This window comes from Sitophilus oryzae, unplaced genomic scaffold (genome assembly GCF_002938485.1).
Source record: "Sitophilus oryzae breed Bouriz unplaced genomic scaffold, Soryzae_2.0 scaffold_494_pilon_pilon, whole genome shotgun sequence".
Taxonomy (NCBI): domain Eukaryota; kingdom Metazoa; phylum Arthropoda; class Insecta; order Coleoptera; family Curculionidae; genus Sitophilus; species Sitophilus oryzae.
Window position 1 is genome coordinate 1,550,816 of NW_022147078.1, and position 242,669 is coordinate 1,793,484.

The 242,669-nt window shown below is 32.0% G+C and overlaps 12 protein-coding genes and 2 long non-coding RNA genes across 24 annotated transcripts; 7 read left to right on the forward strand and 7 right to left on the reverse strand.

The window, feature by feature from the left end:
- Positions 1–8,233: 8,233 nt before the first annotated feature.
- On the reverse strand, positions 8,234–29,350 carry LOC115886501 (vesicle-fusing ATPase 1). The gene is made up of 13 exons (XM_030905683.1): positions 29,257–29,350; positions 29,101–29,189; positions 28,830–29,039; positions 28,486–28,770; positions 28,268–28,428; positions 24,379–24,560; positions 19,152–19,487; positions 18,902–19,090; positions 13,192–13,324; positions 12,734–12,891; positions 10,546–10,730; positions 10,247–10,405; positions 8,234–10,038 (listed from the first exon to the last, which is right to left on the reverse strand). The coding sequence occupies exons 1-13, from the start codon at positions 29,257–29,259 to the stop codon at positions 9,906–9,908; spliced, it is 2,223 nt and encodes a 740-aa protein (XP_030761543.1). The 5' UTR covers positions 29,260–29,350; the 3' UTR covers positions 8,234–9,905.
- Positions 29,351–30,757: 1,407 nt separating this feature from the next.
- Positions 30,758–32,742, reverse strand: LOC115886502 (ruvB-like helicase 1). Its single transcript, XM_030905684.1, has 5 exons — positions 32,517–32,742; positions 31,884–32,450; positions 31,519–31,828; positions 31,069–31,261; positions 30,758–31,010 (listed from the first exon to the last, which is right to left on the reverse strand). Exons 1-5 carry the CDS (start codon positions 32,655–32,657, stop codon positions 30,851–30,853), a joined length of 1,371 nt encoding a protein of 456 aa, XP_030761544.1. The 5' UTR covers positions 32,658–32,742; the 3' UTR covers positions 30,758–30,850.
- Positions 32,743–32,855: 113 nt separating this feature from the next.
- LOC115886500 (ATP-binding cassette sub-family D member 3) lies at positions 32,856–38,737 on the forward strand. The gene is made up of 3 exons (XM_030905682.1): positions 32,856–33,530; positions 33,588–33,827; positions 36,617–38,737. Exons 1-3 carry the CDS (start codon positions 33,412–33,414, stop codon positions 38,223–38,225), a joined length of 1,968 nt encoding a protein of 655 aa, XP_030761542.1. The 5' UTR covers positions 32,856–33,411; the 3' UTR covers positions 38,226–38,737.
- A 7,068-nt stretch (positions 38,738–45,805) lies between these two features.
- LOC115886505 lies at positions 45,806–58,543 on the reverse strand. Its single transcript, XR_004050901.1, has 2 exons — positions 57,957–58,543; positions 45,806–48,378 (listed from the first exon to the last, which is right to left on the reverse strand). It is a non-coding gene; the product is annotated as an uncharacterized LOC115886505 (long non-coding RNA).
- A 2,822-nt stretch (positions 58,544–61,365) lies between these two features.
- Positions 61,366–67,165, forward strand: LOC115886503 (calreticulin). The gene is made up of 6 exons (XM_030905685.1): positions 61,366–61,576; positions 61,775–61,879; positions 62,049–62,347; positions 63,321–63,645; positions 64,066–64,427; positions 67,024–67,165. The coding sequence occupies exons 1-6, from the start codon at positions 61,486–61,488 to the stop codon at positions 67,042–67,044; spliced, it is 1,203 nt and encodes a 400-aa protein (XP_030761545.1). The 5' UTR covers positions 61,366–61,485; the 3' UTR covers positions 67,045–67,165.
- A 1,386-nt stretch (positions 67,166–68,551) lies between these two features.
- LOC115886499 (endoplasmin) lies at positions 68,552–72,445 on the forward strand. The gene is made up of 6 exons (XM_030905680.1): positions 68,552–68,725; positions 68,874–68,957; positions 69,560–69,720; positions 69,790–70,021; positions 70,080–70,280; positions 70,701–72,445. The coding sequence occupies exons 1-6, from the start codon at positions 68,680–68,682 to the stop codon at positions 72,320–72,322; spliced, it is 2,346 nt and encodes a 781-aa protein (XP_030761540.1). The 5' UTR covers positions 68,552–68,679; the 3' UTR covers positions 72,323–72,445.
- Positions 68,970–69,549, reverse strand: LOC115886504. Its single transcript, XM_030905686.1, has 3 exons — positions 69,393–69,549; positions 69,202–69,337; positions 68,970–69,154 (listed from the first exon to the last, which is right to left on the reverse strand). The coding sequence occupies exons 1-3, from the start codon at positions 69,520–69,522 to the stop codon at positions 69,031–69,033; spliced, it is 390 nt and encodes a 129-aa protein (XP_030761546.1). The 5' UTR covers positions 69,523–69,549; the 3' UTR covers positions 68,970–69,030.
- Positions 72,446–74,290: 1,845 nt separating the features above from the next.
- LOC115886543 (RISC-loading complex subunit tarbp2-like) lies at positions 74,291–80,986 on the reverse strand. Of its 2 annotated transcripts, XM_030905766.1 has the most exons (7): positions 80,857–80,986; positions 80,138–80,305; positions 79,783–80,075; positions 79,528–79,687; positions 79,101–79,229; positions 78,122–78,265; positions 74,291–77,057 (listed from the first exon to the last, which is right to left on the reverse strand). In XM_030905766.1, the coding sequence occupies exons 2-7, from the start codon at positions 80,291–80,293 to the stop codon at positions 76,809–76,811; spliced, it is 1,131 nt and encodes a 376-aa protein (XP_030761626.1). In that variant the 5' UTR covers positions 80,294–80,305; positions 80,857–80,986; the 3' UTR covers positions 74,291–76,808. The 2 variants fall into 2 exon arrangements, with proteins under 2 accessions (XP_030761626.1, XP_030761627.1); XM_030905767.1 differs by lacking the exon at positions 78,122–78,265.
- A 1,180-nt stretch (positions 80,987–82,166) lies between these two features.
- LOC115886643 lies at positions 82,167–87,366 on the forward strand. 2 transcript variants are annotated; one of them, XR_004050923.1, is made up of 5 exons: positions 82,167–82,543; positions 82,813–82,979; positions 83,629–83,759; positions 83,929–86,166; positions 87,258–87,366. It is a non-coding gene; the product is annotated as an uncharacterized LOC115886643 (long non-coding RNA). The 2 variants fall into 2 exon arrangements; XR_004050922.1 differs by lacking the exons at positions 82,167–82,543; positions 82,813–82,979 and adding an exon at positions 83,011–83,128.
- A 2,254-nt stretch (positions 87,367–89,620) lies between these two features.
- LOC115886533 (trafficking kinesin-binding protein milt) lies at positions 89,621–173,558 on the reverse strand. 4 transcript variants are annotated; one of them, XM_030905734.1, is made up of 16 exons: positions 159,122–159,192; positions 151,771–152,073; positions 129,496–129,600; positions 122,078–122,182; positions 119,250–119,326; positions 118,932–119,181; positions 114,056–114,172; positions 111,379–111,509; positions 108,241–108,542; positions 106,501–106,650; positions 106,309–106,446; positions 103,282–103,629; positions 102,340–102,650; positions 98,207–98,460; positions 92,040–92,250; positions 89,621–90,802 (listed from the first exon to the last, which is right to left on the reverse strand). In XM_030905734.1, the coding sequence occupies exons 2-16, from the start codon at positions 151,871–151,873 to the stop codon at positions 90,546–90,548; spliced, it is 2,859 nt and encodes a 952-aa protein (XP_030761594.1). In that variant the 5' UTR covers positions 151,874–152,073; positions 159,122–159,192; the 3' UTR covers positions 89,621–90,545. The 4 variants fall into 4 exon arrangements, with proteins under 4 accessions (XP_030761594.1, XP_030761596.1, XP_030761598.1 ...); XM_030905736.1 differs by lacking the exons at positions 151,771–152,073; positions 159,122–159,192 and adding an exon at positions 173,462–173,558; XM_030905738.1 differs by lacking the exons at positions 151,771–152,073; positions 159,122–159,192 and adding an exon at positions 135,810–135,828.
- A 5,707-nt stretch (positions 173,559–179,265) lies between these two features.
- LOC115886534 (longitudinals lacking protein, isoforms H/M/V-like) lies at positions 179,266–190,594 on the forward strand. Of its 5 annotated transcripts, none has more exons than XM_030905742.1 (9): positions 179,266–179,281; positions 187,159–187,370; positions 187,427–187,662; positions 187,724–188,073; positions 188,134–188,208; positions 188,914–189,053; positions 189,115–189,331; positions 189,570–189,690; positions 190,356–190,594. In XM_030905742.1, exons 2-9 carry the CDS (start codon positions 187,167–187,169, stop codon positions 190,387–190,389), a joined length of 1,377 nt encoding a protein of 458 aa, XP_030761602.1. In that variant the 5' UTR covers positions 179,266–179,281; positions 187,159–187,166; the 3' UTR covers positions 190,390–190,594. The 5 variants fall into 5 exon arrangements, with proteins under 5 accessions (XP_030761602.1, XP_030761599.1, XP_030761600.1 ...); XM_030905739.1 differs by lacking the exon at positions 179,266–179,281 and adding an exon at positions 179,560–179,623; XM_030905740.1 differs by lacking the exon at positions 179,266–179,281 and adding an exon at positions 179,571–179,623 and having other exon boundaries at positions 187,427–187,653.
- Positions 180,392–182,182, forward strand: LOC115886535 (putative nuclease HARBI1). Its single transcript, XM_030905744.1, has 4 exons — positions 180,392–180,534; positions 180,588–180,739; positions 180,805–181,110; positions 181,179–182,182. The coding sequence occupies exons 1-4, from the start codon at positions 180,441–180,443 to the stop codon at positions 181,695–181,697; spliced, it is 1,071 nt and encodes a 356-aa protein (XP_030761604.1). The 5' UTR covers positions 180,392–180,440; the 3' UTR covers positions 181,698–182,182.
- On the reverse strand, positions 181,882–183,054 carry LOC115886536. Its single transcript, XM_030905745.1, has 2 exons — positions 182,695–183,054; positions 181,882–182,633 (listed from the first exon to the last, which is right to left on the reverse strand). Exons 1-2 carry the CDS (start codon positions 182,705–182,707, stop codon positions 181,933–181,935), a joined length of 714 nt encoding a protein of 237 aa, XP_030761605.1. The 5' UTR covers positions 182,708–183,054; the 3' UTR covers positions 181,882–181,932.
- A 5,412-nt stretch (positions 190,595–196,006) lies between the features above and the next one.
- On the forward strand, positions 196,007–225,101 carry LOC115886508. Of its 2 annotated transcripts, none has more exons than XM_030905695.1 (12): positions 196,007–196,217; positions 198,411–198,468; positions 201,277–201,681; positions 206,743–206,979; positions 207,256–207,463; positions 207,767–208,058; positions 211,896–212,317; positions 217,620–218,059; positions 218,442–218,792; positions 220,439–220,769; positions 221,032–221,219; positions 224,480–225,101. In XM_030905695.1, exons 2-12 carry the CDS (start codon positions 198,432–198,434, stop codon positions 224,605–224,607), a joined length of 3,039 nt encoding a protein of 1,012 aa, XP_030761555.1. In that variant the 5' UTR covers positions 196,007–196,217; positions 198,411–198,431; the 3' UTR covers positions 224,608–225,101. The 2 variants fall into 2 exon arrangements, with proteins under 2 accessions (XP_030761555.1, XP_030761554.1); XM_030905694.1 differs by having other exon boundaries at positions 196,018–196,217; positions 201,274–201,681.
- Positions 225,102–242,669: the final 17,568 nt, after the last annotated feature.

A 242,669-nucleotide genomic window follows, 5' to 3' on the forward strand; every position in this document is an offset into this window, starting at 1 on the left:
TATATTTAGAGAACATATTTTAGGCAAGCTAGAATAACGAAAAATGTATAGTTTATTAACTGGTGAACCCAGAATCCTAAGTCTGGCTGGGGGGTTGGGGGTATTCCGCTACTGCGCAACCCATAACATTTGCAAAAAAATAAATCCAAAAAACATTCTTTAGGCAACTTGAAATTTGTTTATTCTTAAATTTTAGCATCTATTTAACCTAGAAATAAGTATGCCAGACTTTTTTTTCGGGTTTAAAGTGTAACCAGACCATTCCAAATATGTTTAATTATTATACCTGGAAAACATACTTTAGGCATTCTAAAATTTTTATAGCGTGTTTATTAGATGATATTAAAAAATATAATATGTGTTAATTGCCAGACGAATTCAATGGGGTTTAATACTTGCCAGACGCGAATAAAGATTTTAAATGAGCGCGATAAGAAAGTCTTATGAGTATCTATAAGCGCGAGAAAGATAGTTTATTGAGAACCGGCGGTAACAGCATTTTGGAGTCGTAAAAACTTTAAAAAAATCTAACTAATATTGAATAAATAAAAAGAAACATTTTTTAATAAAAATGTATGATTGAAATCCTTTCAATAAGAAGGCTTTTTAATTTAAGTATTTTGTATCTGAAAGAATAAAAAGACGAATAATTATTTAGAAATTAGCATAATATAAAATATATTTTTTTCAAACGTCACAAAAGTATAATTATTATCATACTTTTGTGTGACATATTATATTATTATTAATTTTTGCGACCTGATTGGCGCAAATAAAAGTAAAGCACTTTTACTTACTTTTGAATCTATTTAGAAAGATTAACAATGGTAGGTACTTTAATAAAATTCCAGAATACTTATTTTTTTAGCACTGTACATGGTACCCTTTTGTCGGGACTACGTTTTCTGGTAAAACCACTTCTTTAAATTTTAAACCATGTTGTTGGCGCACTCTTAAAAATTCTTTGCATTTTTGTAGTCTGCCTTCATCAAAAACAATAACTTTGTCACAAGTAACTTTTTTACAAACTACACAACTTAAATGTTTTTTATCCATTGTGATTTAGTAGTTAGTAGCGAAATTAGTAGTTACTAAAATATTTATTTGCAGTAATTATTCTAAACTATTTACACTATGCACATCAATATTTAATTTATAAATACATATTTGTACATGGCAACTTAATTCCAACAAAATAATCTCTGAATTAAAAGCCTGCAAATAATTGAAATGAAACCGAAAAAAAATTGTTTTTATGAAAATTTGAAGTACTCCAAAATACTGTTACGTCAGCCGCACCGGCTGCCGACGGGTCTCAATAAACTATCTTTCTCGCGCTTATAGATACTCATAAGACTTTTTTGTCGCGCTCAATTAAAATCTTTATTCGCGTCTGGCAAGTATTAAATCCTATTGAATTCGTCTGGCCATTAACACATATTTTTTAATATCATCTAATAAACACGCTGTAAAAATTTTAGAATGCCTAAAGTATGTTTTCCAGGTATAATAATTAAACATATTTGGAATGGTCTGGTTACACTTTAAACCCGAAAAAAAAGTCTGGCACACTTATTTCTAGGTTAAATAGATGCTAAAATTTAAGAATAAACAAATTTCAAGTTGCCTAAAGAATGTTTTTTGAATTTATTTTTTTGCAAATGTTATGGGTTGCGCAGTAGCGAAATACCCCCAACCCCCCAGCCAGACTTAGGATTCTGGGTCCACCAGTTAATAAACTATACATTTTTAGTTATTCTAGCTTGTCTAAAATATGTTCTCTAAATATGTCGTCAGCTCTTAGGCTAATATGATATGTGATTCTATTCAGAGTGCGATTTTCTATCGAATAAAGTAAAAAATTTTAGACACGAATCATCTATTAGAAAGAGAGATTTTTGGGTTGTCAAGAGTCAGAGTCAAGGTTGCGCGTTCCCGTTCTTGGCGCGTCCCCAAAATATTGATTCGCGAGCCGCCACTGGATGGTGGGCCGAAAAAAAAACGCGCGTCAGTGTGGCCTTCGAAATGGCAGTCAATGATGAAAACGGAAATTTGTCATAAAGAACTTGTTTAAGAGTATTAATTTAAAAAGAATCAATGAATCTGTGTCTGGAAACTTTATATTTTTTCAAAATCAAGTAAAAACTAGGTCAAAAACGCGCGCCTTTGATAATGCAACAGTTTTTTAAAAATCGATCACAGGGACATACGTGATTTCCGGAAAAAATAACAATGAAAAACAGTTTATGTACAAGCTATTTAGGTTGTGATTGTTTACTCATTTTCAAACTTTATCTGTATACGAACAAAAGTATATAACCTTGAAATCTATGTAACAGTTCCTTTTATAAATATGTATTTTTCTTTACATCAGCACTTTTGCATATTTTCGATTATATATACTACATATCTTTTATATCATTTCTGTGAATGAATCTTATTTTTTTTAAATGAATATCACAAATATCTCAAAAAAGGAGATATATTATGTAGATCTTAATTCTAATGAGATCTGCGAAATTCAAGTTTTTTTTTGCTCTAAGTGGTTTAAGGATATTTTTAGAGCCTACGCATGTGACCTGTGAAGGTTATTGATTCTGCGCTATTCGAGATACATTTTCTTTCTTCTGAGTAGATGAATGAGTCTGTTACATCTCCTTTCTCTAAATTTTAAATAGTTTTCGTAAAATTATATATTCTCTAGAAAAATTGAAAATTATATAATATGTAATATAATATACAGTCTGACAATAGTAGGAGAGCTAAAGTTGCCAAATGGGGATTTATACGAGCGGTCGTGGGGTACAGGGTGTTGTACAGGGTGTCCCATTTTAGTTGAAATCATACATCCAGTATCTTCGTTATTAGTGAAGATAGAAGGGTGCGGTTTGCACAAACCTGTCCCACTTTTTTGTCAAATCGTCAATCTTCGTTCCGGAGCTACAAGGTCTTTTTGAAAATTTTGCAATTTGGCAAGTAATACAGTCTTATACTCTATACAGGGTGGCCCATCGAAAACGTTCCGCAAGGCATAACGGCTAGGTTATTCTTTTTTTCAAAAAATCCAAAAACACGTCGATTTTGTTTGTGAGGGGGACAACTTTTACCCCAAGAATGATTGCAAAATCTTCAACCCTCTAAGCGGGGGTGTCATCCCCCGATTTTTTTCAAATGGGAAGGGGAGTCAAGGGGTACCGCAATGAAAAGGGCTTTCTATTCTCTATACTTTCCTGCTTCGTTTTTGAAGATCGGTCGAGTCATTTTGAAAATATGAATGATTGAAATTTGAAAAGTATTTTTTGCAAAAAAACGCATAAATTGAATTAATTAAAAAAAACTTACCTAATTAATGAAGCAAATGCTGAAAATGTTGCCCGCCCACCTCCATACAGTAATACAAATTATTTTCAAACCGTTCTCGAACGTTCTGAAGAACTTGCGGGGTCACTTCGCGATAAACATCAATAATTCGTCTTCGCAGGTCTTCTAATGAGGCGGGTTACTTTTTATGTGTCCTCATAGAAAAAAGTCTAAAGGAGTCAAGTCGGGTGACCGGGGAGGCCACTCAACTGCACCCCTTCGTCCTATCCACCGACCGGGAAAGTTATTGTTTAAATAATTACGCACAGTTTGAGAGTAATGTGGAGGCGCACCGTCTTGTTGAAATATTAGTTCCGCTTCAACGTATCCAGGATTGTTCTCTATGATGTCAGTTAGGGCTGGGTCGATGGTATTTTCCAGTAAATCCAACTACATATCACTTGTTAGATTTCCAGGAAGAAAAAAAGGACCTACAATAGAATTTCCAAAAATACCAGCCCACACGTTCAATTTCTGAGGGTTTTGGGTGTGCACCTCGTGAAAAACCCTGGGGTTGTCCTGAGCCCAGTATCGACAGTTGAGCCGATTAACTACACCGTTCAAAAAGAAAGTACACTCATCCGAAAAACATACATTAAATAGGAAATGATTATCATTCGCCACTCGTTCACTTATAGTTTCACAAAATTGCAAAGGACGATCAAAATCGTATTCGTTGTGTTCTTGTTCCAACTGAATTTTGTGCGGGTGGAACTTGTGTTTTTTTAATATCCTTTGGACACTTGTACGATTCACGCCGGTCTCATTGGCTAATTTTCTTGTACTCAGCGTACTATCCATGGCAACTTCGCCCAATACGAATACCTCCATAGCTTCATTTACTACAGGATTTTCCCTCTGCCTCTTTTTATTCATAACGGAACCAGTTTCGCGAAATTTTTCTACTAACTCGTGAACAATTTTGCCATAAAGGTGTTCGTCAGGATGGCGTTCATTGAATATCTGCGCAGCCCGATTGCCACATTCATTATTTTTAAAATAAAGTTCGATTAATTCCACTCTTTCTGCAAGTGAGTACACCATAATTGTTAAAAAAATTAACGATATTGAAAAGAACTTCAACCGCTTCAACGCACAAGTCACAGAACAGCTATCTAGCAACTACCGCACCTGATCGATGAAATAATAAGAAAAAACTGCAAATTGGTCGAAGGAATTTATCCTTATCGTTACTCTGATAAATGTTTAAATAAAATTTTCAATTTTCAATCAAAATAAAAACACTAAATCACCACAATACACCAAAACACTTTTACTTTTACACTGGACGCGCGTTTCCAAACCAAACCAAACCAAACCAAATCATCAGCAGAAGATTATAAACTAAAGTACAATCTACAAGTTGAGCGTTTATATACTCGCTCAGTGGGCACCGAGTGGGCGTGGCAAAATCTAGCCAACCGAGTCAGACCCCACTGAGCGTAACAGTTAGATTTCCGCCACTAGAGTAGTAGGAACAAAGAACTTGAAGGAATTGGACCGTTGTCTCTGTTCATACCATCTTTACATTTATTAATTCTGATGCTTTCATATGCATCTAATTGCCTGTAATTTGAGACTTGTTTAATTAATTTTAAATTATTAAGATCTATACAATGTTCATTATCAACAATATGTTCGGCAACGCAAGATTTATCCGGTCTACCATATCTTATCTGAGCTAAATGTTCTTTAAATCTAGTTAATATTGATCTTCTAGTTTGCCCAACATATTTCTGATTACAATCTTTACAAGAAATTTCATAAATACCCGACCTTTCCAGTAGAGGTGTTTTATCCTTTGGATTACCTAATAATTGTTGTAATTTATTATTAGCACTTTACACAAGTTTATAATTGACATTCTTAAAAATTCCTTTTAGACCACGGGATAACTCTCTATCAAACGGTATCGAAAAATATTTAGAAGTATCTTTCTCCACTTGAAAAGTCGAATTTTCAGAAATCATTAACCTATACCTACGTTTTCTAATTAATTTATCAACTAGTGAAGGAGAATATCCATTACACTCAGCTACATTCCTAATGTAATCTCTTTCTATTTCACAAACAACTTGTGTATAGTGTTAATAATAAATTACAACAATTATTAGGTAATCCAAAAGATAAAACATCTCCACTGGAAAGGTCGGGTATTTATGAAATTTCTTGTAAAGATTGTAATCAGAAATATGTTGGGCAAACTAGAAGATCAATATTAACTAGATTTAAAGAACATTTAGCTCAGATAAGATATGGTAGACCGGATAAATCTTGCGTTGCCGAACATATTGTTGATAATGAACATTGTATAGATCTTAATAATTTAAAATTAATTAAACAAGTCTCAAATTACAGGCAATTAGATGCATATGAAAGCATCAGAATTAATAAATGTAAAGATGGTATGAACAGAGACAACGGTCCAATTCCTTCAAGTTCTTTGTTCCTACTACTCTAGTGGCGGAAATCTAACTGTTACGCTCAGTGGGCTCTGACTCGGTTGGCTAGATTTTGCCACGCCCACTCGGTGCCCACTGAGCGAGTATATAAACGCTCAACTTGTAGATTGTATTTTAGTTTATAATCATCTGCTGATGATGCTAACATGGTTAGCGAAACGCGCGTCCAGTGTAAAAGTAAAAGTGTTTTGGTGTATTGTGGTGATTTAGTGTTTTTATTTTGCTGTGTAACACCAAAGGTTCCAACCCTCAACTGTAATTTTCAATCCTTTATATTTTATCAATTACTCGACCGATTTTCAAAAACGAAGCGGGAAAATATAGAGAATAGAAAGCTCTTTTCATTGCGGTACCACTTGAGCCCTCTTCCCATTTGAAAAAAAATGGGGGATGATACCCCCGCTTAGAGGGTTGAAGATTTTGCAATCATTTTTGGGGCAAAAGTTGTCCCGCTCACAAACAAAATTGACGTGTTTTTGAATTTTCTGAAAAAAAATTACCCTGGCCGTTATGCCTTGCGGAACGTTTTCGATGGGCCACCCTGTATAACATCATACAGTCTCAAAAAAATACCGAGGATACCGTTTAAAAATCAAAAATTGTAGTCATTTGCGATGAAACAGGAAGTGACCGAAATTAATTGAACACGTCAATCAATCCTGATTTATGTCACTTACTAACATAACGTCTCTTCTTAGTTTTTAAAAAATCGATAATGTCTATCGATATTTAAAAAAATCGATGTAATTCACCCTCCCTACAAAAAATTGATTTCGGGCTCATTTGGTAAACCTATTTAGGTACAGGAAAAATAAACAATTTTGATTATTTAATGATTTATTAGAATACAATATTTTATGCTATGCTCTGTTTATCGTATATTTCTTTTATTTTTAACAATTATTATTCTCCAACAATTTTTTTTGTAATAATTATTTTCGCTGTTTGATGATAATAAACATAATAATCTAACAAATACAATATTTAAACTTTATTTCTAACAATAAATAATTAAATTATTTAATGTATATAAAAAAAATCAACAAAATAAATATATACAAATGCTTTGTTGTCTAAAATATCTTTGAACATATTTTAATTACTATACAGGATGTCCCATTTTCGTGTGTTTTACAGGGTTTCTCGTTTATGAGTAGAGATGCAAAGATAGACAGAAAAAAATTACAACTCTTTAAAAAAGTGACACAATACAAAATTAAATAGTTTAACTTACTTAAATTTATAATTATTTCAATCTTTTCAACGCCAAATTAAATTATTGTATCTATTCCTTATTGTATGCTCTAAGAACAATTTTTTTCTAAGTACTATAGTGCCAAAAAACTTATTGGGGCGCCATCATTTTTTTTTTGAAATTTGATAAATCAATAAATTTCTTTTGAGCACGATAACTTATTATAGAGTCTTAATATACGAAGAATTTGTTAGTATAGTCTATAAAATGAATAACTTTGAATTTTGACCGTTATTTTTTACCAACATGGCAAATATAAAATCCCTCTATCAAAAAAGTTACTGATATTCTTTAAATTGAGTGCCTCAACTAGCCTGAACGAATCAGATAGGTAACTCTTTTTACTTTCGTGAAATAGAAAAGGAAAATAATAAAACAAGTGACAATTCTTCCTCTTCTTGCAAAAATCAACACGAAATGTCATAATTGACAAAAGTAAAATGTCATCAGCTTTTGACATTTCTAAATATTAGACCAATGCCGTCTCTATTAGAACAGCCACGGAGCGAGATTTATGACGTCACGCTAGTTAGATAATACGGATTAATAAATATGTTGGAGAATACATGGAAACATAATTATTCCTCGTATTTTTGGTTTGTATTTTAAAAATGATATAGTTTACATGAAATATACATAATATACAGTTAATAAATACAATATAATATATACCTATTTATTGTAATAAATACTTTGGCTAATAAACATGAACCATACAAATGCAGCAAAGGTTTTTTCAATATACAAATAATGAATAGGTGGTACATAAGATAATGGGTAAAATGTAAAATATATTTTAAATTTTGGGGTTCGAAAATCGATCTAATTTAACAAAAAATCATTCAATATCTACTAATAGTGATGTATTATTATTTGCATTCACAAAATTTATTTATATATTATAATGTTTACTGCAATTAATAAACTAATATACACTTGTCAAAAGATGACCACATATTTTTTTAAATTATTATTTTTAACACAAAAACTATCTACATTGACTATGGAGTACGATTTCCGTCATATTGTAAAACATTTGCTGCATTTGTATGGTTCATAGTTTATCTGCCAAAGTATTTATTAATATAAATAGGTATATATATATTGTATTTATTAACTGTATATTATGTATATTTCATGTAAACTATATCATTTTTAAAATACAAACCAACAAATCGAGGAATAATTATGTTTTCCATGTACTACAACATAGTTATTAATCTGTAGTATCTAACTAGTGTGACGTCATAAATCTCGTTCCTAGGCTGTTCTACTAGAGACGGCATTGCGTCAGCATGGCCGCAAGTTGCTAACCTAATAAAATTAACACTAGAAAAGCCCGCGGGAACTGTCAAATTCAAAGTTATTCGTTTTACAGACTATAGTGTTTTTTTAGCTTTAAATATACCGTGTGATAAAAAAAACGATGTCATGGTAGGGGTAGAAATAATATTCTACGCCTAAAAAAAAAGGTAGAAGCATTTTATTAAATGGTCATAAGATGCGCCCCAAAATATAATGTGATTTTTTTTTATAAAAAACCAAAATAAATGCATAAATACCTAGTTGTTATAACACGTCACGAAAATAAATACTTTCTTTTCTACATCGGTTAAAGCGAACTCTTATATTTTATACACGGTGAGTAACAAATATGGCAACATCGTCTTGATTGCGACAAAGCATATATTTTCTACACCCTATTTTATTGTACATATATAGAATTATTATTATTATTATTATAATATTGAGTTATATTTCCAAAAATATGGAAGTTAAAAAGTTTAAATTTCTCTCAGCTGGCAACAAGGTTATGTTTCGGAATGTGCTTAGATTGTTTAGTTATTTATTTATTAATACTTAATATACATTCGCCTATTTATATTAATTAATTTTTAATACTTTGGAAAGTAATAAAAATAACCTCCGTTACCATATGGCAATTTTTCAAAAATTTCGATAAAAAAATATCGATATTTAAAATATCGATGTTTGCAAACATCCCTAGTTTGATGCTTAACAAATAATATTAAAACTACAATATAAAAATATGAATTTTTCTTAAAATTAATATTTTTTTATATTGGGTCTTTAACCATTAAGGAGGATTCGAAATAATACGAGATTAGCTGTTAGTGTGATTGAGATTTAATTCGATAATAACTAGGGATGTTGAGAAGTATTGAGGAGTATATATTTTATATCGAATTTTTCGAAAAATCCCCGTATAATGTAACGATAACAATTTGTCTCTATTACGATTATCCACACCTTTATTATTTATTTTTAATACTTTGAAAAAAAAATAGCCATTGTTACTGCATACTGCCAGTTTCAAAAATATCGATACTTGTTAACATCCCTAGTTTGAATACCCTATTAAAAACGTAAAAATTTCGATATAGTTAATATCGATGTTTCAAATATCGATACTTCACAACATCCCTAGTTTGAAGTCTTGGAGGAAAATATCAAAACTGCGATATTAAAATATAAATTATTCCTAAAACTTATATTTTTATAAGTATCTTTACCTATTGAATACACGATTAGCGTGAGAGTTTTAATTCGATACTAACTAGGGATGTTGCTAGGTATCGATATTTTATATATCGATTTTTTCGAAAAATTTCCGTACGTAACGAACTAAATAACTAGCCACAAATTGATCCTCTACTTGTCTCAATTTGTCTGAATCACAATTATCGACATCGAAAAATGTAAATAAACGGTAGTTAACTTCGTAATTGACTAAAAAACCGACACGTATTGCTGACTTTTACCGCCTTTTCCCCATATATCCCTTAAAAATTGGCATTTCTCCCAATTTAGGCCATTCCTGGATCCTCTAGAGCCCCGTCTTCTTCCAGTTTAGTGATCAGTTTTATCACTCTCATTCTTTCATCTGTCTGTCTTATCATGTCGATCAGGGCCAGTAATTTCTTGATACCAATGAAAATACTAAAAAAATAATATATTAGCTTTAGTTTTGGAGTTATTCTCAAATAATTTTAGGAAACATAGAGACACCTAAACACAAATAAAGCTTTCTGTGTGAAAAGGGTTTTTTTCTTGTACCATATGATCGAAAAAAAACGGCGACAGCGATCTTCTGACGCCGTTTTTTTCGGATCATTTATAAAAATAAACCCTATATTTGTTTGCTTACCGTTTTCCATGTACTTGATGAGTGATCTGTTTCAATTCTGCGTTCGAGAACACCTCAGACGCCTCCAAAACGTTGAGTAAATGTTCAGCTTTAGACAAATTGGGTACGTGCAACACTGTAGTAAAAGCTGACAACATTTCCATCTCTTCAAGCACTTGCCTGCAAGAAAGAAATCGTATTGTTGTCACACAAAAGTCATAACAAACGAAAATATATCAATCTGTCATTTTAACTCAAAGGTAGACTGATTGTTCTGTCATTTTTTTGGATGTTATCTGTGGAAATATAGCGATTCGTACCTTCTGCTGCTCGTACAAATGACTAAAAGCTTCTTTCCCGGCGGTGGTTCCTTCTTTAAAAGTACCAGCAGCGCTTGCAAAGTGAGGTTAGAATATCTGGGACCTATGGGACCGTAGTCCAGTAATCTTTCGATGTTGTCCACCAAGATGCAGCTCAGAGTCGAACGATACGCGTCGTCGAATATCTAGAAAGATAACAGATAACAAACCGGCAGTATATTCTGCAGATAAAAATCAGTAAAAAAGTTCGTATAAATTCATGCCCTAAAATGCTTAGTTTCGGAGATACAGGGTGTGAAAGTTTTTTTCAACTTTTTTACTTATTTTTTTATTTGCAAGATACGTATTAGCGATGGGAACTATCGAATGAATTAGACTATCGAATGGTTACTGAATGAATGATTTCAACTATCGAATGGTTTCATTCGAATAAAATCATTCATTCAGTTGTATACTAAAGCATATGTGACAACCTCGCCGTGCGACTAAATGGTTATCGTTAAGCCAAGACTATCGAATGCTTTTGATAAATGAAATTTAGTATTCGTTTGATTTTTGTCTGCGTCAGTGCATTATTAGTTCTTCCAAATTTTTATAACTTGCCTTCTAAATACTGTGCTATTTTTGCGTTTATTAAAATATTTAAAATACTAAAGCAGTAGTGTTTTTTTTTAATTGACGATTGTGTACGTGTGCAGGTGGTCAAAATTTTTCCGAAAATTTGTGTGATTTTCCGATCTTTCAATTATTTAATTTTATACGGTATATGGTCTATTTTTTTAATGGAAAATTTTGAGAAGTAACAATTTTTAAGAGAGATGAGGTGAACTTACAATTAATTTTAAAAATACATATGTATTTGTATTTTAGATATTTTAGTAATATGAATTAGTTGAACTTAATAATCATATTTAAGTAATGTGGTAATGTGGTTATAAGTAAATGGTTATCGAACTCAAATTTTGGGATGAGAAAATTAAATTGATTGATTAAAGTTTTACACGTGCCAATTTAAAAAAAAAGTTAACGATATTTGTATTTTGTTTATGCTAATTCTCTTACATGTAGATTTTTGCGGAGAAATATTTCATTTATTTTTTAAAGTAAATGCCAGTAAAAGCAAATATTATTTTTAAATACTAATACAAAGTAATAAAAAGTAATACACATATATAATTTTGATTTCTAATTTTTTATTTATATTTTTCTTCTATTACACTGCATGCTTAGAAAATTAATAAATGTTTATATTTCATGATTTTAAAATTTGTTGTTAATATAACGAATTAGTTCTGTAATTATTATTATTTAATAAACCAACGTTGCCAAAAAATTTAGAGACTATATTACTTTTAAATAGGATCTAATATAAATAATTTTGACTTCTAATTTGTTGTTTATATTTTGCTACTACTTAAAAAAATGTTTATATTAAATGATTTTAAACTTTGGTGTTAATAGGTATAACAAATTATTACTGTTATTATTATTTATTAAACCAGTTTTGCTTAAAAACATTAAAAATCATTGTCCTATATCCAAAATAAAAAGTATTATTGCAGTATAACAACAGAATATTAATAAAAAACATGCAAAATATATAGTTATACTATCCCTAACTAACTATAATACCAAAGAATAATATTCTTTGCTAATACCAACTAATACGAATATACGGCAACAGCGCCGTTCATAATGTATTTTCTGTGTAAATACTAGCACCTCAATAAAAAAAAATAATGTGTCCTTATCTTTATCTGACTCAAAATCCAAGATGCCGGCTTTTTTCATACCATTGCCACCGACCGCCGGCCGACCGCTGTCGGGTTTCTAGGAAAGAAACCTACGTCGCCGGGCGACAACTAAAATCCAGTTTATATTTTATTACAATCGATCCTGACGAATAAACGAATTTTACAAATGAATGAATTTTACAAATGAATGAATTTTATAAATGAATGATTTTTGCTGCCGAATTAATATATTTCAAGGCATATGACGCATCTATTCGATATTTTTATTCGAATAGTTTTCGACGAATGTTTTCTTACTAGCTATCGAATTATTCGAATGAATTGCAACTATCGAATGTTTCGATAGTTCCCACTACTAATACGTATCGAAGTTTCTCGATTATTTGTCGGGCCACTCTATATAATTGATGTTAGCGGGAGAATATTTTGTTTACCTTACGAATACTGAGACACTTGGCAGTCTCGGTAAAACCGACCATTTCTTCTGGCGAACAAACTTTGACAAACGGAAAGTCGGAATTTTTGGCAATTTGAGCTGCCAAAGCTGTTTTTCCTGAATTCGGTGGACCCTCGATTAGTACAGACACCAAACCTAAAGAAATTATTTGAATTTGCCGCTTTTTTTGCTTAAAAACATCACTCAATAAAAAGACTAAGGAAGGAGAGTCTAATATTATTTTAATATCAAGCATTAGAAACGGAAGACCCTAACGTAACAATGGATCCAACTACAAAGAGATTATCTAAATATTTGAAGGAAGCTACACCATAATTGTAAATGGTTGAATAAGCCGGAAATTATGATACTGTGTCAGAACTTGAATTACAGTCTGTTTTTGTTTGTATACTCCTTCCTTAGTCTCTTTGATCAATGATAAATTTCATATTATACCTGAGGTATCTGTTGCCCTAGCTTGCTGGGCAAACAAGTTACCATCTTCCAAGATATGGGTAACAGGAGCACCCCAATTGATAATCCCTCTTGCTACGTATTGGTTCAAAATGTCTTCAGCTGTTCCAAAAGCCTGAAATATATTTTATAATTTCACATAGTGTAGTACGCAAAAAAATCAACGTCAAATGGAATTTATTTTATTATCAGAGACAGAAAAAACTAGGTAATTTGACTACAACTATTGATTTTGCTTCATTGACCTACAATATCGCTTTTTTCATGCAAGGTTTATTTGTTTGTGAAAGTTGTGTAAAAAAACTATACCGTACTATACTATATGTTTCACTGACGAATGCACGTTTAACTTAAATAATGAACCCAATGTTCAAAATTATCGATATTGGAACAAAGAACACCAACACAGGTTTGTCGAAACAAGGATGCAATATCGACAGAAAGTAAATGTTTGGGCAGGGATATTAGGACACAATATTATCGGGCCATTATTTCTTACGCGAAATTTAAATGCAGAATATTATTTGGAACTACTCGAAAATCATATTTTACCTGCTTTACATGATGCCGCTCGGGAAAATCAGGAAGTTTGGTACCAAATAGATGGCTGCCCGGCACATAGTACCCTGGCTGTTCGGGAATATTTAAACAATAGTTTTAACGGAAACGCTATTAGCCTAAATCATACAGTAAATTGGCCAGCAAGGTTTCCTGATATTTCATCTAATGATTTCTTTCTCTGGGGCCATTTAAAAAACAGGATATACAAGGATAAAAAATACCCAAATCTAGACGAGTTAAAAAATGTTATTCTGCCGAATGCAATAGAATTTCAGTTTACCAACTAGCGAATGTAAGAAGAGAATTTTATGATCGCCTGGGTTATTGTCTAGCAGTCGATGGTGGAATATTTGAACATCATCTTAAATCCTAAAGTTCTAACAATTTAATAGTAACTAAATTAATAAGTTATTGAATATTGTAATAATACTATAATTAACCTTGTAATTGATTACTTTAATTCATATTAATTTGTACATATTTATAAATACATCTTTAATATTTCCGATGTAGGAATGAGTTTTCAATAATAATCATAGATAAATGAAACAAGTTTAGATTGGAAAGTGCCCATAAGGACAATGTAAACACTATTTGGCGCTATTCTTGCAACGGTCGCGACCCAAAACTTTTGAAAATTTCGGAGCGGTTCGGCTTTTTCCGGAATTATATCGCCAAATATTGTTTATTCAAATTTATTATTTTCGTTTAATTTTATAAATAAAATACAGTGTGTTGCATACAAGAAACTTTATTTTATATAAGGACGCATGTATGAAATACCTATGAAACATTGGAAACCGATGTTATGCCACGATCCATGATGGTTTTTGCAGTTCACAGTTCACAGCACAGCTTTTTAAGTTTTTAATGCCACTTTTTCAGAATTATCACCGGTTGGAGTAAATAAAACTTGAATTAAACTCACAAGATAGCAATAATTACTTTGAGAATGGACGCTATAAACACTTTTCAGAATTTCTTTAATGAGAGCGCTTTAGATTTTGAAAGATTATTATGATTTTTGAAGATTCTGACTTTGACAAGAAAAATTATTACAATTTAATAGTACCTAAATTAATAAGTTATTGAATATTGTAATAATACTATAATTAACCTTGTAATTGATTACTTTAATTCAAAATAATTTCATATTTATAAATACATCTTTAATATTTCTAAACTTGAATGAGTTTATCTATAATAATAAAGCACTAAATAGGTAAATTTCTGAAATGACAACTTCATTTGACAGTTATCTTTTACCTTGACTGGTGCTCATAAGTAAATACAGGACCATTAGAAAGGAGAAATATTTAAAAAGAAATCGGCGATAGCTCGTAAACGAGCTAATCAAAAATATCTAAAGTTACTCTTTTGAATGTGGGTTTTAGTGTTCTCAATAAACCTAAATAGAATTACTCTCTAAAATAATTAGGGAAGCCAATAATTGACCCCATTAAAATTTACATGGGATTTCCTATATCCCGTCCGACGATGCAAGAAAGAAAATATGTAAAACTGGACAACACTGTGCCGGTCAAGCTTAATCACGTGCACTAAAGTTTATTTTGGTATGAAGTATAGATGAGTCCTTTATGTGATATATGATTGAATTAGATAGGGTTTTTTTTTATTGATAAGATATTGTTTTTTTTTATTTGTATTTTTAATACTAATTAATTATTATGATATGTCTTGTCTCCACTCCACCTAAAAATTTTACTAGTATTTTGTTATCAAAACTATAGGATTATTATCGGTTGCATTTTAAATAACGTCAGTATATGTATATGTACATTGCAACTTTGATTATTGTGATCTGGGTGTGTGTATTTATCAAACATCTCTATTTATGTGTAAGTAATATATTTTTTTGTCAATATTAAAGTAATTTTGTCTATACTAAATAAATTATAATACTATGGGCTGGCAAAGGTTAGTCTTGGGTCGAGATTTCCGTATGTAAGAAGAGTACAATTGGCTATAATGTACTGAAGGAGGAGTGACAGAAACACGTTGAAACGTATAAAAGTAAACCGAGAAAACTGACGGCCAAGCTTACAGTACGTCATGCGTTCAGCTTCACGATTTAATTACGTCTCGTGATACTTAATTTCAAATTCAAATTTCTTTATTAGACCCCATTAAGTTTTACAGAATAATGTTAGTATTAATAAATGTGTGTCTAAAGGGATCGCACCACGATTAAAAACGGATACAGAGTGGAATGCGACCCCAAATACAAAATAGAGATAAATTATTTTATAGAAATTATTAAAATTACATACCGCAACGAAAATTATAGTTAAAGCACTGAATATAACATTTTATCAGGGATGAGCGGAGATATCCCAGAGTGAATTAATGAAACAGTGTAACATACGGAAAACTATTTAAAGGGTTATATCAGGTGTAACAAGATCTCAACAAATCAGTCGAAGAAATTATAATATTTACGAATTTAGAGGTATGATTTTAATTTGTACCCTAAGTCTATTATACGGATTGAAATTTAGAGATTTATTAGAAATATTATACCAACAAATGTGGAGCTATGAAACTGAAAGATCTTTGGAAGTTAGCTGTTCTGTGGGAGAAATTTGTACCGATAATATTTTCTGTCTGAAACAACTAATAGAGAAAAAATGAGTATTGATCAGGAGACACACCTCATGTTTATTGACCTTCACAAATGCATATGATTATTCAAGGTACTACAGGACACCAACATTAACTACACCTTATATAGATCTCTGAAAAGGAATGTAAAGAAAACCGTACACACAAATTAAAATAGGAACACATTATCTGGAAGATTTTTGTCAAGAGAATCTACGTTTATGGATGTACCATAAACAACATCGCCATAATCAAATATATGTAAAAAAAGCCTGTCACATAATTGAAGAGAAAATTGATGGAATATATTTCTTAAGAGACGAAAAATTCTTCAACCGTATATAAACAGCCTTTCGCATTTATCAAGTTATATGTGCCTGAAAAGATAAAGATGCATCAAAGTAAACTGACAAGATTTTACAGTCTCTGTAACAATGGGTATCGCAACATTATCTATATGGATATTCATGTTACCAGCCGTATTGGTAATTTTGTTTATATCACTAGCAAACACTATAAAACAAAGATTTACCGGCATTTAATTTTAAATTATGATCCAGAGCATATTTATTAATTTTATTAAGATCGTCGTTAAAATGTAACTGAAATTGTGCCAAATTATTAGTATCTATTCTGCAATAAATTTGAGAATCATCTGCATATTGCTAAGCAGTCTACTTTATGGTGCAGAGACTTGGCGAATAACGGAAGCCAACCGAAAAAACTGGAAGCGGTAGAAATGGCTACATATAGAAGAACCTTAGAATTTCCCCCGAAGAGATAGATCCGAAAACGAAGAAATCCAACAGAGGATAGGAATAGATTTTTCTTTGGCAACCGACATCGAACGCCAACACTTATGTGGTCTATCTTGTCCAGGTTTTCTATGAATTCTACACGAGCTTCCAAAAAATCAAAATACTGTAATTTTGCTAGGAGCAATGAACGGTCTAAACGTATCTTTACTAAAGTCTAGTAAGGGTAAGACACGTCATATTTTTATTTTCTTGATTTGTTCTAATATCATTAACCAGCTTCAGTAAACAAGTGGTAGTGCTATAGTTCTTACGAAAGCCAGATTGACATTCAGGTATTAGTTTATTTGAATCTACAAATGAAACAATTTGATTATGTAGATGTTTTTCTATAATTTTAGAAATTGCTGGCAAAATACTCACGGGTCTTAGATCGTTGTTATTTAAAGGTTTGGATATTTTACAGAGAGGTGTTATAATAGCTTTTTCCATATTTCGGGATAGACATTTGTCTAAAATAGAAGTATTAATTATATTTATTACCGCTTTACCACAGTAAGGCATGTATTTTTCATGCTTATTTTGTCTATAAAATGCGTTTTTAATTTGATGTACTATTAATGCAATTCTGACAGTTCGATGAAAAATATTAAGCTTATCTACATCCGCTAAGTTTTCAAGGGAACTTAGCAGACTTGATTTAAACGTTAACTTAAGCCGTTTAGCATCTTTCCAGAAGTCTTTACCAGTCTTTTCCGATAAACCCTTAAAATAACTAATTTTTCTCTAACTATAGCATGTTTTGTAAAATTCCTGAGTTGACGATAATATTGCAATTTGTTTTTTATTAACGAGTCGTTGTAATTTTCCCTATAGCTTGAATTTTTTTAAGTGCAAGCTAGAAACACTTGCATTTTTGGTAAAAATAAGTGGAATTGAGTGGGTGTTCGATAGTGGTCGCGCTATTAGAACTCAAAAATCAAAAATCGATATCTCGAAATCTATTAGAAATAATAGATTCTAGTTTTTTCAAGAACTTTGTTAATATTTCTGCTGTATTTTCTTTGTAGACAGTATGTGAAAATCTTTATCAATAAAAAAATTACACGATTGCTGAAAATTGCTATGCTCTAAAAGTAAATGGATGGATTGTTTACAATTTTTGAATGGAAAAAACAACCTTATCGAATTTTTCTTATGTAAACATATTGTAAAATATCCGATCTTGAAAATAAAAAAAAGTTTCAATATCTAAAGCGGTTCTTGAGTTATGACCTGTTATGTGTTAAAAAGTTGAGTTTAAATTATCGCGATTACTGACGTTTTCTCGTTATAAAAAAATGACACTCTAACGATATCCTTATAATTCCATTTCACATGCTCAGAAACATGTCTAATGATTTTATCTAGTTATCTCTTGAAAAAAGTCTTTTAAAAATAAGCGGTTTGCGATCGTGATTTTACTTTACTTGATGGGGAAAGGCGTACCGGCAACGCCGCAACAGCACACCGTCGCATTTCTTTCACTCCGACTCAATAAGATCCCTATGCGATTTACTTCCACACATGTAAATGCCGACCCAAAAGTAACAGTTGCCAGCACGGCATATTGAATATATCAAGTAGCTAAATTTGTTGTTTATAATATAGGATCAGATCAATAAAAAAAATGTAAAATGTTTTTGAGACCTACCTGAATTTTTTGGGCTTTAAAAGGCTATATAAAAGATTGTGGGTAAAAATAAATAACTTACCGGTTTGATATCATGTTCTAGAGCGTGTAGAAAGTCGGCTCTGTTAACTAGAAGTTTCTCTATGGCTTCTGGATCAACTTCAACCTTATTAGCGGCCTTGATCAACCGATTCATCGCCGTAGATTGGGCAGCTCTCACCAAACCTTCTAGTTCAGCTCCGGAGAAGTTCTTAGTCAAAGCTGCCAACTCCTGTCAAACGTTATAACATTGATATCTCTTTATACACATTTTTAATGAATTTTCCACTTACATTTATATTTACATCTTCACTAATCTTCTTATAGTGCTTCATCCTGGCCGTGTGAATGTTTAAAATCTGCACTCTACCTTCTTCATTGGGCAAACTAATTTCAACTTGCACTTCTAATCTTCCGGGTCTCATCAAGGCTTCATCTATCATGTCTCTTCTGTTTGTCATGCCAATGACTAGGATATTGTTCAACTGCTCAACGCCATCGATTTTTGACAGCAACTGGTTCACTACGGTGTCGTGAACTCCGGTATTCCCCGCTACCGAACCTCTTTGTTTGCATATGGCGTCGATTTCATCGAAAATAATAATGTGGAGTCCGCTGTTAGGTCCAGCCTGTCATTCAACAAAATTATTTAATTAAAAGAATATGTATTTTTGGCATGTACAGGCTTGGTGCATTCTCCGCCGGTGCTGCCACCATCGGAGAATATCGTAAACAACTAGTACTTACAAATACACGGGTCTAAATACCGAGAATACAAAAAATTTATTATTTAACTAGCGTGTACCCGCGACTTCGTTCGCGTCGAATTAATCATTTGTAATGGTGATGATAAAGCAAAGCAAGAATTTCCATTAACATACAAACTGGATAAAATTTTCTCACATTTATGTCAGCATGAGAAAAAACAATATGGCGATATTATTATACAGGGTGTCCCAGAAATAAGTGCAAATATTTTAACATGTAGTATAGTTCAACCCCGGAAACACGCCTATGAGGTTTTTTTTGCGAAAAAAAAATGTTGAAAATTTAAAATTTTTCTTGACATTTTCCGGGAAATTTGAAAAAACTTTTTAGTGCCACTTGTTTATTAACTGCTGCCACTCGCTTCTTTATCGCGCCGGCGTGTCGAGCTTACGTCATTGAGTTGCCGTAGTTTCAACAATTTCAAATTCAAGACACTCGAAACAATCAAATTCTTATTAAATTCGAAAAATAAAAACAGAAAACATAAAAGAAAACAAACAAAACAAAAAATGAATTGATGCGTTATTGATAAAGGTCACAAAAAGAAATTTCTAAATTGTTTATCGTAATTCAGAAATTCAAATATATCGAAAACAGCCCGACGAATAATCAATTCATTTTTGTTTTGTTTGTTTCCTTTCATGTTTTCTCTGTTTTATTTTTAAAATTGAAAATACAAATTTGATTGCTTCGAATCGAGTGAATTTGAAATTATTTTTGTAACTACGGCAACGTTACTTAACATCGTCGTCTGACGCAAGCCTGCCACGACGGCGCGGCTCAAAGGACCAGTTCACTAATGGCACCTTTGGCCGACGCGCGACGGTCGGGCTGTCAAAATAAAAATAGCGAAAAACAAAATACGTATTTAAAATTGTTGAGTGAAAATGTATTTTCTTAGATTGAAAGTAGTTCGTAAAGACAATAATTCGATTTAATTCAAAAGGTATTCAAAGTAATGTGCGCTTTTCAAGGTGTTTTGTAAATCAGTGGTTCAAATAAAACAGAGAAACATGAAATGAAAATAATATGAATTCTAAAATTACGATAAACATTTTAGAATTTGATTTATTGTGACCTGGTTGTGAATAATATGAGTGAAGTGTATTTTCGTAAACGTATATAAACGTAATGTTTTAGTTACATTTATTAATTTTTGTTAAGTTTTCATTGAAAGGGTAAGTACTAAAAATAATTAATCAAAATTTTTTATAATACATTTTTTAATGACACTTATTAAAATTTAACATTCTTAATTTTTTTAGTGAAATTTTCTTTGAATTTATAAATGTAATGAACTCTGTAGAATGTGGATACACATAGGAGGTTACAACACTGCAAGGTTTAGATACACCGTAGAGAAATTAGTTGGTGAATAAACCGGCGGTTCTCTAAAAGATTGCTTTTTCAAATTTCCCGGAAAGTGTCTAAATAAAAATTTTAAATTCAAATTTTTTTTCGCAAAAAAAACTCATAAAATATGTTTATTGGGGTTGAACTATACCACCAGTTAAAATATCTGCACTCATTTCTGGGACACCCTGTATATTATATAACTTGGTAATATTTGAGGGGTAGTTTCATCTCGTTGGAATTTGACTTTCGAAAAATCCATTTGCCAAAAATAAGCTTTTTACGTCAAGCAGTTTAAGCAGAATCGTGGCTAATCAATTACCCAACTTTTTGGAACACCCTGTATGATTTTTTAAAAAATTTCAAAATATGTAAGAAAACAAAATAAATTATGCGTGTCCAAGCGTTTTCCCGAAAGACTGACCGTTTTTTAAATAACAAATATTGTAATATATGAGGGGCGTTTTCACCCTCTTGGAATTTGAGATTCGAGAAACCCCTCCTTATCGAACCTCTACACCCCACAGTCAACCCGTTTGCCAAAAAAAAAAAAGAAAAAGCTTTAAATGTCAAGCAGTTTTAGCAGAATCGTGTACTCAATGGGCACATTTTATGAAACACTCTGTATAATTTTTTTAAAAATCTTAAAATATATAAAACAACAAAATAAAATATACGTGTTTAAGAGTTTTTCCGAAAAACTCACCGGTTTCTAAATAAAACATATTCTAATATTGAGGGGTGGTTTCACCCCCTTAGAATTCGAGTTTCGAAAAATCCCTTCTTATCGAACCTCTACACCCTAACGTCAATCCGTTTTCCAAAAATCAGCTTTTTACGTCAAGCGCTTTAAGCAGGATCGTGATTATTCGATGACCAGATTTTTCGAAACACCCTGTATACATTTTTAAAAAATCTTAAAATATGTAAAAAAACAAAATAAAATATACGTGTTTAAGCGTTTTTTCGGAAACTTGACCGTTTTCTTAAATAAAAAATATTGTAACATTTGAGGGGTGGTTTCACCCCCGTGGAACTGGAATTTCGAAAAATCCCTTCTTATCGAACCTCTACACCATAGAATCAACCTGTACGCCAAAATTGAGCTTCTTACGTTGAGTGGTTTGAGTAGCATCGTGATTAATCAGTGAGTCAGTCACTTAAGGATTTTATCAATTAGTACCCAAGTAGCAAAAAGAAATTCTGAAAGGATTGAATTATTTTATAACAGTCGAATAGCGTTGTCTTAAGGACTGCTTGATTTTATTAAGCGTTGGTTTCGACCATTCTGTTTTTTAATAAAAGTTGTCATATTAAAGTATTTTCTAGTGGTTTTTACAACGCATTAAACGATAATTTCTTTTAGTATGATATAACACTTACTAAGACAATGCTATATGATAACAAACATATTATTTTATTAGACTTTTATACCCACGATGTAAGAGTTCTATAATATTCATATAACTAGTAGTCACAAGATCATATATTAGTTACTTAAACTTGTCTTATTAAAGTTGTATTACGTTGTATGATAGAATGTTTTATTGCGTTAAACTACGGTGTTGTTGTTATATAATAAATTGTGATTAACAAAATAAATTCGCTGTAATATCTACATTATAAAACTGGTAATGTATAATATAACCTCATTTTAATTTAAATGGTATACCTAGTTATTTAGTTTGTTATTGTTGTTGTTGCAAAAGTAATATCTACGTACGAGTATAATCAATCACAGCTATTATGAATTCTGGACAAAGTTGGAAAAAAGTTAACAAACGCAGTGGTAGTTATAAAGAACATGTAAGAAAAAACTCCTCGAAATTACGGCAAATAATCCCCAGAATTCCCTGGGTTCTCAAAAGCCAAAATCTCTCGGGTTGTCTGGCTTCTTCAAAGCATTGTTGCCACGTTGATGTATAAGTTTTACTGTAGTAAATGTTTGTATTGTTTTATTGTTGTCTTTCCAAGTCCTTAGGTTGCCGCTCACTCGTTGGGCACGCATGAAATACATTGCGTGCATGAATCCATGAAAATCTGATCATGTTTGTTAGTTTAAATACTAATCAAATGAGATTTTGCAACATCTATTTGTCACAAATCTCAATATGTCCAAAATAGTTCTATAGTGCCTGGAAATTCTGCGTAATGATAGATATTTATCCTATACCGTTTTATTTTGCAACAAAGACTTATTAAAGGGATTCATTTATGATAAAATGGTTGCATTATAATTCGTTATGTTTAAGGCAGAATTTTTGTATGGCCTATGGCCACCATTATATGAAGCAAAATTAAAAACATCAAAATAAATTGTAAAATGTTATTTTTGAGAACTATTTTATGATAAGATTCCCACATAACAGTAATAAAGTGTTTACTTAAATTAAAAACAAAAATTTTTGAAAATTTTATTTTATTTTATTGTTTAAATTTATATGTAAACCTTAATCGAAATTAAAGCGCTTTTATTTTTTGCCAAATACATACCTATAATCTACCAGTAAAATTTTCGGCGCAACAAAAATTGTCCCTACTTTTCAAACCCTATTAATGATTTTTTATATTACATATTTGTTGTACCTTCTGGCTCTACCCGCCATTTTCATTGTCGAGGAAAGTCTCCTTTTTAACAATCCACATCCTCTAGATTCATTTTACGACACGCTTAAAATATAATTTGCTCCTAATATTCTTCGGTAAAAAATAAAATACTCTTGTACCTCGCTAAATGATTAAATGTTTTTATTGTTCTGTTTCTTAGATGTGACCACGTAATACACAATAAAACTAGTTTTATAATAGTCAAATAACGCTGTGTAAAATAGTTGCATAAGAGTTGTATACCCTTTTTATAGAACTTCTATACTACTAAACGGTTGTATAAAAATGGGCCTTTTTTGGTTGTAAAGCTATCATATTACGGTCATATAGCACGTTATATGAATTGAGGTATCCTATAAAAATTATCACATAGCTGTTTATACAGCCTTTATAAAATAAAATTTGCTACTTGGGTATAGATAACTGCACTAGCAAAAAACTAAAATACATACTTAAATATTACGACAAAACCACGATTTCAATATTATTTTAATTCGATCAACATGACGGCGGCGTCAAGTGCATACTGATAATTTCTGATTTCTGCCGTTGAAGCGCTGCGGTCGGAATTTGTTAGAATCAACTGAAATGTACCAAGCCTATAGAGAAATCAATAAAAGTTTTATGTATTCGGATTTTTGTTACTCTTTCACGCAAAAACTACTGAATGGATTTTAATAAAACTTTTAAAAATAAGTATAACGGTAAGTGTCAAGTAGGTAGGAAAAAATTCTGCCATTTGCATTCTGACGTGCATACCAACTTTTACTGATTTCCTGTAGTCAAAATTACCCGTTTTTCCTCCTCTTCGGCTTCGAGGAACAGTCTTCTGACGTTTGCTTCCGATTCACCGACGTATTTGTCCAAAATTTGGGGGCCGTTGACTATTTTCGGCTCTCTGGCGTTCAGCATTTTACCGATTTGTCGGGCCATGAGGGTTTTACCAGTACCGGGTGGTCCATAAAGTAGAATACCTTGAATAAAGTTGCGCCAGTGTTTTCATTGAACAAAAGGACTAAAGAAGAGCCTAGTAAAAAGTCCCGTCTAGACATAACGTTTCTGTGGTTTTACCTTAATAATATACTTCGTGTCTGAATCACCCTGTATATTGACAAAAATATTTTTGAAATATTGCGCTATACATAAAAGTTGTTATAGTGTGACCAACGAATCTGTAGCTACGGGGTATCGGCAGGGGAACGCAGTTGTAAACAAAACACGCCCAATTTCATTCATAAAATAGGCATGGGCGTACGGTGTTATATGAAAATAATGTGTATCATAAATATAATACTCAGATTAATAATTTTTTTTAAAAAACTTTATGCTGTTTGAATCGTTACTGTTGAGTTAGCAGATAAACACTAAAAGCTTTTATTAAAGCTCTCTTAAATATTTTGAATCATTTTATTATTGTGTTGTTAATATAATAGAAGAAATAATTACAGCTGGGGGTTGGAACCTTTGGTGTTACACAGCAAAATAAAACACTAAATCAGTACAATACACCAAAACACTTTTAATTTTACACTGGACGCGCGTTTCGCTAACCATGTTAGCATCATCAGCAGATGATTATCTAAAGTACTGAGTCTTGAGGTATATACTCGCTCAGTGGGCAGCAGATGATCAAGATATCTTGAGGTATATTTAACATATATTTTTTTTTCTATAATACATAATTTTAGATATACCTATTTCCAGCAAAAAAAATCTTGAAAATAGTTAACTTTGGAAGCGCAAACAAAACATAATTTTACTCACCAGTAGATCCAATATTGCCTATTACACCAGATATGGTATCGCTCTGCCAGCAGTTTTTAAAGGTTAGGTCATTGTCTACCCATATGTTTCATCCAAATAGATAATACTTTTCTATATTTTCGAATTTCGCGTATATATTTATATCTCTCTCTGCAATATAATGGGCCGCTCCATCTGTTTTTTGACATTTACTCCAAAAAAATTCATTTGATTTTAATAACCCCCTAAGCGTTTCCCTGCAAAAGGAAAATTCGATTCTTCCGGCAATTTTTGCAAAAGCTTTCTAATTGTGGGGACGAGTTTGAATTCGAGATAAAATCTATCGATTTATCAAATTCCTGACCACTTCGAAAAAGTCGTCGAGCTTTTCGACAGCAGTCTCACGTGGTCGTTTCTTTCCAGAGCTGGATATCATTTTATCGGGGTTAGTTTTCAGCCTTTTTTATCTTCTGTGTGAATTTTTTTATAGCCGATACGCTAACTCCGGTATAAAGAAATATCCGCTCAAGTTTACGTTTAAGCGGCAACTTAAGCGAACTCTCTGTAGCTTCTTCATCGCAAACCCTATTATGAACACAAGGAAATAAACCAAATGAGATTTCATCCATGTTATTATTAACTTACCTATATAAATTAGCTATTATTTCTCTTGTCTGACTATGTAGCGTTTTACCCTTATTTATTCATTTTAAAACACAGATATACGATCAAACTTGATATTAATAATTAAAAACTACGAACGAAAACATTATAACAAGATAACAAAACAATAAAACACAACCTAACTATCAAATATACGAAAAATATAGGAATAAAGTGTTAGGATAACCGGTATAAAATAATTAAAGTAATAATGATCAAAAAAATGACACCGCTACTGGATATTTCAATAGTATTCGATATTCCTACTCTTTTCAGAAGAGACCGTGAAGTTGGGGATAAAGCAAGCGAATAGGAAAGGCGTAAAAGCCATGGCAAACCGCGTGGTAACAAATCCTGTGACGTACTCTCGCCAATCATGTTCGATGAATAGGCGGCCATGCGCGGCGATGCCGGTTTGCCAATGATATCGTTGAAAAATCTTCAACTTTCATAATAAGCAGATTATACAGAATGAAAGAAATAAGTTATTAAATAAAACATATCGAACAATATGAACTACGTTAAAATTCCTTAGTAATATACGTCAGAATATATGCTAAACACATTATATATAATAAAAATATATTAAATTTATAGTTCATGTCTGGCAATTTTGCAATTTTATAGATAAACGTGGCAATATCGATTTTTTTTTCTCGCATTCCTTCCGTAGCTTCAGATCCGCTGGTCAAACAGTAGAAGCTATTCAAATACAGGGTGGTCCGAACTGTATACCGGAAACTTCGGCAGCGTATTCTGCAGATAAAAATAAGTAAAAAATTTCGTATAAATGTATGTCCTAAAATGCTTAATTTCGCAGATACAGGGTGTAGAAGTTTCAATTTTATTTCGATTTTTTCCAAATAATTTCTGAAGTATCGTTAATATTTGGATGAAAATTTGTGTTCGGGTGTTTTTTGACGTGAGAAATTTGATTTTGATGTCAATATGACTCCTACTTGTAGAGGGCGCCACCTACATATTTTTTAACTGGTTTGAAGAGTAATAACTTTTTGTTTGTACCTGTATAAGAGAAATCCTGAATTATGACTCTTGGCTACGTATTAATTTTTATTTGCTTGTGATGCAGTAAAAATGACGTTTTCTAGTTTTGTTTAGTTAATATTATTTTGTTGTGTTCAAAAAATGTGTTAATTTTTATTTTTTTAGAAAATTTGTAGGTATTTAAGTAATCTACGGGAACACGGTTTGATAACCAAGTCTACGAAATTTATTGATAGAGAAATTAATGTAAAGGTTTTATTCAAAAAATGTGCTGTTTAAAATTATTTTTCATTTAAAAAGAACAAAAGTCCTAGGCCCCCCCTGGGCTCAACCCCAGGCCCACCCCAGGATAAATTGCTAGTTAGCTCTAATGGTTCCCGAGTATTTGGAATCGAAATTATCAATACCTGTCATTATTGACATAAATTTAAACATGTTAACTAAATAATAGACTGAAATCACAAATATGAAATTTTGTGCCAAAAGCTCATAATTAATTAAAAAAAATAAAAGTTCCAAAATTTAGTATTTCAGTCAAATAACTATCTACTCAACATGTTTATTTTTAGTCAATAATGACATTCGTATTAACTATTTCCATTGTAAATATCTTGAGAACGGTTGATCGTAGCGATTTTTACCAAGAGACATTTTTTACGTAAAAAATCACGGATATGTATATTTTTTCATTCAGTAGTTTTATACAGGTACGGACGAAAAGTTACTACCCTTCAAAACAGTCAAAACACATGTAGATGGCGCCCCCTACAAATAGGAGTTATATTGATATCAAAATACAATTTCTCATGTCAAAAAACTTCCGGACACCAATTTTAATCCAAATATTGAAGTTACTTCAGAAATTATTTGGAAAAAATTAAAATAAAAATGAAACTTCTACACCCTGTATCTCCGAAACTAAGCATTTTAGGAGATACATTTATACAAACTATTTTACTTATTTTTATCTGCAGAATATGCTGCCGAAGTTTCCAGAATACAGCTCGAACCACCTTGTATAATGTAACAACACCTGCCATATGTGTATTTGGACTTATTCCTTATAAAGACAGATTATTATCATTATTACTATTATAATTCAGTGGATATATCAAACCAGAAACCTGATATACAGGTTTTAGAGATTGCTGAGTCACACTGTATATTTTGATATATTTATTATAAGAACATTTTACATGTGTATATGTATAAACCTTGTAAACTCTTAGAAAAGCATTCTTCTCTGGGATACTCTGTATAATTATCTTACCTTTAACGTGTTTGCAACCTAACTGTTCCACAATCTCAGGCGGAAAAACTCTTGAAGCAAAAGCCCTCCTGAATATCGCATTAAACTCGTTGCTCAAACCTCCAATTCCCATTTCTTGGAAATCCCAGTCCGGATTTATAATTGACTGTCTTATTTGTATCCTGAATTTAAAAAAAATCCTTAATTTTTATCCTATAAAACGTTATAATCACACAGACCCCTTCGATTTTCCTACCAGATTCAGTGAAGAGTTATCAGCCTTTTCAAATTGCATGGTTGTATTAGGTATCAGTTGTCCCATTCTCGCTTTTTTCGGTTTAGCTTGTCTACCGTCTTTCAAAGCTGCTAAATCTGTAGCTTCCAAGCTCTTTACAATGAGCAGTAAGACTTTTTTGTCTTTGAACGCAAAGGCTAGCTGTTGACCCACTGTGAACATCTGATTTGGAAACGACAATAAGAATTCTTTTGCCATTTCGTCTGTATCATATTGCTCCTGGGAAGTCCTAGAATATGTAAGTAATTCAGTAAGAAAATTACACTACTGTGAGACATATATAAATACGTTTTTTTCTGCATGTAATCTGCTTCAAGTACAATAGAGGATAAATACTCATCGGGATAATAAGGTTTAACGCCAATTTCTTGATTTAGGGATAGAACAGCCCACTTTCTATGGGGTAAACTGAATCCTACGTGATATTTGGGAACACCAGGGTCAGATTTAATGGAGAATATGAACTCTTGCCCACCTCCAGTGATTACTTTAATATGCCTAGAAATAAAATAGGACAGAAGTAAATATTGGAAAATTCTGTGCAATACTGGGAAATTACTTAGCTCCTGGAAATTCACTGTCATTCATAATAGCGCAATTAGTCAGAGACAGATCGTCGGAAGGGCATTTTATAACTTTGTAAACAGCCTAAAAAAATACGAAATTATAAATTAACAATGCAGTGACTTTTTGGGTAAAATGTAGGAATATGTACCATTGTTACGACGGATTTCTTATGCGATGACGATATCTTTTTCTTGCTGCACTGCGGGGCTTCAAAAGATTCAACAAAATCAATAACACCAGAAAACTATTCCATTATTTTGACAACACCATAGATGAAGGATTGTTACAATGACGTGTAGAAGAAGTGTCTAGGCATCCGTTAAACCACAGACTTAGTTTGTGGTTAAACGGATATCTGCCAGTGTTGTTACAATAGGTACAATTGTACTATTTTGTGTACATTTGATAGTCAAGGAGTACATAGGTACAATTGCAAGAAAAAATGTACAATTCTTACTTCTCAAACCCAAACTAACCCAAACTTAAACCAACGTACATATTTTTAGACGAACGGTGATACGCGATGCGTGGATTTGAAATGCAGGTTGCTAGGAGCAGAGGCACAGAATTATACATCATTTGAAATGCTGTTCAAGCCGCACGGATGTCAAACGTAAGTTTGATATTCGTGCGGTGAGTAGGAGGGGGGCTAATCACTGGCGACCTTAGAAATCTATTGTGTCCCGATGTCAAACGTGACGTCACGCAATTAGTTCCTATTTAACCAATGCTATTCAAATCTCTTTATAGCTTCTGTATTGCTGTCATCCATTTGCGAATTTCAAGTTCCAGAGCTTTACGCCCTGGCCTGCTCAGAACGGTTCTGAAAGGAGCTGTGCGAGATAGCCTGGTGCCTCCATATGGCGCGCAACCAGTTCTGAACTTTATGACTCAATTGAATGGAGGCAGAGTATCGCGTTCTTGAACAGTGCAGAGCTGCTCAACTGCGTGAAAGGAGGACAGCATATGGTGTATAATTCTGTGAGGGTGCATCCACATTATCCTAAAAAAGGTGGATCCGCGGCGGTGTATCGGCGTAACGACCTTGAATCGATTTCCAGCAATTCTATTGGCTGAAAAATTCATCTGTCAGAAATTTTATCTGTCAAATTCACCTGGCAAAAATTTCAGCCAATAGAATTGCAGGAAATCGATTCGAGGTCGTTAAGCCAATACGCCGTTCCGCTGTTTTTAGGATAATGTGGATGCATCCTACGTACCAAAACTTGGTAAAAAGGTAAATAGAGAGATCACATGACCCCACATTTTTGCACCAAAAATGTACAATCCCACTTAAAAAAGTACAATTTCGATACCATTTATAGTACAAAATTTTTTGCCCTTGTAACAACGCTGATATCTGCGGATATATAAAATACAAGAATAATATCCGATTACATAAAAAAAGCTGAAGAATTAGTTCCGATTATCGTTAAAACCCTGTATAAATAAACAAGGGCGAAACATATTACATAATCAATGAGATTTATAAAAAATATTCGAAAACTTACTGAAAATATTGGAATTTATAATTTTTACCTCTTCAGCGGACGATAATCAACATCGCGAAGTCTAGAAATGTCCTGTCTTATCGATACGCGAAAAATATCGATATATTTGCGCGCATCGATACTTTCAAAATAAGGCAATTTTTAAAATTAGCAAAAAAGAATGTATTTATTAGTGACTATAACTATCTTACATAATAAAAAAACACATAATATACAACACAGTGAAAAAAATTAATTCATAAACTTCTCCTTATTTTCTGACAATATCTTTGCCGATTGTTTGGCATCCAAAAACAGGGAAGCTACCTCTTCTACGTCAGATTGCGTAATATTAGTTCTGCCGTTGATTTTAGCTGTCAGATGTGCAGGTGTCAAAAGCTGTACAACGTATCTAGAAAATAAATAAATCAACATTAAAAATTTCACTAAATTAAAAAAAAAATCATTACCTTAGTGTGGCTTTTACTCCAACTTCCCCTAAAGTTGTTATTGCTTCTTCGTCAATTTCCAGGCCTTCAGTTTTAGCTCTCAGTTTCAAAATTTGTTCCATATCAGGCCGATCATACGGCACAGTCCTAATGATCAAAAGTCTGTCGAGAAGATCCAGAGGTATACCGTGAGGTGAAAAAATATCATCCGTACCTAAAATTTCAATGAATTCTGGGGTCCGTTCGACTTTACGGACACAAGAATTTTAAAAAAACAAAAATTGTCCTGAAAAGTACGCGTTTTAGTAGGTAATTTAAGCCAAAAAAATTTGCGGATTAGCCAGTAAATTTTAAAATATTGAAATAAAATGATGGTACTATTTGATGCTGAAAATTTAACGTTTTTAGTGTCCGTAATATCGACTGGAACCGAATTCTGTACAGAATATACCATACATTCGTTAAAATTACCTCTGATAAGACATCTTCCTCTGTTTGTAGCAAAAATAACTATTGGAGCAATGGCACTTTCTAGTGCCCTGTGTAGATATGTAAAAGTCTCAATATCTAGCATGTGAACTTCATCAATAAAAAGAACTCCTGGTACTAACTCTGCGATTCCCTGATCAATGTATTTATCGACAATTTTGTTTATTTCCTTCCTCAACTTGTCAGTTATTTCTGTTTTTTTTGGTTTCAAAAGTTGTCCCATCATCGACAAGACATCCTGGCCTCCTTGAGGCTTTGCATTTGCCGCGTCCAAATCATGAAGTGTTACATCCTAAAAAATTTGTGTATATCTATACAAGAATCAACAATAAAGTATTAAAACTTACTTGAACCACCTCTTTCTTCTTATGAACATCACCTTTCGGTAAAGGAACATACTCTTCAGCTTCCAAATCAAACTCAGTAGCATAAGCATCCGATCTTCCCTGTCTCTTAACAGCCCCACTTGTAGCCTCAATATAAATAACATCACCCACTTCAACCTTCTCTTTCTGGAGTGCCTCGTAAATGCTGGGGTCCAGTTTCAGCTGTTTACTGCCTTTGGCCGTTCTTAGACCGATGACGACGTGACTCACAGTTTTACCGTAGCCTCCAGCGGGGTTCTCAGTTTCTACAGGTGTGAGTTCGCTTACTTCACCCTCGTAAACCTCTTTGGTTTCGCGAATTCTCAGACCTATGGCTCTGCGGAAGTTTTCCATCAGAACTTCTGTTTTCTTTATTTCGGAACTGTATACTTCTGAACCGACCATAGGGCAGAAAGGTACTTTGTTGCCTAGTTCTTGCGCGATAGCCAGGGCTATGGCAGTTTTGCCAGTACCGGGTGGTCCTGCTAGAAGTACCGCTCTTCCTGCCATTTTCTTGCTCCTTATCATATCGACTACAACCCCTGCTGCCTAGAATTTGACCAAAATAATTAAATTTCAACATATTTTGAAGGGCATATTATTTTAAATTCTAACCTCTCTTGCTTGCTCTTGGCCGACCAAGCCGGCCGCTTGTTGTATGGCGAATCCATTTTCGTCAAGCCCTAGGCCTTTGATATGGCTGTGAGCGCTGATTCTTTGAGTTTTTACCGTGCTTTTTACTTCTTCCACCTTCATTTTTGCTTTAAGAAAACTACTCGATTATTGAACAAACGGCTTTTGTTGATATGGAAACCATAGAACAAATAGAAAAACAGAAAACACGAGCTGTCAGATATTTTGAGGTTATTAGAGATGTTTGCTGTTTGAAACTATCGATTTTTACAAATCTGTGTTTATTTTTTAATTTTTTTTTATGTAAATAGGGTTTATAAAGTTAAAATTACAAAGAAAATATTTACAGGGAACTCGTGAGGGTTTTTGCACTATATTTTTTGCTTTTTTCAAGTATTTTATAGGACAAATTTGACGTAAGAAATGTGAAAATTGTGTAGTGCAAAAAAGAAGGTTAATTGGTGAAATATTTTCCTATTTATTTATTCATAAAGGTAGCAAATTTAATGTTTATATTGTAATTTTGTATTTGCGGATACATGTAGAAAAGCGAAAAACTCGTGTGTTGACAATTTCCCTTCTTCACATAAAGTGGTGAATGTTATCATAGCCAAGCTAGATATGAACAATTATTAATTTTTATGGAAAGGAGAAATCTCGCAACGCTTTCATTTATTCTGACGTAACATTTTTGCGATTGCCTTTCACACACACATACGAGAACATGCATTAATAATCAGGCGACTCAAATGACAGCACTCTTTGATTAACATAGAATGGTCAAAGTTTAATAAAAACGGATATTTACCGTCTACAAACTTAACGTTATGCTTAGTCACTAAGCGTACGTACAGTATATTTCCATAGCTGTGATAAAATGGCCCCAAATTACAGTAAGTTTCTTACGAGGAACAATGCCATCGCAGGATGTGCAGCTCTATCTGCCAGCATCATTTTTCTGGCTTACAGACAACAAAAGAAACTGAAAGTAAACAGGTAAGGTTTTTTTGTTTATGACAATAAGGCAGAGACACAATCAAGACAATTTTCTAGAAAGAAATTAAAGAAAGATGTAGAAGAAGAGTTAAAATACTTAATTTCTGAAAAGAAGGAACCAAGAACAAAGGTACAGGTAGACAGGAAGTTATTTATACAGCTTGGGCAGTTATTTAGGATTGTTGTGCCAGGATGGGCATCGACGGAAAGCAGTATGTTTTTCCTGATAGCCGGCAGCTTAATAGCGAGATCTTTGTGTGATTTGTGGATGATTAATCATGGCACTAAAATTGAAAGGTAATTAATTACAAATATTAATCATAATAATAGCTTAGGGATTAAGGTATATAATAAAAAAGATTAAAATACTTAAATAGTTTAGTGACAATATTAAGAGATTATTTTTGGAAAGTAAAACAAGCAAAATCAAATTTTCGACATAGATTTATTATCTTTTGTTTTATCTGTCAATTATATAACGTTCTTTGTTTAATAAGTTTGTTGTGTTTTTTTTTATTTGATTTGTTTGAAACAGTTTTGTTATGACATTTTAAAATCGGCGTCAAAGAAGGCTTGGAAATGACAGTCGATGATAATTTTGGCGAGGTCAATTTGGGTAAAAAAAAATTTTATTAATTTTTTTTTGTGGACAGAAAACATTGAAAAAATCCAGCGGTTCTCAAAATTTAAGCAAAAAATCATTTTTTTTATTTTCAAAGTAAAATAACTCTTCTTTCATCCAGATTGCACTTATTTAAGACACACCCTGTATATAAAACCGATTTGTTTGTCTAATACTGAAAATACAGTAGTGTATACTTTATTTTTTTATTGACTGTATTTTAAAATTTAGTATAATTTTTCATGCAAACTGAACATGTAATTCACAAGTAATTACTATATGTATATTGAGTAAAAATCAATTACTGAAATTATTTAATTGAATTTTAAATATTTTAATGGGCATATTAGCATAAACTAATAACTAAAATTTTATAAATAATATAGTACGTTAAATATTATGGTTTATTATGTAATAATAACAAATAATTGATAAACAATATTTACTTACAGATATTCTACAGGGTGTTTTAAAAAACATGTGCCATATCTCGTGGGGAGATTCCTCATGTAAAAATAAGATTTATTTTTTATATTTACATAGGTCCATTCTGCTTTGTTCTGTATCTATAGGAAGTTATCATTTTTTTTTCGATTTATTATGATTTTCTTCTAAGTGCTTTTGGCGATTCGAATGAAATTTTGAGGGTAAAAGTTACTCTAACGGTTTGGTATTTTAGTACTAAAAAGAGTGTCGACAGGTTCACCAGGGAGGTGCATATGGGTTATCACAGGAATATTTTTTCTATAACATGTGCTGTCCGCCCGAGAGCGCAAGAAACGGACAATCAGACCATTTAATTTGCAGTGTTGTCACTGTTTTTGAAAATTCTTTGAATTCGTGACAACTGGTACAAATAAGAACACAAACGGGACATTCCGGGACGCATTTTTATTTCTGTACGACTTATCGAAAACTGGAACCTGTCCCGGTCAAATCGGGACGGTTGGTCACCTTGTCATAGTTTCATAGTTGTCGATTTTTGAAAGAAATCACACAGTACATGTATATTATTTCGTATATTATTCATTTTATTGATTTTATGGAAAGCATTGTTCATTAAAATGTTGTATCCTATGTTATAGGGCTCGTTTCTCTCTACAATTTCCTGTCTCACAATGTACCGTTTGTGTCCGGGAAGGGTTCATAGTTTCATCGTTGTCAATTTTCGAAAGAAATCAGTACATGTATATTAATTATTTCGTATATTTTTCATTTTATTGTTTTTATGGAAAGCATTGTTCATTAAAATGTTGTATCCTATGTTATAGGGCTCGTTTCTCTCTACAATTTCCTGTCTCACAATGTACCGTTTGTGTCCGGGAAGGGTTCATAGTTTCATCGTTGTCGATTTTCGAAAGAAATCAGTACATGTATATTATTTCGTATATTTTTCATTTTATTGTTTTTATGGAAAGCATTGTTCATTAAAATGTTGTATCCTATGTTATAGGGCTCGTTTCTCTCTACAATTTCCTGTCTCACAATGTACCGTTTGTGTCCGGAAAGGGTTCATAGTTTCATAGTTGTCGATTTTCGAAAGAAATCAGTACATGTATATTATTTCGTATATTATTCATTTTATTGATTTTATGCAAAGAACTGTTCATTAAAATGTTGCATTCTATGTTATAGGGCTTGATTCTCTCTACAATTTCCTGTCTCACAATGTACCGTTCGTGTCCGGGAAGGGTTCATAGTTTCATAGTTGTCGATTTTCGAAAGTAATAATTAAAATAAATTAATTTCTTTCTGGGAGGGGTAATTACCCCCATTACCCCTCCCGTATATGCGCCCCTGTCTCCTCGATAAGATAAACGTAATTTTATTGATTAAATTTTACAATTTTTGAAATTAAAATAAAAATAAAATTAATATGCATTGGTATTTAAGATAATTACAAAAGACCTATTTTTTAAAAGTTTTAACATCCTGTAAAACTATGCATTTCAGCACCCGTGTTTATAGGATTTTTTTTCAGTTTTTTTTTTATGAGGAACCAATGACTACTTATTTAACACTTGATCAAATTAATAGAATTATGTTTATCTTATCAAGGATACCGAAATCTATAGAATATTAAGAGATAACTTTTAATCGACATTAAATGGCGTACACAACTGTGCTAAAAAAAAGGAAAAATAGTCAGTGGGGCACATTTTTTTTAGAAAAATATTTCGGCGATAACACATATATGCACATCCCTGGTGAATCTGCCGACACTTTTTTAGCAGTAAAATATGTCGCAATTATCATATCTTTTATGCTAAAACCCCTGTAACTACGAAAGGAAGCAGAATCGGACCTATGTTAATGTAAAATATAAATCTTATATAATTAATATATTATCTTATTTAACAAACACCCTTTATAATTTTTATTACGAGAGTAAAGTAAATTATGTATAAAGAATTCGGTATTAAGATGGACTTGCGCTACTTTTTTTGTTTTATTTTCTTTTCAGCGCCATAATCTCAATGGACAAACAACTCTTCTACAAGAGGCTTCTTAAATTCCTCATGACCCTCCCTGTAATCGCCCTAGTGAACAACCTCCTCAAATACTCCATCGGGGACCTCAAAATCCGGCTCAGAACCAACCTAACACGACGCCTCTACGAGGACTACCTGAAAAACTACACTTATTACCGAATTTCAAACCTAGACAACCGAATCTCTAACCCTGACCAACTCCTGACCACTGACATAGATAAATTCTGCGAAGCAGTCACAGATCTGTACTGCAACACAGCCAAACCCATGCTGGACATCGGAATCTATGTCTACAAACTATCCACATCCATGGGAGGTAGCACTCCAGCTCTTATGTTATCATACCTGTTTGTTTCTGGTCTTGTCCTGACGCATCTACGTAAACCTACAGCCAGGCTGACAGCAGAAGAACAGAAGCTAGAAGGTGAATTCCGACACATCAATTCTAGGTTAATAACCCACTCAGAAGAAGTGGCTTTTTATAATGGAAACCTTCGTGAAAAGGCCACTTTGTTAGCCAGCTACAACAAGCTGAAACATCACTTGGTTAAGTTTCTCGGCTTCAAAGTTATCATGGGTATAGTTGACAACTTGGTCGCAAAATACTTCGCAAGCATTGTAGGATTTTGGGCGGTATCTCTACCGTTTATTTCCGGTAAAATTTCTAAAGGAAGTCACGGAGAGAGATCAAGGTTGTATTACACCTACGGCAGGATGTTGTTGAAGCTTGCTGAAGCTATCGGGAGGTTAGTTCTTGCTGGAAGGGATTTAACAAGACTTGCTGGGTTTACAGCTAGAGTTACACAGTTAAGAACAGTTCTATCAGAGTTAAACGACGGGAAGTACCAAAGAACGATGGTGGCCGGTGCTGAGCACCTAAAACCCAACGGAGGTAAGCTTATTTTCAAGAACAACCTCATCAAATTCGAAAAAGTACCTTTGGTAACCCCCAACGGAGATATTTTAGTGCCTGAATTAACTTTCGAGATCACATCAGGCATGAATGTCCTGGTTTGTGGACCTAACGGTGCAGGGAAGTCGTCTTTGTTCAGAATTCTTGGGGAATTGTGGCCGATATTTGGTGGAGAACTCACTAAACCCCCCAGGGGGAAGCTGTTTTACATTCCCCAAAAACCCTACATGACTTTAGGGTGTTTAAGAGATCAACTCACGTATCCTCACAGTGGTAGTGAGGCTGCTAGGAGGGGAGCTACTGATGAAATCCTTATAAGTCACTTGCAGAGGGTTCAGTTAGGTTATTTGCTGGAAAGAGAAGGAGGATTAGACGCGATAGCTGATTGGCTGGATGTGTTGTCTGGGGGTGAGAAACAAAGGATTGCTATGGCTAGATTGTTCTATCACAAGCCTCAGTTTGCGATTTTGGATGAATGTACTAGTGCTGTATCTGTGGATGTGGAAGGCAGTATGTACAGGTATTGTAGGGAGGTAGGTATAACGCTGTTGACAGTTTCACATCGCAAGTCTTTGTGGCAGCATCATGAGTACGTGCTGCAACTCGACGGAAGAGGGAGTTTTTCTTTTAAACCTATAGAAAATGAAACTGAACAATTTGGATCCTAAGACATATTTTTTTTTAAATTAAAATTTAATATTTAATAAGCACAATAAAGCCGCGTCCAAGCTACTCGAACAAAATGTTCGCGAACATATATAATTAAACAGATACTAAGTGAAAATTGTAAGATAGGTAGATTTATAAATAATAAAGCCAATAAGTACAGCTAGCCTAGGCCTATTAAGGAGAGCGGAGCGCGGAGCGCCGAACGGATAGCCTGTACGCCAGAGCGTGCGTTTGCCTATGCTAGAGCGCGCGCGTTCTTGTTCCGACGGGTGTCGGTAAATCAAAAGGAGCGAACGGCGTGCATTTCGGCGGACATTGTACCGGACACTTGGAAGGGTCTCATTTAATTTCGGGCGGCCATCTGTGATTTTTATTTTTTACCGAGTATTCGACAATGGGGGACGCAGTTATTGACTGGGATCGTGAAAAACATTTACAACTAATTTGTTTACACAAAGAAAAGATTTTATAATTTTCATTTTATTGTGGGTTGAGTGTGAATAGCTATGTAGCTAGACTTCGTCCGTATAATTTCATTTTTGTTAATAAAGACCTTTATGATTATTTTTATTAAAAACCGGAATTATTATGGGATTCCGAAATTAAAAATTACTACTAAATAGGAAGTTTGACACCGGAAATGAAATTTTACCATTACATTTTTAGAAATAAATATACCGGGTGTTTCTGAAAAGTGGTTCACTTCTATAACTTTTTTAATTTTTTTAGATAAAAATCGAGATTTGGTATGTTAGTATAGGACATAAATCAGGATTGATCGACGTTTTCATTTATTTTCGGTCACTACCTATTTCACCGGAAATACCGGAAAGTACCCTCGGTATTTTTTTACCGTATATGATAGAAAGTGACATTCTAACTAGAATGATATATTATATGTCAACTTTTGACATTTTCAATTTAAAAATGGCCATAAATAAACGTAACGACAAAATTTTACTCCAAATACCAAGTATGTAGTACCAAATTATTCGTAAAAAATGCTTTTTCCAAATATGCTGAGCCAGCCTCGTACCATTTGAAAAATACGATTTGGGCATCTTTTAAACAGTCATGAAAGGATACGAAAAAAAATTCACGATCAAATATATGTTTCCAAAGTTCTTTGATTACAAATTAATAGTTTTAACTCAGTCTTGGCACTCTAGACTGAAATTTAAAATGCTATTTTTATTTAATTGAAATTGTCTAAAATTGACGTATGGTATGTCATTCTATTCAGAATGTCATTTTCTATCAAATAAAGTAAAAAAGTACTTAGGATACAATCTAAAAATACAAAGTGGTAGTCATTTCCGGTGAAACAGGAAGCGACCGAAGGTAATTGAATACATCAATCGATCCCGATTTATGTCATATACTAACAAACCAAATTTCGTAGTATTATCTGAAAAAATAAAAAAGTAAAAAAGTGAGCCCCTTTTGAGAAACACCTGGTAGAATCGGGTGAAAATGAATACAGCTCTTAAATATACACTATAACGAATAATCTACCAAAAGACCCCTGTAACCCTCCGCCTGCTAAATATTGATTCTTCAACGACAAAATTCTTAAACTGTTTACCGGTTAATTTATGTAATAAAATGCTTGCACTCGAAATCCGGGCACTCGAAAAAACAGCGACTACCTAAACGCATCCTAGATCTATAGAGCAACCTGGTTGTCGCATTCTTCCCCGCACCTCAGTCCTCGGGACCGATGCGATGGGCTGTGCCGTCGTTTACGACCTGCTGCTACGAGTATATAGTGTGAATTATACAGGGTGTTTCAAAACAAATGCGAAAAACTTCAGGGGGGATTCCTTGTTCAAAATAAAGGGTAGTTTGCTTCATAAACGTTGGGTCAAAAGTCAACCATTAGGGAGATATTGCGGTACAAAGATGGCGGAAAAATAATGTTTTTATTTTTTATCTTGAAACCGAAAAGAGATAGACTAATAAAATTTTATGGAAGCATTACTGTTATGAAAACACACTTTCTGGTAATTTTTTCACTTTCTTAAAATGAGTGGAAGGGGTTGAAATAAACTACCCCTATCATTCTTGTTAACGAAATTTAAAGAAAAATCTTATCAAATACATGCAAAAATAATTTTTGCATGTATTTGATAATTAATTTGGATAGTTTAGTTTCTTTAGAAACTTTTTTATCTCTTGTATTTTTTTGATAAAACTCACCGATTTGAAATTAAAAAATAAAATGTAAAGCATTACATGTCAGGACAAAAAACATTTTCTGATAAAGAATCTAGTGGGCTGCTGTAATTTTTTTAGGAAAAAATCTAGTCGGCCGCTGTTACTTTTTAGGATGTTCCTAATATTATTTTATTTAACATTACTCTACTGCAATACGTTATTGTCTAGATGATTATTATTATCGTTATTATCACTAGATTCTTAATCTAAAAATGTTTTTTGTCCTGACATGTAATGCTTTACATTTTATTTTTTAATTTCCAATCGGTGAGTTTTATCAAAAAAACACAAGAGGTAAAAAAGTTTCTAAACAAACTAAACTATCCAAATTAAAGCATTTGCATGTGTTTGATAAGATTTCTCTTTAAATTTCGTTAACAAGAATGATAGGTGTAGTTTATTTCAACCCCTTCCACTCATTTTAAAAAAGTAAAAAAATTACCTGAAAGTGTGTTTTCATAACAGTAATGCTTCCATAAAATTTCATTAGTCTATCTCTTTTCGTTTTCAAGATAAAAAATAAAAACATTATTTTTCCGCCATCTTTGTACCGCGATATCTCCCTAATGGTAGACTTTTGACCCAACGTTTATAAAGCAAACTACCCTTTATTTTGAACAAGGAATCACCCCCTAAAGTTTTTCGCATTTGTTTTGAAACACCCTGTATATGTTCGCGAACGTTTTGTTCGAGTAGCTTGGACGCGGCTTAAGGCAAAAAAGTATATAAGTAAAATAAATATTTGAATTAATTCAGCATTTTTTGAATGACGAAATAATTATTTTTGTATAAAAAAACGATATAAATTTAAATTTTGCTAATAATCCAAAGCTTGTAATGAGATAAATGTTAGTGCAAAAGATATAAAATTGTGCAATCCGAAATATACAAATATAAATATATAAACATTTTAGTTAAATTAAAAAAAATCCTCTGTACGTATAAAGGGTATAAATGATAATTCTTTTTTTTAAGAACAATACACAATATATACTATTTATTTATTTTTATTTTAAAAAATTGTACTTTTTTTCTGTTTATTATAATAGCAGTAATACAAATTTTTACAATTTATTTTTTTTAATTAATAGGGAGCAAATGAATATAGATATTAATTTATATTAATTTATTAATATAAAAAATTAAAGTTATTTTTTAATAATGTATATTTGGTTGTAAATTGTGATTGTGGGTTCACCTGAAAAACAAATTATTTTATAGGAAAACATCAACTAAAAATATAAGAAAACTCCTTTATTTATCTGACTTTTGTGGCGCTTATTCATTTAAACCCTCTTATCTCTTACTATTCTAAAGTTATAGTCTGTCAATTGTTGGTTGAATTCGTCTTTTTTAATCAAAAATAAATTGTTTTTCTCTCAATTAGAGAGACTTTACCTTAATTTTAAAAGTGCCCGTCTTGTATAGGCAACACGTTAAACTCATTGCTGTATATAGAGTTGCCTATGTTTGTAGGTCAATTTTGAAATTTATGTAACTTGAATTAAGTAAAGCAAGTTTATGTTTTGTAAATTATAACTATTTATTAAATTATATCAAATAACTATACGAATTGTTAAATTTTGGTCTGTAAAGCTTTTAAAATGAAATTTATGTGTTGTAAGTAGTTGGTAAGGTGTAAAAGACTATTTTAATATGTTTTTTTTTTGAACAAAAAATGTTACATGTTGCCCCATAAAAGCTCTGTGCAAGTACCTACCTAGTTTTAATACGATTTTGATATGTTTTTTTTTGTTTCTCTTTCAACTGGATTGGAATATATTAGTGTTAAGCGGTTTGGTTGTTTTATTTGGTCGCTTTTTGTGTTCCCATTTCAAACGTAACAGCAAATTAAAATCAGTTTTAATCCAAAACCACGTAACTATATAGCAAAATATAAGGAAATAATTTGTGCAATCGGTCACGCCGATTAGGTATGGTCGCCAAGTTAAGAACTGGTCGGAAAAAAGGTTTTGATCTGTATACAGAGTGACCCAAAAAAATTACCATTGTAGAATGCATGGGAGGATAGAGTTAATCACCGGGACCTTACAGATCTGTGGTGTCCCCCTTTCTTGAGTTATAACTCATCATACAGTCTCAGGGTTTTGAGAAAAGCCAGTATCTGAGACGGTTTTACAGAGGTTATAGTTTCCTAGGCGCACTCAGTGAAGATCTACAGGGTGGTCCGAACTGTATTCCGGAAACTTCGGCAGATAAAAATAAGTAAAAATGTTAGTATAAATGTGTTTCCTAAAATGCTTAATTTCGGAGATACACAGGGTGTAGAAGTTTAATTTTTATTTCGATTTTTTCCAAATAATTTCTGAAGTTGCGTAAATATTTGGATGAAAATTGGTGTCGGGGAGTTTTTTAACATGAGACATCTTAATAGAAGATTATTTTCTTTTATCTATGGCCATATTTGAGGCCCATCGCGGTGGACCTAAGATTTTTGATATGCTCATTCCTTAGTCTTCTTATTCAAAGGTTTAAACGCATGTAGGTGGCGCCCCCTACAAATAGGAGTCGTATTGACATCAAAATCAAATTTCTCATATCAACAAACTTCCAGACACGCATTTTCACAAATATTGGCGTTACACGTTACATCATAAATTATTTGGAAAAAAATCGAGATAAATATGAAACTTCTACACCCTGTATCTCCGAAACTAAGCATTTTAGGACATACATTTATACGAACTTTTTTACTTATTTTTATCTGTAGAATATGCTGCCCAAGTTCCCGGAATACAGTTCAGACCACCCTGTATATTGGCGAGAGTTTAGATCACCTTGTATATGTCTTTATAGAAGTTTTTACTTTATATGGATTTTGTAACAGTGGACTATTATTACTAATATCGCCTACTATAATATATAGATTATTTTATTATCTGTTTACTCCCCCGCCATTACCCAATGAGAAACCGGCAAGGCAACTATATGTTATAGTGTAACTCTGAAATAAAGCTGTTGACCTACACACAGTCTTGTTGTTTTTGCGTTTCTTAGAAATCGCAAAGTTCGATCATCTACGTCCACCTATATTTAGTTTCAAGAACGAAGACCAAGATTTACCTTTGTTCAGACATGTTTCTCTCTTAAGAACTAGTATACATTGTGGCCTAAATTGTGGTTTAAGTATAATAAACCTTAATCAAATTTACCTTTATTTTAATCGTAGAAACTAAAAATGCAATAATATACAGGGTGTTCCATTTAAAAAAATACATCTTTAATATTTTTTATTTATTTGGGACACTCTGTATCTTGTAAAAATATTTTTAAATTGTAGCTCTGATAGTCCTTCAACGAACTCAAAACTTACAATTTGTAAAAATCTAATCGTTTAGCTAAATCTTGTAAAGATGAAAAATATCATCATTTTTTAACAGATATATAAAAAAACACTGTCATAGAATATACAGGGTTGTTCACCACATACGAACGGAGTATTGTAACTAAACGATTAGATTTTTACAAATTGTAAGTTTTGGGTTGGTTGAAGGACTATTAGAGCGACAATTTAAAAATATTTTTACAAGATACAGAGTGTCCCAAATAAATAAAAAATATTAAAGATGTATTTTTTTAAATGGAACACCCTGTATATTATTGCATTTTTAGTTTCTACGATTAAAATAAAGGTAAATTTGATTAAGGTTTATTATACTTAAACCTTACCGTTTTTGAAATATTTTCAATTTTGTGAAATTGCAGTAAAAATTTTAAGGCTTCATTTCTCCAGGGGTATCAATGTTTTTAATACTAAATATTTACTGAAGTTTATTTACTGATCAGTTATTGTGTTGCACTAATAAAAATTATACTACCTTATACAGAGTGTCTAAAAATTTATTTTAAATAATTATTAGCTTCAAACGGCAATAACTTGTTTAATTTAAATGGAACACCCTGTATATTTTACGAGAATCAGATGCACAATTTAATTGTCTATCAAATTATATTATACCATTTTTTCCCTATCTCTTTAAGTTTCCGTAGAAAATGCATTTTCTTGTAATTTAGAACTTATTTATCAATATACCCATGGACTATTGACATTTTAGATTATTTTTAAAGATGTACCAAATTTTTAAAGAGTACTGATACTAATATTGTCGATATAATTCGTTTATTTCATTAAAAAATAAAAAAAAACACTGTTTAAATATTTGTTAAAGAGGATCAATTAATATGATTCCAGTATTCAAACTACATTAACTGGCTGTTTGCGTTGATTAATAATAATTGCTCTAAATACTAAAAAACTGAATTTTGTATGGGCATTAGACAGTGTGATAAAAAGTAACACCTTAAAAATAATATTTCATTTTTTAATAAATGCTTATTTATAACAACAGAGACTAATTTGATAACTTATTATTATATTGATTTCTGACTGAAATCCACATTTATTTATAATAATTTATTAACGAACACAATTAAGTATGTAATTAATTAGTATATGGGCGGAAATAATGGTGTTGTATTTAATTAATGGTATATTCTTTTATAAAGATTTAAATAGTTTTCTTTTTGCATACAAATGGGCTAGTAATATTATCGTTTTGCTAAAAACGATAATATTACTAGTCTGTACATTTTGTATATTTGTTGATTTAAAAACAATCTAAAATGTCAATATTCCATGGATATATTGATAAATGAGGTCTAAATTATAAGAAAATGCATTTTCTACGAAAACTTGAAGGGATAGGTAAAGAATGGTATAATACAATTTGATAGACAATTTAATTGTGCATCTGATTCTCCTAAAATATACAGGGCATTCCATTTAAATTAAAGAAGTTATTGCCGTTTGAAGCTAATAATTATTTAAAATAAATTTTTAGACACTCTGTATAAGGTAGTATTATTTTTATTATTGCAACACAATAACTGATCAATAAATAAACTTCATTAAATATTTAGTATTAAAAACATTGATACCCTTGGAGAAATGAAGCTTTAAAATTTTTACTGCAATTTCACAAAATTGAAAATATTTCAAAAACGGTAAGGTTTAAGTATAATAAACCTTAATCAAATTTACCTTTATTTTAATCGTAGAAACTAAAAATGTAATAATATACAGGGTGTTCCATTTAAAAAAAATACAACTTTGATATTTTTTATTTATTAGGGACACTCTGTATCTTGTCAAATTATTTTTAAATTGTACCTCTAATAGTCCTTCATCGAACCCAAAACTTGAAATTTGTAAAAATATAATCGTTTAGCTACAATGAGTTTAAACTTTTGAATAAAAAGATTAGGGAAGAACCCCTAAAAATTTTTTTATTTTTTTCTGAAAAAACTCAAGAAACATTACAATAAATTAAAAAATGCAATATAGTACTACTATATTTTGTTTTATTTTCTTATATACACTGTATAATTACTATGATGTACTAGAAGTACAATCCTAGAACACATATTATTGCTAGGCTTTTGGTTCTCCAAAATACTTCCTTAAAATTCTAAATAATAAAAAATATATCGCAAAATAAAAATAAAACTATAATGTAATAGTTATTAGGAACAGGCATACAATTATAAAGCTATTATATAAAATACATTACAGACTTTTTTAAACAATAAAACTACGTACCTACATTACAATTATATATATATAAAAAAATATCACGATACAATACTACATAAAAATAATATACAATTTTCAATTCTAATACTATTATTACACAGCATAGAGAAAATAAAATTCAAACTTTTGTAGCAAATTTGTGATTTTTCTGGGGTGAATTTTATTTTAAATTGATTTTCAATTAATAGAAAATAGATTCTTTTTAGTTCAACATCAAAACGAAATATGGATGATTCACACAAACTTGGTGAATTTAAATTTAGACTTGTTGAACAAGGTTGAAATCCGTTTATTTAAATAAAAATGAATATTCTTAGTCACACAGTGTAAATGACAGTAAATAACTTAATGGTAAAAGTGTCATTGAGAAAATAAATGAATAGTCTTTGCTATAGAAACAAGGAAAATATTTATCGACCATAAATGATAATTTCAACAAAGAAAATTTATTATAAAATTATGGAAAATCGATTATTAATATACAACGGCATTTTCTAAGTAATATACAGGGTGTCCCAATATTTTGAGGACATACACTACTATTTTCTTCTATGCAGAAGTGTTTGGTTTGTCCGTTAGAAGACATCATATTTTAAAATAAACAATTTTTTAGAAGAAAACTAGACAAGAGAAAAAAATGCAGATCAGTGGCGCATCCAGTGATTTGCCATTACAATATGTAGCACTTATAATAATTTTTACTCTCAAATTTCATTTTGAATCACTAAAAAAACTTGAAAGGAAATTATAAATAATCGCAAAAAAACGAAAACTTAACCCTCTGAATAAAACAAAGCTGATGGTTGATATAAAAAATAAAGCACGTATTTTTTGAACACCCGGTATTTATTAAGAACATATTAATAGAATAATTTTCAAAAAAAAGCAATTCATTCTCGGCCACTGACTAACGCAGCTACTATCTGATTTATATCTGTTGTTTTAGAAGAGTTGAAAATGGAATGGACCAAGGTTTTTACTCTCCTTTCAAGAAAAAAAGTGTAATCAATGAAAAAGCTTCTCGATCATTGTTCTTTACTTCGTTTTTGAAACGTTCTAACGCAATGTAACATTTGGGTTGTGTTTTTACTGTTAAAAAAATAGAATTTCTTAATATACTTATTGTGTTATTATCAAAAAAGAAAATTTACGTCTGTATATGATTTTTTTTAAAGAAAAATATTGACTTTCAAAACTCTTGTTTCTGTATAACAAGAAATAACTGAATATTTCCTCAATTATTAATTTTACCATACTAAAGTTGTCATTTCACTGTGTGACTAATAGTTCTTTTTATATACAAATAAACTGGTTGCAGCTTTGTCCAAGAAGTCTAAATTCAAGTTCACGTAAGCCTGTGAATCATACGGTTCACTTTGCAGATTTTCTAAGTGCCAAGCATAGAGAAGGACAATAAAAAGTTTGTCTATTCAGCGTTTTCAATATCTAAGTTGTCTATCAAGGGTTTTGTAGTTGTGTGTAGTTCTGATTTTTGATGTGTAGTATTTTGATGGTAGTGTGTTCCTTTTTTTGTCAGATTTTCTGGAATTTTTGCTATAGATCACACAAGAAGGGTTTGAAAACATTTTTTTCTATTTCTAAGCAATTTTTGAACAATAATTTGGATTTTAGATGGATAGAGAGCGTTAATAAAAGAACTTTTACACATTTTCCTGTAGCTGTAGTATCTATAGAGAGTATAACATAAACCACATCACATAAAAAATAAAGGTCCTAACACTAAAATGTCTATGAATGATAGAATTCCTTCTAATGTCCCCATCCTTTGGTCAGTCTTCTCCACAAACTTGGTTTCTCCACACTTTCAGGCGGTGGCTGATCGTTTTTGATCTGTTCCAAGAACGCTGCGTGCTGCTGCTGTTGGCTATCCTGCGCAGTACCATCGCCAATCTCGCGCAGATCCCTCATCATTTTCTTCCTGATGGTTTTCTTCATACTCAAGTGTCTTTCAAGGGTCTTGTATTTGTGCCTCGTTCTGGTCTCTGACGTAGGGTCCATTCCGTGAGGTGTAGGCATGTTTTTTGACGGTTCCTTTTCAGGTTCTCTGGAACTCATGGTCCAGATGTCGCGCACATCGCGTATTCTTCGTTCATTCATCGCAGCCATCGATGATACTTGTCTTAGGTAAACTTAATAGCCTAGTTGTCTGTTTCTGTGTGAAAGTTTTGATTTTTTAGGGTCTTAGTCTATTTATCTCCGTACTCGAGCAATCATAAATTAAAATTCATGTTCTTTTGTTTCGCCAGAGGTCCGTTGTCCGGGATGAATCGAAGTCGGCTGTGGCGGTGATTTGCATTTTTCTAGAAAGCAACACAATAGCGCGTTACACACATATGCGGACAAGTACGGATTCAGAGTGATAGAAAATACAGATTTTTTGAGTCTTCTGAGATGATGAAATATATTCAATATTATTGAAGGCTATTATTTCTGGAATATGTGTCTTAAATTTATTCAACACACTGTGTTTCTGATTCTGTTATTTAGAAGTTTAAGCTAAAACCAAAAATTGAATAATTTTTATAAAATAAATCGTCATAAAATCTGACTATACTGACTATAAAAAAAATATTTTTTATCACTCTGAGGACAGTTTTTTAACTCTAACATTAAAATAATTTTGTTTTTTAATGCATTCAACTTGTTTTTAAAAGTATTGGGTGAGAAATACTCGAAAAAAAAACGGCGTCAAAGACGGCTGAGGAATGCCCATCGATGATAATTTTGGCGAGGTCAAGCCGTAGACGTTATTTACTTGGCCCGTATTCTATCCTTCTTTTAATCTTTCTATAATTACTGTTAATTTTTGACATATGTCATGTCAATTTTTAGTAAATTACGACTAGAGATTGACTTCGCCAAAATAAGCATCGATTGTGATTCCATAGCCATCTGACGCCGTTTTTTTTCGGTTATACTGTAGCACTACGTACTATACATCTAATAAAAATAAAAAAGTGACAATGATGAAATTACAAACCCAGAAAAAAATAAAAACGATTTTAAAATTTTGTTATTGGTCATAAAATTGCACAACTTTGCTATAATTTGGCCTTCTTCGTATCTTATATATTTGGGACATCCTGTACATATATTTGAAGATTTTTTGCAAAATTCTAGTAGTTACAGTTATTATTAAATAAAAAAAAACGTAGGTTAGTCAATTAAACGACATTCTTAGTTTTTTAACTTCAAAAGGTAATCTACCATGACACAAGACACTTTTAAACAATTTAAAATCAAATTTCGATGCTCTTTATAAATATTTAGGAATCGTTTATTTCGAAATGGACCTCGTGAGAACCATTCAAACCACTATCTTTTTTTTTTTCTTTAAGTAATTCACTTCTTTCTCTCATAAACAATAATTATTCTAGCGGCATCTGATGACTCAACTTTTTTTTAACTGAACTGTGAATAAAAGACTTTCGTCAGAGGAGGTTTTTGGTCTTTGCGCTATACAGTTTACGTATTTTTAGAAAACATCATCTATCATAAGACTATAATAATATATTTTTATTGTATTTTCCATATATCCAAAAGTTACTTATTTTAATTTGAACGAACACGTATCGTTTATGCTTCAAAACAGAAAATGTTTTTTCATACTGTATACCGGGTGTTTCTCAAGAGTGGCTCACCCCTATATAACTTATAATTTTTTCAGATAAAAAAACGAGACTTATTGGTATATGTCTGCGCCTTCTACAAATAGGAGACTTTATGACGAAAAGGCGTATCTCGATTTTTGGCGATTTTGAGATATCAACGTCATGACATGCCCAATGGGTCATATTTTAACATAGCGAATTTGCGCATCTCAATATTGTACCCTTTTCATTATATATTCGTTTAAAAATTTGCCCCATCTCAAATACTATAGTCTGTAAAACGAATAACTTTGAATTTGACAGTTCCCGCGGGCTTTTCTAGTGTTAATATTATTAGGTTAGCAACTTGCGGCCATGCTGACGCAATGCCGTCTCTAATAGAACAGCCTCAGAGCGAGATTTATGACGTCACGCTAGTTAGATACTACGGATTAATAAATATGTTGTAGAATACATGGAAAACATAATTATTTCTCGTATTTTTGGTTTGTATTTTAAAAATGATATAGTTTACATGAAATATGCATAATATACAGTTAATAAATACAATATATATACCTATTTATAGTAATAAATACTTTGGCAGATAAACTATAAACCATACAAATGCAGCAAATGTTTTACAATATGGCTGAAATCGTACTCCATAGTCAATGTAGATAGTTTTTGTATTAAGAATAATAATTTAAAAAAATATGTGGTCATCTTTTGACAAGTTTATATTAGTTTATTAATTGCAGTAAACATTATAATATATAAATAAATTTTGTGATTGCAAATATTAATACATCACTGTTAGTAGATATTGAATGTTTTTTGTTAAATTAGATCGATTTTCAAACCCCAAAATATATATATTATATATTTTACATTTTACCCATTATCTTATGTACCACCTATTCATTATTTGTATATTGTAAAACATTTGCTGCATTTGTATGGTTCATAGTTTATTTGCCAAAGTATTTATTACTATAAATAGGTATATATTATATTGTATTTATTAACTGTATATTATGTATATTTCATTTAAACTATATCATTTTTAAAATACAAACCAAAAATACGAGGAATAATTATATTTTCCATGTATTCTACAACATATTTATTAATCCGTAGTATCTAACTAGCGTGACGTCATAAATTTCGCTCCGTGGCTGTTCTATTAGAGACGGCATTGATCTAATATTTAGAAATGTCAAAAGCTGATGACATTTTACTTTTGTCAATTTTGACATTTCGTGTTGATTTTTGCAAGGAGAGGAAGAACTGTCACTTGTTTTATTATTTTCCTTTTTTATTTCACGAAAGTAAAAAGAGTTACCTATCTGATTCGTTCAGGCACTCAGTTTAAAGAATATCAGTAACTTTTTTGACAGAGGGGTTTTATATATGCCATGTTGGTAAAAAATAACGGTCAAAATTCAAAGTTATTCATTTTATAGACTATAGTTGATTTTATCGCCGTTCACGAATCTTTTCCAAGTAAACGTCAATATGAAAAAACCAGTTATTGTTTTTGTAATTGTTGTAATACTTATAATAAATAATAGCGGTTGAACGTTATAAATATAACAAAATAAAAAGTAAACGCACGGTTATCCTATAAAGTTAAGTAACACTTCGTGGTTGTGAGATAATAGACAACTATAAGATCATTACTCATTACATTTAACAGTTTTGTATTCTCGAATTTCAATTTTTGTATGGTTAAAAAAGGATAAGAAAATGTTTTGTTTGATGATGAAATCATAGATAAAATTTTAGGCATTTTAAGGGATTTTAAGTTTTTGTCAACTTTTAATAAACACGGAATTATACAGGGTGATCCGAACTGTATTCCGGAAACTTCGGCAGCATATTCTGCAGGTAAAAATAAGTAAAAAAGTTCGTATAAATGTATGTCCTAAAATGCTTAGTTTCGGAGATACAGGGTGTAGAAGTTTCATTTTTATTTCGATTTTTTCCAAATAATTTCTGAAATAATCTCAATATTTGGATGAAAATTGGTGTCTGGGAGTTTTTTGACATGAGAAATTTGGATTTTGATGTCAATATCGTCGGCTTTATGACGAAAAGGCGTATCACGATTTTTTCTACTTTTCAGGAGAGCAATTTAAAGAAAATCACTTACTTTATTTGGTCAATAAATGTAAAGTCTTTAATTTTTTAATAGTGTTTTTGTATTAACACTTAAACGGAGACATTGAGGAAACGCTCTGAAGATAAATTGAGCGTAAATTCTAACAAATAATTTATTTTTAGTTGTTTAATAGAGATAGGCCTTTTTGTTATAATAATAATAAATTCATTTCCGAACGAATAGTATACATAGTACGTCCATGTAAAATAAATTTAAAAATGACGGTAAAGTGTTCTTAGTAAGAAAAAAAATTATACAATATTCACATTATGGAATACTTACAAGAAAATATAATAGAATAATTCAAAATATAGTATACGGGGTGTTCCATAATTTAGGACTGATTTCTCACGACTAACTTGTTCATAATAAATCGACAAGCAACTTTTCCTCATGATTTTTTTTTGTAGCTTCATTATTTTTGGAGATAGCGTCCAGTTCATGAACAAATTGGGGTAGTTTCATAATTTTTGTTTAGTTCTACAAATTTACCAACTTAAAGGTGTTCATATTAAAATTACATGCAAACTTCCCTATGATATGTATTTATTTCCCCAATAGCACTTGTGAATTTCCTGAAAAAAAAAGACATTTAAAGCTATACCACGCTAACCCCAAAAATAATGAAGCTACAAAAAAATTCAAGAGGAAAAGTTGTTTGTCCATATATTATGAACAACGTTCATACGGGTCAATTTGCTGTAAAACAAACTTTTTTAAACCACCCTAAAGGGTTCATGAAACGGCCGTTAAGTCCGGGAATAATAAACTTATAAAAAAAGTCATTAGGCGAACTTATAGAGAATGTTCTTATGTACAATTTGCGTCTAATTATTTTGTTGTAGAACAGTTTAAAAAAAAAACACCCCTTGGGGAAAACCGCAAGGGGAAAATTTCCGATTTTGTTAATTTTACTCAGAAGACAGTCGCTAACAAACTCTGAAAAAATCAACTTGCCCGTAATTTTTTTTTCACTCTCTATACGGTGGTACAATTTTACTGGATTTTATTAGATATTTTGATATTTGAAATAAATGCCATCTAAGATTTAGATGGCATACTTGTTGGTTTATGTGAATTATTTAATTTTTTGAGGATTTGTGAAACTAAAATTAAGGTACTACTGTACTATTAACAGTTATCTGCACTTAATATAAGTACCTGCTTTGGAAAAACCAAAAAAAAATAAAATTTGAACAAAAACATAAAAATTTTGAAAAAAAAATTAATTTGGATAACCTTGTATACAGGGTTGTTCACCACATACGACACGGAGTATTGTAGCTAAACGATGAGATTTTTACAAATTGTAAGTTTTGGGTTCGATGAAGGACTATTAGAGGTACAATTTAAAAATAATTTTACAAGATACAGAGTGTCCCAAATAAGTAAAAAATATCAAAGTTGTATTTTTTTAAATGGAACACCCTGTATATTATTACATCTTTAGTTTCTACGATTAAAATAAAGGAAAATTTGATTAAGGTTTATTATACTTAAACCTTACCGTTTTTGAAATATTTTCAATTTTGTAAAATTGCAGTAAAAATTTTAAGGCTTCATTTCTCCAAGGGTATCAAAGTTTTTAATACTAAATATTTACTGAAGTTTATTTACTGATCAGTTATTGTGTTGCAATAATAAAAATAATACTTCCTTATACCGAGTGTCTAAAAATTTATTTTAAATAATTATTAGCTTCAAACGGCAATAACTTGTTTAATTTAAATGGAACACCCTCTATATTTTACGAGAATTAGATGCACAATTTAATTGTCTATCAAATTATATTATACCATTTTTTACCTATCTCTTTAAGTTTCCGTAGAAAATGCATTTTCTTGTAATTTAGAACTTATTTATCAATATATCCATGGACTATTGACATTTTAGATTATTTTTAAAGATGTATCAAATTTTTAAAGAGTACAAATATTAATATTGTCGATATAATTCGTTTATTTCATTAAAAAATAAAAAAAAACTGTTTAAATATTTGTTAAAGAGGATCAGTTAATATGATTCCAGTATTCAAACAACATTAACTGACTGTTTGCTTTGATTAATAATAATTGCTCCAAATACTAAAAAACTGAATTTTGTATGGGCATTAGACAGTGTGATAAAAAGTAACACCTTAAAAATGATATTTCATTTTTTAATAAATGCTTATTTATAACTACAGAGACTTTAATTTGATAACTTATTATTATATTGATTTCTGACTCAAATCCACATTTATTTATAATAATTTAATAACGAACACAATTAAGTATGTAATTAATTAGTATATGGGCGCAAATAATGGTGTTATATTTAATTAATGGTATACTCTTTTATAAAGATTTAAATAGTTTTCTTTTTGCATACAAATGGGCTAGTAATATTATCGTTTTGCTAAAAACGATAATATTACTAGTCTGTACATTTTGTACATTTGTTGCTTTAAAAACAATCTAAAATGTCAATATTCCATGGATATATTGATAAATGAGGTCTAAATTATAAGAAAATGCATTTTCTACTAAAACTTGAAGGGATAGGTAAAAAATGGTATAATGCAATTTGATAGACAATTTAATTGTGCATCTGATTCTCCTAAAATATACAGGGCATTCTATTTAAATTAAAGAAGTTGTTGCCGTTTGAAGTTAATAATTATTTAAAGTAAATTTTTAGACACTCTCTATAAAGTAGTATTATTTTTATTATTGCAACACAATAACTGATCAATAAATAAACTTCATTAAATATTTAGTATTAAAAACATTGATACCCTTGGAGAAATAAAGCTTTAAAATTTTTACTGCAATTTCACAAAATTGAAAATATTTCAAAAACGTAATGTTTAAGTATAATAAACCTTAATCAAATTTACCTTTATTTTAATCGTAGAAACTAAAAATGTAATAATATACAGGGTGTTCCATTTAAAAAAATACAACTTTGATATTTTTTATTTATTTGGGACACTCTGTATCTTGTAAAAATATTTTTAAATTGTAGCTCTAATAGTCCTTCAACGAACCCCAAACTTACAATTTGTAAAAATCTCATCGTTTAGCCACAATACTCCGTGTCGTATGTGGTGAACAACCCTGTATTTAGTAGGGTTGGCATGATTTAAATCAAATGATTTAAATCATGATTTAAATCGTGATTTAAATCTTTAAATCAAAAAAAAAAAAATTATTAAAACTTTATTATAAATCAAAAAATAGCTGTAAAAGTTATAAAAATCTGTCCTAGAAAACTATAAAAAATATTTCTATAAAAGATATAACAGATAATAAATCGAATAGTAATTGTAAATGTTATAAAACTATATAAAAATATATATTCATCAATTTAAATGTTTTTTTGGACCGATTTTTGAAGTAATTTCGTGTGAATCCATTAGACCGCTAAACGCAGGGATTTATTTTAAAATTTATGTATAAGCAAAGATAATTCTTTGTGTTAACTATAATATTCTTTGGTATAAGTGACAAAAATTCGCTGTTCGAATACATATCATTCGCAGTCTAGTGCAGAACTAGGTTCTTCTGATATAGAGACTATATCTTCATTCTCGAGAATCTACATACAGTGGTGGCCAAAAGTATGAAAACTTTTTACTTTTTAAAATATCACAGAAAATATTGCTATGCTTAAACTCTCAGGAATATAAATGAACAGCTTATCAGCAAATAAAAGTATTCCAAAAATTACACAGCTAAAAAAGTCTGTTTAGCAGTTTTTGTAAGGGAACAATAGATTTCTTGTAGCCAAAAGTATGGAAACGATAAATAAATACATTAAAATTATTTAGTTTAAGCTGATAAACGGTACGATTTGCTTCAGATAAATATAAACATCATGCCCAAGTCTAAATATTTCTCTACGGATTTAAAAAATAAAATACTTGAATTATACAAGAGCGGTTATAAACAAATTCAAATAAGTAAACATTTAAACATTTTAAAAGGCACCGCACCGTTTCGAAAATAATTCGTAAATTTAATAAAACAGGGAACGTTTCAACAGCTTTTAAGTCAGGAAGACCAAGAAAGTTGTGCAACAGGACAATGAAAGTAATGAAGAGAATATCAATGGGAGATCCAAGAAAAACATCCACAGACATTTCTCGAGAAATGGGTGAAAGGGGAATATCGGTGTCTGCACGCACGGTGAGAAGAAGGTTGGATGACATGGGACTTTTTGGAAGAGTTGCGGTGAATAAACCACTAATATCAAAGAAAAATAGGATGGCCCGCTTTAAATTTGCTCAAGATCATCTCACCTGGTCCTATCAGAAATGGAATACTGAGCTGTTTAGCGACGAAAGCAAGTTTCAACTAATTGGTAGTGACGGGAGACATTATGTCCGAAGACCAAAAGGTACACGGTACAGCCATAAATTCCAGATACCCACAGTAAAACATGGGGGTGGGAGTATAATGGTATGGGGGTGTTTTTCTCGCTCAGGTGTTGGTCCTCTTATTAAAATTGATGGGATAATGGACCGTTTTTTGTACAAAGACATATTGGAGAATAATATGCTGCCTCATGCTGATGAAGAAATGCCACTCAGATGGTTGTTCCAGCAAGACAATGATCCCAAGCACAAATCTCGGTTTGTTCAAAATTGGTTAAATGAACATGATGTTCCACTAATGGATTGGCCCTCACAGTCTCCGGATCTTAAACCCATAGAAAATTTATGGGACCATTTGGATAGCAAAATTCGAAGCCATTCTATTTCAAATAAAAATGAATTATGGGAAGTGCTAAAAACTGAATGGGCGGCCATTTCCAGTAAAGACTGTACGAGATTGATCGATTCGATGCCATGAAGATGTAGAGAATTAATTCAAAGGGATATTCCACTAAATATTAGTAATTTTTATATTATCTTGAATTTTAATAAACATTCTTCTTAAGTTTCCATACTTTTGACCAAGAAAATATTCATAATTTTTTATATATTTTTTGATAGCTGTAATTTTTTATTTAAATGTATTAGGTTTTGTAGGAAATTATTTGTAGGTCACGATTATATAAGTCGTTTTATTTCATATTTTAATTTCTCAGCATAAATGATAAATTAAAAAAGTTTCCATACTTTTGGCCACCACTGTATATAAAATGCTAATGTTTATCTGTGTCGTCTCTACTGAAGAAAAGATAGCTAATTTGCTCTTCTAAAAACTGTCGTCGCCGGATTCTTTGTTTTTCATTTAAATAAAAAGATTTTTTTTTGCTGATGTCGTGGCGGATGCGCCAGGCTTCAACTAGTCTATAATAATCGTTGTCAGGAAATATGTTTTTTATTTTTTTTTTGAATTGGTTGTATTTTTCCAAATTCTTACCGACATTTTGATCTGCAGTAAGTATTATACTTATACTTATACTTAGGAGTATTTCCGAACAATAATGTATTGTTTTATTAGGAGTAAAAATTATACATTTTTTGATGATGCTGTACCTTTGAAGGACCATCGTAAAGCTATTCCGACGTTACAAGGAAGCACAAAAAGTACATTTTTACTCCTATAGAACATACATACAATTTTTTTAAAACATTACAAATCATTTTTTATCAATTTCAAACATTGCAAATAATATAAACAGCAATCGAGCAACAATTTGTACGCTCTTTGAATTTGACACTTAATATTTTTTTTTTGTTTAATAATATATTTTTGTACTTTTGTGCTTAGGCGTAACAGTGCTTTTCTTTTATACCTAGGCGTTAAAATGACAAACATTAATATTTTTGAGACGTTTGAAAAAAAATCCTTTTGATCTGAAGCGAACGATTTTTTTGCGAAATATATTAGTGGAAAAGTGACAAGACGCACCCTAGAATTATTAATGTTATCGATAACGAGTGATAAAGATTTAGCCAGATCAAAAAAATCTGATTTAAATCAAATAAATCTGATTTTTTTGATTTTTTTAAAAAAATCATGATTTTTTCCAACCCTGGTCCCATGGAACTACCAAGGATACAGTACATCGAAATTTTACCAGAAAAAGACGTAATTATATTTTTCCTTACAGTAAAATCATTGTTTTAAATTGAAGGTACCTCTAAACAACCCAAAAACAAGTTTAATGCATTTCTTTCTTCTGTATTTACCGTAAAAATTACTCAAGTACCGGACGAAAACAATAGTATCTTATTCTTTCCAGTTATGTCTATCTATAGGTACTTCCTGTTGCGGGCACAAAACGCACAGTCACTCACACCAACACACACTCACTAGGCCATCAAACGTAATACTCTCGAGGAATACTACTGTCGCTATTACAATTCTTCGACTTATCGCCAAGGTACCACCGTAGCTTCGTCGAGGTACCACCTCTCGAATTAGACTGTTTTGTGCCAAACGAAGAAATAATAACACAAGTCGCGGAGAGCATTGGTTGGTACCTTTGGTACCCGTTGCATCTAACAGAACTTGATGGAGTCGCGCCTGGCGTGGAGAGAAGTCAAGGTGAACAACTTCTGCGGGTACTGCTGCTGCTGCTTGCAGGGTACTCTAGGTGCTCTTTCACGCCGGCGGTACTGTTCGGGGAAAAGCCGAGTTTGTGTAGTACTTCTTTTGGTCACGATATAATTGATAGAGATTGTGGGAGCGTTCGCTTTGTTGGTCGTACTTTTTGGTACGCCCTGTATAAAAAAAACTGTAAAAGGATAAATCTGTGTGCAGCATCAGTATGCAGAATGATGTTAAAACCGCATTTTTGTATTTCTATACTTATAAACGAAAAACTCCATAAAACACACGAAAATGGGACACCCTGTACAGGGTGGGTCAAATTCGACGCTTTTAAATGAAAGCACCCTTTTCTATAGGAGACAGGCAAAAACTAATATCGGTGTCTGGAGCCCAATTTTTGTCAAAAACATGATAGTGAAAACCGCATATCGATATCTGTTACCGTTTCGGAGTTACGCGGGGTGTTTTTCAAAAATATGCATTTTTAACAAATCGCTGTAACTTTTTTGGTATGGAAAATTTTGTATTTTTATGAAAATATTTCCAAAGCACCTTTTTACGTAGAATTTAATGGTTTAAGTATAATTTTTTTAAAATTAATAATTTAAGAATTATCAACAGAAAATTTGATTTTTTATATGGGACACCCTGTATATTTTTAATTTATTGCAAAGAATTTAAAATTGCCTTTCCAAAAATATAACACACTTGATGTTTTGCTCGATTCCTCTTCGAGATATAGAGTATATATAAAAATTCGCCCGCTTTAAATAAGTAGGCTTTGAACGGCACCGGCTGTAATGCAAAAAAATTCTAGCTGTGAGCATCAATTAAAACGAAAATAATATTTGCTATGAGAGATGCAGAATTTTATAACAATTTAAAATATATTTAACCAACATCAACACATTTAAACTATATCTAATAACAATAAAAATAAATAGCAAACCAAGACATGAGATTTTGCTACAGGCGTTCGACATATCGACTGTCTTCTGTTATGGACAGACGGGGTAGTTTTTGAACATTTCTCGCGGAATTCATTAACTCAATGGGGATGAAAGATACCCTCTCATAACTGCTAAGTATTTCTAATTCTTGTCTAGATTATACGGAAGAATAAGGAGCCTTTATTCTTCCGCAAATATATCCATAGGATTAGATCCATGGGCACTAAGTCAGGCGGCTTCGACGGCCAATGGCTGGGATCTTGGTTAGCACTTCAATTGTTCTTGGAATTGGCTGCAAAAATTTGCTGATAACTTCAGCGATCAGAGGCGGTGCGTCGTCTTGCTGGAAAAATATGTTTTCGAGTTCCATTAAGGGCATATCATCAATAAGGGGTCCAAAGCCTACTAGTTAAAAGTCGTGGCGAACTTTTAAAAATTCTGTATTTCGAAGGGGATTATAACAAAATATCAAGTGTGCTATATTTTTGGAAAGGTAATTTTAAATTATTTTCAGTTAATTAAAAATATAGAGGGTGTCCCAAATAAAAAATCAATTTTTTTGTTGATAACTCTTAATTATTAATTTAAAAAAAAAATATACTTGAACCATTAAATTCTACGTAAAAAGGTGTTTTGGAAATTTTTTCATAGAAATACAAAATTTTGCATAGCAAAAAAGTTACAGCGATTTGTTAAAAATGCACATTTTTGAAAAACACCCCGTAACTCCGAAACGGTAACAGATATTGATGTGCGGTTTTCACCATCATGTTTTTGATGAAAATTGACCTCCTGTGTTGACCTCCAGACACCGATATTAGTTTTTTGACATGAAATTTGATTTTGATGTCAACATGACTCCTACTAGTAGAGGGCGCCACCTATATACCTATTTTTTAACTGATTTGAAGAGTAATAACTTTTCGTGTAACCTGTATAAAACTACTAAGTAAAAAAATATACATTTACGAGGATTTTTACATAAATAAAGTCTTTTAGTAAAAATCGCTACGAGTAATGGTTCTCGAGATCTTTGGAATCGAAATTATCAATACCTGTCATCATTGACGTAAATTAGACTGAAATCAAAAATTAGAAATGTTTCTGTATCAGAAGTTCAACAGAAACTGCTTTATCATAATTTTTTCCAAGAAAAATGTATAAACAAAATAAAAATGAAATTTCTACACTCTGCATCTCCGAACCTAAGCATTTTAGGACAAATATTTATACGAACCTTTGAATCTAACCGAATTTCCTGAATACAGTTTAGACCATCCTGTATACTAGGGTTTCATAAAAAATTGTTCTTTTTCAAAAACCTTATTTAAATAAAAAAGTTACGAGTGTATAAAATAATATCATACCATTTTGCATGAAGATAGAAAAATGACACTAAAGAAATTAATAAGTATATTTTTTCAGGGCAGGCATTTAATACAGTTTCCGTTAATATGAAAATCATCAAGATAATCCTATAAAAGGTAAGTTTAAAATTAATTCTAATAAAAACTAATACTAGATATCTTAGCTTAAACTAAACTTAAATTTTCTCAAGCTATCTGGCATTTGATATTGTTTTATTATATTCTCTGTATCAGATTATTCGGCACCCACAAAACCGTGACCATGCACCTACTTTTACTTTCAATTTTATTATATCACGTTTCATTTTACTTTCTTCAATTCCCCGTAATCATATTTCAATCTAATTTGTTTCTAATACCTTATTATTTAAAAAAAAAATGTTTCAAATGACTTTTCTGGCGTGCCAAAGTCAAGATTTCAACAATTTTCTTATCGCAAATATTTCAAAATTATCGATATAAATTTGAATACGCGCCTTGCAGTTTTAACCAATCGCATCGCTCCAGCTGTAACCCGATTCAAGTGTAGCGCGCTTCACGTCGCCATCCCATTGGCCCGTTCGTTAAAAACAGCATCGTCCAAGCCACGTATATCAAGCACCTATTCCCTCCGACCAATCAGCGTTTTCCATCTGTCCGGATCGCTACTCAAACTACACTTACGTTTCTCTATTTCCCACTCGTAAATACGGTATAAAGGAGGATAAAATCAAACTTGAAGTCAGTCTGTGATAGTTGCGTAAATTCGAATTAGTATTCCCTGGAGAAGTGTTTTTTTGGCACTTTACCACTGGATTTGTTGTGAGTTTGACGTAAATCGGAGTACAAGCCTAGGAAATTAAGAGAAAATGAAGTGTTTAGTGTTATTAGGTGTGTTTTCTGTGTGCGCCTTCACGGCAAACGCCGGGAAAGTGTATTTTGAAGAGAAATTCGGCGATGGTAAGTTTAATTTCACTTTATTTAACCGGTATCCGGCATAGTCTTTAACGCACATAGTTCTAGAAATTCTCCCATGAAATATGACAAATTTCCAAATTTTTTGCATCGCAATATCATAGTTTTCGTTTATTTACACGAATAAATACGAGTTTTTTTGATAAATATGTTAGAAATACGTTTTTTTACCATGTGTTTTAGATTCCTGGGAGAAAAATTGGATTTACAGCAAACACCCTGGAAAAGAGTTTGGAAAATTCGTGAGAAGCGCTGGGAAATTCTTTACTAACCAAGAGGAAGAAAAAGGTAAATCACTTCTCTTTGATATTTTTTATGTAAAATCTTGAATATCTGTGTCTATGTGGCACGCATATATAATTTAAACACAATAATTTTTATCTAAATTCCTGTTTGAAGTCCACTTTCTATTTCATTAAACTGTCATTACCTTAAAATATCTATTTCTCTTTTCCAGGTATTCAAACTTCTCAAGATGCTAGGTTTTACGCCCTCAGCACCAAATTCGCCCCTTTCAGCACCGAGGGTAAGGATCTAGTCATTCAATTTACTGTGAAACACGAGCAAAGCATCGATTGTGGTGGTGGATACGTCAAAGTATTTGATTGCTCTCTGAAACCTGAGGATTTGCATGGAGAGACTGCGTACAGGCTTATGTTCGGACCGGACATATGTGGCCCTGGAACTAAGAAAGTGCACGTCATTTTGAATCACAACGACAAAAACCATCTCATCAACAAGGATATTAGGTGTAAGGTAAGTTTGAAAAATTGTTGGTTATTTTTAGATTTAAGTGAGATTTAAATAGGATTTTAAAAATAGTCGGTTTGTTTATTTTCGAATTTTTGGAGTTCTATTATTTTGTTTTAAATGTGTGTGAGTTGAATTGGTTTGGTTTTGAAAGAGAATAATTAATTATTGATATAGGGTGTTCAAAATATTTAGATAAAAAAATAGAAGTTTGTGAAATTTTTATTAAAAATCCTCTCTATTCTTAGCAAACTGTAAATAAAATACAGGGTGATATTTTTGTCTTAAAATCACCCAAAGTATCGCCCCTCTTTAGGGGGTGATTCTTTAAGTGTTTTTAATAAAACTTGGCTTCAGAAAATCTTCATTTTCAATACAATAGAGGATGTCAAACTTTTAAAAATATTTTTTTTGTAAATATCTTTATAATGGCTTATTTGATTTTTGTCAGTGGTAGGTATTGAGGGTAGGGAGGAGATAAGCACAGTGGCGTGCTGGAAGGCACTTTAATCAATATTTTTGACACAAAAAATTGTGCCTCACTGACTTAATTTCCATATTTCTTTTTTGAACTAAAAATACGACTTTTTTTGTTAATTGCTTCATTTTGGTGTTAAAAAAAATAAAACCATTCTATTTCATATTCCTGAGACGACATAATAAAAAATTGAAAGAAAAAAAAATGCATTCTGCTTTGGATTTTTTTTAAATTTTAATTGTCTGTTTTCGTTAAGTCCCTAGACGTTATTGTATCAGTTATTAGCTATTAATTTTTATTTCTAGAAAAACAAGGTACAAAACAATGATTTCATCAGTTTTAACACGTTTTTTTTTTTGAAAAATAACGCCTGAAACATTTACTAAAACAATTTTTGCATAAATATTATCTTGAAACAACGTTTTTTGGGATAATACTAATAAGAAAATGTAACAAAAAAATATGACGGAATCTATTGGTAACCTTCCTTCATTCTACCAGGATGATGAATACACCCACGCCTACACCCTCATCATCCACCCGGATAACACCTACCAGGTCCTCATCGATAACGAGGAAGTCCAGAAAGGCGACTTGGAATCCGATTGGGACATCTTGCCTCCCAAGAAGATCAAGGACCCCGAAGCCAAGAAACCTGAAGATTGGGACGATAGGGCCACCATTCCCGATCCCGACGACAAGAAACCAGAGGACTGGGACAAGCCCGAACACATCCCTGACCCAGCCGCTTCCAAGCCTGATGACTGGGACGATGAGATGGATGGGGAATGGGAACCACCCATGATTGATAATCCTGATTACAAAGGTAAGTTTCATTTCATTTCCGGTGTCAAACTTCCTATTTAGTAGTAATTTTTAATTTCAGAATCCCATAATAATTCCGGTTTTTAATAAAAATAATCATAAAGGTCTTTATTAACAAAAATGAAATTATATGGACGAAGTCTAGCTACATAGCTATTCATACTAAACCCACAATAAAATTAAAATTATAAAATCTTTTCTTTGTGTAAACAAATTAGTTGTAAATATTTTTCACGATCCCAGTCAATAACTGCGTCCCCCATTGTCGAATACTCGGTAAAAAATAAAAATCACAGATCGCCGCCCGAAATTAAATGAGACCCTTCCAAGTGTCCGGTACAATGTCCGCCGAAATACACGCCGTTCGCTCCTTTTGGACTCACCCTGTAAAATAAATAACTATTATTTTCCCTCTTTCCAGGCGAATGGAAACCGAAACAGATCGACAACCCCGCTTACAAAGGTACCTGGGTCCATCCCGAGATCGACAACCCCGAGTACTCCCCCGTTCCCGACCTCTACAAGCAGAACGAGATCTGCGGTATCGGTTTCGACCTCTGGCAAGTCAAGTCCGGCACCATCTTCGACAACGTCTTGATCACCGACGACCCGGCCATCGCTTCCGAGGCCTTGGCCGGTCTGAAGGCCGTCCAGGAGGGCGAGAAGAGCGCCAAGGAGGCCAAGGACAAGGAGGAGGCCGAGGAGGCCAAGACTGAGGACAGTAACGGGGACGAGGATGAGGATGAAGAGGAGGCTGATGAGGAGCACGAGCCGCAAGTCGAGGTAAGTGTGGTTGCAGTGTGAATGTGTAGTTAATTTTCGTTGTTTCGTTTTTTTTTATATTCCTGCATTAAATCCTTTGAATAAAAATATTAAGGAAGGAGTATAATGCTATCTATACTAAGGGATGACAAAGGTTAGTTTTAGGTAGAGCTTTCTGTATACCGGGTGTTGCATCGTCGGACGGGACATAGGAAATCCCATGTAAATTTTAATGGGGTCAATTATTGGCTTCCTTAATTATTTTAGAGAATAATTCTATTTAGGTTTATTGAAGGGCACTAAAACCCACATTCAAAAGAATAACTTTAGATATTTTTGATTAGCCCGTTTACGAGTTATCGCCGATTTCTTTTTAAATATTTCTCCTTTCTTATGGCCCTGTATTTACTTATGAGCACCAGTCAAGGTAAAGGATAACTGTCAAATGAAGTTGTCATTTCAGAAATTTACCTATTTAGTGCTTTATTATTATTGAAAACTCATTCCTACATCGGAAATCTTAAAGATGTATTTATAAATACAAATTAATATGAATTAAAGTAAAATAAAGTAATCAATTACAAGGTTAATTATAGTATTATTACAATATTCAATAACTTATTAATTTAGGTACTATTAAATTGTTAGAACTTTAGGATTTAAGAAGATGTTCAAATATTCCTCCATCGACTGCTAGACAATAACACAGGCGATCATAAAATTCTCTTCTTACATTCGCTAGTTGGCAAACTGAAATTCTATTGCATTCGGCAGAAATAGAATTTTTTAAGTCGTCTAGATTTGGGTATTTTTTATCCTTGTATGGTCCTGTTTTTTAAATGGCTCCAGAGAAAGAAATCATTTGGCGAAATATCAGGAGACCTTGCTGGTTAATTTACTGTATGATTTAGGCCAATAACGTTTCCGTTAAAACTATTGTCTAAATATTCCCGAACATCCAGGGTACTATGTGCCGGGCAGCCATCCATTTGATACCAAACTTCCTGATTTTCCCTAGCGGCATCATGTAAAGCAGGTAAAATATGATTTTCGAGTAGTTCCAAATAATATTCTGCATTTAAATTTCGCGTAAGAAATAATGGCCCGATAATATTGTGTCCGAATATCCCCGCCCAAACATTTATTTTCTGTGGATATTGCGTCCTTGTTTCAACAAACCTGTGTTGGTTTTCTTTGTTCCAATATCGATAATTTTGAACATTGGGCTCATTATTTAAGGTAAACGTGCATTCGTCAGTGAAACGTATGTTTTTTAAAAATTCCCTATCCGTGTTTGCTCTTTCCATCATATCAAAACAAAACGCCTGCCGCTGTATTTCGTTCCCATCTCGTAGCTCTTGGTGCTTTTCATATTTGAAGGAATAGTATTTATGTCGTTCCAAATTCGAAACGCTGTAGTGTGATCTATTCCTATTTCATCCTCAAGTTTCCTTGTGCTGATCTTTCCATCGTTCTCTTCCACGCACAATAAAACTTCCAAGTCGGTATCATTTCTTGCATCTTCTCTTTGTTCCTGCCTTGCTTCACATCTGCAGTTATTTATTAGGGTACCTTTGGTCTCAAATCTCTGGATATTCCTTGCGATTGTAGATTTTCCAGGTATATTCGGATACAGAGCAGCAAACATGTCCGACACCTTTTGATAACTATTTCCTTGATAATACCATTTAATCATCAATACTTTTTCTTCGGTAGTGTAATTCATGGTTAATATTTTCGATGTAGTATGAGTTTTTAATAATAATAATAAAGCACTTAATAGATACATTTCTGAAATGACAACTTCATTTGACAGTTATCTTTTACCTTGACTGGTGCTCATAAGTAAATACAGGGCCATAAGAAAGGAGAAATATTTAAAAAGAAATCGGCGATAACTCGTAAACGGGCTAATCAAAAATATTTAAAGTTATTCTTTTGAATGTGGGTTTTAGTGCTCTTCAATAAACTTAAATAGAATTATTTTCTAAAATAATTAGGGAAGCCAATAATTGACTCCATTACATGGGGTTTCCTATGTCCCGCTCGACGATGCAACACCCGGTATACATACGTGTAGTAAACCGATCATTTATGAAATTCACTTAAAATTACCTAATTATATATTTTTCGTGCGTTTTTGCTTTTATTTACTACTTGTCAAAGATTAGATGTCAATTAATTTAGATACGTCAATTTGACTTACCTGCTTCAGTAGTGTATCGGATGTTTGTGTTAATAAATACTGATTATAACTTATCTATTTTTATTAGATTTGTATATTTTTATAACAATTTTAATAACTACCAACATTTCTTGACAGCATAAAATAAAACAACAAATTATTGAGTCTACCCTACATCATTTTTTTACACGTTTTGAATAAAATTGGAATGGCACTGATAAACCGGAATTTAAGTCGGCCATTTTAGGTCCCCGTCGCGTTCAATCTAAGTTTTTTGATATGCTCCTTCCTTAGTCTTGTTATTCAAAGATACGGTTAGATAATTTATGTGGTTAGGTGTTGAAACAAGGGAAATCAACGTGAGAAGAACTATATTTATGTCTCTGGCTTGTAACATTATTGTACTAATTGTATTTTTTTTTTCTTTTTCAGGAAAGTCACGATGAATTGTAGATGGTTGTGTCGATGTAATCATCACTAAGAAAAGAAAAAAAAGACTTTTTTATATTGTTAGAGTGTGCGGTATTTTTTTTTTGTTTCAAATGGAGTGTCTACTACTACGCTGTTATTTTGACTGATTTTTTTTGTTGAATAATTTCCACAGTTCATCTGGGATGATGATAAAATAAAAGAAAAGAAAAAACAACATTTTTTAATGTTTAAGTGAGTAGAATTACTATCAAATTTAATTTATAGTAAAACATTTTCTTTGTACAAAACAAAATAAATTATTGTATTATACTTTTTTAAATATAGTTTTATTTATAAGTAAATAAAGTTTATATTAAACTTGGAAATGTTTGCTTTGATTCCCACTTCCTTTTTTTACATGTCATGTTATTTTATGTCATTTTCCTATATAGATTTTTTTGAGTCCCTGCATACGCATGATACAAATAAAAGATTCTTTTTTATTTGTATCATGTTTATGGCATGCTGCATACGAAACTTGGTGTATAGACTTATAATAGAAATATTCCTATTAGGTGCAAATTTTTTGGCACACCTGGTATGATTCTGACAGACATCACTTTTTATATAACATGACAGACATCCCCTATCCAGTAAGAGAATATATGATTTTGACAAACCAACCCATAAAATGAGAGAAAATACAATCTATAGTCTGTTCAGAGAGAGTATTCATTCAGTGACAGTTGTACCTGTCATTTTAATTTATAACACACTGACTTCTGATTTTCAATTTAAAAAAAATCTTATTTGTTACTAACTTTCTGGCACACCCTGTATAATTCTAACAGAAAAATAGCGCATCACTCTTGAGATAAAATGACAGACATATTTTCTGTCCAGAAAGAAAATATATGATTTTGACAGACGGATCCTTAAAATGAGAGAAAAATCTATAGTCTGTTTGACTAGAGAATCTTTGACAGTGACAGCTGTGTCCGTCATTTTAATTCACAAATAAATTGTATCTTATGTCATTTTTTGAATGTCTTCTGTCTAAATTTTCTCTGGCTCATTAGACATACTTTACTTGCCTTGAATTAAAACGATGGTCGACTGTCTCATTGTCATTCTTTTGCTAGTCACAAAACCAATGCTTTCTAATTATTTCTATATAATTTACTTTTGACACGTAGTATTTACGTAAAAACGAGCGATTTTTTAGTAACTTATAACATATTTCTACAAAAATATATTAAAATAGTCTTGATATAAGATGTTTCTATGATCTAAACTAATGAATATTCTCAATATCATCATTTATCTATTGTTTTCTAGCAATTCCTTATCTCATTAATGAAAATAATTCCATATTAACTGTATTGATTTCTATGACAACTGAGCGCATTATTTTCAAATTCTTGCGCGAAACACCGGACCAATTACCGACAGCCATTTGTATAGATACAGAGATTCTGGTATCCCATTGGATGAAAATCCCGAATCGTCTTGTCATCTGGCGTGGTGGCTCCCGATTGGTCCAAGTAACAACTAAAACTTTTGTCAAAGTTGACGTTTATCATTCGCGTATTCTCTACGGTTTTGTTAAAAATTTACGGCCGGTGAATAGAAAAAACATTGTTAATGTTTTAAAAGTATAATTTTGGAGCTGCCAAAATGAAGCAGTTAATATTTATCTGTGTGGTTGCCTTTGCTTTAATTGGTAATTGATTTACTGTCTCTTTATTTTATAAAATATGTTTTAAATATCATTTTTGTAACAATATTGATAGAATTTTTGTAAATATGCATCATTTTATTACTTCACAACGTGGCAAGTTTAATTTATTATATTTAATATTCTATTTCAGGGTCCATACAGGCTCAATCTGAAGATGTAGATGCACCAAGTGTAGATATAGATTTGGGAGCAAGCAAGGAAGGTTCTAGAACAGGTAAAACCATATTTATTCCCTGGCCTACAGTATTATCTATAAGATACAGCTGTTTTCAGTAGCTTTAAAACTCTTATTCCCTTATTTTTGCATAATTCATTAAATGCTCTCTCACAATTACATCAGTACGTTTATGAAAATTTAATCTTCTATCTGATCGATCCCAATCATTTAATCTCACTTGATACCAGCCATATCTACAAGGTTTAATTAAATTTAAGAATATACAAATTTGAAAGTTTACTTTTGGCTTTCTGTTATTGGTAAAGAACCTTTCTTTTTATTAGGTTCATTTTTTAAAAGGTGAACATATTTCTCGGTTAAATCTTCAGGTATATCTTCGTTTCTTTTATTGTAAAACTTCAAAGAAACTACTGGAGCTGTAAAAATAATTTAGTTAATTTGTAGTTATATAAATATGAAGGAATACTTTACGTATATTTAGGGATTTGTTGATTTTAATGTTTGACTGTCCCAGAACGTTTTTTTCTATGAAACACAACTTGAATGGTTTAGGTTTCTCTTCTTTTTCTTCGACATTTTGCTGATCTAGGAAAAAGTCCATCTTGTTTGATCAATAATCCATATTTCTTCTTTTATAGATGATGAAGTGGTTAAACGGGAAGAAGAAGCTATCAAGCTTGATGGACTCAATGTTGCTCAACTTAAAGAAATCAGAGAAAAGGCTGAGAAGTTTACATTCCAAACAGAAGTCAACCGGATGATGAAGTTGATTATTAATTCACTGTATAGAAATAAAGAAGTAAGTTTTTTTGTAAATTAGTAACCTATGGTACTTATACATATACATATATTTTTTTTATTTTATTAGATTTTCTTGAGAGAGCTGATCTCAAACGCATCAGATGCCTTGGATAAAATCAGATTGCTGTCTCTGACTGATAAGTCAGTACTGGATTCAACATCCGAACTAAATGTCAGAATAAAAGCTGATAAAGATACTGGCATGTTACATATAACAGACACAGGCATCGGCATGACCAAACAAGATTTAGTTAATAATTTGGGTACCATTGCCAAGTCCGGTACTGCTGAATTTTTAAGTAAGTTGTTAATTTTATTATTTAATTTTTTTTTATTATTGCTGACTTTTTAAATCAGGTAAAATGCAGTCTGCTGACACTACTGATGACCTGAACGACATGATTGGTCAGTTCGGTGTTGGATTCTACTCAGCTTTTTTGGTTGCTGACAAGGTAATTGTCACTTCCAAGCACAATGCTGACAAACAGTACATTTGGGAGTCTGATTCTTCCAGTTATACTATTGCTGATGATCCAAGAGGTGATTCACTAAAAAGAGGTATGGTTTTTCTTTTTATAAAACTATACCATATGTTGATCTATTATTTTTAAAAATATTCGCGTTTTTTCTTACCAAGGACTCAAAAAATAAGTTTTTCTATACTGGGTGTTTGAAGAATGCCATTATTACTAGAAATAACAACTTGACAAATTTCAAGAAAGGGTACAGGCTATTTAAGATAATTACAAAAACAATTGTATTTTTTGAGCACCTTGTACATTTTGGAAAATTACATCATTTTACTCTATAAGAAACTTCACACTTTCTAAATTCCCCTGTGTAATATATAATTTTAATTAGTTTTTCTACAGAGATACAACGACTTCTATCAAGAATAAATGTTTTGAAGAAATCTTTTTCGTATGTGATCAAAACTTTTGGACGCCCTGTATAAACATGCCATTTATATTTTTACAGGAACCACTGTAAGTCTTGAGCTCAAACCTGAAGCCAGGGACTTTTTGGAGCACGAAACCATCAAGAACTTGGTGAAAAAATACTCCCAATTCATTAATTTCCCTATTTATTTGTGGACTAGCCATACTGAAACTGTTGAAGAACCCATAGATGAAGATGAGTCGGCAGAAGAAGCCACGCCTAAGCCTGAAGATGAAGAGGATGCCGCTGTTGAGGAAGAAAAAGAAGAAAAGCCTAAGACAAAAAAAGTAACAAAGACAGTTTGGGATTGGGAATTGCTGAACGACAGTAAACCAATCTGGACCAGAAAACCTGCCGAAGTAACTGACAGCGAATACACGGAATTCTACAAAGCACTGACCAAAGATGAGCAAGAGCCTTTGTCAAAGATCCATTTTGTTGCTGAAGGAGAAGTGACATTCAAGGCTCTTTTGTATGTACCAAAAGTGCAGCCATCAGAGAGTTTCAATAAATACGGCACCAAAACTGATAACATCAAACTCTATGTCAGGAGAGTGTTCATTACTGATGAATTCAACGACATGATGCCATCTTTCTTGAACTTTATTCGTGGTGTAGTGGATTCTGACGATCTTCCTTTGAACGTTTCAAGAGAAACACTTCAACAGCACAAACTGATCAAGGTTATTAAAAAGAAACTGATCAGGAAAGTACTGGACATGTTGAAGAAGATCCCTGCTGAAGAATACAAGAAGTTCTGGAAAGAATTCTCAACCAATATTAAGCTGGGAGTTATTGAAGATCCAGCAAACAGATCAAGACTGGCCAAATTGCTGATGTTCCTGTCATCAAACAGCGATGATGAACTGACTTCACTCAGTGATTACGTTGCTAGAATGAAACCCAAGCAAGACAAGATCTTCTATATTGCTGGATCTTCAAAGGACGAGGTTAGGAAATCGCCGTTTGCCGAGCGTCTTCTCCGTAAAGGCTATGAAGTTCTCTTTCTTACTGAAGCTGTAGATGAATACACTATCTCAGCACTGCCCGAATTTGACGGCAAAAAATTCCAGAACGTCGCCAAGGAAGGGTTCAGTCTAACTGAAAGTGAAGGAGGCAAAGAACAACTTGAACAGCTCCAAAAAGCTTTTGAACCCCTCACCAAATGGCTTAGCGAAGACGCTCTGAAGAACCAAATAGCCAAAGCAACCATTTCAGAGAGACTGAGCGATTCCCCTTGCGCTCTAGTGGCCAGTATGTTCGGCTGGACCGGTAACATGGAAAGACTTGCTGTTTCGAATGCTCACCAAAAGGCTGACGATCCGCAAAGGTCTTATTACCTGAATCAGAAGAAGACTTTGGAGGTGAATCCTCGTCATCCGTTGATGAAGGAGCTTCTGAGGAGGGTTAACGATGATCCTAACGATCCAAACGCTAAAGACATGGCGCTGATGTTGTTCAGAACCGCTACACTTCGGTCAGGATATATGCTGCGTGAAACGGCTGATTTTGCCAAGTCCATTGAGGGGATGATGAGGAAAACATTGGGAGTCTCTCTAGATGAACAGGTTGAAGAGGAGGAGGAGGTTTTGGAGGAAAATACTGCCGAAGAGGTGGGAGATAGTAATCAGGATGAGGAGGAAGAGCATGATGAACTATAAGGAGTGTATGATATTGTGTGAGTGTTTGTATTGTGAACAAGTTGTAGAGTTGTTTTAGAAACAACAAACAAGACTGTATTTCTTTTGTAAATTGCTTTAAAATAAAGTGTCTTATTTATGTTATGGTATTGTTTAATTATAAAATATAGGTATAACATCTTCTTAATAAAACGCCAGAAAAAAACCTTCTAGTATCCTAAGAGAAGATGCATACGTATGACAGAAAAATTAAAAAAGTTAACGTTTTCAGACACACAAATCTATTCCAAAAAATTATTTTTCGCGAATTTTAAACTACACCTTTGATCATATTTACTCAATATAAAAGTTAAATATAGTCTGTAAAACGAATAACTTTGAATTTGACAGTTCCCGCGGGCTTTTCTAGTGTTAATATTATTAGGTTAGCAACTTGCGGCCATGCTGACGCAATGCCGTCTCTAATAGAACAGCCTCAGAGCGAGATTTATGACGTCACGCTAGTTAGATACTACGGATTAACAAATATGTTGTAGAATACATGGAAAACATAATTATTCCTCGTATTTTTGGTTTGTATTTTAAAAATGATATAGTTTACATGAAATATACATAATATACAGTTAATAAATACAATATATATATATACCTATTTATAGTAATAAATACTTTGGCAGATAAACTATAAACCATACAAATGCAGCAAATGTTTTACAATATGGCTGAAATCGTACTCCATAGTCAATGTAGATAGTTTTTGTATTAAGAATAATAATTTAAAAAAATATGTGGTCATCTTTTGACAAGTTTATATTAGTTTATTAATTGCAGTAAACATTATAATATATAAATAAATTTTGTGATTGCAAATGATAATACATCACTATTAGTAGATATTGAATGTTTTTTGTTAAATTAGATCGATTTTCAAACCCCAAAATTTAAAATATATTTTACATTTTACCCATTATCTTATGTACCAGTTATTCATTATTTGTATATTGTAAAACATTTGCTGCATTTGTATGGTTCATAGTTTATTTGCCAAAGTATTTATTACTATAAATAGGTATATATTATATTGTATTTATTAACTGTATATTATGTATATTTCATGTAAACTATATCGTTTTTAAAATACAAACCAAAAATACGAGGAATAATTATGTTTTCCATGTATTCTACAACATATTTATTAATCCGTAGTATCTAACTAGCGTGACGTCATAAATCTCGTCCGTGGCTGTTCTATTAGAGATGGCATTGATCTAATATTTAGAAATGTCAAAAGCTGATGACATTTTACTTTTGTCAATTTTGACATTTCGTGTTGATTTATGCAAGGAGAGGAGGAACTGTCACTTGTTTTATTATTTTCCTTTTTTATTTCACGAAAGTAAAAAGAGTTACCTATCTGATTCGTTCAGGCACTCAGTTTAAAGAATATCAGTAACTTTTTTGACAGAGGGATTTTATATATGCCATGTTGGTAAAAAATAACGGTTAAAATTCAAAGTTACTCATTTTATAGACTATAGATGTTATTCGTTCGGTTCTAAAATTCGGTACCGTCCATACTACTACCGAACGAACCAACGAATATTCGTTCGGATAGTGAATACGCACCTTTAATAGAACGCCAGAAAAACCTTCTAGTTTGTCGCAAGAGAGGATCCATATGTATGACAGAAAAATTAAAAAAGTTAATGTTTTCAGACCCACAAATCTATTCCAAAAAATTATTTTTCTCGAATTTTAAACTACACCTTTGATCATATCTACTCGATATAAAAATTAAATACAACCTTCATAAGGCCAACTGGCAGTAAGCACCATTAAAAATTATCATCCATTTTCAATCCCCAGCCGTCCTTAACATTTTTTTAGGACTAGATGGAGGTAAGACAGAAGACCTAGACAACTGTCGCCAGTTTTCTAGATGGTCTTCTAGCCTTTACTGTCAGTTTTTTCGGAGAAAGAAGAAAACACTTTTTGAAGCCATTAAAATTATATTACTTAATTATCATACACATCAATACAACTAACAATGCTGAGAAAAAACCCTAAGATTAGTATTATGTGAACTGAACAGAAGAGAACGCAAGCTAGGCCACGCGTTCCTCAATCCTGACGAATGGGATTATTCGGTCTATTGACATATATGTTAATTATAATTAATAGTTTTTTGTTTTTTAATGATTTTTGGGGGGATACAACCTCTATACTTTGCATTAAATAAATGCTCCCTTTGCACAATACGGTTTGTTGTGTCATGTTCTGGGGCACTATATATACTCGACCGATATGAGTGATTAAGTCACGATAATACGATATATGTATATATACCGGCGCCTAGAGGATTCACAACACCTTCAATACAATCGATTAATTGTTGCGTATCGATATTCATACACAATCCTAAAATGTCGATTCGTTTTAAAACTTCGATCTTTGAGTACATCCCTACAAATTCCGATTTTTTCGTGTGAATCCCCACGGGCACCTTATTAGGCTAAAGCTACGAGATTATAAGGGATTAAAAGGTTATTTACTTACATAATGAACACCATTAAATATATTCATCGAACTAGATTAGAGAAAAGTGGCACGGAAGCATCTTTTTATGCCGCCAAAAGTAGTAGTTTTATATATAATATAGTGCGTATTATATTATACGATACAATATTTAGAAACACGACTCCAAAACAAAAACATATAAATAAAGAAAAACTAAATTTTATCCTCGAAAAAAACCACTAATTCTATGCAAAGTATAGCTTGTAAAAAACTTGCTATCCTTCTCCTTATATATTTAGCAGGCCATGTTCGGTTCGAACTAAACAAAAAAACTCTCATAAATACATAAAATGCGTGTAAAAGCTTGAAAAAAATATATATACCTACTTAATTTTAAAAATAAATTTTGATTAGGGAGGCTCACTGTTATCGATATTTTATAAAATATCGATAAATTATCAGTCGATGTTTTTAACATTTTTGAGACATTCAGAAAAACCGTAATGTATTTTTTGGCTAGCGATTGAAATCTCGGTATTTTATAAAATTATCGATTTTTTTTTGGTATACAGCCCAATCGATATTGTTAATAACTAATACATTTTACTCCTCCCTAATATCGATAAATTTTAATAAAGCTGACGAATTGCTATAATAATATCACCGTAAAAATGTTTTAATTTTACGATCGTGATTGTGATGTTTATTTTTTTAAATTAAAGCATACGATCGCAAAAATTGGCGCCAGAGTAGCTTTTGAAATTACAATCGCATAAAAACTTACCAAAAAATAAATATTTTACTGGAAAAAAAGAAGTTTCTTTCTTTTTTTCGAAATATTTACTTTTGACGAATACATGACAGATTATTATTTCAAAAGAAACTGACCAAATAAAAAATTTATAATTAAAAAAAAAGTTAATAATAAAATATTAAGATATAAAAATCTTAAAATTTAGTATTATTTTATAAAAACTTAATTTATGAATATTTAATAGAAATTTACATAAAATAACAACCTTGTTACACTTAACACCATCTTGAATAATTATATAAATCTTCAAATATTTTTAATTTAATATACAGGGTGTTCCTTAATGACATGTTAATATTTAAGGGGGTGATTCTTGTACATATTCTAAAAAAAATCATATGAATATATATCCTAAACATCTTAACCTTTGAGATACAGGGTGACAAAATACAAAAATCATAACTCTGATGGTATTAGAGATATATTTATGAAATTTGATATATCTTCTATGCATAAAAGTGCATTTTTTATGCAGATTTTTTTTAAACAGTCACCTCATCATGTTATTAGCGATTTGACTTCGAATAGTAAAAATAAAAATATTCTGAAAATAATAATTTCAACGCCTAGGCATAAAAGTCCAAAAAGATATGTATTATTAAACTGATATTAAGTGTCAAATTCAACGAGTGTAACCATAGTTTCCCGATATATGTATAACTGCTTACAAAAACTTTGTTTAAAAAATTATTTGTGATATTTAAACAAAAATAACATGTTCTATTCGGAGTAAAAATGTATATAGTATCATTTTTACTTATAATAAAACAATATACTATTCTTTTTAGAAAATTTTACCAGCCTGAATCTTAAAAGTTAGAATGTTTAGGACATACATTCATATTATGAAGTTTTCTTATAATAGTCCAAGAATCACCATCTTAAATATTTATTAGCAAGTCATTTAGGAAGACCCTGTATACTCCATCAGTTACATTTCATGCAAAAAAAACTCTAAAATAAATAAACGATGTAAAAGTACGAATACACCGGCGCGCATCGCTCGAACCGTCTATGGCCTGACCTTTTTTTCACTAAATACATAAAAAATTGAAAGTGAGAGGTACTCCAGTACCATCAAACCGAACTCGGACAAGAGAAGAAAAGCCAAACGTAGTGAGCGTAGAGACCTGTTGTTTTATTTTTCTAAGCGATATCATTGGTCTCCCCATCTCCTCACTTTTTGGTCATGATCCTGAGGTACTCCAACGCGTTGTGGGCCGCGTCCGCTTGGGCATCGGCCAGCGTCTCGCCGCACCCGTAGCACACCGCCACAGGCAAGGTTGACAGTTGCACTAGGCACTGAGATTTGCCGATGAAGGATTTTTCCTCCACGTCGACGTAGGTCACCTCGAAGCTCTGCTCTTTGCCGATCTCTTGCAGGAACTTGACGTAGTCGAAGTCCTTCTTTTTCAAGTTGACGGTCTGAGAAAGACATTTTTTTTTAATCGTTGCGTGTAAACCGCGCTTTAGATGTGTTGATTACTTTAAAAACATCTGCTGTATCGGTTTTATACCAACAGTGAGTAGTGAGAATATTGTATTAATGTATAATTATTTTCCCAAAGTACAGTGTGGTCGAAATTGGTCTGTTTTAACAAAGAAAACCTATTTCCTGACTAGATAGAACAAAACCGACATAGATATCATGGGCTCGGATTTCTGAGACACGTTTAATGGCGTAAACCGCCTGTTGATATTTACACTGCGAACTGAGATACGGGGTCTTTTTGAATTTTTTACCATTTTGAAGGTAAAATTGAAAATAAAATTCCGTAAAAACGTTCTTGGTATGGTATGGTAATGATGAGCTGCCTCCCTCACTGTGGCAGCTCTATGGCTCTGCTTCCTATGAAGGTGCAATTTGCCAGCGCATTAGTTTTGATTTTTGAGTTCAGTTGTAACCCTGGCGTTTTAATTGTAATTGGTAATACTAATATAGTATGTTGATTTACCTTTTCAAAAGGCTTTAATTATGCAGATAAATAATAATATAGAATATTAAATTGTAATAAAAAATAATTAGGCAACTAGCTCAACACAAAATCAAGGCCTGCTTCAATACAAAGATAAAAAAACCTAATATTTCTCTCATTCTTAGAAATAAATACACATAACTTTATATCGTTGGAAAGGATTAAACGCCAGCATTCTTTTAAGTTCATAGCCAACTATAATTTCCATTTAAAAAATAATATTTTTTATTATTTCTGACAAAAAGAGCAAGTATAGAAAAAACTGACTACGACTAATAAGAAAACTTTCTGGAAACCGATAGAAACGGAACATAAAACCATAACCAAGGTAAGCAACGGAATACACCCTAAAATACCAACAAAAATATGAATATATCATTGTCAAATTCAATGTCACATTTTTTTTTGTTATATTACAAGAATTTCTGTGCTTTAAAAAAGGCTTTGAAATTTTTTTTTCTGAATTGGAATGATCATCTATGGACATCTATGAAGGACATGACTTAAAATTACCTGTAATTCGTTCAGTTTCGGTCCAGCGGCCTGTTTGAGTTTCTTGTGGAAATTAGACACTTTCTGGGATTGCTGATTGCTGAGAATGGTAATTTTGCTGTCTTTCAATCCGGAATAGCGGTGCACGCCGCTCAATTTGCCAGCCTGTCAAAACACACAAAATTGAAATGAATATGTGCTAAGATACGTCATGTCCTCAATTTCAATTAATACAAACTAAACTTTAAATCAACTATTTTGGACACCCTATTGAGAAAAATTATTTTCTTTCTTTTAAACAAAATCATTTCAATTTTGTACGATTTTTTTTTGGCTAATTTTCGTAAAAAGACAGCAAAAATACCCTAGCACATATGTATGTTAAACTACCAATTCAATTTCAATAACAATTTAAGAAACTCAAAAATAATTTTGCCATATACAGGGTGTTCAATCATTAACTTAACCAAGAGCTGTCAAATTGTTACATTCATTAACTGCGTTTTTTTAATAGAATGGCCTACAGTATGTCTACATATTTACTTTCTTACTAATTTTTTGAAAAAAAAAAATGCAGTCCACATATTTTTGGCCGTTTTAATATGTTAGAGAAGTACTTATAAGTATTTTAACATTTTAAAATAGCAAAATATACATATAGGACTTCAACTAAAGCTAGACTTCAGATAAATATTTAATTATATTTTCATATATGTATATTTTTCTCTAAAATGGTAAGGAAATTTGGAAACTCTTAAGAAGAATGCATTTTTCTCAAAAAAATTAACAATAAAATAGTTTTTCTTCTTGTAAAGACAACCTGCGACATACTGCCAACATTCAAAATGAGTCAGAGAAGCTGATAAAATTCAATTAGTAGTTTTATTATTTCACGCAAAAAAAGGCAATAGAAATATATTTTAAGTCAGAATTTTATGTTAGAAATTAATTATTATAGGTACTTGTAGTGTTTGTAAATTTTTAATAATTTTTTACTTACTTCTTCGTCGCTCTCAAGTAGGTTGCCTTCGGATGGCATGTCTCTTAGGGCTTGCCACATTTTTTGAGCAGCCAGTCTCTTTGCCAGCTTCTTAGATTTACCAGTTCCCTCTTCACGAAACTTCAACACCTAAAAACAATAATAATCTCGTTGACATATATAAAATGTTATTCAAAATCATTTGACAGATCAATAACATTTAAGTTACACTGATTAAAAAATCATCAAAATCGGCCAGCTAGAACAAAATATATTAAAAATATATGAAAATTATAATATGTCAGTCATGCCAATCACTGTATAAAAATACAATTAAACAAGTTGAAGAATTGGCACAGCTTATTCAACTATTTTAACAATGAATTTGGTAAAATTAAGAACTGAAATTACAGTTTTTTGTTTTCAATCCTACCTTATCTACACCTACCTGGCATGAAACAGTGAATTCTCTTTCGTGGGGTAGACCTTTCTCGTTCTCCTTGTTGTAGAACGGTGGTGGCCATCTTTTCGACATGCACATCTCTTGAAGCCAACCAATAGGATTGCCCATCACTTTATCATCATACGGAGATACAACCTGAGTAGTACTAGAACACAAAAATAAATCAGTCAAATGCTTCCTAATTTTATTTTCTTAAAGTTTCAATTTCACATTTCACTAACAAAAAACTCTCATTCTTACATATCGGGGGCTCCAGGTGTCCCATTGCTCTGATTAGCCTGCTCAGCACTCTGTTTTCCCACCAATAAATCAAGTAGATTCTTAGCAGCCGAATGCTTGGCATCCTTCTTCGATCTACCCGTGCCTGTAGCCGCAAATTCATTATTCAGAAACACTCTGTATCTGAACACTGGCTCATGAATGGCACCTTCAATTTGCACAAGCTCGTACTTAGGAGTAATACCGCGCCTGCACAGTAGTTCTTGCAGCACTGATACCGGAGTCTTGGTTCCGTTCACATCATTATTGTAAACCTTGATTGAGATAAAATCATTTGAAATAAATCCGAGAAACATGCCTAGATTGAAAATCTTACCAGTTTGGCTTCCTCGGTAAGAGTCAAGGTCTGCATGCTAGGTAAGTGTTTCTGGCTGGTCTTGTTTTTACGTGGATGGGGGTAATGCGGGGTTGAAGGAGGCTGCACAGGCAGTATGGTTGAATGCTGAGAAATCATATGGCCTACGGGCTCCATTCTTTGCTGATTCTAACAAAAGAAAGGGGAAAAACTGGTTAAGAAAATCCTTTTTATCTGGGGTTTATTTTTTAATCAATATGAGTCATTTAGTGGTTATTGATCCCTAAAATATGCTATTTAAATAATATATTTAAATTTAAAAAAATAATAAGAAAAAATTAGAACAGAAACATAGGGAGTAATTTCTCTCGAAAATCTGAGATATTATTTTTGCTTTTTTTTTGTTTTTTTTTTTGGTCCAAGGCTACATACCTTTAAATTCTTTTTTTAAATAGAAATATGTGGACAACAGATGACTAAATAAATAAATGAATTAGGTGGTTTTATATCGACGATATTCCAGAAAAAAATATCGATTATGCCGGTTTAATAAAGAATGATTGTATCCAGAAGCCGGCAACCATATTTTATGTAAAGATGTTGGACGGTTCTCGTGAGGGCTATTAAGTGAGTTTGAAAAACAAACGTCTAGAGTACTAGATTAATTAAAATGAAAATTAAGTAGTTGTAAAATAGTTTGAAAACGTGAGTAATCAAAAAGAAACGGGTAATATACTTACAAATCGGCGAATTGTGGAAAATATTTCTGAGATGGCTGATTTACAAAATGAATTATCGGAGATGGAGCCTCTGGCGGTCGTTTTGCAAACTAAATCTAAAAATTTTAAATTGGGTAGTTGTCACTTTTGTTTCAAGATTTGCTCAAAATTTGCTCTAAAATTTCCAATAATGTTTTATATCTCTTAATGTGACTTGTAATCGATAGATATATTTTTTAATAATAATTTCATAATTTAAATTGCTTTCTAAATTTAATAATAATTTAGATAACAATTTAAAAAATTAAATTGTCACTAGCGCCGTCTAATCGTTGTGGACAATATCGGAACTAATATACCTCTGAAGCGCCATCTCGTAACGAACAGCAGATTTAAAATAACAGTATTCTGTTTAATGAACTGTTACTGCCATCTATCGAGACATCGGTATACGACAAAATATGATATTAAAGAAATCTGTAAAAATGATCCTCTCGCCATCTTATGAGTAATGGTGAAACGAAAGGGTAAATAAAATAGATTTCTGTTTCAAATGATTGTGCTGACATCTAACAGAATGTCAGAGAACATTAAAGTTTTATATTAGAGAATCCTGCAATTTTTATAACCTAAAAGTGTTTGGTCAGAGCCATCTATACGTAAAAATTAAAAATATATAACTCAAGTTATTCTAACCCTACAATTTTCGGAAAAATAATATTTTGGAAAAAAGTTCATAAAAGATGCATAAAAATATCCTTTGTTTGTCGATAAACTGCTTTACGAATTTACACTGAGAAGTATTTACATGATAATGTAGGTACCATGAAGAACTATTATTGACGATATTCAGTTTACCATAATTTTTAATTTTTTTTGCAGCCAACAAACAGAGACCAATTCTCACATAAGATCTTTGAATAGGTCATTGTTATAGAAATATACAGCTTCTCCAGTAGTGAGCCCATCTCAAAAGTGTTAATTTAGAAGATAATAAAAGTCATAGAACTCATACTCGTTCATAAAAATAAAGGTAGGTATTTTAACCTCACGAAGGTTAAAACTTGACTTTTTGTAATATGCATTGTTTAACAAGAAATTATACTGTAAACTTACTGACATTAAATTAACTTGAACCTCTTATGCGTAACTATACTGTCGTGTTAAGGCAAACCACCTTATCTGATGCGTTGAGCTAAGATCTCAAGTTAAAGTTAACATTTTTTGTCTTAATATTTGTAAATAGAGTACAGTTTATATGCTATAACCATCAGAGGTGAAACTATATATCACTAAATTCTCAAAATAAAGCAAGATGTGGTGTTTTTGCTTCTTATTTATTTGAAAAACACTAAGTTTTTTTCTTTACCATGGCAGTATAGGGGATTAAACTTTCTTGGTTTATGTTTCATAAAATAAATTTAATTATTAAATTCTAGACAAGTCAATTAAAAAATAAGTAAAGTATCAACAAACATAGATTTTATATAAACATTATTTCAGTACAATAAATAATTATATTTTTTCTTTTAGGGGCAGCTTACATCTGTTCAATCTGGCAATGTTGGTAGTGTGATATTTCCCGTTCTACATGCACTCCTGATGTTACTCTCACAATTTTTCTGATTTTTTTGGTAGAAAAAGTGATTTTTCTGTTCACTATTTGAGTGTATTAAGTTCCTTAAGGCCTGTTCAACCTCTTGAAAATGTAAGTACTCATTCATTTACCAGTCTTCTGATTCAACTTTATTGCACTTTATTAGCGTTCTCTGGCCTTTGTCTCCATTTTTCATTATATAATATAAAAGATAATAGAGTAATTACTCTATTATCTGGGTATTACCATTATCTGTATTATTAATTAATAATACATTATTTATTTACTTGTGCTGTCATTGTTTATTTATATTGTTGTCTTTTTCTAATAATTAACCATAGATAATAGTTCAAACTGTATCCTTTTGATTTTGTTTTTAGGACACTGGCCAAGTGACCTATATGAGTTCAAGCCGCTTAAAAGGAAAGAAGAAAAAATTTATGTCTGATCTATGGGTGTCTATGTTTTGGACCATAAATATGTAAAGAAGAAGAATGATACTTCTATTCTGTGGATATAGTTCTTTGGTGGCGCCATTGTGGAAAAAGTGAGAAAATTTTGAACTAAATTGTGCCAAATTGGCGTATTTTATGCCTTGCTTCCAATTTTTTTCGAATTTTTGACAAAAAAAGTAATTTTTCTATATACTATTTGAGTTTATTCTGTTCCTTAAGGCCTGTTTAATCTTTTGAAAATGTAAGTACCCATTATTCTGCCTGTTTTCTATAGTTTTTTTCACTTTCAAATATTTCAATTATGTCATCATAAAGCTGATGCATTTTTCCTATTTTCATAGTTTCCTCTTTCGAAATCGAGTATATGGAAATATAGAGACTTTTCTTGATGTCTCTATTGTACATTAAAAATAAAGTTACTTGGAATACTGCGGAATATTTAGAGATAGTTGGTATTTTTTGGACGATTTTTTTGGGTAGAGTTTAAAGATGTTTTTTGTTCCTGACCGAATTTTTTAGGTTTTTATTCGTATAAACAAGTATTTTCTACGTCTTTTAGAATGAGTCAGTGTTGGTATACATCATAATGAGGGCCCCCTTTATAATAATTATATAATCTTTCAGATAAAATAAAATACTTTTGCACGCATGTTTATACTCAACATTGTCGCCATATTTAAGTTAAAAATTTTGCATTGTTTTAATAAAAAAGGCTTTAACAATAATAATTTTCTTTTTTAGGGGCGTTATTAAGAATACACACCAGCACATCAAGACCACCTAAAACAAGAGACCTATGTCACTCCTTGTATAATCCTAATGTTTGGCCATCATTCCGGTTTACGAGTTAGTCTTCCATTATCTTATTAAGGGTAAGTTTAATTTATTATTTAAAAATAATTTTAATAAATCTATTAAATGTTTATTAACAGACTAATCATAGTTTTTAAGATATATTTAATATTAATATTAAGAAATATAAAAATAATTATTATAGCATAATCAATGAAATGTAATATTATTTCTTTCTTTTTTTGACAGATAGTCTACAACAAATCAATGGATGTATACGGTTCTAAGGCAGTACATTTATCCTTTTCATGAATATTACCAAGAATGGCATCAGGACTTATAAGTATATCTAAAATTTTATTTATTTTGGGTAAATAAATTTATTTACTGGTTTTTAATGTTCATCGGTGGGTTTCATCGTTTTTAAATTTAATTAAGTATGAATAAAATTCCATTTAGTCTCTGAGTTACATTTTTGTGGTTGCTTATTTCATCACCAAGTTCCAACAATCTATTTTAAATTTGTGCTAATTTTTGGCTCTTGGACACTTCTTTTTCTTTTTGGTAGAATACCATCTACTTAGGACTTTACTTCATGCTGTTTCTGGTTTACTTTTTTTTCTCTATAATAGCTTGACTCCCATCTTTTCTTGATTGTGGTAATAATATCATTTATCAATTCTATAAAATATTCTATTGCCTGTATTTCTATAGGTCTTATTTGTTTGGTAAAATACACCATCTACTTAGAATTTTACTTCACGTTGTTTATGGTTAACTTTCATTTTTCTATAATAGCTTGACTCCTATATTTTCTTCCTTGTAGGCGTAATAATTTTGATTAATTTTATATAATATCCCATTGACTGTATTTCTATTAGTTTTCAATTTGTATAATTTTCCTTAACGGTGTCATTCTTCTAACACTTTTTGCTTGTATAATTCCTTGTACAGAATTGTAGTTTTCGCGGATTCATTTTTATGCCATTTTTTTAGACCTTTTGTATGAATTTTTATAATTTTACAGATTCAGTTGGTTGAGTTTGCGTGTCTTTATATATAATTTAGATACACCATCACATTTTAAAATATCAAAATTTCCTATTAAATTCCTGGCGCATTCGCCATTTATTCGAAAATCTGACTTCCACAGTACCTATGATACTTCTGGCTTTTCTAGCATTATTTCCAATGTATTTTCCTAAGTAACATCGACTCCAGAGCATCATAACTAGCCTCCCCTAAGAGGAGGAGACCCGGGTCGCCCCCTATCCCTGATGTTCGGGCATCGATGACCTATGTAGCATGCATAGGTACCCAAGGGAGTCACCACCCTCTGGTTTACGAGCTAGGTGGTCTAACGCTAGAGGCTTCGGCCGGATACGACCTGGCACCCAAGCTACGAGACTTCTTCGTGCACGTATCCCGTGACGTCTCGACAGTAGAGGGGGCGGGATATCGGACACATTGAAGATGATGAGGGGGGTCCGCCTGTAGGGGGTCCCGGTGGATGTCCGCTCGATGGGTGACGAGGGTAACCCGAGACGAGGCTGCTTAGCTGGGATGGGAACTGACTGGTGAGGCTTAATCGTCGGCCAAGGGTTAAATCTGATGAAGGGGGGCAAACTGATATGCTCTGGAGGATTTTTCTTTATGTGCTTCAGTCATATTTTGACTAGATATTCGTTAGGAGGTAGCTAAGCATAACTTTTTGTCAATCTTATTGACTACATACCTCTTTATTATTTTTTTTAATAGCATCTAAAATCTTTTTGCTCCATCTTGCTTTTGGCGTACCTCTATTTCACTATTTTGATCTGCCATATTTTCTTTATTATTTGAATATTAATATTAACCAATTCTATAAAACTGTCCTAATTGTTACACATATTTTTATATTCTTATTGACATTCTTCTGAGACGTTTCTAAGACATATTCAAATTCTATAGAATAATATTTATTTTTATGCCATTTTTCAATTCATTCTATTTGCATTTTATTATTTATTTTTTATATTTTCTTTATTATTGGAAATATCCATTCTATAAACTTTTCTATTGATTGTCCTGTTTGTGTAATTTTTTTGTGTCAGACTTTGTACCCTTTTCTATGTCAGACTTTTCTAAGAGAGGTATTGCCACATTTCCTCTGTATAGCTTATTTTTATTCATTTTCGTGACATTTTTTCATCATATCCCTATGGGAATGTCAACATTTTTATTCATTCTCTAAACTCTTCCATTGATTGTATTACCCTTGTATTACTAAGTAATTCCCATATGTTTACATTTGTATAATTTTGTGTCATTTTCCTTTGACTGAATTTCATGGCTCATTTTCATGCAATTGAATTGTATTGTTCTGGGAATGGAGTATTGTACTGCTTTGGAACAAGAAATAAGATGCCATCAGGTTGATTAAATCCAACATTCAACTGTGGATTGAGGATGAAATTCATCACGAAGAGGAAAGCTAAATAATTTTAGGTAAATATATACCAGTTTGTTTAATAAATACCTAATATTATTGTACCGTATGATCGAATAAAAACGGCGTCACCGATGGCTATGAAATGAAGATCGCTGTCATTTTATATGTAAATTTATATAGGAATCATCATTTCCAAGCCAACTGGACGCCGTTTTTATTCGATTATACGGTATTTTGTGAAACGTAGATGAAAATGATTAATTTCAAATAAAATTATTTGGCGCACAATTTACTTTTGTGTAGGCAACTAAAAATACACTGAACATGTATATAGAGTTGCCTATATAAAGAATTTTTTACGCTTTTTTAATTGTTATAATTATTAATATATTTCTTAGCTACAATTACAACTAACTTAACCATGTTTTTTTCTTATATTATTATCAACATAACTTCTCTATACTAGTTATAATACCGTATGATCAAAAAAAAAAAACGGCGTCCAGTTGGCTTGGAAATGAACATCGATGACGTTCCTCATATAATTTTACATATAAAATGACATTGATCTTCATTTCGTAGCCATCGCTGACGCTGTTTTTTTTTTTCGATCTTAAAGTACGGTATGATCGAAAAAAAACGGCGTCCAGTTGGCTGCGAAATGACGATCGATGACATTTCTCATATAATTTTACATATAAAATTACTGCGATCTTTATTTCATAGCCATCGCTGACGCCGTTTTTTTTCGATCATAGGGTACCGTATGTTCGAAAAAATGGCGTCCAGTTGGCTGGGAAATGACGATCGATGACATTTCCCATATAAATTCACATATAAAATGACAGCGATCTTTATTTTATAGTCATCGCTGACGCCGTTTTTTTTTCGATCATAAAGTACCGTATGATCGAAAAAAAATGACGTCCAATTAGCTTTGAAATGACGATCGATGACATTTCCCATATAATTTTACATATAAAATGACTGCAATCTTCATTTCATAGCCATCGCTGACGCCGTTTTTTTTTCGATCATAAGATATTGTATGATCGAAAAAAATGGCGTCCAATTGGCTGGGAAATGAATATAATATAAAACTTGTTAGTGAACAAATAATTAATTATTTTTTTATATTTTCTTACAGAGCCAAGACTTTTCAGAAGGGTAGCCAGAAGACGTGTTTACCTCAACATAGACATCAGCATGTCCACCAACACCTTGGATTTTAATATATCTTTTAAGTTACTCTTCTTAATAAAATATAGTATGTTAATAAACAATAATTAATAATATAAATGAGTTTCATTGAACTAAAATATACCTCTTAGAAATACTGTCTAATCGTGAACAAGGAGAAGAAAGTCATTTAATTATCAAATAAATAATATATTTTAATACTTACACTTGTTCTGGAATAGACAGTATTGTAGATAAAAATAATACCTAACTTTACCTCTTCGCTCTTATGTACTCCTGATACAAATCCGAGAAAATTCAGCTTTTGACAAAAATTGAACGAAAAATTTTAACCCTTTCCAAAATCACCGATATCTATCAGGAGCACATAAATGTGAAGAGGTATAAAAAAGTAAATTGAGAACGAATATTTACCTAGTCGCTCTTATGTGCTCCTGATACACACCAAGAAAATTAAATTTTTAACAAAGATCGCACGAAAATTTGTAAAACTGGTCCAAAATCGCCGATATCTATCAGGAACGCATAAAAGTGAAGAGGTAAGGCGTAAATTTAGTACCACATATAAATATAGCATTAATCAACGATATTTCTGCTATCTCTAACACTTCGAACTCGTTTCCAAACTTCAACCCTTAATATCTCGGAAACTATAAGGGTTAGAGAGGAACGGATCTCGGCTTTCGATAGGCACTTCAACCCTCTATAAGGGCGCAAAACGAGGGCGCGATCGGAGACAAAAAAAAATTTTGGCGTAAAATGAGGTAAGGGGTTAACCTTCCTTCATGTTTGCCGAAAATTTTTTTTTGTCTCCGATCGCGCCCTTATTTTGCACCCTTATAGAGGGTTGAAAGGCGAATCGAATGCCGAGTTCCGTTCCTCGATATCTCTTATAGTTTCGAAGTTATGGCCGTTTTTCGAAAAAATCTAACTCGTTCGAACTCGTTGGTCGGGTACTCCAAAATTTGCTAGGTTGAATTTATTTTTGGCAGTTTTTATTAAAAGTGAGCGACCGTGAATTTTTATTAGGAACACATATGAGCGAGGAGGTATATTTCGATACCAGGAGTTAAGCAGCGCATTCGCCTTTTAATATAATAATGTGACAGTAGTAAAATCAAGTGTGCGATTTACCACTTCGCTCTTATGTGCTCCTGATACATATTCTTATTTTTTCAATCTTTAATAATGATTGCACGAAAATTCTTAAAGTTTTGTCTAAAATCACCGATTTCTACCAGGAACACATAAGTGTGAAGAGGTAAGGAGGTAAATTATTAAAACTAAAATAATATTTATTTTAGTTGTTTATATTATTTAGTATTTGTAGTTTTATTATTTTATTAGGAACTTATAGGAGCAAGGAGGTCATATAGGTTGGGTAGCCGAAATAAAATTCATATTCTTTATTAAAACTTTTTATTTCATTTTTATAACAGGCAACAAATTCGCTTAAATAAAATAAAATAAAACAATCTTAAAACCTAACTGTTACAATGTTGTTTACAGTTTTCTTTAAATGTATTACTTGTTCTATATAAACTTACATGTTTTGATAAATGTAGTATGTAATAAATACACTAATATGTTGAGTCTGCCTGAGGAAATACTTTTTTTTCTATTCAAAACCCTGAAGCTCTTTTTCTCTTAAAATATCATTTATACAATATCAATATCTCCTAAATAAGTAATATCAGCACTAATACACTTTTTTTGCATTAATTTACTTATATACACAAGGAAAAAAAAATCGCAACTATATACATTTCCTACGATAATACTAACAGCACCAACAAATCATTTCGAAACTATATCTATAGGTTTTGTGCTCTTTTTTTCAAAATTAAAATACATAATAAAAAGTCAAAAAAAGACAAGAGAAAAAAATTAACAATTTCAGATCAAACCAAAAATTACAACTTCAAAAATACCCTACAAATCACAATTTCTTTTATTTATATCCTATTCGTTAATTCATTAAAATTATCTTCACTACTACTGACCGAAAAAAAAACGATGTCATAAAAGGTAGGCAAAAAAAGATTTTTTTGTTCAAATTTACGTTTCTAGAAACCAGTTGTATTTTGTCAACAGATCTTATTGTGACAGACGTAGTGTATTTTACTTCAACTCCTACTACGACGCCGTTTTTTTTTCGAAAATAAAACGATGTCATGGTAGGCACAGAGAGAAAATGTTTGTTCAAATAACTAGTTCTTAGAAACCAGATATATTTTTTACATTGTAATTTAACGAGACAGATTAAGTGAAATTTTACTTTAACTCCTACTATGACGCAGTTTTTTTCAAAAAAAAAAAAGAAGTCATGGTAGGCATAGTAAGAAAATGTTTATTCAAATAACTAGTTCTTAGAAACCAGATATTTTTACATTGTAATTTAACGTGACAGATTAAGTGAAATTTTACTTTAACTCCTACTATGACGCAGTTTTTTTCGAAAAAAAAAAAAAGAAGTCATGGTAGGCATAGAGAGAAAATGTTTGTTCAAATAACTAGTTCTTAGAAACCAGATATATTTTTTACATTGTAATTTAACGGGACAGATTAAGTGAAATTTTACTTTAACTCCTACTATGACGCAGTTTTTTTCGAAAAAAAAAAGAAGTCATGGTAGGCATAGTAAGAAAATGTTTATTCAAATATCTAGTTCTTAGAAACCAGATATATTTTTTGCATTGTAATTTAACGTGACAGATTAAGTGAAATTTTTCTTCAACTCCTACTATGACGCCGTTTTTTTCGATCACACCTTACATATTTTTTTATAAGTAAATTCATCTCATTTGTCCAGCCTTAAGAATCATAATCTCAACTCCTATTATTTTCCTATGTAGAACGAATAGCAGAGCAAAGCTATACAGGATGGTTCCAAAAAGTCGTCCAAAAGTTTTTGTAACATATTAAAATTCCCAAACAATTTATCATTAAAAAAAACACGAATTTTTTAACAACTTTTGAATAACTTTCATAACAGTTTTCTGTGTAACCATACTTAGCAATGGAACTCTTGCATTTCTTTTATAAGACTAGAAGTACTTCAAACGTCCCAAAAATACGGACATATACAAGTTACAACTTCAAGCATGTCTTCTAATAATTTTTCTAGTAGAAGAAGGAGTTGTAAGTTTTGTTCTAAATCCCGTACTTTGTGTGACTAGTTGGCTTCAATAGGACATTATTTTTTATCACAACCCAAAGGTTTACTTTTTTTCTCTTAAAACAATCCTCCTTTTCTTCCAAACAGCAGACTACTCAACGTACCCAACGTTGAAGTATGTTGTTGCTGCGGTTGAGCTGGCTTGGTTTCGCGTTCCGGAGTCTGTCTAGTCGAGACGGTACCCAAATCAGGCCTAGTCTGACCCGTACCACCTTGCCTTCTCTGTTTCCTCGCGTTCAGCTGATCCAATCTACGATTCAAGGTACCGCTACCAGGTTTGCCAGGTATTCCCAAGTTCGTGGTTGGTTTGGTAACTGCAACAAAGAAAAGTATGTTTTATTTATCTTGACATTCAACGACAGCTGTCATATGTTATAAAAAAATGTCGCTTTTGGTCGAAGAGTATGGTAGAAACTTACGACAAATGGAGACGGAGGCTTTCGCTATGTTGGTCTCAGTTCTGAGAGCCCAGGGACCCCTAACTAATGAAAAAAAGAGACTTTTGAAAGAAGCATGTAAAGTTTTGTATATATCCCCCGAACGACACAAAACTGAGATACGTAGAGCATCAAACGATGATAGATTACACAAAATAGCTGTTCAAATGAATGGAGCAAGTATGTCTGCTGAAGAGTGGTACCACGAAGGTCGTAGAGCACTTCCAATGTTACAGAGAATCTCCCCACAAACTTTGAGACCTATTGTAACTAGTAACCTTCCCAGGACACCTACTGAAAACGAATTAAAGGAAACTGTAATGGAGGAAGACGAAAACGACCAAGAATTCACCGAAAAAGACAACTCTGAACAGCTTCCTCAAATAAATTCAACCTACGAACCGGTAAGACCAAAGAAAATCCTTGGAAAAGGCCAAAAACTGATGTTGGTACCTAATAATCACATCACATCCGCTACAGGAAGCAACGGTACCATACACAAGACCCTTTCAGTACCTATAGCAAAAGTAACCAAACTGAACTTGGATAAATTCAAAATAATTCCTTCCAAGACACTTTCTTCGTCATCCATACACGTTACAGGCAAAAAAATCATTCCAGTGTCTCAATTTCAGATACTGAACCACCGGTTCAGCTCGAAAGGAGGTGGTATCAAGGTACTACCTTTCAAAGGGAAGTTTTTAGGAAAGAACATCACAATGGCGCGTATAACTCCAATTCAGGAAATTAAAAATATCCCTCCTTTGGCTGTGGCTTCGAAAACTGAAGATGCAGAAGTAAAAAGTGATAAAGTTGAAAAAGAGAATAATACAGAACCTAAAAAAGAAGAAGAGATAAAAGAAGAGACAGTGAAAAAAGAAGAAGTTAACAATGAATCTAGTGACGATCTTGCGGCTTTAATGGAAATAGATTCTAGTGAGTTTATTGAGCCGGATTTAAAAGAAACTTCTACGCAATCCAAACAAGATTTAGAGGATATTAAGTAATAATTTGTGTTTAATAAGTGTTTATTGTATAAGAAGTTCAATAAAATGTTTATTTGGTGCATAATTATTTGTATTTATAATACGGTAAGTAAATATCTGAATCTTACCTGGTGATGTCAGTTTTTCGATGCTGGGTGCTGGTTTTTCGCTAATACTCGTCAAATTTTCGCTACTGTGACTAGGTAGTAGACACGTTAGTTGCGTCATAGGACTGGTCAGGGCTGGTCTAGCGTACATTCCTCCAGGGATGGATAGTGCCCCTCCTGTACCCGCCATCAGGTTGCCTATTCCGATTTTCTCGATTTTACCCACCAAACTCTGTAAGAAAAAGCAGATATAAATATTTTAAACTACTCTTCCTAATAAAAAAAAATACAAAGTACCAAAACTTAAAATAAAAAAAATATATGAATAGAAAGATTACGGAAGGAATATATCAAACAAGGCAAAAAAAACACTAATTCGCGAACACACAATTCAGAACAGATATGGCTGACTAAAGTTCCGGTTCTCCAGTGGCGTACGAATTTTTAATACGTTAAAGTGTCGTTTTGATATTGACATACACTTTATTTTTAATTAAGAGTAAAAACTTTGACAATTAAAAATGTTAAAAGGGAAAATTAAAGTCAAATGACAGAGACTGTATAAAACGAACTGCCGACTGTGAACTGTCTAGTGGATACTAGGAACTGCCTTTTTGGCCGATTTTTCAGTTTCTTAAACTACAAATAGCCAGGGGCGTACCTTACAATTTTAGAATTTTGAAAATTAATGTTCAAAGTGGCGAGAATGTTTCGGGGAAAAGGGCACTAAAGTTTGGAAGGTACATCGTTTGAATAGACTGATAATAGTAAAACTTTATAGTTTCTGAAAATATTCATGGATCGTTTACGACTCTAAGGATAAAAATGTTTTTAAAAGCCCTTTATGGTCGAAAACCTCAGTGGCAGGACATGTTTTAATGCGGTAGAAAATTCCAATACAATATAGTAACAAATATACACACACCGGAAAAGTCTAGGGATATTACAATTTTATCCAGCCATCGTCAGTAATTTTATTATTTGCATTTCTGATATAATAAAATTAAAATAAACAAGTAGTTTACAGGACGTATTGGAAATAAAAATGCGAAATTTACCGAATTTTTCAAATTTACCTTGATTTTTATTGGACTCAAAAAAATACACACATTTTTTTAAATTCTAAACTGTGAATTAAAAAAAAAAGATAAAAACCATTTTTACTTAATAAAGGGTATAGCCTCCTCTACTGTTCATTATAGCCCTACATCGTCTCTCCATGCTCCTGATCAGGTTGTCGATCTCTTCTTGAGGTACAGCCTGCCACGCTGCATTCACGGCCCGAATCAGATCCCTACGAGTTTCACGAGGCATACCCATTCTCAAAATTCTTCTTTGGACCGCGTCCCATACGTGCTCGATGGAGTTGAGGTCAGGAGATTGTGCCGGCCAGGGTAAGATGTTTAATTGATGAGCATTGATAAACACACTTACAACTCTGGCTGTATGAGGCCGTGCATTGTCATGCATGAGAATGAAGTTTCTCCCAAAATCATTGACATATGGTAACACGACAGGCTCAAGAATTAAATCACGATATGTGATTCCTGTTAGAAACCCTTCAAGAAAAACGAGGTCGGTTTTTCGGCCTAACTGGACTCCTCCCCAGACCATAACTGTTCCACCTTGATAAGGGTGCACTGCCTGAACATGATCCAACCGAATAAGATTTCCCGGTTCTCTCCATACCCTAAGCCTTCTCGAATCCGGATGAATTCCAAAGCGTGACTCATCCGTGAAGAGAACATTGGCCCATTGTTCATTCGACCACTGAACATGATCTTGAGCCCGCAAATATCGTACCTCTCGATTTCCTCTCGTTAAGGATTGAGCTCTCCAGGGGCGTCAGCTTCTTAAGTTGACCTCTCTTAATCTACTGCGAACAGTGTCAGGACTAACGGTTTACATTATGTGTTTCCTGGAAAATTAAACTAAGCTCTGGTGCTGTAAGAGTCGGTCGGCGTCGAGCATTTAATTGTAAAAAATGATTTTGCTGAGGGGTAGGAATGCGATGTCGCCCTGTGTGCCTTTCAGCAACATCACCACTTTCACGGTAGCGTGCACTTAATCGCGATATTACACTTAATTTAACATTAATTACGTTGTATTTAATGCTCTAGCTACGTCGATTTGGCGCATTCCAGCTTCGTGCATACCCATGGCCCTTAGCATTTCGTCTCTGTTAAGATGTCTACGCTCCCATAATGTCGTTTAATACTAAACAGAGTTATTTGAATGAATTCTGTCCAGTTATCATAAGAACATAGCCAGTACAGGTTAAATTCGAACAATTGATGCTAGGTGCTTTTTATACATTTAACAAAAAATGCATAAACACTTCTGCAAATATCCCAAATTTAGAAATAACTAGTGTGACTACTTCGTTTCAATCGAAGTAGAAAGAATCGGCCTACAAATATGTGGTTGTTTATTCAAAACATTTATTTTTAACTTTAATAAAATGATATCCCTAGATTTTTCCGGTGTGTGTATTTTTAATATGTTGCTGTATTAATAATATGACTAAAACTAATATCATACAACTGAAAAAACGGCGTCAAAGAAGGCTTCTAGCTTTACAAAATTTTAGACTACACAATTCTGAAAATAATAGCACTATTATTAGTGCAATATTAATATTAATAATTTTTTATTTATTAGTCACTATTTTTTACTCAAATTCAAGTCTGGACATCATGTCTTTCCAGATTTATACACTCTGTACAAAACCGAGTGAAATTCAAATTTATCAAGAGAAAAGTCAAAGAAAACTGACACAATAAGGTCTTTCAAAATAGCTACTATGACGCTATTTTCTTCTTTAATACTACGAATATAAAAATAATGTTTGATTCCTTACAATCTTTTTTAATTTTAAGGATCAAGAATAAAACAGGAAATTTTCATATTAAAGTAGTTTAAGTTGGCCAGCCTGAATTCAAAAATAAACAATCTATCGACGTGTTCGAGATCTCCATAAAGTTGTTGACCTTTAGCCAGCAATTTTAATTTTATTAATAAATTTATTTATTTACTTTTCTTCTAACAAATTTAATAATGAAATTACTGTTACTTGATTATTAAAGGCTGGGAAATAAAGAAAAATACATTGAATCGTTAATAATTATGCGTTTATTGTTACGTAAAAAAGTACAAAACGAAAGTTATTATCGAGTATAAACATTAATGTTTCCGCTCTAAAGGTGATCGTTACTTAAAAACAAATAAAACAAGGAATGTTAATAATAAGATTGTTTGTATACACTGGAGAACGTTTGAAGTGGAACAATAGCATTTACTTAATAAAGCTACTGATAACATGTAATTAACTATTAAAAATTATTACTTAAACTCCATGAGTTGACTCATAAAAATATCTTAGGTAGGTATTTTTTTTTAATATTGTTTTTACAGAAATTGTATTACTATTGATTTATTCCTCTGCTGTTCCACTTTTCAGCATAACTAATAAAAAGAATGTTTGAAAAATACTAAGAAGAAAAAATATTGAATTGTATGATCGAAAAAAAAACGGTGTCATATTAGCCTTCGAAATGACGAAAATCGAGTGTTATTTCAAAGGCAACTGTGGCGTTTTTTTTATCGTAAGATAAAAAATACGATCAAAAAAAAGAAACAAAAGATAAAAGAACAGAATTAAAGTAGAAAATTAAGTTTAGAGATTGTCAAACTTTTTGACAGTATTTTTCGTGTTTTATATTTTAAAATATCCCTCTATAATCGTATCACAGACCACCATTACATATCTAAAATAGTTCAAAGACTGAAGAAGCGTCATGGTAACCATTTTGAAAAACATTTTTGTAAATTCTGTTTGACTCTTTTCTGAAAAAAGTTGACATTTTGTTGATATAATTCTTCCTTAATCTTTTTTTTTTTCGTTTTGATCAACGAGACTATGTATATAGAATGACCAAACCTGTATATAAGCCGGTATACCGATTTGATCATCCAAACTGATTTTAATGTGTAAGACAATGATGTAGACAGGCTTAGTAGAAAATCAAATGTATTAAAAAGAGATAAAAATTGGGTCGACACGTTTCTTCTATGCAGGATTGCCGGATTTCGCATCAAAATTTCAAACCACACAAGTAGGCGCTTACGAAAAATGTTGCATTTAGTGTTGGAACTTTATTTTTCACTATTAGTTAGCCATTTTACTACAGTTGTAATAGATTATATTTTGTTTAGATATATTATCATCATTTCAGTAGTGTACATGAAAGTTTTTAAAAGAGTTTATATTTTTCTACACACATTTTCCTACAAACGTAAAAAAACCGGCAACACCGTATGCCGCTTTTGATTTTGTCTCTCTGTCTGTCAACTGGTCATTTATATTATTCTCTGTCATACGTATTAAAATCCAGACCGCATAGTTTGGATAACCCAGCAGGGTATATTCCATAAAAAAATAAAAAAAAGTATGTATGGTTTTGAATATATATCACCATATCTACCTAATATTCTAAATCAAAAATCCTAAAAAAACTAGCTACTAGTACCATACGATCAAAAAAAAACGGCGTCGAAGACAGCCGAGAAATGACAATCGATGATAATTTTGGCGAGGTCAAGCCCTAGACGTCATTTTTTGGACCGTACTCTATACTTTTAATGGCGCTTACCACCCGTTGGCCTTAAGAAGGTTGTAATTGATTTTTATATTGAGTATAAATGATTTTTAAATGGTGTAGTTTAAAATTAATAATTATAATTTAAATTAATTCTTCCATAATTAATTAGTGTTAATTCTTGACAAGTTTTATGTAATTTTTTAGTAAATGTCATCGATTGCCATTCTCCAGCGGTTTTTATAGTATAGTCTATAAAATGAATAACTTTGAATTTTGACCGTTATTTTTTACCCAACATGGCAAATATAAAATCCCTCTATCAAAAAAGTTACTGATATTCTTTAAATTGAGTGCCTGAACTAGCATGAACGAATCAGATAGGTAACTCTTTTTACTTTCGTGAAATAGAAAAGGAAAATAATAAAACAAGTGACAATTCTTCCTCTTCTTGCAAAAATCAACACGAAATGTCATAATTGACAAAAGTAAAATGTCATCAGCTTTTGACATTTCTAAATATTAGACCAATGCCGTCTCTATTAGAACAGCCACAGAGCGAGATTTATGACGTCATGCTAGTTAGATAATACGGATTAATAAATATGTTGGAGAATACATGGAAACATAATTATTCCTCGTATTTTTCGTTTGTATTTTAAAAATGATATAGTTTACATGAAATATACATAATATACAGTTAATAAATACAATATAATATATACCTATTTATTGTAATAAATACTTTGGCTAATAAACATGAACCATACAAATGCAGCAAATGTTTTTTCAATATACAAATAATGAATAGGTGGTACATAAGATAATGGGTAAAATGTAAAATATATTTTAAATTTTGGGGTTCGAAAATCGATCTAATTTAACAAAAATCATTCAATATCTACTAATAGTGATGTATTATTATTTGCATTCACAAAATTTATTTATATATTATAATGTTTACTGCAATTAATAAACTAATATAAACTTGTCAAAAGATGACCACATATTTTTTTAAATTATTATTCTTAACACAAAAACTATCTACATTAACTATGGAGTACGATTTCAGTCATATTGTAAAACATTTGCTGCATTTGTATGGTTCATAGTTTATCTGCCAAAGTATTTATTAATATAAATAGGTATATATATAATATTAACTGTATATTATGTATATTTCATGTAAACTATATAATTTTTAAAATACAAACCAACAAATCGAGGAATAATTATGTTTTCCATGTATTCTACAACATAGTTATTAATCTGTAGTATCTAACTAGTGTGACGTCATAAATCTCGTTCCTAGGCTGTTCTATTAGAGACGGCATTGCGTCAGCATGGCCGCAAGTTGCTAACCTAATAAAATTAACACTAGAAAAGCCCGCGGGAACTGTCAAATTCAAAGTTATTCGTTTTACAGACTATACTTATACCTCTCTAAAAAAAATAAAAAATATACTTTTAAACGATTATCACAGACCACTACTCAATATTCTAAACAAAACACACCCCTTATACCTCAAAAATCGTCTCGAATACTCCCACCCTCTGACAAAACGAACACAGCTTGTCGCCCTTTTTTACCTCGCGTTGTTTTTCGGCCCTTGCTCGTCTCTTGGCCGCTTTACTGGCTCCACCGCCGCCTACAGTGTCCCTCAGGAACTGGGGCATGGAGCTGAGCAGCAGCTGGGGCAGACTAAAAACATCCGGAGGCTCGGGGGACCCTTCCCGCGTGCTGCACGGACTGCGATCGGGACTGTTGTGGGGCGTGGCCGTCGGAGTGAAGCTGTTGATGCCGCTGGGGGTGCTCAGCGCCGAGGGGGTGACAGCTTTGATGCCTGGAAGTGGGGATAAGAAAAAGAGATGGTTAAGAGAGACCTTTTTAACATTGTTTAAGTTTTTTAACATTTTTTTAAACTAATGTTTTAAACGTATTTAAAATATCTTTGTTTTAAATTTATTTTATTCACATGTCGACAACATGTTTAAAACTCTGATTTAAACATATTTGGTCTATAATGTTTTTTTTTAAATAGAAAAAGGCTTTCGTTCAAAAGGCTGTTTTTCGAAGACTTCGCTGTCCGTCCGTCAGTCTGTCACAAAGATCTATCTTATGAACCGTTATAGTTAGACAGTTGAAATTTTTACAGATAATGTATCTATGTTGCCGCTATAAGAACAAATACTAAAAACAGAATTATTAATGTACATTTTCTGTTTCCTCAATAGCCTGCAAATTTTGTGATATATAGTCTGTAAAACGAATAACTTTGAATTTGACAGTTCCCGCGGGCTTTTCTAGTGTTAATATTATTAGGTTAGCAACTTGCGGCCATGCTAACGCAATGCCGTCTCTAATAGAACAGCCTCAGAGCGAGATTTATGACGTCACGCTAGTTAGATACTACGGATTAATAAATATGTTGTAGAATACATGGAAAACATAATTATTCCTCGTATTTTTGGTTTGTATTTTAAAATTGATATAGTTTACATGAAATATACATAATATACAGTTAATAAATACAATATATATATATACCTATTTATAGTAATAAATACTTTGGCAGATAAACTATAAACCATACAAATGCAGCAAATGTTTTACAATATGGCTGAAATCGTACTCCATAGTCAATGTAGATAGTTTTTGTATTAAGAATAATAATTTAAAAAAATATGTGGTCATCTTTTTGACAAGTTTATATTAGTTTATTAATTGCAGTAAACATTATAATATATAAATAAATTTTGTGATTGCAAATAATAATACATCACTATTAGTAGATATTGAATGTTTTTGTTAAATTAGATCGATTTTCAAACCCCAAAATTTAAAATATATTTTACATTTTACCCATTATCTTATGTACCACCTATTCATTATTTGTATATTGTAGAACATTTGCTGCATTTGTATGGTTCATAGTTTATTTGCCAAAGTATTTATTACTATAAATAGGTATATATTATATTGTATTTATTAACTGTATATTATGTATATTTCATTTAAACTATATCATTTTTAAAATACAAACCAAAAATCTGAGGAATAATTATGTTTTCCATGTATTCTACAACATATTTATTAATCCGTAGTATCTAACTAGCGTGACGTCATAAATCTCGTTCCGTGGCTGTTCTATTAGAGACGCCATTGATCTAATATTTAGAAATGTCAAAAGCTGATGACATTTTACTTTTGTCAATTTTGACATTTCGTGTTGATTTTTGCAAGGAGAGGAAGAACTGTCACTTGTTTTATTATTTTCCTTTTTTATTTCACGAAAGTAAAAAGAGTTACCTATCTGATTCGTTCAGGCACTCAGTTTAAAGAATATCAGTAACTTTTTTGACAAGGGGGGTTTTATAGATGCCATGTTGGTAAAAAATAACGGTCAAAATTCAAAGTTATTCATTTTATAGACTATACCATCCAAAATATACACTTTTATGCAAATGCCTAATAATGTTAACGCTCCTTAAAATTTATTTAAGAAGAAATGTTGAATCTAACCAACAATTCGTGTGGTCTGTTGGTTGTATAATAACAATGGCTTAAGAATCAGGTGAGAGAGTGCGACAACAAGCCCGCTACGTTAAAGCACATTTAGTAATATTTACAGCACACAACTACAGCCTATTCAATACACAGCTAGATACCTCGGTATATTTTGTCATTACAAAATATCTAACCATAGTATAAGGAAACTAGTAGTTTTACTCCTTGTCAAATCCTTTGTTCTTTTTCTGCCACTTTATATGACCTTGTTCTCGCCTCCGTAGCCGACGACGTAGCTGTATAGTCGTGGTCTATTAACTAGGCAAAGGATAGACGTGGCACTCGCCATAGTTTCACAGATATGTTTTTAGGAAAATATGAGTTCACAATAAAATAAAATAAAAAAAATGGTCATCGAGTAAAAACTTGCTTGAAAACAGAATATTTTCACATTTCGTGTAGGTAACAATTATTCTGTATCTGAAAATCTTCTGATGGGAAGAAATGCGGAAAAAAATATATAATGATATATTTTTATATTATTATGTATTTCAGAGATTTTCTACGACTTTTTTTTATTTAAAGCAAGTTTAAAATTCTCTGTAGATAACTGGATTCGGCATAAAATTATGCTATAGTACACTGTCTTTATTTAAAGCACACTGCGGTGTTGCCAATCTATTTCTTATTTACTAAAACTTTGGTTAAAAACATTATATACGAAAAGTGGTAAAAAACTAGAGTGAATATAACTTTATTAATACTTTGATATGTTTTCTTAAACATGAAATGAAATGTATCGGAATAAATTCGCGTAGAAAAGTTTACTTCGTCATCTACAGGATATTTTTTATGGCGTCACCAAAATCGTAATATTTAAAAATGTTGTATCTCATTTTTTTTAAATGCAACACCTTGTATATTATTTTTCTTTCAGATGTAGAATTAAAAGGTGAACATTTTTTGACAAGACAAGATAGACAAAGATCATATTAGGTGGCTTTGAAAAAAAATTACTGTTGAAAGAGCCATATGTAATATAATACTGCGAATCTCTGCGACAGCGGTAAAAATTTAGAAACACTTTAAATCAATAAAAAAATGTTCACTTTTTAATTCTGCATCTGACAGAAAAATAATATACAGAATGTCGCATTTAAAAAAGTTGAGATATACCATTTTAAATATTGCGATTTTGGTGACGCCATAAAAAAATACCCAATATAGAATAATGTATATGGAATGATGTAAAATAATAAAAAAAATCAAACTAACTTTACCATAACTTTTTTTGTGACACCCTGTATATAACAAAATATTTTAGGATACACCTCTTTATAAACCTTGAAACATATGAATAAAACTTTTTTCACATCTTCGACAACGACGACAATATTGGACTTCCTCGCACTAATGGGCCACCCTGTATATTTACGGTGGTTTAAAGCTAGGTGTGGCACTTTTCTTCCCTCAAATATAAACTCAATATTTTGTCTATAATATTTTGAAAATATTGTTATATATTATGACCACTTATAATAAAAAATAAATAAAAAAAACATGAAAAAATACAGTCCACTAAATTTATAAGAGATTATGCTATTATAAAATTCTTTCAATTAAAAAATATGAATAATTTGCGGAGACTTTAGATGTACAAAATATTTACTCTAAAATTGTTTCAAAAACCAATTTATATAAATTACCTCGTAAATTATTATTGAAATGAAAATTTTATGGAAAATCCCCTGACCAAAAAATATTTTCATGTGCATATTTGAGACAACCTGTATATCTAAAAAACTATTTTTAAAATCTGCACATATGCTAAAAAAAATAATAACATTTAATTAATTACATAATATCTCAGGTTCTAAAATAAACAAATATAATTAAATGTTAACTGATAATTACTATCAGCTTGCCGATTTCATCCGATGGAAATCTAAAAAGACTCAAAGAACAATTTTTGGAATTATTTCCACAATTAATAGCAGCGCACAGTAAGGCACTCATTTTTTGTCAATCCGTCCCTGTGCTCGGACGCAACGCTCGAACCTCACAGCTCGACGGACCGAATTTAACTGAAACGCTTTGCAACCTGCCAGCTTGCAAAAACCGACAGAAAATATTTGCAAGAGTGCAACTATTCTTTTCCTTAAACTATGATCTAACTACATACTGAGTAATCTGTAGGACATCAAATAGCACATACCTCGCTCGTTAAGCATTTTGGCCAACCCTAGCGTAGTAGAGAACGTGCTACAGGAGTTCCTCCTGCTCAAAGCCGCCGGCGTTTGAGGGGGAGAGTTCTGTATGCTGCTACAGACCGATACAACCCTGCTACCTCTGTTGCTGGGTGTGACGAAGGTGCCGTCATCGGGGTGCATCACCGTGCTATTGGTGTAAGTAAAGGTGTGGGCGGAGGCATCGAAGAGTTTGCCAGGGTTGGAGTATTCTTCGTCCTCTTCCAGGTCGCTGAGGCCGTAACATTCCAGGCCCATGTCTTCCAGTTCTTTGCCGCCTCTGAAGGAAAAAGAAGAAACAAATAGTAATATACAATAAATGCTTCCCTATCAAGCACAGTAAAATCACGATCGCAAACCGTTTATATTCAAAAGATTTTTTTTTCAAAAAATATAATTAGATAAAATCATTAGATATGTCTCTGATCATCTGAAATGGAATTATAAGGATATCGTTAGGGTGTTATTTTTTAACTTTTTTGTTTGTAAAGATTTTCACAAACTGTCTGCGAAGAAAATATAGCAAAAATATTAAGAGAGTTTTTGAAAAAAAAAAACTACAATCGATAATTACTTCTGGGATGGATTTCGAGATATCGATTTTTGAATTCAAAGTTGTAATAGCGCAACCACTGTCGAAGACCAACTCAATTCCACTTATTTTTACCAAAAGCGCAAGTAGTGTTTCTAACTTGAAATTAAAAATTTACAAGCTATAGGGAAAATTATTGCTTCTCTCTTTCTTCAGTCCATTATAAACGCATTGTATATCTCAGAAATATCGACCGAAAACTAACCTTTGCCAGCTCTTAGTATAGTACACAAAAACATAAACAAATCAAAACAACCATCAAATTGATTAGTCCCAATCATTCCAAATCATTCAACCAGTTACTTTTATTAAAATTTACCTTATTTTCACTCCCGGTCTTTCTTCCAGTAATCCACCAAACGTAGGCTGAGCCAACTGCGACCAGTGGTGCAACGTCTGCGACCCTTCCATTGGCTTGACGATTTGCAGCTTCTCAGGCAATTTCCACGTGCTTCCATAGTAGTTACTGCCCGATCCCGTTGACATAAGACTATCAGGCGTGCGACAACCGAAAGGTAAATAGTTCTCGCCCTCGTATCCCCCATAGCCTGCGCCAGTTTGGAGGTTGGCTCTCCTGGCCAAGACCGCGCCTGGGGTGAGCCTTTGCAGGGCCGCTTCTAGCTCTGTAGCTCCGGGAACGCCTGGTATTCCCTTACGTGGAGGACCACTGAAAATAAAAGGTATATTGTTAAATATATATAAATTCGGGTCAGAACGTCCTACGACGTTGTCCGATGCCTAACTTCCACCCTGTGCGATTTTCCCATTGATCTTCGGTCAGATTTTTCTCGCTCATCGACCTTCTTATTCCTTCCATCCATGTTTTCTTGGGACGTCCTCTCTTTCGTTTACCAGGTGGTATCCAATGAATGACTTGTTTGGAATTCTTTCATTGTGCATTCTCTGAACGTGGCCGTACCCATATTAATTGCTTTTGTTCTATATCATTTACTATTGTTCCCTCTATTCCCATCTGTTGTCTAATGTCTTCATTTCTGATCTTATCCCTCCGTGAAATTCTCATTGCTCTTCTAATCGCGTCCATTTCTGTTGTCTCTAATTTCCTTTTATTCCTTTCAGTGAGTCGCCATGTTTCACATCCATAGAGTAATATGCTTTTAACTAGTGTCTCGTATATATTATATTTCCTGTTTTTTTGTAATTTCAGTGCTCCATAGAATGCCATTTATGCATCTGATAACTCTTCGTGCCTGTATTACTCTGTTGTTTATTTCTCTATCGCCCGTTCCATCTCCTGTAAATATCGATCCCAGGTACCTGTAATCTTCACATGCCCTAATTTCCATACTATTGCCTAAAATAAGATTTTCTGTATTAGCTCCAATTGGAAGGTATTTTGTTTTTTCTGTATTTACTGTGAGACCCCATTTAGCATATTCTTCAATTATTTTCCGCACCATATATTCCATGTCATCTTTGTCGTTTGTGGCCTGGTCGTCTGCAAATTGCAAGGTGTATAGGCATATGTCATTTAGTTCTATACCCATTCCGTTACATTTCCTTTTCCATAGATGTAAGGCCTTGGCAATATAAATTTTAAATAGTTTAGCAACCCTGTCGGAGCCCTTTAGTGATAGAAATTTCCTCTGAGAGACCGTTGACCGTTTTTATTTGTGATTTTCCTCCATGGTAAAGATTTTGTACAGCTTTTATCAGAGCTGCGTTAATTCTTGATTCGTGCAACACTTCCCATAATTTTATTATTGGCACTGTATCATATGCTTTTTGTAGATCGATGAATGTTATATGAACTTCCTGGTTCATTGCAAATTTCTTCTCGATGATCTGTTTCAATGCAAAGATATTATCTGTACATGATCTTCCGCTTCTGAAACCATTCTGCTCTTCTTCTTCGTAGCTGGAGTATTCCTCTTCAATTAAGTTCCTCAGTATCCTTCCATAGAGGCGACTCATAGTGCTGGTGACCGAAATTCCCCTGTAGTTATTGGGATCCTTCCTTGTGCCCTTTTTATATATTAGAATTTAGAATGAGTGGGAGGGGGGTTAATCACTTCGACCTTACAGATCCATTGTGTCCCCCTTTCTTGAATCATAACTCATCATACAGTCCCAGGGCTTTGACAAAAGCCAGTATCTGGGACGGTTTTATAGAGGGTAGTTCTCCATCTCCAATATCAGTCATACCAAAATTCATGGCACGAATGGTTATCGTCTCGGCGCACTCAGTGATGAGGTGTACTGGTGTTTCACAATCTTCCCCACAGAATCTGCATTCGCCGTTTCTTCTTAGTTTCAATCTACTGAGGTGTTCATTGAGGAGACAGTGTCCTGTTAAAAACCCCGTGACAATCCGAAGATTGTTCTTACTCAGACCCAGGAAGATCTGTGATTTTTCTTGATCATAAGCCCTCAGAAACTTCTTCGAGTGTCTTAGACCATTGCAAGATTTCCATTCCAGGTTGCGGATGGAATCTTCCAAGTTCTTGAGTTCCGCCTTCTTCTTTTTATATATAGAGGAGATATATGCTTTTTTCCACTGTTCAGGTACTGGATGACAATTTAAACATTGGTTAACTATGTTTGTTAACATGCTAAACAGTTTTTTGCTTCCAGATTTTATGAGTTCCGCATATACTCCCTCTGGGCCACATGCTCTTCTATTCTTTAAAGACATTATAGCGGTCTTTATTTTGTTGGTATCCACGTAGATTTCCTCTCCTTCAATGTTTATTTCTGGCTGTGGCGGTTCTTGATACTCAGGTCTGTCACACCACTTCTCAACACCACTTTCGTTGACATATAACCACTATAATAATTATTAAAATTGTACAATGCTATTTACCATCACAGTCCATCTTGAATAAATATAGTCATTAGTTTTAAGTAATATACAACTGTGTTTTCTTTCTCTGTACATGCCTGGTGCTCAATATCTATATTTTTTTGTTTATAGTTATTGATTAGTTTTCTCTCTAGTGAAATACCTTACCCACGACTGCTCTCCGATGAAAAGCTGCCGTTCGCAGTGGTAATGTTTATAAAAAACGTTACAATTTTAAAAAAAGACTGAAAATCGGCAAAAAACAAGAATTACTACGAAAGATTCAACAATATTATACAAAATAATGACTGACATTATGATAATTGTCAAATAATAAACAACAACGTTGCAGATCGCGGCGCAATGTTACCAACATGGAGATAATAAAAATCGCTTTAAACAACAAATTTAAACATTTTTGCCAAATTTTAATTTAGTCAGGTTTATAGGCTTTAGTGTCAATTTCAAGGCAAAAAAAAGAGAAATCGTATATGATTATTAGGCGCTTAAAAACTCTCTACTCTTAAACGTTTCTCTACTTACGGGTATCCTTCTTCAGAGTCCGTAGTCGGCATAGAATCGTTATCTGACTGACCGGTAGAGTCAATGCTGGGATATCCTAAGGAACTACTGCTGTAAATCGAGGATGACGATCTTCTGTAACCCATACCACCCTGCGACCTACAATTCGAAACATTTAAACCATTTTTTTCGGATTTTTTATGTTGGTACTACCTCACGGTCATCCTGGGTCCACCCTGTTGACCACTGGAACTGCTAACGTAACCTCCCATGGAAGAATGCAGACTGCCCAGGCTTTCCGTGCTGCTGAGCGAATTTTGGGAAGCACATCTGACAGTTTCGAATACTTTTTTGAATTGAGGCCTGTAAATAAAATAATTAAATCATCAGTAATCCCATTAGATATTTAGTTCTTAGAATGGTCTAATATATTTCATATCAATTAAACTTTTAGTTACGTAATCGAGGGCGTGATTTTTAGACCAATGCCGTCTCTAATAGAACAGCCTCGGAGCCAGATTTATGACGTCACGCTAGTTAGATACTACGGATTAATAAATTTGTTGTAGAATACATGGAAAACATAATTATTCCTCGTATTTTTGGTTATACTAAAACGTTTTTTTGAACCAAAAACATAATGAAAAACCAAACGAAAACAGCGTTTTTATAATAATAATCAGCGTTTTTCCCGAACCTAAATCCCAAGAAAATAAAAAAATTTAGAATAATTTTACATATAAAATGACAGCGATCTTTATTTCATAGCCATCGCTGACGCCTTTTTTTCTATGATATTGTATTATTTGCAAATATAATTTTTCGAACATTGATACTTGCAAAATATACATATAAATTTTGCGAATGCAAATAATAATACATCACTATTAGTAGATATTGAATGTTTTTTTGTTAAATTAGATCGATTTTCAAACCCCAAAATTTTAAATATATTTTACATTTTACCCATTATCTTATGTACCTATTCATTATTTGTATATTGTAAAACATTTGCTGCATTTGTATGGTTCATAGTTTATTTGCCAAAGTATTTATTACTATAAATAGGTATATATATATATATATATATATATATATATATATATATATATATATATATATATATATATATATATATATATATATATATATATATATATATATATATTATATATATATATATATATATATATATATTGTATTTATTAACTGTATATTATGTATATTTCATGTAACCTATGTATATCATTTTTAAAATACAAACGAAAAATACGAGGAATAATTATGTTTTCCATGTATTCTACAACATATTTATGAATCTGTAGTATCTAACTAGCGTGACGTCATAAATCTCGCTCCGTGGCTGTTCTATTAGAGACGGCATTGCGTCAGCATGACTGCAAGTTGCTAACCGAATAAAATTAACACTAGAAAAGCCCGCGGGAACTGTCAAATTCAAAGTTATTCGTTTCACAGACTATAGCAGACCTTGCAGTCGAACATTGTTCTTTTTAGAACCTCTTTCAGTGCGAAGTGTACAAGATAACTTAATAGCCGTAAAAAACTCATCGCAACTTTATTAGAATAGATTGAATGGAAAAGCGGTAATAATGGGCTTTTATGCTGTTAAAAGGTGAGTTTTGTTGATGTACATAATAACTGTTTATATATTTATAATTAATTTATTTTTGTTCCCTAAAATACTTTGATTAAAAGAAAATATATAAAAGTGGACAACGCTGTGCCGGTCAAGCTTAATCAGGTTACTTTAGGTATGAACTACTCATCAGGTACTTTTTATTTACACTCTGTATATCATATCTAGCTATTAAAATGGTCTAAAAAAATATTTTTTTCTTAGACCATGTTAGTATGTAGATGTGTCTTTACGGAGACAATTTGAAGCCAAGATGGTCCTGGGGAAAATAATTCAAACGATTAATTATTACTTACAGATCGGTAGAATTGGATATGCCAGAATCCAGACTACCCTCCGAATGCATCGACATCTCCAACTCGCTCTGGAGACTGTCAAACTGTCCGATCCCAGTGGCGCCGAGCGAAGAAAACAGGCTAAGTCTGGCGCCGGGCATTTGCTTTTTGCGCAGCTTCCTGATCTGGTCCTGCGCATCTCTGAGCAAGGCTTCCACCTCGTAATATCTTGCTTTGAATTCGGACAGTTCCACCGCTAGACTGCCCTGGTTTTCCTTGGTTATTTGAAGGAGGCCGTTGACTTCGATATTTTCCGTTAAAATCTGGAAAGAATAAACCGATATTTTTGTAAAATGTGCGTGAAAAAAGAGATTTTTAAATGAGGCGTTCCAGTATTATTTATATTTAAAAAAAATCAAAGAAAAATTAAATTTATCATAGGATTTTTTCTACTGTCAATTGATAATAATATATCTATTAAGCTTGATTTTTATGCGTTTTTTTGACAAAATTAATTTAACCTTAAAAAAACATAATAGTACAAGAGCTAGCAACGTTGGAAAAACGAGAATTTTAAGAAAGCTGGTTTTTTAATACATCTTTTGCTATGCTCTCCTGACCAAAGTGCGGGCCGTCTGGCTGCCGGTAGACGACTGCGCTTCACTACTGCGCATCACATCTGTACAGGGTATTCCATTTTCGTGTGTTTTATGTGATTTTCCGTTTATGAATTGAGATATAACGATACGATTTTCACATTACTTTGCTACTTTTTTATGAAACCAAATATGCTACGCATAGGTTTGTCCTAGTCTCCTGAGTTCCTAAAATACAGGGCGAATTTGTGATGCGCAGTAGTGAACAGATGTTGAATACAGTTATGATGCGCAGTAGTGAATGCAACGTCTACCGACAGCCAGACGGTCCGCACCTTAGACAAGGAAAGAGAGGGGACAGGTAACACAGCAGCTGAAAGTGAGGCAAGTTGTCACCACGCGAAATTCTCCAATGGCGTAGCATCACAAATTAGCTTGTACCTAGACGGTACAAAATATTTATTAAAACGTAAACTAATATATCGTTCATTTTTGAGTAATGCATATACAATTTTGTATTTTATAGTCTCACCTTTATAATATTAGAATATCTAAGTCGATAATGCAAAATTTATTTAACAGTCACAGTGGACTGATTATCAAGACAATTATTTATTTATTAACGTGTGTATAATGTATAATTAAATAAAAAATAATGTAATAACATATATTTTAAACGTGTATATACATATATACTGTATGATCGAAAAAAACGGCGTCTTGTTTGTTTGGAATTGACAATTTCAGAAATGAATATTAAAAATTACATTATTCATTGAATATTGAATCCATAAGCAAGTGTGAAGAGAATTGGCTAGATTCATTATTATACCGTTTAATCGAAAAAAAAACGACGTCCAGTTGGCTTGTAAATTACGATCGATGACATTCCCCATATAATTCTACATATAAAATTACATAAAAACTATACAAAACGACATCGAAAAAAGACGGCGTCAGCAATGGCTATGAAATGAAGATCGCTGTCATTTTATATGTAAAATTATATGGGGAATGTCGTCGATCGTCTTTACAAGCCAACTGAACGTCGTTTTTTTTTCGACCATACGGTATAATAATGAATCTAGCCATTACCCTTCACACTTGCGTACGGATTCAATGAATAATGTAATTTTTAATATTTGTTACCTTCAATCATAAGAATATCCATTTTTAAGAATATCCGAATTTATTCACAAAAAAATAATCCAATTCTAAAAGCTTTGTGTTATTTTATTTATTTTTAAATTTTTATTAATTACTCACTGAAACTATTATTATACACTTAAATTAGCAAATTCTTTGAAAGAATATTTAAAAAAATATATGTATGTAGTAACAAGTAGCCCACCACAAGTTTGTCCACCCCCAACAAATCTTGGCAGGTAAATTTAAGTTTTATATAACTATACATATAGATTTTTTATCACTAGAATTTTTAATTTTTTATAGTTTACAATTATTTTACATATTTGATAACAATACTTTATACATTTTTATATGTAAAATATATAAAAAATGTTTATTGCAGAAATTGTATTTCCCTGATTATAATTCCCTACGCCACTGGTGAAATCCGGTCTGAGTAGCAATATTTATAGTTTCAAACATTTATTAAATTACAGGATACTGAAAATATTACTTGGAATTATTAAAAATAGTTTGGTTTGGTTGTGGTACAAGACATATTAAAAGCATTTTACATATTTTTACTGCTATAATGAAAAAATGTACATTTTATGACCACATAACAAAAGTTGTGTATCGATTTTTACCTGTGAAATGTAATTCCAGCCACTTTTTTCTCGCTTCGGCCTTTGCAGCCATACGCTGAACATTTCACCATACTAAACAACACAGTTTATAAATTTAAAACAAAACAGTTGTCACAAAAAACATAAAAATTCGCTCGGTGTCACCTCGAAATCTTGTCACCAAAGTATGGCCGCCGATCGAATTTTGGCCTCACTATCCGATCACGGGAGAATATGCGTGTTCCGCACTCTGTTCAGGAGAGCATAGCAAAAGATATATTAGAGAACCAGCTTTCTTAAAATTCTCTCTCGAAAACGTTGTTAGCTCTTAGGCTATAAGTAAAACAGCGAAATCGTTATGGAAATGAAAATATAAAATCATACTAATCACAGGGAAATCGTATATCCGATGAACGGAGGCATGAAAATGCAATAAATTTAAAAAACTGCGTAATTTTCGGACCACTTGAAGTCTTTAAAGTCAACCGATAAAATTAATATCGTATCTTCGTATTGTCGGACAACGGATGCATGAAAATTAAGCTTTAGTCACCAAATATGGATATTTATAATCACTACTTCAATCATTTTAAACCTTGGAATATCCTCAAAAGGAAAATTCGAATCCTTCAACTCCCAGTGGATGACATACCCACAATGTACCACTTTGAAAGGAGAACTAACCTCTGTAAAACCGTCTCAGATACTGGCTTTTATCAAAGCCCTGAGACTGTATGATGAATTCTAACTCAAGAAAGGAAGACACAATAGATCTATCGGCAACTATCTCTAACTCATATGTAACTAACCTTTGTTAATTTGTCCTCAGTGTCCTGTAGTTGCGCTTGTAAAGCCAAAATCTGTTCGTGTTGTGTCCTGTTTTCTTCTTTCACCCTGTCCAATTCGTCTGCTAAGTATCCCATGCTGGAGTTTGCACAGGCTGTAATAAAAATATAAATTTTGCAAAAAAAAATAGTTTTCTCAAAAAATTAATAGGTAATCTTGAGTTTGGGTTATTATTAAAATTAACTATTATTATAAATATGTGTATCTATCGTTTAATAAACATAACAATAGCTGATATGATTACTACTGTAATTTACTACAAGATAGTTTAAGTTAATGAAATGAATATTTAATGGGAGATAATTTTCTCTATAACTGATCAATTAACGGAAATACATGCAATTAGCTAAAACTACTGGTATATTTATATTAAACTGTCACAGAAACTGGTATTTTAGATTTATAGCCGTAGTTTGTATCACGCATAAAGTTAAAGGTTGTTTTTTGTATTCATATAAGTATTCTACAAATTATAATTTATAAATACTTAATAATAAAAAAAAACATTAGTAAAAAAAGACTTCTTCATGGTGGTAAAAAACAAAAAAAATGTGTAAACTTTGTTTTTTCTTTATTGTTTTTCGTGGTTCCAATTTTCGGAATCGGGCACTAGTTAGGTTACTAGTTTGCGCACATAGCACGCCCTCTTATGGCCTCTAAAATTGTGCACAGCGCCTGACCGGCACAGTTATTAGAGAGATATCGGAAAACCGAATAGCGTCATGCAGTATTTACGCGTACCTTATCATGGTTACGATATGCGCGAGTCAATTTTTACCGCAACACCCGCTAATAACGTTACCGCCTGACGTAATTTGCGGATCAATTCCACCAAGCGCTATTTCTAAATAACGTTTAAAAATTGCTTAAATGGGCATGTGCGGGTATTTGACAACCGAGGCCGGCCGGCGAGATCTTTTATTTTAGGTTATGTTTGAATTGTTTTGAATTATTACTTTAGTTTTATTAGGTAATTTGATATTTAAGTAGCTGGAGTTAGTTTTAATTAAATAAATATGGCCCAAAATATTGATTCCACCTCTTCCAATATTAAAGAACCTATAAAGATGACGACTTAGCCCTTCTAAGAGAATTTGTTGCTTGTTGCCCTAAACCCACTGGCAGACGTTGAACAATAAAGCACTCGAAATAAGCACTTTAGCCCTTTAATTTTAAAATACCTAGTAGACAAAACAATTTCAAAGTTAGGTTAAGTTTAAATAGCGGACGCGACGCGAACAGAATTCTTTCCGATCCGATAACTATAAATGAAGAGAGTTAATACCACCTCACGTAAAGGAAATAACACCTGGCCTTATTAACGTCCATGCACGCTATTCGGTTTAGCGATATCTCTCTATTACGCTGTTTATTCGATACCGTTTCATAGAGAGTTATCCCGTGGTCTAAAAGGAATTTTTAAGAATGTCAATTATAAACTTGTGTATAGTGCTAATAATAAATTACAACAATTATTAGGTAATCCAAAAGGTAAAACACCTCCACTGGAAAGGTCGGGTATTTATGAAATTTCTTGTAAAGATTGTAATCAGAAATATGTTAGGTAAACTAGAAGATCAATATTAACTAGATTTAAAGAACATTTAGCTCAGATAAGATATGGTAGACCGGATAAATCTTGCCTTGCTGAACATATTGTTGATAATGAACATTGTATAGATCTTAATAATTTAAAATTAATTAAGCAAGTCTCAAATTACAGGCAACTAGATGCATATGAAAGCATCAGAATTAATAAATGTAAAGATAGTATGAACAGAGTCAACGGTCCAATTCCTTCAAGTTCTTTGTTCCTACTACTCTAGTGGCGGAAATCTAACTGTTACGCTCAGTTGTCTCTGACTCGGTTGGCTAGATTTGCCACGCCCACTCGGGGCCCACTGAGCGAGTATATAAACGCTCAACTTGTAGATTGTACTTTAGTTTATAATCATCTGCTGATGATGCTAACATGGTTAGCGAAACGCGCGTCCAGTGTAAAAGTAAAAGTGTTTTGGTGTATTGTGGTGATTTAGTGTTTTTATTTTGCTGTGTAACACCAAAGATTCCAACCCTCAACTGTAATGCCTGTCTGTCAAAATAATCTGTCAAAAATAGTAGATAAAATAGTACTTTAACCACAAGGGTAGATTAAATAATATTTTAACAGCGAGGATAAGTTAAAAACTTTATTTCTTCTCGCACGTTTTTAAATTGCTTCCATTTTTGAAAATTTTTGTATTCCTTTTCATAAGTTATTCGGGATTTAAATGAAAGTAATAATGTAATGTTACCAATAGTAATGTTTCTCTTAATTTATAATAACCCTGTATACAACATATACTAGTTTTAAACATTAACTGGTAATACTACTGTGATACTACCACACGATCGAAAAAAAACGCGTCAAAGACGGCTGTTAAAGAGTGATAATAGTTATCGAAAATTGTGACATAAAAAATCCAATCATATTTTCATGTTTTTTTTATTTAATTAAAAGCCTAGATTATTTAGCTCTTTACTGTATATATTTCTTTGAGATTCTATATCAACAAATACATAAAACACCTCTAATTTCACTTATTTCTCTGGAGCAAAAACATTCTTAATCTATCTTAAAGTTAGAGCACAGGTACTTACTCAGTTGTCCTGTCAAATCCTGCAACAATCTTTGTTCCTGAGCTTCTATGTCGTCGGCACAAGAAGCTAAACGGCAGTACTCGTTCTTCAGGGCCTTGTTTTCATCTTGTAGGTTAGCTGTAACAGAGAGGAATGCACCGGTTAGCGTTAATCTCCATTCAGAATCGAGAATTAGACTAAATTCGCGTTAAATCTGGTTATGCAATCGATATATGTACGTAGTGGTACCCGTAGTACTTTGAGCCGGCGTTGTATGAAGAAAATTGTTTATCGATAGATAAAGTACCGTGGTCGTTAGAAAAGTACTTTGGAAAAGAAATAAAAAAAATCGAAAAAAAAACCGGCGTCAAAGACGGCTGGGAAATGACAATCGATGATAATTTTAGCGAGGTCAAGCCCTAGACGTCGTTACTTGGCACGTATTCTTCTTTATTTTTAGCCCATAATGGCGCTTACTGCAAGTTTTACGTCAATTTTTATTAAATAACATCTAGGGATTGACCTCGCAAAAATTATCACCGACTGTCATTCCCCAGCCGTCTTTGACGCCGTTTTTTTTTCCGATAATATACATTATACATTATTGTGAATTAATAAGTATGAGAAATTTAAGAAGACAGTTTTTAAAAAATACCAGGCTTTTTCGTTTAATCAATTTACCAAATATTATACAAGGGGTTGATAAAAATTCATTTTCCTATAATGATTATTGAAAATTGTTACATTGTCAAAACATATTTATTTGAAACTATTAAAAATTAACTTACAACCATTTCCACAATAATTAATCATAATTTAACGTACGTTCTCGGTATTATTTCCGTGATAGAATAACCAGATTAATTATTATATATTGTAGATAATAAATTAAGGAAAAGAACATTTAATAATAGTTTTATCCTATACACATTAATAATAAAAAAAATATGGAATTATTTTATTTTAATACAATCTAACACTATTAGAATTCAATTAATTGACAATCTTTTATTGCTACCCTGGTATCATTAATAGGAAATAATCTTATTAAACATGGAGTCGATCAAATTTTATGCAATTGTTATGAAGTACAATACGCAGCAGACAGCAAAAATATAGACAATGTAAACATGAGATAAGGAATAAGGTTACCACCCAATTACAATAATATTTATAGATAACGTGTATATAATTTAAAATTCAAAACGCTGTACAGTACGTCTGTCCGTTCTGTAGCTACGGGGTATCCGTGAGAGGGGAAACGATATTCTCCCGATGTTTTTCGTAAAAAATTAGACGACGCGTCCAATCAATAAAAATTCGACAAATTTGCAAGTAGCCAATAAAATGAGTGGGCGGAGCGATTTGCGGTAACGTACTCGTCAAGTCGACGTATAACATATATTGCTGTTGATTTAAATGTTTTTTGTCCGCATTCCTTTCATAGACACAGATCGAGCAGACGTACTGTAGCGTGATCTATTCCTATTTCATCCTCAAGTTTCCTTGTGCTGATCTTTCCATCGTTCTCTTCCACGCACAATAAAACTTCCAAGTCGGTATCATTTCTTGCATCTTCTCTTTGTTCCTGCCTTGCTTCACATCTGCAGCTATTTATTAGGGTACCTTTGGTCTCAAATCTCTGAATATTCCTTGTAGATTGTACCTGGCGATTGTAGATTTTCCAGGTATCGGTCTATTCGGATACAGAGCAGCAAACATGTCCGACACCTTTTGATAACTATTTCCTTGATAATACCATTTAATCAGCAAAATAAAAACACTAAATCACCACAATACACCAAAACACTTTTACTTTTACACTGGACGCGCGTTTCGCTAACCATGTTAGCATCATCAGCAGATGATTATAAACTAAAGTACAATCTACAAGTTGAGCGTTTATATACTCGCGCAGTGGGCACCGAGTGGGCGTGGCAAAAACTAGCCAACCGAGTCAGAGCCAACTGAGCGTAACAGTTAGATTTCCGCCATTATTGTAATCAGAAATATGTTGGGCAAACTAGAAGATCAATATTAACTAGATTTAAAGAACATTTAGCTCAGATAAGATATGGTAGACCGGATAAATCTTGCGTTGCCGAACATATTGTTGATAAAGAACATTGTATAGATCATAATAATTTAAAATTAATTAAACAAGTCTCAAATTACAGGCAATTAGATGCATATGAAAGCATCAGAATTAATAAATGTAAAGATAGTATGAACAGAGACAACGGTCCAATTCCTTCAAGTTCTTTGTTCCTACTATAAATCTAACTGTTACGCTCAGTTGGCTCTGACTCGGTTGGCTAGTTTTGCCACGCCCACTCGGTGCCCACTGGGCGAGTATATAAACGCTCAACTTGTAGATTGTACTTTAGTTTATAATCATCTGCTGATGATGCTAACATGGTTAGCGAAACGCGCGTCCAGTGTAAAAGTAAAAGTGTTTTGGTGTATTGTGGTGATTTAGTGTTTTTATTTTGCTGTTTAACACCAAAGGTTCCAACCCTCAACTGTAACCATTTAATCATTAATACTTTTTCTTCGATAGTGTAATTCATGGCTAATATTTTCGATGTAGGTATGAGTTTTTAATAATAATAATAATAAAAAGCACTAAATAGATAAATTTCTGAAATGACAACTTCATTTGACAGTTATCTTTTACCTTGACTGGTGCTCATAAGTAAATACAGGGCCATAAGAAAGGAGAAATATTTAAAAAGAAATCGGCGATAGCTCGTAAACGGGCTAATCAAAAATATCTAAAGTTATTCTTTTGAATGTGAGTTTTAGTGATCTTCAATAAACCTAAATAGAATTATTCTCTAAAATAATTAGGGAAGTCAATAATTGACCCCATTAAAATTTACATGGGATTTCCTATGTCCCGCTCGACGATTCAACACTCGGTATATCATCATGGAATCTATCTTGTTATATTTAATTATAGTAAAATAAAATTAGTTTCACTGTATTCTGCGTTACTATTTATTCAAAATAAACATTTATTACCTTTTCTCAAATGTGATAATATAATATGCTGTAACAACAGCATTTAAGGTTATAATTTATATGTTTGTTTCGTCAAAGGAATTTACTATAATTAAATGGCATTCGTTTAGTTGAATTAAATTAAAGTTTTGGAACTGTATAGTGAGTGTTATTATTTATGAATCTTACCCGATCTGTTATGTAAGAGAAAAGATAAATCAAAAATACAACGAAAATGTCACAGACCCGCACTTTGCGAAGCACAACTTGGCAAGTGTTGTGCCAATTTCAAAGTCTATCTTTGCTTTTGAAGGCTATCGGTAGTGATATTAATATCTACCTTACCCATTGTAGCCTTGAAGATTTTATTCTGATACAGAGCACAGAGAAGAATACACCGTATGATCGAAAATAAACGACACTCACCACTCATCGACAGACGATGACAGAAAAAAGTCAGTTGACGTAAATATCAATCCAGTTATTTCACTAAAAAAAAGTCTCTAATATTTTTGAAGTATAACTTCCTTACGCGCATTGAGAGTGAAAATTCAAGGCCGTGACACACGAGTTAGCGAGACGAAAAGTGGTAAGGATCAACCAAACACCAGGGTTGTATTAAGCACCAATAAAGTTTTTGTAACCATTTGGTATATCGTACTAAAAACGATACATATATTTATATATACAGGGTGTTTCAAAACAAATGCGAAAAACTTCAGGGGGTGATTCCTTGTTCAAAATAAGGGGTAGTTTGCTTCATAAACGTTGGGTCAAAAGTCAACCATTAGGGAGATATCGCGGTACAAAGATGGCGGAAAAATAATGTTCTTATTTTTTATCTTGAAAACGAAAAGAGATAGACTAATGAAATTTTATGGAAGCATTACTGTTGTGAAAACACACTTTCTGGTAATTTTTTCACTTTTTTAAAATGAGTGGAAGGGGTTGAAATAAACTACCCCTATCATTCTTGTTAACGAAATTTAAAGAAAAATCTTATCAAACACATGCAAATGCTTTAATTTGGATAGTTTAGTTTGTTTAGAAACTTTTTTACCTCTTGTGTTTTTTTGATAAAACTCACCGATTGGAAATTAAAAAAATAAAATGTAAAGCATTACATGTCAGGACAAAAAACATTTTTAGATTAAGAATCTAGTGATAATAACGATAATAATAATCATCTAGATAATAACGTATTGCAGTAGAGTAATGTCAAATAAAATAATATTAGGAACATCTTAAAAAGTAACAGCGGCCGACTAGATTTTTTCCTAAAAAAATTACAGCTGCCCACTAGATTCTTTATCTAAAAATGTTTTTTGTCCTGACATGTAATGCTTTACATTTTATTTTTTAATTTCAAATCGGTGAGTTTTATCAAAAAAATACAAGAGATAAAAAAGTTTCTAAACAAACTATACTATCCAAATTATTTTTTTTGCATGTGTTTGATAAGATTTTTCTTTAAATTTCGTTAACAAGAATGATAGGGGTAGTTTATTTCAACCCCTTCACTCATTTTAAAAAAGTGAAAAAATTACCAGAAAGTGTGTTTTCATAACAGTAATACTTCCATAAAATTTTATTAGTCTATCTCTTTTCGTTTTCAAGATAAAAAATAAAAACATTATTTTTCCGCCATCTTTGTACCGCGATATCTCCCTAATGGTTGATTTTTGACCAAACGTTTATGAAGCAAACTACCCTTTATTTTCAACAAGGAATCACCCCCTGAAGTTTTTCGCATTTGTTTTGAAACACCCTGTATATATAATATTATAATTAAATATATATAAATAAAATATATATTCGATATAACAAAATATCGATAAAAAACTATCGATATTTTGATATATCGATACATTCACCCATCCCTACCACCACTAACCTATTCTTTTTTGCATCAAATCCAGATTAATCCTTCCCGAAGTTCCAGTATCAAACACGGACTCATCCATGTCGTTGGTGAGTATCTGGATAAGTTCAGTCTTCTTCTGGATTTCATGGCTGAACTGTGTGATTTTCTCGTGAGCAGCTTTTAAGTCGATTTCCAGTGACGTTACTGTGTTCTCTAGTTTGTTGTTGTGCTGTAGGAGTTCTTTGCCGATGCGTGCTGTTAGTTCTAGGTCTTTTTCTTTCTGGAATTTGTGTTAAAATGATAAAATTGATAAATAGGGAGGGTTTTGTAGAGTCTGGCTGGACTTACTTCTTCAAGAAGCCTGGTGACTGCTTCTATATCATCGTAGGTTTTGGTCATTTGGCTTACACGGTTACTACATAGAACTGAAAACAAAAGATACAATCAGTAAAAACATTACACCGTGTGAAAGAAGCTTCATTCATATTGTGTAGTCTGTTTCATCCATGGCTGGGAAACTTAAATGGAAATGACGGTTCATTAAAAATAGTTTTTCCTCCAAGATGCAGAGGCGCAAAATATCAAAACTGTCAATATTAACAATGCAAATGTCAATATCTGACAATAATAAAATTTGATTTTTAACTGTCACTCAGAGACGCTTTTGTTATAATTTTACGGTTTGATTTCGTTTTGATTTGTCGAATTATTGTAAAATTAAATTCCTTCAGAGTTTTTGCCAGTATTCTGTTTTAGACAATGTTTTTTAAAAATGGTGGGACAATTTGTGTTTTGTATAGACTCTTTATTATTTTTATCATGGAGTTTAATTGTTGTACACCTGGTTTCCGAAGGATACAATGGTAAGTAAATTAAACATATCTACTTACAGTTATAGATTTTTTAAATTAGTACTGCTAATAAATGCTACTTGCTGAGCAGTTATTTAATTTTTTTTACGGTGCATGTAAGGAATTAAGGACGCGCGTTGTGTTATATTAGCATGATCAGCAGATTATTACATCTAATTTAATTTGTTTTTATTATCTCAGGTCTCAAACGGAAACAAACTGGGAATCTTGCCTACACCAAAATTATATAGCCGTTTCCAATTCACTTCAAAGGGATTAACAAAGGGAGGAAAATGATGTAAAACTGCCTGCTATTTGCTGAAAACCGCCAAAGATTAAATTATAACTGTAACAACTTAATATATATACTATTTCTAGTCTTTTTAATATATTTTTTAATTAATATCCGACATATAAGAACACTTTGTATGCTTTTAATTAAGTTGATTTATCGTTTATAATATGTTCGACCTAATTAAAAGCACACAAAGTGTTCTTACATGTATGTCTAAATTTATTTTAAATTAACTAAAACAACCCCCCTTCCCCGCACCCCTCTCTTCCGTTAGTATTTCTTCCTCCGACTACGTATTATAAGTTGCCTATCTATTTAATAGTATAAGTCTTTTATCTATGGTTTCATCCTTTCAATAAAACAGTTAGAGATGAAATCGACATCATGAACCATTGCCTGGAAACTTATATGGTGAAGTTTTGATAAAATAATTTAGTACTCACTAAAAACACGGTATGTCGCTAGTGGTAGGAAAAATAATTTTTAGAGGTTACTAGTTTATTTGGTTGCCTGTGATATGCATATACAGGATGTTTCCTAATTAATCTAAAAAATAAAAAATCGTTAGAAAACGGCTTAAGACGGGCTCTTAATAAATATATTTATTTTTTTCTCGGCAACCGTTAGATGAACAAGAAAAACTCAAAAGATCAATTTTGTTGAAAAAGGATGGCCAGTCAAGAAAAAAATATATTTTCTTTAAAAAAGCCGTAGTGTACCATTTATTTTAAGCAAAATATCGATTTTTTTTTTAATTTTTAACACCCTGTAGATCAGAAAGGAAGTACTTTAGACCCAATAGTTATATAAAAATTGTTTTAAGAACACATGAGGAATCACACCACAATTTTTTAGACTAATTAGAAAACACCCTGTATATTGTCAACTTGACAATGATTGTTGATAAATCAAAAAATACCTTTTCTGTGAAAAAAGCCCGATTTTCGCAGGAAAAATTTTGGTTTTTATTGAATTTGGGCCTGCGTCTGCCAAATATCCGGTATATTCTTTAATATTCTATCTATCTAAATTTTAAATATCATAGTCAGAAATAGTTTTATTATTTATTAACTGTAAAAATGGTATACTTATAAGTTTTATCAAATATTGTGATTTACTTTCTACCTTGTAGTCAAAATTTATATTTAATAAACTGTAAAATATATATATATATTCTTATGTTTTATTAAAGTTACTCTGATATACTAATATATCAGTGTAACTTTAAAACTAAATCCTTTGAAATCAAATATAAACATAAAAAATATTTACAGCAGAAAAGGCGAAGGCGCTGGGTTAAACGTAGTCTCTACTAAGAACACGGAGGGGCGCTTTGATCCAAAATTTTACTATTAAGTTTCATATCTATCTTAATAGAAGATTATTTTCTTTTATCTATGATCATGAACCCCATTTTTGACAGTTCTGTTTGACGTTTCAATTGACGCATTTGAATTTGATTTGAAATTTTGCTGATTTGTTGTGATTTTCTTGGTTTATTTTATGTTATTTATTATTTACTCTAAAATTGTTTTTTAGAGGTAATTCTAGAAGATATTGTGCCAGAATTTAAATTAACAGTGACATTATTGCGAATATCGAAACTTTGTATTAGAAAAAGATAGATAAGTCTAGTTTTAAATCTAATTTTATTGTAATAATAACCTTATCTATTTAATACACTAATTAACGTATAACGTCATCCATTTTAGCAGTCAGATCACAGTTCTCTTTACAAACAGTTAAAATATTATAATCTCTGAACTGATAGACCTCGTGATTCATAATATTCTCACTGTAAAAAAAACGTTTTAATTTGTATTGCGAATTTTTTACAAGCGATTCATTCATTCATTACAATTAAAATAGGAAAATAAAAAACAAAATAGCTCAATTATTATAAAATTTACAGTTATTTATAAACGTTGTTTGTTTTCTTCTTTCAAAATGTCAAAAATAATTCTAAAAACGGAATGGTCGTGAGAATTTTTAATAATAAGAAGAATAGGGATTCTGGGGGAAATACTTACGAAAATAGTTGAGGGTCTCACGGATCTGATCCGGCGATAATTTCAAGTCTGCTTCGTCAATTTGGAGTGCTGGAGAGGGTATGAACCAGTCCTGGTTCTCGTATCCTGCAAAAAATAAAACCAATATCACTAATTCTATTCGAATCTTTAGGAGTCACAATAGAAAAATGTAAAATAAAGCCTGTACTGTCTACTTCGTATACGGAGAATCCGAACCTCGGTCCTCGGCCATATCACTGTCAATGGCCTATCCGCCGGCCTCGAACCGGCACTTGAAACGTTTTGACTGACCGGTAAGACGTATTGTGTAGACGGAGCTTTACTATTCTATTATATTTAGTAGCAAACAAAATGTTTTTAAAAAAGTGACCTGTAGAAATAATTCCGTTTGAAATTTAATAACAATTTAACCAAAAAAAAATGTAGCAAATTTTCCTTTGCAAAATAACCTTGGCCATCAGAAGTAGACCAAAATTAGTAAACTATCGATTTAATTAATAATAAACGTAATTACAATCACTTAAAGTTCGGCACTTTCTTAAAACTAATTAAAAATGTTGAACTTTCTCTATGACAAGAAAGCCTAATGTATACCATTAAGGGCAAATATCATGTTTTTTGAAAGTATTTTGTCCCCCATTCCTTATTTATTTATACCCTGTATAGTATAATAAACACTGATGTTGGTCCTGTTTTATGACCCCATTTATAATAGAATTTCCCAACAAAAGGAAGAAATACCTAGGAAGTATTATAGGAAAGAATAATATTCTATAGTGTTGTTATCTTTACAATATTTGGTTGTACGAAAAATATAGTCGTACTTAATTTGCATTCCAAGAAGTTACTTTGCAGCAATTCCCTTTTTATTAAGGGTTATACCTTTATAGACCCTTTAAGCTTAATTTAAAAATAAGCCAGCCTGACTAGGTATGCACTTAAATATATCAAGAAAAAGAATCATTAAATTATTTAAAAATAATTTACTTTGGCACTGAAGTATGTAATGGTCAGAAGATAGTAAATAAGATAAAATTTTCATTAAGAATTTCCAAGAATGTAGGTTCTACAGGATGTTCCACTTTAACTGTCTAAAATACCATACTATCGAAAAAAAACGGCGTCAAAGACGGCTAGGGAATGATAGTCAATGATAATTTTGGCGGGGTCAAGCTCTAGACCTCATTACCTGGCCCGTACTCTTCTTTATTTTTTTAATGGACCTTACTGCCAGTTGGTCTTAAAAAAGTGGTACGTAATTTATTTTTATATCGATTAAAAATTATTTTTAAATGGTGCATAGTTTAAAATTCGAGAGAATTTTTTTTTGGAAATAGATTTATGTATCTGAAGACGTTCTATCCTATTTTAATTTTTTCTATAATTACTGTTAATTTTTCAAGTTACTGTTAAGTTTCATGTCAATTTTGACTAAATGACGCCTAGAGATTGACATCGCCAACATTATTATCGGTTGTCTGTCATACCCCAGCCTCTCTTCGACGCCGTTTTTTTTCGATCGTATGGTAGGTACTACACGATGATACTAAATTTTCTCCAAAAAATACGTTTTTTTAATATCGCCTGTCAAAGTCGTACTTTTTAAAAAATAAACCGCTCTGTAGAATCTACAGATTTCGATTTATTCACCCTGTATATAATATAGCCACCCACAAGTGCAAATAAAAAAATAAAAGTAATTATTAACAAACCTTTATAAGAAATAAGACACATCCAAGAGAATTTTACGAAAAAAAGTCACTTTTTCAAAAGTGACAAAAAAAATGTTTCAATATTATTTTTTTTTTCGTTCAAATATCACAAAAACGTCTAAAGTACACTTTTTAACTCAACATTTCGAAAATCTTCCGTCATAAAATCAATAATTTTGCACGTCACTTAACAGTCACCGGTCTGTGTTGAATATTTTTTCGCATACCGTTGATCAGATCACGACAGCGTACCGATTAGTACTGGCTGTACAGTACCAACAGAGAACATGCGGTACTTACTCGTTTACTTACAACGCCAGGTACTGACTTATCTACCTGGCGACTTTATGCAAACATTTCAAATTCAAGCAGATTTAAATTTAAAACACAAAAAATGGTTTTTGGCGCTCGGAAAATCGTAGTTTTTCGAAAAGCGCGAAGTTTAAAAATAACAAACTGGTTAAAATACCGCCGGCGGTATGTATAGACAATTGACAAAATACCGCCGGTATATAGACGTGTTTACATATTCATTAATATTAATGCCGCCGAACAACGAGGTAATTTTTGCGTCGGCTGTTGCTAAATATATAAAGAATACCGCCGGCGCCGGCTCGGCGGTATATTTTTTTAAAACTTTGGTTTCACCCTCTTTTTTTCGTCTTTCTCTGATGATTCAGGCAAAATTCAAGTCAAAAAATGAAAATGCAATGATATTGGGTTATGTTATCGGCGGCATTTGGTGATTAAAATACAGTGTGCCGCCCTAGGACGGCATTTATCTACCGGTTAAACTCATACCGCCGCACGGTGGAAAGACCCAATATAAAATGTTGGACATTGACTTAAAAATAAAATTTTAAATTAAATAATTTTGGTAGAAGATTTGAATTACTTAAAGTCCAGACCGTTATATTTTATCCAACTCAAAAAAATATTTTTAATTATATGTCTGTTTGAAAAGTTTCAAATGAAGATATTACACTGACTTAATTATGGTATTCATTTCTTGTGAAACAACCAAGTTTTATAAAAACTGGCAAAGACATTAATAAATTTTTTTAACCATACATATTAGTGCAAACCTGCAAACGATTGTTTTCACTTTAAAATAAAAGATATAAATAGTCACAAAAGTTTGGGAGAACAATTGTATATAAGAGGCATATAAACATTTTTTTGCTGCTAAATACTATATTTAGTAGCAAAAAAATGTGTATGTAGAAAAATAAAAAAATGGCCAAAGTTGGCCAAGACTTTATATATATCACAAGGTAGATTAAGCCTTTCTAATAACGAAACTAATTTAACATCTTGCCCCAGCTTGCCCCCCTCTAAAAATTTCCCTTTAATATATTACTAATACATGCTATACTAAAATCAAAAACCTTTTCAATTCCAATAAATTAATTTAAAATTTTTAGAGTCAAATTATCTTTATTTTTTTATAAATTTATTAATATTTAATTATTAATTGGATAAATACAAAATGACGCTAAAATCGAAAACAGATACAGGGTGCTACAAATATATGAAAAACTTATAAACTATTGGAAAAATAAAGAGGGTTAAAGTGCAGTGTTGAGGTTTTTTGTTTGTAATAAAAATATTCTAGTGCGTTGATTTACTGTTATATTCTTTGCTTATAATAAAGTTATTGTACAGGGTGTCCCACTAAGAATAGCTCTCGGCTATATCTCGGAAAGTATTAGCCGTGAGGCTTGCGGAAAAAAATATTCATAACTAAAGAGACCATGAGAAAATGCTGGAAATTATTTTCAAATTTGTAGAATGGCCGCTAGAGGGCGCAACTGCTATAAAAAAAATAAGAAAATGGAGTTTTTACACAACTTTGCCTATATAAGGGGTACTATAAATAATAGCTTCATAATCTTCAGTAAATTCTGAATATTTTTTGTTAGAACCATTTTCCCCTATCTACCAAAATAAAGTGGTGGGGTTAGATCTGTTTTTATTTAAATATTAATAATTCCGGACTGGATGGACGGAATCCATCTAACGGGGGCTCGTTTAAAAGACCGTTTCTTACTCTATATTATACCATATAAACAATAATAGTAAGCTTTTGAACGTAGATGCTAGGGGGCGCTGTCTTACAAATTAACAAACATTGCGCGTTTTTTCAAAAAAAAAAAATGCGATGGTATATGTAATTTTAGCTGATAGTAAAGAGTAATGAAAGCTTAAAAAGTCAGTGAAAACCGCATCTTGATATCTTCTTTCAAATCGAAGATATTAGCAAAATTATATTAAATAGGAAAATATATGTAAGCCCTTAATTACCATATTTTTATAACACGGTATCAGTAGTCTTAGATTTCAGTGGTAAAATCTAAAGCTATTTCTTTTTAAAAGGATCAAAACTAAAACATGCCACGACAGTTTGGCAAAGTTTATAAGCATTTAAAAATTGTAAGATTTTTCCAAAACATACTATATTTTTAGGTCACCCTGTAGATGGTTTGTAATGAGCCAACCACTTTCTTTCATTAAAATTTAAAATTGTTCTGTTTATACATTATTACGGTATATAAAAATAATTTTTTCGTCTTTTGGATTAAAAGTGTTGAGAAGAAAACCTCATGTCCAACCGCTCCCATAAGCTCGTTCCACTGTGCGCCGACATTGACAAATTAATTCGATTCTCCACCGGCATTTACAGACATAGAAATATCATACCGCCGAACGGCGGTTTCTTGTACACACTAATAATACCGCCGGCGCGGCGGTTGTTTAGCCAACGTGTTTTTTAAAATACTTTTAATCCACACTCCAGGATAAGATAAAATGTAAAAACAAACAATAAAACAATTATTATTTGTACAAAAAATCTTGATAAATTAGTTAAGAAATGGATTTCAAGAGCATCAAAACGTTTAACTCCTACAAGTCGTTAGTGTATAAATAGATTCAAAAAAATAACACAAATACTGATAAAAGCTAATATTTATTTACTTTTTAAACAATCACCGAGACAATCACTAATCAACAGCGTATGACAAAAGTCACGAATAGATGTTTGCAATTATTAATATTGATAAAGTAAAAAGCGAAATAAATAAAATAACTATGTCAAATCAAGATAGAAAAAGAATTTACCATTTTAAAAATAGTCTCAATAACAAATTATTTGATCTATTTATGTTTTTGGTAAAAGAATTGGGTAAAATATGGCAAAAAATTTTCTGAATTGAAAATAGAAAGAATTCATGAAATTTCTAACCTATTTTTTTTATAAAATCACAGAACTAGTTTAATATAAACCATATATAATTACCATCGATCTCATTTTTAAAACTAACACTATTTTAATTAAAATGACATACTTCAAGGAAATTATTAATTATATATGCAAATATTAAAAGTGCCACATCAAATTTCAAGCACATTGGAATTCTTTATTTGCACCCTTTGTTTGCACCTTAAGTATTGCTCTACATAAATATACGGTGTGTTCAAAATTAAACTTAACGGCTACAGAGTGGCCTCGCTAAACATTCCTCTATATTTCGCACAAACGCCTGCAATCGTAATAATGATAATGCATATTATACCTTCAATTCAATAGGCGTTCTATAAGTTATGGATATTGTATGGTTTATGTTATTTATTTCTTTTATTATAGACATACTATACAGGGTGTCCCAAAAATAAGTGCAAGTATTTTAACTTGTTGGTATAGTTCAACCCCAGAAACACACCTGTGAGGTTTTTTCGCGAAAATTTTTTTTTGACAATTCGAAATTTTTTGTAATTTTTTTTAGTTTTTAGTTAAAAAAACTTAACTTCTTGATAATATGACAACATATGTAGGTATTAGATTAAATTTAGAAGAAAGAAAATCCAGAAAAGATCCAGTGGTTCTCAAAATTTTAGCACACACATTTTTTGACCGTTATTTTTTACCAACATGGCAAATATAAAATCCCTCTATCAAAAAAGTTACTGATATTCTTTAAATTGAGTGCCTGAACGAATCAGATAGGTAACTCTTTTTACTTTCGTGAAATAGAAAAGGAAAATAATAAAACAAGTGACAGTTCTTCCTCTTCTTGCAAAAATCAAAACGAAATGTCATAATTGACAAAAGTAAAATGTCATCAGCTTTTGACATTTCTAAATATTAGACCAATGCCGTCTCTAATAGAACAGCCACGGAGCGAGATTTATGACGTCACGCTAGTCAGATACTACGGATTAATAAATATGTTGTAGAATACATGGAAAACGTAATTATTCCTCGTATTTTTGGTTTGTATTTTAAAAATGATATAGTTTACATGAAATATACATAATATACAGTTAATAAATACAATATAATATATACCTATTTATAGTAATAAATACTTTGGCAAATAAAACTATGAACCATAAAAATGCAGCAAATGTTTTACAATATACAAATAATGAATAGTTGGTGCATAAGATAAGGGGTAAAATGTAAAATATATTTTAAATTTTGGGGTTTGAAAATCGATCTAATTTAACAAAAAACATTCAATATCTACTAATAGTGTATTATTATTTGCAATCACAAAATTTATTTATATATTATAATGTTTACTGCAATTAATAAACTAATATAAACTTGTCAAAAGATGACCACATATTTTTTTAAATTATTATTCTTAACACAAAAACTATCTACATTGACTATGGAGTACGATTTCAGCCATATTGTAAAACATTTGCTGCATTTGTATGGTTTATAGTTTATCTGCTAAAGTATTTATTACTATCAATAGGTATATATATTGTATTTATTAACTTTATATTATGTATATTTCCTGCAAACTATATCATTTTTAAAATACAAACCAAAAATACGAGGAATAATTATGTTTTCCATGTATTCTACAACATACTTATTAATCCGTAGTATCTAACTAGCGTGACGTCATAAATCTCGCTCTGAGGCTGTTCTATTAGAGACGGCATTGCGTCAGCATGGCCGCAAGTTGATAACCTAATAAAATTAACACTAGAAAAGCCCGCGGGAACTGTCAAATTCAAAGTTATTCGTTTTACAGACTATATGTAATAATTTACAATAAATACCTACATATTAGAAAACTTGTATTGATGGCCAGTGTCAATTTTTTCCAAACGGTTGAAAATATTAAAGATTTAAAAAAAATACTGCGCATTTTTAATTGATTGTTACAAGTTGTGTTAATTAGAAAATCCATAAACCTTATGTAATAATTGTTTTTGCGGTATTTCTAAAACCTTCCTAAAAAAACATAACCACGTCAATTTTATTTAAATTTTCCTAGAAAACACTGCGCTTTGTTTAAACTTCACTAACTGTTTGAACATCGCCAGAAAGATCACTTTGCAAATAATTTTAGCACGAAAACATACACATTTCAAATGTTCCGTATTTTTAAACCCACAGATTCTAATTTTAGTGTAGTTAATAATTTGTTTCCAAGGCATTGAGTATATTTCGTGATATTACATTTTTTGTAGAAGTCAAATCTCATTCAAATCATCGCTTTTAAAAATATCTTAAAAAATATGTTTATTTTTTTAAAGTTTAATGCCCTCTAACGGACAACCGAAGCACTTTTGTATAAAGGTAAAATGTGTCCAATAAACTTATTTTGATTTTAAAAATACTTAGTAGTTCTATGTCCACGGAATATTGGGACAGCCTGTATAAACTTAATTTTTCAAACTTACCGCCAAATTTGGTGAGAGTGTCGGCCCGCAACTTGTAACGAGGAATCTGCTCCTCCAGGAGACTGATGATCTCTACTTCGGGCAGAGATTCACCACTGCACAGCTCTGGAACAAAGAAAATGCTTATTTTAGTAACAAAAATCAAAGATAACAATATCACAAACGCCATATTGGATAACTTAAACAGTCAAGAACATATAAGTACTAATTCAAACACAAGAAATATAGTATATAGCGTGTACCCGCGACGTCGCGTCGTTCGCGTCGAATTAATCATTTGTAATGGTGATGATAAAGCAAAGCAAGAATTTCCTGCAAACTGGATAAAATTTTATCACGTTTATTATTATATAACTTGGTAATATTTGAGGGGTAGTTTCATCTCGTTGGAATTTGACTTTCGAAAAATCCGTTTGCCAAAAATAAGCTTTTTACGTCAAGCAGTTTAAGCAGACTCGTGGTTAATCAATTACACAACTTTTTGGAACACCCTGTACGATTTTTTAAAAAATTTCAAAATATGTAAAAAAACAAAATAAATTATGCGTGTCCAAGCGTTTTCCCGAAAGACTAACCGTTTTTTAAATAACAAATATTGTAATATTTGAGAGGCGTTTTCACCCTCTTGGAAGTCAATCCGTTTGCCAAAAATCAGCTTTAAACCTCAAGCAGTTTATGGTCATATTTTATGAAACACCCTGTATAAATTTTTAAAAAATCTTAAAATATGTAAAACAAGAAGATAATATATCTATACATATTTAAGCGTTTTTTCGGAAACTTGACCGTTTTTTAAATAAAAATATTGTAATATTTGAGGGGTGGTTTCACCCCCTTGGAACTGGAATTTCGAAAAATCCCTTCTTATCGAACCTGTACATCCTAGAATCAACCTGTATGCCAAAATTGAGCTTCTTACGTTGAGTGGTTTGAGCAGGATCGTGATTAATCAGTGAGGATTTTATATATTACTGTGATATTAGAACAGATAACATTAGTATAGATCAATGAAAATATTACACAAATGCCCTCCTAATTAACAGATTTAGGTCCCAGTGATTTTATTTTCTTCCCCAAGACGTAATATTTTTGGTAAACCAATTACTTTATGAGTTTATTGAAGATTAAATACAATTCTACGATATGAACGAAAAAAAAAACAGCGTAAAAAAACCATGCCAAAATTATCATCGATTGTCATTTCTCGGCCGTCTCTGACGCCGTTTTTTTTTTGATCTTATGGTACTTAGATGTACGATGGTTTGGATATAATAACTTTTTTCTTTTTAAATTTCTTTTTTCACTTTTTTCAAGAAATAACTGTGGTAGTAGGTACCCTTCGATCTGAAATTTTTCATTTTTTCGTGAGAATTTTCTTCATGGTATCAAAAAATAACAAAAGAATTTTCCCGATAGTGTTTTTTTCTCTTCATCTTTAATCAACAATGCCTAATAAAATATTAATGTAATTTCAAAGGAAAAAATCGCATATCTGTGATCTGTGGCAATTAAGAACGGACATAGAACTGTTACTGACCTTTTTTTCTCAACTTTGTCTTTGTTTCAGACATGGAAAGCTCGTTCTCACACAATCCTACTTTATGTGAGATCAAAAAAAAAAAAGAAAAATAAAAGAATAATAGTAATAATTGGTAATGTAATCTAAATTAAGAAGGAGTTTTGCAGGCAAACGAGAACAATGACTGAATTAAAATTGAATGAACGTATTTATCTCAAATTTTTTGTTTATAGGCAGAGCTTGAGGTACACAAGCTTTCATATTTATGTCCCTGAATATAATTCGAAGACATATTTTATAATATAGAAAGGTACAGTATAGTGAAATATAGAATGGCAATTCTATTCAATATCTCCTGGCCATCTTCGAGAGCCTATTTACTCTGAACTACCTCTCACTAGGGCACTAGGTTGATAGAAAGACAGATATATTATCCTAAACGAGTATCAAATAGCACAGATATATCTCTGTAATGAGATAGTATTGATACAGGAGAAATATTTTGACTTGAATTTGAGGTTAAACTTGCGGTGACAGGTGTCGGATTATATTTCAATAGGTTTTGCGAATTGGTCATATTTTATTAACACTTTTGTTAACATTTAATAAGTGTTTCATTAAGAAATAGTTTTAATTAATTGAAAGGCAAACATACAGGATCATATATAAAAAAAATTACAGAAACTCTCGCCAATATATACTCTGTTTTTTTTCTCAGGTAAGATTTCGACAGACGATGACAGAAGAAAAGCAGATGACGTCCCATACCAATATATTTATTTTACTAAAAAAAGTTTCTAATAATTTTTAAGTTATCTATGGATGGGTTTAAATATAAATCCGTCATGCGTCGTGTCTTGTTGTTTTTAACTAGTTTATTGGTTTATTTAAAAATGACAGATCGTATTTCAATTTTATTGATTTGACGGAACGATGAACGACAAACGGACGCCGATGCGTATGAACTCGCCTTTAGATTTTTGTCATTTTTGACGCTTGTCAAAGTCTTGCAAAATTATAGGTTATAATTTTGTGTCAACTTTTGTTAAATACCCTGCGTTTTGGAAGATGATGCATTTTGATTCGTATTATTACGTGTGTTTTGTGTCTTTTGAAGTCAAGTGGAGGAAAAATCGAGTGAAAATTAACTGTAGACCCAGAGCACAGTTTATGTTTAATACTCGCTGCCCAGGCAGAAAGTCTTATACACCAATGAAGTTGCCATCGATAAAGTTTGTATACCATCTCGTCGTAGATAAGTGCATCTCGTATATGGTAGAAGGATCAAACTAAACACATACTAAAAACTGGAGTAGCTGTAAAATATCGACATCACACGATAGGTAAATAATGGATTTTAGTACTGCAGAAAAATAATGTCAAAAAGTACTGGTTTAAAAAAATTAAGATTAAAGTTAATTAATCAACCTTTAAGGTATGAAATTTGGTAGGTGTTATTATTAATAAAATAGTTTGTTTTATTTACCTATGTTGTTTTATTTATTCCTGTGGAATATTACAAATTTGTATTTGTACATAAGTTATATTGATAAATATAATCATAAATGCGGGTAGTTTCATAAAGCTTGAAAGTAAAAAATAGTTCTTTTTTATATTTTTTTGGTATGTAGTGTCTTGTTCCTGTTTGTTTTGTATTAACCCATACCGTTTTCATTAAATAAAATAACTCGATTACATTTTTTCAGTTTTATACAGTTTTTTTCACAATATTTTGAAGTAATCACTTGTCATCTTGTCAATCAAATTTTAAATATTTCCTGCTATGCGTTCCAGTTGTACCAACTTATTTCTTTGTAAAATAAAATAAACTACTTTGAAATTAAAATGACAGACACATCTATCACTGTTAAGGATCTTCTCGTTGGACAGACTATATAAAAAGAAGCCAAAGCGAGAGACTATAATCAATGCCCTCTATACAAGATCAGCCTACGGGCGGACTTTTGTTTACTTCATCAGCTGTACATACTTAGATATTGGGTTAGATTCTGTATTCATATTTTGTCGGTTGATTTTTGGTATTATTTATTATTGTAGTGCAAAAAACTAATTATTTTGGTGTGTTTAAGTGACATAAAGTACTACCAGATATATGGTTACTATGATGGTCACTCTGTTTCTCATAAAAAAACACGAAATATTACACGTTTTGTTAAGTGCTTTAACCTAAAAGTGCCCATAAATTTTTTATTTATCGTGATTTTTGTGTGTGTTTTTTAAGACTCTAACAATTCATCAATAAAGCTTAAGTGGAGTGTGTTTTTGGTGCTATGCCTCATCTTTGTTGTGTTCCTGGTGGAAAGGATAGTTATACTAGGCAGCCTAAAGTATCCGGAAGAGCAAGAAAAGTGGGTACGAGTTATAAATCAAGACATTCTATTGAAAATATCTTTAATAAATTTAAAAATAATATTCTCCCAGGATGGTATTACAGAAAACTGGACAATTATGTTTATTTTATTCATATTGTGGAATCTCCACTCCAAGTGTTGTTGGTTCAGCTTCGATAGATTCAAACACGTAAGATAAACACGTAAGTAGGTATTATGATCTAGGGAAAAATAAAGAATATGTGTATTAAAGATCATGAAAAAGATTATTATTTTGAGTTCAACATTAAAAAAGATTTTTGTAAAGACAAGAATGATAAAGTTTAAAAGAAGAATGTGTTTTTGGTTGATAATATAATGTATGTAAAGCATAACATATTATATTTGTTCAGTAATTTTTACTGAATAATGTTGATTATTTATAATACCAAATTAATATCAAATAGTTAAGTGATGGCTGAATACAATATGAATAAAATTGGTATATTTGCAATACAAAATTAAGATTTAAGAATAAAGGTGTTACTAAAAATACTATGAAATTCATATTTCTTTGTTTTAATTGGTTGAATGTTATTTACATTTTATGTGTAAGAATTATTCCGTATCATCGAAAAAAATCGGCGTCTAGTTGGCTTGGAAATGAACATCGATGACATTCCCTAAATAATTGTACACATAAAATAATTAACTAGAATTTTACAATCTTGGAAAATTTGATATTCTTGAACCTTGTTTCTAAATATTCTAAATTTTTTGATTTTCTTGGGATTTAGGTTCGGGAAAAACGCTGATTAAGTTTTCATTTGGTTTAAAAAAAACGTTTTGGCTAACATTATAGCATTCATCAGTGTTGTGTCATATGAAAAAAATAGTGTCGAATATAATCCAAGTTAGATAGTTTTAGTGTTAAGAATAATAATTCTAAAAAATATGTGGTCATCTTTTGATAAGTTTATATTAGTTTATTAATTGCAGTAAACATTATGAGGTGTGAATTATATATGTAATTTTTTGGATTATATTCGACACTATTTTTTTCATATGACACAACACTGATGAAGGCTATAGTTAGCCGAAACGTTTTTTTAAACCAAATAAAAATAATGAAAACCCAAATGAAAACTTAAATCAGCGTTTTCCCGAACCTAAAAATCCCAAGAAAATCAAAAATTTTAGAATAATTTTACATATAAAATGCCAGCGATCTTCATTTCATAGCCATCGCTGACGCCTTTTTTTAGATGATATTGTATTATTTGTAAATATAATTTTTCGAACATTGATACTTGCAAAATATACATATAAATTTTGTGAATGCAAATAATAATACATCACTATTAGTAGATATTGAATGTTTTTTGTTAAATTAGATCGATTTTCAAACCTCAAAATTTAAAATATATTTTACATTTTACCCATTATCTTATGTACCTATTCATTATTTGTATATTGTAAAACATTTGCTGCATTTTTATGGTGCATAGTTTATTTACCAAAGTATTTATTACTATAAATAGTTATATATGTTGTAGTTATTAACTGTATATTATGTATATTTCATGTAAACTATATCATTTTTAAAATACAAACCAAAAATCTGAGGAATAATTATGTTTTCCATGTATTCTACAACATATATATTAATCTGCTATATCTAATTAGGGTGACGTCATAAATCTCGCCCGTCATAAATCTCGCCCCTTTTAATAGAAGGCACTGGACCAACTATGGATTAAAAATTGATGGTATGTAATCAATCGTGCTCTTTACAGCCTATCCCACCTGACTTATTTACAGATATAACCTTCGAAAAATTATAATTTTTTCCTATTTTAACACAAAATAACAATGTTATCGATCAAAACGACAGAGATTAAATTACAGTACTTTGTGCGAATTTAACAAAAAAAAAGTGATCATGATCCAATTCTTGCCTTATCACTTTGCAAAAAATGATTGCCGGCAATATACAAAGAACATTGATTGATGTAGATTTATACTATAAAAATAATGCAAAATATTTTCAAATTAAATAAAAACGATGTGGTTTTGGTTTAATAACTTTTCTATAAAAACAGACAATGGATCATCTCTTTATCAGCTTGGCGTGAAACGTATTTTAATTATTTTTTTTTTAAATATTTGTATTAAATAAGATGAATTTCCTTTTTTTTTCAAACCGTTTTAGATACTGGCTTTTGTCAAACACCATGAGATCATGAGTTATAACTCAAAACAGGGGGACACGTACATTCTACAGTACGATATGTCTATTTATATTATTTCTCTGAAGTTCTTTCTACGTAAGAGCGTCTCTATGATTACCTATTTCTCTAAGGTGCTATTGAATTCAATAATAACAGTGGAATTCGTAAATAACCTATATAGTTCAATAAATCTGATAAAAAAATCAATTGTTCTAAAATTCAGTAGGTATGTACCTCTCAAAAATTCTTCTAATGTAGCAAAAAACCAACGATGTTACAAACTGAAGCAGACTTGGCACTACATCATGAAGCAGGTTAGTTCTTGACACCACAAAATACAGATATTAATTAATTTTGAAAGTTTAAAACGATGACAATTCATTATAAAATTATCTTATCAACAAACAACGGATTTTTTTTGCAAAATTCCTACAAATTATCAGTACACGACAATAAAAATGATAAGAATGGCAATATGAAATAATTAAAAAACAAAAATCACATTCAAAATTGCACATATCTATTAAAAAACAATTTGATTTAATCACCAGTCTTGAATAACCACAAGAAATATAATAAAAAATATTAAAAACTGTCAAGTCACAGAGACGTAAATACTTTTTGTGGTTGCTGAAATAATTAGCAAACAACTTGTTAAAATGTCAGATAATCTCTTATGTCAATAGGTTTAAAAATTAAGTGGAATCCTGCCAAAAGATATACAGTATGTCCCCGAATCTTCTGTACAAGAGAAAAAAACGTTAAAGAAGCACAAAATTTATTTAGTTCAATGTTTCGGAAGGAAAGGGTAACACTTAAACAACAGCAAAAAATATGACGTACCCACCCTGTATCTCAGAAACTAAGATGTTTAAGACACACATTCATAGAAAAATTTTCCCTTAGACTAGGTCCAAGAATAATAAATTAATAATAACTCTTAAATAATAGCATGTCATTAAGAAACACCCTGTATATTTTATTTTAATTTTTCCTGAAAACTGTATGGAAATCTGCAAAAGTATAAAAAAGATTAAACATTTTAGAACAAACAAATAGTTTTATAAAAAATGCATTTTCCCCAAAATGATGCGACCAAAGATATTTAAACTAAACGAGTTTAAATATTGTTACGGATTCCGTGGGTCCACTATTTAAACTCACGATAAAATACTTAACGAATTTATTTGTCTCACTCTGTACACACAACTTATACTATTTACAACACAATTTATGCAACTACTATTACTCTAACGGTATTTCGCGGTATTATCAAACTTCAGACTATCTTCAGACTGGTCCAACTGTCAAAGCGCGGGCCTTATATACCCCCTGGCGATGGTTTCTGGAATTTTCTAAAGAATTCTGTAGTTTTCTTTTACTTTCTGGCGAATTCACCAGGTTCCTCAATGCACGTTGCGGTTATGCAACCAGTAATATACCTTGACCTTAACATTGCCCCCTTCTCAAATTTGATCGTCCCGATCAAGGTTTCCTGTCTGGTATCTCTTCAATCGATCCAGATGAATTACTTTCATCTTACTTCTAGGGCTGCGTTGAATCCGGTACACAACATCATTTATCCTCTTGATGACTGTATAAGGACCTTCCCATACTGGAGTTAACTTTGGGGATCTTCCTTTCTTGCGCTGTGGGTATACCCTATCATCCTGTTGAAATCCCGTAGAATTAGCTCTGAGGTCGTAACGAGCTTTCATCCGGTCACTGGCTAGCGCAATCTTACTTCTAACGTGCTTATGAAAACGTCCAGTAATCTTCCCTTCCTAACGATTCTTTCGAACGACAGTCCAACGTTATCTTGTTCCATTTTTCCTCCAGATCGAGTACTTGGTCCTTGTCTATGCGCAAATCTTACAACGTTGACACCATTTCTTAACATCTTCACAATAATCCACCCAGTAAAAACGGTCTCTCAGCTTGCTCAAGGTCTTGTTTACCCCAAGATGGGCTCCAGTTTTACCACCATGAATTTCTTCCAATACCTGGGTGACTTTCTTCCTTGATACCAGCAACTGAGTTGTTACTGTCCTGCCATCCGCACTTTCCCACGTGCGCTTTATCAATCCATTCTCAATCACCAGTGAATTCCACTGAGCCCAGAGAGCTTTGAAAACGAGCCCTCTGTCCGCAATATCCTGCCACGGTGGTCTCTCGCCGTTACCTTCCTTGAGCCGTAGTATTGCTCCAATGCCTGGATCTTCTATTTGATCTTTCCTCAATTGTATCGTCGTCCATCGTTCGTCAGTTCTCAGTTTAAAATTCTTTACTCTGATAGTGCTTTCGCGATGTTGCATTTTCTTGCCCAAGGTAGCTCGTCGTCGATCCGGTTCGTTGTCGATAATTTGTACCCGTCCTACACGGCACTCAGAGGTTTTCTCCATTTTCCCGAACACAGTCTTCTTGGTATCACCAGGTGTCATTACAATTTCCGCTGATCTTGCTTCCATATTTCCTGGTCTCTTCTCTTTAGATACAGCAAATTCCTCATTTCCGATTTTCAGGATGTTTCTATGGTGATCGAACGAAAAACCATGTTGACTGATCACATCCATACCCATGATAAAATCATCTTCAATGTCTGCCACTAAAACGCTATGCCGAAACTTCAAATTCCCTAACTCCAGTTCCATGAAAGCCTCTCCCCGTACAACGGCCATTTCCCCCGTAACTGTACGTAAATACACTCTTCTTCTAAGAGGCATAATCTTCAATCCTTGCACTGAGTTAGTCCGCACCAACGATACCATAGCGCCTGTATCCACAGTCATTCGAATTCTTCTACCATTGACCTTCCCGTTGATCACCAAACTGTCAGCGGTTTTTCCTAGACTCCTAATGGAAAACATCCTAGGGGCTCTGTTTTCTTCAGCCAATACTCGCCCATTAGTATTAATTTCCTGGTGCCTATGTTCTCTGAAGGGTAAACGGAATCGCATTTCAACGCGGCAATCCCATTTGATGTGGCCATTCCTGCCACATCTATAGCAACTTATGTCCTGGGATCTTCCGATATGCCGATGTTCTCTTAATGATGAACGGAATGGCATTTGGATGCGACAATCCCGTTTGATATGGCCATTCCTGCCACATCTATAGCACCTAATATCTTGGAATCTTCGGCTGTTGCTGACTACCTTGTTCATTAGTAACTCACATAGTTTGTCGACTTTCTTACACATCTCCTCCAAACCCCTGTGAGTGCTTTCGGGGTGTTCCTCGACCGTTACCGATCTTATCTTCGGCCTAGGGATGGCGCTAAAAGCAGCCTGAATTTCCAGCGCCCTTACCAGTGCTTCGCTGCTGGTAGAAAATCGGGATATTTGCAGCGCCCTCTGTAATTCGTTGTCCCTCAGTCCGCTGATAAAGCACTGAGCAGCGAGTTCCTCCCTAAATCCTTCCGGTGTTTCTGGGTATGCTAGATGTACCAGCCGACGTAAGTCTGCTTCAATTTCCTGCAGACTCTCTCCGGACCTCTGCATGCGTGTCTTGATCTGGGCCTGGTAAAGTTGACGTCGATGTTGGTCGCCATATCTTCTGTCCAGTGCAGCGACCAAAGTTTGGCGTTCCTCAAGATCTACGGCTTCTTGGAAGTGGTTCTGCTGTTCCTGGCAACGTACTTCCCACATTGCTTGTTGCTGTTCCCCCAACCTTTTCTGAAGTCGAATTTCTTGATTTTCTAAGATTTTCTGAAGCCGGTCCTGTTCTTCTTGTTTGTCTTGCTGTCGTTGAACTTTCAAATCTTCGAAAATTTTCTCAAGCCGGTCCTGTTCTTCTTGTTTGTCTTGCTGTCGTTGGATTTTCAAATCTTCGAAAATTTTGTCTTGATTTTCTAGAATTTTCAGTAAGCGGTCTTGTTCTTCTGCTTTCTCTTTTTCTAGTCGGGCTCGCTCTTCTTCTCGTTCTTTACGTAGTCTTTTTTGTTCTTCTGCCTTCTCTCTTCTCATATTCTCCATAAAATCGCCCAATAATTTGCTTACTTCCTCCATTTTCTTCGCTTGCTCCCTTGTACCAACCATAAAAATACTCTAATTCGGTCTAAAAATCTTCCAATCCACTTAATTTCTTCTTAAAATCCTCTTGAATCGCACTTCCGACACCAATTGTTACGGATTCCGTGGGTCCACTATTTAAACTCACGATAAAATACTTAACGAATTTATTTGTCTCACTCTGTACACACAACTTATACTATTTACAACACAATTTATGCAACTACTATTACTCTAACGGTATTTCGCGGTATTATCAAACTTCAGACTATCTTCAGACTGGTCCAACTGTCAAAGCGCGGGCCTTATATACCCCCTGGCGATGGGTTCTGGAATTTTCTAAAGAATTCTGTAATTTTCTTTTACTTTCTGGCGAATTCACCAGGGTCCTCAATGCACGTTGCGGTTATGCAACCAGTAATACACCTTGACCTTAACAATATCTTTGGTTGCGACATACTACAAAGGGAGAAAAAAATATAAAGACTTACACAAATTAAAAATAATCATAGTTTTTATTTCTTCTTTGTAAAGCCTTCACACTGGGCGTTTCCTCATTTAATAATATTTTATTGTAGTTCAACAGGTGATACAAGAAAAACATTCTAAGGAAAATGCAATACATATTTATTTTATTCTAAAGTCTGGTTTATTGTAGGTAGACTTTATAGTGCGGACATTTGTATTTAAAAGAATTTAAATAAATAAGGTTCATAAAAAAGAGAATGTACTGGCTTGCCCTATCATGAACCTGCCATTTCACAGTATCTAACTAGGAGACTATTATATCGTTTAGATTGTTATTTGAAATTATTATAATAGTTGTGCTAAGAGTTTCTAATACTATAAACAGACAAACTTGAATGTAAAAAACGAAGGGAAACTTTTAAAGGGAAACGCCATTTTCTATAGGAGATAGACGAAAACTAATATCGGTGTCTGGAGCTCAAACATGATGGTGAAAACCGCACATTGATATCTGTTGGCGTTTTTCAAAAATGTGCATTTTTAAAAAATCGCTATAACATTTTTGCTATGGAAAATTTTGTATTTTTATGAAAACATTTCCAAAGCACCTTTTTACGTAGAATTTAATGGTTTAAGTATATTTTTTTTAATTAATTTAAAAATTATCAACAAAAAATTTGATTTTTTATATGGGACACCCAGTATATTTTTAATTCATTGAAATAATTTTAAATTATCTCTCCAAAAATATAGCAACTCGATATTTTTCTCGATTTCTCTTCGAGAAATAGTGTTTTTAAAAATTCGCCCACTTTGAATAAGTAGCCTTTGAACCGCTGTAATGCAAAAAAAATAGTCTGTGAGCAGCAATTAAAACGAAAATAATATTTGCAATGACAAATTCAGAATTTTATAACCATTTTAACTATATTTAACAACATCAACACGCTTAAACTATCTCTAATAACAATAAAAATCAATAGCAAACCAAGACATGAAATTTTGCTACAGGTGTCGATATATCGACCGAATTCTGTTATGGACAGACGAGACCGTTTTTGAACATTTCTCGCGGAATTCATTAACTCAGTGGGGGTGAAAGATACCCTCGCATAACCGCTAAATACTTCTAATTTTTGTCTAGATTAACAGACAATTTAAAAATAAGAACTTTTATTCTTCCGCAACGATAAAAATCCATAGGCGCTAAATCCGGCGGCCTGGAGCCTCAACGGCCAACAGCTGGGATCTTGGTTAGCTATTTAATAATTATCCTAGAAATTAGCTGCAAAAATTTGAGGCGGGACCTCGTCTTGCTGGAAAAATGTTTTCGAGATCCATTAGGGACAGATCATCAATAAGGGATCCAAAGCCTACTAGTTAAAAGTGGCCAACTTTTAAATACGTCCCAAATGAAAAATCAATTTTTCTGTTGATAACTCTTTAAATATTAATTTAAAAAAATATATACTTAAACCATTAACTTCTACGTAAAAAGGTGCTTTGAAAATATTTTCATAAAAATACAAAATTTTCCATAGCAAAAAAGTTACAGCGATTTGTTAAAAACGCATATTTTTGAAAAACACCCCGTAACTCTTTTTTTCAACTTTTTTCTATAGAAAAAGGTGTTTCCCTTTAACAGAGTCCAATTTGACCCACCCTGAACAACTTTGAAGAATTGGAAGATACTTATAATAGAGTTATAAAAAATCTAATTATGAAAAGATGACGAATAATAATTATGACTCAATAATCAATCTACGAGAGAAATTTTCAATGACTCGACTGGTTTTAGAATGCAACAAGTTATTTCATCGTAGAAGAAACATGTTCAATGCTTCGACCATTGAGAATGGTAGTCGATGAACTCAGATTAAAAAAAAATCTTTCTTTACGGCTGTAATAAAACAGAATGACTTCTAGCCATATATGTATAGTACCCGGTAGAAAGTACTGCGAAAAAATCGTAATACAATGAAAAGAAATTGGCATTCACAGATTTATTAGTTCATCTTTTACATAATATTGACGTAAGGTTAATATATGGTAAATGGATTTCAAGTAGCCATTTGAGAGATTATAGGAAGTTCAATAATAATGAGACACGATTGGGTGTTTAATTGTTAATAATTAATTTTAACTTAGATAGGAAACAAGAAATCGCCAACCTATCCGAGTCAAGCAGCACTAAGGTGCCCATACACATACAATTCTCCTGCAGTTCTAGGACTGTACGATCTGAACTGAACATCTAAACTTTATACAACACAATGCAGTTACGTCGAACTTCAGAATTGGGACTGTCAGTTTTTGAACTGAAGGAAAACTGTGCTTTCACCACACACATAAAACGTATCATCAGTTTAATTGAATGAAAAAAAAATCTATAGCAACTGCAGCGACTATGAAAAAAGCTGTGTGATTTTCATAGAAAATAAGGGCACCTGTAATTCATTTGAGAATGTTATAAATCGCTAAAAGAGGTTTCAAATCTCTTGAATTTCTATTAATATTAAATAAATTTTATTAAAAATTGAACTAAAATTGTTAGTATCATTAAAAACAATTCAAATTCAAAAATTGTATCAGTCAAATTCCCTCATTTAAGGTGAATATTAAAGTAAATATAAATACAGCTCATTCTAAGCTCTACTTATCTTTAAGAAAAATTTAAATCATTGTTGCAATTGGGCCTTAATGCCATTTCGAATGAACAATAGTATTAATAATGTACATTATAATAATAATAAATTTTATATCATAGTGTGTATTAAAACTACTAAAACCCTTTTAAATTGATATTATATTAACAACTTTTGTTTTTTAATCCAAAAAAAAGTTACCAATTTTCTCAATCAGAATATTTGCGGTCCTGAAAAGGACCTCCGTTTTCCCATGTCCGTCAAGGTAGGTAATGGGTAAACGGTAAAAAAACAGGATAATGAAATTTAAAAAATTACAAAAATTGTTCAAAAGTGCCTCCCTCTTGCATTAAACAATAACCCAAATGATCATAAAATCCCCTCCACACATTGGATAACATATCAGGGGTGACAGTGTCAAAGGCATTAAATATTTTCTGTCTTAACTGCTCCAAGTTTTTAATTTCTTCATGGCCGTAAATTTTAGATTGTATGTACTCCCATAAAATCATTCACCGAGAAGTCAGGCGAAATTAAATGTCAGTCTAAACAAAACTGTAATTTTTGAAAACTTGTCAAAATTTGGACACACGCTAACTGGACTTGATTTTCCTATGTCTCGAAGTCTGTGGACTTTTCTGTATAATCTCACAGTAATTTAATAGATTGCTCGTCATATTATATCAGCTCGTAGGAGATTAGGAAAAAAAAAGATATTTATAGTTTAAAAAATAATTTATTTAACAAAATTTAATTAAAGACGTGACAAAATAGTTACATTTCTATTGGTTCTATCGGACTTTTTTCGACTGTATAAATCTTTATTTTTTGTACTAACTTTAATGCATAAAATATTTTCAATCTAATAAATAATTTAATGATGTAAATAAGAGGAAATTTCTCACATGGGTGGTCAAATTCTATAGTTTTCATTATATCAAACAGCCTCTGAATGTTTTATTCAGTGCAAAACTCATCAAAATTTAATATAAATAATTTTTCCAGCCCGTCAAAAAAAAATGAACAAATTTTTCCACTTTCATGATCAAAGGCTTTTAAATGGGTAAATAATTTCGAGTGATCCAGAGATTCGGATTCTTTTGCAAATTTTAGACAAATATCACATTGATGTATTTGAAGACCCTTTTTAATGATGTAGTCAAACATAATTAAAGGCATTTTGAGTTGAAAACATTTCTCAGAGGCTGTTTGATTTAATGAAAACTATAGAATTTGACCACCCATGTGAGAAATTTTCTCTTATTTACATCATTAAATGATTTATTAGATTGAAAATATTTGATGTATTAAAGTTTACAAATAAAGATTTATATAGTCGAAAAAATTCCGATAGAACCAACCAAACTATTTTGTCACATTGTTAATTAAATTTTGTTAAATAAATGAATTTTTTATACTATAAATATCTTTTTTTCCTTATAAATAAACACATTTGTATCCCATTTTAAATAAGATATACAAATTAAAAAAACTTAGAAATAACAGTTCAAAAGTTCAACAAAAATCCTACACGCGTTTTTAAAAAGAAACATATAACCACGCACTATGTCACTCCAGCAAGTGAATACGACACAGCATGGGTTTCCGGACTAAACGACTGGTGTATTTACACCACTCAATAGGCGTGTCGGGTTTGCCGAACGGTTTCCGATGCAGTCGCTTTCTTTCGCATCTGTTATAGGTAATTTGTGCCAATGTACCGTTTGTATCCAGGAAGGGTTCATAGTTTCATAGTTGTCGATTTTCAAATAAAAAAATCTAAATATGTGAGGGAAGCTACACCATAGTTGAAAATGGTTGAATATGAATAATCATCATTTAAAAGTATCTACCATCTTGTAACAAAGATCTAGATCATAAATATAAAATTTAATGTTATATCTCCATCAACACGCTAAAAACCCTTCCATTACCATTCATTCGCATCAATTACCATCCATTATCATCAAAACTCACCAGGGTACTAATCAGGTTCCCACCTTGACCTCCTAGCAAGTACCAAACCTAATCGGGTATGAAGTACCGCCGCGGTTCGATCACTGAACTGAGACGAACGAGACCGACCGGTGACAGACCGAGCAACGAATGCAATGATATCGACGCGGAAGACGCTGGAGTACTACCAGCTGCCGGGTACCATCGAGAGGAAATAGTACCAAGAACGGTGCTACCGGCTAAAGGCATTCGTTAGATTCCTAAGACACCGGTAAATGGTATAATGGCAATGGAATGACTGTGAACCTGCTGTTATTTGATATTTACATACGCGTTATAACAACATACCTTTGATGATGGAGATAAGTATACAGGGTGTTTTAAAAAACATGTGCCGTCTCCAGGGTTGGGTAGAATTTTAGAATTTTTAGAATTTAATAATACAGACAAGTCTGGATAGCAAAGAAACAGCAATTTGTGCCTTCTTGGATATTGCGGGGGCGTTTGACAATATACCACATAAGGTGGTCAGGCGATCTCTAGAAACAAGAGGGGTGAACAGAACTATTATTCGCTGGTTTTGGGAAATGCTGTCAACACGAACAGCAGAGGCTCAGATGGGCACCAAAACTGTAGCTGTTAAAACAACGCAAGGAACTCCACAAGGTGGAGTAACCTCCCCTTTGCTGTGGAGCTTGGTAGTGGATGAACTACTAGACGAATTAACTCTAGCGGGAATACACTGCATTGGGTATGCAGATGACATAGTCATCATCGCTCGGGGGAAAAGGCACCCTGTGTAATATTATCCAAAGACGACTCCGTATCACTGAGAGATGGTGTAGGACTGTCGTGCTGAGTATCAACTCAGACAAAACCGCGATAGTGCCATTCACCAGAAAGCGAAGTCTGAAAAACTTGAAAAGAATTCAACTAGATGGAAAGGTAATACTGCCAACACAGGAAGTTAAATATCTGGGAATAACCCTGGACAGTAAACTCCTGTGGAACAGGCATATTAAGAACACTACCAGCAAAGCCATAAAGGCTCTCATGATATGCAGAAGACTGGCCGGAAATAGATGGGGCTGCTCCCCTAACACTTTGCGCTGGATGTATACCATGATAGTAAGACCCATGATTACTTATGGAGCAGTTGCCTGGTTCACAAAACTAGAGCAACGGACGGCAAGGCTAAACTTGTGCAAAGTCCAGAGACTAGCATGCGTTTGTATCACAGGAGCCATGAAAACCTGTCCAACAGCAGCAATGGAGGTCATTCTAGATCTAACACCACTGCACATTGTCATTGGTAGAGATGCCCATGCGACAATGATTAGAATGGTCACTAACGGAATTAGAACTGGGAGAATTGTCAGATCAGGGGCTTGGAACACCCTCAAAAAGGAAATACCACTCCTGCAACTCCCAGTGGACGATATGCCAAGAACGTACAACTTTGACAAACATGTCAATGTAGTATTGAGCAATAAGAAGGATTGGAAGAGCGAAACGCTTGCCCAGCAGTTAAAAGACCATACCATAACTTGGTATTCTGATGCTTCCAAAACCAATACGGGAACAGGGATCGGAGTGTTTGGGCCGAGAGCTAATTACTCCGAACCAATGGGCACTTACCCTAGTATCCAACAGGCAGAAATCTACGCTATCGAGAGATGCGTACAACTTATCTTAGATAGGAACTATCGGAAACAAGAAATAGCCATCTTGTCTGATAGTCAAGCAGCGTTAAAGGCGATCAACTCAGTATCAATCAATTCGAAATTGGTCAAAGAATGCATAGAGAAGCTGAATAAATTAGGCAAAGAAAACAAAGTCCTCCTACACTGGGTGCCTGCTCACCAAGGGATAGAAGGCAATGAAAAAGCAAATAATCTAGCTAGGAAAGCAGCGAACACTCCACTAACTGAACCAGAACCGTTCTGCTTTCCAAGTGGTAACCAACTCAAGGCGGAACTCAAGAACTTGGAAGATTCCATCCGCAACCTGGAATGGAAATTTTCCAATGGTCTAAGACACTCGAAGAAGTTTCTGAGGGCTTATGATGAAGAAAAATCACAGATCTTCCTGGGTCTGAGTAAGAACAATCTTCGGATTGTCACGGGGTTTTTAACAGGACACTGTCTCCTCAACGAACACCTCAGTAGATTGAAACTAAGAAGAAACGGCGAATGCAGATTCTGTGGGGAAGATGGGGAAACACCAGTACACCTCATCACTGAGTGCGCCGAGATGACAACCATTCGTGCCATGAATTTTGGTACGACTGATATTGGAGATGGAGAACTACCTTCTATAAAACCGTCCCAGATACTGGCTTTTGTCAAAGCCCTGGGACTGTATGATGAGTTATGATTCAAGAAAGGGGGACACAATGGATCTGTAAGGTCGAAGTGATTAACCCCCCTCCCACTCATTCTAAATTCTAAAAAATTCAGGGTTGGGTAACGACAGAATTCAGGGTTGGGTAACGAGTAGAAAATTAATTTTCTACGTGTATGTAGAAAAGTGCGTAGAAAATGTATAAAATCTGAGAACAGGTACAAAATTTATTTTGTATATTTAATGCCGTTTTTTCACTTTAGAGGTTTCTTCCTTTCTATTTTCTTTATATCCTATAAATGTTAAAACTGGAATATGTGAGCACGAGCTATCTCTCTAGTCTGTGACGGTACTAACTCCCTGAAGATAAAAGACAGTAATCGATCTGAAGACTATTAGAATATTTTTTTTCTGTTTAATCTGAAGACCGTACAGAAAAGTCTGATTTTTTTTCTTTGAAAGTTTTCATTTGCCTATGGTTTCATAAACTATACATACACATATAATAATTATTGTAGTTTGTAGTTCTTACTTTCATTATGTTAGATGTTATTTTTTTTTGTTGTTCTGTTTCAGTCTTACCGAAGTTCACAGAATTACTTGGAAACTTTGATCTTACTATTGAAAACTTTTAAGATATCCGTAAACTTCGACTACAGTGTATAACAAATCCAGAAAATGACAGAAAATACGATACGCCTGTGAATTATAATGACACGACAGTCACTGTCACGCATCCTCCCAATATATAAAAAAAAAACAAATAAATATAAACTCAAAAAAATGCTTACAATATACAAAACCAATTTTCTACGTGTCGAAAATTAGTGTCTACGTGTAGAAAACACGGTAGAAAATATAAAATTTTCTACCTACCCAACCCTGTGTAGCAACTTTTACCCTCCAAATTACATTCAAATCCTTTGAATAAGAAGACTAAGGAAGGAGCATATCAAAAATCTTAGGTACACCGCGATGGGCCTCAAATATGGCCGACTTAAATTCCGGTTTATCAGTGTCGTTCTAATTTTATTTAAAAAATTGAAAACTATGATGTAGGGTAGACGTGGGGTAGACTTAATAATTTGTTGTTTTATTTTACGTTGTGAATAAATGTTGGTAGTTATTAAAATTGTTATAAAAATATATAATTCTAATAAAAATAGATAAGTTATAATAAGTATTTATTAACACAAACATCCGATACGCTACTGAAGCAGGTAAGTCAAATTAAAGTATCTAAATTCTTTGACATCTAATCTTTGACAAGTAATAAATAAAAGCTAAAAATGCAAGAAAAATATATAATTTAGTTAATTTAAGTGAATTTCATAAATGATCGGTTTACTACACGTATGTATATTATATAGTCACTTACTAGCGAAAAAGTTGTTCCATTATTTCACTCAATTTTTTGCCGAGATCTACCGCACGCTACACAACCAACTATTTTAGAGTCTTTTCGATAAATCGCGATAGTGTCACTGTTAATTTAAGTTCTGCCACAATTTCCATCTAGATTTACTACCTTTACACAACTATCAGTAGTAGAATAAATAATAAATAACATAAAATAAGCTCCGTAAAGACTGACAAATCCACAAAATTTCAAATCAAATTCAAATGTGTCAAATGAATCGTCAAACAGAACTGTCAAGGATCCCCACCCTAGAGAGCTTTTATGGTGGCTTTTCCGCCCACCATGCATGAATACATGGATAGCATTATGCTCCTTCCTTAGTCTTCTCATTCAAAGTTCAAATCGCTAAGAGCACTTGGAAGAGAATTATAATAAATTGAAAAAAAAATTATTAGATTATTATTACGTGCTTTGATTAAGGCTTTATTAAGGTTTGGTTTGGCAGAGCTTCACCATTTGCCATAAAATAGCGAACAATTTATTACAAAACCATATAAATTATATATCACTTTAATCACAAAACTTCAATCTATTTCTGTATTGTAACGGAATTTTAAATTATGTCTTTATTTTCGAGAAAATTTAGTCCAAACTTAGACAAGGAAAGAGAGGGGACGGGTAACACGCATATTCTCCCGTGATCGGATAGTGAGGCCAAAATTCGATCGGCGGCCATACTTTGGTGACAAGATTTCGAGGTGACACCGAGCGAATTTTTATGTTTTTTGTGACAACTGTTTTGTTTTAAATTTATAAACTGTGTTGTTTAGTATGGTGAGATGTTCAGAGTATGGCTGCAAAGGCCGAAGCGAGAAAAAAGTGGCTGGAATTACATTTCACAGGTAAAATCGATACACAACTTTTGTTATGTGGTCATAAAATGTACATTTTTTTCATTATAGCAGTAAAAATATGTAAAATGCTTTTAATATGTCTTGTACTACATCCAAACCAAACTATTTTTAATAATTCCAAGTAGTATTTTCAATATCCTGTATTATAATTAATATTTGAAACTATAAATATTGCTACTCAGACCGGATTTCACCAGTGGCGTAGGGAATTATAATCAGAGAAATACAATTTCTGCAATAAACATTTTTTTATATATTTTACATGTAAAAAAAGTGTAAAGTATTGTTATCAAATATGTAAAATAATTAAAAATTCTAGTGATAAAAAATCTATATGTATAGTTATATAAAATTTAAATTTACCTGCCAAGATTTTTTGGGGGTGGGCTACTTGTTATTACATACATATATTTTTTTAAATATTCTTTCAAAAAATTTGGTAATTTAAGAGTATAATAATAGTTTCAGTGAGTAATTAATAAAAATTTAAAAATAAATAAAATAACACAAAGCTTCCAGAATTGTTTAATTTTTATGTGAATTAATTCGGATATTCTTAAAAATAGGATATTCTTATGATTGAAGGTAACAAATATTAAAAATTACATTATTCATTGAATCTGTACGCAAGTGTGAAGGGTAACGGCTAGATTCATTATTATACCGTATGGTCGAAAAAAAAAAACGACGTCCAGTTGGCTTGTAAATGACGATCGACGACATTCCCCATATAATTTTACATATAAAATGACAGCGATCTTCATTTCATAGCCATCGCTGACGCCGTCTTTTTTCGATGTCGTTTTGTATAGTTTTTATGTCATTTTATATGTAGAATTATATGGGGAATTTCATCGATCGTAATTTACAAGCCAACTGGACGTCGTTTTTTTTTCGATTATACGGTATAATAATGAATCTAGCCAATTATCTTCACACTTGCTTACGGATTCAATATTCAATGAATAATGTAATTTTTAATATTCATTTGTGAAATTGTCATTTCCAAACAAACAAGACGCCGTTTTTTTCGATCATACAGTATATATGTATATACACGTTTAAAATATATGTTATCACATTATTTTTTATTTAATTATACATTATACACACGTTAATAAATAAATAATTGTCTTGATAGTCAGTCCACTGTGACTGTTAAATAAATTTTGCATTATCGACTTAGATATTCTGATATTATAAAGGTGAGACTATAAAATACAAAATTGTATATGCGTTACTCAAAAATGAACGATATATTAGTTTACGTTTTAATAAATATTTTGTACCGTCTAGGTACAAGCTAATTTCTGATGCTACGCCATTGGAGAATTTTGAGTGGTGACAACTTGCCTCACTTTCAGCTGCCGTGTTACCTGTCCCCTCCCTTTCCTTGGCTAAGCTCTTGCCGGTCATGAACTTTGAATAAGAAGACTAAGGAAGGAGCATAATGCTATCCATGTATTCATGCATGGTGGGCGGAAAAGCAACCATAAAAGCTCTCTAGGGTGGGGATCCTTGACAGTTCTGTTTGACGATTCATTTGACACATCTGAATTTGATTTGAAATTTTGTGGGTTTGTCAGTCTTTACGGAGCTTATTTTATGTTATTTATTATTTATTCTACTACTGACAGTTGTATAAAGGTAGTAAATCTAGATGGAAATTGTGGCAGAACTTAAATTAACACTGACACTATCGCGATTTATCGAAAAGACTCTAAAATAGTTGGTTGTGTAGCGTGCGGTAGATCTCGGCAAAAAATTGAGTGAAATAATGGAACAACTTTTCGCTAGTAAGTGACTATATAATATACATACGTGTAGTAAACCGATCATTTATGAAATTCACTTAAATTAACTAAATTATATATTTTTCTTGCATTTTTAGCTTTTATTTATTACTTGTCAAAGATTAGATGTCAAAGAATTTAGATACGTTAATTTGACTTACCTGCTTCAGTAGCGTATCGGATGTTTGTGTTAATAAATACTTATTATAACTTATCTATTTTTATTAGAATTATATATTTTTATAACAATTTTAATAACTACCAACATTTATTCACAACGTAAAATAAAACAACAAATTATTGAGTCTACCCCACGTCTACCCTACATCATAGTTTTACATTTTTTAAATAAAATTAGAACGACACTGATAAACCGGAATTTAAGTCTGCCATATTTGAGGCCCATCGCGGTGTACTTACCTAAGATTTTTGATATGCTCCTTCCTTAGTCTTCTTATTCAAAGAAGAGTCCAAACGTAAGGAACATTTTGTTGACGTTTGACCATCAAAATCTTAAAAATATAGAAGTTGTCTAAAAATGTGCTACAATACGGATATAGTATAATCCTTTATCTTTAATTTCCTCCTTCATTTGTGTAAAAATACCTAGCAACGTTCACTTTGCTACTTTTTCGGACCAGTGAAATGGCCCCTTAATAAAAACCATCAATCCGCACCAAAGCATCTTTTAATTTCGGATATTTACCATTGTTCCAATTGGTCAGCACCTCCCCCTGCTTCTGCCAGTCCCTCAAATTGACAGATCGGCCGGCCCTGACCCTAGGCCTGCCCTTCACAGTTCTCTCCATACTGTTCGGCCCGCACCAAAACCCGCGCTCTAACCGACATGTTGACACATCACTACGTCAATCGGAACAGTTTTTGTCACTACACTTCTTTGAGTCACTACAGTCTTAGTGATTTTCCGAAGACAATATTTGTCCGATAGTTTTTATTTTATAACCAATAGGGTATTTTGGTTCGTTGGAAACAATACAAGCGAAAGGCGCTGGTATAAGAAATGTAAATTAGATTATGGCTGTGTCGGTATTTGTTATTGGTAACGGTTTAATTGTGTTTATTGCTTATTAACTAGTAGTGGGAACTATCGAATGAATACTATCGAAACATTCGATAGTTGCAATTCATTCGAATAATTCGATAGTTAGTAAGAAAACATTCGTTGAAAACTATTCGAATAAAAATTATCGAATAGATCCGTCATCTGCCTTGAAATATTGTATTCTAGTAATTCGGCAGTAAAAACCATTCATTTATACAATTCATTCATTTATGAAATTCATTTATTCGTCAGGATCGATTATAATAAAATATTAACTGAATTTTAGTTGTCGCCCGGCGACGTAGGTTTCTTTCCGAGAAACCCGACAGCAGTCGGTGGCAATGCTATGAAAGAAGCCGGCATCTTTGATTTTTTGCGGAGTCAGATATAGATAAGGACACATTATTTTTTTTATTGAGGTGCTAGTATTTACACAGAAAATACATTATGAAGGGCGCTGTTGCCATATTTTGGCATTAGTTGATATTAGCAAAGAATATTATTGTTTGGCTTTAGTTAGTTAGGGATAGTATGTCTATATATTCTGCATTTTTTTTTATTAATATTCTGTTGTTACACTGCAATAATACTTGTTATTTTGGATGTAAGAACATGAAAGTGATTTTTAATGTTTTTAAGCAAAGACTGGTTTAATAAATAATAATAACAGTAATAATTTGTTATACCTATTAACAACAAAATTTAAAATGATTTAATATCAATATTTTTTTAAGTAGTAGCAAAATATAAACAACAAATTAGATGTCAAAATTATTTATATTAGATCCTATTTAAAAATAATATAGTCTTTAAATTTTTTGGCAACGTTGGTTTGTTAAATAATAATAATTACAGAACTAATTTGTTATATTAACAACAAATTTTAAAATCATGAAATATAAACATTTATTAATTTTCTAAGCATGCAGTGTAATGGAACGAAAATATAAATAAAAAATTAGAAATCAAAATTATTTATATTAGGTGCTTTATATCTCTATTTAAAAATTATATTAATTAATTATATTACTTTTACTGGCATTTACTTTAAAAAATAAATGAAATATTTCTTCGCAAAAAACTACATGTTAGAGAATTAGCATAAACAAAATACAAACATCGTTAACTTTTTTTTTAAATTGGCACGTGTAAAACTTTCATTTTAATTTTCTCACCCCATAGTTTGAGTTCGATAACCCCCCATTTACTTAACCACATTACTTAAATATGATTATTAAGTTCCAACTAATTCATATTATTAAAACATCTAAAATGCAAATATGTATTTTTAAAATTAATTGTAAGTTCATCTCATCCCTCTTAAAAATTGCTACTTCTCAAAATTTCCCATTAAAAAATAGACCATATACCATATAAAATTAAATAACTGAAAGATCGGACTACGGAAAACAACACAAATTTTCGGAAAAATTTTGACCACCTGCACATGCACACAATCGTCAATAAATAAAATTAAAAAATAACTACTATTTTAGTATTTTAACTATTTTAATAAATGCAAAAATAGCACAGTATTTATACGGCGAAGTTATAAAAATTTGGAAGAACTAATAATGCACTGGCGCATACAAAAATCAAACGAATACTAAATTTCATTTATCAAAAGCATTCGATAGTCGTGGCTCAACGATAATCATTTAGTCGCACGGCGAGGTTGTCACATATGCTTTAGTATACAAATGAATGAATGATTTTATTCGAATAAAACCATTCGATAGTTGAAATCATTCATTCATTAACCATTCGATAGTCTAATTCATTCGATAGTTCCCATCGCTATAATATTAACCACTTCTAGGCGTTGCTTAAAAAATTGTTTAATTAATTTCAAGAAGTTTATGGTCATCAAATTGTCAAGATTTGTTTATTAAATAAATTTAACAGCCATTTTTTTATACCGGGTTACAGTTGAGTGTTGGAACCTTTGGTGTTACACAGCAAAATAAAAACACTAAATCACCACAATACACCAAAACACTTTTACTTTTACACCGGACGCGCGTTTCTGAACAGCGGGAAGGTACAGCAATGGGTAATCCATTGTCTCCATTTTTGGCTAATTTATTCATGAGCAGGTTTGAAGTGGAGGCTAAGAATCAGTTTGAGTATTTTCCAAGAGTATGGTTTAGGTATGTGGATGATATTTTTGCTGTTTTTGACACACATTCAGACACCATAGATAATTTTATTTCTAAGTTAAATAATCGTTTTCCTTCCATTAAATTTACGCATGAAATTGAGAACAACGACAGATTACCATTTCTAGATGTATGAGTTATTAGAAATATTAATAATTGCCTGGAATTTAATATCTATAGGAAAAATACGACCACACGCAGATATATTCCTAATGAATCACATCATAGTGTTGAACATAAAATGGCTAGTTTAAATTTCCTAGTTCATAGATAACTTAGTTTCCCACTTTCCAAAGAAAGATATGAAATAGAAAGAGATTACATTAGGAATGTAGCTGAGTGTAATGGATATTCTCCTTCACTAGTTGATAAATTAATTAGAAAACGTAGGTATAGGTTAATGATTTCTGAAAATTCGACTTTTCAAGTGGAGAAAGACACGTCTAAATATTTTTCGATGCCGTTTGATAGAGAGTTATCCCGTGGTCTAAAAGGAATTTTGAAGAATGTAAATTATAAACTTGTGTATAGTGCTAATAATAAATTACAACAATTATTAGGTAATCCAAAGGATAAAACACCTCCACTGGAAAGGTCGGGTATTTATGAAATTTCTTGTAAAGATTGTAATCAGAAATATGTTGGGCAAACTAGAAAATCAATATTAACTAGATTTAAAGAACATTTAGCTCAGATAAGATATGGTAAACCGGATAAATCTTGCGTTGCCGAACATATTGTTCATAAAGAACATTGTATAGATCTTAATAATTTAAAATTAATTAAACAAGTCTCAAATTACAGGCAATTAGATGCATATGAAAGCATCAGAATTAATAAATGTAAAGATAGTATGAACAGAGACAACGGTCCAATTCCTTCAAGTTCTTTTTCCTACTACTCTAGTGGCGGAAATCTAACTCTTACGCTCAGTTGGCTCTGACTCGGTTGGCTAGATTTTGCCACGCCCACTCGGTGCCCACTGAGCGAGTATATAAACGCTCAACTTGTAGATTGTACTTTAGTTTATAATCATCTGCTGATGATGCTAACATGGTTAGCGAAACGCGCGTCCAGTGTAAAAGTAAAAGTGTTTTGGTGTATTGTGGTGATTTAGTGTTTTTATTATACCGGGTATTACTCAAAAGTGGCTCACCCCTATAACTTCTTAATTTTTTCAGATAAAAAAATCAGATTTGGTGTCTTAGTATAATATGATATAAATCAGGATTGATTGACGTATTCAATTGTTTTCGGTCACTTCCTGTTTCACCGGAAATGACTCCAACTTTTGATTTTTAAATTACACCCTCCGAATTTTTTTACTTTATTCCATAGAAAATGACACTGAATAGAATGACATATCATATGTCAACTTTTGACATTTACAGCGGTTGATAACGACAATTTGACTCGAAATACCAAGTGTGTGGTGTCAAATTATTCGTAAAAAACCGTACGATCGAAAAAAAAAGGCGTCCAGTTGGCTTAGAAATGACGATCGATGACATTTCCCATATAATTTTACATATAAAATGACAGCGATCTTTATTTCATAGCCATCGCTGACGCCGTTTTTATTCGATCATACGGTATTTGATGTATTATCTGGTTTTGATTCTGAAGAAAGGTTGTTGAATATCGTGCTCCATATCCACTTTTTGTTTTTGTAGTAATAATTTATTGTTATGAGCTACGAACATTACTTTGCCGGCCCTTTGTGCAGTTAAGCGATTCTTTTTTAGTATGGATAAAACTGTAAGTACTGAAACTTCTCTCAGTGGCTGCAGATGACGTTGGTAAAGACAGAAGAGCAACAACTAAATATTTCAACTGAGTATTTTTACACATTGCTTGCCAGCAACTTAGACAGTCTACATTTTTAACTGACATCCAAACGTAGTCGAGGGCCCATAAACCCGATTTGGCGCAATAATTTGTTACATCTGTAAAAATGGCTTATTATTGACAAACTGGGGATGTTTGTTGGTGATATTGTTGATAAATTCCATAGCGGCTATGTGTTCTTCATTGTTACGGTGCTCTCCCAGGAAACAGAGGGGTCCAAGAGATTCCCGACAAAATGCATTGGATTAAGGGCCATACGTTTTCTATTTCGTAATGCTGAGAAGCATTCTCTTTGTTCTGATTTAAGAATGGGCATACTTGATACACTTTCCTTAAATTTTTGCTCAATGTCTTGAATTTTGAAAAGAAATTTCTTGAAAAATTCGCATTTCTGCGAATATTCGCGATTTTGGGACCGAATATTTCGGAAATTTCCTGCAAAATTCGAATGGAAATATTCGCTACCAACATCACTAGTCAGGACAAGACACGAAAAACATTATACGATCAAATCTATTTTTCCAATGCTTCTTGCAAATGCCAAATGCAAAAATGCGAAAAGTTGACATATTATGATATGTCATTCTATTTAGAGTGTCATTTTCTTAAATTGTACTGAAGCTGTGGTTGGTTCCTTGTGAAACATCGTTGAAATATTAGTATTTTAATAAAGCACGCTTTTAGATGTTTCAAAAAACTTTTAATAAGAGTAACTTTAACTCTACATATATGTTTCGGCTTGTTAGGCCTTTTTCAAGAGTTTTTTAAGAACTAATCGTCTATCTACACTGTAACTATATATATATTTGCTATGGGGGTGGGTTCAGAGAGTTTACAATAGGAGTAATAAAAAATGTGTTTAGAAATCCTTGTTGGTCGTTAACATTATTTTCGTTTTTAACAGATTTTAGTATTTCTAACTGTTCAATGTAATTTAAGCGTCTACCTTTTGTTTCTCTGTGTAGTAACTTAATTGAGTTTTCATTAATTTTGTGATTATTTACTATACAATGAGTTGCAAGACCAGAACTATGCTGGAGATTATTAATATACTTTACATGTTCTTTAATCCTTATATCTAAATTTCTACCTGTTTGGCCTATGTACACGGCATCACAGTATTGCAATCCACCCTATATACACCCGACTTATTTTTGACATTAGTTTTGTCTTTATTATTTAATAAAATTTGACCTAAATTTCTTTTATTTACGTTAATAGTTTTACATCCTATTTTATTGAGATTATTTGATATTTTGTTAGTTAAATTAGGAATGTAGTTTAAAGGTTGATAATTGTTATTGTCTTTAGAATTAGCGGATTAAAAATTTTTCATTAATATTTTGTTTTGTTTTTTCTTTAGCATATTATCAATAAGGGAACACTTATATCCATTGTTGATGGCGATCTGTTTAATAATATTTAACTCTTTTTTAAAATTCTCTGGGCTCAGTGGAAACATTACTAATCTATGAATTAAACTATGAAAGGGTGACATTTTGATTTGCCAGGATTGGTGTGATTGACTATGTATTACAGTGTTGTGGTAGTGGGTTTTCTGTAAATATCAAATTGTAATCTATTAGACTGTTTTATAATTGTAACATCAAGAAAATTGATGGTATTAATACCTTTTTCAATAGTAAATTGTATTCTCGGGTTAATTGAATTTAATAATGTTAAAAAACTGTTTAAATTTCTCTCGGTGCCTGACCAAATACAAAAAATGTCATCTACATATCTTGCCCAAACATATATGTAGAGTTAAAGTTACTCTTAAAGCCGAAACATATATGTAGAGTTAAAGTTACTCTTATTAAAAGTTTTTTGAAACATCTAAAAGCGTGCTTTATTAAAATACTAATATGTCATTTTCTATCGAATAAAGCAAAAAAATACCGAGGGTGTCATTTCCGGTGAAACAGGAAGTGACCGAAAACAATTATTGAATACGTCAATCAGTCCTAAATTATGTCATATACTAAAGTACCAAATCTCGTTTATTTCTCTGAAAATTAGAAAAAAAGTTATAGGGGTAAGCCAATTTTGAGAGAAACACCCGGTATCGGGTATAGAAAGAAAAATTAAAAATTAGAATATATATTTTCTTATGATTAAATCAACACATGATTAAAATTGTAGTCTTTTAAACCAATAATTTATTTAAAAAAATATAATAGTAATTATTCTAATTTCAAAACATTTAGCCTAGCGCATTCGCCAATTTTATAAAAAAAATTGTAAGTTTTTTTTCCTGGTTTAAGAGATTCCTGTAGTGTGCATTTTTACCATTGGATTGGAAAAAAAAACGGCTGGGGAGTAACATTCGATGATAACTTTGGTGAGGTCATGCCCTAGACGTAATTTACTTGGCCCTACTAATCGAAACGCTCTCTATCCTATTTTAATCTTTCTATAGTTAACGTTAATTTTTTGGCACGTTTTATGTCAATTTTTAGTACATAACGTCTAGAGATTGACCTCGCCAAAATTATTATCGATTGTCATTCCCAGCCGGCTTTGACGCCGTTTTTTTTTCGATCATAATATTATGATAAAATCATACAGACGTTAAAAATAAAATAAACAAAATAGATGCTTTTACCCAAATTCCTCACAAGCATGATGTACGAATATTCGTACACGAACAACGCATGTGTGGAGTCAATTTTAGAAAAAAAAAACTCTACTTAGCATTTTTTATGTTATATAACTATATTTTTGTGAATCTAGTGGTTTTTCAACGCGTCCAAAATATATTTAAAAAAAATAAAATATAAGAAAAAATATACCAAAAATATCAATTAATTTGAATCAAAATTAAATATAATTTACAATATTTTTTTTCTAAAAATATATAAAAATTTGATTAGCAGTAAAATATTTAGGAAAAAAAACTTCATCAGCACCATAAAACTTATTTCGGAAAACCCAAACTTCCCATTAACTATTTTCTAAACTATAAACAAAGAGAACAATAAAATTACTCTGGATAAGATCAATAAAAACACTGTATGAATGAAACACGCGTACACACGAACCCGATACGACATAAAAACTGACTTCGACTCAACTCACTAGCGTAAAAAGTGTACAGACTTGCCTCCTAAACTGCCAGAACTTAGTCCGTTGGATCTTGGCCAAAAACTTTATATACATTCATGCGGATGTGTTATGTAAAGAAAGCAAAGAAAGCGTCTATTTGAGAGAAAGATGACAGAATGATTATTTTTTTACTAAAAGATTGAATGGGATTCAGTTAAAACGGTTTTGAGCAAAAACAATTTATTAGACAAGAATAATGTGCCTGTAAGACTCAGATGGACTGAGTTTTACAGAAATATGTGTCGTTTTTTATGTAATTGGAGTAAATTAGGCAAAGAAAATAAAGTCCTTCTACTCTGGGTGCCCTAAGCCAACTAAACTCTGTAAAACCGTCTCAAATAGTGACTTTTGTCTAGATCTAATATACTAATATACATCCCTTTATCGGGTCGAATGATCAGTAAAAATTATATTATAAAAATTCCTTGCATCAGAATTTATAAAAAAATGTTACAGTCAATACAAATTAGATGTTATACCAGAATTTCATATAAAGTTCTACAACAATGTAAAAAATATTCGACAAAATAACATAATATCCTGTTTTTCTCTAGTTTATAGAGATATATTTAATATAATTATTTACTTTAAATAAAAAAAGTTCAAAATCCAAAAAATCGCCTACGACCATACATAATGACGTCAACTGGCAGCACACACCGTTTAACCTTACGAAAAATATTGAAAATTTCCAAAAAAAATAATTTTGTTATAAGATTTTAGTTAATTTTCAATGGTTCAAATAATTTTCCAACCATTTTTAATTAAAGCCCCATATTCACTATGCGCTGATGCGTCGATTTGATGCGTCCATGCACTCAGAGTGAGTATGATATGGTTCGGCGATGCGATTCGTTAGTTCGCTTGGTAATTCTTTGATTGTGTTCGTGATATTTCTTTTGATGGTTCGCCCCAAAACCGACTTTCCACCGAACTGCAGCATTGGCGCATCAAATCGACGCATCGACGAACCGCATCAACTTTTTATTTCATAAACTATATAGGGTGAGTCTTAAATAAGTGCAAATATTCTTACGCGTGGTATAACGTCTATATGATTTTTTCGCGAAAAAAAAAATTGAAAATTTTAAATTTTTCGAAAACTTTTTTGGATTTTTTTTTGTATGTTTTCTGTTTCAGTGCTGAACAAACAACAACAATGGCTACTTATTCTCAATTTTATCTCCTCTGCCTTTGTTACACACCTTTATCACAATTAAATTAACATAACACAATTAACTTTTAGTAATAAACATAATAATTGTTTGATTAATACCGAAATTATCACGATAAGATATCTAAAGTAATTAATAATTATAAATTATAACCTTATAGCTTTCCACAAATTAGCTTAGAAACAGAAATTATTTAGATATAATTAATTAATTTAAAATAACTTTTATTTTTAAATTGGCTAACCAAACCAAACCTTGAACAACATTTTTCTTTTTCACCTTTACAGGAACATTAAAAACATTTAGTCATTTACTAAAAATTGACGTAAAATTTGTCAAAGATTAACTCTAATTAGGGAAAGATTAGAATTTTAAACTACACCATTTCAAAATGACTTAAAAAAATAGTACGAGCTAATTAAATGACGTCTTGGGTTTGACCTCGACGATAATTTTCATCGATTGTCATTCCCCCGCCGTCCTTGACGCCGTTTTTTTTTCGATCGTATGGTATATTAGTCAATAATACAGTGTGTTCAATATAACCGGACAGACAATAATAAACGGCATTCCAAAAATGATCTTTCACTAAAAACAAAACAAAAACAGTTTTTCACAGAACTAAAAAAAATCAAAATACACAACTGCTACATCACTGGGTATTTTTAGCGATTGTGGTTATCACGAGACTAAATTTTTAAATAAATGTTAAGTTTAATTGTTCTGAATGTCGTCCGTATGAGTGTGTTGGTACTTGTGTGTTTCCTCTATCCCCTCCCCTACTATCTGTTACCAAGTGATTCATTTAATTATTTTTAAAAGGCATGAAAGTACGTACCTACTTAGAATTGGCGAAATTATGATACGAGATATGAATACGAAATTCCGAAATTTTAAGCAAAAAGGAAGTAAGTGTAACTTAAAATACTTTTATTTTCAAACGTCACAAAAGTCTTAATTTTTGCGACATGATTGGCAATATAAAAAAGGCATTTTAATGCCTAGGCATAAAAGTAAAGCACTGTTACGCCTCACAGTTAGCCTGGGCCAAGATGTCAAGAAAAAAAATATATAAACTTTGAGTACTTTATTTTTTAAATGCCGATACCACTGGCTTCAAAAAAATATAAAAACTAACATCGCCGACGTACAATTGGGGTCTCTACACAAATTTAAAAAAAAACTTTTTCAACCAAAGTAAAAAGCGCGCAGAAAGTTTTCTTAATAATAAATAACGACCATCATCACCAAAAAGTATGCTTACTGTTGCCCCCCTCCCTGTTTCTAAATCCAGGAGGTTGGGTTTCTGCACAAATTTAAATAAAAATAGACTTTAATCCAATGGAAAAAGCAAAAAAATATTTTTTTTCTAATATTTTAGTGATAAAATTTTACTTTATGATCGTAAGTATTAGTAAACAAGTAAAACTACAAACTAACAATTAAGGAAGTACAATTAATAACTTTAACACACACTGAATTTAGACTAAAAAGGAAGAAAACAATTAGGTACTAGCTATAAGTAAATAAATAAATTTTAAACATGGTTACTGTTGTAGGAAGCAACACTCCTAAGGAGATTTTTTTGATAGTTTTTTGTGATCTCGGATTTAAATTAAAGTTTTTTGAGAACAACTTAAAAGAATGATGCACCTGCTCTGAGGCTCGCTCAGAGTAAAAGCCCAATGCTTTCTGTGAAATACTAAGAAAATCCACTATATGGTGAACAACAGCGTGAATTTTTGGAGTAAAACTGATTTTCGTATCTCTTATTTTGTCGGAAAATTTCAGTATATAGGCTTCGTAATTGGTATCAATATATTTTCCAAAACAGCTGGCTACCACATTATTGAAGGCACAAAATACCTCTATGTATTTGTTGTCTAAAAAAATAAGCAAAGGGCTTAGTATCCAAATAACAATAATAAAATAAAGTCTTGATACAAAGTAAGTTAATTAGAGTCATACCAGGATCTAGTGCTTTAAGGACGTCAACTTTTTTAAGCAAGTTTCTGGCATTATTTTCATTAAATCTGCTGTAATGGTCTAATTGTATCCCAGAACTTCTTAGCCAGCTTTCAGCAATATCCGGAAAGTCCTTTTTTAGAGAATCCTATATTTTTTGTACAACTCCCATAAATAAAATGTAACTCCGGCGGTGGAATATAGTTCATAATTGGAAGATCGTCATCACCAGTTATTAAAGGAATGTTGACGCAATTCTCTAAAAATTTTAATTAAAATTTGCAAAAAATAAAAAAATAACTATTAAAAAAGTCAATAAATTAAACTTAGCAGTACACTTACTGTACTTTTCTGTTTCCTTTAAATTTCCACCTGTTTCCTCGTTCCATAAGGTACGCCATTTGGAAATATCTTTTATGGATCTTAGTTCTCCCCTTGACTGTAAATTTTTTGAGTTAACATCACACCAGGCACATGGATGGCATGATGATGAAGATTGAAGGCCCGATATAATCATTATCAACTTTAGATCTGCGGCAAATATGTAAGAACTGACTCCACAAATAGTTTGGAGTTGCAAAATCTCAAACATTGCTCTGATATTTTTGTAGGTTTCTATTATTTTGGGAGCCAATCCTATTATAATAAGTTTGTTTATTCCGGTACTTTTATGTTTTTCTTGTTTTATTTCGGGATTTTCGTAACAACATAAAGACAGGTAAATTTTTAAAGATTCGCCTCTACTATCTATACCCAGATTTAAATGGAAATAATCAGTAAGTTCACGTTTTTTAAACAAATGGTATTTCCACCTGGCCAGGCAGGCAAATTGGTCAAAAAATATCCTTAGGAGTGTTGCTTCCTACAACAGTAACCATGTTTAAAATGTATTTATTTACTTATAGCTATAGTACCTAATTGTTTTATTCCGTTTTAGTCTAAATTCAGTGTGTGTTAAAGTTATTAATTGTACTTCCTTAATTGTTAGTTTGTAGTTTTGCTTGTTTACTAATACGATCATAAAGTAAAATTTTATCACTAAAATATTAGAAGAAAAATATTTTTTTGCTTTTTCCATTAGATTAAAGTCAATTGTTATTTAAATTTGTGCAGAGACCCAACCTCCTGGATTTAGAAACAGGGAGGGGGGCAACAGTAAGCATACCTTTTGGTGATGATGGTCGTTATTTATTATTAACAAAACTTTCTGGGCGCTTTTTACTTTGGTTGAAAAAGTTTTTTTTTTAAATTTGTGTAGAGACCCCAATTGTACGTCGGCGATTTTAATTTTTATATTTTTTTGAAGCCAGTGGTATCGGCATTTAAAAAATAAAGTACTCAAAGTTTATATTTTTTTTTCCTTGACGTTTTGGCCCAGGCTAACTGTGGCCTAAAGCCCCATACTCACACTTCACTCCTTCCTCTCCTTACTTCCTCGCGTTACTTCCTCGCGTTCCTTCGTCCCTTCGCTTCCTTCCTTCGTCCATTCGATGCTTGGAAATTAGTCAGTTATGCAACAACACACCACAAAATATTTTTAGCAGCTACATGTTTAATACGAAATATCTAATAAACTCTAAAATTTTTAAAAAATCCGAAAGGCGCATAATTTTTATTTTATAAAACTGCAATTCTTTGTCGTGTCAAAAATAAAAATTGAATTTTAATAATATATATTTTTTTTAATAAATCCGAATATTTCAGTATCATGTACAAGGTATATCAGTATGAATGTACAAGGCGAGTCAACAATAGAGTAAAGTTTATTATGTAATTTATATCGAAACCATGAAATATGACATACTAATTAAACGTTAATGATGTCAATCCCCATTCCTTCAGATATTTTTGTAAAGGCAGCATGCACACTATTTCTATTTTTTATTTTTGTCGCTACGATTACATAAATATGGACATGTATTTTTTCACAAATATGAAGACAATATTGTTTTTTTCTTCCATTTTTTAGACTATTGTGTGTGAATTATTTTTATATCGACTGGCGATTGCTGATGTACAGGATGTCCCATTTTTGTGAGTTTTATGGGGTTTCTAGTTTATGAGTAGAGATATAAAGATGCTGTTTTAACATCATTGTTCTACTTATTATGAAACTAAATATGCTACACACATATTTATCCTAGCCTTCTTAGTTCAAAGTTATTTCTTCTTTCTTTCTTCTACTTTTTATTTCTTAATTAGTAGAAATTTTTGCATTTTTCGATAACCTTCGTATCTCGATTATCTTATAACTTATCGAATATGTGAAAAGGGTCAGTGATGGGCGGTGGGTAAGTACCCAATTTCTAGATAAATAAAATCTAGGTATATACCTGTAGATTTAGATGAACATCCTAATTTTAATAAAAAGAGTTTCCGACGACCGCATAGTAAATACCCGGTATAATACCGGGAATAGAAATATACCAATATATAATATCTACAATATATCGATGGTCCTCTGCAATAACGGCTTAATTCAAATTACATAGTTTTTCAGGAGAGCATATTAAAGAATATGCGTTACACACTTTCTAAGTTTTATGATATCAAAAATAAAATATATTCAATTTTTCTGTTGTAAATTTGTTGCAGGGTACTTTTGCTAAGATATCATAAGAATGGTATATGAGAAATTTCAAAAAAATAGTACTTTTTTTCGAGTTGTGTCATTGTTCACTCACAAAATCCTTCACTTTCGACTATAATCTTATCAACGTAACTTTTCTACAAAAAAGTGACAAAAAAAATTACAAAAAAAATAAAAACTTTATTCTTAAAATACAACGAAAACAGGATTCACATACAAATCACAAAAAATGGAAACTTATTTATTCCTAAAATACAACAAAAGTTTCATATTACCCTTTGTAAATCTAAAGGCTGTTATAAAAGGAAGCATAAAATTTTGGTATTATATTTTTTTCTACTAGCTTCAAAAGACCATCTTTTTTCTTTTGATCCAAACCTACGGGCTTATCATATAAACGATTTAAACTAAATGGTTCTCCTGCAGTAGCAGCTCCTCGAGTGTTTCGCTTTTGAGATAATACAAGGTCAATTTGCCGGTACTGTTCATCAGAGTATTTATACTTAAAAAATATTTTTTGTTGATTACTTTTTTCTACTCGAAGTACAGCAATATCACTGGTACGAACTCCTTCGTTGCTCGAGTCTTTAAAGCCGCATGCTTTGATGTTGTTTGACAAATCTTTGAAATCCAAAAATGAGTCGTAACACAGTTCTTTTACTGCGTACGGCGATCCCTTCTTTTTTGCAGATCTCATAAGTGTTACATACTGTTGAGGAGTATAGATGGGCCCTCGCTTTAACGATTTGGTAATTTCTCGTTGGATGGTTGCATGGACACTATCACCTTCATTCTGTGTGTGACCTTTGACTAAAAAGTTGTGTGTTATTGAGTTTACAAACTTGAAGCTGCGGACGGCATACTCATACATCAGAAACACACACCGGTTCTTATTTTGTCCACAACAGTTGTCTGAATAGAATATAATATCAATCATTTGTTCCATTTTTGCAGCGTCCTCATCTAGTTGTGTGATATACAGCCAAAGACATGTCGCAATCTCATTAGCACCTCTTCTTCCTTGTGCCTCATCCCAAGTGTAACACTGAGCATTATTTGTTGCTAAATCACAGACAGTAAAGTTAAAGGCATTGATTTTTGACACGTAATAAAATGCCGAAGTATTTCCTCTGGGGCATTGCATGACTGCCTGAAGATCGTAAACTATAACTTTGAGTCTGTTATCTTCCTTTGCTTTTTTTTTGTCGTCTTCTTTTTGTCCTCGAGATAAAATTTTCTCTTTTTGATGCTCCTGATATTTTAACTCCAATGCGGCCTTTTCGTCTTCAACAGCATTTTCATATTGAGCACAGTCCTCGCATTGGTCCTTTTTAGGTTGGAAAAAGGAAATATTAAATCCATTATTGAAAACTTTGGCATAAATTTGGTAGTTCGCAGGCTGTGTACTGTGTTGCATCTTCCAAAGCTCGACAAAGTCTCTATATAGGTCCATGATTGTCCGCCCTCCTTCTATGTACTCCTTCTTCGTGTCTTTACGACAGTAATGACTCTCCATCCTAGGTATGGAATTGATGTGCTCCTTAATGGCTTTGAGAACTTCGGCATCAGTTTTTCTGTGTTTCTCATGTTTTCCCCTGCAGTCAAGACCAATCATACCAGAAGCGGATGAACCCTTCTTCTCGAGTACTGTTCTCAGAAATCGATCCGTTATTGCCAAGGTATTTTTGAAGAAAATTTTGCAAACTCTAGTTTTTGTTCCATTTATCGTTAAATAAAAAGAATTATTGGGCTTCCGGTTACTGTTCTCTCGTTTATATTGATATCTAGGCTCAATCGCTTGCATGCAAGATGAAACAAACTCGCGTTGTCTTTGTAAGTCGCCAGTCTTCCAAAAGTCATCAAAAACTGCCTTTCGCTGATCCTCCGGAACCTTTGTAGGACATTTGTGACGGCACTTTTTGTCATTACACACTGCGCCAAGTGCTTTTGCTTTCACTACTTTTTCACTCTTAGAAATGTACTCTTTCCCGCTATTCCTCAGTCGTTTCGCCACTGACCTTTTCCATAGGCCAATGTGGCTTTTTCTCTTTCTAGCAAGATCTGTACCCTTGTGTCCATTCGATGAATCACCAGTGTCACTTTCATCCGAGCTCTCGGCGCCAACTAATGATGAAGCACCTTTTTCTGTTTTTGGTAAAACATAAGTTTTATCTGCAATATCATCGTCGTCATCCTCTGATACAGATGAGGTAGATGAGGAAGATGAAGATTTAGACGAACTGTCAGAGGAACTATCACTAGATGAACTTCCAGACGAACTCTCAGAAGGATTTTTTATTGCTGGTGCACCCAAAACTACTTGCTTTTCTGAAACTGAAAAAATAAATGTGTGATAAGTTTTTCAAAAACATAACTTTAACTATCGTTTACCATTTGCATTTGGTTCAGCAACCACATGATATTCACATACATTTAGTAGGGGTGATTTTTTTTTTGATCCATTATCAATAATCAAATGCCCACCGCTTGGAATGGCATTGTCTGAAATAAATATGCAAGAAAATTATTAATGATTTGAAAGAAACTATATTATTTTTAAATAAACAAAATACGAGAAGCGGAAATATATTATTTTTGTTTACCGTTTTTATCAGTTCGGTCCAGCAATAAAGCTATCTCTGATGGATTTGGGAAGTTCTCCTTCTCTTCAGGTGTTTGCAGATTGGTGTCGTCTTTCTCAAACGGTTCAATCGTGAAGGATATAGAATTTTCTTCCGGGTCTTCCCTCCGATTTGCTAAAGCTTGCAAAATCTTGTCTCCTCGCGTCGGTAGACGGCGACCGTCTCGTAACATCGTTATAATCTAAACGGAATGAAGAAACTTTACTAACTTAACGACATAAATCAAAATGAAACGTGAATATACAACCGAAAATAATAACGAATATCGACACAATAAACTGTTATGCCAACATGCTTTTTATTCAATCCGAAAATTGCACTTACCTTATTAACAATAAGGACTTAAAACGAAATATGTCTCTATTTCACTAGAACTGATCTCAAGTCGGTGGTGCTTCAATATGGAACAACGACACAACACAAAATAAGTCTCTGTTTCACAATAAAAATCTTCCAGTCGATGCAACTTAAATATCAAACAACGGCACAACACAAAATAAGTCGTTATTCAACATAAAATGAACGCCTACACGTGCCCACAATGTGTAATTTTTTGATTTATGCCACTATTACCGAAAACTAATACATCACCCTATAATTGTAGCGTCACAACTGTGAGATGTGTCGCTATTAGTAGGCGTTAGAGCGAATGTCATATTTTGGCCAAACGACACAACTGCGCCCTCTATTAGTAAAACTCGTAATTCAAGAAATGTCGGTATTGCACATCATAGATATGGTTGATATAATAGTAATCCGCCATTAAACCAGATAATTCAAAATTTTGAATTGTGCCGTTATTGCAGAGGACCATCGATATATAAGAAATATTGTAGATATACTCGTATTCGTGATATTACTGGTATTATACCGGGTATTTAACAAACAAAACAAACAAACAAACAACGCTTTATTGTGCAAAAAGCCAAAACAGCTTCATCGGCAAAGCACTCACAAACAACAAAATCACAAAAAAATACAAACAACAAAAAATACACAATACAAATAATACAATTCAAAAAAATTTAAGTCATTTACTATGCGGTCGTTGGAAATACCTTTTATAAAATTAGACTGTTCATATAAATGTTTTGTTCTACCTATTGAGTACTTACCCACCGCCCGTGTCTCGTTTTTCAGGTAGAATGACAGTGACGAAAGTGGTTCTTCGTTGGGAACTGTCTATTTCGAAAAATAACTCAAACTTATGTTCTTTTTTTTTAAACAGGACACTCTATATATTATTTTTTATTTTATTTGCCTTGTTATGAGCTTTCGAAAATTATAATATACTCTATATTTATTTATTTAGGTACTGCTAAACTGCAAAACGGCTCTTATTTTATTTAACTTAATTTTACCAGATAATTTTGCTTTGCATCGTGATATTTTGATAAACTACACGAAAACTGAACTTGTGCTGCTTTTAAATAACATGCCAATAACCAACATTTTACGTCGAATAAATTAGTTGATTGTTTTTATTACCTAATTTAAACCGGCCGACTATGTAATAAAGTTAAATAATGCATTTTTACCCCGTTTATGAAAATAAGTATTTTAGAAAGCCCATAACAAGGAAAACAAAATAATATACAAAATATCGCATTTAAAAAAAAGTTTTAGTCAATTTAAAAAAAGACAGATTCCAACGAAGAAACAGTTACGTCACTGCATTCTACGTGAAAAACTGTACGGGAGACCGTTTTCACCTTTTCGATAAGTTATGATACAAAGGGGATCGAAAAATGCAACAATTTCAGATTCGCCCTGTATTTTAGGAAGTAAGAGAGCTAGGACATATCTGTATGTAGCATCTTTAGTTTCATAAAAAAGTAACAGCGTAATGTGAAAACCGCATCTTTGTATCTCGATCGACTCATAAAAGAGAAACCCTGCAAAACACACGAAAATGGGACACCCTGTACAGACCTACTGCCAAACCAAGAAATCAACTACAAATGAAATCCAAGATCGATTTATATATTTTAATATTTTTTTGTGTTCGTGATAATTCCTTTGGTATACTTCGTCCAAAAACCGACAATACGGGGAAGGAGCGTTTCGAGGAAGTAAACGGACGAAGGAGCGTTTTGACGAAGGAACACACAGTCGCATAAAATCGACATTTCCCATAGTAAATATAAGATTTTTGGACGAAGGGACGCGACGAAGGAAGGAAGTGAAGTAGCGAAGTGTGAGTATGGGGCTTTAAATACTTTAATCAAGCATTTCTGAAAAAAATCAACCTTGCTAATGCTAATAAATCCTTTCCTCTTTTTTAAATTTTAATATTCTTATGCCTATCAAAAAAGCGGATAGTTTACAGAAAAAAAACTGTAAACCTTGTCAAAATCTCACAGGATAGAAAGTAGAAATGTTCATGGCCGTGGAAAAATATTTTTTGTTTATTTTGAGAACGAATATGTTTTATTTCAATCGATGATCCCAGTTCCTTGGCTTACAGGCCACTTGAAAAAAAAAGTTACAAGCTTTCAGTCAGTCGTAGATCGATGGCTATTTTGAAAATAATTTTTTTCAACTTCCTGACATCGACTCTGTATCAGAGATATTAAAAACAGCAGAGAGATTTTTTTATAATACAGTGGTGGCCAAAAGTATGGAAACTTTTTATTTTTTAAAATATCACAGAAAATATTGCTATGCTTAAACTCTCAGGAATATAAATGAACAGCTTATCAGCAAATAAAAGTATTCCAAAAATTACACAGCGAAAAAAATCTGTTTAGCAGTTTTTGTAGGAGAACAATAGATTTCTTGTGGCCAAAAGTATGGAAACCATAAATACCATAATAAATACATTAAAATTATTTAGTTTAAGCTGATAAACGGTACGATTTGCTTCAGATAAGTATAAACATCATGCCCAAGTCTAAATATTTCTCTACGGATTTAAAAAATAAAATAGTTGAATTATACAAGAGCGGTTATAAACAAATTCAAATAAGTAAAAATTTAAACATTTTAAAAGGCACCGTTTCGAAAATAATTCGTAAATTTAATAAAACAGGGAACGTTTCAACAGCTTTTAAGTCAGGAAGACCAAGAAAGTTGTGCAACAGGACAATGAAAGTAATGAAGAGAATATCAATGGGAGATCCAAGAAAAACATCCACAGACATTTCTCGAGAAATGGGTGAAAGGGGAATATCGGTGTCTGCACGCACGGGGAGAAGAAGGTTGGATGACATGGGACTTTTTGGAAGAGTTGCGGTGAAGAAACCACTAATATCAAAGAAAAATAGGATGGCCCGCTTTAAATTTGCTCAAGATCATCTCACCTGGTCTTATCAGAAATGGAATACTGTACTGTTTAGCGACGAAAGCAAGTTTCAACTGTTTGGTAGTGACGGGAGACGTTATGTCCGAAGACCAAAAGGTACACGGTACAGCCATAAGTACCAGATGCCCACAGTAAAACATGGGGTGGGAGTATAATGGTATGGGGTGTTTTTCCTCGCTCAGGTGTTGGTCCTCTTGTTAAAATTGATGGGATAATGGACCGTTTTTGTACAAAGACATATTGGAGAATAATATGCCGCCTCATGCTGATGAAGAAATGCCACTCAGATGGTTGTTCCAGCAAGACAATGATCACAAGCACAAATCTCGGTTTGTTCAAAATTGGTTAAATGAACATAATGTTCCACTAATGGATTGGCCCTCACAGTCTCCGGATCTTAACCCCATAGAAAATTTATGGGACCATTTGGATAGCAAAATTCGAAGCCATTCTATTTCAAATAAAAATGAATTATGGGAGTGCTAAAAACTGAATGGGCGGCCATTTCCAGTAAAGATTGTACGAGATTGATCGATTCGATGCCAGGAAGATGTAGAGAAGTAATTAATTCAAAGGGATATTCCACTAAATATTAGTAATTTTTATATTATCTTGAATTTTAATAAACATTCTTCTTAAGTTTCCATACTTTTGACCAAGAAAATATTCATAATTTTTTATATATTTTTTGATAGCTGTAATTTTTTATTTAAATGTATTAGGTTTTGTAGGAAATTATTTGTAGGTCACGATTATATAAGTCGTTTTATTTCATATTTTAATTTCTCAGCATAAATGACAAATTAAAAAAGTTTCCATACTTTTGGCCACCACTGTATATCAATAGTATCAAGTTTTTAATTTTTAACTTCAAGATTAGAGTTTCAAAAAACGTCAAAATTAATGGTAGTACATTTCATTTAGTAGAAAAAGTTAAGACACTTTTAACTTTTCCCACTAATTATAGGTACCTACATCAACATCAGGGTGCAATCTTCGCGAGGTTTTTACTAATTTTGAGTTTCTATATCTTTTGAGTACCACCGATTGAGTTATTTTGTTTTTATAAACATTTTCCATGTGGGTTTTTTCTAATACAAAAGTTAAACTTATTTTACTGCTACACCCTGTATATTCCCACCGGAATACTCATTAGACCGAAGCGTTTCAACTTTATTTCACTTTTTCGTTTAATTTTAGAACCCGTCTCGCCAAGAACTCGGTATTTTTAGGACAAAGTTGGAGAACACAAAAAAACACAAGAAACACAGTACCAGACACAAACACCAATCTATTTTAACGCAAAGTGTTCTTTCTATTAGACACGACAGTGTTTTTACCTATACAATAAACTGATTTTCGTTTTTTTACCATTTTTGTTGTAAAATTTTTATACAAACAAAATAGCAAATTTTATAATCCGCACTGGTCAAAAGAATGGCACAAACTAGGTTATAAGACGAGCCAAGCTATGAAAATAATCGATACTATTCCTAAAATAGCATATTTCTTTACATATATTATGTCAAAACAATTATATCTACTCAAGTTTTTGTCTATTTCAAATTATATCCACTGAAAATCATTATAAATATTTATTTATTTAAAATAAAATACCCATATTTCTTCACATCTCCTTCATTCTACCCGTGATCGAAAAAAAAAACGGCGTCAAAACCGGCTGCGGAATGACAATCGAGGATAATTTTGGCGAGGTCAATCTCTAGACGTTTACTAAAAAATGACGTAAGAGAAAGATTAAAAAGGGATGAACTTTGAACCCAGACACATAAATATATTTCCTAAAACATATTTTTTCTCGAATGTTAAACTACACACGAAATTGTTATCGATTGTCATTGTCCAGCCGTCTTTGACGCTGTTTTTTTTTCGATCGTATGGTAAATTTTGTGGGTACTGCTACTGTAAGTATAAAACAATGAAAATCTACCCATAAAAAATAATCGCCTAAGTAGTCTTATAAATTAAACGCCAACATTGTCTAATCCCATTTATGTTTTGTTATTCCATCAAAAAGATGCCAAAAATAATTATTTTTTACGAATTATTGTATACACATGATCGATAAGATAATATTGCAAATCTATAGCACTCGCAATTATGTGTGATGATGACGCCAATAGGTATAGGCTTTCCAAATTATAGCAAATGTGCCAAAGAACACGTAGTTTGGCTGTATTAAGACATTTTCTGACGATTTTTAATGAGTGACATATTTCAAAAGGGTTAAAAAATGAAGATTTTAATGTTCTTTCCTCCGCTAAAAATCGGCTGTTCGTTTAAGAATCATGATCATATTATTTTGTCATGTATTAGATTTCTAAGAATTAGAAAAAAATCATAATTTTTGCTCAAAAAATCAAAATTTGCTCATCAAATGCTCAAAAAATTAAAAAAAAATCTTACTTACCTTATATTTTTACCCTCAATGAAGTCTAAATTATCATTATTTTAATTATTAACAAGAAAAAAAATACAATACTTTGCATGCAATTTTTTTTATAAAAAAAATAAACACAACTGACCTGTGAGCGTCCCCTGATCAACCCTGGAAGAGGTTGAGCCCCCTTGGGAGCCGCTAGGGCCTGCCTGGTAGGCCAGCTTGAATATTACCACGTTCCTTTAGTCCTAGAACAAAATTACCACAAATAATTCAAAATTCTGACTATATTTTCACGAAAAAAACATTCTAAAATCTTACTGATCAACTATCAGTATGATTCAATGTCAAACGAAGACTAATTTTCAATTTTTTTTTTAAAGAAAATTAATAAAATAACAAAAAATGCGGGGAAGACTTCGAAAACATGTGAATTATAAATATGAAATTTTATTATTTCTTAAAGTCTAATAAATAAAATGACGTCAAACCCAATTAATACAGATGTGACAGACTGAAAAATTTATAAATATCTTTTTAATAAAGTTATATACCTATCCACACCTTATGGATTTTATTAGCTTAAATTTGAAAAGTCAATTTGATAGAAAAATATTCCATTCTATTATTTAGTTATATAGAGATTGCTTATACAGGGTTGTTCACCACATACGGTACGGAGTATTGTAGCTAAACGATTAGATTTTTACAAATTGTAAGTTTTGGGTTCGTTGAAGGACTATTAGTGCTACAATTTAAAAATATTTTTACAAGATTCAGGGTGTCCCAAATAAATAAAAAATATCAAAGTTGTATTATTTTAAATGGGACACCCTGTATATAATTACATTTTTAGTTTCTACGATTAAAATAAAGGTAAATTTGATTAAGGTTTATTACACTTAAACCTTACCGTTTTTGAAATATTTCCAATTTTGTCAAATTTCAGTAAAAATTTTAAGGCTTCATTTCTCCAAGGGTATCAAAGTTTTTAATACTAAATATTTACTGAAGTTTATTTATTGATCAGTGTTATTGTGTTGCAATAATAAAAATAATACTACCTCATACAGAGTGTCTAAAAATTTATTATATAATATATAATAAATTTAATTATATATATTATTTTAAATAATTTCTAGCTTTTAACGCCAATAACTTCTTTAATTTAAATGGAACGCCCTGTATATTTTAGGAGAATCAGATGCACAATTTAATTGTCAATCAAATTGTATTATACCATTTTTTACCTATCCCTTCAAGTTTTTGTAGAAAATGCATTTTCTTATAATTTTGACCTCATTTATCAATATACCCATGGAATATTGACATTTTAGATCGTTTTTAAAGCAACAAATGTACAGGTGCTAAAAACGATAATATTACCAGCCTATTGGTATGCAAAAAGAAAACTATTTAAATCTTTATAAAAGAGTATGCCATTAATTAAATATAACACCATTATTTCCGCCCAAATACTAATTAACTACATACTTAATTGTGTTCGTTAATAAATTATTATAAATAAATGTGGATTTGAGTCAGAAATCAATATCATAATAAGTTATCAAATTAAAGTCTCTGTTGTTGTAAATAAGCATTTATTAAAAAATGAAATATCATTTTTAAGGTGTTACTTTTTATCACACTGTCTAATGCCCATACAAAATTCAGTTTTTTAGTATTTGGAGCAATTATTATTAATCAACGCAAACAGTTAGTTAATGTAGTTTGAATACTGGAATCATATTAATTGGTCCTCTTTAACAAATATTTAAACAGTTTTTTTTATTTTTTAATAAAATAAACAAATTATATCGACAATATTAGTATCTGTACTCTTTAAAAATTTGGTACATCTTTAAAAATAATCTAAAATGTCAATAGTGGTATAATATAATTTGATAGACAATTAAATTGTGCATCTGATTCTCGTAAAATATACAAGGTGTTCCGTTTAAATTAAACAAGTTATTGCCGTTTGAAGCTAATAATTATTTAAAATAAATTTTTAGACACTGTGTATAAGGTAGTATTATTTTTATTATTGCAACACAATAACTGATCAATAAATAAACTTCAGTAAATATTTAGTATTAAAAACTTTGATACCCTTGGAGAAATGAAGCCTTAAAATTTTTACTGCAATTTGACAAAATTGAAAATATTTCAAAAACGGTAAGGTTTAAGTGTAATAAACCTTAATCAAATTTACCTTTATTTTAATCGTAGAAACTAAAAATGTAATAATATACAGAGTATTCCATTAAAAAAAATACAACTCTGATATTTTTTATTTATTTGGGACACTCTGTATCTTGTAAAAATATTTTTAAATTGTAGCTCTAATAGTCCTTCAACGAACCCAAAACTTACAATTTGTAAAAATCTCATCGTTTAGCTACAATACTCCGTGTCGTATGTGGTGAACAACCCTGTATAGTTGGTTAGGTTAGGGGGACTAAAAAAAATAAAATAAAATATACAACCGCCTGAAATCATATTCTTCATTTTGTATTTTTGTATAGTTCCACAAAGCCTGTACAGCCTCCTCTGATACAGAGTACATACAAACAAAGATAACACTCGCAGCACTTACTCAAAATATAATCCAAATATTATGGCGTGAAAAATTATCAAAACACTTATATCACTTTCACATTTTTCATCACTCTATTACATAAGAATTATCCAAGATCAGTTGAAAACAAATTACTGCAAAAGACAAAAACAATTAAAAGAGTCTAGGAGATTCCTATACAGAGCAACCTTTTTGAATTGGTTTGTCAGTCACATCAGATAACATAGATTAGGTGTACAAATATTCCCGGTAATAATACTTATCCAAAAAAAAATCCTTATCGCAAAAGATACCTAGAAATACGCAAAATAAATGTAATAAAAATTGAGTCAGAATTAGATGAAATAAAAAAAGTTTTCGCAAAACATCATAAAAATAAAAAATTATTCAAAAAGGCTTTCCTTTAATATACAGGGTGTCACAATATTGCAAAAGTACTTAGTTTTCCCGTTAGAGAACATGAAATTTAATCAAGTCAAAAGCCTCATTCAGAACACTCATTACTTTGACACTTAACGTCAAAGGAAGCTAAATAAAATCAAGAAAATTATTACGCTTTGAAACTATCTCTTAAATAACTTAAAAACGATTTATTTTAGGTATAGGAACCTGTATAATCAAAAAGTAACGAACTGGAAAACCTTTTCACTAGTGAAACAAAAACAGGGTTTCCATTTGAAAAAGAATGATTTATAATAATTTTTTAATCACTCAATTCCTTGACAGTTACGGCCAATATTATTTGACATTCGAACAATGTAATTTTTGAAATAGATAGCCCCAAGTCCTCTCTTTATGTCACAGTGACTGTGGTAATCACTAAATTTGACGTTTAGGCTGTACAAATTTTTTTGACAGGCAGTTTTTTTCCTCCAAAAAATTTAAATATTTTTTTTTCTCAAAAATGATTAATGTTAGGTATAGAGTGTTTGATATCAAAATTCATAAAATTTTACAGAGAATTTAGGTATGTAATAAAAAATGGGAGTAGGATTTAAAATAAGGAAGTTGCTGTCAACTTCCGGTATTTCCGGAAATGCCGTCATATTGAAAATATTTTTAATCGATACATCTCGTTGTGAAACAATGATGTGCAAAAAATCTCCGATCTAGATATTGTAGTTCTCTAGAAAGTTGCTCAGCCTGGGACACCCTGTATACAGGGTTGTTCACCACATACGACACGGAGTATTGTAGCTAAACGATTAGATTTTTACAAATTGTAAGTTTTGGGTTTGTTGAAGGTCTATTAGAGCTACAATTTAAAAATATTTTTACAAGATACAGAGTGTCCCAAATAAGTAAAAAATATTATAGTTGTATTTTTTTAAATGGAACACCCTGTATATTATTCTATTTTGGATTCTACGATTGAAATAAAGGTAAAATTTTATTAAGGTTTATCACACTTAAACCTTACCGTTTTTGAAATATTTTCAATTTTATGAAATTGCAGTAAAAATTTTAAGGCTTTATTTCTCCTAGGGTATCAAAGTTTTTAATACTAAATATTTACTGAAGATTATTTATTGATCAGATATTGTGTTGCAATAATAAAAATTTTACTACCTTATACAGAGTGTCCAAAAATTTATATTAAATAATTACTAGCTTTAAACGGCAATAACTTGTTTCGTTTAAATGGAACACCCTATATATTTTACGTGAATGAGATGCACAATGTAATTGTCTATCAAATTGTATTATACCATTTTTACCCATCTCTTCAAGTTTTCGTAGAAATTGCATTTTGTTATAATTTGGACCTCATTTATCATTATACCCATGGAATATTGACATTTCAGATTTTTTTATAGCACCATAATATGTACAAAATGTACAGGTGGTAAATATTGCATGCCCATTGGCATACAAAAAAACTATTTAAATCTTTGTAAAAGAGTATACCAATTAAATATACCACCATTATTTCCTATCAAAAACACCAAAAATTAGTTAATTACATACTTTTAAATTGTTTTAATTAATAAATTATTCTAAATAAATGTGGATTTGGCTCAAAAATCAATATAATAATAAGTTATGAAAATTAATGTCTAAATGTCTCTGTTTTTTTATAAAAAAGCATTCGTCAATATATGAAATAAAATTTATAAGGTGTTACTTTTTACCACACTGTGTAATACACACACAAAATTCAGTTTTTTAGTATTTGGAACAAATTTTATTACTACAACGTAAACAGTCAATTAATGTAGTTTGAATACTGGGATCATATTAATTGGTCCTCTAACAAAAAATATTTAAACAGTTTTTTTTTTATTTTTTAATTAAATAAGCGAACTATATCAACAATATTAGTATATGTACCCTTTGAAAATTTGTTACATCTTTAAAAATAAGCTAAAATGTCAATATTCCATGGGTATAGTGATAAATGAGGTCTAAACTATAAGAAAATGCATTTTCTATGAAAACTTAAAGAGATGGGTAAAAAATGGAACAATACAATTTGATAGACAATTACATTATGTATCTGATTCACGTAAAATATATAGGGTGTTCCATTTAAATTAAACAAGTTATTGCCGTTTAAAGCTAGTAATTATTTAATAAAAAATTTTGGACACTCTGTATTAGGTCGTAAAAATTTTATTATTGCAACACAATATATGACCAATAAATAATCTTCAGTAAATATTTAGTATTAAAAACTTTTATACCCTTGGAGAAATAAAGCCTTAAATTTTTTTCTGCAATTTCATAAAATTGAAATTATTTCAAGAACGGTAAGGTTTAAGTGTGATAAACCTTAATCAAATTTACCTTTATTTCAATCGTAGAATCCAAAAATAGAATAATATACAGGCTGTTCTATTTAAAAAAATACAACTATAATATTTTTTACTTATTTGGGACACCTGTATCTTGTAAAAATATTTTTAAATTGTAGCTTTAATAGTCCTTCAACGAACCCAAAACTTACAATTTGTAAAAATCTAATCGTTTAGCTACAATACTCCGTGTCGTATGTGGTGAACAACCCTGTATAAACTTTTTACCTTAAAATACTTGAAAAATCACCCTGTAAAATATCGGACACTTGTTCAGAAACACCTTATATATCAAAGTATTATTTAATCTTGGACAACTAAGAGATGAAGGTCGCACGCAGGTACAACCAACTTGTGCAATTTTTCAATAGGTACTCTATACGTACGTGACTTGGTTCGCATATACACAAAAGTACTTCGGTTGGTACCAAAAAGAAATTTTTCTCTTAAATACCCAAATGTATAAAATTTCGATTGTGAAGAAAGAATCTGTGATGTTTGAATGTGAAAAAGTTACAGTAAAAATAACAAACAGGCATGTACAAAATGGATGAGATTATGAGGGTATTTCAAAAGTACCTACTTTAAGGTAAGTACTATAATTTATTTATAGTTTTTGTCAAAAAAGCTTTATATTAAAATTATTTAATTATATTAAATAATAAAGATACAAATGATGACAACAATCCAATGTAAAAAATATAAAACTTAACATAAATAAAAAATAACAAAAATTATTGTCTAAACAAAAAAAAACTTACTCAAAAACAAGAATGATTGAGATGTTGAGGAGTCTCCTCAACATCAAAACTACAACTGAAGATTCACAAATTCACAAATAAAGCTTATTTAAATTTGTTTGTACTTTCTTTTTGCAGTTGTATGTCATTTAATTTAAGGTATATCTTGATCAAAAGATGCTGGAACTCAGGTAGGCAGTACTAATATAGGTATAATGGTGGTGGTCAACCATAGAATAAGTAAAAGAAAGGTCAAACTTGGGGGATTGGTAAATGGTTAAACGTGAAGAGTAAACAAACATGATCAAAAGTAAATAAACAAAACAATTAAAAAGTAGTGATTAATATGAAAATTAAAATATTTTTTAATATACAGAATAATCCAGTTTTTAACAGTGATGGTACCGTATGATCGAAAAAAAACGGCGTCAAAAACGGCTGAGGAATCAATGATAATTTTGACGAGGTTTTTTCCTCGTGTAACTAATCACACCATTTAAAAATCATTTTTATTCAATATAAAACTAAATTAAAACCTTCTTAAGGCCAACTGGCAGTAAGCCCCACTAAAAAATAACGAAGAGTACTACGGGCCAAGTAAATGGCGTCTAGGGCTTGACCTCGCCAAAATTATCATCCCAGCCGTCTTTGACGTCGTTTTTCTCTCGATCGAATGGTACTTTTTTTTAAGTATTAAGGCTGGATAAAATCCTATATGGATAAACATAATAGGTTCGTTCCAACCTGCAATAATATTACGGTAATATTATCGTTAGTAATTGCGTTAATGCGCCTGCGCGAGCGAAACCGGTTAAGTTACTAGGATGAACTTATAAACTGGTTGGAACGTTTTTAGAACTGGGAATACTGGGATGGAAAGTAAACAGCTGGGCTGGCAACACAATAACAATAACCTAAAAATATTCATCCCAAGTTCCTGAGGTTCCGAGCAACCGAGCGTCTTGTTCTTTTCTTTTTTGTCCTTTAGTTTTTGTGCCGGCGTCCATAATGGCAGTAAATTATTTGTTTAATGTTTCTTCTTCAGAAGATGAAGATTTGGATTTTCTTGGGGATATTGCCACAAGAAATGAGAATTTCCTAGGTTTGTTGAGTTTATATAAAAATATATTTTAATAAAATTAATGTTTAATTTAGAAGAAACAGTTTTAAATTATTCGGAAGAAGAATTTTTTTCTAACTTCCGAGTATCCAGACATGTGGCAACTGAACTTAGAGACTCATTTGAAGGGAGTGAGTATTATAAGAATGATAGTGGTCAATTTGGAAAAATTTCTGCTCACAATCATGTAAGTAAATGAATTATTTAAGGTTTTATTGTACAATTTTATTGATAAATATACTAAATTTTCAGATATTAATATTTTTGTGGTTTATTGGGCATGAAGCTGCGAGTTTTGCAGATGTGTCCGATAGATTTAACATAACAAAGTCATCCCTAGAAAGGATTATACAAAGAGTGTCCGTGTTCCTTAGCAATTTGGCCCCTCAAGTCATAGTTTGGCCTAATGCAGCTGAAAAACTAGAAATTGCTGAACATTTCCAAGCCAATGGGTTTCCCAATATTATTGGTGCCATTGATGGATCTCACCTGAAAATTGATAAGCCGGAGAATGACCCGGATTCATACATTAACAGAAAGGGTTATTATTCTGTTCAAGTAAGTTTAGCTTAGATAACTATTATTATTATAAGTATTAGTAGGTACTCATTTGAATCATCTTACAGATGCAAGTTGTTTGTGATCATACACTTAAAATTAGGGATGTATTTATTGGATATCCTGGTTCAGTCCACGATAGTAGGGTATATCGAAACTCTTCTCTGAGCCAAACACTTGCAGAAAAATGTGGACAATATTTTCTCCTTGGAGATAGTGGTTACCCACTTTGTGCTAATCTTTTGACACCTTTCAAGGACCGAGGACAATTGACAGAGGAACAAACTCGTTATAATGTGAGATTAGCAAGAAATCGCTATGTAATTGAGCACTGTTTTGGAGTACTAAAACAGAAATTTAGACAAATGTACCATATAAAATTGCGGAAAATGGAGTACATAGTACATCTCATAAGGGCAGCTTGTGTTTTGCACAATATTGCTTTGGCAGATGAGTTTCTGGAAGAAATTGAAGTGCTACCTGTAGATATGCCCCATGTTATAGATGATCCTGATGATGAAATGGATTTGGATGGTGATCGAGATGCACAAAGAGCTAGAAATTTTGTTGTAAATAATTTACATTAAAAGTACTGTTTATAATATTTTTCAAAATAAATTTTTTTTAATTATTTTGTCAAAGTCTATCACAAACTTCAATATCAAATGAAACATGCAAATTTTTATTTAAAAAAAAATAAACAAATAGAGATTCATTAATATCAAATTAAAAAACAACAAAATAAATAACTACCATAAATTAACAAATAGGAACTCTTAACTTATGTAATTAAAGAAAAACAAATAAATAAATCAATACTCCCTATAGGGTTTCATATATATGACAATTGCACTTTTTTGTTAAAAGAATATTGTTTCTCTCTTTTTCAATTTCATTTCTCTCTCTCTCAATTTCATTTCGTTCACGAAGCAAACTTAATTGGTCTTGATGAACCTGTTGAAGAAACCGATTTCTGTTTTCTTGGTAAGAAAGCCGGTCCTCTCGGATCTGCTGTAGTACTGTTTTCCTGGTCTTCCTTCTTATCACTTTTTTTGGTGTTTCAGCAGTTTCTTGGCCTTGGCCTTGCTCAACATTTTCTTGCTTTGGCATGTGAATTTCATTTGCTAGTAAAATTTCTGGCCTTATATTCTTTTTGTTACCACAAGCTTCTTCCATTTCCGACGCAAACTCAAAGAACTTTCTACCACGTCCTGTTGAATTTTTATTGTCAACATATTTTTTGAAATTGCGGTCAAGTACTTTCCACCTGTTTTCAACATTTTTGGATGTTACTGTTTTCTGCAATATTTCTGAAATCTCATTTGCTATTTTCTCCCACATAGTTTTAAAATTCTTCATCCCCATTGTTCCCACTTTGCTTTTATATTTTTTGTACAAGTCGATTAAGAGCCTTGTATTGTTGTTGGTCCAAAAAAAAAGCTCTACAGCAGATGCAGCAGCAGAAGTAGTAGTAGAAGGCGGATTATTTTCATTTTCTACCACAATAACGAATTCTTCCATGCCTGCTCATATAAGATAAAAATGGTATTTATTTAACAAAAATATATATAATTAGTAAATTACCTTCCATATTCATATTTGTAATTTTTAAATACTTTAAATAAATAGAGAAAGTCGTTCTTAAATTTTTCCAAACAAAAAAGATAAACAAAAACAACTCCCTAACCTAGTTTATACTATACTACCCAGCTGACCGCTATTTCGACCTTACTGCGCATGCCTCTAATTTTAGAACCAACAGTTCTTGCTCTCAAGGCAGAATCGTTTGAACCGTAATTTTACCATCGATAATTCCGGTTGGAACGACGAACTGACGATAATCACAAGTTCTGAATTTGTAATTTTGGCCGGTTGGAACGACATTGTACGAATGCGCATGCCTGACGGTAATATTACTGGAAATTACTGCTGGTTGGAATGAACCTAATATAAAAATTTTGTTTAACAAAAATTAGCTATACAAACGATTTTAGAAACCCTTCTGTATGAACCAAATTCACTGAAATCTAGGCTGTTACAACAAACATCTATAATTAAAGAAAGCTCTTTCAAACCACAATAAGTAGAGAAAAACTTGGAAGCACGTCAAGCTTTTCATGTGGAGCTTTTAAGTTATATTTAAGGTTTTTGAAATCAACAACACATTAAAAAATAAAGACTGCACAACAAAGAAAAAATGTGATAAAAGACAAAATACCATGTGAATGTGATAAATTTTATATTGATGAAAGATTTAGACCGCTAACTTATTGTTTTAAAGTATTAAAAATTAAAAACCTGTTCCATTGCAAGGCAACGACAGTTAACAGTAAACGGTTACATAAAACTATAAAAATTTCTATAAATAATAAATGATGTCAGTTATACAATTACATAGCACGATAAATGAGATACATTAGTGAATTAATTCGATATAAAGAAAGTCTGTAGATAAATTGATAGTATATTATAAATTAGAAATCAAATTTCAGTGTCATTTTAAGTTCTTATTTTTGAGAAAAAAATGACTAAAACACAGTTCTAATGAGAGTACTAAATATGTAAAATCCATTGTTAATATTATTTAATTATAAACAAACTTAACACACCTTTGTAGTAACTAGAATTGGCATTACTTCAAGATACATTGCTCCGCTGAGCAACATTCGTTCATGACCTAACCTCTAGTTTATTCAATATATGATCAGAGGATTATTCATACTTTAAATTAAACCAACGTTATTCTTTCTAAGTTTTTAGGCCAAAATATTTCATACTTGTTAATTCCTAGGCATACAAAATAAAAGTACAAACTTTCAAGGACATCTCATTTAAATTCGTCCCATGTTGTGACAAATCATTTAATTGAACTGAGTTAATGAGGATATTATAAATAAGTAAATTAAAATGGTGTACTCACTTTTATACATCTCATATTTCGGAATACCTTTGGTGTGTTAAAAAAGATTGCGAAAAAGAAAACAATATATTGTAAAAATCAATACCCGCACAAATGGCACTAATATCTAACAAAAAATTAGGAACAACGATTCAAGATATCACTTCACATATAATTTAGCATTTTAACGAAAAGTATACTTAAAATTTATTGCGAAAAAACAGTTAGTTAACGATAAAATTGGCAAAATGAGTATTATTTTTCAGCACACAGACATTTTCCAATTTTTTTTTTAATTTTGACGTATGACCAGTGCCTTCTATTAAAAGATCAGCCTACGGGCGGACTTTTGTTTACTTCATCAGCTGTACATACTTAGATATTGGGTTAGATTCCGTTTCATATTTTGTCGGTTGATTTTTGGTTTTAACTCTTTGATTTTTGGTATTATTTATTATTGTAGTGCAAAAAACTAATTATTTTGGTGTTGAAGTGACATAAACTACTACCAGATATATGGTCACTCTCGGTTTCGCATAAAAAAATAGAAATTTTAAAAATTACACGTTGTGTAAGTGATTTAACCTAAAAGTGCCCATACATTTTTTACTTATCGTGATTTTTGTGTGTGTCTTTTAAGACTCTAACAATTCATCAATAAAGCTTAAGTGGAGTGTGTTTTTGGTGCTATGCCTCATCTTTGTTGTGTTCCTGGTGGAAAGGATAGTTACTAAGGATAGTTATTATACTAGGCAGCCTAAAGTGTCCGGAAGAGCAAGAAAAGTGGGTTGAGTTATAAATCAAGAGAATTTTATTGAAAATATCTTTAATAAATTTAAAAATAATATTCTCCCATGATGGTATTAATGAAAACTGGACAATTATGTTTATTTTATTCATATTGTGGAATCTCCACTCCAAGTGTTGCTGGTTCAGCTTCGATAGATTCAAACACGTAAGTAGGTATTATGATCTAGGGAAAAATAAAGAATATGTGTATTAGAGATCATGAAAAAGATTATTATTTTGAGTTCAAATTTTAAAAAGATTTTTGTAAAGACAAGACTGATACAGTTTAAAAGAAGAATGTGTTTTGTTTGATAATATATAATGTATGTTAAGCATAACATATATTTGTTCAGTAATTTTAATGAATAGTATTGATTATTTATAATACCAAATTAATATCAAATATTTAAGTGATGGCTGAATACAATATGAATAAAATAACAATAAAATTGGTATATTTGCATAATACAAAATTAAGTTTTAAGAATAAAGGTGTTACTAAAAATACTAAGAAATTCATATTTCTTTGTTTTAATTGGTCTAATGTTATTTACATTTTACGTAAGAATTATACCGTATCATCGAAAAAAATCGGCGTCTAGTTGGCTTGGAAATGAACATCGATGACATTCCCTAAATAACTGTACACATAAAATAATTAACTAGAATTTTACAATCTTGAAAATTTGATATTCTTGAACCTTGATTCTAAATATTCTAAATTTTTGATTTTTTGGAATTTAGGTTCAGGAAAAATACGCTGATTGATTTTTTCATTTGGTTTTTCATTATTTTTATTTGGTTTAAAAAAAAACGGTTCGGCTAACATTATAGCCTCCATCAGTGTTGTGTCATATGAAAAAAATAGTGTCGAATATAATCCAAAAAATTGCATATAAAATATTCACACCACGCACATAATGTTTACTGCGTACTCCATAGTCAATGTAGATAATTTTAGTGTTAAGAATAATAATTTTTAAGAAATATGTGGTCATCTTTTGATAAGTTTATATTAGTTTATTAATTGCAGTAAACATTATGAGGTGTGAATTATATTGTATATGTAATTTTTTGGATTATATTTGACACGATTTTTCTCATATGACACAACACTGTGAAGGCTATAGTTAGCCGAAACGTTTTTTTTTAAACCAAATAAAAATAATGAAAACCCAAATGAAAACTTAATCAGCGTTTTTCCCGAACCTAAAAATCCCAAGAAAATCAAAAATTTTAGAATAATTTAACATATAAATTCATCGCTGACGCCTTTTTTTAGATAATATTGTATTATTTGTAAATATAAATTTTCGAACATTGATACTTTCAAAATATACATATAAATTTTGTGAATGCAAATAATAATACATCACTATTAGTAGATATTAAATGTTTTTTGTTAAATTAGATCGATTTTCAAACCCCAAAATTTAAAATATATTTACATTTTACCCATTATCTTATGTACCTATACATTATTTGTACATTGTAAAACATTTGCTGCATTTGTATGGTTCATAGTTTATTTGCCAAAGTATTTATTACTATAAATAGGTATATATGTTGTAGTTATTAACTGTATATTATGTATATTTCATTTAAACTATATCATTTTTAAAATACAAACCAAAAATCTGAGGAATAATTATGTTTTCCATGTATTCTACAATATATTTATTAATCCGTTATATCTAACTAGCGTGACGTCATAAATCTCGCCCGTAGGCTGATCTTTTAATAGAAGGCACTGGTATGACATACCGGACCTTGACATTCGACCCACAGATTCAAAGAATCTGTCTGTTTCTTTACTTTGTTATGTGTTAGAAAGAGACGAATATAGTTGTGAAAACGAAATGAATTTAGGGTTGCCAACATACAAATTTACAATTAAAATATAAATCGGTAAAAAAGACTAAAAATATATGCAACTATTAATTTAAAACTAGAAAAATCAATTTTGGGTGGAGATTTATACAAAAAACAGCCAGATTTTCTGTGAATTTGAGTGAAAATAGTGGAAACAAGTGTATTAAAAATACAGTGAGAAAATCCTTGTAACCAAACAAGTGAAAAGAATTTGGAAAATTGTCTGAAAATGTGAATTTATTATTATCATTTTTCCCAAATTTAAATAGTGTTATAATTAAAAAACAAAATATAATTTAAAAAACAGAAAAAAGTTGACAGGGAAAAGCACCTTTTTCTTGATTGGCCAAGAAACAATATTGATTTTAGAGAAAAAAAGAAGATAAAGAGCTCCTGCTATTTTTATCTTTTCAAAAGATAAAAATGAATAAAGATGTACCTACTAAATGTTTATCTTATCTTTTAAATTGTGTTATGTGAATCAAAAGAGGAAAAAATGGCCGAACTAGATGATCAAACCAACGATCAACAGTTCTGCCTGAAGTGGAACAACTTCCAAGCCAATATCACCTCACAGTTCGAAGCTCTGAGGTTCAGTGAGGACTTCACTGATGTCACCATTGCTTGTGATGGTCAGCAACTTCAAGCACATAAGGTGGTGCTTTCTGCATGCAGCCCCTACTTCAAAGAGTTGTTTAAGGTAAATGTAGTTACAAAAATACACTTTTTCGTACACTATATGTTGGTTTTTATCAGGCTAACCCTTGCTCACATCCAATAATCTTTATGAGAGACGTAGAAGCGCGACACATTATAGCCCTGATGGAGTTTATGTATGTCGGTGAAGTAAACGTTTCCCAAACTCACCTCTCAACTTTCCTCAAGACTGCAGAGTCCTTGAAAATACGGGGACTTACTGATACATCTTCAGAGTCTGATGTTGTGCCAGAAGAGAATAGTCTATACCTCAAGCCTCAAACAAGGTCAACCAGGTTAAATCATTAAAATTCTTTGAACTTTCTATTTTACGATGTGCTGACATTTATATCGTAGGAACAACGGTCTTCTAGTCAACAAAAACAAACCAAAAACACCACAAATATCCTCAACAAGCACCGTAACATCTAGTCAAGACGTACCTTTAGACGATCTAAGTAATATATTGATGCCAAACAGTTCTAGTCCAGCCCCAAAGCGACACTGTAAATCAGAGACTGAAATTAGAGTTAGAAAAGAGGAATCGATGACTGTGAATCCTTTTGCCATACAGGGCGAGTCAAGAAGCCAGCCAGAACTGCTGAAAACTGGTCTGTTTCCTAAAGTTGAACTGCCCGAGTATATTAGTGACGATGATAATGATGCTTCTTCGAATTTCTACAATACTGAAAGCAACCTTTTGCCAGGTAAGTGTATATCCCTTATTATAGGTCTTTACTATGCTAAAAATTATATTTCCAATGTAGGTGGGATTGATATTTTGCCACAAACCGCGAGTTTTTTGAGTAAAGACATTGGAGCGCCGGATTTGAGCCATCCAAGTAAGTATATCTATTAAATAAATATGTACTCACCTGCAGAGGCCATACAAACTTCCCTGTCCCGGCCTAGCATCGGTTCAGAGTTGCCTGCAATGAACAACGGCCATACGCACACTGATTTTGACTTTTGTTTGTTGTAGGCAACGACAGCCGAAAGCTGCACTCCCTCGACCCCAGACCTTGCTCAGAATGCGGTAAAGTCTACAGCAATCTCTCGAACTTACGCCAGCACATGAAACTCATTCACTTCCCTACGTATGTGAACTGCCTCCATTGTCGCAAACAGTTCAAGACGGATCTGTACTTGAGGCGGCACGTGCTCAGTGCTCACGGCGGTGTTCAGTTTGACGAAATTATGCCTTCGGGGGCTCAATCACACTCACGAAATAGTACCGAATATAAATTAAAGAATATGACGCTCACACGACGCTCGACGCACACGGAACGTGAAGAAGACGCTTAAATGTAGACTTTAAGGCACAGTAACTTATATAAAACTAATTTATTAATAAACTCCTATCGACTTTTGTGTTGATTCTTTGTAATTTTCGTTTCTTAAACTAAATTTATAGCCGGTTCGTTTTTTTGTTTGACAAGGACCACCATTTTAACGGTTTTTGTTTTTATATTTGACGTAAGAGGGTATGCAACATAAAATACACGTGTTTTACTGGTTGCCTATATTAATACTTACGTTTTTTGGAGGTTTGAGGATTAGAAGACGCAGAGTTTCGGATCACTGGTCGCCGTACTCCCTTCATCATCAGGGTAACGGTTTTCTGAACGATTTCGACTCTCCACCGAGGATTTTTGATAGAAGGGAACCAGAGAGACGCAGTAAATTGGTAATTTTAAAGAAATAATTCATGTTCAAGTAAGAAATTCTCATTTTGAATGTTTATTAAGGTAAAACTTGGAGAAGGCATTGAGATTTACGAAGACCAGCTGCGCAGTATCAAATGGAGCGACTACAGGAAGCTGACTAGGGGTTTAGCTACAATTCTGTTCAGTCCTGCTGAGTTAGCTACGTGCTCAGTTACTGGGCAGAGATGGAGTAGAGCTGGGAGCAGCGAGAGGCCTGTGAAGCCCGCTCTGGATAGAGCTAAAGTCCAAGCAATAATATGTAAGGCTTGTTAATGTAATGAGAGTATGCAACCAAATATACATCGAGTCCTAACAAAATCTCTTAAGAAACTGAACCTTATGTACTCTTTACTTAAGGACTGTTTCACGAAATAATGTTAGATATCTATGGTTAAATTGGTGTCATAGGGAAAATCGTTAGGAGTGAGTGTGAGTGTAATATTAGTTGCATACCTAAGGAGCTATTAGGGGTTTCTAAACAGAGTTTTTCCTTTCAGCTTATGTAGCAGATAGGTTTCCTATGGTGGAAATCAGCAGGATAAAGCAAGTTTTGGCCTACAAATGCAAAGAAAACTCCACTGCTTTCAAAATGAAGGCCGTCCGCTATTATGGGCATGAGTAAGGTTTTCAATCATGTTTTTATTATAAGAAAAAAATAAATTTTGTATGTCAAATAACTTCTGTTGAATATGAAAGGCTTTCAATACAAGAAAATAATTTATTTTAACATTCTCATGATGTCTGTGCCGGCCTAATTGTTTGAAATGTAAAATTTATTCTATTTTATGTCGTTTTGTAGCTGTCAAAATGCTCTATTCCTCTTTAACTTGCAAAAAGTGGGATTAGATGATAAAATCGCGAAAAATATTAAAGAAAAAAGTTGTTCACAATTCTATTTTACGTCAATATACAAATTTTCAAAGATGTACAAGGTACTTTAAGAAATATTCATTTTCTGAAACTTCTTGATGCACCCTGTATAAAAATACATTGGTTAATGAAGAGCAGGCTGGTTTATTTATTTCTAAAATATTTTATTTTATATAGGAAATCCTTGTTTGAATGTATTTATTTATTTTTACTAAAGAGATTTTTTTTAAACAATATAAGATATATTTATATACAGGGTTGTTTCGTTCCAGAGCTACAGGGTGTTGATGTTTCATTTTTTCCAAATTTAAAGTATTTACATTAAAGTATTATACAGGGTGGTCCGAATACAATTCGGACCACCCTGTATATTGACTTGATTAAAAAATAATATTTTGTTTAATCATTTCTAGGGAACAACTCAACTCATTTGCACTGGGAGAATGAAGAAGTTATTTTTTAGGAACAACTAGTGAGAAATATGTGTCAAAAAATATTGTGTTTTAATTTTAGATTATTAAAAAAAATAAGTGTTTTACCTATGTTATATTTTTATGGGTTTTATTATAACTAACATAAGATATTGTTATATTTTATTTGTTTTTTTTGTTGTTGTCGCTGTTTTACCATTGAATAAAAATGTCTGTCAAAAGTACTGCGTTTCGTTTACTTATTACTTAAAATAATTTTATTTATAAACTATTTACTATTTCATTTATAACCTACTATACAGGGTTGTTCACCACATACGACACGGAGTATTGTAGCTAAACGATTAGATTTTTACAAATTGTAAGTTTTGGGTTTGTTGAAGGACTGTTAGAGCTACAATTTAAAAATATTTTTACAAGATACAGAGTGTCCCAAATAAATAAAAAATATCAAAGTTTTATTTTTTTAAATGGGACACCCTGTATATTATTGCATTTTTAGTTTCTACGATTAAAATAAAGGTAAATTTGATTAAGGTTTATTACACTTAAACCTTACCGTTTTTGAAATATTTTCAATTTTGCGAAATTGCGTTATAAATTTTACGGCTTCATTTCTCCGAGGATATCAAAGTTTTTAATACTAAATATTTACTGAAGTTTATTTATCGATCAGTTATTGTGTTGCAATAATAAAAATTATACTACCTTATACAGAGTGTCTAAAATTTTATTTTAAATAATTACTAGCTTTAAACGGCAATAACTTATTTACATTAAATAGAACACCCTGTATATTTTATGAGAATCAGATGCACAATTTAATTGTCTATCAAATTGTATTATACCACTTCTTACCTATTCCTTCAAGTTTTCGTAGAAAATGCATTTTCTTATAATTTAGACCTCATCTATCAATATACCCATGGAATATTGACATTTTAGGTTGTTTTTAAAACAACAAATGTACAAAATGTACAGGCTAGTAATATTATCGTTTTTAGTAAAACAATAATATTACTAGCCCATTTGTATTCAAAAAGAAAACTATTTAAATTTTTATAAAAGAGTATACCATTAATTAAATATACCACCAGTATTTCCGCCCAAATACTAATTAACTACATACTTAATTGTGTTCGTTAATAAATTATTCTAAATAAATGTGGATTTGAATCAAAAATCAATATAATAATAAGTTATAAAAATGAACATCTCTGTTGTTATAAATAGGCATTTGTCGAAAAATGAAATATAATTTTTAAGGTGTTACTTTTTACCACACTGTCTAATACACATACATAATTCAGCTTTTGAGTATTTGGAGCTATTATTATTAATCAACGCGAACAGTCAATTAATGTAGTTTGACTACTGGAATCATATTAATTGGTCCTTTTTAACAAATATTTAAACAGTTTTTTTAATGAAATAATCGAACTATATCGACAATATTAGTGTCTGTACTCTTTAAAAATTTGGTACATCTTTAAAAATAATCTAAAATGTCAGTATTCCATGGGTATATTGATAAATGAGTTTTTATTACAAGAAAATGCATTTTCTACGGAAACTTGAAGAGATAGGTAAAAATGGTATAATACAATTTGATAGACAATTAAATTGTGCATCTGATTATCATAAAATATACACGGTGTTCCATTTAAATCAAACAAGTTATTGCCGTTTAAAGCTAGTAATTATTTAAAATAAATTTTTAGACACTCTGTATAAGGTAATAAAGTTTTTATTATTGCAACACTATAACTGATCAATAAATAAACTTCAGTGAATCTTTAGTATTAAAAACTTTGATACCCTCGGAGAAATGAAGCCTTAAAATTTATACTGCAATTTACAAAATTGAAAATATTTCAAAAACGGTAAGGTTTAAGTGTAATAAACCTTAATCAAATTTACCTTTATTTTAAGCGTAGAAAACTAAAAATGTAATAATATATAGGGTGTTCCGTTTAAAAAAATACAACTTTGATATTTTTTATTTATTTGGGACACTCTGTATTTTGTAAAAATATTTTTAAATTGTAGCTCTAATAGTCCTTCAACGAATCCAAAACTTACAATTTTTAAAAATCTAGTCGTTTAGCTACAATACTTCGTGTCGTATGTGTTTAACAACCCTGTATAGTTGAAGCCTGGCGCATTCGCCACGACGCGACCATATGACGCGACGCGACATCGACACCAGGAGAAAGAATACTTTTTATTTTATTTTTTTTAATTAAATGAAAAACAAAAAATCCGGCCACGCGACGCACAGTGGTTCCCAGATAGGTCATTACTTCGAAATATTAATTTCAAAATGTTTGCATGAAACTGTTTCTAATACTATTCTTATATTCCCCAGTAAACGATACATAATAAATAACAAAATGAAGTAAGCCTAGTGTAGCGCTTTTTTTTATTAGAAATGTCACATTTTTGCTACTTGTATCAAGCTGACATAAACAGTTTTCAGATAACGCCAATTAATTACTTATTTTATTAAAATTGATAAAAGCTGTTGCCTTTTCTGTAATGGACGTTCGAAAAGAAGGTATAAAAAGAACTGTTTTTTCTTTTTTGCACTTAATTAAACCTAAGTAATATTAGTTTATGGCAATTTATTTGAAGGTAACAAAAATAGTATTTTTACATTTTTGCTCGTCACTCTTTAAGCCTTTTAACTATTTTCCCTTTCAAATCCTCTTAAACGGCATGAAAATACTTGTTGCTTAAAGTATATTGCATATAAATTAATTGCCACTGGCTGCCGCGAATTGCCGCCGGATCTTATACCGGGTGGTTAAAGATTGACTTTTTGTCTTAAAATAAAAGCAACTTATCTTTTCCTCTTCATGTCAACTTATTTCCTGGACACACTGTATATCAATTGACAATAAAATTGTGTTTATAAAATGAAACAACTGTTTCTTTTATTTTTTCAACATTTAAAATAAATTTGACCTCTTCAATATGAAAAAACCTAAAGAAAGAAAGAAAGAAAGAAATTGCTTTATTGTCATAAAAAAATTTTACAATTTTGTTGACAAAGCTTAAAAAAAAGAATATAAAAAACATACAAAACTTCACTTAACAATAGAAAAACATATAAAACTAACAGCAAACATACAAAACTAAAACAATACTTTATACAATTATAGAAATTGTACATTGTCAAAAATTTATTTAATTAAATATAAATAAAATATAAACATACATGTAAATAAACAACTGTATATAATGTCAATACTAAATTTAAATGGATAGAAAACAAAATCATTTCTTAAATTTAGTGAATGTGTGTTAAATTTAGAACCCTAGATATTAATAAAAAAATCGTTAACCGCGTAAAAGGCTTTCTCCAGTAAGTATGATCTCAAGGCTCTGCGAAATGCAGGAAAGGATGAAATGGAATTAATTTCAGATGGCAGATGATAGTGCATTTTTTTTTGCATTGTACAATTGGGAACTCTTTACTAACTCAGAGTGAGGGGTTGGCAGATACATGTTATGCTCTGCGTTCCTAATTGGATAGCCATGAACTGGCTCTAGAGAAATACTCGATACGTGCTTGCGAACTAGGCAGACGGATTCGAGTATGAATAGGGAAGGAAGAGTTAATATTTTATATCTTCTAAACAAGTCCCGGCAGTGAGCACAACTGGTTAGCCTCAGTGAATATCGCACAGCTCTCTTTTGTAATTTGAAGATACGCTCAAATTGAGTCGCACAACACGCACCCCAGAATGGAAGTGCGTATCGGAGATGCGACTCATAAAGGGCATAATAGACTGTCCTAGATGTTGACAAATTAAGCACATTAGCAACTGATCTAAGTGCGAAACAGGCAGAACTTAATTTTTTAGCTAAAGCATCGATTGCAAATCCCATTTTAAATAGTTGTCCACAACAAGGCCTAAAAATTTCACAGAATCAACGACGTCAATGGTGGTATTATCAAGTTGAAAAGGTAGCAACGTACTTTTATATGATAAGACTTTAGTTTTAGAGACGTTGAGACACAGATAATTAGAATCGCACCATGTTTTTATGTTGATTAAGTCACTGGAAATGGTTCTATGAAGTGCCGTGGTGTCCGGGCTGCTCCATGTGAAACAAGTATCATCCGCGAAGAGACAGATTTTACCACTGATGTCCAGACTAGCAATATCGTTGATAAACAACAGAAACAAAATAGGACCTAGCACTGAGCCCTGAGGTACTCCGCATTCTATTGGCTTGCAAGAAGACACAGTCTTATCAACCCTCACACGCTGGTTTCTGTTGTTAAGGTAGGACTTAAACCATTCAAGAGGCGTTCCCCTGATACCATAGTATGCAATTTGTTAGTTAGATGTTATGATTAACACAATCGAAAGCTTTCGAGAAATCACAGAAAATTGTTGCTGTAACGAGACTGTTGTTCAGACTGGAGTATACATTATTAAACAGCGAAAACATAGCGTCATTTGTACATTTGTTACTCAAGAACCCAAACTGAAAGGGGTGAGTATTTTGTATTTTAGAAGAAATGATACAAGCCTCTTTTTAACCAGTCTCTCCATGATCTTCGATAACGTGGGAAGGAGTGCAATTGGACGATAGTTGGAAGCTTGCTCTTTATCACCTCCTTTATGCAAAGGAATAATTATCGCCGACTTAAGGCAATTTGGAAAAGCACCATCTTCAAATGACATATTAATTAAGGCTGAAAGATGGTTTAATGTACATTCCGGCATACTAGAGAACATTTTAAGAGTAAGTCCGTCAGTCCCTGCTGAAGATTTATTTTTAATATCATTTAATGTATTGCGAAGCTCTGCCAACCCCACAGGCGTAAGGAAGAAACTGTGCAAATTAACATTATAGTCAGAGAGAAATGATAGAGGATCAAGGGAGGGTGAGATAGTATTCACTATATTCTTCGCCACATTTACAAAGTAATTGTTTAGGTCCTCAGGTGAAGTTGAGGTTATGTTGGAAGTACCTAGCATGTACATATGTGCAAACATAATTTGTATACCTTTCCGAATAGTTAGAACTTAAAATGCAAATCATACGAACTGGGCCCAATTTTTTTAATACATATTACATTAAGTTTTTTATATACATTTTTTCGCGAAAAATTGTTTTTGAAAATTCGGAATTTTTTGAAAAAATTTTTGGAATTTTCATTAGTTTTTAGTTAAAAAACATAAACATAGGTAGTAGATTAAATTTGCAAAAAAGAAAATCCAGAAAAGATCCAGTGGTTCTCAAAATTTGAGCAAAAAATCATTTTTTTTGGATATTTTCAAAGTAAAATAACTCCGTTATTTTGGACTTATTTGAAAAACCATAAAGAGAAAATATATTTCTTTTATCGAGATCTACCATCCCTTAAAATACTTGCACTTATTTCTGGGACACCCTGTATAAGATATTAAAAAATTTCCGTATTTTTCAGTATCAATTTGACACTCTGATAACGCCGCTTAAACAATCGATTAAGCTGTGTACTTCCCCGAACTACCTCTTTTTAGAGAGACACGTCTGCTTTCTAAATTGATCGAGTTCTCAGGTCGTAGCCGTATTCCGTACCGCATTCCTATTGGTCGGATAAGCGACCTTCTAATAATAAATTTGTACCGCTGCCTGCTGGAGTGGCAAAGCAAACAACTCACAAATACAGAACAGTTTGTGATGGCAGCTTGAGCGTTGCATTATTTTGGCTTGTGTCTAGTGGTTTTTTTTTCAATTATTTCGTTTCTTTTTCGCTATATCTTATCGTATTTTTGGTAAAAATTGTCAGTGAATTGGTAAAATCAGCTAGAATCGAAGAATCGGCTGTTATTTCCGAGGGTAAAGTATAATTTTATTTTAGAAGGAATAAAAACAAGATTTTTCATTTATTGTAAAGAACTACGTACCAGAAATAACTATTTATATTTCTAATTAATATGCGTATATATTTGATCAAAGCTTAACAGATTTTCTATTTTCTAGGAATATCCCGAAAAAGAATAAGTAAAACAATGCTAATTTTTACGCTACGTTGCCAGACTTCGTCTAAAAATTTCAATTTTTCTGCCTGTCTCTACCATTTCATTTTGATTCTCTTAGCAGCTAGCAGCATACAATATACAGGGTGTTTTTTTAATAGAAACAATATAGAAAAAAAGGGTAATTATTGGGAAGACTGGAAATCGTCCGATTTTCACCAAAATTGGTATACACCCTATTTTGAAGTCGTAGATTACGAATCTGAATTTTTTTTCTGGCGGTCTCTTACCGTTTTTCAAAAAAACGAAAAGCTATTTCGATATCGAATTTTTCTTAATTTCTCATATTTTTAAGGTTTTCTGGCACATATTTTGTTAGGTATTCAATAAACAATGATGTTTTTGCTATTTTCTGTTACTTTTTTAATCAATTCTATGCATAATAAAGGAAAATTTGCTAAAATAAATTTGTAAACAATCTGAAAATGTTGGGTTATGTGTTTCTTATCTGTTGGGTTATTTTCTGTTACTTTTTTAATCAATTCTATGCATAATAGACTATGATTACTTATGGAGCAGTTGCCTGGTACACAAAACTAGAGCAACGGACGGCAAGGCTAAACCTATGCAAAGTCCAGAGACTAGCATGTGTTTGCATCACAGGAGCCATGAGAACCTGTCCAACAGCAGCAATGGAGGTCATTCTAGATCTAACACCACTGCACATTGTCATTGGTAGATATGCCAATGCGACAATGATTAGAATGGTCACTAACGGAATTAGTACTGGGAGAATGGTCAGATCAGGGGCTTGGAACACCCTCAAAAAGGAAATACCACTCCTGCAACTCCCAGTGGACGATATGCCAAGAACGTACAACTTTGACAAACATGTCAGTGTAGTATTGAGCAATAAGAAGGATTGGAAGAGCGAAACGCTTGCCCAGCAGTTAAAAGACCATACCATAACTTGGTATACTGATGCTTCCAAAACCAATACGGGAACAGGGATCGGAGTGTTTGGGCCGAGAGCTAATTACTCCGAACCAATGGGCACTTACCCTAGTATCCTACAGGCAGAAATCTACGCTATCGAGAGATGCGTATAACTTATCTTACATAGGAACTATCGGAAACAAGAAATAGCCATCTTGTCTGATAGTCAAGCAGCGTTAAAGGCGATCAACTCAGTATCAATCAATTCGAAGTTGGTCAAAGAATGCATAGAGAAGCTGAATAAATTAGGCAAAGAAAACAAAGTCCTCCTACACTGGGTGCCTGCTCACCAAGGGATAGAAGGCAATGAAAAAGCAAATAATCTAGCTAGGAAAGGAGCGAACACTCCACTAACTGGACCAGAACCGTTCTGCTTTCCAAGTGGTAACCAACTCAAGGCGGAACTCAAGAACTTGGAAGATTCCATCCGCAACCTGGAATGGAAATCTTGCAATGGTCTAAGACACTCGAAGAAGTTTCTGAGGGCTTATGATCAAGAAAAATCACAGATCTTTCTGAGTAAGAACAATCTTCGGATTGTCACGGGGTTTTTAACAGGACACTGTCTCCTCAATGGACACCTCAGTAGATTGAAACTAAGAAGAAACGGCGAATGCAGATTCTGTGGGAAAGATGGGGAAACACCAGTACACCTCATCACTGAGTGCGCCGAGACGACAACCATTCGTGCCATGAATTTTGGTACGACTGATATTGGAGATGGAGAACTACCCTCTATAAAACCGTCCCAGATACTGGCTTTTGTCAAAGCCCTGGGACTGTATGATGAGTTATGATTCAAGAAAGGGGGACACAATGGATCTGTAAGGTCGAAGTGATTAACCCCCCTCCCACTCATTCTAAATTCTAATTCTAAATGCATAATAGAGGAAAATTTGCTAAAATAAATTTGTAAACAATCTGAAAATGTTGGGTTATGTGTTTCTTATCTGTTGGGTTATGTCTTCTTATGTGTTCGATGTTGAAAAAATTTCTTGTGTAAAAATGCGAAAAAATGATTAATATTTAAATTAAATTATTCTTATATTTGTTTTAGGAAAAATAGAAGTTTCGATTGATGGGGTCGTCAGAATCAAAAGACTCAGAAAATACAGGTAGGTGTTTTGATTGTTTTTTTAAATACGTAACTTTTGCATAAACTTTTTGAAAATCCAATTTATTGTGAAATTGTTGGCTCACCCCGTATGCATCTATAGTTAATTTCTACATAAAGTATCAACAGTAAAGAGCATCATCTCATTCTCAGTTTTAGAAAATTACCAGGAAACATTTTTTAGAGAATGCTAGCGTGTACAATTTAATTTTGTTTTCAATGTACAGGGTGTTTCAAAAAGAGGCGGATATAACGAATTTTTATAATTGAAATGTCTTATTTTTTATGCTTCGTATATCAAGTTATGTAAATTTTCTGTTGAAAATACTTGATGACATATGCATATGCACCCATAAAATTATGGTTATGGCTCTTATTGTCAGTTTTGTAAAATTACAGGTGTAAATTACAGGGTGTCGAAAATATATTTTTTTTCATGCATTTTTAGCATACTCTCTATATTTTCATTCTAATAAATGTTAAGAAACTGCAACTTTTATTAAGCCTGTGGTATATAGTTCAGTCACAAATTACCTATAACAGATGCGAAAGAACACCGAATTACGCGTTCAGGTTTCTGTGACCTTCAGAAAGAGTTCATAGACAATCCGCATCAATGTATAGTTTGGGTTATTATTTGTTTGGGTGAAAATAATCTGCACCAATATGTTATCGAGGCATAAAAAAAGGTCCACAGACTTCGAGACATACGAAAAATCAAGTCCATTTAGCGTGTGTCGCAATTTTCACACCTTAAAAAATTAGTTTTTTATAGCTATAGCAACTGCAGCGACTATGAAAAAAGCTGTGTGATTTTCATAGAAAATAAGGGCACCTGTAATTCATTTGAGAATGTTATAAATCGCTAAAAGAGGTTTCAAATCTCTTGGATTTCTATTAATATTAAATAAATGTTATTAAAAATTGAACTAAAATTGTTAGTATCATTAAAAACAATTCAAATTCAAAAATTGTATCAGTCAAATTTCCTCATTTAAGGTGAATATTAAAGTAAATATAAAAACAGCTCATTCTAAGCTCTACTTATCTTTAAGAAAAATTTAAATCATTGTTGCAATTGGGCCTTAATGCCATTTCGAATGAACAATAGTATTAATAATGTACATTATAATAATAATAAATTTTATATCATAGTGTGTATTAAAACTACCAAAACACTTTTAAATTGGTATTATATTAACAACTTTTGTTTTTAATCCAAAAAAAGTTACCAATTTTCTCAATCAAAATATTTGTGGTCCTGAAAAGGACCTTCGTTTTCCCATGTTCGTCAAGGTAGGTAATGGGTAAACGGTAAAAAACAGGATAATGAAATTTAAAAATTACAAAAAATTGTTCAAAAGTGCCTCCCTCTTGCATTAAACCAAACGATCATAAAATCCCTCCTCACATTGGATAACATATCAGGGTGACAGTGTCAAAGGCATTAAATATTTTCTGCCTTAACTGCTCCAAGTTTTGAATTTCTTCATGGCCGTAAATTTTAGATTTTATGTACCCCCATAAAAAGAAATCGTTCACCGAGAAGTCAGGTGAAATTAAACGTCAGTCTAAACAAAACTGTCGTTTTTGAAAACTTGTCAAAATTTGGACACACGCTAAATGGACTTGATTTTCCTATGTCTCGAAGTCTGTGGACTTTTCTGTATAATCTCACAGTAATTTAATAGATTGCTCGTCATATTATATCAGCTCGTAGGAGATTAGGGAAAAAAAAGATATTTATAGTATAAAAAATTAATTTATTTAACAAAATTTAATTAAAGATGTGACAAAATAGTTACATTTCTATTGGTTCTATCGGACTTTTTTCGACTATATAAATCTTTATTTTCTGTAAACTTTAAAGCATAAAATATTTTCAATCTAATAAATAATTTAATGAAACGAAATTTTAGACAAATATCACATTGATGTATTTGAAGACCCTTTTTAATGATGTAGTCAAACATAATTAAAGGCATTTTGAGTTGAAAACATTTTTTACCGATTTTGGGCGCCATCTTGGCAAGATGGCGGCGCCGGCGGCAAGTCTGGAACTGTGCATTCTATGGATTTTAGTTAGGGACCCCAAAACCTATAAACCTGCAAAGTTGCAAAACTTCCGGACTTTTTTCCAAGCAAAAATCCCCAATGACTGAACTAATACCTACATTTTTTATCTTGTATATGTATATTATATTTTGATGTATATTTTAGATATAAAGATACGATAATAATTTTACATAAACTTGAATAATACAATACACATATTTTTTTGAAATTTGGAAAAATTAATTTAAAAAAAAATGCATATCAGGGTACATATTTTGTGTATCGACTTGTACTCTTTTTTTCATCTAAACAAATAACTACTGATAATGATTATCAAGTCTTATCTTTTTATCTCTATTGTTTACTGTAAATAAACTATTTTTGTTATAACATATATATCAGCTAAATTAATAGATAAATTCAGGATTGAAAAAATATCAGTTATTTAAAAGTGTGTAGCTCATAAAAGAATAGACATAATAGGATAATTCAAAAACGAAATGTTAGAAATATATCTAATATTACAGAAAATTGTTTTTTATCTAAAATACCCGTCCCATTTTTTTCACAGGGTGTTTTGAATTTATTACAAAAAACGAAGTTTTGATTTACCCTAGTATAAACCCACTTAACCAAAATATATAAGCCATTAAAATAAAAAATAATAATCAAAAGTTATTAAACATCAAACTTGGTCAAAATTTTATGGCGGGGATTTTAGAATACTGTCATTTTTATTGTCTTGTCCTAGCAGTTGTAGCCCAGGGACCCGAAGAAAAACAGTCCAGTCCAACTCCATCGACCATGTCTGAAGACCTAACATCAAAATTGAAAGATCTAACAATTAAAGGCCAACGCACAGACATCAACATCTTGTTGCTGGGAGACACAGGCGTAGGCAAATCAACCTTCATCAACTCCTTGTTCAACTACCTGCAGTACAGCGACTTCAACGTCGCTCAGAATTCCGAATTGAACGTATTCATCCCCTCAACTTTTTCACTCTACGACAAAGATGGCAAGGAAAATGTTGTCACTGTTGGAAAAGTTAATTCGTCTGAGACGTTGGTGTTGGGAAAATCGGGGACACAGGAAGTCAGGACATATACGTTTATGATCAAGAATGGGGATGTTCAAATTAGACTAATTGACACACCCGGTATGTTTTTTTTTCTTAAGGGGGTTTACACTTTTAGTTAATTTGCGTAAGTTGGCTTGTGCGAGCCAATCTAATCCCAAGTGTGCTTAAAATGGTTATATAGAGTGTTATATAACAATTCATGATAAATATGTACTATTTTTTAAGTGCTTTATAAACCCTAATACGATAGTTATAAACATGAAATAGGCGCAGGTTTATAAAACAATATACTTATTTAGAAGTACGTTAAAAACTCTCCGATAACGCTTACAAAATAATATTGAGTACATAACAAAATATTTATAAAACTGTTTTATATAAATATTTTAAAAATAACATATTTGTCTAAGTTAAAATATTATATATATATATATACATATTATATATAATATTATATTATTTCGACTAACAAAATAAAATAAAAAATAAATCACCACAATACACCAAAACGCTTTTACTTTTACACTGGACGCGCGTTTCGCTAACCATGTTAGCATCATCAGCAGATGATTATAAACTAAAGTACAATCTACAAGTTGAGCGTTTATATACTCGCCCAGTGGGCACCGAGTGGGCGTGGCAAAATCTAGCCAACCGAGTCAGAGCCAACTGAGCGTAACAGTTAGATTTCCGCCACTAGAGTAGTAGGAACAAAGAACTTGAAGGAATTGGACCGTTGACTCAGTTCATACTATCTTTACATTTATTAATTCTGATGCTTTCATATGCATCTAATTGCCTGTAATTTGAGACTTGTTTAATTAATTTTAAATTATTAAGATCTATACAATGTTCATTATCAACAATATGTTCGGCAACGCAAGATTTATCCCGTCTACCATATCTTATCTGAGCTAAATGTTCTTTAAATCTAGTTAATATTGATCTTCTAGTTTGCCCAACATATTTCTGATTACAATCTTTACAAGAAATTTCATAAATACCCCCATAATAGACATTTCAAAAAAATTAAAATTTTCATCGATTTTTCTACGGCAAATAATTAGAAAAAAAATACATAATTAAACACAAATTTGACTTTTAATTATTCTTGCAGACTCTATTTTTATTCTGGCAACATTGATTCATCAATACCTAAAACATAGGAAGACATTTCAGCAAAATAAAAACACTAAATCCCCACAATACACCAAAACACTTTTACTTTTACACTGGACGCGCGTTTCGCTAACCATGTTATCATCAGCAGATGATTATAAACTAAAGTACAATCTACAAGTTGAGCGTTTATATAGTCGCCCAGTGGGCACCGAGTGGGCGTGGCAAAATCTAGCCAACCGAGTCAGAGCCAACTGAGCGTAACAGTTAGATTTCCGCCACTAGAGTAGTAGGAACAAAGAACTTGAAGGAATTGGACCGTTGACTCAGTTCATACTATCTTTACATTTATTAATTCTGATGCTTTCATATGCATCTAATTGCCTGTAATTTGAGACTTGTTTAATTAATTTTAAATTATTAAGATCTATACAATGTTCATTATCAACAATATGTTCGGCAACGCAAGATTTATCCGGTCTACCATATCTTATCTGAGCTAAATGTTCTTTAAATCTAGTTAATATTGATCTTCTCGTTTGCCCAACATATTTCTGATTACAATCTTTACAAGAAATTTCATAAATACCCCCATAATAGACATTTTAAAAAAATTAAAATTTTCATCGATTTTTCTACGGCAAATAATTAGAAAAAAATACATAATTAAACACAAATTTGACTTTTAATTATTCTTGCAGACTCTATTTTTATTCTGGCAACATTGGTTCATCAATACCTAAAACATAGGAAGACATTTCAGCAAAATAAAAACACTAAATCCAGTAGCGGCTCGTGACCATTAGAACTGATGAGGCGACGCAAACGCGGACGAAAGGGGAGGGGGGGGGTCTAAGCTGCAATAAGTTTAATTTTTTTTGTTCCTCAGATATAATATGTTTGAATGTTTAACCTACTAAAAATGTCATAAGAACTTTTTTTTGTTTTTATGTGTTTATTTTCTTTTTGTTTTTTAAGCAGCTAAGCAACAATAAGCTAGAGATTTTTTGCTCCTCAGACATAATAAGTTTGTAAGCATAACTTATTAAAAAAGTCATCATCGGAACTGTTTCTTTATGTTATTTTCTTCAGAGTATAAATAATATAACTTAAACATATATTAGGTATTAGCTAACTAATCTAATGATCGTAATATAACAGCTCTAATTTGAGGTTTTCGTTCGGTTAGTAAGACGGAATTTGTCACATCAAGTTCTACGACGCGCGACGCGACGACATATGTAAATAAGAAACAAACAAGTAAAAAATAGTTAAAAAATGTAATTGTTCATAAAATGTAAAGAATTATTCCTTAGGTTAAGTTTATTCGTCTGTCTTTAAGAATGGCAAATTTATCAATTATGTCATCATAAAACTTCCCTTCGTTCTCACTAAGGGTAACCAACAGCTCCTTTTCAATTGAAAATAAAGACAAAGCAGAAAGTCTATCTTGTAACATTGTATTTTTTAAGTAAGATTTTATCCGTTTTAGACAAGAAAAATCCCGCTCGACTTGAACACTTGTAATCGGGATTGTTAATTTGCCTTTTTATCATTTGTTATAACACTTATCTGGGGAGTAGGTCTGTTTCCCTGTAAGACTCTCGCTTTTCATCCTCCTGTCTTCTGGAAAACGGGGTTTCTAGAATTCTAGAAGGGACATCACAATGTCATGTACATGATTCATTTTAAAGTCTGATTATTACAAAATAAATCACTAAACTCTGAATTACGGCTAGATCACACTACTTGCTACTCACGAAAGCATAAAACAAACCGACCGAATAGACGTGACGTTTAGTAATTCCTCGAAATATCTAAAGTTAATTATTTTGACCAGTATTGTGTGGATGCCAAGAGTTCATATTATTCAAATTTATTCTATACTCTCTTCGATATACGATATTATTTCCATAATTATTGATGGGGTATTCAATTAAGTAAAGTAAGATCAATTAATAGATTAATTTTAATTACAAAGAGTATTATAATATCGCATTATCCAGCCATATCAAGCACGAACTATTTTTGAGCTTAACAATCAAGTTTGTAAAGAATGGATTTTTTTTCATGAATCTGGCAACAGCGTTGCACTTAAGCGATTTGGCTGTCGCCTCTGCAGCAGCTAATTTCACGCTTTCCCTCCGCTTCCCCGACCCACTGATTTCAATGTGTGACGTTTTAGTTCATTGATAAAAAAAGGTCGGCAGAGGTGGCAAAAATTACGCCTCAGGAACGCAGAACGAAAAGATGCATTGTAGTCCAGTTAAAACAGAAATGATATGGCGCGATCGGTTGGTTTAGACCGGTCGAAAAGTAAAAAGCTGGGTATATTTTAATAAAATTATTCAATATTAATATTGCTATAATTTAAATATACGATTAGCTGGAAATAAATTTGTGTACTACTAAAAGATAGAATTTCGAGGTGAGGCGGCGCCTCAGTTGCCTCACCTGACGGGCCGCCACTGACTAAATCACCACAATACACCAAAACACTTTTACTTTTACACTGGACGCGCGTTTCGCTAACCATGTTATCATCAGCAGATGATTATAAACTAATGTACAATCTACAAGTTGAGCGTTTATATACTCGCCCAGTGGGCACCGAGTGGGCGTGGCAAAATCTAGCCAACTGAGTCAGAGCCAACTGAGCGTAACAGTTACGATTTCCGCCACTAGAGTAGTAGGAACAAAGAACTTGAAGGAATTGGACCGTTGTCTCTGTTCATACTATCTTTACATTTATTAATTCTGATGCTTTCATATGCATCTAATTGCCTGTAATTTGAGACTTGTTTAATTAATTTTAAATTATTAAGATCTATACAATGTTCATTATCAACAATATGTTCGGCAACGCAAGATTTATCCGGTCTACCATATCTTATCTGAGCTAAATGTTTTTTAAATCTAGTTAATATTGATCTTCTAGTTTGCCCAACATATTTCTGATTACAATCTTTACAAGAAATTTCATAAATACCCCCATAATAGACATTTCAAAAAAAATAAAATTTTCATCGACTTTTCTACGGCAAATAATTAGAAAAAAAATACATAATTAAACACAAATTTGACTTTTAATTATTCTTGCAGACTCTACTTTTATTCTGGCAACATTGGTTCATCAATACCTAAAACATAGGAAGACATTTCAGCAAAATAAAAACACTAAATCACCACAATACACCAAAACACTTTTACTTTTACACTGGACGCGCGTTTCGCTAACCATGTTAGCATCATCAGCAGATGATTATAAACTAAAGTACAATCTACAAGTTGAGCGTTTATATACTCGCCCAGTGGGCACCGAGTGGGCGTGGCAAAATCTAGCCAACCGAGTCAGAGCCAACTGAGCGTAACAGTTAGATTTCCGCCACTAGAGTAGTAGGAACAAAGAACTTGAAGGAATTGGACCGTTGACTCTGTTCATACTATCTTTACATTTATTAATTCTGATGCTTTCATATGCATCTAATTGCCTGTAATTTGAGACTTGTTTAATTAATTTTAAATTATTAAGATCTATATAATGTTCATTATCAACAATATGTTCGGCAACGCAAGATTTATCCGGTCTACCATATCTTATCTGTGTTCATTCAGTGTATGAGATCGCTTTAATAAATCGTATATAAAACACTTCACTCTCATAATAATTTATTGTGCTACTTGGGATCCTCTATACCGGGTGCTACAAAATTGAGGTAAAGTTGCGCTTTGAGATGTTCACCAAGATGTCATTAAAACAGTTTTAAAAATTTCAAGGAATAAGCATTGCCCCAATTTAACCATCTTCATATCTATTACGGTTTCCGAGATACCAATGCTCGTACCTCGAATTTGTAGCACCCTGTATATTTTTAACTAACTGATAACATGAAACATTTTATTTTCTTTCAAATTATGTAATTTAATAGAGCTGTCTACCAGACCGCTCTGTACAGATTAAAGGAGAAAAAACCTGAATATTAGTTGAATTATTATGTTATTTACTATTTATTTTATTAGGAATGGGCGATACGGAGGGTATCGAAAAGGATAACGAGAATTGCGAGAAGATTCTCAACTACATAGGCGGACTGCACGAAATCAACGCTATCTGTTACTTGTGCAGGTCTCAGAACACTCGTGCTCACACCTATTTCAAGTACTGCGTGACTCAGATCATGTCGCGCTTGCACGCAGATGCCTGCAAGAATTTCGTTTTTGTGTTCACTGGATCTAGAGGCAGTGATTATACCCCAGGTTAGTATTGATTGTTGTTTAAAAAAAAATCGATATCGACATTTCCAAAATATCGATATCGATATTTCCGAAACATCGATATTTTTGAAATATCGATATTTTTGAAATATCGATATTTTTGAAATATCGATATTTTTAAAATATCGATACTATTAACATTTTCGAATTGTAAAAAGTTTCAAAATTTTTGAAAAAAATAGGATTCCCAGAAATTTTTGTAGTATCGATAATTTTAAAAATATCGATACTGATTTTTAAAATTTTATTTTCTTAAAGGCGATACCTACCAGATGCTCAAACAGACCGCGGAAGAGATCAGGAAGCAACCTGCTCAAGCCCATCTGCGTCTTGAAGATAACAAATTTTGCTTTGACAACGAGGGCTTTAGATACTTGGCAGGTATAAAGCAGGGGATACAATTCACGCCTGAATTCAAACAGGAATGCGCCAAAAGTTGGAAAAAATCGACCGACGAATGTTGGAAGTGAGTACTTCAATTTCGATTGTGATAGGGATGTGCACGAATATCGATATTTTTTAAATCGATATTTTTGATCGACATCATTATTAAATTCGGTTCACTGTGTACCTTACTTTTAGAATGTTAAACTGTATTCCGCATTTGAAGCTACACTTTTATTTTATGATAGCGATATTTTTAGACATCTATATTATATTTATATATATTTATATTTGTGATGATAGGGATGTACACAAATATCGATATTTTTCGACGTCTCGTATTTCATTCGATTCCCTTTTTATCGTTATTTTTTGTTTGTTTCAGAATGATCAATTATATCCTGGACTTAAAACCTCACTTCGTTAAGCAAACATCAGCCATCAACGAGGCTAGACGTGTGATCTATCAGCTGAGTCAGCCAATGGCTGACATCAGTCAACTGGTCAACGATAACATCACATTGTTGCAGCGTCACAAAGCCAATTTGGACATCGATCGTAACAGTCTTAGCGATTTAAAGAAGAGACTGTACATTCCTATTATAGACTTACAAGTGACAACTCTCACTCAGCCTGTCACTGTATGCACTGATATAAAGTGTTCGGAAGTTTATAAAGTAAGTGATTCAATATGCCCATTATTAGGGTGGGTCCAAAAAATCGACTATTTTTTTTTCACTTTATACTCTGAAGAAAAGGTTGGTAGACACTTTAAAAAAATTCTTTCCAAGTATGAGCTCTTAATTTTATTAAGAAGGTCCTCCGCTTTTCAGTTTTCTACATTTTCCTTATTATTTGAAAGAAAAATTCATATCTCGGTATCTACTATTTGTAAAAAAATATCTTGTCTCATATACTGAGGGCTGGCAAAGGTTAGTCTTGGGTCGAGATTTCCGTTATAAAAAAAATGGTACCCTAACGATATCCTTATAATTCCATTTCAGATGCTCAGAAACATGTCTAATGATTTTACCTAGTTATCTCTTGAAAAAAAAGTCTTTTAATAGTACTGTTTATAGAAACTGAAATTTGCTTAGACAAGGAAAGAGAGGGGACAGGTAACACGGCAGCTGAAAGTGAGGCAAGTTGTCACCACGCGAAATTCTCCAATGGCGTAGCATCAGAAATTAGCTTGTACCTAGACGGTACAAAATATTTATTAAAACGTCAACTAATATATCGTTCATTTTTGAGTAATGCATATACAATTTTGTATTTTATAGTCTCACCTTTATAATATTAGAATATCTAAGTCGATAATGCAAAATTTATTTAACAGTCACAGTGGACTGATTATCAAGACAATTATTTATTTATTAACGTGTGTATAATGTATAATTAAATAAAACATAATGTAATAACATATGTTTTAAACGTGTATATACATATATACTGTATGATCGAAAAAAACGGCGTCTTGTTTGTTTGGAAATGACAATTTCACAAATGAATATTTAAAATTGCATTATTCATTGAATCCGTAAGCAAGTGTGAAGGGAATTGACTAGATTCATTATTATACCGTATAATCGAAAAAAAGCGACGTCCAGTTGGCTTGTAAATTACGATCGATGATATTCCCCATATAATTCTACATATAAAATGACATAAAAACTATACAAAACGACATCGAAAAAAGACGGCGTCAGCGATAGCTATGAAATGAAGATCGCTGTCATTTTATATGTAAAATTATATGGGGAATGTCGTCGATCGTCATTTACAAGCCAACTGGACGTCGTTTTTTTCGACCATACGGTATAATAATGAATCTAGCCATTCCCCTTCACACTTGCGTACGGATTCAATGAATAATGTAATTTTTAATATTTGTTACCTTCAATCATAAGAATATCCTAATTTTCCACAAAAAAATAAACAATTCTAGAAGCTTTGTGTTATTTTATTTATTTTTAAATTTTTATTAATTACTCACTGAGACTATTATTATACATCTAAATTAGCAAATTTTTTGAAAGAATATTTAAAAAAAAATATGTAGTAACAAGTAGCCCACCACAGGTTTGTCCACCCCCAGCAAATCTTGGCAGGTAAATTTAAGTTTTATATAACAACTATACATATAGATTTTTTATCACTAGAATTTTAAATTTTTTTTATAGTTTACAATTATTTTACATATTTGATAACAATACTTTATACATTTTTTTACATGTAAACTATATAAAAAAATATTTATTGCAGAAATTGTATTTCTCTGATTATAATTCCCTACGCCACTGGAGAAATCCATGCTAAGTAGCATTATTTATAGTTTCAAACATTAATTATAATAAAGGATATTGAAAATACTACTTGGAATTTTTAAAAATAGTTTGGTTTGGATGTGGTACAAAACATATTAAAAGCATTTTACATATTTTTAATGCTATAATGAAAAAATGTACATTTTATGACCACGTAACAAAAGTTGTGTATCGATATTTACCTGTGAAATGTAATTCCAGCCACTTTTTTCTCGCTTCGGCCTTTGCAGCCATACGCTGAACATCTCACCATACTAAACAATACAGCTTATAAATTTAAAACAAAACAGTTGTCACAAAAAACATAAAAATTCTCTCGGTGTCACCTCGAAATCTTGTCACCAAAGTATGGCCGCCGATCGAATTTTGGCCTCACTAACCGATCGCGGGAGAATATGCGTCTGCTTTTGATCATCGATACTACGCAAGCGCACATCGTCGATGTTGCCAAATTGCAATTTATTTTCGAATTATTTGCAGTTGAAATTTTTTTTTGCGTGTTAATCATTAATAATACAAATTCTATAATTTCAGATTTATCTTGATATCCAAAATTAAGGTAAGAAGGATAATGAAGATTGTGAAATGAAAGTATTATAATATATAAAATTGTAATAATAATAACATTTATTTATATGTTTACATTAGAATTAAAATTTGTCATTTACGGATTTTTTCTTAATGGTTTTAAACTTATTAGAATTATTTTATTTCTTTCAAGTTATTTAATTTCTAGTTATTTACAGGCAACAATATTTTTGATTATATGCATGTATTGATGTTTTGAAGTACTACCATGACGGGTCTTATTATAGAACAATAAACGTCAATCGGAGATAGAGGTAACATTTTACCTATTATATAATGTTACTAATATAATATACTTTGATTATAATTAATGTTTGTATCATAATTTCTTAAAAATATCAAGCATAGATATCAAGTTAGTGGATTTTATCGAAGAGTGTGTTGATAAGACTAAAATAAGCTTTATGTTTTATCTTTTTCTCTTTAGAAGGGAGATGGTTTGTATCGTAAAATACATTACAGTATTTAATATCGTGTACTTTGTTATTCTTTTCTTAATTTACTGTAATTTCTTGTTTCCTATAATGCCAAATCTTGACAATATGGTGAAGGTTGAGTTTTGATCTTATTAGTTTTATAAGAATAATAATAATAATAGAAATACAAGACTAAATTAAGACTTAGTTTGTGATTTATATTAAGATCTTTCTTATAATATTTGTTATGTCTTCATCTTAATACTATATTATGCTTGGTCTGGAAAATAAATGTTAAAATATCTTAATTTTGCATATCCTATTCATCCTTCCATTAGGAAAAATATGGTTTATAAATCATAAATTAGGTGTAAGAATAGAGAAATATTAATGTAGCAGAAAAATTAATGCAATATATGTATAAGCAGAATTAAACAAGGTAACTGTTAATGTTGCTGAAGCTGATTCTACAATTTTAATTACAGAGGCTAAAAGGCCTTTTAAGGCCTCCGTAGTTTTGATGGAATGTTAAAAAAATCTATTATGAACATGACATGGAGCTACAGCATTCAAAATTAAAAAAAAGAAAAAATTTGGACACATCCCTTTTAATTTCCCGAATTTTTAATAAAGCACTTTTTAAACGTAGCATAATAATCTAGATAGGAATCTAGAGTTTTATTTCTATATAATTTTATTGACTGAAAATACATAATAAGCGTTCACGTGTTGTGCGAAATATTAAAATAATATACCGCGTACTATGATTGAAAAAAAAAAATAGCGTCAGCAATGACTATGAAATGAAGATCGCTGTCATTTTATGGAAATATCCTCAATCGTCATTTCCCAGACAACTGGACGCCGTTTTTTCGATCATACGGTATATATTGACAAAAAAACACTGAAAAGCACATATTTCTTTTCTACTGAAAATAATTCCAAAATAACTCACAATCTGGCAACATCGAAGATGTGCGCATGCGTAGTGTCTGTGACTATATGCAGCAAAAACTCGTTTCAAGGTCAGCCACCGGATCCACACCATTACCGTTTACCGTTCTTGGTATCTACCAACTTTTTTCTCAAAGTACCTATAAAGTGAAAAAAATAGTCGGTTTTTTTGACCAACCCTACTTTATAGCCTATTTTGGAATATTCTCATTACATTTTTTTTCTTCAGGTCGGCGAAAAAAACGAGTGGCACTATAAAACCAGATGCCACGACCCATGCTACTTGAAAAACGTGCAAAAAGACCTAGTTGGTACACCCGAGCTAATAAACTGCGCTTCCATGGGACCAAATCAGAGCTGCACTAAGTGCGGCTGCAGCTACAAGCTGCACATGCACGTGTACTACATGACCAAGAAAGTACACACAGAAAAAAAGGACGATACTGTCGTAGCAAACATCAATACCAAGGAGTTGGTGATTGCAAACGTTCAAATAACTATTCAGAATGTCGAACAGAGAAAATCTGAGCTAGAAAGAGAGTTGAAGGAGATTATAAAAAGCAACGCCAAGTTTGCGTATTTCTTGCAGTGCAATGCTATCACTGCGTTCAACGATTCCTATGAAGAATACATCAACTATTTGATAATTAGGTAAGAAAAATGTAGAAGATTTTAATAGTGTTAAAAACAGTACAAGAAGTTTTTTGGGTTCCAAAAAGAAAAGAACGGAACCCTTATAGGCTTGGTGCATTCTCCGCCGGTGCTGCCACTATCGGAGAATATCGTAAACAGCTAGTATATACAAATACACGGGTTTAAATAGCGAGAATACGAAAAAATGTTTATTTAATTATTCTAAAGTGTTAGGAAGTATAATTTGTGAAAATTCTAAAAAAAATCGGTAAAAAACTTTTAAGTTAAACGGTTTTATCTTATGTGCACTGAAAACTAGAAAATAATAATAACAATTAGGTATTTTGAACTTCTAGTTCAGAAATATTTTAGTACTAGGCAGAATAGCTTTTAGGCATATTAGACTAAAATAAAAACGTGGGGCCCCTCTGAAATCCTACCTATGGCAAAGCATATCTTTATACTTTGGTAGATCATGAGCTCGGCGTTCGCTGGTGAAGCCGCCACGGCTGGTGATTGTCAAAATCTCCAGTTACGATTATAGTAAGTCGATGCAATCCACACTTAGTATAGAAGAAAGTATTACAGCAATAGTTAATGGGCCCCACGTTTTTATTTTAGTCTAATATGCCTAAAAGCTATTCTGCGTAGTACTAAAATATTTCTGAACTAGAAGTTCAAAATACCTAATTGTTATTATTATTTTCTAGTTTTCAGTGCACATAAGATAAAACCGTTTAACTTAAAAGTTTTTTTTACCGATTTTTTATTTTCTAGTTTTTAGTATTTAACGGAAATGCCTACCGAATATTCCTCATTCTATTTAATTCATTTAGTGCATCATTATTACATGGTTTTTTACCTGATAATTTATTACAATCTGACGCTCAGGTGTTTCTGACGCTAACAACTCTCTTTGTCTCTCTCGTTGTGATGCCAGCCTAGACTCATGACGCTCAGGTGTTTCTACCGCTAACAACTCTCTCTGTCTGTCACGTTGTGATGCTAGCCTGGACTCATGACGCTCAGGTGTTTCTGACTCTACCAGCTGCCTTTGTCTCTCACGTTGTGCTATTAACCTGCCATCATGTTGTTCAGGTGTTTCTGTTGCTAACCGTTCTCTTCGTTTCTGTAGTCGACTATAGGTTTCATTTTCACTTTCTTTTGCACGTTTCGTTCTATACTTTTCTTTCGCCTTTTCGAGCCTTCTTTTTCGTTGTGTAGCAGTTTCGTTTTTATTTTTGTTTGTTTTTTTATTTATTGTTTCCATGTTGTTCCCACGAGTAATGGGCATTTTAACGGTCGACCCCCCAGAGGTCCAGTAGAGGGCAAGGCCATAATATACAACAAGAGGCGCCCAATCTTGAGGGAAAACGCTTGCGACATTACATTTTTAGCCACCCTAATGCCATACAGTCCTCAGCACGTTTTAACCTATTACCTTAACTTGGGTGGTAAAGCTACCGCTAACTACGTAGGTACATCTAATCACCTATTTTTTTTATCTGTCCTTCTAACGTCACACAATCTTGGACACAACTGTTCTGGACACGGCTACTCATGCCCTCACCTAATACGCCATTTTGTAACGACGTCCATCTTGGAACGCAAACATTTTCAAGAATGGAAGCTATTAAAAAACGTGCGAGAAGAAATAAAGTTAGTACTATTTTTGATAGATATAAGGCAATTTTAACAGTTGCTATAGAAAAAAGGTACCATTGCGATCAAAAAAAAGTAGTACAACAAAATATGATTTAATCTGCTGGTCTATAATAAAATATTTTCACTTATAATATCACAAGAGCTTAAATTATTTTCGGAAATTTTTTTGAGGGCACGAATATTTTGAAAATTATCCCGAGTCGAAGACGAGGGATAATTTTCCTAAAATATTCGTGCCCGAAAGAAAATTTCCAGGAATAATTTAAGCTTGCGTGTATTCGGTAAGAAAATTTCACACCTAAATTTGAAAAAAATATTAATCCAACATGACATTTTAAAATAATTTCAATTTGTTAAGTTGGCCAAGGTATTGATGTTTTTGACATATTATGTGTTTTGTCATTTTTGTTTGCGATTCTGTCATTAAGCTATTACTAGTTTTAAAACGTCTGTACGTAGAGTAAAGTGTGTATAGCGAAATGTCGCGATTTGGAAAAAGTAAACCAACAAGTCATTAAAGAAGAAATTGAAAATATAAAACCAGATAACACCCGAAAATCAAAATCAAGTGTATATCCATCATATTTCGTTAAATAGAAAAATACCAGCTTTAGTTAAATAAAGGCGGGAGAACTATATTTTTTAGAACATGGCAATTTCGAAGAAATTCATATGTAGGTATATCTAACATATTTCCTTAAATAAAAAATATTACCAACCTTAGTTACCACCTAATAACGTAACTTTAACGTCAACTTGACAATCCTGAAAAATATTATTGTTAACCAAAGAGTAAATCAATTTCTGAATTCGCTAACGCCAACTTATTTTTCATTAAAAAAAATTACCAATTTTTGTAACTAGGTCGGCCATATTGAGGAACTTTTAAAAGAATAGTACTATAGTCAACATTAAAGCATGTTATTGGTTGAAAAGTAGAGGTGTGAAATTTTCTTTCAAACTGATAACTCAGTGTCACCAAAGGTGTCACCAGAATTTTTATACTTTTATTTCGCCACGTATACCTACCAATTATTACCAAATCCATGGTAACGCCTAAAAAATTAGGTGGCATATAATTATATCATCATATATCGGTGGCATATCGATATCCTTATAGACCAGGAGTTCTATCTGGAACTACTAATTCTTGTACTTCTTTTTTTTGATCGCAATGGTACATAATTATACAGTACGTCTGTCCGTTCTGTAGCTACGGGGTATCCGTGAGAGGGGAAACGATATTCTCTCGATGTTTTTCGTAAAAAATTAGACGACGCATTCCATCAATAAAAATTCGACAAATTTGGTAGTAGCTAATAAAATGAGCGGGCGGAGCGATTTGCGGTGACGTACTCGTCAAGTCGACGTATAAAATATGTTGCTGTTTATCTAAATGTTTTTTGTCCGCATTCCTTTCATAGACACAGATCGAGCAGACGTACTGTACCACTACCCACTTCGGTTTGCCTCAACCTACTTTCGATTCTTAAAAGCGCATGAAAACTACTCATGATGATGGCGAGGGTTTTTTTTGGCGTTTTTTGTTGCCTCGTTCAATTTTGTTTTGTTTTGAGCTATTCCCAAAACGTGGCGGTATCTCTACCGGAGGCAAAGGATTTTTTTTTCATAAATCTCAGTGAAATAAGTAAACCTAGACGTTTCTAAAATAGCTGTTGTTACGATGATATTTCGTTTTATGCTATATTGATATATATTCCACAGAATTAATATTTCAACACGCCTTTATTATAGGTATAGTAGATATTTAGGAACAAAACTTTTCAATTAAACTGCAGGAATATAATTACAATATTTCTATGATTCAATTTTATTATAATGACTTAGTATATAACATTGTATATGATATTATGTTTATTTACGGCCTTAATTGATTAATATAACAGTAGTATTGCTTGATGGGTAATACTGGTAAAATTATCAATATATCCGCTTGGGAAAATTATTAATTGACCCGATGTCAACAAAAGTATGGTCTACGGAGATTATTTAAAAGCAATGTTCTTTTATTGTTCTTAAGAGAAATCTGTAAACGATACTTTTATAAGCACCCAGGATGGTTTGATACAAATCCATTCAACTATTATTTATTATACAGGGATTTAGACAATTAAAACTAGAAAAACAAAATTAAATTCGTAAACTAAACTTTGCTACAGACTACAGTATAAATGTTACTTTACCATAACCAGAAACAATAAATAATTAGACGATAACAAAACATTTATACATAACCACAAAAAATAAAGCGAATTTACGCCAGATGTCTGGCAATGTTGCCAACGTTTAGCCCAATTTAATGTTATCCTTGTATTGTCTATTATTCAAGTTATCCTTATTTATCCTTATATTCTACAACATGTGACAACAACGCTAGTCAAAGTTGGTATCAAAAATTGCTGTTGAACTTTTACTGGCTTAGTCTTAGCAAATCAGTGAATGTGAGCTTTTACTAGTAATTGTTAACAATCACTGATTTCCAACTTTTACTGTAACGGCTGTAACATACAGGGTGTTTCAAAACAAATGCGAAAAACTTCAGGGGGTGATTCCTTGTTCAAAATAAAGGGTAGTTTGCTTCATAAACGTTGGGTCAAAAGTCAACCATTAGGGAGATATCGCGGTACAAAGATGGCGGACAAATAATGTTTTTATTTTTTATCTTGAAAACGAAAAGAGATAGACTAATGCAATTTTATGGAAGCATTACTGTTATGAAAACACACTTTCTGGTAATTTTTTCACTTTTTTAAAATGAGTGGAAGGGGTTGAAATAAACTACCCCTATCATTCTTGTTAACGAAATTTACAGAAAAATCTTATCAAACACATGCAAAAAAATTAATTTGGATAGTTTAGTTTGTTTAGAAAGTTTTTTATCTCTTGTATTTTTTTATAAAACTCACCGATTTGAAATTAAAAAATAAAATGTAAAGCATTACATGTCAGGACTAAAAATATTTTTAGATTAAGAATCTAGTGATAATAATGATAATAATAATAATCTAGATAATAACGTATTGCGGTAGGGTAATGTCAAATAAAACAATAATAGAAACATCCTAAAAAGTGACAGCGGCCGACTAGATTTTTTCCTAAAAAAATTACAGCTGCCCACTAGATTCTTTATCTAAAAATGTTTTTTGTCCTGACATGTAATGCTTAAATTTTATTTTTTAATTTCAAATCGGTGAGCTTTATCAAAAAAACGCAAGAGATAAAAAAGTTTCTAAATAAACTAAACTATCAAAATTATTATTTTTTGCATGTGTTTGATAAGATTTTTCTTTAAATTTCATTAACAAGAATGATAGGGGTAGTTCAACCCCTCCTCGATAAAAAAAGATGAAAAAAACCACAAGCGTTTTCATAACGGTAGTAGCTCCATAAGGCGAATCTATCTGCCTAGATTTCAGACAAAGCTATATCTCCCTAATGGTTGACCCAACGTTTATAAAGCAAACTACCCTTTATTTTGAACAAGGAATCACCCCCTGAAGTTTTTCGCATTTGTTTTGAAACACCCTGTATATTTAGTCGGACACTTCTAATTCCTGCCGTATGTAGCGCTGCGGTCGGAATTTTTAAAACCAACTGAAATGCACCGTTATGTCAAGATCACTTTAATTTTCAGAGAAAAAGGCCTAGGTCGTGACTGCGACATGAGTAAACTTACCGGTCTGCAAAAACTCCTCTTCGAGCACCAGGAACAGAAGAAGATATTCAACGAGGCAGCAGAACAGCGCAAAAAAATGAACTTGATGGACGAGGTGACGCCTCTGGACATTTCCAACACCATGAGCGAACTGTTCAAGCTCAAACACAACGGCAAAAAGATCAAGGAGTTGTACGACTCTCAGAAAAAGTCTCTGAACAAAGAGAGGTCTCACGAAGAGTATAAGCACAAGGTGACCTTCAGTCCGTGGTCTTCAACTGAAGATCAGAAAACGGAAGGGGAACAGAAAAAGGTTGAACCCAAACAGGGTCAAAGCAATAGAGGAAGACAATACTACAATAATAGAGGTAGAGGTAGAGGACAGTTCAATAACAATAGAGGAAGATCCAGACCTAGAGGTAAGGAAATTTATTAATACTAACCATCCTTTTCTCGAAGGTATTAGCGGCATTTTTCACCACCCTGTATAACTTCGTTGTGGATACAGCAAAAATATTAATTAAAGCTGGCTAGATTACCAAAATATCTAGTAATTATGCCTCATAGTTTATGAATTATCGCTTGTCAATTTTTTTTAATTTCGACATTGACTCACCGACACATCATCAAAATTCAAAGGTACTTCTAGAAGAGTTACAGACTTCAAATTTTAAATTTTAGGTAGCTATAAACTTATAACCAAAGGAAAAAATGGATTAAAAGTTTGGTTGGGTTAGGTTTATTTATATTTTATGCAAAGTGCTTTAAATTTTTCGATTCAATGTTGAAAAATGTCCTTAGGCAACAGTCCACCACCTCCTTACGATGGACACGCTAAAACACAGACTGGACATCATTATCAACCTCCATCAAATCAACAAGGCCGTTACCCTAGTCCACCACCACCCCACGATCCTTACAGAGGTCCCCCACCGCCGCAAGATCCTTACAGAGGTCCCCTACCACCACACGATCCTTACAGAAGTCCCCCACCACCGCAAGATCCTTACAGAGGTGCCCCACCACCACACGATCCTTACAGAGGTCCCCCACTACCGCAAGATCCTTACAGAGGTCCCCCTCCACCACCGCAGGACCTGTACAGAGGTCCCCCTCCACCGCAAGATGCATACAGAGGACCCCCACCCCAAGGTAATACTTGCAATTTAATTACACTCACTATATACTTATACTTGCTGTTTTAATATTTTGACATCTGTAACCACATAACTAAAATTTCTCCAAAAAGATCACAGTCAGCAGTTAGATTTACTGATAAACAAATTTGCCTGACGAAGAAAAAAATGCTTAACGTTTCGGGAAGTATATCTCAAAAAGTATAACGCAAAAATTATAATGAAAGAAGAGATAACCTCTAAAAAAAATAAAACAGGCTTTTTTAATACAATCTAATAAAAATAAATGTATTGCTCATGCATCTGTAGATGTTAGTAATGTATGGCAATCGGCAATCGTTTCTTGAATTTTAAAGAACATAACATACTAAACATACGTAAAAATTAAAAACAAATTAAAAATAAATCATACAGAAAGTTTGAAGCTTGTTGGTTTTACCTTATTAAGTAATTGTTATCAGGTAGTAATTGTTTATTTTTTGAAGTTTAACTTGATAGATATAATGTCATTTTAACAGAACGTCAACGCTTTTATAGAAGTATCTGTTTAAAAAAAACTGAAGTCAAAGAATATACCTAGCTAGAAAAAGAATGGACTCTGCCATACTGAAAAATGGTCCTACAGAAGTGGCGCCATCTATTGAGTAGGGCTTGTTTTAAACGGATCGAAGCGCGGGCTTTTTAAATGAGCGTATTTATTGAATTTTAGTCTAAAATAATTAAATTTGATTGTTGGGCCTTATTTTTTACACAAATTTAACAATACTAATAACAAGTATCGTTGTGATGTGTAAAAAATAAGATTTCACAGTATAATTTATACAGTTAGTAAATAAAATTAAAGCCAAACAAGTGTAAATATTATTTATTATTTAAAGTTTTTATTTATAAGTCAAATATTTAAACATCGTTTATTATAATAAAACAAGACCAACGTAATACACGCAAAGTTTTGTAAATGGAGTAAATATAAATAGGTACTTAAATGATGACAAAAATAGACTTACATTATATTTTTAGGGCCACATACAAAAGGAATTGTCTAATTAAAACACATATAACAAATTATAGTTTGAAAAACGTTTTGATAATCATTTGATAATATTATGATTGGCGCTATGACAACGACAATATTTTTTGAGAATTTGACAGTAGTATGACAATGGCCGTGGGAAACTATGGAAACTACAAAAAAAAATTGATTTAACGCCATCTGGCAGTAACTAGTAGCAACTTCTTAACCTAAAAATTAATTGCACTACCACCTAGCGCCTGAGGCAGGAACTATTTTATTTGAAATTTCCGTGAAAACGGTGGAACCGCTTTTGCTATTTCACTTTCCCGCCCCTGACTGAAGTGTTCTCGAATAGTGGCATTTAGATTTATTAGTTTTTTTCTTTGTTCTTTGTATTTTTTTTGGCTTCAGGCGACGGGAAGATATATACTTCCCGAAACGTTAAGCATTTTTTTGTTCGTTAGGTAAATTTGTTTATCAGTAAACCTAACTGCTGACTATTAGTCTGCGTTGGATTAACGCAGCAGTATTTACAAAAAATAACTATTTTTTGGACTTTTTTGGAGAGATGAATCCGCCACAGAGGTATAGACATTTTTTAAACCTCAAATTGACTCACCCCATATAATATAGTTCCTTTATTTCAGATCGTAGAGACCAACCAAAGATTGAGGTCAACGTAGTCTTAAAAAATCCCGAGGATGCTCCGCCTCCAAGGACTCAACGTCAATCTTCGGGAGATGCCGAGTACGACCGGCGAGATGCTCACTATGCAAGAGATCCTTATCCAAGAGATCCATACCCTCCAAGAGATCCGTACCCTCCAAGAGACCCATACCCTCCAAGGAGTGATCACTACGATGGTAGATATCCGTATTATGATTCGAGAGATCCTAGAAGCGACTATCGACCTCACGGCTCTGGAGATTATAGGGACTACAGAGACGCTCCAAGACAAGATTATTATGATAGAGACAGGTAAATACACTCTTTAATATTTTAATCCATTGAATTTTCGTTTTGATGTTGTTTCCAAACCAAGCCAAGCTGGCAGTTCTCCCAGTACTGTTTCAGTCAATGATCATTCTAATTTACAAAATGACAATATGCAGTGGTGTCAGGTCTACAATGATCTCCATAGCTCCTATTGGATAGCTTCTGATGGCTCCTGTGATGCAGATGCTTGCTAGCCACTGCATTTTGCACAGTATATAATCCATATTTTACTTTCTTCTTGTAGATATCCACCACAGCCTGGACCATCTACTAACTACCATCATCCACAATATAATCATCCACAAGATAACTACCAACGTCAAGACAGCCGCCATGACCAACATAATCGTCCACATGACAACTATAACAGGAACCAAAATCGTCCAAATCAAAACAATAATAACCGAGGAAACCACAACAATAATTATAGAGGTCATTAATTTAAAATGTTATATTTTTGTTATTTTTAGCAAACTACTTGCATGTTTTTTTTAGCAAACTGTACATAATGGGCTTTTTCACAAAAAATAAAATACCCAATTCAAGGACAAAATCTGAAATAGAAGACTATTTTCAGTAAATTTATCCAAAAAAAAATAGTTCCATGACATTGAATAATTTTTTATAGGTCCTCAAAATTGCTTTAATTTGAAATAATTTTAAAGCGCCAATTGATGACGTATGAAAAATACGCCCAATCACATTGCACAACCGTGCTCGGGCGCCAGCCAACAACTGGCAACATTGCGATTTAATTTGACCAGCACCACCTCAACTCAAGGCCAATCAACATGATATGGGCAAGGCAAATATGGCGGCGAAGGCAGCGCATTATTAAATCGTTTACCTGAAAAGCCGGTAGTGGTTTCTCGTTCCGATTGCATATCAGAAATGATTAATTATGTCTAGTTTGTTATGCTTCTGCAACACGTTTGGTTAGTTCTTAGTGTTCAGAATGGTGTGATCAGAAAATTGTGATAAAATAACAGTGTAATAAAAATCCAAACCAGACATTCCACATAGGGAACTTCATACTTTTGTGCTTGTCGTACTCCTCTATTATTAATTATTTTAAGGTAAGAACTAGAAGTATTTATCAAGATATTACACCTAAATGAGTAAAAAGCCTTCGCCGCCAGTCTGCATAGTACATTTTATTGGTAGCATGCCTTTTACATGCTCTGTTCCAAATTGTCACAGGAATTATAGAGGGGGTCCTAAGTAGCGATGGGAACTATCGAATGAATTAGACTATCGAATGGTTAATGAATGAATGATTTCAACTATCGAATGGTTTTATTTGAATAAAATCATTCATTCATTTGTAAACTAAAGCATATGTGACAACCTCGCCGTGCGACTAAATGGTTATCGTTGAGCCACGACTATCGAATGCTTTTGATAAATGAAATTTAGTATTCGTTTGGATTTTGTATGCGTCAGTGCATTATTGGTTCTTCCAAATTTTTATAACTTCGCCGTATAAATACTGTGCTATTTTTGCGTTTATTAAAATAGTTAAAATACTAAAATAGTAGTTATTTTTAATTTTATTTATTGACGATTGTGTGCATGTGCAGGTGGTCAAAATTTTTCCGATAATTTGTGTGGTTTTCCGTAGTCCGATCTTTCAATTATTTTATTTTATATGGTATAATATGGTCTATTTTTTAATGGGAAATTTTGAGAAGTAGCAATTTTTAAGAGAGATGAGATGAACTTACAATTAATTTTAAAAATACATATTTGTATTTTAGATGTTTTAATAATACCTATGAATTAGTTGGAACTTAATAATTATATTTAAATAATGTGGTTAAATAAATGGTTATCGAACTCAAACTATGGGGTGAGAAAATTAAAATGAAAATATTACACGTGCCAATTTAAAATAAAAGTTAACGATGTTTGTATTTTGTTTATGCTAATTCTCTTACATGTAGTTTTTTGCGAAGAAATATTTAATTTATTTTTTAAAGTAAATGCCAGTAAAAGTAAATATAATTTTTAAATAGTAATATAAAGCACCTAATATAAATAATTTTGATTTCTAATTTTTTATTTATATTTTCCTTCCATTACACCGCTTGCTTAGAAAATTAATAAATGTTTATATTTCATGATTTTAAAATTTGTTGTTAATATAACAAATTAGTTCTGTAATTATTATTATTTAATAAACCAACGTTGCCAAAAAATTACAGACTATATTATTTTTAAATAGGATCTAATATAAATAATTTTGACATCTAATTTGTTGTTTATATTTTGCTACTACTTAAAAAAATATTTATATTAAATGATTTTAAATTTTGTTGTTAATAGGTATAACAAATTATTACTGTTATTATTATTTATTAAACCAGTCTTTGCTTAAAAACATTAAAAATAATTTTCCTACATCCAAAATAACAAGTATTATTGCAGTGTAACAACAGAATATTAATAAAAAATGCAGAATATATAGACATACTATCCCTAACTAACTAAAGCCAAACAATAATATTCTTTGCTAATATCAACTAATACAAAAATATGGCAACAGCGCCTTTCATAATGTATTTTCTGTGTAAATACTAGCACCTCAATAAAAAAAATAATGTGTCCTTATCTACATATGACTCCGCAAAAATCAAGATGCCGGCTTCTTTCATAGCATTGCCACCGACCGCTTTCTCGGAAAAAACCTACGTCGCCGGGCGACAACTAAAATTCAGTTAATATTTTATTATAATCGATCCTGACGAATAAATGAATTTCATAAATGAATGAATTTTATAAATGAATGAATTTTATAAATGAATGAATTTTATAAATGAATGAATTTTATAAATGAATGAATTTTATAAATGAATGGTTTTTGCTGCCGAATTACTAGAATACAATATTTCAAGGCAGATGACGGATCTATTCGATAATTTTTATTCGAATAGTTTTCAACGAATGTTTTCTTACTAACTATCGAATTATTCGAATGAATTGCAACTATCGAATGTTTCGATAGTATTCATTCGATAGTTCCCACTACTAGTCCTAAGGTTTCTGCTTTTATATTCTTCAAAAATGACGAGCTTCATAAAAAATGGTTGACAGCTATTAAAAGAGATAATTTCACTCCTACTAGTAGTTCTCGGGTAAGAAGTGCATTAAATATGCCTCAAAAAGGCCAAAGGCCCCAAAGCCTCTGTTACCCTAGTCAGTTACCCCATTGTCAGTTCATTGTGTGAAAAATGTCTATTTGGAAATAAAACAGGTTTTAAAATACGCGCCAAATAAAACACTTCTATCTCCGCCATATTGGAAAAAGTTGAACAGCCTTGTGTGGAGGTGGTGGTGGGTCAGCATGGTGGCCCGGCCGTGTTGCCGCTTTTCAACATGCCAGATGTAACGTATTAAAAATAAAGTGCGGATTTTTATTCTGGGCTTTTTTGTTTTTATTCATTTTCTTTAGAACGACTTCAAATTTTTCGAAAGTGAGATAGCAGAAAATTCTAGAATTAATTGCTTTATTCAATTATGCTAATTCCAAAATATAGTGAAAGCCCATTATATTAACTTCAATTCGTAAATTCAGTTTTTTGTAATTGGCATATTATACAGGGTTAATCAAAGGGTTGCTTTTTATCCTAACTTTAAATTTTTTTTTCTGTCAGCTTTGTAGCTCTGGGTGTATATGATTTATGTTATTATAGGTGGTGGACGAGGGGGTGGAGTCAACAAAAATTACAAAAGAAATAGACCCAACCGTAACAGAGGCAGTGACGCCAACAGAAATGACGGCAACAGTTCTGATACATCTGTGGCATCATCCAGGTACTGATGGTATCAAAGCGATACACTCACTTCAAAGGTTACTGCGACACCTTTTTTTAGAGAACATAATAGGTCACAAAACAAGTATATATCTTACATTATTTTTATTCTACCTATACATGTATACTTTTTATTTTATTATATGTGTTAAAGCGTTAATTTTAGGCGATCCTCACTCTTAGTTCAGCATTTTTTGTTCTAGATGTCAGTTTATAAGTCAAATTGTGCCTGTTTTGAACAAATTTATGCATCAAAGTCTGAACAAAATGGCTGTAACTATTTAAAGAGGTTATATAGATTTTAAGCATAGGGAGATTTCAAGAAATTGATGTTATTAACTGAACAATTAATAACAAAGATTGTCCCTTTTTATTTGTATTAAGAATTGAGGAATTGATCTGTATAGATCTTCCGAAAAAAAAATTATCGTGCAAAATGTTTTTGAATTTCTCAAAAACACTTGGTTTTTTAACTCTGAATTATTGGCGGTTATAATATAAATAACTAACCATGATTATCACTTGTAATCATGTCAATCAAAACGGTACAAACTGTCGTACGACTGATTCTATCGTGTATGGCCCGTTTTACATTTAATTTGTTTAAAAAAACTGGTTACGTGGTGATATAATAAAACATTTTTGTTTTATGGTGCCTTAAATAAAATAATATCAGAGTTTTTGCACGTATAAAATAAATATAAATAAATATAAAATGTTCTTCTCCACAAATACCGATATTTGAACATGAAGAACATTGTTGTATTTAGGAAATATAAGAAAAAATACATATTTCTAAAGAAGTATGGTTTTTGTATCCTATATATTCCTGTAATAAATACAGGATGTTATGAAACTAGGAAAAATAAGCCTAAAGGCGTTATAGTGACAATAATAATGTTTAATAAGGTACATATATTCAGTTCTTTTAATATATTGTCTTTGACAATCTATATACATAATAATAATAATAGATTACAACAATATTTTTTTTTGTGGAAACTAAAAAGAGAAATGTTAGTTCTACGCTTACTGCGACGGCGTTTTTTTTTCTGTTTTATTTCGAATGAATATGTGCCTAAATTAATTGTCTACTACATTTTTTTATGATTTGACTTATTATACAGAAGAGAGTTTTTTCTTAAATGTATGATATTTTCAGATCATTTTTATTTTAGGTTAAGAAAATGTAGCATGGATGTATGTTTACCTGTGCATTTATTATATAGGAATGTCTTTGATTTTTATTGAAGACAATTATATGTCTACTATATAAAAATATTCTAATAATGAAAAAAAAAAAATATGGAAAAATCTGAAATCTTGTATCTCGAGGTTTTTGTGTAATTTGGCCAATAAAATACTCAAAAATATTTTATAAGTGTCTTTTAAACATTTGCTTGGGTATTTTGGTCTAATCTTAAGTTAATTATTACTATTCATTATTATAATTTTATTACGATTATATTATTTTTCAAAATACATAAAAATATTCGTTTATAATTTTTGTTTAGATTTAGTTTTTCTTCTTTTTAGTTTTGTAATTTTATTTCTGTTTATCTTTTATGTTTTTGTGTCCTATTAATAAATAATGTTCTCAACTATGTTTTACTTGTTTTATTTAAGACTATATTAGTACAGGATCTAAATAGGGGTTGCCACGGTTCAAAGTTTTTCCTATTACTTTATACAGGTCCGGCAACAATGCGTCGGGCATAGGCAGCTCCTATAATAAAAAATAACTTAGGAATTTGGGATAAGTGTAAACCCAAAGCACAAATTAACTACAACAGATGCGAAAGAAAGCGACTGCATCGGAAACCGCTCGGCAAACCCGACACGCCTATTGAGTGGTGTAAATACACCAGTCGTTTAGTCCGGAAACCTATGCTATGTCGTATTCGCTTGCTGGAATGACATAGTGCGTGGTGATACGTTTCTTTTTAAAAACGCGAGTAGGATTTTTGTTGAACTTTTGAACTGTTATTTCTAAGTTTTGGTAATTTGTATATCTTATTTAAAATGGGATGCAAATGTGTTTATTTATAAGGAAGAAAAAGATATTTATAGTATAAAAAATTAATTTATTTAACAAAATTTAATTAAAAATGTGACGAAATAGTTACCTTTCTATTGGTTCTATCGGACTTTTTTCGACTATATAAATCTTTATTTGTAAACTTTAATACATCAAATATTTTCAATCTAATAAATCATTTAATGATGTAAATAAGAGGAAATTTCTCACATGGGTGGTCAAATTTTATAGTTTTCATTATATCAAACAGCCTCTGAGAAATGTTTTCAACTCAAAATGCCTTTAATTATGTATGACTTCAAATACATCAATGTGATATTTGTCTAAAATTTGCAAAAGAATCCGAATCTCTGGATAACTCGACGTTATTTACCCATTTAAAAGCCTTTGATCATGAAAGTGGAAAAATTTGTTCATTTTATTTACAGGCTGGAAAAATTATTTATATTAAATTTTGATGAGTTTTGCACTGAAGAAAACATTCAGAGGCTGTTTGATATAATGAAAACTATAGAATTTGCCCACCCATGTGAGAAATTTCCTCTTATTTACATCATGAAATTATTTATTAGATTGAAAATATTTTATGCATTAAAGTTTACAAAAAATAAAGATTTATATAGTCGAAAAAAGTCCGATAGAACCAATAGAAATGTAACTATTTTATCACATCTTTAATTAAATTTTGTTAAATAAATTAATTTTTTATACTATAAATATCTTTTTTTTTTCCTAATCTACGAGCTGATATAATATGACGAGCAATCTATTAAATTACTGTGAGATTATACAGAAAAGTCCACAGACTTCGAGACATAGGAAAATCAAGTCCATTTAGCGTGTGTCTAAATTTTGACAAGTTTTCAAAAATGACAGTTTTGTTTAGACTGACGTTTAATTTCACCTGACTTCTCGGTGAATGATTTCTTTTTATGGGGGTACATAAAATCTAAAATTTACGGCCATGAAGAAATTCAAAACTTGAGAATTCATAATTTTGAAAATTCAAAACCATCCTTCTTAAGACAGAAAATATTTAATGCCTTTGACACTGTCACCCCTGATATGTTATCCAATGTGAGGAGGGGATTTTATGATCGTTTGGTTTAATGCAAGAGGGAGGCACTTTTGAACAATTTTTGTAATTTTTTAAATTTCATTATCCTGTTTTTTTACCGTTTACCTATTACCTACCTTGTCGAACATGGGAAAACGAAGGTCCTTTTCAGGACCACAAATATTTTGATTGAGAAAATTGGTAACTTTTTTTGGATTAAAAAACAAAAGTTGTTAATATAATACCAATTTAAAAGTGTTTTAGTAGTTTTAATACACACTATGATATAAAATTTATTATTATTATAATGTACATTATTAATACTATTGTTCATTCGAAATGGCATTAAGGCCCAATTGCAACAATGATTTAAATTTTTCTTAAAGATAAGTAGAGCTTAGAATGAGCTGTATTTATATTTACTTTAATATTCACCTTAAATGAGGGAATTTGACTGATACAGTTTTTGAATTTGAATTGTTTTTAATGATACTAACAATTTTAGTTCAATTTTTAATAAAATTTATTTAACATTAATAGAAGTCCAAGAGATTTGAAACCTCTTTTAGCGATTTATAACATTCTCAAATGAATTGCAGGTGCCCTTATTTTCTATGAAAATCACACAGCTTTTTTCATAGTTGCTACAGTTGCTATAGCTATAAAAAACTAATTTTTTAAGGTGTCAAAATTGCGACACACGCTAAATGGACTTGATTTTTCGTATGTCTCGAAGTCTGTGGACCTTTTTGTATACCTCGATAACATATTGGTGCAGATTATATTCACCCAAACAAATAATAACCCAAACTATACATTGATGCGGATTGTCTATGAACTCTTTCTGAAGGTCACAGAAACCTGAACGGGTAATTCGGTGTTCTTTCGCATCTGTTGTAGCTAATTTGTGCCCAAAGTATGTAGGATATATTTCAGGAAAATATTTTAACTTCCACTGGGCGGCTCAAAAAAGTATGAGTGTTTCGAGATGACTTTTTTAAATGGAACACCCTATATATTGTTGCATTTTTAGCTTCCTTTCTGATTACTTTACATAATCCTAAGATATTATTAAATATGTTTCTATAGTTTCAGATATATTAATAATTAAATAAAAAACATTTTTTATAGTTTAAAAAAAATATATTAAAAATACAAGAAATGTCCTGAAATAAAAACAGTATTTACTATAGTTGGTCTGTACTTAGTTTGCGATAAATATCGTAATCTTAAACCATACAGGGTGTTTAAAATTCTATGCCAAACTCTCTAAAATATACTCCCTATTATTATTTCTTTGTTAGATGGAGAATTAAAAAATGAACAATATTTAATTCTGTTGAGTTTAGAATTTTAGCATTTTTAGCGGTTCCAGGAGGGTTTAGTCTCCAAGTTGCTAGTAAAAGACAGTACTAGAGAATGCAACCTAAGGCTAGCCACCTCGAAGAATTTAATCTAATCATATTTACTCAATTCTATAGGCACTATCGACAGTACCTCGCTTGGTAGAGACTCAAACGCGATAATAAAGACCATTATCGATGCCGCGGTACTTAGCGGTACTAATACGCGAACAAACAGCATCTAATGGCGACGCAGATGCATCTAGGCCGGATTGCTTGAGCAAACAACAGTACCAGAAGCTTTTAGAGCCGTATTGGTACACAAGCAAAGCGAACGAAATTGGGTACCATTCCATTTAATAGGTTTACTCAGCGCTCGCGGTACCACTTAATGAGGGTAAACATTAATTAATCGTCATGTTAATTGCATTTAGATCTGGTCGTTAGACCAGTTAGGTGTACAGGGTGGCTCGACTTCGACGCTCATCATTGGGATTTCGCAAACCGTAAGAGATGTTTGATGCCCAATAAAATGCCGTATTGCATTTTAAACAATTCCGAATATATTCGAAAAAAAAAACGGAATTTTCAATTTTGTTTTCTATTGTTTCATGGCTTTATTTGTTAAGATAACTTAAAATGAAAAACACATTTTCTTGGCCACTTTCTCTGCTCTATAACTCTGTGTGATTACATATTGACTCTGACGTTTCGGCTACTGGCGACCATCATCAACTTAATTTTTTTAAATACGGACCTGATTTTTTTTCAATTTAATTAAATCCTTTCATCATTCCTAAAACACTATATATAGTCACTTTGATATTTGCCGACGTTTCGTACAGAAAATTCCATCACCAGAATATTTTATGCAAAAAAAAAATAAAAAAATAAAAATGCAATACGGCATTTTATTGAGTATCAAATTGCGCAACTTTGCCTTCATTTAACCGATCCTGTATCTCTTACAGATACTTAGGGTCTTCTGAAAAGAATATAACAAAACATATTAAGTACTAATTAAAGAAGAATATGTATACCGGGTGGCCAACTAAGAATGGACGCCGGCTGTATCTCAGAAACTACTTATCGTATTACTTTAGGAAAAAAATTCTAATAAGTAAATCGACCAAGAGAAATCGCTGGAAATTATTTTCAAGTTCGAAAAATGTCCGCAAGGGGGCGTTTCTCTGATAGCCAATCAGAAAACAGGGTTTTTCTCAAAAATATGCAGGTGAACAGGTATTTTATATATTACTATTGTAATCATCGAGAAATTTGTAATTTTTTTGATATAGAGTGTTGTGTTCTATCTCATAAAATAAAGTGGTGGGGGAAGGTTAAACTAGCTTTTATTAAAATAAGGATAACTATGGTTTGGGTTAACCGATTTAAAAAAACTAGAGCTCGTTTAAAAGAGCTTTTCTTCCTTAATGATATGCAGTATAAATTTTGTTACCATATTTTTTTTCGTGGTAGCTAGAGGACGCTGTTTGACATCATAACATATATTACGCTTTTCCATAAAAAAAATTAAATATGAGGCTATATTTCTCTTTGCACAGTTAAACAGAGAAAAAAAACATATATTTTAATTTCATTTTAATACCATTTAATTGTTATTTATCCATGTTCGTTCTTGATTCGACCCCATAAATTAAAACCCAGGCATATTGAATCCGATGACCTAGCTGGCCATGGAAATATGCCACTCCAGCGTCTCTATCAACTAAAGTAAGTCGTATCCAAAAAGCCCCACACATTCATAGCAGAAAAAGCGACCAAGCTGCACCAACTGCATCATCTACACCAACTGCATTTATAGGCGCCGGAAGAATGAAATTTAGGGGGGGGGGGCAAGGTAAAAATGAATAAAAAATTGACATTTTTGGTAATTATTGGGAAAACTGGAAATCGTCCGATTTTCACCAAAATTGGTATACACCCTATTTTGAAGTCGTAGATTACGAATCTGAACTTTTTTCTTGGCGGTCTCTTACCGTTTTTCAGAAAAACGGAAAATAATTTCAATATCGAATTTTTCTTAATTTCTCATATTTTTAAGGTTTTCTAGCACATATTTTGTTAGGTATTCAATAATCAATAATGTTTTTGCTATTTTCTGTTACTTTTTTAACCAATTCTATGCATACTAGAGGAAACTTTGCTAAAACAAATTTGTAAACAATCTGAAAATGTTAGATTATAGCTTTGTTCGGGTTCTTGTTATTACCGATTCTGAACCGTCCAAGAACTCTGCAGCGCATGCGCAAATGAAATATTTCCTTTTGCGCATACGCATCACAGTTCTAGGACGGTTCAGAATCGGTAATAAGAGAAACCCGAAGTAAATTTATGTGTTTCTGGCATTTAAAGCAACGTTGCCAATGCTAAACCTAAATTTAGCGTGTTTTTCGCTCATTATGGAATTACGAAAGGCGGTCGCCAGAAGAACGGCTCCTTCCCATAACTGCTATTTTACCAACGAGATCTGACTATTTATACCCACGAAGTTGCACGAAAGAGTTTTGATTGCATTGGTTACAACTTCCATGCAGAGGGTGTTAATCTTTTGCTGTTATATTATTAGATTAACTAAAAAGATTAACCCCCTCCACAAAGAAGTTAAAACCAATGCAATCAAAACTCTTCCGCGTAATTTTGTGGATAAAGGTGTATATTTAATTATTGTCGATCTCATAATAGGTAATTTATTTAAAATCCGTAATCACCCGAAAAAATAGAAGATATGGCAACGTTGTAAATTTTCAAATTTCTAGATTAGGTCTAGAACATATTTGTCTCTCTTATTACATAGGAGAGAGAAAGAAGGATATATCAAATGTCAAACTTCCATCTGGTCTCAATTTTCTTTGCTATTTTGTTAAGAAAAGTGTTTTTCAGTAAAATGTTGGACACTTTTCTATCCCCTATCAAGTGTGGCTTTTAGATAAACTATAATATAATGAAAATATAGTGAAATTATTACTTTATAGGGCCGAAATAAAGAAAAATTCAATGTTGATATAATTTTCCGTTTTTATAAAAAACGGTAAGAGACCGCCAAGGAAAAAATAGATTCGTAATCTACGACCTCAAAACAGTGTGTATACCAATTTTGGTGAAAATCGGACGATTTCCAGTTTTCCCAATAATTACCACATTTTTTATTATTTTACAGGTAACACCTAACAATTTCATAATAATGATAAATTTTTTTACAGATGGATGTAAGAAGATAGCTTTTATTTTTATTGTTTCAGTGATCCAGGGGGGGGGGCAAATGCCCCCTCTTGCCCCCCTGTCCGGCGCCCATGACTGCATTCATGCTAATGAAATTGCAACAAATGCAATTTCATCATGATGGATCCCCTAACAAAATTGGCAATTTATCTCTTAGAAATTATGGATAGTTTATTTCATTCGGATAATTAAAAAAGTCCAATCATTCGCCATCCTAGAAATCCTGCCTAAACTGGTACCGACCAACGGTCTTGGTGCTGAACTACTTGCATTCAAGGTAGATTTGGACCAGTAGTGCATATTGTTAAGATAGGGTCTATATGAAAAGTGACTCAAACGACATAAACCAAAGAATATACCTAGCTAGAAAAAGAATGGACTCTGCCATACTGAAAAATGGTCCTACAGAAGTGGCGCCACCTATTGAGTAGGGCTTGTTTTAAACGGATCGAAGCGCGGGCTTTTTAAATGAGAGGATTTATTGAATTTTACTCTAAAATAATTAAATTTGATTATTAAATCTTATTTTTTACACGAATTCAACAATACTAATAACGAGTATCGTTGTGATGTGTAAAAAATAAGATTTAACAGTATAATTTATACAATTATTAAATCAAATTAAAGCCAAACGTGTGTAAATATTATTTATTATTTAAAGTTTTTATTTATAAGTCAAATATTTAAACATCGTTTATTATAATAAAACAAGACCAACGTAATACGCCCAAAGTTTTGTAAATGGAGTAAATATAAATAGGTACTTAAATGATGGCAAAAATAAAAGACTTACATTATATTTTTAGGGCCACAAACAAAAGGAATTGTCTAATAAAAACACATATATAACAAATTATAGTTTGAAAAACGTTTTGATAATCATTTTTGATAATATTATGATTGGCGCTATGACAACGACAATATTTTTGAGAATTTGACAATAGTATGACAATGGCCGTTGGAAACTATGGAAACTACAAAAAAAATCTGATTGAACGCCATCTGGCAATAACTAGTAGCAACTTCTTAACCTAAAAATTAATTGCACTACCACCTAGCGCCCGAGGCTGGAACTATTTTATTTGAAATTTCCGTGGAAACGGTGGAACCGCTTGTGCTATTTCACTTTCAGGCCCCTGACATAAACTTTATATTATAATAGCAAACAACACAAACAACAGGTAAAACACGAAAACAAGTGAAATCAAGGACGAACTTGGATTAACAGCTAAATGAAATTACATGAAATAATAGTTTTCGGCCATACGAAATTTGTTATTGTTAAAAGACAGTATAGCGACACAAAATTCCTAGAAATTTTAAGAAAATTATTGATTGTCCGACTTTTGGACATCTTAATCTGAGAACTACCTACGTATAATTAACCAAGAAATTCATAAAAATTATGTGGATGGACGATAATGTTATATAAACAGGTTTAAAAATTTATGACGTCATTTTTTTAAGAAAACGCCCGAAATTCGAATGCATGAAAACTGAACTTAAACGTTTTGATATTTTGACATAACCAATTTACCTTTTTTTGGTTTCCTAGCCTACTACTATAATTTTTAGACCATATAATCCTAAGGGGCATCCTAACATGATTTGTTCTCTTAATATCTCCGGTTAGAGACAAGATAGAAAGTTGCGGTTTGCGCTGATATTTTGGAAATTTTGTGCTCTATTTAACTATGTAAAGAGAAATATAGCCTCCTATTTATTTTTTTTATGCAAAAGAGCAATATCTGTTATGATGTCAAACAGCGCCCTCTAGCTACCACGAAAAAAATTATGGAAACAAAATTTATACAGGGTATCATTAAGGAAGAAAAGCTCTTTTAAACGAGCCCTAGTTTGTTTACAAGTTTGTTTAAGTCGGTTAACCTAAATCAGAGTTATCCTTATTTTAATAAAAGCTATTTTAACCTTCCCCCACCACTTTATTTTATGAGATAGAGCAAAACAATTTATATCAAAAAAATTACAAATTTCTTGATGATTACAATAGTAATATCAAAAATACCTGTTCACCTGCATATTTTTGAGAAAAGCCCTGTTTTCTGATTGGCTATCAGAGAACCGCCCCCTAGCGGACATTTTTCGAACTTGATAATAATTTCCAGCGATTTCCCTTGGTCGATTTATTTATTAGAATTTTTTTCCCAAAGTTATAGGATAAGTAGTTTCTGAGATACAGCCGGCGTCCATTCTTAGTTGGCCACCCGGTACAAAAGAGGCAAGAATATAGATTTTTTTATTATATTATAATAAAACCCGGGCTAATTAGCATTGTTTATAGTACCCATTATTAGGTACCACCAAAAAAAATCAACTTATTCACCGATAAAATCGTTCCAGACAACTACCTACCTTTCTCTCTGGCCAGTTTGGGAATCAATTAACCGAATGGTTCGGCCGCATTAAGGGGTACCGATAGTGGTACCACCGGTGTTTTAGCGTTATCGCGTGACTCGATAAAACGAGGACGTATATTGATGGCTCTGTGTGCTCCAGGCACCGCGGGGCGCCTCCCTGGTGCCCCAGAGGGTGGTACGGCGACGGTACGACCGAAACCCGAAAAAAATAAGAGAAAGAAACGTGAAAAATGGCGGTCGCGTTCGGTATTTTCGGCCTCTCTGTCACAACCAACAGATACAAGGCATATTTTTCGGATATAAGTTGTTTTGAGCTTTTTTTTTGCGAGATGAGCTTTAAGACGCGTTTTAAGAGTCAAGTGAATTGAACAAGTTAAAGTACTAAAACTATAAATAATATATAAACAGTTATTATTTATATCAACAAAAATCACCTTCTTAACAGCGCTTAAGGGACATAAAGGGCATTTACTATTCCTTTCCCGTTCAAAATATTCTAATAAAGTTGCGATGAGTTTTTTACGGATATTAAGCTATCTTGTACACTTCGCACTAAAAGAGGTTCTAAACAAATCGTCATGAGTCTAGGCTGGCATCACAACGAGAGAGACAAAGAGAGTTGTTAGCGTCAGAAACACCTGAGCGTCATGAGTCTAGGCTAGCATCAGAACGCGAGAGACAGAGAGAGTTGTTAGCGTCAGAAACACCTGAGCGTCAGATTGTAATAAATTATCAGGTAAAAACCATGTAATAATGATGCACTAAATGAATTAAATAGAATGAGGAATATTCGGTAGGCATTTCCGTTAAATACTAAAAACTAGAAAATAAAAAATCGGTAAAAAAACTTTTAAGTTAAACGGTTTTATCTTATGTGTACTGAAAACTAGAAAATAATAATAACAATTAGGTATTTTGAATTTCTAGTTCAGAAATATTTTAGTACTAGGCAGAATAGCTTTTAGGCATATTAGACTAAAATAAAAACGTGGGGCCCCTCTGAAATCCTACCTATGGCAAAGCATATCTTTATACTTTGGTAGATCATGAGCTCGGCGTTCGCTGGTGAAGCCGCCACGGCTGGTTATTGATTGTCAAAATCTCCAGTTACGATTATAGTAAGTCGATGCAATCCACACTTAGTATAGAAGAAAGTATTACAGCAATAGTTAATGGGCCCTACATTTTTATTTTAGTCTAATATGCCTAAAAGCTATTCTGCCTAGTACTAAAATATCTGACGCTCAGGTGTTTCTGACGCTAACAACTCTCTCTGTCTGTCTCGTTCTGATGCTGGCCTAGACTCATGACGCTCAGGTGTTTCTGACGCTAACAACTCTCTTTGTCTCTCTCGTTGTGATGCCAGCCTAGACTCATGACGCTCAGGTGTTTCTGCCGCTAACAACTCTCTCTGTCTATCACGCTGTGATGCTAGCCTGGACTCATGACGCTCAGGTGTTTCTGACTCTACCAGCTGCCTTTGTCTCTCACGTTGTGCTATTAACCTGGCATCATGTTGCTCAGGTGTTACTGTTGCTAACCGTTCTCTTCGTTTCTGTAGTCGACTATAGGTTTCATCTTCACTTTCTTTTGCACGTTTCGTTCTATACTTTTCTTTCGTCTTTTCGAGCCTTCTTTTTCGTTGTGTAGCAGTTTCGTTTTTATTTTTGTTTGTTTTTTTATTTATTGTTTCCATGTTGTTCCCACGAGTAATGGACATTTTAACGGTCGACCCCCCCAGAGGTCCAGTAGAGGGGCAAGGCTATAATATACAACAAGAGCCGCCCAATCTTGAGGGGAAAACGCTTGCGACATTACATTTTTAGCCACCCTAATGCCATACAGTCCTCTGCACGTTTTAACCTATTACCTTAACTTGGGTGGTAAAGCTACCGCTAACTACGTAGGTTCATCTAATCACCTATTTTTATTTTTTACACACAATCTTGGACACAACTGTTCTGGACACGACTACTCATGCCCTCACCTAATACGCCATTTTGTAACGACGTCCATCTTGGATTTTAAATTTTGTCATAATCACAGTATTCTACTAGTGTAGCCCTTTCATTTGATACCCATATTGAGGGGGTTGTGGAAAATATGAAATCCGCCATTTTGTACCGGCGGCCATCTTAGATTTACAATGTTATTGATATTACTATATTGTATTGTCATCGGAACTAAAGGTGTGTACCAAATTTCAGATCAATCTGACAACAGGAAGGTACTTAAATTTCAATTTCTAATTTTGACACAAACAAATAAATAAATACCGTACGGGTCGAGCTAAATAAAACCGTTTAAAAAAAGGTCACCTTTCTGTTTTGTACTATGGTCCCTTTCTTCCGATGGCTCATCTCGTTGATATTTAGGAAGGTATCCATAAAATATATATTTTACTATCGGTCCTGGGATGAAAAAATATAAAATTCAATTTGATTTGATGATCCTTTTCTGTCACCTAAATCAGGAGAATGACAATGAGCATGTTAAGATGAAAAAAAATTATTTATCAATACTTACCTACACGTTAGTCCGCGAAGTTTTATCAAAAACCTATATTTGCCTAAATAATTTATGTATTAAATTTGCAAAGCAAACTGCAGCTTGTAAACAAAAGAAATAAAATGGCGACAAGTCAACGTCAACGACCGGACAAAGAGAAAAGTGGTGTTCGAATAACAAATTATGGGTCACCAAAAATTGTTTTTGTCTCCTTTCAACGCACACTTTAGAAAGAAAAAGAGGTGAACTGTAATACTGAAAGAACGTCAAGGTTTTGTCTGTCACTCTTGTCAATAATTTATCGGTAAGGAAGATTCCTAGAAAATCGCTTGTAGTCAAGTTTTGAACCATTGCCAGTTCTCCCATAAGAAGTGTCATCCACCTGGTAAATTATAGACTATTTCCACCAAATTTATATCTATTTATTATTATTATACCGGTAAGACTGAAAAAAATTCGGCGCCATGTTTCCTTTAGAAATGTAGTTCGATGACAAAGTATCATATAATTTTGGACACGAAATTATATCAGTTGGCATTTCTCAGGTAGCTTTAAACCTTTTTTTATACGGTACTCCTATATATTTAACTATGTCGTCTAGACTTCCAAATATTTATTGGAGCAGCCCAAACAAAACGATTCTAAAATAATTAAAAAAGAACTTCAAACTTCATCGTTAATATTCAACTTCAATTGCTGTCTGGTACTATTTCGTTGGTACCAATAAGGTATAATAATTTTTCTAATAAAAATACATAAATGTAGCTATATCTATACCGGGTGCGTCTCAAAAGTGGCTCACCCCTATAACTTTTTTATTTGTTCAGATAAAAAACTGAGATTTGGTATGTTAGTATATAACATAAAATTAGGATTGATTGACGTATTCAAATGTTTTTAGTCACTTGCTGTTTCACCGGAAATGACTACAATTTTTTATTTTTAAATGGAAACCCCGGTATTTTTTTTACTTTATTCGTTAGAAAATGACACTCTGAATAGAATGGCATATCATATACCAACCTTTAACATTTGAAATTGCAACAAGCGATTCATAACGACAATTTGACTCGAAATACCAAGTGTGTGGTGCCAAATTATTTGTAAAAAAATACTTTTCCAAATATGCTAATGAGCCACCCTCGTTCCATTTGAAAAAATTGAAATATGATTAAAAATACGATTTAGGCATCTTTTACACGGCCAGGATAAGACCCTAAAACATTAGACGACCTAATCTATTTTTTAGACTCCTTGATTAAAAACTGGTGTTTTTAACACAGCCATGGCACTCTAGATTTAAATTTAAAATACAATTTTGTTTTAAGCAAAAACGTCAAGAGTTGACATATAATATGTCATTATATTCTATCAAATGAAGTAAAAAAATACCGAGGGTGCCATTTAAAAACCAAAAGTTGTACTCATTTCCGGTGAAACAGGAAGTGACCGAAAACAATTCAATACGTCAATCAATCCAAATTTATGTCATATACCAACGCACCCAAAACTAGTTTTTTTATCTGGAAAAATAAAAAAGTTATAGGGGGTGAGCCACTTTTGAGACGCACCCGGTATACAAAACGTTTGTTTATGAAAATAAGTATAAAGTATGTATATTCTATTTTTAGAGAGCTCAAACCAAGGCAAGGAAAAAATAAAAAAATATTGTACAGGGTGTCCCATTTTGGTTGAAATCATACGGTATCTCCGTTATTAGTGAAGATAGAAGGGTGCGGTTTGCACAAACCTGTCTCACTTTTTTGTCAAACGGAAGATGCCGTAAACAAAATTTTCATAGCCCTCTTCGTTTCCGAGCTACAGGGTCTTTTTGAAAATTTTGCAATTTGGAACACCTCCTGTATCTCTGTTATTGTTAAAGCTATCGAGAAGGTGAAAACTGTTTATTGTAGAACTTTTTACGTAGAATACAGTGGCGTAGTCTGTTTTTCTACCAAAAAAATATTTTTGAAAATATGAACTAAAGTTATGTTTTTTTAAATGGAACACCCTGTATATTTATAAATCATATGATCTGTCTTGGCATAAGCTTCTCAAAAATACATATCACTCTATATTTATTTTCACTATTTACTGCAATATTTAAAAGTTTTTATTAAAAGATCATATTTATTAGTAGGCCATGATTGATAATAAAAGAATCTAAAGAATTATTAAAAGTATACTGCTATCTGTCTTTTGTTTTATTTTGGGAGCCGCTAATAAATTCTTTATATATTAGGGAAACTTAAGTCTCTACCGCTATTTGTAAATCTTGGAATACGTGTATACGTAAGACTAATCTATCGTATCGGAAATTTTAGATATTCCTTTAGCTAATTTACGTCAAATATACTTTCAGCAAGATGGGGAACATTCCCCCACATAACTATGGAAATATTAGAATACTGTTAAATTATTATTTTTCAAATCAATGAATTGGAACCAATGAACACATATTGATAGCCTCCTCGATTCCCGGATTTCGTCGTTCTCGATTTCTGATTTTGAGGATTTTCGAAATACGAAATATATCGTGGGCACTACAACAATTTCGAACACCTGAAAAATGCTTTAATAATTCAAGATTTAGATATTTGCAAACCCATCCCGTTATAAAAAAAGAAAAATATATTCACAGTTTCAGTGGTAACAGTTATTTCGAAAGTAAAATATATCAATCCCAGATAAATTTTAATATGTGTATGACTATTTTAGTAAATACCATTTTGATTTTTTGTTATTTATCACGGCCTACTAATAAGAAAATGATATATTTTAAATATTGCAGTAAATAGTAAAAATAAATATAGAGTGATATATATTTTTGAGAAGCTCATAGCAAAACAGATCATATGATTTATAAATATATAGGGTGTTCCGTTTGAAAAAACATAACTTTAGTTCATATTTTCAAAAATATTTTTTTGGTAGAAAAACAGACTACGCCACTGTATTCTACGTAAAAAGTTCTACAATAAGCAGTTTTCGCCTTCTCGATACCTTTAACAATAACAGAGATACAGGGGGTGTCCCAAATTGCAAAATTTTCGAAAAGACCCTGTAGCTCAGAAATGAAGAGGGCTATGAAAAATTTGTTTGCAGCATCTTCCGTTTGACGAAAAAGTGGGACAGGTTTGTGCAAACCGCACCCTTCTATCTCCACTAATAACGGAGATACCCTATGATTTCAACCAAAATGGGACACACTGTACAGGATATCCCAATTTCAAAAAAAGTTAAAAATGACAGCTTTAAACGAAAAACTAGTCTAGAAATCTTCAAAAATATCTCACGTAACTTTTAATCCTGCGAACAGCGTAAAAAAAGTTACTGGTGCCATAAATGCAAGCGCGTATAAGCGAAACCGCGTAAAACAAGACACGCCTTGTAATGCGCTCAAAATGAATTCAATTTAATTTATGCTCTTTTTATACAGGGTCATTCATGGCTAGCCGAATTTAATTGACCCGCAATATAGTTTAGAGTAGAGAGTTTACAATGATTGTAACAAAGAAAATGGCTTCGGCGCCTGCCGAGCGATCATCCAACCAGGGGACAAAAAAAGGTTATCTCTCTGTGTAGATACGTGTCTCTTTCTTTTGAAAGTTGACAAAGGCAAAGTGCCGCTACTCGAAAAACAATTTAGTGGCGGCTGGCGCCCGAACGGCTACGTCACTGGATCGAACAGTCTCGCTAGCTAGGCATGGGCATTCTACGAAAAAGTATCGATAGTTGATGTCCCAAATAGCATTCTCACGACTTGCGATCACATGTTTACTAAACACAACGTTGGATTAGTTACAAAAAATAGTTAGCTCCGTACCTTGGTATTAAAATAAATGTAAACGTTGTTGTAACGTTGTGCCGCCGTTGAACTAGTACTACAACAAAGTAAAAGCTACTGCGACGTCGAATAAACGTTGTCTTGTAACCTTTTTTGCTTAAGCGATCTTTAGGTGATTCGGACAACGTAGTTACAATGTTGGGCAATAAAGAGTTTTCCGACGTCACTTTCAGGACCTACGTAATTCCTGCGTTGTTTAGATTTCCTTATTCTTACGTTGGTAGGACGTCGCGCCACTACTTTTTTGCAACTGTATTGAACCATAACCTTAAATCTTAAATTTTCACTTCATTGTTCTGTTCAGTCAGACCGTTCAGTGTTGTTTTGTTTTTATAAAAAAAACTTAATTAAAATGGGACGTAAGGAAGGCACATATAAAACTAAATTTAAATATACATCGACATATTACCGATATTTTATCCACTCCCTCGTTTATTTAGATTATAGAGGGCGGCACAAGCTAGACTCTAGGATGACTAAATTAGGCAATCTTGCGACTAGTATACTACCTGTTAAGGCTGAACTGCGACTTTATTAGTCCAGTATGCGACTACTCGAACTACTCCATCTTAATCTCCAAAACAACAAAGTGAAAGCCGCCATGTTATTGAATAAGAAAATGTTTCGTTCCTAAAATAGCAATTCCTGCTTTTTGAATACATTAACTTGAAATATTTGACCCTAAACAATACGCGGAAATAATTGCGAATAACTTATTCTCATTTTACTAAAAAAAAATTCAAGAAATTTTTTAAAACTTCTTTAATTTTAAGAAACAATACATTTATCAATAAAGTTGTTTGCGTTTAACTTTTTTGCCTTGGGTAACGAGTTACAGAGTTGGTTAAAGTGTTTCAATAATTATGATCTTCAAACATCCTCCACACTTAAATACTTTTGTTTTGTTTTCCTTTACTGGCCATCTGGCCTATGTCTCTTACTAAATCATAAAAATAATATTTTTACTATAATTATCCCAATTTAGGATAAAACGCGACTTAGACGCCATATTATTATAGTTTTGTATTTCAGTGAATTAGGATTTTAAACAACGTTGCAGTTTGTACTAAATTAGGCTACTAGCCAACGTCGGTATCCAACGTCGTTGCGACCCAAAAATTATTCTCCAAACTAGTGCAGACTAGGGTTGGCACGAGGTTGTGCCGACGTTGCGCCCCGACGTTTGGTCGCGTGACACAACGTTGTCCCGACGTCAAAATGCTGCTTGGGGTGTTTTTTTTATTTAAAACATTTATTGGAATTTGGAATAAACTTAACCCTTTATAGGGCTGTACTATTCTTTTTTTCTAGTTTGATCAAATTGACTGGTCCGAATTTTGGGACCGTTTTGGGAAATTTTTATTTTTTTAAGTTAATCATAAATTTTTCTTCGAAAAAATGATGATAAAACAGTTTCTATTGAACTTTTGACACAAAACCATTTCAAATTTAAAATTTTAGTCTAATAACTATGTATCTGGTCAACATGTAATTTATGTCAATGATGACAGGTATTGATAATTTCGATTTTAATTATCTCGAAAATCATTACTCGTAGCAGAGATCTTTTTTACGTAAAAAACATCGTAAATGTATATTTTTTTACTCAGTAGTTTTATACAGGTACGGACGAAAAGTTATTACTCTTTAAACCAG

Bases quoted from the DNA above. Each gene is read 5' to 3' on its own strand.
- LOC115886501 (XM_030905683.1), bottom strand. The intron at 24,561-28,267 runs GTAAGATAATTA...ACTTTATTCAAG, and splicing joins AGGTTGCAAACACGTTAAAG to GTATTCTACTTTATGGACCA. The intron at 10,039-10,246 runs GTAAGCAAACAA...TTATTTTTTTAG, and splicing joins CATCAAGTACATGGAAAACG to TATTTTCATTGGTATCAAGA.
- LOC115886502 (XM_030905684.1), bottom strand. From the start codon at position 32,657: ATGAAGGTGGAAGAAGTAAAAAGCACGGTAAAAACTCAAAGAATCAGC. The intron at 32,451-32,516 runs GTTAGAATTTAA...GTCAAATTCTAG, and splicing joins GCCAAGAGCAAGCAAGAGAG to GCAGCAGGGGTTGTAGTCGA. The intron at 31,262-31,518 runs GTAATTTTAACG...TTGAAATTTTAG, and splicing joins AGGAAGATGTCTTATCAGAG to GTACGGATGATATTTTTTCA.
- LOC115886508 (XM_030905694.1), top strand. From the start codon at position 198,432: ATGGGGTCGTCAGAATCAAAAGACTCAGAAAATACAG. The intron at 212,318-217,619 runs GTAAGAAAAATG...TTTAATTTTCAG, and splicing joins ATCAACTATTTGATAATTAG to AGAAAAAGGCCTAGGTCGTG. The intron at 221,220-224,479 runs GTCATTAATTTA...ATGTTATTATAG, and splicing joins CCACAACAATAATTATAGAG to GTGGTGGACGAGGGGGTGGA.
- LOC115886534 (XM_030905739.1), top strand. From the start codon at position 179,575: ATGTCATTTAATTTAAGGTATATCTTGATCAAAAGATGCTGGAACTCA. The intron at 187,371-187,426 runs GTAAATGTAGTT...GGTTTTTATCAG, and splicing joins ACTTCAAAGAGTTGTTTAAG to GCTAACCCTTGCTCACATCC. The intron at 189,054-189,114 runs GTAATTTTAAAG...ATGTTTATTAAG, and splicing joins CAGAGAGACGCAGTAAATTG to GTAAAACTTGGAGAAGGCAT.
- LOC115886504 (XM_030905686.1), bottom strand. From the start codon at position 69,522: ATGGACTTTTTCCTAGATCAGCAAAATGTCGAAGAAAAAGAAGAGAAA. The intron at 69,338-69,392 runs GTAAAGTATTCC...TTATTTTTACAG, and splicing joins CAACAAATCCCTAAATATAC to CTCCAGTAGTTTCTTTGAAG. The intron at 69,155-69,201 runs GTAAACTTTCAA...TAAACCTTGTAG, and splicing joins CCAATAACAGAAAGCCAAAA to ATATGGCTGGTATCAAGTGA.
- LOC115886503 (XM_030905685.1), top strand. From the start codon at position 61,486: ATGAAGTGTTTAGTGTTATTAGGTGTGTTTTCTGTGTGCGCCTTCACG. The intron at 61,880-62,048 runs GTAAATCACTTC...TCTCTTTTCCAG, and splicing joins TAACCAAGAGGAAGAAAAAG to GTATTCAAACTTCTCAAGAT. The intron at 62,348-63,320 runs GTAAGTTTGAAA...TCATTCTACCAG, and splicing joins ACAAGGATATTAGGTGTAAG to GATGATGAATACACCCACGC.
- LOC115886535 (XM_030905744.1), top strand. From the start codon at position 180,441: ATGGCAGTAAATTATTTGTTTAATGTTTCTTCTTCAGAAGATGAAGAT. The intron at 180,535-180,587 runs GTTTGTTGAGTT...TGTTTAATTTAG, and splicing joins AAGAAATGAGAATTTCCTAG to AAGAAACAGTTTTAAATTAT. The intron at 181,111-181,178 runs GTAAGTTTAGCT...ATCATCTTACAG, and splicing joins AGGGTTATTATTCTGTTCAA to ATGCAAGTTGTTTGTGATCA.
- LOC115886500 (XM_030905682.1), top strand. From the start codon at position 33,412: ATGGCCCCAAATTACAGTAAGTTTCTTACGAGGAACAATGCCATCGCA. The intron at 33,531-33,587 runs GTAAGGTTTTTT...ACAATTTTCTAG, and splicing joins AAGAAACTGAAAGTAAACAG to AAAGAAATTAAAGAAAGATG. The intron at 33,828-36,616 runs GTAATTAATTAC...TTTTCTTTTCAG, and splicing joins CATGGCACTAAAATTGAAAG to CGCCATAATCTCAATGGACA.
- LOC115886499 (XM_030905680.1), top strand. From the start codon at position 68,680: ATGAAGCAGTTAATATTTATCTGTGTGGTTGCCTTTGCTTTAATTG. The intron at 69,721-69,789 runs GTAAGTTTTTTT...TTATTTTATTAG, and splicing joins CACTGTATAGAAATAAAGAA to ATTTTCTTGAGAGAGCTGAT. The intron at 70,281-70,700 runs GTATGGTTTTTC...ATATTTTTACAG, and splicing joins AGGTGATTCACTAAAAAGAG to GAACCACTGTAAGTCTTGAG.
- LOC115886543 (XM_030905766.1), bottom strand. From the start codon at position 80,293: ATGGAGCCCGTAGGCCATATGATTTCTCAGCATTCAACCATACTGCCT. The intron at 80,076-80,137 runs GTAAGATTTTCA...ATCTCAATCAAG, and splicing joins TTACCGAGGAAGCCAAACTG to GTTTACAATAATGATGTGAA. The intron at 77,058-78,121 runs GTAATTTTAAGT...TGTCTTTCTCAG, and splicing joins CGAAACTGAACGAATTACAG to ACCGTCAACTTGAAAAAGAA.
- LOC115886533 (XM_030905734.1), bottom strand. From the start codon at position 151,873: ATGGAGAGAACTGTGAAGGGCAGGCCTAGGGTCAGGGCCGGCCGATCT. The intron at 111,510-114,055 runs GTAAGTACCTGT...TTTTTATTACAG, and splicing joins GGATTTGACAGGACAACTGA to CCTGTGCAAACTCCAGCATG. The intron at 102,651-103,281 runs GTAAATTTTAAT...TTTTTCCTTCAG, and splicing joins AGACCGGGAGTGAAAATAAG to AGGCGGCAAAGAACTGGAAG.